At 48.7% G+C, this 283,391-nt stretch overlaps 5 protein-coding genes and 1 long non-coding RNA gene across 17 annotated transcripts; 2 read left to right on the top strand and 4 right to left on the bottom strand.

Annotated features, from left to right (window-relative positions):
* Window positions 1-12,226: 12,226 nt before the first annotated feature.
* Greb1 (growth regulating estrogen receptor binding 1) lies at window positions 12,227-50,005 on the bottom strand. 10 transcript variants are annotated; one of them, XM_013144452.2, is made up of 32 exons: window positions 49,632-49,838; window positions 46,189-46,308; window positions 44,148-44,324; window positions 40,161-40,343; window positions 38,633-38,779; window positions 37,905-38,039; window positions 36,007-36,120; window positions 35,349-35,483; window positions 33,477-33,662; window positions 32,423-32,773; window positions 32,081-32,209; window positions 31,688-31,816; window positions 31,163-31,360; window positions 30,207-30,387; window positions 29,523-29,715; window positions 28,839-28,975; window positions 27,419-27,758; window positions 27,105-27,220; window positions 26,131-26,336; window positions 25,597-25,704; window positions 24,927-25,459; window positions 23,408-23,510; window positions 22,078-22,236; window positions 21,006-21,145; window positions 19,831-19,992; window positions 18,686-18,890; window positions 18,296-18,470; window positions 17,559-17,777; window positions 16,653-16,788; window positions 15,541-15,741; window positions 14,168-14,306; window positions 12,227-13,576 (listed from the first exon to the last, which is right to left on the bottom strand). In XM_013144452.2, exons 1-32 carry the CDS (start codon window positions 49,786-49,788, stop codon window positions 13,413-13,415), a joined length of 5,778 nt encoding a protein of 1,925 aa, XP_012999906.2. In that variant the 5' UTR covers window positions 49,789-49,838; the 3' UTR covers window positions 12,227-13,412. The 10 variants fall into 10 exon arrangements, 7 of the variants coding, with proteins under 7 accessions (XP_012999906.2, XP_023417681.2, XP_063110370.1 ...); XM_023561913.2 differs by having other exon boundaries at window positions 25,597-25,701; XM_063254300.1 differs by having other exon boundaries at window positions 35,349-35,480.
* A 25,952-nt stretch (window positions 50,006-75,957) lies between these two features.
* On the top strand, window positions 75,958-87,562 carry E2f6 (E2F transcription factor 6). 2 transcript variants are annotated; one of them, XM_063254298.1, is made up of 7 exons: window positions 75,958-76,324; window positions 80,584-80,638; window positions 83,102-83,318; window positions 83,941-84,096; window positions 85,608-85,722; window positions 86,548-86,659; window positions 86,788-87,562. In XM_063254298.1, the coding sequence occupies exons 1-7, from the start codon at window positions 76,217-76,219 to the stop codon at window positions 86,865-86,867; spliced, it is 843 nt and encodes a 280-aa protein (XP_063110368.1). In that variant the 5' UTR covers window positions 75,958-76,216; the 3' UTR covers window positions 86,868-87,562. The 2 variants fall into 2 exon arrangements, with proteins under 2 accessions (XP_063110368.1, XP_003462740.2); XM_003462692.5 differs by having other exon boundaries at window positions 75,959-76,324; window positions 86,821-87,562.
* A 41,703-nt stretch (window positions 87,563-129,265) lies between these two features.
* Window positions 129,266-242,169, top strand: Rock2 (Rho associated coiled-coil containing protein kinase 2). Its single transcript, XM_063254297.1, has 34 exons — window positions 129,266-129,715; window positions 173,322-173,403; window positions 175,383-175,483; window positions 192,599-192,736; window positions 205,979-206,239; window positions 210,633-210,777; window positions 212,956-213,094; window positions 215,291-215,382; window positions 216,082-216,241; window positions 216,838-216,898; window positions 218,141-218,152; window positions 219,474-219,553; window positions 219,705-219,753; window positions 220,367-220,502; window positions 220,591-220,682; window positions 220,891-221,137; window positions 221,511-221,617; window positions 222,815-222,974; window positions 224,286-224,446; window positions 224,740-224,924; window positions 225,789-225,858; window positions 226,659-226,762; window positions 226,933-227,119; window positions 229,786-229,879; window positions 229,972-230,066; window positions 230,722-230,907; window positions 231,098-231,266; window positions 233,895-233,965; window positions 234,586-234,674; window positions 235,179-235,257; window positions 236,534-236,795; window positions 236,873-237,086; window positions 238,021-238,121; window positions 239,604-242,169. Exons 1-33 carry the CDS (start codon window positions 129,575-129,577, stop codon window positions 238,106-238,108), a joined length of 4,257 nt encoding a protein of 1,418 aa, XP_063110367.1. The 5' UTR covers window positions 129,266-129,574; the 3' UTR covers window positions 238,109-238,121; window positions 239,604-242,169.
* Window positions 242,170-242,716: 547 nt separating this feature from the next.
* On the bottom strand, window positions 242,717-249,260 carry Slc66a3 (solute carrier family 66 member 3). Its single transcript, XM_003462695.5, has 7 exons — window positions 249,038-249,260; window positions 247,128-247,210; window positions 246,970-247,039; window positions 246,550-246,607; window positions 245,617-245,737; window positions 244,846-244,887; window positions 242,717-243,812 (listed from the first exon to the last, which is right to left on the bottom strand). The coding sequence occupies exons 1-7, from the start codon at window positions 249,178-249,180 to the stop codon at window positions 243,721-243,723; spliced, it is 609 nt and encodes a 202-aa protein (XP_003462743.1). The 5' UTR covers window positions 249,181-249,260; the 3' UTR covers window positions 242,717-243,720.
* Window positions 249,261-249,611: 351 nt separating this feature from the next.
* Window positions 249,612-252,500, bottom strand: CUNH2orf50 (chromosome unknown C2orf50 homolog). Of its 2 annotated transcripts, XM_005000305.4 has the most exons (4): window positions 252,170-252,500; window positions 251,491-251,530; window positions 250,700-250,912; window positions 249,716-249,904 (listed from the first exon to the last, which is right to left on the bottom strand). In XM_005000305.4, the coding sequence occupies exons 1-3, from the start codon at window positions 252,352-252,354 to the stop codon at window positions 250,721-250,723; spliced, it is 417 nt and encodes a 138-aa protein (XP_005000362.1). In that variant the 5' UTR covers window positions 252,355-252,500; the 3' UTR covers window positions 249,716-249,904; window positions 250,700-250,720. The 2 variants fall into 2 exon arrangements, with proteins under 2 accessions (XP_063110366.1, XP_005000362.1); XM_063254296.1 differs by lacking the exon at window positions 250,700-250,912 and having other exon boundaries at window positions 249,612-249,904.
* A 5,825-nt stretch (window positions 252,501-258,325) lies between these two features.
* LOC134477223 (uncharacterized) lies at window positions 258,326-270,515 on the bottom strand. Its single transcript, XR_010049117.1, has 2 exons — window positions 259,889-270,515; window positions 258,326-259,209 (listed from the first exon to the last, which is right to left on the bottom strand). It is a non-coding gene; the product is annotated as an uncharacterized LOC134477223 (long non-coding RNA).
* Window positions 270,516-283,391: the final 12,876 nt, after the last annotated feature.

The following is a 283,391-nucleotide window of genomic DNA, read 5'->3' as shown; positions in this document are numbered from 1 at the left end:
TTCTGCACTGCCACCAGTGCAGACTCTGGGCCTGGGACACAGCCCAGTGACTGGAGCCAGGGTTCTTGGCTCTGCCCCCGTGACCCTGGCATTGGCTCCACGGCTGACTATGCTGGTATTCTTTGTGCTGGTCACTGTGAGCCACCTGGTGGCCCTCTATGCCCTGGTGCCATCAACCTCAGCCCCAGCCAGCTCCACACCCTGCCATCTGGAGCTACTGAGCAAGCAGGGTCTCCCGAGCTTCATCACATGGAGGAAGACCTTCTCCTAGGGTGCCCAGCCAGCCTAGTGAGACACATCATGTCAGCCAGATCCGCAGCCTGCAGGTGGGCACGCGGGTTCCCAGCTCAGTCCCCTCCGCCCGTCCTCAGCAAGGCTAGGTCCAGCGACCTACGCTGTCACCACAGGCTTCCTCGGGGGCTAGAGGTATAACGTTTTCATCACTTCCTTGGTCACTTGGACACAAAGCCGAATGCCCACAAAGTAAAGGTCCAGAGGTTTATTTGGGCTCAGGTCTCAGGGCATGGTCGGCGGCTCCAAGGCACCACAGCAATGGTAGAGGGACCTGGCAGAGGCGAGCTGCTCAGGGAACTGTGCCCAGTAAGTGGAGGGAAAAAGAAGGAGCCAGGAGGGTGAGGAACCCTTCCAGGCTGCGCCCCGGAACCGCCCCTTATGCCAGGCCACGCCTCCAGAACTGTCCCCTACCCTAGGCCACGTCCCCCAGGACCCCCCAGACACACCAGGCCACGTCCCTGGCAGGAAGGCAGCTGCCGTAATGCTACATAATGCAGTCACTTCTCCTGAAAGCTGTCTGTGAGTACACAAGATTCCTGGAGGACATCTAGAGCTAAACTCTGACAAACAAGGAAAGGAAAGAGAGAGAATTCAGTTTTCCACGCCCCGATCCGCTGCAGGGAGCAGCATGCGCCCCAGGGAGTCAGTCTGTGTGGACCAGACCGAAAACCACGCTGAAGAAATGTGTGCTCCGAGGCCTGCTGGGCCCCCGAATTCAGTTCTCCTTAACGCCGCTGCCCTCTCCCCGCTGCAACGCCGTAAAGATGGTTACCTGCTTGTTTCTGTAAGGATCTGGGACGATTTGTGCTTGTGAGAGGGGTCTCAAAAGGACCGGGAAACGGGCCTTAAACGTCCACCCCACCCAGAGTGTGAGCTGCACGCTGAGGGGGAGCAGGAAGGAGGCCTGGTCCTGGGCATGGATAGAGGCAAGACGAGGGCGTGGGTGTCAGCTGCGTGGGAAGGAGGGCAGCAGCAGCCGGGTGGGCAAGGAGGAGGGGGAGAGGCGAGGAGGAACCGCTTGACTGTGTAAAGTCTGCTGCCCGTGAGATCACACAGCCGGGAGGGAATGTGCCACCCAGAGCTGGAATCAAATCCTAGTGTTCAGGAGGAGATTCTGGAAGCCCGTGTGTCCAGAGGGTGACTGAGGTGACCGTCATCCACAGCACAGGACAATGCAAAGTTTGAGAAGACATGCAGATAAAATGCCACTGGTCAGCCAGGCGTGATGATGCCCGCCTATCATCCTAGCACTCAGGAGGCTGAGGCAGCAGGATTGCTGGGAGTTCGAGGCCAGCCTGGGCTCCATAGTGAATGCAAGGCCAGCCTAAACTAGATAGTGAGAGCCTGTCTCAAAAAATAAAATAAAATAAAATAAAATAAAATAAAATAAAATAAAATAAAATAAAATAAAATAAAAGCATTGGATCACCTCCAGGTTCTCTTTCCAGCCCGTAACTCCAGAAACAAGTCACAGGAAAACATCTGTCTCCTCAGGCATCCTCAGAGGTGACCTGACTGAGCTGTTTGCTTTCTGTCTGTCCTCTCTTTGTCTCTATCCTCCAGTCGTCCTGCAGGAGCCATTGTGGCCATGTGTGTCACCTGCTGGCCGCTGCACCACGCCAGCAGGCCCATGTTCTGCGTCATCGCTGATCATGCATGGACAGAGTGAGTGTGGCCCTGGCCATTGGAGGACCCTTGTGGCTGCATTGGGGTGTCCACATCATGGCCCAGTCTGTGTTACAGTGTCCCAGATGGGGTGGTGACAGGGCATCTACTGGATCCTTCTCTGAGCCCGTGAGCTCTGTGAATGGCTGTCAGGGTTGGGCACCTGGCTCCAGCACAGGGAGAAGAGAGAGCTCCTGGCTACGGCAGCCTCCAGGAGCTCACTGAGCCTCTACCACAAGCAGAAACCAAGCATCCAACCGAGCAGACCTGCATAGCCTCCATGGGTGCAGCTGCGTGGACAGCAGCGTTTGGGAACTACTAGTACCTGATGCACACACGTATGCCCACTGATGCCTGTGTTGAACCCCCCAATAGAGAGAACCCCCAAGAAGATCCCAGCTTCTCAGACCATGTGACTATCACTTCATGGTGAAGCTGTATCTCTTTACCCATAGCTGAGGCATGGGACAGTTGCCAGATTCATACGATTAAAGGACAGGAATTGTGTGGCAGGGGAGGGGGCATGGGACAAGGGGACAGTCCTGCAGCCAGGCCCCTGGGTTGCCTTATGATTTCTACCACTACTTCTCCATGGGGGCCAACATCCTCCTCTGAGTGAGCTGTGCGGCGACCCTGGTCCTGTGTAGCATCACACCCTCTTCACTCCAGAAGCTCTTCCTGGGAGTCCTCACTGCCCTGTGTCAGGGCCACCTCTCAGTGGGCATTCCAGAGCACCCCACTGGACACAGCTTCAGGCTCTGGGGATCCCCCCGAATCCCTACCTGGATGAGGTACGAGAATGAGCAGAGTCCATGATGACTGACTGCTCGACCACCTGCCTATCAGACCTGCCATGCTGCCACTGATAATTCAGACATCTGTCGCTTGCCACCAACCAAGTCAGCTAATAGCACTTCCCAGGAGAAAATCAGGTAAAGGAAGGGACCCATCGTAGTGCTGTCGAAGACCAGTGTGTCCAACACTGTGCCTGACATGTAATCCGCACTCAGTAAATTGTAGTGGGGCTTTCTGTCCTTACTGCTGTCTTTCTGGCATCCCAGATATCTGCCACATACATTGTAGTTTTGCATCAGCAAGCAGAAGCACCAAAAGGTCACCTAGGATTTGGAGGCAGATTTATTTAACATCAGACAGGTACAGACAAGGGATCAGTTATCCTTCAAACTGTGGGGCCTCGAAGGCTCAGGGAAGGAGATTTTTTGTTGTTGTTGTTTTTTGTTTTTGTCTTTTTCGTTTTTATCGGTACCAGGGATCGAACTCACGACTGCCTGCTTGCAAGGCAGGCGCTTATGCCGCTGAGCTAAATCCCCAGCCCCAGGGAAGGAGATTTTTATGGGGTTGGTTGCCAAGGGGAAACACTGGGGCACAGTACTTGGCTGTCTTAGATTGGTTCTTACAACGTGCATCCCAGCTGTTTCTAGGAGACAGAAGTAATAGGAGCTGGAATAGGAACTGTCACCTGGGCAACCGAGAAATTCAAGTACACTGGTTGGGGGGGGGTGCGTTTTCTGTTACAGTTTTATGCACCTACAATTTGGACTTGATGTCCTGCAAACTTCTTATGATATTCATGATGTTTTTCAATTCTGTTTGACTTTTGGATATTTTGTTTGTTTGTTGTTTGACACACAGTCCTGCTACATAGCCCAAGCTGTTCTTGAACTCTCTGTGTAGCCCAGGCTGCCCTTGAACTGGCAGTGATCCTCTTGCCTCAGCCTCCCAAGTGCTGGGATGACAGGCATGCACCACAGCATCTAGCATTTGGGTTTGCAAATTAGCATGCTCCACCTGTATGACCACACCCGCAGCAGATGTGGGGAAACAGAAGCCAAGAGAAGCAAGGATCACAGCGGACCTCGGTAACGCAGCACATCAAGCAGCTTCCAGAAAAGGATCCCAGAGATGCCGTTGTGCTATGATCATTCCTACAAATCATGCCAAAGAAGAAACTTTGGGTTTGCCAAGGAGCTGTGGGCAACCCAGAGCAGGGTGGAGATCCTGCCTTCCCTCCACCTGAACACAGCCAGACCTGGCACTCAGCTTTGAAGAAAGAAGGACCCAGAAACTTATTGTCTCTGCTTTGTTGTTGAGTCCCGCATGGCAGTGCACACCCGTCATCCCAGCATTCAGGAGGCTGAGGCAGGAGGATCTCTGTGAATTCCAGGTCAGCCTGGGCTACAAAATGAGTTCAAGGCCAGCCTGCACTACATAGCAAGTCTCTCTCAAAACAGAAACAAAAATATAAGTAAATAAATTTTTAAAAGGGCTGGTAGGGGAGCTTACTGTAAACTCCTAAATTCAATCCTCAGTACTGAAAAAAATTTTTAAATCCCAGAATCTGGGATTTGAGGTCAGACAGGCAATCTGGCCTCTGCCACTTATTTGCTGTGTGACCTAAGCAAGTCTTTCACTAGCTTAGCCTCATTTTGACACCTGTGAAATGAGCATGACAATTTGGGTTTTAAGAGCTGAATAACATTGCCAGGCACAATGGTGCTTACCTGTGATCCCAGGACTCAAGAGGCTGAGGCAGGAGGACCGCCCTGAGTTCAAAGTTAATTTGGGCTACAGAAAACAACCAAAAAGCAGGGGATGGTGCACACCTATAATCCCATCACTTGGGAGGCTGAGGCAGGAGGATCACTGCAAGTTTAAGACTAGCTTGGGCTTTAAAGTGAGCTCAAAGCCAACCTAAATGCATAATGAGACCCTGTCTCAAAAAGACAAAAATAAACAAATAATAAAAAAAATTTAAAAGGGAGGCAGAGGTTATTGTAAAATATGTGTGGGTGTGGGTGGCTATGTGTGTGTGGTACTGGAGACTGGATGCTGAACATGTATACTGAGTTACATTCTGGCCATGTTTATGAGTCTGAGACAAGGTCTTGCTCAGTTGCCCAGGCTGAAGCTGAACATGCAGTCTTCCTGCTCCAGCCTCCCAGAGTGCTGGGGTGACAGGTATGTGCCACCATACCTGGCTCAATATGACTGCATCTTAACCTAGTGCTGGGGTTTTATGGCTTGTGTCTAAATGTCCCCCAAACCCCGTGGTCATAGGTAGGGCTTTTTCAAATGTGGCTGGACCTCGGGTGTGTGATACTGGGATTAAGGATGTGTGATTACTAAATCTATGCACTTGTCTGGCACCACCCTAATCCCAGTAGCCTTGATGGAGCATAAAAGTGACAGGAAGAAGCTGCTAAGGGTCCTTGCTGCTTTGTACCGGGGATCTAACTCACGACCTCACATTTGCAAGCCAAGTGCTTACACCATTGAGCTAAATCCCCAGCTGCTTTGCAGCCTTCTGCCCACTATAAACTGCTTCCCCTCTGTGATGCCTGTCTGCCACACCACTTATCCTTGGAATTAGCAGATGACAAACTCAATAAACCCTTCCTCCTTTTGGGAATTCCATTTTTTTTTTTTTTTTTTTTTGTCTTTTTCGTTTTTTTATCGGTACCAGGGATCGAACTCACGACTGCCTGCTTGCAAGGCAGGTGCTTATGCTGCTGAGCTAAATCCCCAGCCCCTTTTGGGAATTCCTAATGTGTGTTTTTGTTTTTGCTTTTGCTTTTGTTTTTTTGAGACCGGGTTTCACCCTGCAGCTCAGGCTTGCTCAAACCCACAGCAGTCCTCCCGCCTCAGCCTCCCAAGTGCTGAGATTACAAGATGAGACACTGTGACCGGTCCCCACTCTGTTTGCTGGGGGCTGTGACTCCACCCCTCAACCACCCAAACTCTTTTATCCTTGCTGAGCTGGGTTGGGGTTCTGCAGAGCAAAACCCAGCAAGGAGCAGCCAGAGGTTGTGTGTGTATGGAGCTGAAAAATGTGTGCTCTTTAGAGTTCCAGAAAAAAAAGAGAAACTGGGACAGCATATTCAGTGAGTGACAAATGCAGTCTCAGACTTCTTATTTCTTCTCAGGACACCCCACTGACCTTTCCAACTGTTTATTCGCTAAAATGTTAATCCTCTCTGAGCCAGGAACTGCCCAAGCAGAAAGGAATAAAAACAGGTTCGGTCCTCTGCATAACAGAAGCTGTCAAGAATCTGAAGCCAGATCAAGGGGGCATGGATGGATTAATGCAAATTTACTTTTTTCAGTTTTGTTTTGGGGGGTTTTCTTATTTTGTTTTGTGGTTATTGTTTGTTTTGTGGTACTTGGGATTTAACCCATGGCCTTTGCACTGAACTACATCCCCAGCCCTGTTTTACTTTTTAATTTTGAGACAGGGTCTCAATAAGCTGTTAAAGTTGCCCAGCTGAGGCTCAAGTTTGAGATCTTCCTTTTAATTTTGAGACAGGGTCTCAATAAGCTGTTAAAGTTGCCCAGCTGAGGCTCAAGTTTGAGATCTTCCTACCTCAGCATCCCAGAGTGCTGGGATTTCAGGTGGGCAATGTCGTGCCTGACTGCACATTTTAAGTGATTTCTCAGTTTAATGCTGCAACCTCCTGGGTGCTGTGTGACACCCAATGTAGCACATTTGGTAAATACATAACCACATCTAGCACTGCCTCCTACAGATAGCCAATAACTAGGTTTCCTCTGTGGAGAAATACTGGCTTGGGATTTTTTTATTCTCCACAGAACCTTGGAGCAAAAGTATCACCTAATAAACACATTCAATAGAAGTCAATTGCTCAGGATAGGAAGCAGCTGTGATGTTTAGAGGAAGTATCATAACCCCTGAAGGAACAAGTCATCCACCTCGCTGATCATACCCACTTGAAGGTCACTGGTAAAATTCAATGGGACGATGGATATGTAGTCAACAGGAAAGTGCCTGGCACACAGTAGGATCCCAGAGTGGCTTGTTCATTTTGTAGCCAGCACACTCCTGGGGAGCTGAGTGGTACGTCCACCCTTGCTGGAAGTAGTCAGGGATATTTCTCTTACAGAATCATCTCTAACCACCAGGCTCAGCACAAGAGCACATCTGACCACAGGTGGCAAGGGACAGTTAACAGAAGCTAGCAGAGAAGGTTCTGGATTGCCCCACAGACTCCTACCCTAAACACATACATAGGACTCCAGCTACTGAGAAGCCCTTGTATTTAGGTGGAGCTGAGTTCTGTAGCTTGGCTGAAGCATTATTCTTGGGCTTGAGGATTTTCTGACTGGTTAGATTTGGATGCAAGACTACCAGGACCCTGAGGAACAGACTCGGGGTAAGGGAGGGTCTTGATGAGTACAGAATATTTGGGAAGGATTTGCCAGGTCCTGCAGGTGCCACTCAGTGGAAAGTAGAGTGTTGGGTGTGTTTGCGCTCTCAGAGATGTGTGGTTGGGGTTTCCAGTCCAAAATGCCGTCTGGTCTGTAATCCCAGTACCTTTGGGAGGCTTAGGCAGGAAAATCACAAACTGGAGCTCAGCCTGGATTATTTAGTGATTTAATGAGACTCTGTCTAAAAAAAAAAAAAAAAAAAAAAAAAAAAATCAAGAAAAGGCTGAGAGTGTAGCTCAGTGAAAAGGCTCTGGTTTCAATCTGGCAAATCCCTCCACTTCCGACATCTGCCTAAGAATTCCAATCATGGTCTCTCTCACTGGAATGAATATCTATAAAGACAGGGCAAGAAAGAGCTCAGGACAGTTGAGAAAAGCAAAGAAAGGAAGTTTAAAACGGAGCACTTCCACTAACCATAGACCTGCTACATTTCCAAATAACAATTAACAAAGAACTGGTCAAGACAAATGCAAAAGATAGCAAGAATTTAAATTTACTGAAGATACAGAAAGGAAAAAAAATTCTGCAGAGCAACTGTGGGCCAATTAATAGCAAGACAGGAACACTGCAGGCAGAGTGCACCACTGAGAAAGCGCACAGGGACCAAGAGCTCAGTGGTTGCCATCTTTTTTGTCTCCCGCCCCTCAGAACTAAGCTGTCCTATCAAAAAACTGCTTGAATTCCCGCGAGACAATTTGAAGCACTCTGATTGGTGTGAGGCTCGGGGAAACATTCTGCGCATGTGTCATGGAACTCTGTGATTGACAGGTAACACTCAATTTCCTCAACGCTTTGCAGCCATAAATGCCTGCCACACTATCCCTGGAATTATGTATGGAGGTTTTCTAGGTGGTGCATGTACCCCCACTTCATGCCTCCCTCTATTCCCTCTTAGAAAGAACCTGGCAAGAACACATTGAACAGACTGAGATCACTTCTGGAGATGGGTTCGGGAGTACCCACGAAGGAGAAGAAAATGAAGTAGGAGTGCGTGAAGGGCCCTGGCCTCCCTCCTCAGGGTTGAGAAGAGGGATTCTGCAGCAGAAACAAATTCGAGGGCAGGGAGCATTCCCTTGGAGGCAGGCTGACAACCCTGAGCTCTTCCAGGCCAGCCAGGGAGGTGCGTCAGTGAAGCTCCTGCTGTGACAGATAGGCCTCCATCTTGCTGAGCAATTTCTCCACCTCACACGAAGGCATTGACATCTTCCTAAAAGTCAGTTTGAGATAAGGAAGATAACCTGAAATGGCATGGGGGGGGCACCTTGAACACTCTTGACAGGAGAGTTGCTGGGTTGTGTTCAAGTAAAACATCATGGATTCTAGACCACAGGCTCATACCGGCTTCCTGACATAGACAACACCATAAAGATTTCCCTCTCAACACCATAAAGATTTTCCCTTACTCAGAAAAGAAAACTACTTGGAGCCTGCTGTGGCTTTTGTCAACGTTAAATAATATAAATAATAAAGGAACATAATTTTGCCTGACAAGATATTTAAGGCAATTGCCTTGTTTTCTAAATGCTATGAGTGGAAACTCAACGTTGTGACAGTTCTGTAGGTTCCTTTATCATATTGGATCTACAATCTGAGGCGCATCAAGGAAGTCTCCATGCACTAACACATATCAGGGGACCTGCAAAAATTCACACCACCGAGAGACAGTCCAGGCTCCAGCACTGAGAACACCAGCTCCACAGGCTTCTACAATGTTTCTGGCTAAGAATGGGACAAACGAAGTTAGGGAAGGTAAGTCAGGACTTTACCTTAAAGAATAGATAGCATTTCTTTGAATTCTACACAAATGTTACATTACATTTTGATTGTTTGATTTTAATGTCTTAAATTTTGATGAGGCACTTTGGTTGTGTCCCAGAAATTTATAACAGGAGAAGGTTAATATTTAAATATGGGAGCATCTCTGGTTGGCATGTCAGTAATGGGAAGACCTCCAAGGAGCAAATGGCATAATTCTAGAAAGCACCGCTCACAATAATGATTAGTCAGGATAGGTTAGGGTATGCCACTATAACAAGTGAACCCTAAAATCACAGTGACTTTATATAGTTAAAAAATTGTCACCAGTTCTCATCATACAGTATCACTAAGAGGAAGAGTTGGTCTGTTCAGGGCCCTGGTTTCTTCTGTCTCAGGGTGCCTCCCTTCTGAAAACATAGTAAATTACTGAGGTCAACAACACCATGACAGACTTCGAAGCATTCTCAGAAAACAAACTTGATGGAGAATGACCTTTAAAACAGGGCGCAGGCCTTTCTCCAAGAGTTTATCATCCCCCAGGGGTCCAGCGATACTGAATATAGGCTTAAGGATCAAGTCCAGTGCGTTAAGGATTTTAAAACAGATAATTAACCAGGAACATTTATTCTCAACCTCAGATGTTTCCTCCGAAATGATCAGAACACCATTAGTGTAACAATTTTAGTTTCTCTCTGCCTCCACATTTATGCTTCCCCATGGACAAAGTACTAATCTGTTTTATAGTGTTTGGAGGAGAACTTGGCCTGTGTAACATGGCAATCTACAGACTCTCTCTATTCCTGTGGCCCCTTCTCTGTCATGCTGTAAGTTTTCTAGGGAGAAAACCTCACACTGTCTATGCTGCCTGTGACCAGGTAGATGAGTCTAATTCTGCCCTCAACATTAGCAGATTGGCCAATATACCTCCATGTGCTCTGCAAGTCAAGCAGGCAACATCTAGGTCTCATTTATTTAACTACTCTATTATTTTCTATTTGGGCTCAGAATGAGAGCCCCCCCCCCCAAAAAAAAGCTGCCTCCATAAACATTTCAGTTGGAATTTTGATTTGTCTTATAGTGAACCTGTAGGATGATTTGGGAAGGTGTGGGATAAGTTGATCATCTTTAATGTGGAATCTTCCCATTGAGATTGTTTTCTCCACCTTTACTTATATCTTTCATTTCCTTTACAGAATTTTTATAATTGTCTTCACAGAGGTCCTACAGTTTTTGTGGTGGGTTTAATAATAGCTATTTTATGAATTTTGTTGATTAGGAATTTTCTACTCATTACATTTTCCAGTTGGTTATTTTGACCCAGGATCTGCTTTGGTTTGGATCTAAAATGTCCCCTGCAAGGCTCATGGGCTCAGAGGTAAGAATTTTGGAAAGTGACTGGTGAATTAATTTCTTGGCAGATCCATAGTTTGACGGCGTTGTTGGGACTTGATGGAAACATAGGAGGTGGGGCCTAATTGGGGGAAGCAGGTCGTCGTAGGGATGAGGCTTTGAAGACTGTGTCAATCCCAGTCTCTGCCTCTCTGTAGCCAAGGCTCTTTCTCTATCTGCTTCCTGACTCCCGTGAGATAAGTAAGTGGCTTTCCTCATCTACACTCATGGTTTTCCTGCCCACAATAATGGGTAATTACCCAACCACGGACCGAACTTTCTGAACCCATGAGCCCACATAGATCTTCTCCTCCTTCAATGTGTTATCCTCAGGTATTATCTACAGTGATGGAAGGCTAACACATTCTATGGCATTTATTGAGCACCTACTACATACTAGACATTTTCAAGGCTCTGAGGTTACAGCAATGCATGTGTCTTACAAAATTGCTATTTTCATGCTGAGGCAGACCAACAAAACATAAATCCTAATTAGTCAGTGTATGTCCTATGTGACTCATTCAGGAATGGCATCACTCAGGAGGCGTCCTTGGAGTATCGAGGGCCCAAGCTGTGGGAGGAGGGGCCCTTTCGGGGAGTACTTGCCCTGCAGAGACCAGGTGGTCTGTGGAGCTACCTCCAGGGGCGACAGTGCCAAGTGAGAGGAGCAATTAGGGGTTAGCAGTGATCGCAAGCATCCTTCCTCTCTCCTCAACTTCTTGCCCCTACTCTCTAGCTCTCTAGTCTGCTATTGGTTGCCACATGTACTGTTACAGTTTACATCCGAGGGTACCCGGAAGCCTGAGCACTCAAAGGTGTGGCTTTGAAGCTGACTGGCCTTAGCCCAGCCTTGCTGTCCGAGGTGGGGCCTGATTGGTAGAGGCGGCCCTGGGGGCGGGACCTGGAAAGGTTCCTCTGCTCCTCCCTCTCTCCACTTCCTGTTCCCCGTGCCCTGAGCAACTTTCCTCCGCCAGGCCCTCACCGCATGCTGTCTTGCTTTGAAGCAGCCAGCTCTGGACTAAAACCTTGAGCCAAAATAAACGTCTCCTCCTTTGAGTTGCGGGCGTTGAGTAGAAAGTGACTGAGACACCGCCTGCTGAGGTTTTCAGTTTCCCCAACCCATCACTGTGCTGTTTTTAGACACGGTCTCTTGCTTCCCTCTGGTGTCAGTTATATTCTTATCTCAGGATTCTGTTGCTTTTCTTTATAAAAATTACCTCTTTGGTCTAATGATGTCTCCCATACTTCTCCACTTTTGTCTTTATTTCTGGCCAAAGGAGTTCCTGTTTACTTACTCCGTGCACCATCCTTGGGGCAGGACACATGGTAGAAGGTGAGGGGCCCACGGGTTATTTTCACAAAGGTCTGGCTCCTGGTGGCCTCCTCTGTGGGGTTCCTGTGCCTGCCTCTCCTGTCCCTCCTGTCCCTGACAGATGCCCCAGGCCTGTCCCTTTCTCGTGCCTCTGCACCCATGGGGCCACGACCCCTGGGGACTCTTTTTCCCTTCACCGTGGATGGCGGCTCCTCCCCACGTCTCAAAAACACAAAACAACAAAATAAGAACAAAGACACATCCAGTTTGCTATAGTGACTCGAGTTATCCTTCTTTGTGACTGCATAGTGCTCCACGGTGAGTAAATACATCTTCTTTATCTACTCACCTGCTGGACACACAAGCTGTTCCCATAGTTGTTATTGACTTGTGTAGCTATACACATGGGTGTGCACGGGTCATTGTGACATGATGTCTGCATTTTTATTTCCTTCCCAGTCTCACTTCTGTTATGTTAGGGGATTTTAAGCAGATGGTCCCTGGAGACCACCAGTCATCCTATTTCCTCTCAAAACGTGATTAATATCCAGAGAGAGACACATATGAATTACAAGTGTTATTAATAAGACTGGAACAAGCAAGTCTTAATAATTGGGAGTTTAAATTAACTAATAAAATGAAAAGAATGACAAAGGAGTTTCTATGTACAAAGGTCAAATTTAACAAAAGGAGGTCGGTTTTTATACCAAAATAGGAATAACAGCGTACACAGAGAGATCATTTTATAAACACTGATCTGAAACTTTGACATTTGGCAACTTTTTTTCCTGGGGGGGGAAAGGCTGACGTTCTTTGGCATCGTTTTTAAAGGTTTCTTCCTGCACCCTCGTGCCCCACGGTACTCACAGATGCCGAAGGAGAGCACTGGAGGACGCATTGGGTTGATCCATTTTTAAACACCCTCGGGCTTTTGCTTCCGCCGTGGGCCACCTCCGGGGCAGTGTGGTGAACGGCAGAGGTGTGAACAGGGAGGCCAGAGCCAGGGCTTGGACTGTGCTTTTGTTTTTTCGGCTCTTCCGTCCCTCACCTTGCAAAGGGCTCCGCAATTCCCCAAAGCGACCCAGCTAGGGCCGCAGCGCGCTCGGCCGGCAGGGGGCGCTCTAACGCGCCGGTTTGAGCGCACTGTGAGCTTGCAGGGCACAAGGGGTTCCATAAAGCGGGGTCCCTGCTCCAGCTCTTCACATGGCGTGTCCCTTTGGCAGTTTTTCTTTTTTCTCATGAGAAAATTGGCTCTTTTTCCCCTTGTAAGGCAACTCTCAGTCCACCTCCATATGCCTCTTCTCCTTAAAGCCGCCTGGTTTTGCAGGAAGCCTGTCCCAGCGCCGCTCCTGGGCAGCACAGGCTGCCCCTCCGCTGCTCCCCCCCATTCCACCTGCTGCCCTGGGTGAGCCCCTAAAAGGACAGCGCTGTAAGCAGTTCAGCGACCCTTATGAAGCGATGCCCTGCTTTCTGCCTGCGTCCAGCCTGTCCTGCTGAAATGTCCTGTGCAGTGCCGCCCTGTGGGGTCCAGGGGGGCCGCTGCAGTAGCTAAGATCGTGGAGTCCGCGGCAGGCAGCCTCCACATGGCCTCGGGGAACTCCGTCAGCCCCAAAATGGCTTCGGAACAGTGCAGGCCGTGTGGCCTGACCCAAGGTGGGTTGGGACCCCCATCCCACCTCCCCCGGGGAAGCATCCTCCTGGCTCCTGGCCCAGGACCTGCTCCGGCCCCGAGGCAGCCGCGATGCCTGGCTCAGATGTGCCGGCCGGTGAGGAGGAAGAGCGGCCGGTCCTCCCTGGCGTTGGCCGTCTGGAACTCGTCCCGCAGCCGAAACTGCCACTCGTCCTCCAGCTCCAGGCGCACGACCGTCTGGCGCAGCGAGTTCCGGTCCTGACAGATCACGCACAGCGTGGCGCCTGCGTGGTGAGGGGTGGCAGAGGCGTGAGGAGTTTTTGAGACCGGGTCTCACTGTGGAGTCCAGGCTGGCCTTCAGTTCATGGCGATTCTCCTGCCTCAGCCTCCCGAGAGCTAGGAGGCGTGCATCACCCCACCGATCTCCTGCAGTATCCTCGAGAGATAGGTCAGGCTGAAGGCAAGCTAAGGGCAGGGGAAGGTCAGCGAGGGTCTGAGCAGGATGGAAACGCAAAGCGGAAATCATGGGCTAGGCAGGTAGAACAGGCTTTGTCAGTGTCAACCACCGTATTAGGAGAAGGAGAAAACCCGGAGAGGAGACTGCAGGACCTCCGGCCAGGAAGGAGCCTCTCCAGAGGCCTGCGCATGGAGGCAAGGGGCCGAAGAGGGAAATGGAAGGGGAAGACGTCTGCCCCTCACAGGAAGAAAGGGTCACAGGTGTAAGCACAGAGGCCCGGGTCCAGCCCTGCATGCCTGCCACTTTCCCTAGTGGTTCCAGTCACGTCCTCTCTCCCAGCCTCAGTTTACCCACTGGCAAACAAGGCCTAGGAGGAGGGGTTCTGTCTCCAGAGAGGCCAGGTGACAACGGCCATTACCTTTCAGGAAGTGGAACTGTTTCAGGAAGCCGGGCCCCACGAAGGAGTCACACAGGTAGAGCAGGAGGCCGCTGAACGTCAGGTCTGAGCAGCTGATGTTCACGGAGTGGGGCCTGGAGCTCACGTAGCAGACAGAGACCTGCGGGAGAGGAGCACGGGCGTCTCACTGCCCACAGGAGTCCGCTGCCTTCCACTCGGGGCCTGCAGCCTACTGAGGCCAGCTGCTCCGCAGAGCGAGAGTCCACAGGTAGCATGTGTGTGCTGCTTCCTGGTCTATACCCTAAAAGCCGCTCCAGGTTTATCTATGAGGTGCGATGCACAGATGCGTGAACGTTTAAATTCTTTTAAAAAATGTGTAATAGTAAGACAGGTTGTTGTGAATCCCCCTCGGAATACTTCTGTTCACTTCCAATACTCCCATCATCATCCCCACCGTTTTCTGCAGCAGATCTGGAGTCCTCTTTCCTGAGGGTCTCTACTAGGTAGGATCAAAAATACAGTAACTGCTGCTGCCAAGCACTGTTCAACAGAAAGGCAGCTCAGAAAAACATGATGCTGTGTCTTCGTCAACCTTAGTCACTGGATCTGGCACCGTGTGACTTCCTGCTCTTCCCCAGAGTCACCATGACCAGGAAAGGGAGACATTTTGAATCCGTTTGGGACAGGGAGGCAGTCAGGACTGCACAGCTAAAGACCCTCAGGAGAGAGGACTCCAGAGCTGCTGCAGGAAGCAGCAAGGACAATGGGACGAGTGTGTGCAAAGCCACGCAGGATTTTGAGAGCGATTCATGGCAATGCATCTTTTACTGCAATTTAAAAAAGAATTTAAACATTCACTGTATTTTCCAGTCATACCTCTCTCAGCCTTGACTATGCCGGCCAGGAAGTGGGGTAAACACCAAGACAGGCATTGGAGGGGGGGGCTTTGTCTCCATCATGCCCCTCGATTCAATCACCCACTGAACAAAAATATCTGCAGAAAAATACTTGCAGCCCTCCTGAATACATAAACTTTCCTGTCATCCCTGAACAACACAGTATGATAAGCATGCATCGAGCACGTCCACTAGTCAGGTATGACAAGCAAGCCAGAGATGCAGAGGCTACCAGCAAACCCTACATCCTGTGACACCAAAAACCTGAGCTACAGGTGCTGGTACTCAGGGGGTCTAGAACCAGTCTTCATGGATACCAAAGGATGTGAGGGTCCTGAAGCAGTTTCCATGGATACCGAGGGATACTGAGAATCTGGAACCAGTCTCCATGGATACCAAGGGATATAGGGGTCCTGGAAGCAGTCTCCATGGATACCAAGGGATACTGCAGCTTTCAAACAGAGTGCCCTCTCTCCCAAGCACCCTGTGCCAAGTTACCTGAGGCCCCAGGTTTAGGTAGCAGTCCACAGACAGCACAGGGTGGCCATGGTTCTTCAGGGACAGTGGGAAGATGCGGTGGCTATGGTGCTGAAGAAATTTCTCCAGCAGGAGCTGGGCAGGTGCCGCAAGGAATGTGTGCTTGCTATCCGGGGCACAGATGTACTGGGCTGGCACAACAGCTGCAGAACTGTCAGACACCTGTGGGCAAGGCAGGGGACAGACCTCAGGCCACTGCTTGGCTTGGGTCTCGGGGCAGCTGGGACGGTGCAGGGCGGACGGCCAGAGCCAGCCACCAGAACATACTTCAGGAGCAAAGTTCTGCATTAAGAAAAACTAGGTTTTGAGCCAGGTGTGGTAATGCACACCTGCAATCCCAGCACTCAGGAGACTAAGGCAAGAGGACTTCGTGTTCAAGCCCCCTGGGGCGTCTCAGCAAGACCCTGGCTAAAAAAAGAAAAAAGCTAACAGGCTAAAAATGACACCGAGAAATATGAAAGAATAATCAGTTATAAAGGCAGGTCAGGCTTTGGGGTAGGAAGACTTAAAATGGGAAAGATCTCAAATTAAACCACAAACCTAACATAATTTCAACTTTAAAGATTCTCCATGGGGATGGAAGCCAGGAGTTTAACTCAGTAACTCCCAACCCCTTTGTGAGGGCAGCCTCCTAGTTTTGTTTTCTGGGTTTTGTTTAGATTTTGGTTTGACTTTGTGCTGCTCTGCTCTGTTTTATTTGCAGTTCTGGGGGTTGAACCTGGTTTCACACTGAGCTACACCCCCAGCCCTTTTTTTCTTTCGTTCTTTCCTTTTATGTTGAGAGAGTCTCGCTAAGTCCCAAGTTGCCTAGGCCGGGCTCCACCTGCCTCAGTCTCCCAGAGTGCTGGAATCTCAGATGTGCACCACCCCAACTGCTCCAGCCTCGAGTTTGGAGGTTCTGCCAGCTTCCAGGAAGGCGCCACCTCCCGGAGAAGGCACTGAACCCTGTCTATGGGGCAGCTGTGTCTGCACCCAGGCCTGACTGTGCACACATGGCACTCTGCAAGTGCTGGATGGGACCAAACAGTCAGGCCAGGGGGGCTGCACCCTCCGCCCCCGCGGGCCCCGAGCACCTTGGAGGTGATATGGAAGGCCCGCCGGCCGCCCACTGCCATCTGCTTCTTCATCACTCGGAATCGGTTGAAGCGGCACACCAGGAGGCCAGCGCTGTGTACACGCAGGTTGAAGTCCACGTCATCACATGTGAACCTGCCGGGTGACAGGGGCCATGGGACAGGGCCGGCGCCATGGGAGAAACCACACATCATCCCATTTGTTGGTCTCACTGTGGAGCCCAGGCTGGCCTCAAACTCGCGGAGATCCTCCTGCCTCGGCTTTCTAAGGGCTGGATTACAAATTGGGCCCCGTGGCGCACATCTATAGTCGCAGCACTCCGAGACCAAAACGGGAGGATTCCTGTGAGTTCAAGACCAGCCTGAACTACATAGCAACGCCCTGTCTCAAAGAGACAAAAAATAAATAAGTAAATAAATAAAATAGGTGCTGGATGACAAGCACCCGCCACTGTACCCTTTGCCCATTCCATTTGCTAGAAAAATGTAAAAGTCTCAGGGTAAAACTGTGTGTTTTGTTTGTTTGTTTTGTTTTGTTTTGTTTGCAGGGCCAGGACAAAGCTATGGCGTCATGCGTGCCAGGACTGGCTCTGCCCTGAGCCCCAGCCCAGCCCTGGCCACTGCAGTGGCTCAGGACCTAGGATGAATGTGTTTGAGGCTGGGGGAGGGGCCTGAGGGGGACTCCTGGCCGTGTGTCTTTCACCGAAATACATTTTAAAAGTCTAAATCTCTAGCAAGCACTTCAGTCACACCTCGCAGAGTCCCTCCCAGGCCACCCGGTGACACACCGCCCTCCAGGCCAGCGCCCTTCTGGAAGGTGAGGCTGATTCCCAGCCTCGCAGCGCTCCCGCAGCGCGCATCGCAGGTGGAGCGAGCGGGAAACGGGAGGGCAGCGGCTCAGCTCACCGGTTCCGGTTGTACTGCACGTTCTGCGTGAGGTCCACGTTGAGGAGGACGAAGTCGTGCACATGGCAGCGGGAGAAGGGCTCGCGCACCTCGCAGGCGCGCGCCCTGCCGCCCCACTTGTGCAGGCCGAGGAGCGCATAATGCGTGATGTTGGGCGCGGCCTCGATGTGCTGCAGGACGTGCTTCAGCGACACGTTCCGCTCCGACCATGAGAACTCCCTGCCGAGGGTCGGGGGCTCAGGGGTCGGGCCCCCAGACTGCAGTGCTGCTGTCCCAGCACCGCCCCGGGGTGGAGGACACCTTGCCGCAGGCTGCACCCCAACTGGCATTTCGGGCAAAACATGCATGCATCCTGCCGTGCATGTGGAGGCACACACCTGTAACCCTGGCGCCAGGAAGGCTGAGGCAGGAGGACCGCCATGAGTTCAAGGCCAGCCTGGATTATACAGCGAGATCTCGTCTTCAAACTATATTTATTAATTAAAAAGCTGGACCTGGCACGTGGGCCTGTTTATGTATGTATGTGTGTGTATTTAGCTATGGTCTTCAGCATAGAAGCTGGGGTCCAGCACTGAGCTGCATCTCCGGCCCTTTTTTCTTTCGTTTTTTATTCTGAGACAGGTTCTGCTAAGACTGGGCTCAGACTTGCAATCCTCCTGACTCAGTCTCCCACATTGCTAGGATTCCAGGGTCCCTATTGCCGGCGGCCAGCAGCAGCACCACACCCAGCCCCTCACCGGCCGTGTTCCCCGGAGCAGTCCACGTCTACCACGTTCCACATCACACAGGAATCATCGGCGATGACGATGAATGGCCAGATGTCCTGTGGCTGGATGCCCAGCTCCTCCTGTCGGCTGCGCTCCAGCTCCAGGTTGTGGTACGACAGTTCCTTGATCAGGAAGTGCGCGGCACCTGGAAGGCCGAAGTGTCCTACCTCAGCCCCCTGCCACAGTGGTCTGCATGGCCCAGCACAGAGCCCCAGCTGGACGCACCAGCACCAGGCTGCACATGTATCCAGCTTCCACAGACCTCGAGGGAGGCTGAGACAGCACTCTCTCCAATGTGTCCACATCTGTCTGCCTCTAGCGACGGAGGTGGTGAGTTGGGTCGGTCGACATGCCACCTACCAACTCCAGCACTGTTGAAGATGCTGGGCAGGACCAGCATTATGTGGTTGGGCCAGTACTTCTTGTAGATGGCCATCTCGTACTCCTTGACCACCAGCACATGTAGGTGGCTGGCGCCGTCCATGGCGTGGTACAGGTTAAAGAGACCGTGTTCGTGTCGGCCGGTGGTCGGCGTGAAGGTCGGGCTTTTTATGCACTCCTGACTCTGGGAAACACCCCGGGAAGAGCTTGTCAGTGTGGCTACTGTTGCTCCCCTCTGTGCCTGGCAGGGCTGTGCTGCCCCGCCCCGCCCTGCCCTGCAGGGGTGCAGACCGACAGTCCCCTTCCCTGAAATGCAGTTTTGCAGGATCCTGCAAAGGGCAGAGAAATGCGCCTTGCTGACCCAGAGTGTGGCTGACCCCACGGGTGCCGGCTGGGACCAGGGCCAGCTCAGATGACAGTGTGAGCCCAGCCCAGCCCGGAGGAGCCACCCTGCTGGACTCCACGCAAACACTGGATTCATCCACTCTGCCAGAGAGACTTAGAGCCACCGTCCGGGGCCACACCACTGCCCCTCACCCTGGAAGCCTGGACTGGAGGAACGCAGACTGGGTCACACACCCTGCACGCTGACTTCAGTCACATACCCTGCTCGTGCTGGAAAGAGGACGACCCTGAGCCCTCACAGCACAGCAGAGGGGCCACGTAGGGTTTGTGTCATTGCTGGAGGGCCCCTCAGTGAGGGGCTTGGCTGCTACAAATCCGCATGGGCAGCAGTGCTCAAGGCCTACTCTGATGGTGAGGCCAATGACAGATGTCTCCACCATGTCACATTTGTTGGGGTGGAACCCAGAACTCGCACTCTCGGCTCCATCCCTGGCCCTTTATATTTTGAGACAGGGTCTCTAAGTTGCTAAGTTGCTCAGGCTGGGCTTGATTGCAATCCTCCTGCCTTAGCCTCCCAGCAACTTAGTGACTTAGCAATATCCTGCTTAAAATACAAAATTGAAATGGCTGGGGACATAGCTCCTGGGGAAGACTCTGTTCCATTCTCAGTAATGTGCACGCGCGCACACACACACACACACACACACACACACAGCCTTAGAGGTGAGGAAACTGAGGCCCCAGCCCAAGCCCACACCTCAACCCCTCCCCCAGCCTACCGTGTCAGTGACCAGGGGCAGCCGCATGCTCTCCAGCTGGCCGCCCGGCTGGCTAAAGACAAAGTGGTGCTCCTTGGACTTGGGGATGATGAAGTGCAGCTGGATCTCCTCTCCTAGCATGGAGTAAGAGAAGGCAAAGGCGTGCAGGGTGGACTCACAGAGCTGGGGTGAGGGAGAGGACACGGCCGTCACCAGACGCCGTGGCCACACCCAGATCACGGGCATCACCTCTGCCCACGGTGCGGATGTCCAGGCTGACCAGCAGCAGATTGACCCCGTCCGCTTGCCAGCCCTGCCCAGCCCTGCCCCTCGGGCTCCAGGGACGCAGGTCTCACTGCAGGTGTGATCTGGAACAGCACCTTGAGAGCTGGGGCATCCTGTGACAGTGCCCTGAGCACCAGCACCCCTGTTTACAGCAGCCCCACCCACAGCAACTGAGCTACAAGCTTCCTGCCTCCTGCCCCCAAGGGCCCAACAAAGCTGCTCTCTGGCCCCACCCCATCGACCAAGAACGCCTGTCCCTGGGGCACTCAGACCAGCCAGCAGGGGTTCAGGTCTGGGAGTCAGAACGGGACATGCACACAGTCTTTGCCGGTTTAGCAGCCCACCACATGGAGCTACATACCCAGACCTTCAAAGAATATTTCCTAGTATTTCTTATTTTGAGGCAGGGTCTCATTAAGTCACTAAATGGCCCAACCTGGGCTTGAAATCAAGACCCTCCTGCCTCGGCCTCGCAGAGGGTTGTGATGACAGGTGTGAACCACATGCCTAGCTGGAACAAATATTTTCTATCACAGAAGAGCATGGGAAGAAGAGACAGAACAGTGGCCAGGCTTGTGGCCAGCACACAGTAGGTGCTCGGCAACGCCAGTTCCCTCCCAACGCTCAGCCCAGGGGCCCCCATGTTCCCAAATCCTGCTCAGTGCGCATCTCCTTTCCAGACCGAACCCTGAGGACTGGGCCATGTCTCTGTCCCCAGAAGCACAAGAAGTGAGTGACCAAGGCACCAAGCTAACACCTGGAATTGCTAAGACCCCAAGGCAAGGACACCCAGTGATCACGGAATTGGGTGCCCCAGGTAGTGTGGCCCAGGAGGGCATGAGGGACACACGGACCGGACATCCCACCTGGGAGGCGGTCACCGGGCCCCAGTGGCTGGGCCCGGTGCCTACCTGGTAGCGGGGTTGGGAGCCCAGGTAGTGCTGGCACTGCCCGCAGTGGTGGTAGGTGTTGTGTGCCGCATACTTGGACAGCCGTATCCGGGCCGTGCGCCTCCGCACAGGCGGCTCTGCAGTCCTCTGGGTCCCTCTGTCTGCACAAAGGCCCCATGGTCAGGGAGCACCAAGAGCAGAGCCAGCGTCCCACTCCTGCCTGGCTTTACCAGGTGGGCTCAGAACCACCGTGGAGGCCACTGCCAAGCACCAGCAACAGAAAGGCCACTCAGAAAAGCATGGCGTCACATCCTCTCCCCCTCAGCCACCGGACCTGGCACCACGTGACCCCTGGCTCTTCCCAGAGTCACCATGACCAGGAAAGGGGGATGTTTAGAATGCATTCGGGACATGGAGGTAGCCAGGACAGCACAGCTAGGGAAACCCTCAGTAAAGAGGACTCCAGAGCTGCTGCAAGAAGTGGCCAGGACGGTGGGCCGAGTGCATGTGAGGGAGGGGAGGATTCTGAGGGGACTCACAGCAATGCATCCTGTACTGTAATAAATTTTTAAAGTATCTGCCATACTTTTCCACCACATTTCCTATGTAAAGGTCTATAACTGCCAGTTTAAACTGAGGGCCAATTTGATATATAAATGCTGACGAGCTGAATTGTCCCCATTTTTTTCTTCAAATGATTTGGCGCGATTAAGGTTTTTTTTGGTTGGTCTAAGTATTTCCCAGTCCTGAGGATTGAGCCCAGGCGCTCTGCACTCAGCAACTTCCCAGCTCTTTTTATTTCTTTAGTTGGCGACAGAGTCTCTCACTAAGTTGCTTAGTTTATGTCCTGGTAGCTCCTTCCTCCCACAGATGAGTGGCCTTCTTGGTTTGGCTGGGACAGTCATCATTACCTAATTGGTCATTAATAAGACACAGCTGAGCCCAGCTGAATTTTATTAATATATAAGGGAGCTGGACATGGTTGTGGGTGCCTGTGAGCTCAGCACTCTGGGAGGCTGAGGAAGGAGGATCTCAAGTAGCCAAAGCTGGGCAACTTAGTGACTTAGCAGGTAATACAGAGTTCAAGTCTGACCTTCGCTCTTGACGCCCTGGTGGTGGGAACAGATCAGACTGGCGTCCTCGTACTTGGGGTCATGGATGATGTAATCAAAGGGGATCTTCCGGAAGAGCTCCAGGTCCGGCCAGGGGTCGTTGAGCTGAGTGTAATGCCACTCAGGTTCTTCCCAGAGGCCTGCTCGATAACAGGAGGAGAGAGACAGATCGAGGAGGAAAGGGTCCGTGTCACTGTTCCCGGGAGAGACTAAGAGCAGAGTTGCAGTTTACTGGTGGCTTCCTGGGGAGGCTATGGCAGGAGGATTGCCATGTCTCAGGAGCCCCTGCCAGGTCCCATTTTCAGACTGCTCCAGGGAGGTGACCATGTGCCTCCCACCCTGGGCACAGCTCTGCCCTTTCCTGTGGGCACAATGTGGGCTCTGTCTGAGCCCTAGCATTGCCTCTGCCCAGGTCCTGCCCAAGCCCTGGGCCCACACCTCCTCCTGCACCATCATTCAGGGACCCTGAGGCCAGCACCTGGGGACCTTGGCATTTTACCCCAGGGAGGCAGTAGCTGGAGCCAACACCAGGGCAGCTGCCAGCAACACTCACAGCCCAAAGTCTGCCTCCCACCACCAGCGACAGCTCCCCACATGGGCACCGCCAGGTCCTCAGCAAACCTGTCCTGCGTCTCAGGGGACCTGATGGTGCATTATACAACCTGCCGTCTACAAGTCACTGAGACACAAGTGTGTGACGGTTCACAGCATGCTCACTACAGCCCCCAACTGCAGGAAATCAAGGGCAGGGAAAGTGCCCATGGGAGGGCGCTGGGCACGGTGGCCTACAACTGTCATCCCAACACTCTTGGAGGCTGAAGCAGGAGGATTTCAAGTTCTAGCCCAACCCAGGAGTTGGTGACATGTGTGTACACAGAAGGGATTCATTCTACCCCTCAACGCCTGGCCTGCTCTCCCGCAAAACATCTATCTCCATCTGTCCTACGATCTATCTTTTCTTTTACTCTTTATTTACACTTTGGACTTCTCATCTAAGAGAAGCCAGGTGCTATCTAAGCCTGCGTGTCTGACTGACTTCACTTAACATGATGGTCTCAGTTCATCCATTTTGCTGCAAATGACTCAAGTTTATCCTTGTTTATGGCAGCATGGTGCTCCATCATGTGTAAACAGCACATTTATGAGTTGTTCAACACCCGAAACCCTGTGCCTGCAAAACCTCTGTGGCTGAGCTCCGAGACTGAGAGGAAGGACTGAGGGATAGCACAGCAAGGCCTTCAGGAGGAGAGCCTCAGCCTGGCCATGACAGGAACAGTGACAGGTGCCGGGGCCACCACGCCGCCCGCTCACCAGTGTTGATCTCCTCCTCATCGTACACGTCCACCTCTGTCAGCCGAAGCAGCATTCTGGACAGGTTGCTGAGGAATTGTAGGTAGGCACCCGTCTTGCCGATCTACAGAGACACAGGGTGAGGGACCTGCCCACCTCTCGTCTCACCTGGGGTGGGGCAGGGATGCAGGAACAGCAGGCCTGGCGCCCAGGTCACCCCGAGTCGGCCCCACATTGCGCCCGCCACGGTGGTTTTGCTGGCTTCTGCAGCAGTGGGAATCCGACCCAGGGCCTTCGCATTGAGATGCGGCCCCAGCACATTCTAGTTTTTCACTTTCAAACAGGGTCTCATTAAGTCACTAGGTTGCCCGGGTTGGCCTAGAACTCGCCACCACCCTCCTGCCTCAGCCTCCCAAGTGCCAGGATGACGAGGGTGCACCAGCACACCTGGCCACCAGCTGAGCTTTAGAAAGGACCTTCTCATAGCTGAAGAAAAGCCTGCTTCGCAGCCAAAGGAACAAAACAATCAGGTGAAACCACACGTCCCCACCTGAGCCCAGGAAAGGCGCAGTGTCCTCCTCCACGTCTGGGGTCACAGAGACCCTGGCTCCGGGCCTGCACTCGGCTACCAGACTCGCTCAGGTCACCACTGACTAAGAACACCCGGGCCTCACTGTGACCTCCACCCTGCCACAGTAACCCAGCCCAACACTTTGCAGACCTGAGCCCAGCTCCTGCTCCACACAACAACTCGGCAAAGCCTGGTAAACAGAAACAACTAACTTCAAACAGCAAAACAGGAGCCAGGCGTCGGGGAGCACGCCTGCAGTCCCAGCCCTCGGGAGGCTGAGGCAGGAGGATCACATGTTCCCAGCTGAAAGTTCTGTTCCTTACGACGCACATGACTGCTGCCAGAGGCAAGTGTGAGCAGGTGGGAAGGAGGAAGCCTAACTGGAAATCACGAGAAGCAGCAGCAGGCTGGCAGGTTCCACACCAACCAGACAGAGGAGGACAGAGAGGTGCGACCACAGGCGACCCCTGGCCACGAGCAGGGGTGACTCCACCCTGGTCCTGCCCACTCCGGGCCCCGGCAGAGGATTCACTGTGATGTTAGGACTCAGATCTAAACAGCCTCCAAAACCATGTGTGTGCAGATCAGGGCTTCAGAAGGTGACTGGGTCATGGGGCGCTGTGCTGATCAAAGGCTCCATCATGGATGGTTCACAGCTGACTGCAGCACCAGGTGGAGTCTGGCTGGGGGTAGTCACTGGGGTGTGGCCTGGAAGGGTGCCTTCTCGTCCCCAACTCCTCCCTCCCTCCCTCTCTGCTTCCAAGAGGTGCACAACCTTTCTCCACCACACCCTTCCTCCATGGAAGCTGAGCATGGACTGAACCCAGTGAAACTGGAAGCCAAGCAAACTTCTCCTGCTTTACCGTGTCCTGGTGACAGGACAATGACTAAGAAAACTGTCTGTCATTACCCTTAGCCTTGCCCTCTGCTGTGACCCCATAGAGCCTGAGCCACAGGCAAAGAACTCACCTGTGGGGGCCCACTGAGCAGCAGCCGGCGGGGGTGGAAGCCATCCACACAGCCCTCAGCGCGGTTGCCATAGTCCATGTGGCTGGGCCGGGGCACTGTCCACTGGCGGTAGTAGAGCGACTGCTCGGTGGAGGTCATGGTCTTGTTGAGCAAGGGCCGGAAGGAGCTGGTCCACATGACAGAGGGCGAGGGCAGCAGGGAGGCGGCCTTGGGCAGGCCGCTGCTGTCGGTGGCCGTGACCATGTCATATACCAGCTTGGGCAGGAAGATGATGGGCGGCTGGCGGCAGGCTTTGGCCAGGGAGCACTGCGGGGCCTGCAGGACTAGGGTGCCTGTGCAGGACGCCCCCGGGGAGGAGGAGGAGGAAGGCACTTGCAGGCTCTGCTGGCCGGCCCGGGGGGCGCCGTCAGACCTCGGCTTCTCCACGGGGACCCTGGCCTCCTCCATGGAGCCGCAGGGTGGGGAGGCCCTGGTCAGCTCCCCCTGCACGGGGCCAGAGTGCTGAGCCGAGGCCTCGCTGCACAGCACTGAGCCTGGGAAGAGGTGATGGGTCAGGGACGTCCCATGGGACAACGAGACGCAGCGCCTGTGGCCACGGGTCCCCCAGACCGCCCAGAGCCCCGCCTCCACCCACCCAAACCACCCAGCTGCAGTCGCATGCAACCCTCACCGGACCCGCGGGAGGACAGGGAGGAGGATGCCGAGTCATGGGAGCAGGACCACTCCCTCCGTGCGGGACTGCCGGGCTCCGATGGGGAGGCCGCTTCCAAGCTGGCTGCTGAAAACCGGAGAGGCACGGGGGTTATGGCCCCCGCCGGCAGGCGCTGCACCCAGCGCAACAGCGCATCTCATCCTGCTTCTGCGCTCACACTTTGGTCACACTCTGCAACCCAGCCTGGCCTGGAACTCAGTACGTGCCTAGGCCGGCCTCAAACTGACGGCGATCCTCCTGCCTCAGCCTCCCGTGTGCTGGGGTCCCAAGTGTGTGCCCCCTTCTCCGCTTATCTGCCACTTCCTGGGAACCTGTACCTCGAACTTAGCCAAATCAAGCTCACAGGCGGCACAGCCACATCTCGGGTGGTGAGGACAGGGCGCAAGTACAACACGGTCGCCGTCGTGGCGTAGAAAACGAGGACGCATGCATGCACTGGCACGCACGGTGACCCCAAGGTCCAAAGCCCAGCACTCCGCGGGGAGCCCCCACCTTCAGGCCCCGCCTCCTCCTCGTCCTCGTTGTCCGAGCCACTGGGCTTCTCCCCGTCGCCGCTGCCGGAGGCCTCACTCCTGGCAGCCTGCTCCGCAGGGTCCTCGCTGCTCACGAAGTAGGCGGCCAGGCCCAGCTCCTGCTCCAGGGCGGAGCGCGCCAGGCAGGAGGCACTGATGAGGCGCAGGTCACAGTACCGCAGGGACCTGGGGCAGAAGCACCGGCCCGGCCAGCGTCTAGTTAGGAAAGCGCTGCTTGCGCCACCTGCAGCAGAGCGGCCGCACTGCAGCCCCGGAGGTCCGCTGGCCAAGATACACACTTTTCAGGTAACCAGAAGGCCCCAGTTTCCTGCCCAGCCAAGTGGGCCTGGGTCGCAGCTCCTGCTCAAGGGATGGAAACTGGGGCTGTGCTCACGTGCCCTGAAGCTCTGATATTTTTTGGCTTTTTGACACTGGCCTTGTTACGTAGGCCAGGCTGGCCCCAAACTCGCAGCGATCCTCCTGCCTCAGCCTTCCAAATGTGAAACACTAATATTTTTGTACCTGCAAGGTGAGATCTAAGTGCACTTTGGCAAGGACAGACGTTTAATTGTTCTGTACAGGGGACATGGAGCCAGGCTGTGTCTGGGAGATGGGACGTGACAGCACCGGAGTTGGTCACAGCCTTGCTGGTCTCCAGGTAGGCCTGGAAACTGAGTGGGGACCAAGGTCCCAGTGAAGCTGCAGCCCAGCCCCCAGCACAGTGACACAGCATGGGTCTAACGAGACTGGGGCCCCAACAGGGGGACACCAAATCTTCAGCCCAGCTGCAAGCCCCCAGCCCCCAAGGAGCCCAAGGGAGGCCTTGGGACTCTGGAAACCATCACCACCCACACCCAGGGTGCATGGCACTGCCCCTGCAGAAGACGATCACACACCCAGCCCGGATTCTGGCCATGCAGCCCACGGCAGCCCAGCCAGGTGCCCTCCACGCACCTGGGCAGGGACTCGCCATGAGGGTCCATCCCGCTGAAGATGAGGATGCAGGGCAGACCCTCCAGCTCCAGGTAGGTCTGCGGCCTCCACTCAGCGTCCTCGATCTTCTGCCAGCTCTGCAGACACAGGGACGTGGTCTCAGCTGCTCGAGTGCTGAGGTGACGGCTGTGTGCCACCATGCCCAGCTCCTGGCCCTAAACTCTTGATCCTCCCGCCTCAGCCTCCAGAGACCTGGCTCGGTGGGTGGGTGTGCAGCCCCGCTGCCCCTCGACACCCCCTCCGGTCCCCCACGGTGCCTGGTGTCCCCGAGCCACCTTGAGCCGCTTCACGAAGTGCTTGCCCACAGTGATGCCAGCCGTGGGGTCCCCCAGGATGATCTCGAAGTCCTCCTCCAGGGCCAGCCGCGCCCGCACGTGTGCCAGCCGCTCATACGCCACAGCAGCCAGTGGCGAGCAGGGCACACGCAGCAGCACCATGAGCCCGTGGCCGCAGGGACACTGCTTGGGGGCGCTGAGCAGGTTCCGAGTGATCTCCAGCGTCTCCACTGAGGTATGGTTCTTCATCTGCGGGAGGCCGCGTGCCGCCATCAGGGCAGCCGCGTAGTGCTGGACCAGGACCAGCGTCCTGATAACCGCACTGTGCAGATGGGGGAACCTGCAGGCCAGACACCTGCATGAGCCACAGAGCCCCACCCGGCCGCAGGGCACCCAGGTCACAGCAGCTAACAAGTCACAACCCGGGATATCCAAGGACAGCCTCATACTAAATCATTAAGTCACCCAGGCTGGGCTCCAGCGTGGGATCCTCCTGCCTCAGCCTCCCAGAGAGCAGGGATGACAGGGAAGCACCACCAAGCACAGCTTAATGTGGGTTAGTAGAGGAAGAAGGAAGCCAGAAGTGACCTCGGTGACAGTGGCAGCCAAGAGGAGCGTGTGACGTGTCCAGGCGTGGTTTCTGTGCGAGTTGAGTTGGTGTCATCCCCCATTACCTCCCTGACAGGTGGGTGTTTTCATACCCACTGAGAGCTGGTGGCTGACAGGTGACAGGCCCAGGACTCAAGCCCAGAAGGAACAGAATGGGAGCCCAAGCTTGCAGCACACCGGTTCCCACTAGACACTAGCCCTGGGCTCAGGGACTCAATCAGTGGGTCGGGGTGCAGACTGTGGCAGGTGAGATTTGCTCAGGGTGAAAACCTGGAACAAGCTGGGTGCAGCAGTGCACACCTGCCAGCCCGGCTCTCTGGGAGGCTGAGACAAGAGGGTCACAAGTTCAAGTCCATCCTAAGTAACTTAGTGCCTTAGCAAGACTGTCTCAAAATGAAAATAAATGAAATTACACAGGCCGACAACCCTTTCTCATTTCCCCACCTCCTCGGGGTCATGAATGCCTATGCCAGAAACATCCCTGCATAAGTATGCCCTGCCTCATCTTTAAAATTTTCTGAGCCAAGCATGGTGGCACATGCCTTTGATTTCAGTGTACAGGAGGCTGAGGCAGGAAGACCCCCATGAGTCTGAGGCCAGCTGGGCAACATGGGGAGAGATTCTGCCTCAAAAAATAAAAATTTCTGGTGCACCATCATGAGAAAGCTATCACTGTCCCTACATGATTTATATGCAGAAAAGAGAAGCCCTGAGGGGCCTGGGGAGCAGGGAGGTGCCCAACCCCACCCAGGATCCAGGCCAGCTCACCACACTGTGCCTCAGGGCACTGCAAGACCAGAGAGAAGCGTACCTTTTCCCCAACGCAGTGACCATGCCCTCGAAGGAGCTGTCATATCTCAGCAAGGGGAGGCTGTGTCCAGAGAGGGTCGACTCGATGAACTCGGACAGCCCAAAGTACTTCTTGCTCTCGGGGTACAGCCCCGCACCCTGAAACAGAGCGCAGCTCAGTCACAGGGCAGGGAAGGCGGGGCCAAGGTAGTGACATCTAGTTTTCCCACAGTACTGGGGATTGAACCTGCGGCCTCTGCACTGAGCTCCAGCTCTAATTCCTTTTTTAATTTTTTTATTTTGCGAGTCTCTCCTAAGTCTCCAAGTTAGGCCTAGGATGGGCATGAGTTTGCAATCTTCCTGCCTCAGCCTCCTGAGTGCAGGGATCATGGGCGTGTTCCACAAACCCAGCCTGCTGGCTACACAGAGTCATTCTGCACTGAGCCCAGGTCACAAGAGCTCTGTCACGAACCCCTCTCCCCAGAGCCACATGGATGTTGGAACATCCAAAGTGGTACCCGAAGCCTGGAGAGCTCCAGCCCGGGCAGAACGCCCCAGCCGCGGCTCTGCATTGCTTGTCCAAAGGAAGCCGGCTGGGGCTGCGGGGAGGATTTTAAAACGGAAGTTCTGAGGAGATGGAACCGACTCGCCCCAGCCGCGGGGTCAGGGTTCCCCGGGGCCCTTTGCAGGCGGCTGTGCTACTCACGTCGCCAGAAGGCACCGGCCAGTGGATCTCGTTGTAGGGGCTGATGAGGGTGTGCTGCGTCTGCAGCGCGTACGGGAAGGAGGTCACGTGCAGCGTCACGATATTGGGGGCCTCCTTCACTTCCCTGCAATTGAGCAGTCTGTCCACCAGCCCCACACACGGGTCGCTCTGAGAGTAGAGATTACGGACAGCGCTACAAACGGGGGTGGGGATGAACACAGTTACTGATCCTGTTTTGTGACTGTTTCTTTCTCTTTCTTTCTTTCTTTTTTTTTTTTTTTTTTTTTTTTTTTTTTTTTTTGACACAGGATCTCGCCTGGTAGCCCAGGATAGCCTTAAACTAGAAGAGACTCTCCCGCCTCAGCCTCCTGAGTGCTGGGATGACAAGTGTGCCATATCACCCTGGGCTTCACTGTGTGATTTTATAAAGGGGAAAGCAATCAAATGTATTGATAACGAGTCCCCGAGTTTGCCTATAACTGAAGCTTATGGCTGTGCCTGTCACCAGGGAGACTTCAGGCACTCAGGACTCTCCTGCCCAGACTCCCAGAGTGCCAGGATTACAGTTGTGCGGGAACGCACATCCAGCTCATGCCCGCTTCGTGTAAATCGCCCTTCAGGACCAGGTGACGCCAGTCCCCCACCCCCACACACCCGCCTCGCCAGACCCCCCGCGCGTCTGACCTCACGAGGTCCCAGTGCGCGTGGTCGTGGACGAGCACGAAGAGTGTGTGCGGGCTGCGGCGGGAGCGCTGCAGGAAGGCGGTGAACGTGGCGGGCGCCTCGGCGTCCATCTTCAGCACGTGCCGCTCCACCCTCTGCCGCGTGGCGGGCTCCTGCTCCAGTCCCAGCTCCTGCAGCACCCCTGCCACACAGCCACGGGCCCGCCGCGTCCAGCACTGCCCGCTCCGCCCCCTGCGCGCCGGTTCACCGCAGCCCTAGGGCGGGGACCTTGCGTGGGCACCGCGGCTGCTCCAGGGACCCGAGAAGCAGGCTCCGAGAGGGGTGGCCCGTGACATGGCACGAAGGAGCCTGAACAGGGACTGAACCCAGGGTCTTCCCACTTAGCTACACCCCCAGCCCCTTGTGGCTCTTATTTAGACACAAAATCTTGCTAAATTGCCCAGGCTGGACTCGCATTGAGATCCTCCTGCCTCAGCCTCCCAGAGTGCCACCAGTCCCAGTGAGGGTGATTGCTTGCTCTTAGCATGAAGACACCAGCCACCTGTGTATCCCACGTTTCAGTCCCTGAAAAAACTGTAGGCAGGAGCCGGTGACACAGTAGGCCCCAGCCTGGGGCACACAGGGAGGGTTTAAGTCTCGTTCTCTCTTTCTCAAGCCCTAAAGCCTCAGGAAAATCCATGTCTTGAGACTAGCTTCATGTTCTATAAAACAGGACAGAACTAGGCTTGGTGGTGAGCGTCTCTGATCTCAGCCTTCAGGAGGCTGACACAGGAGGATCACCATGGATTTGAGGCCAGCTTGAGCTACACAGTGAGTTCAAAGTCAGTGTGGCCGCACCGTGAGATCCTGTCTCACAGTAATTAACTAATAAAAGGAGAGGAGTAATCATTGCTGAGTCTCCTCCACCACCAAGAAGGCCACTTGCATCCGGTCTCGGGTCCCTGAACACCCAGTACCTGAGCGCCACACGTGGGCCACAGTCTGCTGGAAGGTGACCTCAGAGGGTGGGACACAGACCAGGAAGTCCACCTTCCCGAAGGAGCCCAGATCCAGGTTCCGGGTGCTGGAGTCCGCGACAGAGCACACATGCGACAGCAGCTTCTGAGCCACGGCCAGCTGGGAGGGCCGGACACCACGCGGCTCCTGACGGTCAGCTGCACAGGGGACCGGACCACACTGAGCCAGTGCTGCTGCGGGGCCAGCACCGGACTACTGGGACACAGGCCACACAAGCTGGATAGAGCCAGGTGCGGGCCCCTTTCTGCAGAGGACAAGGACTTGGCCCGGGGAAGGAAAGTGTCGGGGATCCCAGATCCTCGGGGTTCACAGAGGAAACCCAGCAGTGCAGCTCCCAGGGGACCAAGGCACCGTCCAACCAGGTACCGAGGTGCAGGGACTGGGAGCCCTCGCCCCAGGCCGCTGCACACCTGAGTCCCCTGGCCCACGCCCACGCACACCTGACCGCCCTCCCTGCCACTCACTCGCGCACGTAGGGATCCCGCCGACCTCCAGGCCCACTGCGTTAGTGACAGACGGGGAAGTGACTGAAGATGAGATGTGGCCTTGAGTTTCCTGATGGAATTTGTCCAGCAAAACGTCAATGTCACCCTCTGCCCAGAATAGAGAACGAGCTGAAATGGGTTTTCCGAGCTATGGAACCTGCGAACCTCTCCCGACCAACACCCCACCCCCGTCTGCGGTGCGGTCCGGCACCCAGCGGGGCAGAGGGGATATGGGCTGGGGGAGCTGGACCCCAGCGGACCCAGCGGCAGTGGCAGTGCGGGTAGGAGGGCGGCGCTGAGGACAGGGCCAGCGGGTGGTGACAGGGATGCCGTGGCCCCTCCCCGGTGGCGTCCGTGCGCCCGGCCGCCCACCTGGACAGAGCGCGCTGAAGAAGGCCCCCAGAGAGTCCAGCCTGCCGGTTGCCAGCTCGCAGTGCACTTTCCTCTGGTACTCCGAGGGGCTGAGCAGGCTCTCAGACAGGATGCGGGCCTGGTACTTCCCTGGGGAGGAGCAGCAGCGGGGCTTGAACTCAGTCGTTTTGCTCAGAGCATCAACCTCAGCCCTTTTCAAAGCTTTTATTTGGAGACAAGGTCTCGTGAAGTTGCACAGGCTGAGCTTGAACTTGCCGCCCTCCTGCCTCAGCCTCCCAGAGTGCTGGGATGACAGGCATGTGTCACCACCACGCCTCTCAAGGCGGCAGGAGGCCGGCTTACCAGTGACAGCGATGCAGGAGTCGATGGCGGCATTGCGGCAGGCATGGATGATGACCACGTAGTTGGTCTTGGCCAGTTTGCCCTCGACCAGCAGGCGGAACATCTCGGCCAGGCCCTCGGCCAACGAGGAGGCGCACTCGATGACGTGCACGCTGTGGTTGCAGGAGCTGGCGGCCAGGCCAGCCAGCCAGGGTAGCTGCGCCGAGGTCACGGGCGCCGCGGGGCCAGGCACGGCCGGGTAGGGCTGCGGTGGCGCCTGCGGGCACTGCCGGACCTCGGCCAGGTGCGACTGGCGCCAGGAACGCAGGAAGATTTGCTCCAGCTCCTCCATCAGCGGGACCTGGTCAGCGGCTGCAAGAGGCGCGGGCTCTCAGCACACTGGGTGGGGCATCGGCTGCGGTGCTCTGAGTCAGGGACGCGCGTTGTTCTAAGGTGAGCTTAAAGTCATGTAGTCCAGGCTGTGGGAGCCTCCTGCCTCACTCAGCCTTCTAAGTGTCGAGAGACACCGGTGTACCACATCAGTCTCCTCTCCCGGAGGTTTTAAATGCTGAAATTCTTAAAAATGAATTCCTAGGCCACTATCACATGAGCTTGCCTTTATTCTTGGTATTTTCTCTTTTTTTCCTCTTGGGGTTGACCTCTGCTCTGAGCTACATCTGCAGCCTTTTATTTCTCCTGACACAGGGTCTCACCAAGTGCCTGTTGCCCAAGCTGGGCTTGATCCTGTGATCCTATCTCTCACTCTGTCCCCCTGCCCGATGGAGAGCACCCAGCTTAGCAGCTTTCTCTGCCATGCCAACCTGCCTTCCCCTCTGCGGTGAGCACTGCTGTCCTCAGGGCTGCAGGTGTGCCCTGGGATTTCAGCCCCAGCTGCCCAAGGTGGTGGGGTCTGTGATCTGCCCCCTTGGATGGCAGCCAATGTGGGATCACCTCACTGGATCTGGCAGCGAATGGGGACTCAGCAGCTGGATCCGGCAACCAATGGGGACCCAGCAGCTGGACTGGAGGCCAATGGCGACTCAGCAGCTGGACCTGGCGGCCAATAGGAACTCACCTAACTGAACAAGGTAGTAGACGGTGAGCAGGAGCTGCATCTCCTCCGAGATGGGCTGTACGGCGGAGGAGCCGCACTGCTCATAGGCCCGGGAGATGGACTGCGAGTTCTGGTAGCAGGTGTGCAGCAGCGGGCTGACCACCACGTCGCTCAGGTTCCCGCACAGGTAGGGGAAGTTCCCGTGGCCTGCAGAGGAAGAGGCGGTGATCTGGGGACGGCTGGGGCCTGCGGCACAGCTCGTCGGACAGGAGGGGCAGGAAGGTCGCTGTCCCCCCACCCACGGGGACACAGGAAGCAGAAGTGCCTCGTTCTCTGGGACTCGTGTTCCCGTTTGGAGAACACGTCAAGTTGGGACTCGCACAGGACCCCAGGAGACGGGCGCAGACACCTAGGTATCCCTGAGACAGAGGAGGCCTGACTCAGCCTGTGAATTCATTCAGAGCTCTGCCGAACTCCGGGCTGGGGGTGGGGGGGGTGGTGGTACTGGAGCGGAGTCAACAGCTGGTGGCACAGCCCACGACTCGGCTATTTACAAGCGGCTAAATGAAGGGTGACTGTAGAAGAAAGGCTGTGAGCCGGGCGTGGTGGTGTACACCCGTCATCCCAGCACTGGGGAGGCTGAGGCAGGAGGATCCCCATGAGTTGTTGGAGGCCAGCCTGGGCTATATAGTGGGTTCAAGGTCAATTTGAACTACACAGTAAGACACTGTCTCAAAAAATAAAAAAGAACAACTTTCATGAAGTAAGCCCAGAACCCTGGGACAGGAGCCACATGAAAGGCAGACGAGGAGGACTTCTCAAAAGAGCACTGCAGGGTCCAGGGCCGCAGATGCTGACCCTCTGCAGAGGGGCGCAGGCACCACCCTGGCTTTCTGCTCTCTCAGCCCCATGGGCTGGGACAGGTGGCGGCCACACAGGAAAGACAAGGCACCAAGACACGTGGGCCCCACAGGAGCCCCACCACACTTCCTTGGGACCACGTTCACACTTTTGTCAGTGGTGGCGTTCTGAAAGGAGCAGAGTGTTTGCTTTACTTTTGGCTTTTGGTTATTTTAGGGAACTGAGGATTGACTGCATGACCTTTCCTCTGATTGCATCCCCAGCCCTTTTTATTATTTGTTTTGAGAGGAAGTCTCACGAAATCACTATGCAACTCTGGCGGGGCTGGAACTTGAAATCTTCCTGTCTCAGCCTCCCAGAGTACTGGGATAAGAGGTGCACTACCACACAGGCTTCTTTAGGTTTCTTCTTTTTGGTTTTTTTTTTTTTTTTTTAGGGGGAAAAGTGTCCTTTCTTGATGAACAGTAGCAGTTTGTCCCTTGGCCTACCAGGCTGCCTCTTCTAATGCTACAAGCACAGTAACAACCATCAGCCAGGGAAGGACCTGGATGTGTGAACCCCGTCTGTGTGTGTGTGTGTGTGTGTGTGTGTGTGTGTGCATGCCATGCTCCAGCCCAGGACAGTGCCTGAAAATCCTCTGTTCCAAGGTCTCTGATTCACCAGAAAGGGACTTTGGAATTTCTGTCTCTGAGCCAAAGCCTTCCCTCCCCCAGCCTGGTCAGCCAACGCCCAGAATGGATTGACGGCAGCCAGGTGGCACTCAGATTATGGCGTTGGGTGCCAGTGATGTCTCTGCACTCAGTGTGGGAGGTGTCACCAGGGCCAGCTCTGGGGAGAGGAGCACAGGAAGGAAGGAAAGTGGATGGGCCGGCGTGAAGTCCCGAGCAGCCCTGCATGTGGTCAGCCGACGAGCGGTTCTCAGCACCTGCAGGGCTTTGCACTTGCTCAGGAGGCCCCCTGGGGCCGGACAGGGACCTGGTCCCATCGTGGCCTGTCCCTTCTGCTGCCCCAGGGGAGCCCCAAAGACCTTGCCTTTAAATATCACTGGCTTGGCTTTGCATATCTTCAGCAAATTGTCAGGAACAGACACCGGTTCCCCAGAGCCCATGACAGGAAAAGCGACTGAAGCTGGTCCCACTGTGCCAGCCTGGGCCACACCTGCACCTTCTGAGAGGATGGGAAGTTTAGGGAGATGCATAGGGAATGCACGGAAACCGACACATGTTTACAGGAAACAATTCAGTAAGGCCTCCCCTCCCTTCACACACACTCGTCCCGACACCCTCGCCACTTTCTGCAGCAGCTCTGAAGTCCTCCTTCCTCAGGTCTCTACCAGGTGGGATCAAAAACACAGTGGCTGCTGCTGCCAAGTACCACCCAACAGAAAGGCAGCTCAGAAAAACACAATGCTGTGTCCTCATCCACCTCAGCACCGTGCAACTTCCAGCTCTTCCCCTGAGTCACAGTAACCAGGAAAGGGAGACGTCTGGATCCATCAGGACATCCCTGAGGCAGCCTGGACAGCACAGCTAAAGATCCCACCCAGGGATGACACTGGCACCTCTCTAGGATCAGGCAGTGCCATTCAGCATCGCCAGATGTGGAGTCGGCCCCCTGCCCTCCCCTGACCCATGCACACCGCCAGCACTAAGGCAAGGGTGGCCATTGTGTCTGGGCCTCAGTCACTCACCGTACTTGGCTCTGCTCACGATGCCCTGCACATAGCCAGCATCCCCAGCCCATGGGGACTCCGGGGACCACCCTTTGTGGCGTTTTTTGGGAGGCCCAGAATTTGACAAGATCCCTAGAAACATCAGAGCATGAATTAGGCTGCAGCTAGCCATGAGCTCGGATACATTTTCCCTTAATTTGGAGAATGCTTACTCAGAATTTTTAGAGCACAGTTCATGATGGATTTTATAGCACACAGCTTACAGTTGTTTTTTTGTTTTGTGTTTTGTTTAGTTTTACACAAGGGCTAACTATGTTGCCCTAGCTGGAAAGTGGTGAGCCTCCTGCCTCAGCCTCCTTATGAGGAAAACTGAGGCAGGAGGATCACAAGTAGGTTGGACCCCAAGCTGGACAACTCAGTGACTTAGTAACATGCTGTCTCAAAACTTAAAAACTAACAACAGGGCTGAGGCTGTAACTCTATGCAAAGGTCTTGGGTTCAACCCCCAAAATCCTAATTAATTAATTAATCCGTCAATTAAAATCTACTGTGAAAATGTAGCTTAACAGGGACTGAAGCCTCCTGGAGGCCAGGCACAGTCCGTCCCCGCCCCCCAGCACTACCAGGTTCCAGCACTGGGGGCAGTGCTGCTTTGCCCTGCTCCCTTGGCTGCTGGGCAGCTTGGTTCCATCAGAGAAAAGGAGGCTGAACCCACTGCGGCCACCTCCATATGACAGCAAGCCAGGTTTTGGACTGCCCTGACAAGTGACCCCAAATGCCATGCCCTGGTCCCACAGCTCCTTGGATGCCCCCTCCATGCAGAGCCCAGGTCCCTGGGGAGCCCAGCAGCCAGGCACACAGAGGTCACCAGGCACCCTGATACCACAGAACTTCCTGGTGCTTGAGCCCAGTGCCTGGGAGTAGGGACCCCAAAATGAGCCTCAGAGACCCCACAGGGACAGGGATAGTGACCGCTGTCGCTTCCCTGCCCCTGCTGCAGGCCCACAGCTAGGTCTTTCTGCTTCCTTCACTGATCAGCAGTCACCCCAAGTCATACAGCAGCTGCTGCAGTCCCTGGAGGTACCCCAAATGACCAAAACAGAATAAAACTAAATCAAAAGCTAAAAGCGTGCTGGAGGACTCACATCACAATCCCAGCACCTTTAGAGGTTGAGGCATGAGGATCAACAAGTTCCAGGTCTCAAAATAAAAGATTTTAAAAGGAGCTGCTCAGGCCCCGGGAAGCCTGCCGTATGGAGTGCAGGCCAGGAGACTCCTGATCTGGTTCAGGGACAGAACTCAGTCTCCACAGTCACAGGCCCGGTCCTGAGTCCCACCGCAGCCCTGAGGTCAGCCCTGAAGGGAAATGTGGGCTTCAGGCTGCACCTGTGGAGCTGACCTAGCCTTGGACCTGATCAGCTCTGAGGCCTCGATTCACCCCTTCCACCCTGATGGTGGCCCTAGGAGGTGGCCGGGGTGTGATGGAGATGGCAGCAGCATTGGCCCTGCCCAGCCTACTGAGCTCCATCCCCAGCCCTTTTTACAGTTTTCATTTTGAGATAGGGTCTTGCTGAGCCCAGACTGAGCTCAAGTTTGAGATCCTCCTGCCTCAGCCTCCACAGCAAGAGGCTTTCAGGTACGTGCAGTGTCACATGGCTCTGCTCGTCCCTCTTCCCAATCTGCCTCCCACACTGTATCTCCTCAGCGCCTCCTCCACCCTCTTCCTCAGTTTCCCCAGAACCCCACCCTCCTGACGCTGCCACATGGGATGTCTCTCACTGTCACTGGGGCTCTCACTATGCCTCAAAATGCAAGGCAGTGCCTGGCACAGACCACAGACCACATGATACTGCCACCCTGGCCCAGTGCCCACCCAAGCCCCTAAACCCCAGGACACTCCAGGCCATGTGTGTTACCTAAGGCGGAGGGTCGTGCCAGCATCACCAGGCTGCTCTGTGCCAGCTGCTGGTGCTTGGGGGAGTCTCTGCCATTGAAGACTCTGGAGCCCGGGGCTGCTGCCATCGGGGGCTGATCAGAGGCCAGGGTAGGTCCTGCAAGCAGAGAGAGAAGCCAGAGGGGAAGGCCAGGCAGCGAGGCTCACCCTCTCACCGCCCAGTTGACCCCATGTTTCTTGGGGCCCAGAGCTTGAGACGTGGGGCCTCTGCTCCACTGACAGCACACAGGCACACACATGCACACACACACACACACACACACACACACACACACATGCACGCACGCACACGCTCCTATCTGCGCAGTACACCCTGCTGCAGTGAGTTTAGCCCAGCCTGAACCCAAAGCAAGGCCGGGTCTTTGTGTTCTTTCTTCTGGTACCAGGAATCGAACTGAGGACCTCACGCTTGCCAGGCAGGTGCTGTGCCACTGAGCTAAAGCCCCGACTGCGCTTTGCTTTCTTTTTCTTGTCCTTTTTTCTTTTGAGATAGGCTCTTGCTCTGTAGCCCAGGCTGGCCTAGAACTCGTAGTATTCCTTGTGCCTCAGCCTCCCAAGAGCTGGATCACAGAAATGCGCCATGATTCCCACCAGGCTGGATCATAGGAGTGCGCCATGATTCCCACCAGGCTTCACAGGGAACCGGCCGGCTGCAGCCCCGTCTCCCCAGCTGCTGCCCCATCGCCTCACCTGCCTGCTGAGCACTCATTTGGATGCCAAGGTTCAGCCCAGGTGCTCCAGGCTCACCGGAAAAGGCAGCCAGAGGCCCCGAGCCCTCTAGCAGTGGGAGGACAGGACCGGAGTTTGCACTGGCAGAGGCCTGGCGGTTTCTGAACTCTGCAGGGAAAGAGGCGGATGTGAGTGCCCACATGCTCCTCTGCAGCAGCCACCACAGGGCTTCCAAATCTGGGATTCCTCCCACAGGTGAGCAGGCTGCAGGGAAATAAGAGTGTGACCACGCAAGGGGTGTGCAAACATCATCCCAGCATGCTGGAAGGCCGAGACAGGAGGATCTCAAGTTCAACCCCAGCCTGGGCAATTTAGCAACTTAGGTAGGCCCTGTCTGAGAACAAAAATAAAAAGGGATGAGCCTGGAGCTCACTGTGAAGGACCTGGGTTCAATCCCAGCATTGCAAAGAAGAAAAGAGACTGGCTCGGGAGCCATGCCACCCACTGGGACACGGGCGGGGACTGCAGGCTGCACAGGGGACACAGGTGAGGTGACCACATCGACCCCACAGAACCTGGCTGGCAGCTCCCAGCTGACCACACAGCACCCCAGACACGAGGGACTGGACGGCTCCTGGCCACTCTGCCAGGGCCCCTTCTCCTCCCCCTCAGCCGAAGGGACACCAGGACAGCTCGGCACCACACCCAAGTGCTTCCCCAGGGACTGAAGCACAGGGCTGGTCCCTCCAGTCACAGTGAACAGGGTCATGGGACCATGGCACATTACTGAAGCCAAAGTGTCTCTAAATTAGGGGTTCTCCATCTCAGCACTCTGACACATCTGTGTGGGTTTTTGTTTGTTTGTTTGTTTGTTTATTTTGTTGTTGTTTTGGTTCAGTCTGTTTTACTTTTTGAGACGGGGCTCACTATGTAACCCCATATTCCCTGAGTTTGAGGCAGGTCTCAAACTCGAAGTGCTCCTCCTGCCTCAGCCTCCTGCATGCTGGGATGGCAGGCGTGCTACACCACACCCCGCTGAACACTGACAGTTTAAACCACATCATGCCAGGCACTGCAAATGTTCAAATGCATCCTTGGCCCCTGTTCCTGGAGCAGTTCCCTTCAGCCATAATGATCAGAACTGTCCCCTGGGCCAGGCACCGAGACACACGGCTGTCATCTCAGCACTCAGGAGGCTTAGGCGGAAGGATCGCCATGAATTCAAAGCCAGCCTGGGCTACAAGGTGAGTTTAAGGCCAGCCTGAACTGCTAAGCAAGACCCTGTCTCAAAAAAAAAAAAAAAAATTGAAAATCAAAAAACAAAGGGTAAAACACTGTCCCTTGGGGAGAAAAATCGCCGCCAAGAGCCACTTTCCACAAAGAGGCACAGCACAGCGTGGATTCTGTCCGCCTTCAAATGCCCCTGGAAATTTCCCTGTCCCTGTCTCGGGAAACATCTGCTGCATGCGGGCACTGTGCGCATGCGCTTTGCCATGGACAGTGCCCCTCCGCCGCCCTGCCGCCCCATGAGCCACCGCGCGAGCCTCACCTGCGCCCTTCCAGCAGATGGCAGGCCCCTGGGTGAGCGCGCCCTGCGCGTCGCGGACCAGGTAGCACTTGAGGTGCTTCTGCTTCTTGGGCTGCGTGCTGAGCTTCAGGTTGATGTGGCTGGAGAACTCGGTGAAGTAGCAGAAGCCCGTCCTGCCACAGCCCACGCAGTTCCCGGAGAAGCCTGGAGGAGCCACGCGTGAGTCCCGCGGATCCCCACCACCCCCACCCGCCTCGGCGCAGGGGGACCAGCCCGGGGCATCAGCCAGGCAGGCCTGGAAAGGCTTCCCGGCTTCGCAATGCCTGGCTCCTCGGGGCTGGGGAGGGCGAGGCAGCACAATGTCACATTTAAGCCCAACTTGGGCCACTCAGCAACTTAGTGAAACCCTGTCTCGAAAATAAAAAATAAAAGGGAGCGGGGATGGGTCCATCCCTAGGACTGCAAATCATCATCATCATCATCATCATCATCATAATACCAATTATGTGTATGATCTGCAAGAGCTTTCTAAAAGGTAAGTCCAAACGCAGTAAGCACCTTAGTTTAACACCTCCAGTGTTTCTTAAAAACATCATTTATGAGGGAAAAATAAGGAGGAAAGGATGTTTATTAAAACTTAAGATGAACCAAATAATGGATTTAAGAGAAATTTAACCGGATCTGGATTTCAATAAACAAGTTGTTAAAAAAAATAAAATAAAATAAAATTTGTGCACTTTGAAGAAAACCGTCGGTTTTGTGCTATGGGACTTGCAACAAAGAGCCCTTGTCTTCTAGAGATGGACACTCACGGGTATCTACCGCAGATGACATAATGTCTGGAATTTGCTTTTTAAAACCCTCAAGGGGTAGAAGAGGAAGTAGCAAATCAAACAGGGCCGGCTGGGGCTGAGGGCCAGGGCTGCCTGCTGTTACCTGCTCAGCCCGCTGCAGCTGGGTCGCGGCTGCTGACCACTGAGCAGCACCTGCCCACAGCCCCCAGCTTGGGCGATGCTCCCACCCTAGGGAGCCCCAGCATCCCTCCAGCGTCTTCATCCCTGGTCCCCATTGTCTGCCATGCCCCGCAGCCCCTGGGCTGAGCACCAGTGCTGGACCACTGGGTTCCAGTTCAGGCCCTGCGGCTGTCTCCTGTGTGACCTCAGCCAGCCGGTTGCCCTCTCTGTGCCCTCAGGGCTTCCTAGATTGCAATGTCTGTGTCTTACTGGTTACTGTAACTTAGAACAATTCCTGGTATGAGATACATGCTTAGCAAACACCAGCCTTACCTAGGATGTCACTGCTTCTGATCTACAAGTGGCAAAAAAAAAAGGTGCTGCTGCTCCTCCTTCCCCTGGGTGGCCCCCAATCCCTCTGCTCTCTGAGAGAGGGTGCCCCCCAGGAGTTGGGGAACCCCTGGGAGTGCCACCGGCACCTTTCAGTAGGATCTGTATTTCTTAGTTTGAAACAAGGTCTTGCTGAGTCACCTGGGGTACTCACACCCTCGTGCCTTGCTTTTCTGGGACCTCAGCTCAGGGCTTCTGAACAGGCCAGGTTGGAAGATTTATTGACCAGGACTTTAGCTGATTGTGTTTGCTGTGTCTTCCGCCACCCCAGGTTTCCCAGGGGAGAGCCAGGCCAGAGCTGAATGTCCAGCCTTTGAGGTTAAACAGTCCACACACACAGGCTTAACTGTCCACTTGCAAAGTCAACAAAGGACTCAATTACTCGTAGCTAAGAACTGAACCTTCTAGCAAGATGTGAGCTGTGATCTAAAGCTACAGGAAGGGTTCATAGTTTTTAAAATGTATGATAGTACTCAGGAGGCTAAGGCAGGAGCATTGCTGCAAGTTGGAGACCAACCTGGGCTACAGCGTGAGCTCAAGGCCAGCCTGAACTGGAAAGCAAGGCCCTGGCTCAAAAAGACCAAAACAAAACAAAGCAAAATGTGTCACAGTAAAAGACCCCCTGTCACAAATCCCTCCAGAAACTTTCCCCCTCGTTTCCCACACACTCAGGCCGTCTTCCTTGACAACGTGGCTGTGTGTCATCTGTTTTTCTTAATGGGACATTGGGTATCTTCCAACTGTCCCAGTCTCTGACATTGAAGCCAGGCAGCCGGGCGAAAGGGTTTCCTGGTGAAACCCTGATACCCACGTGCTGTTTTCTTGAGTTTCTCAGATAAAACCGCTGGGCGGATCCACAGTCACTAACACAGGACTCCTAAAGCTAGGACATTCCACAGCCGCTTTATGGGTCACTAAAAGGCCCCTGCAGGGCTAGGAACCACCTGGTCCCAGCAGCCCCGGGTTTAATTGCAGGAAACCTAAACACAGCCAGGCACACAGGCCAGAACGAAAAAAACTGCTCCCAAAGAAGAAAGTGAGGTTATTAGCAGGCGGTGGCTGTCAGCGCAGGAGGCTCTAGAGAGCAATTAACAGAGCCCCTACCCGGCTTCCTGGCCACTGGCCCTGGGGGCACCTGTGGGAACAGTCCGAGACCAGAGCCAGGCCCGCCCAGATTTACTCATTTAGGGCCCTGGAGATTCCTTCTCCCAAAGCAGAGGAGTCCAGATGAAGACCCGGCCAGGAGCCATACACACGGCTCACATCCATCTGCCACTCAAATGCCAGCAGACTACATCTGCTACTCGGCCTTTGGGGCCACATTAAGCTGGAGACTGGAATTTTAAGGGGCTGGTGCCCATAGGAGACCAGAGATTCCAGGGTTTAACCCAGGGGGTCGGTGGATCCAGAGGCTTCTGAGGACAGCAGGCTGTGGTCACCCCTCACCTCCCTGCTCCCCAGTGGGAACCCCATGACCCAAGGGCCCCTCAGAGATCTGGTGTCAGACTCAAACTCTGCAAACTCAGATCACCCCAGTATCAGGGAAGCACAATGAACTCATGATTGTTCAACAGATCAAAAGCTAGGGGAGCCCACAGTCCAAACAACACAAGCCCACAGCTCCTGGGGGCACACGCCTGTCATCCCAGTACTCTGGGTGGCTGAGGCAGGAGGGTCACAACAATGAGCCAGCCCAGCCTGGGCAACTCAGTGATTTAGCAAGACCCGTCTCAAAGGATAAAATAACAGCCAGGGATGCTGGGGCACACCTGTGATCCCAGCACTCAGAAGGCTGAGGGAGAAGGATCACAGGAGGTTCAAGGGCGGCCTGATGACCCATTCATCACTCAGGTGGCCACTCAAGGAAGAAGGTCCATGACAAATGCATGGAAATCTGGAACCTGGGGTGATGGCCGTTACAGAAAAGAAGTCTCATTTTAAAATAATCACCACTTCCAGTCTGCAGCGATGACCCATTGGCAGCAAAAGAGTTAAAAGTCTCCGCAGAAACATTCCACAGGAAACTGTCCTGCCCCTCCCCACCCCACAGCATGCCCCCACATGCATCCACAGCATACCGGATCAGCCAGAGATAAAGATGACTCCTCTGTGAGGCCAGCAGTGACCTTGTTCCAGTGGAACTGTTTGAATTCAGACACGGGCAGATGTTCCCGGAGGGTTAACAAGGAACAGGGTGCCCCAGAAAGTACATTTCTGAGATAGCTGTATTTATTAACTCAGTCCGTGTCTCACCGTGGGGCCCAGGCTGGCCTCAGACTCGCCTCTAGCCTGCCTCAGCCTCCCGAGTGCTGGGACTACAGGTGTGCACTGCCATACCTGGCTTTCAGTCCCTTAAAAAGCTCCACTCTTGGGGCTGGGAATTTAGCTCAGCGGCATAAGGGCCTGCCTTGCAAGCACAAGGTTGTGAGGTTGATCCCCAGGGCCTATTAAAAAAAAAGCCCCATCCTCACGCTGGCTGCAGGGTCTCTGTCTCAGGGATCGCTGTACCCAGCCCCTTAGCAGTGTCCTGTATCCACATCAGCTCCTCTCTTATTCTGACTTTCCTAAGCTGTTTCTTTTTGGGCCCACAAAAGGCTCAGACCACACTGGAGGCGGCCTGACCACGCTGGGGCCACTGCCAGCTCATCCCAGAAGGAGCACGCACCCAGCAGGGCGTTGTGGCCGCTGTCATCTGGCAGGAAGCGCTTGTCCACAGCGCACACCAGCAGCTGGTCGGGCAGGCTGGGGGACTTGACCCCCACCAGCAGGAAGCCGGCGGGAACCTCCAGGGGCTCGTTGCAGACAGACATGAGACGCAGGTCCTTCCCAGCCTGGCAGAACCCTGCAGGGACGACAGGGCCACATCATGCCCGAGCGCTCAGGGCCAGGGCCACAGCGGCCAACTCGGGAGCCATCCTCAGCGCGGGGTCGGGTGCAGAGTCAGTTAACTCTGGGAGAGGAGCAGCGCTCTAAGGTGGAAATGCACAGTTAAATAACTTAAAGAGCAAACTACAAGAGGACTCTGGGTAACCGAGAGGGGGCCTCGTGCGAACGGCGGGGGACTGAGAGATACAGGGAAGGAAAGAGTGAAAACGGCTGATGTCCACCTGCCAGGCCCCTCATGTGTTTCTGTTTCTTCCAGGTCCTCGCTGTCCCTGAATGGCCATCCAAGAGGCCAAGACACATCCCTGCTGGCCAGCCAGCTCAGAAGCAGGGCACCTGTCTGATTATCCTTCTATCAGTCTGATTATCCTTCCATGATCCGAGCCACCACCTAATTAATAATGTTCCCTAAGGGGCTGGGGATTTAGCTCAGTGGCATAAGCGCCTGCCTTGCAAGCAGGCAGTTGTGAGTTCGATCCCTGGTACTGATAAAAATGAAAAAGACAAAAATAATAATAATAATAATGTTCCCTAAGTGGTTGACGTCACACTTGTCTGTGCTTTCCACATGTTGCTTCTTCCATTGAAGTTTCATGGCAAACTCCTACAAAGCCTGCAAAACCCCATGGAGGAAGTCTCCCCAAAACTCTCAACCTGTGACTGGAAATGTTATTCTCCTCTGAGCATCATCACTTGTCCCAACCCCAGCATGCACCAGTCAGGGTGCAAAACATCTAGTTCCTGTTCAGTGGGGGACCTTGTATAATTGCTCGTCACATTGCCAGAGCAAGAGCTAAATGATATAAGGTATAACCAAAGTATCAGTGTGTACATTTTTACAAATCTGCATTTTACAGAAGCCTGCCATGAATCCTCTCAAAATCCTCCTCTCGCTTTGCACACACTCCTCCCATCCTCTGAGCCACTTCCTGCAGCAGCTCTGGAGTCCTCTTTCCTGAGAGTTTTTAGCTGTGCTATCCTGGCTGCCTCGATGCCATGAATGGATTCAAAACATCTCCTTCTCCTCATCATGGCGACTCTGGGGAAGAGCCAGAAGTCACATGGTGCCAAATCCCCTGACTAAGGGGGATGAGGACACGGCTTAGCTTTCTATGCGCTGCCTTTCTGTTGGGTGGAACTCGGCAGCAGCAGTCACTGTATTTTTGATCTCACCTGCTAGAGACCCTCAGGAAAGAGGACCCCAGAGCTGCTGCAGAACGTGGCAAGGACGATGGGACATGTGTGCAAAGTGAGGGAGGATTCTGGGAGGGTTCTTGGCAGTGTGTCTTTCGCTGTAATAATGTTTCACGGTTTGCTTTAAATGTTCGCTGTCTCTTCAGTCTCCTCCCATACTCCGCTTGTCCCACAGTGAGACAGCTCTGAGAGCTGTTTCTTGTCATCCCTTGGGATCAGTTCTGAGTTACACACGCTGGGGGAGCAGACCCAACTAGGGAGAGAGGCGGATCCTAGGCCCCAAGCGGCTAACACCAAGAATGAACCTGTGGAAGAAAACCCCCTGTGAAGCTGAGGCTGCCAAAGAGCAGAGCGGCAGAGGAGCGATGAGCAGGCGTCACCTAGGGGAGCCCGGGGACACACACAGGCGCGGACAGGACCCATGGCTCCTGGTGCAGGTCCAGCCTGGCCCAGAGGAGACTGTGCTGTGGGGGCTGGGCTGGTGCCCAAGAGGGCTGGCAGATGCTGGGCATGGTATACACACCTGTAGACCTAGCACTTGGGAGGCTGAAGCAGGAGGATTGCCAAGGGGTCCAAGTCTCAAGAAATTAAAAATTAAAATTACAGAAAGAGGGGCGGTAGAGACTTACCATCCATGGTACAGCAGCCTTCTGGAGGGGGAGCCAGCTGGTAGGGGTTCGGAGGGCCGTTGGTGTCCAGCCCACCCTCTCCCTCCTCTTCCTCTTCCTCATTGTCCACTCGGCTGCCCCCTGGACGTAGAGAGAAGTGTGATGACTTGCAAGGCCACTGCCATCTGGGTTTTCTCCCTGGGAACTCGGCCCAGGACCTGGAGGGGGTTGAACCCCAGGCCACACTCTGTTATCCAGCAGGGCTCAGGACAGTGACAAGTTCAAGGCCAGCCTGGGCAACTTAGCAACACAGCTACCCCTTATCTCAAAATAAAAAACTGAATAAAGGGCTGAGGACTCAGCTCAGTGGGAAGCCGGAGATCATTTGCTAATATGAAAAAATGCACGAGGTATATGCAGACATTTCAGAGTCTAAGGGTCAGAGGCCCAGAGAGTGATCCACAGCAGTCTCATAGCCTGATGTGCTCAGCTGTGCCTGATACCCAAACTGGTATTCTCCCCACTAAACTACACCACTTAGTGCAGAAGACAGAATATCAGTAGTGTGAACCATCTTAATGGGGCACAGGGGAGCTATTAGACTCTACATCGCTGTTTAATTCCAAGGGAAAAATGTGTCTATATATTGCTCTAAATAACCAACACACCTAAATAGTGTGTCATACATATACTCCAAAATGCCATTCCAGAAGGCCCTAGAATGTTCCAGAACATTCTAGAACAGGCCCTAAAAGCATTCTAGAACACTCTGGCTTTAGGAAACTACTTAAGGGAAAGTGTGTCTTGGGAGGAATGGGAGAGCTGACATCACCAGAAGAGCCTGGACTAGCCCACAGAAATCCCAGCACTCCCTGGCCTCCACATGGTCACTATTGTGACCTGGACCTCAGGAGGGTCCCAAGTGCCTGGAGGACAGGCCTCCCCGAGCTGTCCCTGCACCCTGGACACCCAGCACAATACCTCATAGAGACGGAGCTCAGGGCAGCCGAGCGCAGCCCGCAGCTCGCCTCACACTGAAAGCCAGGCTTTCACAGACACAGCTATTTTCAAGGCTTCCACCGCTCTCACTTAGACATCTGGAGTAGACGTCTTCTTCCACTCTGGGAGGCTGGCGCTGCCCTTCAGTGTGCTGCTACCTCAGTCCATCCAAGGTGGCAGCCAAGAGCCGGGACCCTCCCTCATGGCTCAGAGCTTGACAGGCCGCAGGATCGTGACAGAAGCCCCATGAATGAAGCAGGCCCCAAGCTGGCCAGTCAGGTAGCCAAAGGATCCCAGGGCTGGGACTGGACTCCCAGGTGTGATCTGACTGCATGCCCAGGCGCATCAGCTCCCAGGGCCCACCTGGTGCCCACAGGCCAGGCGTCCCAGCCTCTCAGGAGGCTGAGGCAGGAGGATCACTGTGGGTTCAAGGCCAGCCTGGGCCACACAGTCAGCTCAAGGCCGGGCTGAACTGTACAGTAAGACCCTATCTCAATAATGCTAATAACAACAATAGTAACAACAACAATGCTCTGTCTGCAAAGCCAACCCTCCAGGACCCACAAGGAGTTGCAACACATCCCGGGTGTCTCCTATTAGCATAGTAGAAAAAGGAGTGAAAAATTCCAGAAGAGAAACAGCAGCCTTGCAGCCAGGGCCTGGGAGAGCAAGCAAGCCAGGAGGAAGGAGGAGGGGAAGGGGAGCAGGATCAGGAGCTCAGCCCCCAGAGTCAAAGGGCTTCCCGCGGGCAGAGCGAGCAGGCCTCGCGAGGTCAGAGGGCTGCCCCGGACATTCCAGCGCCTTTGATGGGATCAGCACCCGCCCGCCCGCCAGACGCTGGTCCCCAGGGTGGCAGACAAAGCGGGCCGGCAGGGTCGGGTGGCAGCAAAACTCGGGAGCCAGGACGGGCTAGAGCTCTGGAGTTGCGCTCAGTTCTGCAGAGCCGGTGCATCCCCTCAGGGCAGAAACCCTCAGCGGCCCCGGGCGCTCCCGGCTCCGTTCAGGGTCCTCGCTAAGGAGCCAGGCTGGGGGGGCAAGCGCGAGGAGGTGGTGGGGTAGGAGTCCCGAGGCGGAGCTGAGTCCCCTACTGACCCGCACCCTTGGAGCCCGGGGCTCTGTCCTCGAGCCCTGGCCAGGAAAATCATCCCGGGGCGGATACAGCGGGGTGGAGGGGGAGGCCGGGAGCTCGGAGGGAAGCAGGAGTTGCAGACTTCGGTGTACCATGGGGTCGTCCTGACTCAGCCTCGCCCTGCAGCTCAGCAGCTTCTGGGGCGACACCACAGAACTCAGTGTCTCCACAGTCAGCGGCCCAAGCACAGGGTCTCGGGAGTCCCTGCCACGCGGAGGTGGCACTTCTCATGCCAGAGCACAGCGGTGCTTTCTGAGTGAACACCTGAGAATTCGGGGGTTTCCTAATTGGTAGCGGGGACCAGGACTAAAGGTGTTCTTAGCCCCAGACTCAGCTCGGAGGAATGCTCAGCTATGCCATCAGCGAAGTGCATTTAATAAGGACCTTTTTGGTCGGCCTGGTTTTTGTTTTTATGGACTGAGCAGAGTCTCCTATAGAGCAGCATCCTCAACTCCCTTTATCTGTTTTATATTTTGAGACCTCATTAAGGTGTTAAACCTTCCAAGCGTGCTCCAACTTGCAATTCCTCCCGCTTCAGCCTCCCACAGTGCCGGGATGACAGGCGTGCAACACCATGCCGGCTGGTGAGGACATTTTAGAAGGGGGGTCCCCAGCAAGGACACAGAACTGTCACAAGATCGCAGCGAGTTTGAAGCCAGCCTGGGCCAAGTAGAGAGCTCAAGGGCAGCCTGAACTACAAAGGGAGACCCTGTTTCAAACAAACAAATACATACGGATACACTTCCAAACAGAAACTCTCCAGCAGCGGCTGCCACATGCCACAGACTGCTGCGGGCTTACCGTGCACATAAAAATACACAGCGGTTAAAAACTACAGCCCTGTAGGTGTCCGGCTGGTTAAGTGAAGCCTAAAGTAAGTCATCCCCGAGCCTGAAGGTTATCTATTTACTTAGCTATTTACTTACTATGTACTCTTGGCAATGTAATCAATGTGTAAGAGATCGCCCTGGTTCTTCAAAGTTTCCGAAATGCTCCCTGCAGCTGCTACCGCGGGAAGCTCTAGGCGCCCTTGCAGAGGTACAGGGCGAGCCACGGGGCAGAGCAGGGGGCACCCCAGACCTCCCGCTGAAAGCCTCGCCGCCGGGCAGCCTTCCCGGGAGCCTAACAAAGGCCGCCTCTGGACGGCTGCGCGTCGCCTGCCCCTGCCGCCTCCTCCTCCAAGCTCTGCGGCTCGCGCTCGCTGTGCGCTGGCTGCGATCTACTTTCCGGCGAGCAGCGCGCGAGTCGTTCCTGCAGGGCGCAGGGTCCCCGGGCCGGCTGGGGCGGTGGAGGAGGACCCCTGGCCTGCGTCCCTAGCGAACGCCGCGCCTCCTACCTTCCAGCGAGGAGAGCTGCTGCTCGGCTTCCAGGTAGAGCTGCGAGAAGATGGGCCGCGGCACCAGGCTGCTGGAGCGCAGCGAGGCCTCGATGGAGCTGTGCAGCACCTCCTCGAAGCGCGCGCTCTGCAGCTGCCCGGCGTACGAGTTCCCCATCGCGGGGCGGGGCGGGGCGGGGCGGGCGGCCGCGGCCCGGGCTCACAGCGGCATCCCGGTCCGCGGAGGGCCCGGTGCTGCAGGGCTGCGCCAGCAACCCGCAGGAGGAGGACGCGCAGCGGAGGCGGCTGGGCTCTGCGGGGAGATTGCAGGAAGTCGTATAAGTAACAACCCCGGCCGGCCGGCCGGCACCGCCTCACTCAGCCCGCCCGGCCCAGCAATTGCTCGGGCCCCCCAGGGAGGCCGGAGCAGCGACCAGGGACTCCCCTTTTGGGGGGAGCACGGTTACACCTGCAAAGCTTAGCTTCCGAGAGAGGTCAGGAATCACCCAGGCCACCCCCCAAGTAAACCCTACCCTGATTTTCTTTTTTCTGTAGCAGCCTCGCTGAGATATAGTTCATGTAACAAAGGGGGATTTTCACAACGTTGCACAACCATCATAAAATCAAATTTTTGTCATTGTTATTTTCAGACAGGGTCTCACAGACGCGCAGGAAGGCTGGCCTCCAATTTGTGGAGATCCTCCTGCATCGGCTTCCTGAGTGCTGGGATGACAGGTGGGCACCCTTGCCCAGCTTTGATAGGAGGCATTTTAGAATTTCAGCTTTCAACACTTTCATCACCCCTAAAAGAAGTGTCACTAACCATTTCACCCCAACTCTCCTGCCCACCGTGGATTAGTCTTTCACTACAGATTTGCTGGGCTTTTATGTTTTTAATTTTTGTAGCACTGGGGATTGAACATCCAGGGCCTTCACAATGAGTTAACTCCCCAACATTCAAAAAAGTTTTTTTTTTAATTTTATTTTGAGATAAAAGTCTTGCTAAATTGTCCAAGTAGGGTTAAAACTTGAAATCCTCCTGCCTCAGCCCCCTAGAGTGATGGGATTACAGGCCTGAGCCATCACACCCAGCTAGAAACCACATTTTTTAATTTTAACGAGAAACAAAATAAAACAAAAACAGAACAAAGCAAACAACAGAGGACTTCACAACAAGACTACAGGACATCAACAATGGCTACCATGTCTCTTGTTTTCCTCAAAATAGTTTACCATACCTTCTCACACAGTAACATCAAACATAACAAAATAGTATAAAACCATTCAAAAGAACGAAAGCATTACAGAACTTCAAAACCAGATAACAGGAAATGAACAATGGCTACTATAATTTCTTATTTTGCTCAAAAAAGTTGTCCATACCATGTCACACATAATAAAATCTAAGAAGACACAACAGGGAAGGACCAAACAACACAAAAGAACAAAAGCATGATGGGACTTCAAAGCAAGATAATAGGAAATCAGCAATGGCTGCCATAATGTCTGCTTTTCTTCAAAACAGCTGTTTAGGAGGTGGAGATTTAGCTCAGCAGCATAAGTGCCTGCCTTGCAAGCAGGCAGTCGTAAGTTCCATTCCCAGTACCGATAAAAAGGAAAAAGAAGACAAAAAAAAAAAAAGCTGTTTATACCATCACACATAATAAAATCAAATAGAACAAAAGAGTAAAACCAATTGAACAAACAAATGAAAGCATTATAGGACTTTAAAACAAGATCATAGGAGACCATGATTACCATACTATATCCCATTATATTCAAAATAGCTGCCCCACCATCAGACAGTAAAATCTAACAAAACAAGACAGAACAAAGCCAAACCTAACAAAATTGTCAAAACAGTACAGGAGCTCAAGACAAGACAATAAGAAATTAACATCAGTTACCACCTTCTCCTCCTAAGTGTCTCCCCCCTCCCCATCACTTTCAAACCATCTATTGTGTTTTCTGATCCCACTAACTCCTGTTTATTATGCTAGGATTCACGCCTATGAGTCCAAACTGTCTCACCCATGAACATGATGTCTAGTTGTATCCATTTACCTACAAAGCTTCGAGATTGTCCTACTTTATAGCTGAGTAACTTTCCATTATATGAAAATACCATATCTTCCTTATCCAAATTACTCTTGCCTTTTTGTTTCCTTTTCTTTTTTTCTGGTCTCCTGCCACATGGAACAATTGCCTTGTCCCTTTGATTTTCAGCCTATGAATTTCCTTTCCAGTTAGATGTGTTTCTTGTATACAATGTATTTTTTTTTTTTTTGTCTTTTTCGTTTTTATCGGTACCAGAGGTCGAACTCACGACTGCCTGCTTGCAAGGCAGGCGCTTATGCCGCTGAGCTAAACCCCCAGCCCCTAAACAATGTATTGATGGCTCTTGTTTCTTGGTCCAGCCTCCCTGTGTTTCTTTTTATTGCTGACCTGAAGCATCCACATTAATGGTTACAGCCGGCACACAGTGGTCGCCTCTGCCTTGCTGTCCTCCTCCAGCTGGCCTCCACGTTTCCCCTTAGAAACCACTTTTTAAACGTTGATGGCTCCTTTTTGACAGACACCTGATGCGGTTTTATAAAAACTACTACAGGCAGGACAGCCTGAACATCCCAAGGCCCTTCAAGGGGGGCAAGGAAACGCACTAGCCGATCCCATGTTTCCGTACCCCGAGTTTCTCTACCCGGGCACTGGCTTCTAAGGTGGATTTGACACGAAATAGCACAGCACGCTGCGTGACACCATCTCCGCCCCCGTCTGCGTCCACAGGGACGATGCACACGCGCACCGGCAGGGCCAGGCCAGGCCGCACCGCCCCACGCGGTGGCATCCCTGTGAACCCCGCGCCCGCTCCTGGTGGGCTGCGGGCACAGCGGCTCCAGGAGCCCTTTGGCGGCGGCTGCGCTCGGGAAGGGGAAGGTGCCAGCGTGCGCGTGGGTTTCTGCTGTCCTCTCCAGCTACACCGCAGTGGTGACCCTCGAGCGCCTCGCCTTAGGCAGTAACTCCTGCCTGAAGGGCGGCTCGCCAGCTCCCGGAATTAGTCCAGCAAAGGGAGGGGTGGGGGGTCCACGGCCACGGCGGCGCCTTTCCACAGGCCGTCTGTGTGTATTCTGTTTCTGTTGGCGGAAGTGGGAGCGGAACCCAGGTCCTTGCATAGAGTGACATCCGCACCCCTTTTTCTATTTTGGGTTTTGAGACAAGATCTCAATAAGTTGCTAAGTCACCCAGACTGGGCCCTCAAAGTTGGGACCCTCCTGCCTCAGCCTACCCCAGTGCTGGGATTACAGGTATTTGCACTAAAGCAGTTTGCGTGCTTTCTACTGAGGGTTTATGAAGCCTGGATTATTGATGATCAGCTCCAATACGCGCGAGGCACAAATCCTCAGAAAAGGAAAAGAAATGGAAGCAGAGACAGGTGAAGTGGTGCACACCTGTTAATCAATCCCAGCACTGGGGAGACTGAGGCAGGAAGATCTCAGAAAGTTTAAAGCCAGCCTGGGCTACACAGTGAGACCCTGTCCCAAAACCCAAAATAAGCCATCACCTCCAAGCCCAGAGTCGGGAGCCCCAGGTGGGCACATGCGCGACTGTCCTGGAGGCCCCAGGAGGTGACCAGAGTTTCACTTCTTCCAGTCCTGGAGTCCCTCCGCCATGGGCACAACCAGGAGGGGCCCTGCTACAGCACCCAGGGCTGGTCCCCGCCAGCCAAGCCCTGGGTCAGACGTCGCGCTCCCTCCCCACCCCCCACTCCGCGAAGTCCCGACCCCTCAGCGGCCAGGGCAGAGGCTGCCGGTCCCAGCCCCGACGCCAGCAGCGGCCACGGCGTGGTCCCCGAAGCTCCATCCGCCTCGCAGTGGCAGCGACCGCGAGGACCGCAGCGCAGAGCTCCGAGGGAGAGAGAGCAGGGCTCCCTGCGCGCTTCTTCTGCGATCCGCGGGGGCCTTCGGGTGCCCCTCGGAAACCCGGCCCCGCCTCCGCCCCCGCGGATCCCGGCAGAGCCCCCGAGAGCCCCGATACCTTCTGGAGGCCCGGAGCCCCGGGCAGCGCCGCCGCGCTCTGACCCGGCCGGCACGGGGCGGGGGTGGGGTGCACCCTGCGCCCCCGAGCGCGCGCGGTCAGCCTGACCCGGGGAGGGGCGGGGAGCCGGCGGGAAAGGCGCCCGCGGTCAGCGAGTCCCCACCCAGCCCCGCATCAGAGCGCAGGGCGCCGTGTTCGCGGAGCCCAGCGCCGGGTCACCGCGCTCTCCACCCGGCACAGGCCGATCCGCCTGCCCGCGCGTTCCGGGGAGCCCCGTGCAGCCCCACGAAGCGAAGGGACTTGGGGTACAAAGCCGCCCACCAAGATCGATGGCCAGTACTTCGTTGCGTCCCGGAAGGGGCAGCTGCCCGGCATGCCTGCCGTCCCAGCACTCAGGAGGCTGAGGCAGGAGGTTCGCTTGAGTTCAAGGCCAGCCTAGGCCACACAGCAAGACTGCGGCACCAGGCTGAACAGAACTCCCAGGACACCCGCCTGCGCCCCCCCCCACACACACACACACATACACACCGCAACCCTGGGTCACCCAGTCACAGGCCAAGAGCACCCAGGGGGACACAGCAGGGAGCGGCAAAACAGCCAGAGGAAGCCAGGGGCACATATGGGGGTCTGTTTTGTGTTGTTTTTCTGTCCTGGAGCTGAACCCAGAACCTTTGCACCAAGTTGCATCTGCAGCCCTTTTTAAATCTTTTTTTTTTTTTTTTTTTTTAAGATTAAATCACTAAGTTGTTCAGGTTGGGCTCAAAATGTGCAATTCTCCTGCCTCAGCCTCCTAGTCTGCTGGGATGACAGCCCCAGGCCACCACATCCTGCTCTATAAAGCACAACTGAGCACAGCTAAATCTTGGAATCGGCCTGTCCACCGACAGATGAATGAATACAGGAAATGTGTTTACACACCATGCAGTACTACTCTGCCCTAAAGAAGGATAAATGAGTCACCTGGACGCAGTAGCTGCCCCTTGAGGCAGTGATGCTAAGTGAATCGGACCCACAGTTTAAATAGCACATGGTCTCTTTTAGATGAGAAACACAAAATATGAATAAAGAGCAAAAAGACAGATGGTAGCAAGCAGGCAAATGGGTCCTCTGCAAACAGGAAGAGGCCAGGGGATGGCGGGGATGCGGAGTGGAGAGGGCAGGAAGAGTTAGGGGCTTCGTGTCGGTGCACCCGTCTGTGAGGACTGTGACCACTGTGCACTGCCAACAGGGACGTGAATCATTTTCTTAACAAGGGAGACTTTAATAACAATGGGGGGGGGGGCCTGGGAGCCACAGTGCACCCCCCAAGCCATTCCTGCAGTGATTCTCGGGGACCTTTGGCCTGAGCCACACGGGGCACCCAGGGCCAGGCCAGAAGGCTGCTGGGAGCCCAGCCCACAAAGCCCTCTTGGTATTCGATCATCGCTAGTGCAGCTGGCCCCTGACCTCGTGCTCCTGTGTAACAGCCCTGCTCCAGCGCAGGAGAGAGACAGGGCCTTGCTGTGTAGCCCAGGAGGGACTCAAACTCTCGGAGATCATCCTGTCTCAGCCTCCTCAGTGCCCAAACTGTAAATTTCCACCATCAGATTTGGGTGACCCAACAAGGTCAGTATCTGGTGAGGCCCCTGAGACCTGTGCCAGACTCACTGCCCAGGAGAACGAAGCTCCTTGGGAAAATGTGAGCCACATCCCTGTGTGCACACTCATACACCTCCCCTGCTCGTAGGGTGAGAAGTTTCCTCAGGGTCTGGCAGTGCCCTCCTCCATCCTCCCTCGCTGCTGGAGCCCCCTCGAGTGCAAGGGCTTCTTCCACCTCCCTGCATGCCGCAAGGTGAAGTTTCACACAAACTGCAGCAGTCACCCATTTCCTAACCATTAACACACACATAGCCTGGCAGGGAGTCCTAACACATGGGAGGCTGAGGCAGGAGGATCTCCACAAGTTCAGCCAGCTTGCGCTGCATAGCTGAGTTCTAGGTTGGCCTAGACTCAACATAGTGAGATTCTGTCTCAAAAAAAAAAAAAAAAAAAAAAAAACCCAGAAAGAAAAACAACAGCACAAAGATGAATCACTTGGTGTTCACAGACCTCTTAGCTTTTTAGGACCAACACTTTTGACTCAGATAACCAGCCTCTCCCTTTCCCTTCCATCAGCTTTCAGTTATTTTTTTTTTCCTTCCTTAATTCACTCAACAAACATTTATGGGTGCCTGGGATATAATAGGTTTTTCACGACCTTAACTTTTCAGCGCCTAGGTTTTCCTGGCAAAACGAGGATTCAAATGCTCTGACCATGAGTTTATCGAAAGACTTTCAGGGACAACAGGATTGTGAAGCACTTCTTACTGTGCTGGTATGTGTAGGATAATTCACTCCAGAATTACTCATAATGAAAGTAAAACTGGGGGCTGGGGGTTTAGCTCAGTGGTTTAAGTGCCTGTCTAGCAAGCTCCAGGTAGTGAGTTTGATCTCCAGTACCAAAACAGAAAGAAAAGAAAACTGGGCCCGGGAGTGCAGGCTTGTAATTCCAGTACTCAGGAGGCTGAGGCAGGAAGATTGCCAGGAGTTCAAAACCAGCCTGGGCAACATTAGCAAGATTCTGTCTCAAAATACTGAAAACAAATAAACACAAAAGAAAATGAAAAGGCCAAAGTCCCACCACGACTGAGTTTAAGCTCCTGCCTCTGCCCGGCCACTTGAGTGGCCACATGAGAAGCTGGGAAGATGCACCCAACGCCCACCACAGGACCCCGTTCCCATCTGGAGGCCACTGGCCATGCTGATTAGAAGTGTTTTGCTCAGTTCTGGGTCACAATGACTTCATTGCCACTTTTTATTTTCCCAGGCTATCGCTGGTGGTGATGTCAAAAAGATAGCAGATTGACAGCATTTGGGGCCCGGAAAGGACACAAACTCTGCCCTGCAGCTGCAGGTCCCAGCCTGGAGGCCCAAGAGCCTCTGAAGAGTACCTGACACCACAGAGCCAAAGTGCGATGTCCGTGGGCCCCCAAAACCAGGCCCCTGGGGAGCCACTCCTCACCAGCCAAGCTCCACGAGTGCTCACCGGTTTCAAGGTCCAAAAGGCAGGTTAATTTTCATTCCTTTTTTTCTGAGATAGGGTCTTACTCTGTAGTCAAAGCTGGCTTCAAATTCACAGCAATCCTCCTGCTTCAGCCTCCCAAGTGCTGGGATTACCGGCATGGGCCACCATGCCTAGCTGGAGGCAGGTTAATTCTCGAGCAGTAAGAAAAAAAGATACTAGTTTTTTCAGTAGTGGAGATGGAATCTAGGACCTTTGAACTGAGCTACATCCCCACGCCTCTTTATTATTAGTATTATTATTATTAATGTTAAGACAGGGTCTTGCTAAATCACTAAGTCATCCAGGCTAGGCTAGAACTTGTGATCTTCCTGTATCAGCCTCCTTCCTCACCTCCGTACTCGGGACCTAGCAGCCCCTGGTGAGCATTGTAACATTCACTGAACTAAACCAGACCCACACACTTCACCATGGCGTGGTTTCTCCTACGTGGAGCCCAAACTATAACTAGTAGAAAAGATGGATGACAAGAAACCAGAGACCTAGCTCCTGTGAATGAGCAGGGGGTCAGAGGTGGGGAGGTGAAAGGAATGAAGGTGCATGTGTGCACCCCAAGCCCCCTGAGGCGAACACACATGTGTGCTCATAAACATTTCACATTTTAAAAAGTATTTATAGCCAAGCAAGCATGGTGATGCACACCTGTCATCCCAACACTCAAGAGGCTGAGGCAGGAGGATCTCCGTAAGCTCAAAGCAAGCCTGGGCTACATAGTGACCCTGTTTCAAAGCAAAACAAAAATAAATAATAGTAACAATAAAAAGATAATAATAATGATGATAATAAGGGGCTTAGGATGTAGCTCAGTAGGAAAAGCCTGGGTTCAGTCCCCAATATTGTAAAAAATAAAAATTGTAAGTCCCTGCCGGAATTAAATCTGTGCTAATCAAACCTGCCACCCCACTTCACTAAGTTTCGGGCTCAGTTTTCCCTTTGCAGCAGGAAACCTCCCTGACGAGTAATCAGCCACAGGCAGGGGAGGGAAAAAATACACCGCTTGGGAAATGGCTGGGATCTTGCTAAACTACCAGCGCCTGTCATTTCCCGCAATGTGTCACTGCTCGAAGCTGTTCAGTTGCAGTGGCAGCCAGAGTGACGTTTGCATATAGAAAACAGCCAAGTCCAAGCACAAGGACCCAGCTGCAGGAAGCCTCCTCCGTACCAAACACTAGCCCAGCGTGGTGGCCCTCGTTTGTCTTCCCAGCCCTTGGGAGGCTGAGGCAGGAGGATCCGTGTGAGTTCCAGGCCAGCCCTAACTGCGTGGCAAGATCCTGTCTCAAAACAGGAGAAAGAAATTCAGGCCGCTCATGCAGGCAAGAAACAAGAGCACTCAGAGGTTTGACAGATTCTAAATTTTAGCCTGCGTGCTACAACATGGTGCCGGAACACACTCCAGGCGTGGATGTGGCAAGGGCACTCCCTTAAAAATAGCCCGGAAGTTCTCACAAATTCTAGTGACAGACATTTTACAAGAATCCGAAAGGAGCCATGACGTTCTAGAGATTTTCAAGTGGGGAAGCAAGTGGAAAACTATTTGCAAATGTAATAAGGACCTTTGGGAGAAGTCCCTCACCCTGGAAAGGAAGGCGGCTTGCCCTGATGAAAATTGCTAAGGCACAGACTTTTGTTCATAGGAAAATTCGAGGTGGAAAGAACAGACCTTTAAACCTGGACTAGCAGCCGGGTGCATGCCTGCAATCCCAGCATGTGAGAGGCTGAGGCAGGAGGATCGCTGCCTTGGCTCCCAGGAAATGTACTGTCACGTCCTGTCCCCAGAGGAGAGCTGATGAGTGACTCCTGCCCCAGAATACCTGCTCTGGCCTCTCCAGCCACTTCCCTGCTGGAGGAGACAGGAGGTGAGTGCCACTTGCAACCTGGCAGTCACCAGGCAGGGGCTGCAGGCTCAGGGGCTTCCCGCAGAGAAAGGCAAGGGCTGGGTGATGCCAGCCACTTCTGAGGCAGGTGCCGGAAAGAGACGGGCTTTAAGAGACTGCCTTGGTCACATCAATGTCGCAAAAGACCTGTGTCACATAAAGCCAGCCTAAATCCCATGTGGTGGTGCAAACCTATAATCCCAGCACTCTGGGAAACTGAGGCATGAGGATCACAAGTTTGAGCCCAGCTTGGAAAATTTAGCAATTTGGCAAGAACTTGTCTCAAAATAAAAACTTTGAAAAGGGCTGGAGGATGTATCTCTGCATGAAGACCCTGGGTTCAATGCCTGATACTAAAAACTAAATAAAGAAAATAAACATCTCTTCCTGGGGAGTCCCAGGCTTAGGAATAAGATGTCTGCCCTTGCTCATCCAATCCTACTGACTACCCTCTCACTGTCCTAGACCCTGAGGTTCAGGAGCACGGTCCCTGTGGGACCCAATACCTGTCGCCTCAGCACTGGTTGTCATTCTTGGTACTCGCTTCTGTTCCGTGAGCACATTGTGAAAAACTGAATGAGTGGGTAGATGAATAGAAGGATAATAGGTGGCTTGGGGTGGCTGGAGGCACAGATGGATGGAGGGGAAGTAGAGAATGGGGGAGTGGACAGGTAGAGTGGGAGGAGGGATGGGTCGGTGGGTGGATGGATAGACTATACAGATGAAGAAATGGATGATGGATGGGTAAATGGATGGATGGGTGGATGGGTGGATGGATGGGAAGATAGGTGGGTAAACAGATGGATGGGTGGATGGGTGGATGGACGGATGGAGGATGGATTAGGTGGATGAACAGGCAGATGGGTGGGTGCAGGCTGGATAGAAAGGGAGCTGCATGACTGTGAGATGAATGTGGATGAGGAGGTGAATGGCCACATGAGCAGACAGGTAGATGGTGGATGAGTAGGTAGGTGGATGGGTGGCCATATGCCAAGGACAGCACTAGCTCTGAGGACAGAGGTAAGCAGGGCCACGGCCCACTCCAGAGTGCAAGGTCTCAAAGCCGTCACTCGAGGCATAAGTGGCAGAACAGAGGAGGATAAGAGGACACCGTATAGAGAGGTCACAAGCGGTACACAGTGCCCTCCGTCCCGGGATCAGCCTGGGCTTTCCCCAGTGGACCTTCTGTCCCCGCTGGACTCTCCGAGCCTCATCCCAGTCCCCACCTGCTGAGGCCCCAGCAGGGTCCCTCCCCTCTCTCTCAGCCAGTGCAGCTCTGGTCACTCTTTCCCTCAAGGCCAGTTAGGAAACTCCAGAACACAGCACTGAGGGGGACAGACAAAGGATATCAGCAATGGGGCACAGGGGAAGGCGTGGGCTTGTGGTCAGAGTCATCCCAAGTGAACTCCAAGCTCCACAATGTCCAGACCCATCGTGTAAAAGACTGACTCCCTCCGCCCCCCTCCCCACGCCCCCACCCCCGCAGAAAACAGATAACAGCCATAACCAGCTCAGAGGACAAGAAGAAACTGGGCATAGCGATGCATGCTGGGAGTCCCACTCCCAGGAGGCTGAGGCAGGAGGATGGCTGTGAGTTCCAGGCCTAACCCTAAACATAACCCGGTCTCAAAAAACAAAAACAAAAAAAGAAAAGAAATGGCGGCGATAAGCTGCTCTCTTTCCACAGGCAGTGAAGGCGGGCGCAGGCTCAGGGTCCAGGCGGCTCGGTCTCCACCAGCAGCACTGCGGGCGCCCACATGCAGCACAGAGGACGGGGAGCCCCTAGGCCCCACTTCTGAGTACTAGGCAGCTCCTAACCACCCCACTGGGGCCCGACCTGCCAACCACGGGGACCACCGACGTTCCCCAGCTGCTCCCTGGGTAAGGGAGCCCTAGGCTTGACCTTGAGCGCTGTAATCAATAAAATTAGTTTCTTTGGGTGTGCCCATATCACAGATTGGGCCAGGGGTCTAAGGGTTACCATGGGTTGCACTCCCAGCCAGTTTATTTTTGTTTAAGTGTGCATAACTGGGATGGCAGATTTGCATACAGCTACTGTTACTTTGTAATTCACATGGGACAATACTATTTTTTTAGTTTCTTGTTTTGTTTTGAGACAGGGTTATACTATGTGCATAGTGCAGCCTGGCTTTGTGTAGCCCAGGCCGGCCTCAAACTTGCAGAGATCCTCCTGCCTCAGCCTCCTGGTTGCTAGAATGACAGAATGTGCTACCATGCTAACAGTATTAAATTATTTTTAGAGACACAGACAAAAGTACCTGGGGATGAAAAGATATACTTGAGATTTGCTTCAAATTAATCAGGTAGAGAAAAGAAGTATAAGGAGTATAAATAAAACAGACTTATTAACATTAATTTTTTAACCATGGAAATGTATGTGTGGGCGTTCATTATTCTCTTTTCTTTTGTGTGTGTTAGAAATTTTCCATTTATGTTCAGTGCAGTAGCACACTTGGAAGGCTGAGGCAGGAGGGTCATTGCAAGTTCTAGACCAGCCAAGACTACAGAGTGAGCCCAAGGCCAGCCTGAACCACATAGTGAGACCCTGTCTCAAAAACACAAAAAATAAACTAAAAGAAAAGAAATTTTCCATTAAAAAGAAAGGGTTAAAGTTATTTCTTATTTTTGGCTTGGTTTGCTTTGGTTTAGTTTAATTTCATTTTGTTTTGAGTCAGGGACTTGCTATGTAGCCCAGGCTGGACTTGAACTTGCAGGGATCCTCCTGCCTCAGCCTCCCAAGTGCTGGGATGACAGACATGTACCATGACACCGAGCTGGGTTACATTTTTTTAAAAAGTGGGCTTGGCCCTAGAATCTTTGGACAATTTGGAGGAAATAATGATTTCCAGCAAATCATACAAATGGAAAAAAATCAGTTTCAGCTTTAGGGTAAAGAGTTCTGTGTCCTGGGAGACAACGTGCTGGATATTTGGGCCAGATCTCCATGACTGCTGCCATGAAGGACAGTTCCTGCTGTCTCTCTTCCCTCTAAGATGGGTTTAAACAGCACCATCCTGCAAGGTCACACCTGCTCCAGCTGTTGGGCTGGGTGCGGGATGAGCTGGCTGCCCAGGGCTCAGCTACGAGCCACGTGAGGCTGACAGTTATACTCTGGGGGCCAGGTGATGCCAGAGCTGTGCACCCCAGCACACAGCAGGGAGGGGCAGCGGGGGATCAGATGGAAGGATCGGGAGGCTGTCCTGGAGGGGATAAAAATGCTCACTGCCAGGAATCCTCAGAGGAGAAGGGAAGGGCAGAAGCCAGACTGGGGAGCATTGGGAAAGTCCCAGCCTGCCCAAACTCAGAAGATGGCAGACCCCAGTGGGAAATGGGGCTCCCCAGGAAGCCCTGACCAGCGGTGCTCTAGCCATGTGGGCTATGTTCCTGGTCTGGGGTAATGGCTTCAATGTATTAGGATAAAGAACACAGCAGTTTTCCGGGCGTGGTAGCACACACCTGGCATCCCAGCACTCAGGAGGCCGAGGCAGGAGAATCTCTGGAGTTCAAGGCCACCCAGATCCCAAAGTGCACAGGGTGCTGAGCAATAGGAGGCCACCTGTTGGCATGACCGTGGCCCGCCAGGAAGCTCCCATCTGGTTTAGAATAACAGGCACTCGCTTCAAAGCACCGCACAGGGTGGGCAAGGCCAATGAGCTAGTAAGATGCAGCCCGTGTGCTCCCTGCTGCTTTCTCCTTTGCTTTATGTTTGTGGGGCCAGGGGTTGAGCCCAGGGCCCCCACACTGAGCTGCATCCCCAGCCCTTTTATTTTGAGCCAGGGTCTCCCTAAGTTACTGAGTTTCCCAGGCTGGACTCCAACTTGCAATCTTCCTGCCTCAGTCTCTCAAGTCCCAGATACACACTCCAGGCCTAAACCTTGGTTCCCAAGCACAGGAAAACCCAACAGTCCCTGTCCACCAAGAGGCGAGGGAAGGATGCACCCCACGTCTCGTCTCGTGACACCACTGTCACCGGGTTTACAGAGACAGTGTGGCAATGCACGCCCCCCATGCGCCCCATATGGGATTAAACAAGTTCCAGCTGTCATCTGTCAGCAGCCCTGAGGCCCCAAAGCCACCCAGTGTCTTGTGGAAGTGTCAGCCCTGGGATGGAGCCCTGTGCCTCCCCTGGGAGCGGGGTGCTACCTGCCTCACTGTCCCCAGCACCCAATGTGGGACTCCAAAATCTCCACTCCTGTTCAGCACCTGTGTGTGCCACTTGCAGAGCACTTGCAAGGTGAGCACCTGCAGAGAGCCAGGGCTGCCACCAACCCGCCCTCCCCGACTTCAGGCCTCGCTGCCATGCTCCCACCTACTCCTCTCTTCCCCCAAGTCCACAGCACAGAATCGCAGACCAGCCTCAAACTTTTGTGACCCTCCAGCCTCAGCCTTCCAAGTGTCGGGATGACTGGCGTGTGCCACCACACCTGGCTCTGTAGTGGGAAGCTGCAAGCACCCAGAGCAATGGACACACATTGTGCAGCGACTGTGTAAAAGCGGGGGAGGAGGAGGTGTGTGACACATGTCAGGGTCCCCCTGGGCCGAGGCGACTTTACCTTACCAGGAATGTTTTTCTCTTTTACTGTCGGGGGCCCTGGGGACCTCGGGACCGAGAAGAGGAGGGCAGAGGGGTCTCTACAGCCCCTGCATGACTGGGATGTCGCATCGTAATCCCTGGAAACATTTTACCAGCCACCTCTGTGCCTCCCATCACTTGGGAGGCTGAAGCAGGAGGATCGCTGTGAGCCTCAAGGCCGGCCTGGGCTACATTGTCTCAAAATAATAATAATAATAATTTTTTAAATTACCCAATTGGCCTTGAATTTGTAATCTTCCTGCCTCAGCCTTCTGAGTAGCTAACATACCAGGCATGTACCACTACACCCAGTTCATAAAATTGTTATCATAATTAAATTATGTATTTATTCACCATATGACATGATATGAAATGCTACCACCAAAATAATATGTAAAATAGATGTACAGCCGGGCATGGTGCTGCACGCCTGTAATCCCAGCATTCAGGAGGCCGAGGCAGGAGGATGGCTACTAGTTCAAGGCCGGCCTGGGCTGCATAGCAAGACCCTGTCTCAAAAGAAAAACAACAAAACCAAATACAGTTTGGTGGAGCTCCCCCACTTTTTCTCCTCAGGCTTTGGGGGCTCCTCTTCCTCTGATGTTGCCCCCCAGGGCCCTGCAGAGGACAGAAGCCTCCCACTGTCTGTCATAAGGACAAGGCACCCATCACTTAGCAAACTGACTGAGTTTGGAGTGCAGCCAAAGCCTGAGATTCAATCCCCAGCACCACAAGAAATAGAAACTAATTGAGGCTGGTCCTGCTTTTCCAGCAACTGTAACATTTTACCTAATAAAAGTAACGATCTGTTCACCAGTGATACTTGTCAATAGTGCCTAGAAACAAAACCTGTAAAGTTATTTGTAGTATCTTACTTGCCACAATAAAAATACCTCATCAACCAAAACATGTAACAATACCATTTCCAGTTGTTTTTAAAGCAGTGATTCTAGCCAAGCATGATAGAACAGGTCAGTAAACGCTGCACTCTGGGAGACTGAGGCAGGAAGATCACAAATTCAAGGCCAGTCTGGACAACTTCATGACTCTCTGAGATCCTTAAACTAAAAGATAAAAAGATCTGGGGATCACACTCCTTGTAAAGGCCCTGGGTTCCGTCCCAAGTCCTGGGGGAGAGGGGAAAGCAACAATCCCACAAGCAAAGAAGTTATGTGAAAGGTAGCCGATGGCCTCAGTGACCAAAATTCATGTTATAAACACGGTAATGAGATGACTATGGGCTCCTAGCAGAGCTACAGGGAAATTACACACACCATACAATAATCCTTTTTAAACAAAATGTACACATGACACATTAAACATTCAGGAAGGACCTCCCAAGGACAGAGCCACCGTCTGTCTCGAGGGGGCAGAACTCATGTTCTCCATCTCTTCATTTTCTAACTTTTCTGTAACGACATAATTTTTGAAATTGGAAGAAAATGTTTGTTATTCTTTTAATCCGCTAAGGAAGGCCATGAATTCTCCTGTGAACAAAACAGAGGGGCCAGTGTGGTCCCTGGTCAGGGGTGCCAATGAGACCCTGCCCAGAGTGGGGAGCCTGGGGGACCCTCCTGCCTCAGGGTGAGGACAGGGCCAGTCTGCAGGGTGCAGAGGCCCTTTGATGTTGCTGGCCACCAGCCCAGACGCCCAGCGCTGAACAAAAGGTCATTCTCAGCTCTGGCTGCAGCTGCCCGGGTTCCGACCTTGGATTCCTTCCCTGACCCCAGCCCCTCAGCCCCACACAATGATCCATTCAAAGCGAGGCCCTGCGTCCAGTCTGCCGCCAGAGCAAAAAACTGCGTTCTCCTCGCCAGTTTTGGGCTCTGAAGACTCAACTGCTGCAAGAGTGGAATTCTGGAAGGCCAGGGGCAGAAACACAGCCTTCCTTCCGAAGTCAGTGCTGGGCTTCTCACACGGCACAGGGGTTACAGACAAATGTCTGCTTAACTTCATTTTTTCTAATTTTTTTTTTTCATTTTTCCTCCAGGGTATGCATCTGCATGATAAAACATTTTTAAACTTTTCCAAAAGTAATTTGGAAAAGCGGAAAGGCACGGCTTCCAAATTCAGGCAGCAGCTCTCTGTGCTCAAAGACAGCCAAAATCAGCCAGCACCTTGGGCCAGGCCCTGTCCTGCCCGGGCTGGCTACAAGGTCAACCTCACCCTGCAGGTCAGGGTGCCCCAGCTTGGCTGAGGACACTAAACATCCCATCCAGCTGGGAGGGGTGGTTGGGCTGGCTGCATACCTGGCTGGGGGAGCCTGAGCTCTGTCTCACAGCACTCACCCACCCGTCTGCCGGGCCCTGACCCACCCAGCGCCTGCGCTCTCCACCAGCCTGCCTGGCAAATGCAAGATTGTGAATTTGATCTCTGGTACCACACACACAAAAAAAAAAAAAAGTTGATACAAAAGAGATAATGGAAGATAGCCTTTTGACAAACAATGCTGGGAAACTGGACATGCATACACACAGAATGAACGTTGGCCTAACCCTTAATACGTTATAGGACCATGAATTTACACTTAAAACCACAAACGTTTTAAGAGACAAAAGGTTTTCATGATTTCAGGTTAATTAACAGTTTTCAAATTTGACACCAAAACCATGATCCAGCTGGGTGTGATGGCACACACCTGTCATCCCAGCACTCAGGAGGCTGAAGCAGGGGGATCGTTGCAAACTCAAGGTCAGTGTGGGCTACAAAGTGAGCTCAAGACCAGCCTGAACTGCACAGGGAGACCCTGTCTCAAAAGAAAAAAGAAAAGGCCCTCAGGAAAGAGGAGTCCAAGCTGCAACAGAAACTGGCAAGGACAAGGGGACGCGTATATTCAAAGCGAGGGGCGGATCTTGAGGGGGATTCATGGCAATCAATGTGACTTTTACTGCATTTTTTACAATTTAAACACACAGCTTTTTTCAATCATACTTCATGTTCTGAGCTTCCTGCGAAGCCACACAAGGCAGCCTGCGATCTCTGCTTCATTTCTTGCATGTAAAGCTATAATTATTTCAAAATAAAAATGTTAACAAAAATAATAAATGAAGAACACAGGTCGTCGTCTTTAGAATCATTCTACTTCTAGCCACTCACCTAACATAGCGCTGCGGGAACCATTCAGAGGCCCCTGGCCCGAACCCCAGGGTCTGTCCCTCCACCCCAAAGGACAGGGAAGCTGCTGCTCTGCCGTCCCTGTGAAAATCTCTGCACCTGTCACACATGCATGACCTGAAACAAACCAAAGGGCCGCAGAGCCCAGCAAGGGACTTCTTTCTCCAGCCCTGGGGAGCCAATCAGTGAATCCAGAACCTGGTGGGTTCTGCACCCCAGTGCATGGGCACCCATGCAGCCACAGGCGGGTATTAAGGTACTCTCGCCAAGTCCCAAATAACCTGCTTGTGAGTTACAGATGAAATACTAGGTGTAGCGACGACCCCAATTTTGCTTGTTTATTTTTATTTGTTTAGTCTGTTGGTCGAGTTTGGTTTGGGTTGGGTTTTTTGAGACAGGGTCTCACTGCGTGCTACAGGCTGCCTTGAGCTCAGTATGAAGCCTGGGCTGACCTTGAAATCTCAGTGATCCTCCTGCCTCAGCCTCCCAATTACTGAGATTACTGGTGGCGTGTGCCACCACCCGGCAGATCACGACCATTTAAAAAAATATAGGGTAGAGTTGGGGATGTAGCCCAAGGGGCAGAACACTTGCCAAGCATTCAGGAGACCAGGGTTTGATCTCCAACCATGCAAAACACGATGAATTGATCAGTTGAGTGACTGGTAAGAACAAATAAAAAGATGTAGGATTTTGATCCCTGAAAGGAAAGACCAACTAAGGAGCCTTTTTCTGGTGCTTTCTCAAATTAAGAGGACTTGTTCTCCCAGCCTGGAGAGCTGGGCTTTCTGGTGTCTGCATGCGGGGCTCCTCAGCCTTCAGCTTCTAACGTCAACTCCCGGGCCCAAGAAGTGAGAGAACAAACAGGCTCTTGACAGAGCAGCAAGTGCATGCTACTGAAAAGTCACATCTTCAGGGGTCGAATTTTCTTCTTAAAATTTGAGTCTGAAAGCAGATTCAGTGTGTCTGAGCAATGCTTGCTCTGCGCTAGGCAGGACACCAGTGATGGTAAAGGGCACACGAGGTGTAGGCCTCGCCTCTCACCGGGAGGGGAGGATTGTGAGCCACACACCACACCACCAGGAGACTGTTATTACCGACAGTTACAGCCACAGCGGCAAGCAAGGCTGAGAGAAAGCTGTCTGCCGTGGCGCACATCGCTAACCCCAGGGCTGTGGGAGGCTGAAGCAGGATGATTGCAAGTTTGAGTCCTGTGTGGGCAACTTAGTGAGACCCTGTCAAAAGAGACAGACAGAGAGACGCAGGAGGCTGGGCATGTAGCTCAGTGTGAATGAAACCCAAACCAAACAAACAAAAGTTTAGAAAAAGTGGAATTTGAGCTGAGGAAAGGACCCACTCTGCAGGAGAAGAGGTGGGAGAGGAGGTGGATCCGCCCCACCCCCATCCCGGCGGTAAGGGGAGCCCAGGGAAGGAGGAGTGCACGGTGCACCGAGGGCGGTGGGCTTGGTCAGCTGTGTACGGCCAGCAGGTGGTGGGTCCCCATCGCTGTCCCACTGTGGGGCACTCACGGCAGTGGGACAAGCGGTGTCCCTGACCTCAGGACTCAGGCTCCGCGGGACCCTCCCTGCCGTCAGGCCTGGGAACCCCCAGCAATGCCAGCGCCGAGCCCCTGCACCACCCTGGAAGGTCTGGGGCTGTGATCTCAGCAGCACCCTCCAGCCGGGTGTGGTGACATAGGTCTGTCACTCCAGCACTCATGAGGCTGAGGCAGGAAGATCACTTGGGGGAGTTTGAGGCCACCCTAAGCTACACAGTGAGATCCTGTATCAAACACCAAACAAACAGAAAAGCACGAGTGCCAGAAGTTCCTCAAGCCAGTATCAGATGACTAAGAAGAGTTTTAGGGAGCAGCGGAACATTCCCCAAGGTCGGACAGCTAGAGACAAAATACAGCTCTCTGATCTCAAAATACTCACTCCAGCCTCACTGCCTTGCTGAGCTCAAAGGTCGGGGTAGGGGCCGGGGGGTTAGCTCAGCAGAACAAGCACCTGCCTGGCAAGTGTGAAGGCATGAATTGGATCCCTGGTACAAAACACCAAGGGTCAAGTTACCTGTTCGGGCTGACTTTCAGGCTCATTTCTGAAAACTTCCAGCAATTTGTGGGGTTTTGGGGGGGACTCCATTTCTTTAATTTTTATTCATGCTTCCAATGTGCTATTCTTCCCACAAATAAAATCGATGCCAGATTTTCTTTCTTTTAGTACAACTTGGTGAGTAGAAAGAAAATCTGGCAGGCACTGTTCTGGGATTTTCAAATTATGAAAACGGCTAACACAGACATGTATGTCACGCCCTATGATCAGATGCAGGGTGGCAGATCCAGCCATTTGAAATGCTTGCAGTAGAACTGAGGATGGTGGCACACACCTGTGATTCCAGCTACTCAGGAGGCGGAGGCAGAAGGATGGCAAGTTCAAGCCCAGCCTGGGCAACTCAGCAATTTAGCAAAACCTTGTGTCAAAATAAAAAAGGGCTGTGAATATAACTCAGTGTGAAGGCCCTGGGTTCCATCCCCAAAAGCACCAATAAAAAAAGACACAAATTTCTGTTCCCAAGAGCCCTGATTTGATGACTTAATAAAACACAACTAATTGTGGTAGCAGGACTGATAAGGGGCATAAGTCACGGCTGAGAAGGAGCTGGGCTGCATCTGCCGACAGCAGGACCAAGCCAGGCCCTCCACCCTTTCTCTGTCAGCTACCGAATTTGGCATCTTTGCCACATCCTGAGACAGGCAAGTTTCAGAGACCCGCGTCACCATCGGCCCGCAGTACCTCACCAAAAGGAAGGAGCAGCCAAAGCACCCATACAAAAGGCCCCAACGTGGCTGCAGACAGTTAAATAGTTTATCTACCCAATCAAAAATAAAATCATTATTTTAAATGACACCATCAAAGAACTAATGAGATAGGAAACATTTTTAACAGGATTATTACATAGAAAACAAGACACAAAGCAGCATGCATAAAACATGTATTGTAGGTAACTCTGACCAACTTGTAGAAATGGATAGAATTTCATTTTCATACAATACAAAAGATGCCAAACAACTCACAGTACTCGTGGATCATAATTTATGGGTTTTTTAAACTCTTGTGTGTATGTGTGTGTGGATATATAGATATAGATATAGATATAGATATAGATATAGATATAGATATAGATATATTATTGTTCTTGTTGTTGTTTTTCTTGGTACTGGTTTGGATTCGGTTTGTTTTGAGGCAGACTCTCATTTTGTAGTCCAGAAGGCCTTGAACTTCACTAAGTAGGCCAAGCGGCCCTCCAACCCGTACCAGTCTTCCTGCCTTAGCCCCCAGCATGCTACGGGGTGCACCTCCATACCTGGCTTGGATTTTTGAAACTTCTATTAGCTCTCCTTGCAGATGGTCTCAGAACACACTGGAGTGTCTAAATAATTCAAATGTTAAGGCTCCAAACTGGACACAGATTTTGAAAAAAAAGGAAAAGAAAAGAAAATGGGGTTCCTAATGTCGAACAAATCACGCATGCAGCACTGTAGGCTGGTAGTCTGCTCACTAAATAAAAGTTCAACCAACTGTGTACTAAACACGAAAACTTTCAATAGGCTCTAAACTTCCATATTAAAAATGAGACCAAAGTGCAGACATTTATAGTTTAACCTCAAATTCCCAGTCCAGTAAAAGATTTCAGGCATTGGTCTTGCTTATTAAAAACACCTGAGACCAGGGGCACGGTGGTGCACACCTGTCATCCTAGCACTAGGGAGGCTGAGGCAGGAGGAACCTTTCGAGTTCCAGGCCAGCCCGGGCTACATAGTGCGTTCAAGGTCGGCCTTAGTACATAGTGAGACCTTGTCTTTAAAATAAAATCTGAAAGCACAAATAAATCACCGGAAAGTGCCTATCGGCGTAACCAGAAAGGCTTAGCTAGAACTCGGCGTGCGCTGGCTTCCGATTGCGGGTTAGAGAGAGTGTGGGGATGAAGAGGAAACCCCTGCCCGCTGTCATCTCATTCCCAAATGTCACAGAGGACGCTTGAGGCTTTCACAGCCGGGCTCGGGAGCTGCCCCCTGCGTCCCACGGGGCGGCTGCACAATATATTACTGGTGATAAACAACCCTGCGACCCTCCTGGAGATCTAAGGGAGGGCCCAGCCGGATCCTCGGCGCCGTTTAGGGCTCCTATCCACATTTCTTTCCTTTTTACAAAGTTCTGCAAAGGAGAGGCCACAGCGGCCCTCAGAGAGGCCCAGAAAGGATGGACGCGCAGCTTCCGCCCACCGCCCAGCCCCAGGCCAGGCGTGAAAGTGCCCTTCCTGTAGCAAGAGTGTTTATTCCAGAGAAATTTACACATTTATGGTTTTAGAGGGATAATAAAAAGCCTTTCAGGCCCCGAAGTAGCACTTAACTCTATAATAAAAGTTGATTAAAGAAAGCCCGCAGTATATAAGGTAGGTGGCTCGCTTTCCGCCGGGCCTCGTGACCAGAGATCAAAAGAACTTTCCCAGCACAACGGCCCGGCGTCCTGGGGCCTGAATGCTGGCGGGTCGCCTGTCGCCTGTCGCCCCCGCCGGCACCCCGATGGCCACGCGCGCGCGCACACACACACACACACACGTGCACACACGCGCACGCACACACCCTCTCCTGCCTCTGGGAAGCAGCCTTTGCTCCCGGGACCGCCGTGGGCTCAGTTCCGAGGGTCCCCGAGCCCCTCCGAGCGTGGGCGCCCCTGCGCTCGGGTTCCCTTTCCGCAGCGCTCCCTGCGTCGCGCCATCTGCGGCTGCGCCCTCGGGGCTCCCACGACCGCCGGCACCAGAGCCGGACCCACGCGCGCCCAGGCGCCCCACGCGCGCACCCTCGCCCGCCCCGGCTCTCACCCGCGCCCTTTGTCCTCGGCCGCCCGCCCGGCTGCCCGGCCTGCACACTGCGCCCGGCGCGGGGCGTGCGCAAAGCCCGGAGATCGGGAGCAGGGAGGGCGCGACCCCTGACCCCGGCCCCGCGCTCCGCTCTCCGGGTCTTCTGGGCCGCACGGGGCTCGGCCGGGAGGGTCTTCTGCCCAGGGTCCACGCTGGTCCTTAGAGGGCCCGGGCGCTGTGTCGCCAGGAAGGCGCGGGGTCCCGTAGCCGCGAGGGTGCGGAGGCCGGCGGGGAAGTCGGGTCTGGCTCCAGCGCGGCCGGTGCACCCGGGTGGCAGGGACCCCGGGGAGAGCGAGGACAGCGCTCCTAGGGGGCCAGGAGCACAGGGAAGCGGAGAGGGACGCTCAGGAGTCCGGGCCGGGGTGCCAGGGTCCTGAGGTGGAATTAGTTCTCTTCTCTCCTTTTTCCTGAGGGTTGGACCCAGGGCCTTGGCATTGAGCTCCAAGCCCAGCTCATCTTCAGTTATTTAGACACAAGGTCTCACTGAGTCCCTAAGTGGCCCGGGTTGGGCTCGAACTTGCCATCCTCCTGCCTCAGCTTCCCAGAGGGCACCACCATGTCCTGCTTGTCTTTTTTAAGAAAGCAAAGGTCAGGAAAAACAGTAAAAGCACAAGTCAGGCCTCTGTGTTTTTGAGAAGCAAGGGCAGCAGAACTAGCGTCGGGAGCTGGCCTGGGCCCTGCTCCTCCTCAATGGGGACCCAGCGAAGGTCTGCGCCACTGGAGAGGATGAGAGCATGGTTCTTCCTGCTTCAGCCTCCCGGAGGTGCCAACCCACAACAGGCAGAAGTGTTGCCAGAAGCCATCTCCACAGACCTCCATCTTTCTCCTTCTATGTTTGGAAGTACTTTAAATTTGCGTTCGGAAGTAGGAAACTGCAGTCCACACTACGGGCAGCTTCTTACACCTAAAATGAAATTTTTCAGTCCTAGGGATTGAATTCAGGACCTTCAAACAGAGCTACATCCACAGCCCTTTATTTCATTTCATTTCATTTTGTTTTGAGACTTGCTAAATCCAGCCCTCCCCAGGCAGGACTTGAATTTATGATCCTCCTCCTTCAGCCTCACAGGCTTCCTAGGACGCTGGGATTACACACATGCACGCTATGCCTGGCTATAAGGTAACTTTTTAGAAGCACAGAAAGACAGATGTGGCACAGTGGTCCAGGAAACGTTCAAGGCCCTGGGTTCCATTCCCCAGGGAGGAGGGGGAGGGGCAACCGGCGGGGCCAGGGGGCTCCCTATTCAGGTCCTGCACTGTAAAAACAGAAGCAAACAAGCAGCTGATTTTAGTGGCTGTGGCTCACAGGGCTCGGTTGATTTGGCCCCCTGCTGTTATAAAAGAAGCCATTCTCTAAATTACTTCATTAAAAGGCACAACTACAATTTGGCTCCGAAGCAGAATGAATCAAAGTGGGAATGACATCACACTTAGGGCAAACTCTTAGCCCGGTGTCCTGTGCGCCTCTTCAGGAACTGGAGATGTGAGGCCGAGCCCGCACGCGCATGTGTGTGTGTGTGTGTGTGTGTGTGTGTGTGTGTGTGCGTTTGTGTTTTCGTACCTGAGATTGAATTTGAAACCTTGCACTTGCCAGGCAGGCTTGTGCCTCTGAGCTAAACCCCTGCCCCTGAGCCCTATTTTCAAAGACCTAGCATGTGTCTCAGAAAGGCATAGACTCCTCTCAACTAATTGCTTATAAGAATTGTGGCCATGTGGGAAGGTGCTTCGTGATCTTCTAGCTGAGGAACCATTTCCCGTGCAATGTATGTTTTCCTGGAACCAAACCTGATCCCTTGCTTTGTGTCTTTACTGAACTTTGAACCAAAGCTTGAATAAGTAATTTCGAGATAGATTCTTAAAGGAAAGAAGCAAGCTTGCCTAAGGGTTTTCTTTCTTAAGGGGCTATTTGTGCCTGTGTGTTTGCATGTGTGTGTGTGTGTGTGTGTGTGTGTGTGTTTGTGCATGTCTTTTCCTTTTTTCTTTTCTGGTACCAGGAAGGGAACTGCAGGCCTCAAGCTTGCTGGACAGTTGCCACATTGCACCCAGGTGAGAACGTGAGGCAGGAAGCTCCAGTGAGCAGCCGGCAAGCTTCGAGGGGCCGCTGCTCCCCACCCCATCCAGTCACAGAGAGGCTACCAGGTCAGACAGGATTCTGAGCACTTGCACCCAACCCTCCTGCAGACTCACACAATGCAGCATCACTGGCACACAAGCAGCCTTCTCCTGCACACACCTACCTGCACAGGGATCCTCAGTGCACAGGGATCCTCAGTGCACACCTGCACTGAGGTGCTTTCACAGATGCACAGGCATGCGTGCTGACCTGTGTGCACAAGCACACATGTGGCTCTTTCTCACTTATATCCATGTCTCTCCCTAAGTTTCTCTCCACAAGCACCAAAATTTCCACTCACACGCAGTGTCACAAAAACATCTTAATATATGCGTCCTTCTTGCACTGTGCTTGTTTCTCACACATGGAGTCTTTCTCATACCTTCTTCTTTCTCTGCCTACATATTTGCACACAATTCCAGCCAAATACCAATGCATTCTCTTGTGCATTTGTACTTGCAAATCCTATCACACACACACACATACACACACACACGCTCCTTCCTTTCCTGCCTTTGCACTAATAGCTTTTTCCCTGTCTTTTTTTTGGTTCTTGGAATTGAACTCAGGAACTTACACTTGCTAGGCATGCGTGTATGCCACTGAGCTAAATCCCCAGCTCCAAGTCACACTGACTGCAGGTGCTTGCAGTGTGCAAAGGGGGACCTATAGAGCCTCCACCCACACCGTGCGGAAGCAGCTCTGTGCCCTGTGCAGTGGGGAGGCCTTTAGAAGCGCCCATCTATGTACCTCAAGCAGTTAACAATCCTGTTGTACTTTTCTGACATTCGTTTCCACATCAAACAGGCTCGAGGGGTAAAGTTCCTCCTCTCACATAAAATATCTCCAAGCCAGGTGAGGGTGCCCGTGAATGCCCGTGATTCCAGCACTCAGGGAGGCTGAGGCAGGCGGATCACAAGTTTGAGCCCAGGCTAAGCAATTTAATGACTTAGTGACATCCTGTTTCAAAATCCTTAAAAAAAAAAAAGGAGGGAGATGCAGCTCAGTGCGGAGCCCCTTGGTCTAACTCCCAGAATTGGGGAAAAAGAAAAGAATGAATAAATGAATGTGTAAACTGCATCTCAGGCTGTACTGTTACCCAGCCCTCCCGTAAGGAAAGGCTTCTCCCAGCAGAGGGCGAGGCTCGAACCCTGCTCGCACCCGCGAGGGCAAGCGTTAGCTCTGTGGGCCGCGCTGACCCAGCCGCACACTCCGCTTACTGAAGCCCAGGGCGCAGCGCTTGGCGGCCTGGAATCCAGGAGCTGCAGCAGCCCGAGGACACGAACACTGTGCGTGGGACGGGGTGAGGCTTGCACACCTCTGTCTCCACTGCGGTCCGCTTGGGAAGACGAGCGCTGAGCTCCCAGCCTCAGGGTTCAGCTGGTTTTGTAGCGTCAGCTCGGGCTTGAGGTGCGAACCAGGCCCCAAGGTGGCAGCTCCAGGTTGGAAACCAGCGGCACACGTCCGCGGCACCCTGCAACGCGTAAAATGTGTCTGCGCCGGGACTTCTGTCCTTGCAGCGGCTTCCTGGGAAAGAGACGACCCCTGGTGGACAGTGGAGGAAGCGACGCCCCAGACCGCCTCTAGGGGGTGGATAGTGCAGGGGAGTCCTCGAAGGGGAAACGCCTGTGCTAGAGGTCACCGAGGCGGTGTGTGGCAAGAGAATGTGTATTTTCATTGTTGGGTTCTTTTTTTTGAGACAAGGTTCCGATATGTAGTTCAGCCTGGCCTTGTATTCACTACGTAGCCCCGGCTGGCGTCAAATTCGCAGCGATCCTCCTGCCTCAGCCTTCTGGGTGCTTTAGTGTGGCCACATCAGAGAGATCAGTGCAGCAAGTGGACCACGTGAATAAAGTGGTAAGGAGCTGCAAGCGTGAACAAAACCGCTACCCACCAGCAGCAGGCCACGTTCTGGGAAGACAGAGTAGCAGGTAGTGACTGGACTACAGGGGCAAAATCCTAACAAGGACCAGGATGAAAAGTGCACTGACCGGTTCTTCAGAGGTGATCAGATCATATCTGGGCCTTAGAAAGACTGCTCTGACGTAGCCTGGTGTGGTGGCACATACCTCTCACCCCAGCACTCTGGAGGCTGAGGCAGAGGACTGCAAGTTTGAGGGCATCCAAGGCATTTTAATCACTGAATGAGACCCTGTCTCAACTTTTTAAAAAAGTGCTAGGAGACTGAGGCAGGAAGATTGAAAATTCGAGCCCCCCCTTGACGGAGTAGTGATTTAAGGACAGGCTGTCTCAAAAAATAAAAGAAAAAGGTGTAGGGGTGTATCAGCGCAAAGGCCCAGGGTTCAGTTCCCAATCCAAAAACATTTTTCATACCCCATATCCCACACTGATCAGGTGCAGATAAATAACACAACTTCGTTCTTTGTTCATCTCATTTCTCCTCCCCCTCTTCTCCCTCTCTCACCACTGCGTTTCTAGCCACGTTCCCTTCCCTAAATATCCGCTCCACGTTTCTTTTTCCCTCGCCATCCCCTCCGAATACTCCACTCTCCGGGTCTTGCGGAAGAGACGGTGGGCGTGGTGCGCGTGCGCAAAGGGGCTGCGGCCATGCGCAGAAGGCGCTAGGGTAGGTTTGCGCGGGGGCACTGCGCATGCGGGGAGATGGCGGGCCAGGCGACCTGAGCGCCGCGGGTCGCCGTGTTTCCCTCGCGCCAGCGGCGGGAGCGCTCAGGCTTGTGAGGCGACGGCCGAAGCGGCTTCTCCGTGCGGCTCCCGCACTCCCCCGAGCCGACCGCGGGTGGATCCGCTGCGTTCCGCGCACCCGGGCCCTGGCGCTCGACGCGGCGGAAGGCGGGAGAGCCCGCGGGACGCGGGGAGCGCGGGGCGGCCGGCGTCATGAGCCAGCAGCGGCCGGCGCGGAGACTGCCCAGCCTCCTGGTGGACCCGGCGGAGGAGACTGTGCGCCGCCGCTGCCGCGACCCCATCAACGTGGACAGCCTGCTGGTAAGCGGCGGGCGTCACGTGCGGCCCGCGCGCTCCCGCCACCTGCTCGCAGGCGCAGGCGCGAGGCCGCCGCTCCCGAGTTGCAGAGCTCGCGCGGGTCGCGCTGCTAGGCAGTGCGTCCGCCGGGCGTCCCGATGCTCTCTCCAAGCTCGCGATCGTCCCCTGCCACCTCCTGTTCTGTGTTCCCCGCCAACTGCAGCTCCTCCCCCATGAGCCCATTCTTTTTCTGTGATGCCTCTCCCACTTTTTTACCCTTGAGAGAGTCTTGCTGTAGATTAGGTTGCTTTTTTTCTTTTTTTGTTCTCTCTCTTTTTTTTTTTTTTTTGTACCAGAAATCTAACTCAGGATCTCACACTAGCTAGACAGGCACTGTGCCGCTGAGTTATATCTGCAACTAAGCAGCCCTCTGAATTCACTGTGTGGGGCAGGTTGGTCTTGAACTAAAGGCAATCCTTCTGCCTCAGCTTTCTGAGTGCTGGGATCACAGGTGCACTCCTCACACCTGGCCTGATGATCGTTACATTTTTATCATTGTCAGAGTCAGAGTATTGAGTGGGAAGTAGTTTGTGCATGGCTATATAGTAAGTGGAGAAGCCCATGGCGGACGTCAGAATGTGTGACTCCAGATGATAAATTTTGACTAAACTGCATCCTGACTCCAGCCCTTAAAAGTCTCTGTCCACTCCCACTGGTAGTATTTCTTTCTCCTGTACAACCAGACCTGTGAAGAAAGTGGGCTGGGGATATAGCTCATTGGTACAGCACCTGCCTGGCAAGTGTGAGGTCCTAAATTTGATACCTGGTTAAAAAAAATTTCCTGCTTGTTCACTTTTCCTTACCACTCAACCCTCATGGTGGGAGACTTCTGCCTTGGCACATCTGTAGGAGTGTGCCTCTGAGGTCCCAGCTCTGGTGTCAGTTCCAGCAGCTGATTCACTGCTGCCTTTCTGTACCCTGGGTGACAGCTTTTGCAGCAAACTCTGACCCTGGCTGCCTTTGACTGCAGGTACTGTGGTGTTCCATCTGCCTGTCTGACCTCTCACCCTCCTCCCCTTCCCCTTCCTGACACTTGTGTGTCATTCTGGGTTCTTTTCCACCGCATTCCCACCTCGTTCATATGGGAGACCATCTAGTAGCCCGTGATTTCTGTGACCAGATGTAGGTACCGTCCTTACTTAGGCCGCAGTTGATATCCAGATACGTCATCTTCTGCCAAGCAGTCACCAGCCTTTCTCTGTCCACTTCTGTGGTGAGGCACCCCATCGAGGGTCCTAGGCTTTGTCTTTCCTCCTTTCCAGTCTGCTCGCCAAGCTCCAGGTCTGAGAAAGGTGAATCAGCAGCCCTGCCTTGGACCCTGGGCCTTCCTGGCCAGCTTTGCCGCTCGCTGTCTCGTCCCAGCTCTCCACACGTGCTCTGCCTGTGACTGATCCGGTTTCAAAGCGTGTTTCTACTTTCTGAAAGGGAAACCATCACAGAGGATCATGGCGGAGCCAGGGCCCTCTGCTGCCGCTGCTACAGAGTGGCAGAAAGAGCTTCAGGAATACCAGGCAGCCGAGGGAAATTTGAAGAATTAAATCTCCTGTTCAGCCTGAAAATGATGGGTGATCTCCTGTTCACTCTTGCCATTTTGCCTGTCAGAGCCCAACAGTGTTAAACTCCAGTCCAGACCAGCTGGTGTTACAGGGTCCCGGAAGCCAGGGTTAAGGCACCAGAACTGGTGGAAGTCTGGCTTGCAGAGTGGTCTCCTCTCACCCACAGTATGTTTGTAACTCGGCATTTGGCTGACAGAACCTGTTGCTCACCCACAGTGTGTTTCTGTTTCTTTTTTTTTTTTAAATAGTTACTTTTTTTTTTTTTTTTGTCTTTTTCCTTTTTATTGGTACTGGGGATCGAACTCATGACTGCCTGCTTGCAAGGCAGGCACTTATGCCGCTGAGCTAAATCCCCAGCCCCCACAGTGTGTTTCTAACTCGGCATTTGGCTGACAGAACCTTTTGGCATCTCCTTGTGTGCTAGGGATATAGTAGAAAACTCCTGGTCTCAGCTGGCCCTGGCTTAGCTCTTCTGAACTATTTATAGCTTCTAGCTGTTCCATATTGCTACTTTTTCTTTTTTTAATTCTAGGTTATCCCACCAGCGTTTTCTGAGTCTGGGTTGAGCTGCCCACATGTCTGTGCTGTGGAGCTGACCGTCTCTCCACCTAGGTGTTTCCATGTTTCTCTGTAGTGCTCTGGGTCCACATTTGGCTACTTGTCTGCGGAAACTTCCCTGACCTCAGGACAGGCTAGGCAGGGGCTCACTGTCCTCAATGCTCTCTGTCAGCCAGAGCCACCTTGGCAGGTCCCCAAGGACTGCTGCTCACCAGCTCTGTCCTCTCACCTTGTCCAGTTGCGGGGTGAACAGAGCGGACACTCTGTAGGTGCCTAAGTATGCATTTCCTTCCTTGAAAAATGGGCCGGAGGATGAACTTCTGCCTCAGTGCTCTGAACCAGCGAAGACATTTTAATAAGCTGCTGGTATGCAGAGGTCAGGTGCGGATCCCACAGTTTCCTGGAAGCTGCCCAGCACATTGGCCAAGGTCTTGAGCGGGCAGAAGATGGAATTGGTGGGCGTTTTGGGGTTCAGCTTACATGGGAGAGGGGCGGAGACTGGCAGGAGGAGGCTACGGATAGTGCTGCTCTGCACCTGGCAGTGGCACCAAGAGGCCACGAGGACATAGCATTAGACACTATGGAGCAGTGCTTCAGATGGTTGCCCCCAAAGCTCAGCTTGTATTTTATTTTGTTTTATTTTTCTTTCATCATTAAAGAAACTACTGGGTCGCTGAGGCTTGAGTTGCAGGTTCAAGGGCGAAGGGTGGCCTGCTGTCCCATGGGCGTAGCTGGGGGCCAGGCATTGCCGGACTCCGTCTTCATTCTATGGCGAGCAGGAGACAAAGATAGAGGGAGAGGGGAGATCACACAAGGGGGAGAAAGAAGGCATGTGGCCGGAGCCTGTTTCCCACATGTCGGTGCCGCCTCTCTGCAGCGACAGCAAAGCTGGGAGAACTCCAGCCCCTCCATGGTGTCACTGCCGGCTCAGCAGCCACTGTGTGGAGGAGAGGGAACCGCAACCCCAAGCGTGGCGTGTGTGGCTGGGCTTCCCTGCTGCATTTATTTTATTTTATTTTTTATTTTTATTTTTTTTAAAAAGCCAGTCTAATTTAGCAGTGGGGGGTGGTATACCAACTTTAGTGACACTAATGTTAATAAGTTCTGATAACCCACTGCCATCGGACCAGCCCCCTGCTGCATTTAAAGGGTTTGCCTTTTGGGGTTTTGTGGGAGCCCTGCCGTGTGAGGCAGCCCTCACCACCGACTCCATTAGGAGAGGGGGTACATGTGGGCGGTAGTCCTAGTTGCTTTTTGCCTGTCCCTCTAGCCATGATGGGGCTCCTTGGGGCTCCCCTGCTGAAGGGCCAGCACTGCCAGTGGGCCGCGGCCCCCCAGCGGCTCTCCGCTGAGTCCTGTGTGGAGGTGACTTGCTACAGACACTGGCGTCTGCCACAGCTGCTGCAGAGCTGGGGATGGTGCACCCGGCCCCTTATCACCTGACAAATCCAGCCATAGTCCTCCCTGTTTGCAGGCCCAGCCACTGATGCGGCTGCAGGTGGCTGCTAAAGGCACACCTGGAGGTTTGCACTCCCAAACCTTTGCTTCACTCCCGCACTGGAATCCTGCCTTCTCCTCCTTCCTGTGATTCACTGTTCAGACAGGGGCTGCACCCCAGCTGGGGACACCTGCTCAGAGTCTCCTCGCGGAGCCACCTGTGCTGAGCAGCGCTCCTGTACCAGGTCGGAGCCTGCGCCGAGCACACCTGGCCACAGGTGCCAGGCATTCGTGAGAGTCCATTACTTCTAGCTTCGTGGGGCAGCGTTATTCTCTATACCAGCCGCTTACACTGACTAGTGCTCGTGAAGCAGCCGGCAGAGTGGTGAGGAGGACTGCCGGCCCTGCCCGTCCTGCCCGCCCTGCGTGGTTCAGGCCTTGAAAAGACGTCTTTCCGCTTCTCCCGCCAAGCGGTGTCTCAGGAACACCACTTCCCCTGTGTGCTTCCCAGTGTTAGAAACGCTGCTGTTTCATATTCCTGGTAATGGCAGTGTGCCCCTGACTGTTGGTTGGTCTTGAACATGCCGAAGCCCTTACATTACAGAGGACAACACTGTTCAGGTGCATTGTTCTTCTATTACTAAGCGAAATTTACCTTTTTGTTTTTTTCAGCCATCGAAGATCAGGATTAATTTAGAAGATAATGTACAGTATGTGTCTATGAGAAGTAAGTGGATTCCTGACTGGGTTTTAGGTTTTATGGTTTGAAGGAAAGATTGCTAAAATTATTTGAAATATACATGGAGTATTAAAACACCTTCTTTTCCATTCATCGGTTGATACGGAAAATGTGGGTTTTTAAACAGTGGACTACTACTCAGCCATAAAGAAGGATAAACAAGATATTTCTAGGTAAATGAGCACACCTTGAGGCCATACTCTTAAGTAAAATAAATGGGATACACATGTAAATACTGCTTGTTTCTTTGGTGTGAAGAACTTAGTGTAAATAAGAACCAAAATGTACAATAGATGTTGTGAAATAGAAAATGTTCAAATGGGAAGTGGGATGGGGCAGGGGAAAAGAAGAGAGGAAAAAGAACAAGAATAGAAGAAAAAATAGAAACAAAGCTTTGTAAATGAGAGGGGAAAGGAGTTGAAGGGAAAGGCATGGAGGGGGAAGTCAGATAGACCACGTGCAGGCCAGGTGTAAGGGCACACTCTTACAATCCTACCACTCAGGAGGCTGAGGCAGGAGGATCACTACGAATTTGAGGCCAGCCTGAACTGAATGGCAAAATCAATCTCAAAGGGGCTGGGGATTTAGCTCAGCAGCACAAGCTCCTGCCTGGCATGCACAAGGTTATGAGTTCAGTCCCCAGTACAAAAGCAAGACCAAGATCGATCTCAAAAATAGTAATAGTAATTATATAATGCACAGGTACAAATTCCATATGAAAATTTTATATATATGCCTAAATGTACCAATAAACCTAAAAATTAAATTACACACAAGGCGATGATTATCGGCATAAAGTAACCATTTGTCTGTTACAATGAACTGCAAAGTTTGAACTTTAAGCAGCGAGTCTTGTGATTGGATGAGGAGCACAAGTGGCAATTTCTCCTCCTTGCTTTAGAAAGTGTCACCCGAAACCCTATGAGCCGTACCTTCTGGGTATGGCCGAGCCCCGAGCAGCAGGGGCTGGGAGCAGCGAGGGGGAGTCCAGGACTGGGGCTCCCGGCTCACATGGCACCACTGACCTGCTGTGACGCGTGGGACGTGCGGCATCAGTGTTGGCGTCGGGCAGCTCCTAGAGGAGGGCTGCGGGGAACCCACCTGTGCCTAGGGCCCCCTGCTAGGTCACCTGCTTCATCCTTGCATTGACGGCAGCTTGGTGGTCAGTGCCAGGACCCCTTCCCGGGGCACCCTGCATGCTGTGAGTAGTGCACCCACACTAGTGCACTGTGAAAAAGAGTGGCAGCCTGGGAATGCCCATAACCCGAGCCTGTTAGTGACAGTGTAACCAGGTGTGCTCTGTGCGGGCAGCATTTCTCATTTGATGACTTCCAAGGTTGGTTGTGGAATTTTCTACTTCAAGACTGACACACCTAGTTCAGCTCTGCACAGGAACAGACGTCAAAACCAGGCATGGTGGCACATGCCTGTCATCGCAGCACTCAGGAAAACAAGGCAGGAGAATCGCTATGAGTGTGAGGCCAGCCTGGGCTACATAGTGATTTCAAAGGCAGCCCCAAGGCTCCATGGCAAATCCTTGTCTCTAAATTTTTTTAAAAAACGAGCAGACATTCCCTGGAAGCATTGACCTCAAAGAATGTGTGCTTCTGTGCTAGGGCACCGCAGGGCTTTACCCAAGGCTGCCCCTGCTGTGGGTGTAACAGGCCTTTCCGAAGCCCCTACCTGCCATGCTTGAGAGAAAAGGAGGAGAAATGGGATGTTTAGGCTCTGTCGAGAGGTAGATTTACGGTGCAGGCCTGGGAAAGAGGAGAACGGTGGTGTTGGTGCAGATTGGGGTGCCGCTGTACCGGGTGCACCTGACACCTGCGTCTCCACCATCCCCTAGCAGGTGCGCTCAGCTGCTCAGGTTTACCTCAGGACCAACCAGGCTCCGGGTAGCATGCGGAGTGCCTGCAGATACTCCCATGCTGCTGAGCCCGCAGCTCTTGAGAGCAGCGGAGCAGCTGCTGACCTATCAGGAGTGCCGCCCGAGGCGCCGCAGTTAGCCTTAGTGCCTGGCGAGGGGCGTCCTGCATGCTGCGTGCTCAGGAGAGCGCCCCCTGTCGGGATTCCCTGGTGAGAGGGCGGCTTCTGCATCGGTGCCCGCACCTCCAAGACGGTTGGTTTGGGTTCTTTACAAATCTTCCTCCAACAGGGTCCCACTTGCAACAGGGCTAGAAATATAAAATAATAGCGAGGCCCTTTTCCCCTAAGATGCGTGGGGTTTAACTTAAAGACCAAGGACAAAGTTTAATTTGCAAACCATATCACGTCCTGGCCTGCAGAGGGCGTCTACATGGTGCCGGGACGCAGGCCTGGGGGTCTGCCGCACGGCACTAAACTGAGCGCTCCTGGACATCCTGGCCTCCTGCTCCAGGGGAAATGCATGATTATGTACGTGAGTGGCAGATGTGACTTACACTTCACAAATGTGTTTATTCTGTTTCCCAGAAGCACTAAAAGTGAAGAGACCGCGTTTCGACGTGTCGCTAGTGTATCTAACTCGGAGGTTTATGGATCTTGTCAGATCCGCGCCCGGGGGCATCCTGGACCTAAACCGGGTGGCTAGCAAGCTGGGTGTGCGGAAGCGCAGGGTGTACGACATCACCAACGTGCTGGACGGCATTGCCCTGGTGGAGAAGAAATCCAAGAACCACATCCGCTGGATGTGAGTCACTGGCGCGTCACGTGACAGTGCTGTACTCTTTCCAGTCCAGGCGTTAGCAGTGTTAGTCGGGTGTGAGTCCCGCCAGGAAGGATCTTTTTGCCTTGTCCCACAAAGGACTTGATTTTTTCCCCCTTTCTCAGAACTGAACGGGAGACATAGAGGTAGAAAGTGTCTTCTGTGGTTCCATTTGTAAGTGGAGAAGGGCAGGGCCGGCCAGGTGGAAGCCTACACGGTCATGTCCCAAGACCAAACTGTGTGAGAGCGTGGGTCTCACCTAGCACCTGTGCCCTTGGGTTTTCTCAGATTGCCCTCTGAGTCACTAGTGTGCACTGGATCTGCAGGCGAGGTGTCACAGTACATGCCTGACATCCCAGCACTCAGGAGGCTGAGGCAGAATTGCTTCGTGAGTTCCAAGCCAACCTACATAACAAGACCCTGTCTCAGAAAAACCAAAAGAAAAATGAACGAAAGAGCAGTGATTATAGCGTTCTAATGGGAAAGAACATGCCCAGTGTGAGAGGTGACTGCCCCCAGCACCTTAGCAGAGGCTCTGTGCCCCGCTCTAGGCACAGCTGCGGCTCATGTCGCATGGCCACGCCTCAGGGCACTTCTGTCCCCACAGAGGGTCCGACCTGAACAGCTTTGCCACGGTGCCTCAGCAGAAGCAGCTGCAGCAGGAGCTGTCGGACCTGTCCGCCATGGAGGACGCTTTGGATGAGCTCATCAAGGACTGCGCTCAGCAGCTGTTTGAGTTAACAGACGACAAAGAGAATGAAAGATATCCTTTAAATCTCTGTGTCCCTCTGCTTACTGAGGCAGGGTCTCACTGTGTAGCCCAGGCTGGCCTTGAGCTCAGCGATTCTCCTGCCTCAGTCTCCCAAGTGCTGGGATGACATGTGTGGCACCACGGCTCATTAAGCTATAGGATCAGCTTGGGAATGTAGTCTGTGTAGTCACAGGATAAATCTGGCCTCTGAGTAAGTAAGGTCTTGTGGTCCAGTCGCAGGCACTCGCTGTGCTGCACCTTGGGGTTATGTTCTGTGCGCAGCAGGCATAAGGCCAGGCCAATCTTTCCCTGTAGAACAGCAAAGTGCATGCTCACTGCGCTCTTCAGACTGTAGAGACGGTGATCATAAAGGCAGTGAAATAATTGTGGGTTTGGTGAAAATCATTGCTTCCCCACTCTTCAAAATAGTTTGTTTCTGAAGCAGTAAGAATTGCCGTCAAGGTGGTACCTGAGATGCTGTCCACACCCCTGGTGACTCAGGCCAGTCCTGCCCCAGACCCAGTGTCCAGGACCATGAGAGCCTGGTCCTGTGCTAACCATCTTTCTCCTGGGCCCTGACCTTTACCCCGGAAGGAAAAGACATCCATTTCCTGTAGGTAACAACAGCTGCTCCAGCGTGCAGAAACCGAGCAGCTGTGGGTGCCTAGCATGCTTTCCGTTTCACCTTGACTGTCACCCTCACCTGCTGTCTTCATAGCTGGTGAGCCTTGCTGACTCAGTGCAGGTGACAGAACCCAGAGTGACCGTATTCATGCCAGGCTGTCACCAACAATGCACTGTTCCATGTTCCAGGTCCCCTCCACAGCAGTGCAGCCCTTCCCACAATGCAGTCAGTGGAAAGCAGACGCAAGTCCATGTGCTTGCCCCTGCAGCTGGACACAGTATACATAAAACAGAGGGAACAGTAGTGGTCCCTGCTCACAAGTCCTGCGTGTCCCCAGAGGCCAGAGCAGGAGGGTCAAGAATGAAAGCCCAGCTGGGCAGCTGCTTCTTCTTGAGGCCCAGTCTCCACATAGGAAGGGCTGGGTTCAGCCCCCACAACCACTAAAAGACACTGATGAGGTCCCGAGGGAGATTCAGCAGCACAGAGTGAGAGGTGTTCAGATTGGGGTGGAAGATGATTTTAAGGAGGAGAATCTGTGGCTATAGGACTATCCTAAAGACTCTCTCTGCGTTTGCCTCCTTTTGGGGATTAGGGAGATGGCAGGTCTGTCAGAACTGCAGGCATATTCTGGAGCTCCAGGGCAGGCTCTCACTGACCCGGCAGAGGTGCACTGGGCACAGCTGCCCAGCCATGTGTGGGGTGGAGCTCTGGGCTACATGCATGGCCCCAGATGGGGCAGCCAATGTCTCCCCAAGTGTGTGTGGTGACTTGGACTCTGGGAACACTTTTCTCCAGAAATCATCACAGCCACAGCAGGGTGTGCACAGGTGTGAGAGCTCCTCTGAGGAGATTGTTTACACCCACGCCCCAGCCCGCTTAGACCCTTGACTGGACTCACGCTGGCCTACGTCACGTACCAGGACATCCACAGCATCCGGGCCTTCCACGAACAGATCGTCATTGCGGTAAAGGCCCCAGAGGAGACCAGGCTGGACGTCCCGTCACCCCGAGAGGTGAGTGACCCCACGTGTCCTGGGGAATGACTGGGAGCCCAGGGTGTGTGGGTGTCTGCAAGGATCCTGGTGCTGCAGCTCCGGTGAGGCAGGGTACACTGGCTTCAGAGAGGTCAGTGTCCTGAGGCCTCTCGGGGAGCGGGTGGATGAGGCCATTCCAGGCTTTGCTGCTCTGCAGCGCTCAGCAGTGGTTGGCAGGCACAGTGTCCCCTTTGGACAGGCCCTAGGGCTGTCCATAGTGGAGCTCTCCTGTCCCTACCTGGATTAGGGGTGCAGCAAAGGTGATGAGTGCATTGGGGACCCTTAGGTGTCAGCTCTTCAGTTACCTTACTTTCCTGGAGTACTAAGGATTAAACTCAGGGTTTTGCACACATGAGGCAAGCTCCACGCTACTGAACTGTGTCCCAAGCCCCTTGGGAGTTTTATTTTGAGACAGAGTGTTGTTAAGTTGCCCGGGCAGGCCTGATTCAGCCTCTGTAGGACTGAGATGACAGGCGTGTGGTGCCCTGTCAGGGTGACATGGGGATGATGGTATCTGCAGTCCAGCCTAGCCAGATTGCTGGGAGAGGTTGGACCTGGGCAGGGTGACCCAGGACGCAGGAGCCATAATGAGAGCTGCTCCTGGGCACCTGGCCTCCCTCAGGCTTTGTCCTGGGAGCAGTGTCAAGGAAGATCCAGGGCTTCGCGTGTGCACCCCGTGTACCTGGCCTCTCTGGGCTTCCCCAGACAAGGCCTGCGTGCAGGGTGCTGGCTTCCTCCTCCAGCACAGTCCCCATCCCCATCCCATTGGGCCCAACTGACGCTGCCCCACTGTGTCCCTGCCAGGATGCCATCACTGTGCACATCCGCAGCACCAAGGGGCCCATCGACGTGTACCTGTGTGAGGTGGAGCAGAGCTGCCCAGGTGCTGGAGCATGCCCCAAGCACCCCAAGAAAGGTGACTGCGGAGGGAGGGAAGGAGGGAGGGAGGTGGGGAGACCAGGAGGCATCAGGCCCTGCCTGGTGTCTCTTGGTGGCACTGCCAGCAGGGCCTCTGGCATGAGGAAAGTGGGCCTCCCGCTGCAGGCACATATGTCACCCCACTGTCCCTACCCGTAGAGGAGCCCGATATGCAGCCTGAGGAGACGCTGGAGGCCTGCAGCTGAGCCAAGGGCGGCGTTGAAACGGAGTGTCGACCCCAGCAGGGTGGCATCTGCGAATCTGCCCTGGGAAAGGCAGCTCCGAACAGAGGAGGTTGCTTTAGCAATCGCCCCAGACCTGCGGTGCTGGTCCCTGTCCACAGGAGTCTGCATGTCCCTGAATCGTGTTAGCATCCCAAGGTGGTGGCAGCAGCGCTGTGGCCTCGCCGCTTTAATTTATTAGACTTCGGGGAGGGCGGGCACGGCTTGTCCGCATGCGCCCTGGGTGGGGGGCGGACGCCACCTGGGGCCAGGAGAGAAGCACTTGGAGCACAGCTGGCCAGGCCAGCCGGGCACGGTGACAGGAGCCTGGCCCGTGCTCCTGCGGGCAGCAGTGTCGCGCCTTGGTGGCCTTCCCATCAGCCTCTGCGCCCCCATTGCCCGTCCCCGCTCCTATGCCTCTGCTCTACCTCAGCGGTAAGTCATTTACCACTGTGCCTCAGTTTACTCAGTAGTTACCATTAGACTGTGAGCTCCTTGCGGGACTGTCGTCACCATCCTCATCACCTGACCCCTCCGAAGTGGCACTGAGGGCCTGCGGCTGGGCGCATGGTGACCGCAGCACAGGCAGGGGCCCTTGGGAGCTTCACGGCTCCTGATAACCCCCTCCTGAGGAGGGCTGGACGGTGTACAGAAAGTTTTAAAATAAAGACCAGAAACTACGCAGCTGTGTGCAGTTAGTCCAGCAGCTGTGTCCCAAGCCCAGAGGACCCAGGAGAGCAGAGCTGCGGAAGCCACCTTGGCTCCCGCCTCCCGAGGATGGGACTCCATCTCCAGTGTCAGCTTCTTCGGGGCTGACCCTGCTCCCAACAGCTGCAGGAGTCGAGGGCCAGTGGGCACGCGGGGACCCCTGCACTTGGTCCCCCTGCTCTGCACCCGGAGACGCGTGCTAGGTCTGCGCCCTGCGGCCTGCTCTGAGGGGTGGCCGGCCCAGAGTGCTGTGGCTGAGCTGCCAGCTGCAGGAGCCTCGGGCCAGGCTCATTGTGGGGCAGGAGCCCTTGGCCTCTGCAGCCCACAGCATCGCTGCCTTGAGTGGCTGCTCCTCTACCGGCCATCCGCCCGATTCCTGACTCCGAGGGAGTTGAGGGCTAGCACCCAACCCATGTGCCCAGCTCTGGCTCTTTGGTACCTTGGAATGGAGCAAGTGCAGGCAACTCAAGCCTCCCCGTGTACCCATCGTGCAGCGCAAATAGCCTCATGCCAGACCAGGGCTGGAGAAAGCCATGTTGTGAACTACTCAGGACAGAGCGGCTGACCCAGAAGGCTGAGGCAGGAGGACCACGGGTGTGAGCTCTCCTGCACAAGTTAACGAGACCCTTTAAAAAATAGGAACTGAGTAGAGGAGTCGCTCTGGGAAAAGGCCCTGAGAAGGCTCCAGGAGAGGCTCCAGCACTGCTAAAAAATAAATAAAAGCTTAATGATGACTGAAACTATGTGTTCATACCAGCACGGTAGGGTTCTAACAGGTTTGTGCTGTCATACAGTGAAGAATGGACGGTTACTCTGATTTGTCTTCACTTAGGTAAATTCTGGCTCAGATCGGCACATCACAGCTGATTTCCACAGGCGTGGTGGTGCACACCTGTGATCCCAGCACTGGGGAGGCTGAGGCAGGAAGATTGGGTTGCAAGTTTGACCCCAGCCTCTGCAACTTAGTGACTTAGTGAGACCCTGTCCCAAATGAAAAGGGCTGAGGACGCAGCTCAGTGAGACGGTGGCGTTCACCTTAGTAATGCCAAGTCCATGCCAGGAGACCTCTGTCAGGCTGTGTGAGCTGCAGCTGTAGGGACCTCCTCCACACCCCAAGGTCACGGAGCTCGATGAGGCCCTGGGCTGCGAGGAGGGTAAGGCCCCAGGGTCTTCCTTAATTTGCTGTTATGAGACAGGGTCTTCCCCAGTGGAAGAACTCGTGAGATCTGGACCACACATATGTACATTCAGGGGGCTTGATTTAGGATATTTTAGGGAGAATCGCCAAGAATAGTCTGCTACGGCAGATACAGAAAGTCATGAGGAGTGCTTGAAATAGCACATCTTTCATATGTATACTTCACTTGTACCAGATAAGCTCCTCAACATCTCAGGAAAATACATATACTGTGTTTTAAAAAGAAGCTGGCAATGGTGGTGCCTACCTACAACCCTAGCACTGTGGGAGGCTGAGTCAGGAGGATCCTAAGTTGAAGCAAGTTAGTCCCAAACTGTGAACTGAAAGGGGCTACAGCTTGTGCAAGTGTTGAGGTCAATCTGGCACCACCTAAAAAAAAAAATCGGGGCAGACAGTAAACAGGTGGGAACCAGCCTGCACTAGGAGAGGTTGGCCCACAGCACAGTGCCGGCCTGGCTGCAGCACCCAGCTCGGCTCGACTTTCCACTCCTGCCAGCAGTGCTAGGAGCTGGTAGCCTCCTGGGAGGTGCACTTCGATTTTGGCTTCTGTTTTTTGAGACAGGGTCTCACTGTGCAGTTCAGGCTGGCCTCGAACTCTCAGCAACCCCGCCTCAGCCTCCTGTGTGCTGGTTGCAGATGTGCAACTCCATGCCCAGATTTTAATTAAACTTTTTTAATAGTTACTACAGTATTTGCAGTGTGTGGTTCTAAACTCTCCCTCGGATAGCTGGCACATGTATATATCTTAGTTTTTATGTCCCCTTCTTTCTCCCACCCCATCAGTGACATTTTAAAACACAGTTTAGCCAGGTGTGTGGTGCACACCTGTAATCACAGCAGTCTGGGAAGCTGAGGCAGGAAGATCAAAAGTTTGAACCCAATCTGAGTAACTTAATCAGCCTGTCTCATAGTAAAAATATACTATATGTATATCTACCAGTTCCCCCATAGCAAGCAGATTTATTATTGCAGACATTAATAGGAATGTTTTAATAGTTTATTTAGTTATTTTCAGTGTTGGGAATCGAACTCATGACCTTGCGCTTGCCAGACAGGTGGTGCTATGCCACTGAGCTGTATCCATCCCCAGCCAATATAGTTTGTTTTTTAGAGGAGCTTTAGGTTTACAGAACAATGATGCTAAGCACACAAAGTTCCCATAACCCCCACTTCCTGAGCAGTTTCCCCATTCACATCTTTTGATTCAGGTTTTGGTTTTGGTCCTGCCTGGAGATTGAACTCATGACTTCACGCTGGCCTATGCCCCAATCCTTTTTTATTTTTGTATTTTAATTTTTTTTTATTTTAAAGAGGGTTAAACAGAACAAAGCAGATCAGACGAAAACAATGTAACGCAGGATTTCAAAGCAAGACAACAGGAAATTGTTTCATCACACAATCGATTCTGTAAACTGTTTAGAAGCTCTAGGCGTGTATAAGCCTCTACAAGTGTATACCTATTCTTTCTGTATTAGAAAAAAACAACAAAGCAGATTACTAGAAAAACAAACCAAAAAGAAAAATAACAATAGCAAAGAGCCCAAAATAATAACGCTATGGGCCTTCAAAACAAGGTGGTAGGCACAGAACTAAGGTTGTTATTTTATGCAGTAATATTTTTTATCTACTTTATTTTTTGTTTGTTGAGACAGGGTCTCCCTTAGTATTCCAAACTGGCCTTGAATTTGTGCCAACCTCCTGTCTCAGCCTCTGGTGCTGGGATTTCAGGCATGCACCATCACGCCCAGCCTTGGATTGTTCTGTTCTGTTCTGGGACAAGGACTGCACCAGGCTGCTCAGTAGTCACCGAACGGTGGTGACCAGAACAGAACTGAGGCATGTGTGCGTGGACCGCCACCTCCATGCAGTGCTTCTGTGTTCTGTACCGCGAACACGCACTAGAAAAGTACAAGCTAAAAATGGGTCCTCAGGTGCGCGCGGCCCGCGAGTGCAGGGACCGCGCGAGTGGCCCAGGGAGCCTGAGCAGCGACCCAGCGCTGGGGTGTGACTCTCCGGTGTCGCACACGAAAGAAGACCTCCGCCCTGGACCCGGCCCGACGCTGCGTAGTCTGCGGCCGCTGCTGCGTCACCTGCACCCGCTGTGCGCTGACCCGGGCGCCTCTCGCAGCTCCTCTCCAGCGCCCTCTGCTGACCGCTGCGCGCTGTGCCGTCTGGTGGAGAAAACACTGCACCGCAGCCCCTCGCCCGGCTTCCAGCCAGTTTTGTATCCAGGAGCCCTTTGAGAACCGACCTTTGTCGTCCTTCGCTGAGTGCGCGGCCTTCACCCCAGCGTCTGTCTCTCCCAGGGTGTCGCAGCGGGCAGGCTGCTTCCTGCGCCCGGTGGCTGCCTGCTTGCTTGCCTGCTTGAGAGACTGGATTCCAAACCACATTCCAACCCAGCCCGAGGTGCCTAGTCACAAGCCACACCCACGCCGGCCTGCATCAGTGGCCCCGGCCTATGGCCTATGAGTGTCGCCTAGTGCTCCCTTCACCGTTCTTGGTGCCGCCCGGAGGTGAGGCGAGGCGCCTTCCCTGGGACGGGAGGGACCTCTGCAACACTGCTGGCGGACCTACAGCAAAAGCATGCAGCTAGCTGTCCGTTAAAAGCCCTGAAAGGTTCGCCATCATGTCCTGTAGGGTGACCTTGGCTGCCTCTCTCCCATCAAGAAAGGGTGTAGCCAGGTGCGGTGGTGTGCACCTGTAATCCCAGCACTCTGGGAGGCTGAGGCAGGAGGAACTCAAATTGAAGCCCAGCCTGGGCAACCTAGTTAATACTCTGCCTCAAAGTAAAAAATAAAAAGAAAGGTCTGAGGGTGGAGCTCAGTGCAAAGCCCCCGGGTTCAGTCTCCAGTACCTGGGAGTCGCAGAGACAGAGAGAGGGTCAGTGTTTCCCACCCTTGAATCCAGGCCTGCTTGAAACTTGTGCAGTAGAATGTCAAACATGATGGTCTCACGCCATCATGAAAACGGTCTCTGAAAACGGTCACTTGGGTCTCCATGCAGGGAGCCTCAGTGCTGCGAGGAGCCCGCCCGAAGGATTCACCCCACCAGGTTCTGCCAGGGGCTGCACTTCCTCCTCCAGCCACTGACTGATGAAGTCTCAGGACCGCAGGCCCTGCTGGCTGGACCCTCCCAGCTGCGATGACCCCAGCAGTGGTCCTGGAGCCTCCTCACTGCCTCATCCCGATCCCAGACTTGACAGTCTGTGCAAGTGGTAAAGTGGGTGTTGCCAGCTGCTCCTGTCACCCAGCCACCCAGCTGCTGGGTGTACAATACATTGTTAGACAGCAGCCACTGCTGGATGCAACTACATTGTCACACAGAGACCCAGCCTCTGGGGGTAGGACACTTTGTTACCCACCAACAGTAACTGCAACAAACTGTGAAGGTTCCTAGGCCAGATCTGGCCAGCTCTGTCACCTGTACTGAAATGTGTCCATGTGGCGTCCCCACCGCCACCCTGTCAAGCACCATGAGAAAAAAAATCCAATGCTCCCAAACTTCCCACAAGTTAGTAGTTCTACTTGAGGGACTTTTTAAAAATTACTTCAGGGGGCTGGGGTTTAGCTCAGCAGCATAAGCATCTGCCTGGCAAGCATGAGTTTGATTCCTGGTACCAAAAAAAAAAAAAAAAAAAAAATCCAGATGTGTGTCTTAGATTTCTGCAAAAGTATTAGAGTTCATAAAACAACAGAGCTGAATGCGGTGGTGCCCACCTGCAGCCTGGTACCCGGGAGGCTGAGGCAGAAAGATCACTGTGAATTCAAGGCCAATCTGGCTACATAATGAGTTCAGTCAAATCCACCTAAAATACACAGCAAGTTCCTGTCTCACATGGAGCAAAAAAGCAACGAAGAGACCGAAACCAAGGTCTTTTTTTTTTTTTTTTTTTGATACCAGGGATTGAACTCAGGACCTAGCACTTGCCAGGCAGATGCTTGTACTGCTGAGCTAAATCCCTGGCCCACCAATGTCATTTTAATTTGCATTCCAACGTGAAAAGGAAAGCAGAGAACAATTCACTGTGCCCTTACCACATCCAGGAGGTGGCTGTGCAGGTTCAGCCAGCCTGGAGGTTGGAAGCTCAGAGGAAATAATGGGAAAGTGGAAGTCATCAGGGCTCGGGGAAACCCAGATCCACACCTGTGCTCCCGTCTGTGGCCTGCGGCCTTGCCCGAGTGATCTCATCTCCCGGGCTTTGGTCTCTTCTCTGACGCAGCAGGATGTTCTCAAAGAATTGCCGGTCCAGGGGGCTGCAACAGTGCTTTGTACAGCTTTCAATGAGAGAATGCCTGGTACCTGGCATCCTGGCACTTGGGAGGCTGAGGCAAGAGGGTTGCTGTGAGTTCAAGGCCAGCCTGAACTACACGGCAAGACCCCATCTCAAAAGAAAGAAAAGAACACAGCATTTATTACAGTTTTTTGTTTTTTTAAAGATTGCTTTGTAAAAGCGAAAGAAAAGGCCCTGGTTTCAATTCCCAGTGCAAAAAAAATCCCTGGCAATGATCTGGTGGCTTAGCACAGCCCAGAGGCCAGGACACCTTCCTCTTCCTGAGGTCGTGGTGCCCGAGCTAGCTCACTTGCGGGCAGCAGTGCTCCTCCACCACATCCCACTTTCCAAACAGGCCCGCAGCTGCTTTGCAAAGACCTGGACTGGTTGTCAACAGCAGGTGTCTTTGCCAGGTTCAGTGCCCCACATGGCGGCGGCTCTGAGACACCCTGTGTCCTGTGTCCTTGCCCATTCACAGGACCCCCTTCTCCAGCATAGCCCTCTGAGGAGACAGCACCAGGCAGCCGACCAGGAGCCTCGGGTGGCCTCCCCAGTGCCCCTCAGATAGCTAAGCTGAGCTCCTGATCCCGCCCCCGAGCCCTCTCCTGTCCCTGGCCTCCCGAGCTCAGCCTGGCTGTCACTTCCTTTCTCTAACTTTCTGCAGTCCAAAAGCTCGGGAATGCCCAAGGGACACTCAGAATCTGCAACCAATGCTTCCTCACACAGAAACTTGGGCCAGGCATGGTGGCACATGCCTAGAATCCTAGCAAGAAGGAGGCTGAGGCAGAAGGATCACTGTGAGTTTGAGGCCAGCCCAGGCTACACAATAAGAACTTGTCTCCAAAAACCTGGAAAAAAAGGAAGAAAACAGTAAAAAGGAAACTCCGGGGGCTGAGAGGACCCCAGACTTTTACTGCATGCAGAAGACAGACAAATGATGGCACTTTCCTGAAATATTAAACAAAATGGAAATGTTCTAGTAATTATTTACAACACTCTTACTGAGTCATTATTAATGATTAAGTCTTTGTTCTAATTTCATAGCAGTAACTGCATTCAGCTCTTAATAAATTCATCTTAACCGAAGTGTCTGGTATCTAGAGGACTTCCTGTCCCTGTGCTATGGCATAGTAGCATTAGCTGTGCTGTCCTGGCTGCCTCAATGTCCTGAGTGTGTTGAAAACGTCTCCCTTTCATGGTCACTGTGACTCCGCGGAGCCAGAGTCACACGGATCTGGTGACTGAAGTGGATGAGGACACAGGGTCGTGTTTTTCCGAGCCGCCTTTTCCCTGGATGGTGCTCGGCAGCAGCAGTCACTGTATTGCTGGTCACATCTTATAAAGTCCTCAGGAAAGAGGACTCCAGAGCTGCTGCAGAAAGCTGCAAGGCCAATGGGATGAGTGTGCTCCAAGTGAGGACTCCTTTGAGGGCAGTTACAGCGGCGGGTCTTTTACTGTGATACCTCTTGTGACTGAAATGCACACCTTTCTCCCTGACCAGCCCTTGCCTGCCAGTCCCCGCTATTCATGCGAAGCCCCTGAGCGAGCTCCTGGAGCAGGCCCCTCAGATACCCAGGGAAGAATGTTCGGCTTCCAGCCAGCGTTCTCTAAACTCTCGGACATCAGGGCTTAACACAGATGTGTGCATTCATCTCACGAACCCATCCTTAAGCCATCAGCTCCTTTCCAACCTCCAGGAGCTCCGTGTGGCAGGGACATATCCCAGGCTCCCACAGCTGCCTGCCTCAGCTTCCTCCTCTGCCCCCAACAGGACACCTCTGCCCCCCAACAGGTGAGTGTGAAAGACAGATCTGATTCCACAGCCCTGCCAAACCACTGTCCCACTTTCCACTCAGATCCAGGGGATCTTCCCCCTCCCCTGTTTAAAGACAGTATATACGGATTCACCCACAGAGGCAGAGATCTACAGCTAAAGGTCTTTTAAAGACACAGACATGCTAGGGACAGTGGCATATGCCCATCATCCCAGCACCCTGGGAGGCTGAGGCAGGAGGATTACAAGTTTGAGTCCAGCATGGGCAATTTAGCAATTTAGCGAGACTCTGTCTCAATAAAAATAAATAAATAAATAAATAAATATGGCCGGGGATGTAGCTCAGTGTAAAGGCTCTAACTTTGATCCTCAGTACCAAAAAGGAAAAAAAAATTCAGTTCAAAAAACCACAGACATCGCTGATGTTGTTTTGGTTCCAAGGTTCTACTGCTGTGTTGCTTGTAATTGAATGGAAGCAGCCATTGGCTTCACACAGGCCCACATCCCCCTTTCCGCTAACTGCAGCAAGCCTGTTCACAAAGCTCTCGGGTGGTCTGAACATGAGGCCAGACTGAGATCTGTGGAAAGGTCAAAAAAAAAACCTGTTCTGCTATGGGAAACCAGACTCTCTCTGTAGCTCCCCTGGGTGAATGCTTAGTTTCTGGACTCTATTTCCTTCTAGATAAAGGGCTCAGAGTCAGGATGTGCCAGACTTCCAGTGTGATGTGCGCTGAGTGCAGGGCTGTCCTTGTGTGTCATGCTCCTTAGAAATGCTCTTTGTGTTGGCTGTGGTGGCCCACACCTGTCATCCTATCTCAGGAGGGTGAGGCAGGAGGAGTTTGAGGCCAGCCTGGGCTACATGGTTCAAAGCCACTATTCTCTCTATGTAATATATGCAGAGATGGAGGCTGAGAGATAAAATCACTTCTACAAGATTACACAGCTGACTGAGACAGCTGGAATTCAAAACTGTATATGCCTCATCCAAAGCCTGGGCTCTGTCACCCTGCTGGCCCCCTGGCAGCATTCACAAGGGTGTCCTTGCAGTGACCAGAGTCATCATTTCATCTCTTCATCTCGGAAATCTCCACAATGTGTACTGCCCAGAAGAGGGGACTCCCCACAAAGTCTGAGGTTAGAGGTTTCCACAGTGGGCGCTCCTCCCTCTTCAGCCCGCTGGAAACTCACCTGTGATGAGATCTCATCCACATCCCTGAAGCCAGTGAGAACGCATAGTCACTGCCCTGGCATGCACCGTTCCCTCCACACACACACACATATGAGGACCAGCACAGATGCTCCCCAAGGGCACAAGACCGGTTCATTCTGGTTTATTTCCAAAACCCTAAGAAATAGTGTCCAGCAAGGGTTTCACCTTCTGCACCATCAAGCACATTGGCCCTCTGAGCTCAGAGACGTGATCCATGGTGACTCAGTCCAAAGCCCTGAGTCACAGATTTGCTTACAAATCCCAGGATAGATGACTCCCCCTCCCCCGCATTCCTGTTCATTTCCCACCACTGTGAGGCTTCTGTCTAGCTTGCAGACAAAATGTCCAGGAGGCCTCAGATTAATCTCCCTGCCTGGAACCTTCTACAAACTATGGGTGCTTGAAAATAAAAATTATAAACCCAAAGGCAAAGCTCCAGTCTTTTAACATGCTGCACAGTGAATCCCTCTCCTTTTTCTTTTTCTTTTACTTTGTTTTTGTTTGTTTGTTTGTGAGATGGAGTCTCACTAGTAGTTCGGACTGGGCTTGACCTCATTGGGTAGCCAAGGCTGGCTCTGAACTCATGACAAACCTCCCGACTCAGCCTCCTCCGTGCTGGGACAGTTAAATGTCTTTTCACGAAATTATCTTGGATTTATGATGGGCTTTGAGGCTAGCCACTGGGACAATCTAGGCCTCTGCCATCTCTCTGGTCTAAATCCTACTGAGACTTAAACTTTATACTCTGTGCACCTCCTCCAGGAAGTATCCCCTAGTCCTTCCTATTATATCAAGGGTGATTTGGGTTGGAAATTCAGAAACACCCAACTCACATTGGCTTCCACAGTGAAAGGATTTATTGCCTCCAGTACCTGTAAAACCTTGAATAGAAGTAGTTAGGCAAAGAACATTCTGGTGACTCAGGGGCCAGTTTATTTCTGTCTCTCCGTTCACCCTCTGTATTCAGCCTCTTTGACTCATGGGTAACAAAATAGCTTCCAGCAGCTCCTAGAGCTCTACCCTACAGGGTAACACAAATACCCAGTCTGATTGGTCCGAATTGGAGGGTGGGGTCACCTTTGATCCAATCACTGTGCACAGGCAGAAATGGCCTGCACTGATTGGCCAAGTCAGGTCATGTGATTAACCGGGCCAGAAAATCCATCTCCCCCTTGCTCACAGAAAGGAGTTTTTTAAAGGCGAGGAGAAGATTGGACGCTGAGACCCAGCAGCGACTGACATGCGCTCCCTCAGTGTCGCGGGCCAGCAGGTCCACTGAGGGCTGGATGTCCTCGTCCTGTATCCTGTTTCCATGTCTGTTCCGCTCTCAGGAAACTCCCAGCCTCCTGTGACCGGAGGCCAGGGTGTCTTGGGCTCTGTCCTGGTCCCTCCCTTTCTTCACATGGTTGCAGCTCCATCAAGCTTTGTTGGAGTGAATTACATTTTATAAAGGAAATAAAAAGTTGTTTTCATACTTTCAAATTCCCAAAGGATCCAATTACTCCTCCGCCCCCATGGATTAATCCCTCCTTCTGTAAAGAAGGCTAATTAGGGCCCCAGAAAGGGGCTCTCGTGCAGTAATCTGATACATTCAGAACATTTGAGACCTTTTAAAACCGAAGTCCGATGCCCCCTGCATTTTTTGCGCGTGAATGTGCACAGTTATAAATAGAACTGGAAGAAGGCTGAGGCTGTGCGGACTCAGCAGCCACCCTGGATCAGACCCCCAAACAGAGCCTGCTGATGGTTTGCCACGGGGAGCCCCCCGCCCCCGCAGTTCCATTATTTGCTCAAGAGTACATTTTTCCCACTGGCAGGAATGACAGTCTCAGGCACAGATAAATATGTACCCTGGTACTTGGCTCTAACATAGCTTTCTGGTGACGCTCCCCCATGTCTGTGGGATCGGTTTAAATTTGGAAGCTTCCGGAAGCCTCTGGGACCCTGAGATGTTTCAGAGAGTGGGACACAGACATGATTTGCTATTAAATAGAAACAGGAAGGGTGGCTCCAGGAGGGGTTTCTCAAGAGAGACAGCAGGGTAGAGCAGAATGCGGTAGGCCTGGCTCTTGCCCAGGCCGTCACACTATCACCCACCCACATTTCCTTCCTCTCCTGTCCTTGTCCAACACTTCCCAAGCTGCAGCTCCTGACAACTCTGGGTAGCACAGATGTGGACAGATGGCTGGCCGTGTGTCAGTGTCAGCTGTCTCTCTAGGCTTTCAGTCAGGTCTCCCATGTCCTTCATTAACATGGGCTTGAATTCCTAGCCAGACCAGAGACATCCGTGTCACCCACAAGTGCTAGTGGCACCTGTGGGACCAGCTTTTGAAAGGGAATAGTTCTGACTGGCCCTTCATGGAGTCTCAGAGTGCAGGATGGACGCTTAGAAATGAACCTCACTTGTTTTGTTTTGTTTTTGAGACAGTCTTGCTATGTAGCTCGGGCTGACCTTGGATTCATGGTAGTCCTCCTGCTTCAGCCTCATGAGAGCTGAGATGATCATGCCCAGCTCTTTTATTTATTTTTTTTTTTTGACAAAGTCTCACTCTGTACCTCAGACTGTCTTTAAACTCAGATCCTCCTGCCTCAGCCTCCCCAGTGCTGATATCACAGGCATGAGCCACCATGCCCAGCAAAAAGCTGCTCATTACTGAATAGTTGGAATAGGCCAGGGCAGCCAGCTGCAAGACCTTCTCACAGTAATAAAGGGAGAGAAAATTAAAAAGAGAAAGAAAGGGCACGGCTGGTTTGCGTGACAGCAGAATAGTCTTGAATTGATCCACTAACTACATAGTGCAAGACCCTGTCTCAAACAAAAATCATGAAAGCCAGCTGGGCATGGTGGCACATACTTGTAATCTCAGCACTTTGGGAGGCTGAGGCAGAAAGTTAGCAAGTATGAGCTCAGCTCCAACGACTCAGTGAGACTCTTGTCTCAAAATGAAAAAGGGCTGGGGACTTGACTCAGTGTGAAGGCCCTAGATTTAAATTCCAGTAATGAGAAAGAAAGAAAACAAAAACTTGCCTAGAACCGAAACAACCTAAATATCACTGAATGCAGGGATGCTAAGGCATTTTTTGAGAATGTGGACTCTGTAAGCACACGCATGGTGCTGACCTCTTGTCCCTGTTCTCTTTCACATTAAGCTGCCTTTCTCTCGTGAAATCCTGGTCGCAGGGATGCTGGTTGCTAGTGCGTATTGCCGCACCCCCAGCGTGGAGCTGAGAGCTGAAGGCCACACATCCCACTTACCTCGAGAAAGGATGGGCCGGGCCGGCTCCCTCCGAAGACAGTGCAGCAGACACGAACCAGGTCCATCTCAGCTCTGAGAGCCAGGCTGAGCCCGCAGTCCCCCTGCCTTTGCAGATTAAATATGGTTTAGGATTTTTAGGTCCGTATCTCCCGAAATGAAAGTCTAGTCTGCTCAGTCAGAGCTGCATGCTCCATGAGCTTGGCCAGCCCACATCCGGTCTCTCACAGTTGCAGAGAGATGGCCCTATGTTCCCCAATGTCACCCAATAAGTGGGAAGCAAAGAGAAAATCTGGCTGGGTGTGGTACCGCACAAGTGTACTCTTAACACTGAGGGAGGCTGAATCGGGAGAATCTTCTGGGAAATTTAGAAAGACTGGTTTTTGTTTGTTTGTTATTTTGTTATTTATTTAATTTTTTCCAAATCCATTTCATTTCAAGGATAAAAAGAAAGAAAGAAGAAAATTAAAACAAAATTTCAAAACACATCAATGGAGCAACAATGGTACCTACATTGAGTATAATCATCCCTAAATCATTCACCCAGAGCACAAGACATCAATTGTCCAAACAATACTAGCACAAACCTTTTGGAAGACCATGTTTCAGAAAAAGAATTTTTAGGGCTGGGGATTTAGCTCAGTTGTATATGTGCCTGCCTGACAAGCGCAAGGTCCTGAGTTCAAATCCTGATACCAAGAAAAAATTTTTTAGAAGTTTTAAAAAGGGCTGGGGACATGGCTTAGTGGTAGCACATCCTTGAGTTTTAGTGCCACCTTGGGAAGAGAAACCCAGCCTAGCAGACTCTCTCTGGGAGATACAAACCTTTGGGGCTTCCTGTGGTTAGGACACTGCTCCCATGTCCCTCCACCGGTGCCAGACACCACACCTGGGCCCCTAAGGACAAGCACACCTCTGCCCAGCCCCTCCTCTTCTGCCCACTTATGAAATCCTTTCCCTCTGGCCATCTCCATGGTGATGGCAGAGGAAGAGAGGGTTTAGACAGTTTCCATGGCAACCCCAGAGGGGAAGTTGTTTCCTTGGTGATTGTGGGAAGGTAGAGGCGGCTGGGCTTCTCAGATCTGCCCCCTCTCCATGTGCCCCTTGCAAGGTCGCCCCTGGGGTCCCTGGGTCGGGAGCTCATGTGGCGGGGTCTTCCAGGTGACATATACTACCCAGGCCGCGTGGCAGTGCTGTGGTGGCCCTGAGTCTGAGCAGACTCAGCGCAGAGCCCATTATGTCACCTCTGAGCCTGGTAACGGGACCAAGCTTGTGGTCGGGAGGAGAATACAGAGCCCAGTTTGTGGGAGGCACTAGTGAGTGAGGCCCACAAGTGTCCCAGGCCAGCTGTGCCCCTCACCATGACCTGGCGGTTACAGTGCAGACACCAGGCAGGGGGGTTCATTGTCTTAGCAACCTTCCTCAGAGCATGCTTGCAGTCCACCATGATTATGCTCATCATGGGGAACTGGTGCTTCTAGCTCCTTTTATCTTCCCCTTCCCCTGAAAGTTGGATATCATAAGGCTATTTTATTTTTGAAACAGTCTCGCTATGTAGTCCAGGCTGGCATCGACCTTCCTGCCTCAGCCTTCTGGGGACAGGCACGCACACCATGCCCAGCTCGTGATGAGCCATTTTACAAGTGAGGGAGCTGGGAGTCAGGGTAGGTAGCAGTGCCCCCTGCCCCACCATCCTCAGGAGGAGCCAGGCACTTGGACTCTGAAGCCAAGTTCCTCCTGCCTTGCAGGTGTGCTGACAGATGGCTGGGCTGCTTCCTTTCTGTGGTTCAAGCGGGGACCCTGCCCACTTTGCCCTAAGCTGAGCCTGCGTCCACACGGGCACCTAGCTGACCTCAGAGAGGTTTCAAGCCACAGAAGGGAACACTGGCCGATTCAATGCACTCGCGCATGCTGCTACACGCCAGGAACCTGTCTGTATTGCAGTCTGGGCTGTGATGCTGGCAGATGGGGGCATCTCGGAGCCTCTCCAGCCTCCCCAACTTGTACCACTCATGGGTCACTGAGGTTTCACTGGTGCTACCTGCTCACGATTTGGCAGGGGCAACATCATTCTCTGGCAACTACTGGAGTTGGGACTGGACTGGCACTGGCAATCTGAAGCCTGAATTCTGCTGCCTTGGTGAGCAGCATGACTCTAGGTAAGTAATTAAGCCCCTTGAAAATCAGTTTTATGAGCTTTAAAATACACTGGGCATGGCGCCACACACCTGCAATCTCAGCACCCAGGAGGCTGAGCAGGAGGACCACTTGGAGTTCAAGGCCAGCCTGAAATACACAATGAGTCTCTGTCTCAAAAGAACAAATATAATAAAATAAAATTAAATGGGCATATAATACTACCTCTCAACAGCTTTGTGAGATACACAGGTGACAGATAAAGTGCCTGGACTTTAGCATTCATTCAACAACCATTAGCCTTTTCCATTAAACACGGATGACTTGTCTAGTTCCTTTTAATTCCCCATTGCACCCTGAGGGTAAGACCTCACACAATCCATACCAAGGTGGGCCAGAAAAGGTATGTTCACAATGTTGACTCAGGCTCTTGGTCACCTCTTGTGCTACTGAGGGTGGTGGGAGGCAATGGTCTCCAAGGCTTCAGTCTCACTGTCCAGGTCAGACAGCCAAGGTGGCAGCCAGCTGGGGGTGCTGCCCCTGGGGTCACGGGTCACATTCCAGGGTGGGTTCCTGCTGAGTTTGGACTACATGACCCTTCCCAAGTGGCCTGGCCTGATAGCGTCAGACAGTAACATCCAATCCTAGGGGCTGGGGATTTAGCTCAGCAGCATAAGCGCCTGCCTTGCAAGCAGGTAGTTGTGAGTTCGACACCTGGTACCGATAAAAACGAAAAAGACAAAAAAAAAAAAAAAAAAAATCCAATCCTGGCCACCCAGAGGTGCCTGCAGGAATTCAGGATTAGGCCAAGAGAGAGCTCAGTTAAGATCTTGCAGTAGTTAAAATGTTTATATGTAAAGCCTGGAATGGAGAACTGGCCATCTGCCCCCATGAAGTACTTAATCTGGAGCAAGACACACAAGCGCGCACACACACACACATGCACACACACTCAGATACACAAACACAAAGTTTGGGGATGGAGACCCATCAGAGGCAGAGCACCCAGGGCAGGGCAAAGCTGTGTGCCTGGAAAAATTGTCCTCACTGCTCTGCAGGACGACTGAAATGATAATAAAGTAACTTGGTACTAGGGGCTGGAGGTTTAGCTCAGTGGCATAAGCGCCTGACTTGTAAGCAGGCAGTCGTGAGTTCGATCCCCGGTACCGATAAAAAAGAAAAAAGACAAAAAAATAAATAAATAAAGTAACTTGGTACTAAGCAAAAAGTTTCGAGGCCCTTTTATCATCTCAGCTTCTCCTGGCAGAAGGCCCCTACAGCCAGGGTTCTGCATTTACTGAGTCACTATCTTCCTGTGATGTAAGCTCAGTCTTCTTGGGTGGAAGAGGGACTTGAACGGCACAAGACTGGTCATGATTGGCTCCTGTGGGAGCAGAAGCAGTGCTTCCCTCTGTGCTAGAAGCCATCAAGTGATAGTCATTACAGTCAATGAGACAGCCATAGGTCTTGGGACTACCCCAGAAAACCCACTACCTATGCCCACCAGCTCCAAGGGTTGGGATACAGAAGCCACAGAGAAATTCCAATATGTCTGCCCCCTGTGGAAGCCATGGAGAGATTTCAATATGGCAGCCCCCCGCCTCAAGGAAGCCAGGCCAAGCCAAAGGTTGTGAGAAGGCTCTGGAGTGCCAGGCTGCTCTCCTAGGACTGTCCTGAGAACAAGGTGAGAGCACAGATAGATAGGATGATTGTTAAGAAGTGCCAGGGACTCTCCTGGGGAGGGGAAGAGGGAGAAGCAAGGCCTGGGGACAGGTAGTAGGAGCTGGGTGACTGTCACGGGTGTCTGGCCAGCTGGCTGCCTTTGTGCCTCCCTCTCTGGGCACAGGGCGACCTCACGACCTCACGACCTGGACCAGCTGGCTCTGCCGCCAAGGCAGACCCTGAAGGGACAATGACATTTGCAGCAGCTGGGAAGCCATTGTGTGTGCCAAAGAGAAAAGCGGGTGACCCCATGCAGGGTCCCCATGGTCGCCCCTGCAGAAGTCAGAACAAGAAGCAGTCAGAGACTGCTGGAGGACGCCAGTTGTGGACACAGCAGTCAACCCTGATGCTCAACTGCTCGTCCTTTTGGTAAAGCAAGCAGAGGATCAAAGGACCCAACTGCTAGGAACAGCAACACAAAACCAAGGCTCCACCAACTGAGGCCACCAACCTGAGACTTCTGCTTTGAAGGATCAGATGCCTGCTTTGTGCTGAACACTCTGAGCCTGCATCTAAGAAGCACTAGGGGTGGTGGCCCTTTGCCCGACTCTTGAGGGTGGTGGTTCCTGCACAGAGTAGTGGCTTGATGTTCAGCCACACAAGCTGGGGGCAGTGGCACACACCCACAATCCTACCACTGGGGAGGCTGAAGCAGGAAGATCGCTGCAAGTTCAGAGTTACCTGGGCCATGCAGTGACTTTAAGGCCTGTGTGGACTACAAAGCAAGACTCTGCCTCAAGAAGCCAATAAATAAAAAGACTGGGCCTGGGGATTTAGCTCAGCGGCATAAGCACCTGCCTTGTAAGCAGGCGGTCGTGAGTTCGATCCCTGGTACCAGTAAAAATGAAAAAGACAAAAAAAAAAAAAAAAAAAAAAAAAGACTATATTTCACCCCAGGCTCTCTGGCTGTGTGATCTTAGCAGTCTCTAAGTCTTTCTGGTCTGAATCTAAAGCATGAGGAGTAATACTTACAGGGTAGAGGAGATTAGAAAGTTAACTCGGCAGAGAAAGGCCACAGAGAGGCCTCACACCGCCTGGCTTTCCCGTAGCCTCAGCTGTGTGGTGTTGTAGCAATTACCATTCCCACCAGCAGGCCGTGAGTGCCGCCGTTAGTGGCCTGAGGATGGCCAGGTGCAAGGAGGCCAGCCGAGAGCTACCAGCTAGGCCTGAGACCGCACACCCCGCCACCCTCTCCCCGGGCTGAGAGGATAAAACACGTTATCTGGGGCTCTGGTTCCAATGTTGCCCAGGTCTGTCTGGACTCAGGTGCTCTGAGTGACCCTGGCCAGACAGCATGCATGGAAATCAAGGAAATGGCTACTCTATGAGCAAGAATCACGAGCACACATGTACACACACACACACACACACACACACAATATATATATATACCTCGGACATACAATACAAGCCCTGAAGATGTCATCAGAAAAACAATAGAGGCTTAGATTTTAAAAAGCCTTGTGCATTGGAGCACACCTGTAATCCCAGCACATAGGAGGCTGAGGCAGGAGGATTGCCTCGACTATGTAGTGAGTCCAAGCCAGCTTGAACTACACAGCAAGACCTTGTCTCAAACAACAGCAATAATAGTATTATAACAATAAAATAACTAAGAAAAATAAGAAACAAAAACCAAAATGCATCAGGAGGGCAACATGGAGACAAGTGTGGCTCAGGGGCGAATTGAAATCAACTCTGCCCCCCAAGTCTGGAGTGAGTGGGAGGAAGCAGAATATTTTTATTCCTGTAACCTAAAAGCACCGTTATAAACAGCACAGTGGGCAGATTCCAAGCAGCTGCCTTACTTCACAGCTGAGGAAACCGAAGCCTAGAGAGGTCGGGAGCCCAGCAAAGACACCCAGCATCTATGGCCCGCTGAGGCCTCAGCCCATCCAGGGAGCTCCACCAAAGGCCAAGAGGTCAGCAGCACCCCAGCCATGCCAAACTGGCTGCAGGCACAGTCTGAGCTGACTCACCAGCCCCTGCTAGTTTTTGGCTTTGGAAGCAGTGAAAAGAGATGGGGTGCTTGGGAGGCTGAAGCAGGAGGATCACCACAAGTCTGAGGCCAGCAGAGAGAGAAAGGGAGAGAGAGAGAGAGAGAAAGAGAGAGAGAGAGAGAGAGAGAGAGAGAGAGAGAGAGAGAGAGAGAGAGAGACTTAAAAGTAACAAGAAAAGCAGAGAGGAAGTTGGTTTACCAAGCCTGCCACACGCTAACCACAGGGGTGGCTTAAGAACAGGCCCTGATTTTCTGCTGCTGGGACTCCTTGTGGGGCTTGGCAGGGTGGTTCCCCGAGGCTACAGGAAAGCACAGGGCAGCCCTGGCCCCGCCTTCTGCTGCAGGGCTGGGTCCAAATCCCGCTTACAAGGCCCCTCAGCAGGGTAGGGCCTGTGACTCCCGGGTGACCTCATCTCCAGTGACGGTCACTGCAGCCTGTCTCCAAATAAGGTCACAGTCGGAGGCGCTGGAGTCTGGGCTGCAGCCTGAGACCGGAAGGGCAGGGTCACACAGGCCTCCTCAGACCCCTCTGCTCTGTGACTCCTTCCAGATACACCCAGAGGCTGGGAGACCGGCCACACAGTGATGGTGCACACGAGAGACATAGCATGGCCCTGGGGAGTGCTGGTGACAGAATGGCCCGGCTGGGCAATGATCCGGTTAGGGAGTGTCTGCTCACTCTGCTCTCATTAGGAAATGTGAGGCGGAACTGTGTATGAGAGCCAGGCATGGCGAGGTGCACCTGTGATCCCAGCACTTGGGAGGCTAAGGCAGGAGGATCGATGGGAGTGCAAAGCCCACTGCAGCCCAGGTGCCGAGCTGATTGCTGGCCTGCGTTCCCTGGGACACAGGTGCTATCCTCAGGGCTCAGGAGGTGACTCGGGGACCTCGGCCCCACCCAACACAGAAACTCACGATAAAAACAGATCGCTACAGGCTCCAGCCAGCCTCACAAGGAGCAGAGAATAATCTAGCATTTCTCAGCTTCACTGTGTTCTCTGTCTTCATTAAAATCCTGAAAAACTGCGCTATGGAACTGCAGACAGTCTTTTTAGATGCAGAAGAAAAACACTGAAAATTACCTCAGGGTCACATATATATTTTTATTTTGGGGCTTTTGAGATAGGGTCTTGTTATGCAAGACCTTGTGCTCACTTTGTAGCCCAAGCTGGTCTCAAATTTGCAAAGATCCCCCTGCCTCAGCCTCCTGAGTGCTGGGATTACAGGTGTGTGCCACCAGACCCGAGTTAGGCTGGTTTTGACTCATGGTGATTCTCCTACCTCAGCTTCCAGAGTGCTGGGATGACAAGCATGTACCAATACATCTGGCATGTCCACATGTATAAGTATAGATATATCACATCTAAATAAATAACTAGAGGGAAATAGAGATCTAATCATGATTATCTTTCAGAATTGCTGTTACTGGTATTTTCTTGATTTCAGACTTGGCATTTCAAAATGTTCTGCAAAGAACACCAGAACTACTTTTTGTCTGTTGGTTTGGGTCTGGATTTTTCAGACAGGGTCTCACTATGTTGTCAGGCTAGCCTTGGACTCACTGTATAGCCCAGGCTGAGCTCAAACACACCGAAGCCCTCCTGCCTCAGCCTCCCAAGTGCTGGGTCCGCAGACATGCGGCACCATGCCTGGCTCTCTCCCACTGATTCCAATGTGTCCCTTTGCAGTGTCCACATGTGAAGCCCCCTCGAATCCTGCTTGTGGAGTGGCCCTGAGCTGCTGCGAATGCCAGGTGTCATAGCGGGATAGACAGACAGATAAGACAGACAGACAGACAGACAGACAGACGGGAAGGAGGTGGCTCTTTTGCAAAAAGGAAGGGGACCAAATGATGGTGGGAGGGAGGGCCAGAGGGCAGGGGACATGGGCAGAATGAAGTCGTGTTTGCACCTCACAGGCTCCACCGGGAATGTGCATTATGCACCGAGACACCTGCTCATAAAATAAAGACCCAAGCACACAGGAGCCACAGGGCCTCTCCCCACACCCAGCTGCGCGGAGCCGCAGGACATGTAGGACACGCACGCCCTGTGGCTCTTTCTATTCCCATGGGCTCCCCAGGCACAGGAGGGGCAGGGCGTGGATCGGACCAGGCCGGGGCGGGGCGAGGCCTGACCTTCCCTCCCTGAGTGCCACCGGGACACGTTGTGGGAGAAGCAGCAGGGAGCACAGCCACCCAGAGGATGCAGGTCCACCCAGTCACCACCGAGTCACCACCCACGGAGGCTGGATGACACGCAGCCCTTTCAGGCATCTTCACTGTCTCCCCAATCAGGTTAGGGTTGCGAGACGACGTGGCAGAGGCGCAGGCCGGCTCTCAGTGCTGCCTTTACCCATCAGCCCAGAGACCTCGCCCTCTTCAGGGAGCCACAAGGGCAGCACTGGGGGGAGGGGTGGCTGTGCAGAGGACTGGATTACCTGTCCCAGCAGGAGCACTGTCAGAAGCTGCCAGACCAGTGAGTGCTGTAATGCATGATCCAAGCGAATTGTGCGTGTTTCATCTTTAACAATTTAGTGCAGCAAAAGGCACATTGCCATGTCTCTCCCTTAAAATCCTCTCCCTGGCTCCAGCAGCACATCATCCCATCCTCTGGGACACTTTCTGCAGCAGCTCTGGAGCTCTCTTTCCTCAGGGTCTTTCCAGGTGGGATCACGAATACAATGAACACTGCTGCCCAGTGTCACCCAGCAAAAAGGCAGCTCATGAACATGTGGTGCTGCGTCCTCCCAACCTCAGTCACCAGGTCTGGCACCATGTGATCCTGGTCCTCCCCAAAGACAAAACAACCATGAAAGGGAAGCATTTTGTTGCATTTAGAACACGGAGGCAGCCAGGACAGTGAAGCTAAAGACCCTCAGGAAAGAGGACTCCACAGCTGCTGCAGGAAGCACCAGGGCCAGGTGCAGTATCGCACACCTTTAATCCCAGCACTCAGGAGGCTGAGGCAGGAGGATTGCTTCAAGTTTAAGGCCAGCCTGGGCTGCACAGTGAGACAGTGTCTCAACAAAACAAAACAAAACAAAACAGAAAGAAAATGGTAAGGACAATGGGATGAGTGCATTCAAAACGGGGGAGGATTTTGTGGCTCATGGCAACAAGTCTTTTTACTGGAATAAATTTTGTTATTTTAAACAATCACCATATTTTTCTATCACACCTCATATTTCACACGCCAAGAGGCTTGAAAACCCCCATGGAGGAAGGTGGCCGAGGGCCTGGTTTATTTTTGCAAACAAAAAAGTGACAGTCCCAGGCACTGCTCAGAGCTCAGGGGCGACGGTCAGCAAGAGGAATATCTGCACTTTGTCACCACACTCGGACATTCTGGCCCGGCTCCGGTCTTCAATGGCGTTTGTCTATTCCCCAGGCAAAATAAGGCCAAGGATGTAGCGCCCTGTCACAACGCCTGCCTGGCAAGCACAAGGTCCTGAGTTTGATTTCCGGTACAAAAAAACCTAGCAAAATAATAATAAAAGCAAGGGTAGCTGGAGGCGTGACACATCGCATAGCCCACCTCTCAATGAGCCGCACCTGGCAGGGTCTTCCGGACGGCTCCGAACACAGAACATTAGACAGGTGGCGGACGCTTATAAACTGGCAGCGGCAGCAGGAAGACGCTGTTCTCGGGGAAGCTGGTGGCTTGGGTCCCAATCGGAAAACGACTTTGGCATTCAAGCGGCTGGCGTTTTGTACCTTACCAAGTGTTCTTTTTCCTTAAAGGTTCTTTTTCTAATAATTCCAAATTCAAACCAGGCATGGCGGTGCATGCCTGTGCTCCCAGCACTCTGGGGGGTGGGAGAATTAAAAGTTCAAGGCTGGCAATTTAGCAGTTTAGCGAGGCCCTGGCTCAAAGTAAAAATAAAATAGAGTGATGGATGTAGCTCAGTGTGATGTTCCCAGTAACACATCAACCACCCCCCCAAAAAAAACCCAAAAAAACCCCACCTTTTTAAAAAAAATTATAAGATCAGGCAGCAGTCAATGAATACTGCTAAGCTTTCCCCAAGGGAGGGAAAGAAGTCAGCCTTGGAGGACAAAGGAAATTTCCAAGTGAGGCTGATAAGACTAGAGGGTCCCCGGGATGACTTGACCCTACTGGGATTCCAGGGTCTCTGTGACTAGACCATATTCCTAAAGATTTGGGGAAATCGAGATAGGGTTGCCTTGTATAGTTCAGGCTGGCCTTGAACTCACTCTGTAGCCCAGGCTGGCCTCAAACTCCCAGGGATCCTCCTGCCTCAGCCTCCCAAATGCTGGGATTATAGGCGTGTACTGCCCAGCTCCTAAAAAATTTGTTTAAATCTATTCTTCAAAAGTAAATGGCCGATGAAGTCCAGCTAGCTATAGCTGGCAATGTTAAAAACAAAAACAAAGAAACAAACATGCTTCAGCTGCATCTGTGCGAGTGGCCTGGCTGCCAAGGACATCCCAGCTCTGGAGTTTGGGATGGACAGGCAGATCAAGGTGGCTGGCAACACCATGGGTGAGGGTGGACTCGGAGGCAGGTTGTGGCAGGGAGGGGCTGTGTCTGACCAGGAACACAGCTTTGATCTCTGGCTCCTTCCTTCAAAAAGCACACCAGCTCTCCCAGCTGAGCCTTCCTGAGGCTCAGAACACAGCGAGGCTTCTTGTCTGAGATCTGAGGTCCCTGAGACAGCCTCTTCCAGGATTTATTGGTCCTCTTTCTCAAACTCTACACTGCTTTTTAAATGAGACCTTTATGGAGACGCAATGCATGCCGTGCAGACGCTCCTCAGGCCCTGCGGGGGGTGAGGGGTGCAGAGCTCTGTGACCCTCTAATCCCACTGCTGCCTAATCCCAGACGGACTGTCTCCCAGGGCCTCAGAAGAAGCCCGTGCCTATTGGACTGTCCTCCCCCTCCATGTCCTCTCCACCTGGACCATTCTCCCCCTCAACCGTCCCCCACCCAGTGTCCTCACCCCCCCAACTCTCACCACCCCATTGTCCTCCCACCAGAAACAGCTGATCCTGGAACAAGTCCAGAGGAGGAGGAGCAGGACTTCCTGTCCTGCAGAGATGTCAGTGCTCACTGCGGGGTGAGGACCCAGGCTGAGGTCACATCCGGAGGTGACGGCAGGGATGAGGGTGTCATTTTCCTTCCTTCCTTTCTTTCTCTTTCTTTCCCTTCATCTCTCTCTCTCTCTCTCTCTCTCTCTCTCTATCTCTATCTCTTCAGCACTAGGGATTGAAACCAGGGCCTCCACACTGAGCTACATCTCCAGATCTTTTTTAATTTCTTATTTTGAGACAGGCTCTCACTAACTCACTAAGTTGCCCCCAACTGGACTCAAACTTGCATCCTCTTGCCTCAGCCTCCTAGAATGCCAAGATCACAGGCACGTGTGTCACCACGCCTGCTGGGAGCATCCTTTTAAGGACAAGGACTGGGCCCTTGCAAGGGTTGGGGGGGGTGAGGATCCGGCTTCCTGTAGCTGCTAGGGGTTTGCGGAAGCACTGGGGGGGGTTCAGAGCTCTGACAGGGCCTCTTTTCTCCCAGCCCCCGGGGTGCAGACAATGGGTCCTCCTAGGGACAGGGACTTGGGCTGCCTGGCAGCTCTGGGCCAGGGCAGCCGGGCAGGAGTTAGGGAGGAGACAGCAACTGGGAGTCTGAGCCACCCAGGCAGAGCCTGAGACTCGGTGATTTCAGTACCTGCACGATGCAGTGCTAAAGGGCAGGCAGTGCTGGAAGTGGCCCGGATGCTGACCTTGGGCGTCCCAGGTGACCTCAGGTCTCACGCAGCCCTGATGCCCTGTGCAGCGGAGACCAGACGGCAGAGCCCAGTCTCTGCCCATGGTTCGGGAAGCTGCTCACGGTCATGAGAGCGGTGCTGCTGCGAGCTCGCCCTGCCTGTGCCGCACGCACAGCCGCCGTCGGGCCTGGGCGCAGCTCTGACTCCTCCTGTTCAATGTGTGTGCGCATGCGTGTTTTCCTGAACCCAGGGCCTTCACCCTGAGCTCCACCCCCAGCCTTTTAATTTTTTATTTTGAGACAGGTCTTGCTGTGTTGCTAAGTTGCCCAGGCTAGGCTTGAATTGTGATCTTCCTGCTTCAGCCTCCCAGAATGCTGGGATCACAAGCACCCACCACCACTCTTGGTTTTCCCCTCTTCGGTTTTCATTCTCGGTCTGTTTTAAGAATCAGGAATCAGGCCTGGCGTGGGACACCCGCCTGTCATTCCAGTTGAGAGAATGAGGCAGAAGAATCACTGCAAGTTTCGAGGCCAGCTGGCGCTATAAAGTGAGTTCAAGGCCAATCTGTCTCAAAAAAAATCAGTAGATCGCGGGGCGCGGCGGTGCACATCTAGAATCCTAACAATCAGGAGGCTGTGGCAAGAGGACCGCTGCGAGTTCGAGGCCAACCTGGGCTGCATAGTGAAACCCCATTTCCAAAAAAAAATAAACAAATAGACAAATAACAGACAAACAAAAATACGCATAGTAACACTGGCTCTGTTTCCAAGAAGAGAAACATTCATTCCCTACACAAGCCCTATGTCACCCCTGAGGATGGCTTCCTTTCTCTGCCGGTGTCACCATTGATCAGCCTGCAGCCCCTGGCAAGAGTGCTGGGGCAGCCCCGAGTCCACCGCGTGCTGGGGGGCAGAGCCACATCCTCCCTGGAGCGGCGCCAGGCACCTTGGGCAGTCCCGGTCCCCACAGCCTCACACCCTCTCAGATGAGACCCCTTCCTGTCCCTCTTGCGTGCTAAGGAGAAAGCTCTGGGGACCCAGGAGCCAGGGCCTTTGCAGAGTCAGAGGCATCGAGGGCCAGGGTGTCCACCGAGGAGGACTTTCTCTGAGAGTCGGGGAGCAACAGGGGAAGCCAAGGCCAGCCTGGCCCTCTCCTGCCCCGCTGCTCCTCCCTTGCCTCCCCAGTGCGCTTCACTCCTGCAGAGGGAGGCAGGGTCCCCAGGGAGCCGGACCGGCCTACGTGGTGCCCAACACCCTGGGCTGATCCCTGCCATCCAGGCCCCCTGGGCGCAGGCTGAGGTGGGAACTGGCCCTTCCCAAAACCACTGCTTTCTTCTTTTCAGTTACGGAAAACAGCTAAAAGTGGGAGCTTGTGTCAGGCAGTGGAAGGACCAGGCGAGGCCTGGTGATAATTGGACTCCTGAGTCATGGCCTAAAGGAAGCAGAGGTGTTTCCTACAGTCACGATGTCACCGACACTGATGTCACCAAGTGTCCTATCCCCCAGCACCACTATTTGAGGGCTCAAGGGAAAAAGTCCCCTCTAAATGACTGGGACAGGGTATCAGGCGTGGTAGTGTACACCTGGGATCCCAACACTCAGGAGGCTGAGGCAGGAGGATCACCACAAGTTCAATGCCAGTCTGAACTGCATAGCAGGACCCTGTCTCAAACTTCCCCATCCAAAAAAATGGTTGAAGCTAGACAGACAAGCACAGGGACACTTCTGAATAGAGACCCCTCCCCCAGGGCTGGAAATGCGGCTCAGCGGCAGGGCATGTGTGAGGGACCAGGCTTGATCCCCAGTACCGCCAAAAAAGAAAGAGAGAGAGAAACTAAAGAGGGAGATTGCACCCAGCAGCATTACGGTGAGGAATGCTTTGTGCCCATTCCTTGGCAAATCTGATGGAAATCTGGGCCCGGAACCTCCTGCTCTCTACCACCTAAGATGAGCACTTCATTTGTCTCCCACTTCACTCCCACAGAGGGGCTCCCCCATTTGCACACTGCAAGGTGCTGGACGCCAGAGTGGTCACCTCCTCATTCCCCAGTGCCCTCTGTGTCCCAGGCACCCCCACCCCCACCCCAGTCACACTGGGAAGGTGAAGACTGACCCGCTTACCTCTAACATCCTCCAGAACTGGCTGCTGTGTGGGCAGCCTTCATGGGTGAGTGGCCAGCACTTGGGATACCTGTGTCACCCGAACCCCATCTTGACAGACACGCTGTCGTGGTTCAGGTCTAGGTGTTTTCCTGAAGTCTCCTGTGTGCGCAGCATGGGGGCTTTGGTAGGTGACTGGATCACGGGGTTTAGGGGACCTGGATGTGATCCCCAATGGCCTGCACAAGGGGCGTGGCGAAAGGATGGAATAAGGACAGAGACAAACTTAGTAATACACGACAGGGGTGCAGGGAGGTCAGTGCCTCAGGACAGCAGAGACAAGAGACACCCTGAGCGGGCCGCTCCTCACTGGGTATATACAGTGACTGCAACGGGTGTTGGAAGACTCAGCAGGCAGGATAACACTGCGGTGGGTTACTCAGCGGGGCTGTGGTGACTTTATCTAATGAGGATCTTTATGTCGATGAGGGTGGTGGGGAGAGATGGCTGGGTAAGGAGTCTGTCCTTTCCCCAAGGTGAAACCATTGTTATTGCTGCTGGGTTCTCAGGGGACCAGGATGTCTTCAGCTGATGCAACCTTGCCCTGGGGCATCGCAGCATCATGGGACCACTGAGGTCCCAGCAGTGACCGGATGTACAAGTTATGTTTCTGAATAATGCAGCCAGCCCACATGGCAAGACACTAGGCTTGACAAGTCCCAATCATAATTTAATTATGACATTATTTTCCCCTATAGTTATATAGAATGGTCCTCAACAGTGGGGGTGCTGCGCTCATCATGGGATCCATCATGGATGAGTACATGACTGAGAGTGCCATAGGAGGCAGGACAAGCTTGAAGGTGGCAGTGGGGTTGACCTGGAAGGGTGCGTTCCTGTCCTCAGCTTCTCCCTTCTCTGTCAGCTTCCTGGCCACCATGAGGTGAGCAGATTTCTCCACCAGATCCTTTGACCATGATGTTCCTGCCTTGGAGCAGCCAACCACGGACTGAACCCACTGAAACTGTGAACCTCTCCTTTAAGGTATGATGTCACGTATTTTGTCCCACAGTGGAAAAGTGACTAAAACAGGTGCCTATGGCATTCACTTCCAGGTTCCCTGCTTTCCCTGGTTACTTGTCTCTCGTTGCTGGAACAAAAGACTCAACACTCAAAATAAAGGAAATAAAGATTTATTCAGTCACAGTTTGTGGAGGTTTCAGTCCATAATCAGCTGGCTCCAAGGCAGGGTGGCCTGGCACTGGGGCAACACTTCAAGGCAGCAGCCAGAGCAAAAGCCCTTCTCCTCCCTTATGTTGTAAGCAGGCTACACCCCTCTCCACTCCCCCTAGGGCAGGTGTAGCACTCTCACCACCCTGTGCACTCCTCTGTGTCCTCCCAAGCTGAGATATTTACAAAGTGAGGATCCTGGCTCCCTGCTCGGTCTCTTAGCTAAATTTCTAGACTTCTCAAGTTGACACAATGTATCAGCCATCACTATCATGACACTGCCACCTCAGGGCAGTAGAGTTACAGGGCACAGCATACTTCAATTTGAAGGCTGACATCACAGATGAAGAGGACAGCGCTGGGCAGAATTCCCAAGGAGGGCTCAGAGTGAGAGCTCAGAGGGCCCCAGAGGGCAGAGTCCAGTAGAGCCCAGGGTAAAGGGATGGGCTGCAAGCATATGGATGCAAGTGTGGAAGATGAGGTCAATCCTGTTCATTGATTAAGTCGTGCTTACTTGTGTGTCTCTTTGTTTTTTGAGGTGGTCTCACTATGTAATTCAGGCTGGTCTTGAATTTGAGGTGATCCTCCTGCCTCAGCCTCTTGCGTGTTGGGTAATTACAGGCATGCCCTACCACACCTGACAGAGTAAGTATCTCTGAAGCTTACTTGGGCTAGGCCCCAGGTTACAAGCTTCAGACATGTGGAGACCACAGCACAGCCCAACGGGACCGAGGAGTTGATCCCAAGAGTCTATATGAGCAGGTGCTGAGCACCCAGGGCAGGTTGGGGAAGGACATGGTGACAGTCCAGTGGCAGGTGGAGGCCAAGGACAGGGATCAGCCTCAGGGAAAACTGCTGGGTGGGCAGGAGGTGCCTTAGACGCTGCCTCTCTGCTGGGGCACAGGCGCTCCACATGCAGCTGGACTGAGGAGGAAGCAAAGAAGGAGTAAGAGAATCATGGCAGCCTCAGCCCCAAAGAGCTCGGTGCCCGCTGAGTCTGCTTTGTCCCGGAGCCATGGGCTGGTGAAGCAGGAGGCCGAGCCTGCAGTCTGGCCATCCCCAGGGCAGATGGTGGCGGACAGTGAGACAGGTTGTGCTTCAAAGGTCACCTCAGATCTGCTGTGGAGCCTGAGACCTAGAGCTACAGCTGGAGAGTCCCTCGTTCCCCTGGCGTCCAGCAGTGAGGACACGAGCTGGAAAATGGAGGAGGACACACCGGTCCCCCTATGGCCCCCATCTGCTCCCAGTGCTGATGATGATGCAGGATGGTATGGTGGGGGGAGGGGGGAGGGGGACTTCTGGGTCCGAGCCTGCGGGGCCTCAGTGAGTCCTGCTGCCTCCAGAGCTCTGTGCCCTGTGCAGGACCATGCAGCCTTCCACCTGCTCCCTCCCCGAAAAAGACCCTCAGGAGAGGAGACTCCAGAGCTGCCACAGGAAGTGGCAAGGATGATGCGATGAGTGTTCAAAGTACAGGGAGGGTTTGGGGGGTTGAGCCTTCATGGCCATGTGTCTCTTGCTGTAATAAACCTTTTCTGATTTTTGCTTTTTTGGGTTTTGTTTCACTTTGTTTTGTTTTGTGGTCTCTTCAAGACAGAGTTTCACTATGCAGTTCAGGCTGACTTTGAACTCACTTTGTAGCCCAGGCTGGCCTTGAACTTGCAGCAATCCTCCTGCCTCAGCCTCCCTCAGCTCACAGGTGTGAGCTACCATGGCCGGTTGTAATAAATCTTTAAAATTTAAACATTCACCATGTGTTGCATTTACTCCTTCTATATGGTCTTCAAGCACTGCTCTGTTCTAGGATTTCCAGACACCTGGCATCATTCTGCCACTCTGGTGAGGGCATTGGCAGCCTTCTTCCCAGAGAGAAGCAGCATTGGCTTCTGCTGCCTTCTGAGCTGCAGCCGTGGCAGGGAAGCCGGGCCCTCAGGGCCTGGATCTCCATTCTCCCTGTGTACAGGGCCAAAGGGCGGAACCGGGGTCAAAGTTAGACAGCAGCTCAGAGCCTAGGTCTCGTGCTGGGAGCTTCCTGCCAGGAGCTTGTCTGCCTGAACAGACAAGGGTGTCGTGGCCCTGGTCCACACCAGGCACGGGGCCAGATGACTGAGCACCAGCACCTCCTGCTTTGGGCGAGCCTGGGCCTGAGGTGCATCCTCTCTGGGTCCTGAGCACTGAGGGCCCCACCCAGGCAGCTCTGCAGGATGCCGAGTTCCTCCCCAGAAGCTCCTGACTGAGAGGAACCCTGAGCACCTTCCTGGCACAGCAAGGCCCATGCCCCCTTGCGGGTTTGCCTCCTCTGTGTCCATTCCTCCACCTGAACCCAGTTCCCCTAGGACCCCGTGGCTTCACTCCCCGCTGTCTTCCTGGTGTTGAAAACGCTTATGAGAAAATGCTTGTCAAACAAGCAGCAGGGATAAATGCAGAATTAAGGACTTACACACAGTTTATCTGATTTTTAAAATTCTCTCTCCTTTATTTATTTATGTGGGCATTTGTTTTCGAGGCAAGGTTTCACTGTGTAGCTCAGGTTGCTCTTGAACTCACAATGTAGCCCAGACTGGGCTCCAACTTGTGGCAATTCTCCTGCCTCAAAATCTGGAATTAGAGGCCTGCACCACCATGCCCACTTACAATTCTCTCTTGTTATTGTCTTTGCTCTTCTTTTGAGACATGGTGTGAGAAATGATACTTCGGGTGAGTTTTTTGTTTTTTGTTTTGTTTTTTTTTTTTTTTCCGGGTGAGATTTTTAATCAGCCACCGATGTCTCTGTGATCTTGTTTACCTTGAGGAGATGTAAATCTGAGACTCAGCAAACCCCCAGGGTCCCTGCCATCACTTCTTGTCCCCTAGTAGAGTGTGTATGGTTTCCAGAACAGCGCAGGTGCCCCAACAGCTGCTGTAGCCCAGATGCACTTGCCCTGAACCGCCAAAAGTGGGCAGATCGCAGCTACTTCTTCTCTGGCAGAGAAGCAGTTTGGTCTGCAGAAGCTCCCAGCCTGGGTGGATTGAGTCAGGCTCAAGCCTTGTGGTCTAGCCACACACACACACTCACATAGTAGTGTCTGCACCACTACATGCTCCTCCACCCCACGTTCCAGGACAGGTCCTCCCTCTCTAGCCCCTCCAAGTCCTTCCCCTGACACTGGCCACCAACCAACCCGGCCAGCTCGGGACTGAGGCTCCTATCCCAGGCACGTGTGTCTCCATCCCAGACCACAAGCTCCCAACCAGGACTCTGGCTGAGTCTCAAAGCCTTGTTACCCTTTCCTTGCAGCACTGTGGGTTGCAGGGTGGCCTTGGCTGTAGCAGGTGCCATAGATAAGCGTGTCCTTCCTGCATGGGCACTGTGTCCCTAACCTCCGATACCTCCCGAGACCACCAATGTCCAGACAAAGAGAGCCAAGTAGGAAGTGGAGAGATAGCTCTGCTTCCCATCTCATCAGCCAGGCAGCACCACAGCCTCCCTGCATCGCTGCATCCCAGGTTCCAGGCTGGTCCACTCGCTAGATTCTCCCTCGGCCTGGGGTCAGCCTTCCACCAAGGGGTGCTCTTGAGCCGGGGTTCCAGGGCTCGAAGGGTACATGCCACAGAATTGCCTCTTCCTGCCAGCTGCGGCCTCAGTTTCTCAAAGGAGTCTCTCAAACGAGGGGACATCAGAATGGACCCTGGCCAGCGGACCAGACACAGAGCCCATTCAGCGCTGGGGGAGCTGCCTGGCTGCTTCTCCACCACAGAGAACTCTTAAAGGAGTGTTTTGCTTTTCAAATCAGATAAATAAGCTGATAAGAATTTTTGAAAAGTCTACAGTGAGACTCTGGAATCCTAGGAGTGAGGCCTTGGGTTTGGGAGCTCCAGCCTCTCGGAGGAAATAGATTTGAAATAACCAGGAGGAAGCGAGGAGGCCAACTTTCAAGTCTATTTTAGTTTTCCAGCAAAGTCCAGTTTCCGCCTGGCTTTGTGTACACAAGCAAAGGACAGTGTTAGTGTGCAGACTGCAGATAAGCTATGTCCTTATGGAATGCAGTTTATCGTAGGGGGTGCTAAGAAATGACTGATGTTTCAGAATATAGACCCCTCCCCGGCTAATAATGAGGCAAACGGAAGATACCATTTTACTGAGCAATCCTTACCCAGTAGGTGTTTGTGACACAGAAATACTGCAGGGGCTGGGGTGTGGCTTGCTGCTGAGTAAATGCTTAGCATTCATGCAATTACGATTACGGGTCTGAGCTGCAGAACAAAGGGGAGTGGAAAGAGAAGAGAGAATAAAAGAGCAGGGAAGAAGTAAAAGAAAAAGAAAGAGAAAGCTAGCATCTACCTGTAATCCTCACACTGGGAGGCTGAGGCAGGAGGACTGAGAGTTCAAGCCCAGCCTGGGCAATTTAGCAATTCAGTAAAACCCTGTCTCAAAATACAAAAGAAATAATTATAGTAAATTAAAAAGACTGGGGCCATAACTCAGTGCCAAGGCCCTGGGTTCAATCCATATGCATTGCTTGTTTTGTTTACCCAGAAATCCTATTCTTGAAGATCTGCTGAAAAGAAATAAGATCATCATTACAACACGGGTGTGTGCGTGTGTGTGTGTGTATGTGCGTGTGTGTGTGTGTGTGTGTGCATATGATATTGTTCACAGTGGCAAAACCTAGAAATAGTGAATACTGATAAGCATGGTAGCAGGTGAAAGTATGTTATTTTTCAAATCACAAAATACTATGCATAGCAGGGCATGGTGGCACATCCTTGTAATCCCAGCACTCGAGAGGGTGAGGCAGGAGGATTGCCACTAATTCCAGGCCATTCTGGGTTACACAAAGACCCAGTCAGTCTCAAAACAAAACAACAAAGAAATTGTACGGTCATTACAATCAGAATTTTTACAGGTGATTGGGATGGCATTCCACAAAGTATGGTTGAGTAAGAAAAAGCACATGTATACAATTGTGTATATTATTATTCCCTTTTAAAAATGACCCGAAGACCTTTTAGATGATTATTAATTCACTTAAGAGTTTGTAGTTGTATAACTTTGTGATTGTGTTACTTATGGAAAAAAATGTGTATGGTACATTCTAAATTGTCAGCGTTTTTCTGTGGGATGGGCGAATAGCTCTGTGTTTGTCAGGGAACCATCCTGGGAGAGGGCAGACTAGAGCAGAGGTGCCAAAACAAGGGCAAAGGGCCAGGTGTGGTGGCACCCACCTGTAGTCACAGCTACTCAGGAGGCTGAGGCAGGAGGATCAGAAGTTCAAGGCCAGTTTGGTCAACTCAGTGAGATTCTGTTTCAAAATACAAAGATAAGAAAGGCTGGGAATGTGCCTCTATAGCAGAATGCCGCTGGTTTCAATCCCCAGCACCACAAAAAATAAATATCAAACCCAGAGTAGTGGCACACATCTGTAGTCCCAGCGCTCGGGAAGCTGAGGCAGGAGACTCTCCATGAAGGGTCATTGTGAGTTCAAGGCCAACCTGGACTGCATGGTGAGGCCAAGCCAGCCTGAATTACATAGCGAAACTCTGTCTCAAAATTAAAATAAAATACTTTTAGGGATGTAAGTCAGTGTGAAGGGAGGGCCTGAGTTCAACTCCCAGAAAGTGCTGAAAAGAGGGGAAATAAAAAAGGAGAATTAGTCTAATCGATGAATGAGTGTGTGAATAAAGTTTTAAGTTCACTCTTAATACCAAGCAGGTCTTCGAGGTGGATCCTTGTGCACTGCTGTAGACCATGTGAGCTCTGATTGAGGAAGAAACTCCCCCAGCCTGTTGGAATTAGACAGGAGCTCTTTTCCCCGTTAAATACACAGCAAAACTGAAGTCCTAACTGGAGGGCATGCTGCCAGTTGTGTAGCAGCGAAGTGGGCCGTGATATTGAGATTGATACCAGGCACATCCAGAGCACTGGGGTCATCAAGACCCCGTGCCTGTTTCTGTTGTCACATAACGTACTTGTTACTTCTCAGTCAAATGACGATGGCTCCTTAAAACTGTATGCACTTTGGAGCCAACAGAGTCCTGCAGAAAAGACATCCCAGTCTTGCAGTTAAGTCACTTGCCAGCTCTCGAGGCTCAAGCTCCCTGGCTATGCGACCGGCAGGCTTTCTGGGGCCTGATATCTGCCTCCAGCACTGCAAGGAACAGGAGCTGATACTAATTTGTGTCTCCCTCGTGGGAAAGCGCTATCCTGTCTGATCAGTGTCATTTCCTGCTTCTAAGAAACATCTCAGGGAGTCGCAGACCAGCCCGCGGGAGCTTTGCATAAGGGAGCTGATAAGATCTAAAGAGGTCACAAGGAACCAGAATATCACATCTGCACTTGTGCTGGTGTGTCTGTGACAGCGTGTGGAGTCCCTGGTGCTTCGGGGCACTCGAATTGTGATGGTGGCACACACCGGTAATTCAGCACTGTGGGAGGATGAGGCAGAAGGGCGTTGAGTTTAAGCCCAGGCAGGGGAGTTTCACAGCTTTGTGATTCCCTGTCTCAAAACTTAAAAATAAGTAAATGCAATTTTAAAAAGGGCTGAGAGTGCAACTTAGTACAAAAGGACCTGTGATCAATCCCCAGTACCACACACACACACACACACACACACACACACACACACACAGGCGTGTGAGATTGTGAAAAAATCAGCAAATCTTCAATGCAGTCTCTACAAAGTAAGACCTTAAATTGTATCTGCCAATTAATTAATATGCTTTATGTTCAAAATTCTCCTATAGGTTTCTGGCTTTACAAATTTAAATATCCAAAGAACTACATCGATTTATGTATGTTCTCATTCAATAATTAAAGTGTATTGGTGGGCTTTTCTAGTGCTGGACACAGTACTCCAAACCCAGAGGGGAGGTTGTATCTGGCTCATGGTTGCAGGGGATTCAGTCCATTGTCAGCTGGTCCAAGACAGGAGCATCATGGTGGTAGGGTGTGGGGAACAAAACTGCTCAGTTCATGGTGAGCAGGAAGCAGAGCAGGCTACAGGCCAGACAGGAAGGGGACAGGGACAAAGTATAGTACACAAAGTCATGGCTCCATGTTCAGCTGGACACACCAGGGAGTGTACTCCACCCAGCCCTGGGGGACCGCAAAGCCAGTCAAATTTGCAATTAAGCTTCTCAGTCACGGAAGGCCCGGTACATTCTCTCCACACTGTTAAGTAGGGAACAAAACAGACAGACAAATCTTTTTTTTTTTTTTTTCTTTTTTGAGATGAGATCTCGCTATGTGGTTCGGGCAGGCCTTGAGCTCACTTAGTAGCCCAGGCTGGTTGAACTCTGAACGATCCTCGTACCTCAGCCTCCCAAGTGCTGGGATTACAGGCATGAGCCACCATGCCCAGCAACAAATCTTTTTTAAAAAAAAAAATCTATTTTATTTCAAGGAGAAAGAAAAGAAAAAAAAAAATAAATTTCAAAACACGTTAATCAGGGGGCAACCATGGTACATACATTGCACATTTTCGTTCCCAAATCATTCACCCAGAGACAAGACATCTGCCTTCAATTGTTCAGACAATACCAACACAAATCTTTCTCTTCAGTGAACGCAGAGAAATCAGTAGTATAACTATCCTAATTTTTTAATATACATGTGTATATATACATATACACATATGTTGTTTTAGCTTCTTAGTCTAATAAAACAATATGATGTTTATACATGTGTGTCTTATTTATTTTACTTATGAGTGTGGCCTCAAGTTGCATCCATTTACCTATAAAAGTCTCTAGTTTATCCTTCTTTATGGCTGAGTAGTACTCCCTTGTATAAAAATACATTTTTTATCCATTCTTCAATCGATGGGCATTTAAGTTATTTCCAAGATCTGGCTATTACAAACACTTCTATAAACATGGGTGCACATATATCACTGTGGTTTGATGTTTTTAATTCTTTTGGGAAGATATTCAGAAGGAAAATAGCTGGGTTGAATTGGACCTCTAATCCTAGTCTTTTGAGGAATCTCCACACTGATTTCCACAGTGGTTGCACCAGTCTGCATTCCCACCAACAGTGGAGAAGGGTTCCTTTTCTCCTGCAGCCCCTCCAGCATTTGTTATTGCTTGATTTCTTGATAGCAGCCATTCTTTCTGGGGTGAGGTGGAATCTCAGTGTTGTTTTAATTTGCGTTTCTTCAATGACCAGGGATGTTGAACATTTTTCATGTATTTATCTGCTCTTTGCATTTCTTCATTTGAGAAGTGTGTATTCATCTCAGATGCCCATTTTTGGGTTGGGTCTTCAAATCAGGGAAGACTGATTTTTTTTAGTTCTTTATATGTTCTCGATAGTAATCCTTTGTCTGAGGAACAGCTGGCAAACATTTTACCCCATACTGTGGGTTGTCTCTTCACTCTGTTGGTGGTTTCTCTTGCTATGCAAAAGCTTTTGAAAAAGATGGGATCCCAGGTGTTGATTCTTTATGACAGTTCCTGTGTAATTGGGATATTGTTCATAAAGTCGTTGCCAGGCTCTGGAGAGGGAAGCAGCAGGTGGATGATAAGTATCATTTAAATTTTATGAAGCCTTTGACCTGAGAGGCCCAGGGTCCTTTAGTTGATATTGCTGCTTTAGGTTTCCTCTTCCCTATCTCCACACCTCTCCTCCTCCTCCCTGTGCCCTACACACACTCACACACACACTCACACTCACACTCACACACACGCACACTCGCTCACACACTCGCTCCCTCCTGTCCCTCTCATGGTTGTATTTTTGCAGCATCCAGGCTCTGCACCATCACCGGCTGCAGAACAGTGGGCAGATGGAATTTGGGGTACACGAAGGAGTGCAGGGTTCTGAGGCAAGGGGCACCGGCAGGCTGTGCTGGGTCCCAGAAAGTCTGGACTTTAACCTGCAGAGAAACCCTTGCCTTAGCACCAGGCTGGGCACTGAAGAGCCTTAGGGATGCTTCTTGGTTTCTAAGCAAACACAACCCTTCAGTGGCCTCTCTTTTGGGGCCACGCTGGCTTCTACAGGTCAAGGGGGCTTCTTCCCCACAGATTCTCCAGTGCTCTGGGAGGAGACTGGGGGAGGCAACAGATGCCGCATATGCAGACTGGAGTGGCCACACCTATGTCCCCAGAGTGACTCCATGCTGGGTGTCCCACAGGACAGTGTCTCTGGAGAGTGTACTGCACCCTAAGCTTTCCTGCTTTTTAAAATTTGGGGGTTGGGTCTTGCTATGCTGCTAAGTTGCCCTGACTGGGCTTAAATTTGAGATTCACCTGCCTCGGCCTCCCAGAGCTCTGGGATCACAGGGTTTGTCACCAAGGCTGGCTACACCAATGTTTTCAGGCTGGAGAAGAACAGAAACCACAGAGCAGCATTCTGGAATTATCACCCAGGGAGCACACAGGTGGCTCGGAGGCCACGCTTGCGTTGCCAGCATGCGACCTCGAGAGGGGATAAGCCCTGCCCCCAGCCAGTATCGGCAGTGAGGCTGGCACATATGCAGGTGACCTCTGTCCAGAGGCTCTGCTTTGTGGCAGCTGGCACTAGATTCTTTCATCTCCAGCCAGCACTGAGCAACTGACACAATTCCCCAGTGCATGTACCCAGAGGCCATGCAGGGGACAGAGATCAGAGGAGCTGAAACCAGAGTGCATGAGCTGCCCGGTGGCCTCCCAGGAATGCTGTTCTCAGACGCAGGAGGACGCTGTGAAACTCGAGCTGCTGGGCCGCGCCTGTCAAGTCACCACTGGTCCAACTGCTTTGCTCAACAGCTAGGAAACTGAGTCCTGGGGAGGAGAAGAACTTGCTGAGTTCCCCCACCTAGCCTCACCTGCACGTGATGCTTACAGTGGTGTAGTGGAGTTTTTCTCACTAGACAGTTCAGCCTTCTCTTAACCTTGAAGCCACTACGTAGCCCAGGCTCTGGCCTCTCTGATCCTCCTGCCTCAGGCTTCTGAGTGCTGGGATGACAGGCTTGGACCACCACACACAACCATGCTACATTGTTCTTCTTTTTTTTTTTTTTTTTTTGTCTTTTTGAGACAGGGTCTCCCTATGGAGTTCAGGCTGGGTTTGAGCTCACTTTGTAGCCCAGGCTGGTCTTGAACTTGCAAGGATCCTCTTGCCTCAGCCTCCCAAGGGCTGGGATGACAGGCAATGCACCACCAAGCCTGGCTCTCTTTGCTGTTGTTAACTTTTTTTTTTTTAAGTACTTTTGACTTACTGCTTATAATCTTCCACAATTTAAACTCTTGCTAGAGGCTCATTAAAAAAATTTTTTCTTTGCTTTTGCAATAATTTTTAAGGACCAAATTCTTTGGACAGTCTTGCTGTCAGCTCAGCTGCAAACAGACAAAATTTACAATGCAAGGAAGATATTGTAGGAACTAGGCCTGGGCCAAGTTCTGAATGCAGCCCAAAATATCCCTGACGAAATTATTTCTCACCCAATAAATTTCCCCTCATCCCAGTTTGAAAAGTGACCTTCGATGGGAGGAATCATGGGGAGCAGACAGCTGCCACCAGGAGTGGGGCAGAGGGCACTGGGGACTTCTCCCCTCTGTGGTCTCAGCTTCGCAGCCCGATGGCCAAGGTTCAAGGACGTGTCCCCAGACTGACCTAATCTGTCCTTCGTGGGCTCCCCACTGTTTCTGCTGGATTTTTCTCCTTGCTCAAGGAATTGCAGCCCCTCCTGCCCCCATTGTCACGTGTCACTCTCCTTGGGCACTGTGTTGTGTGTGTCCAACCACTTGTGTTTTCTCGTACCCATCCATTCTTCATATGCATGCATTCATTCAGTAGTTAAATGCACAGTACTTACCAACCACGCTTTTCCTGTGTGTGCGTGTATGTGCATGTGTGCTCTCCCATGTATGTGTGTGAGTCGGTGGGGACTAAACCTAGGGCTTTTGTGCTGAGCTACATAGCTATGTCCTCATCTACAATCTATTTTTTATTTTGAGACCAGGTCTCTGTAAATCATTGAGCTGCCTAGGCTGGGCTCAAACTCATCCTCCTGCCTCAGCCTTCCAGAATGCTGAGCTCACAGTGTGTGCCACCACTCCTGGCCCAATCAGCGACTCTTGACCACAAAGTCTGTATAAGCACAGCCCACATTCAGGTCCTTTAGGTGTCTGCTGTGGAACTCAGGAGGCAGACAAGGCGAGGGAACTGATACGGAGAAGGGAGGATGGCAGAGAGAGGGAGCAGGGAGCAGAACCCACAGAGCCCAAGGGCAGGAATGGGACAGGCTCATTGGAGACAGCCAAGCCTACAGCTTGGAGTCACCTTGGGCGGCAGTGTGTGGCAGGCGAGTAGGAGGAAAGTGCTCTTCATAATGCCAGGTGAGAGATTCACTGCGAACACACATCAGGTTTATTCTTAAACCCCGTGGCGGGTTCACAGCACAGAACAGGTCAGGCCCCTGCTGCAAGCACCGTGTGTGTGTGCGTGTGTGCGTGTGTGTGTGCGGTGGGGTGCTCAGCCCAGGAGGCAGGAGACTCCTGATTCTTTTGGGGAGTGTGGGAGAGGCCACGCTGAGCTCAGAGGAAGCCCAGCTCTGCACATCCCCAGTACCCCACGCTGAGTTTGGAGGGGGTCACACTGAGCATCCTAGAGCTGCTCTGTCCCACTAACAGGGAGAATGAGCTTGCCACCGCCTGTGACACCCATGAAGCCTGTCGATTTGCAGAACCAGAATGCGCCTTGGCTCTTTGGGACTCTGGATGATTCTTGGGCCCACTCACCTCCAATGGGTCCCCACCAATTTGCGCAGTGAGTTCCCATAAGTGCATATCTGAGCCCTGACCAATCTCTCTCCTGAGAAACTCCTTCCTGGCATGCTGCTGAATAATTTGCCCTGAACAAAGATGGTATCTTTCATCCAGAGATCTTAAGGGGAGTTAATGACAACCAAGCTCCATTATTTCTGTTTTGTGTATGAAGAAAATGACTCACACAGAGGTTGGTGATTTTCATTATCCCATAGCATCATTAGGAGGAGTATGAATGAAACTTAGGGCGAAACTATTTCATTAACCTTTAAACACTGTATGTTGTCCTTTATAGTAATGCAGTTTACAAAAAATAATGATGCCTTTGTGCTCAGAGGCTACTCCTTTATTCTCTTATTAACTGCGAATTATATGGGCCAAAGCACCTTACTACAAGGCCAGGTGAGTCGCTCCGCAGTGTGAAGCAAGATGGGAACAGTTCTTATGTTTTATTGGTGATTCCTGGACCAGCCACAATCTGTGTTTTCATCCACCCATCCATTCATCCATCTGTCCATTAATTCATTCCATCAACACAGCCGAGATGCTACAAATGTTACATCATCTATAAAATGGGCACAGTAACATTACCATTGGCAAAAGGCTGTTCTGAGAATTGGGATCATTTCTATAATGCACGCTGTCCAGCAGTGGAGTAAGCCCTGAAAAGGACAATTAGTATTAAACCAGTAATTATAAGGGCCACATTGAAAGACCAAAAAAAAAGTCGTTTTGCAGGGCTGTCTATGGATAGAGAAAGCAGAGGTGCACCTAAAGGGTGAATGAATCTCTGAGGAAGAGGCTGACCTCTTGAATTAAAAACCAGAACTGAGGACATGAGCCTCAGGTCCATGAAAGAGGAAGCCTTGGGCCCGCAGGCCGTTTGGGTGATGAAGTATCAGAGGGTGAGGGAGGTACTGCTAGGTAGGGGAGGTTAAACCACAACTGACAACGTAGAAATGGCTCAGAAATCACTTCTAAACTCAGAGTCACAAAGAAGAGACACAGATATATATATATATATATATATATATATATATTTTTTTTTTTTTTGGTGCTGGGGATTGAACCCAGAGCCTTCACAATGAGTTACATCCCCAGCCCTGTCTTATTTATTTATTTATTTAGAGACATCTCACTATGTGGTTGTTTGGTCTTGAACTTGAATCAATCCTCCTGCCTCAGCCTCCCAAGTATTGGGATTACAAGTGTGTGCCATCATGCCTGGCTTACAGCCCTTTTAGCATTCTTGATTTCATCTATCCTGCCTCAGCCTCCCAGAATGCTAGGATTACAGACACATGCTATCAAGCTTGACTTAATTTTTCAGGTTATAGTCTGCATATTTCTGGGTTTTTGGGGAACTTTTACAGAACACATTTTTGTATTCTTTTTGTCAAACAAAAATTGCCATACTGGAAAAAAAAATTTAAAAAGGTGGTTTAACTCATTAATGGACTAGTTTTTTTTCTTTTGGATAGACTGGTCTAAACTGGTCAAAATCTTCTAATCTATAGATATGGCTCTGTAGAATGTGCTTAGTACAGATAATTTGATCACTGCTCTTCCTTTTTTTAAGTTTTGTATTTATTTATTCATTTTTTAAAAAAACCAATCAAAACAAATCATTGAATAAAACAAAACAATAAAATGGAGCAAAATAGTGAGAACAATATTGATTTTCTAAGAGAGAAGAAAATCCCCTATAGTTGCTATGTTGCATATTGTTATCCTCTAAATAGATGCTCAGATTACTGACTTTCAGCCTATAAAGTCAATCAAACAAGCAAGCATTAAACTGCTTTTGTACTTTGGCTGCTATCAACTTAGTCTATGTTCCTTTGAGTCAGCCAGTTGCTCAGGGCCGTGGAGGGAGGAGACAAGTTCTTGTCTTCCAGGCCCAGCACTGGTTGGCTCACGGGAATGGTGAATTGACTTTCTATTTCTTCTCCTGGCCCATGACTGCTGCTGGCTCACTAGAAGCGTTTTTTGCTTCTTGACCACTCACTCTTCTTTTTAAAGAGACGTCTCCGGATAGTACTCAGGAGCATGGTGTTCTGTTACTCCACCGAACTCCATAAAAATATACAGTCCATCATTGCAAAATTAATTTGTGACCTGAGAAGCAGATGGAGCTCCTCTTCTGGTACATATTATATTGTCGCCAAGAACAAGAACCCACGTGTAACTGTTTCATTCCAATGCAGGGATCAAACTCACAACTTCCCTCTTGGAAAACGACTTTAATTTTTCTTTTTTCTTTCTTTCTTTATTTCTGGCATTGGGAATCAAACTCAGGGCCTTGTGCCTGCGGCCAGACAGGAGCTATGCCCGGCCTCCCGGCCCAAAAAGATTCTTAAAACTCTTGCACCTACGGATTTTAGCTCTTGTGAGTGGCGCACGTATTTTAGTATCATTTTCTGTTTTTGAAATACTCATATGCTGTTAAGCATTTTAAATTTGACTTCCAATACACCTTTTCATATACTTGACCAAAGTTTCCTGCGCTCAGCAAAGTCTGCACAACGGGATTTTTTTCTGTTAATCTGACAGTGCTGGTCTGGATTATTCAATGGGTGGACATTTGGGTCCATTCTCAAGTTTTGATTACTAGGAACTTTCCCAACAGCCTTGCCGAATCCCTTTCCCTCTGTGGAGCCTTTCCTTCGAAATGCACTTCCTTACATGGGGTATACTGGGTCAAAGGGACTTTATGAACAGTTTTATAGCCCTTGAACATACTTTCCAGCTCGCGCCCCGGAGGCGCTGACCCGTGGCACCGGCCGCGAGGGGGCGGGGCGGCGGCGCGAGCGCAGAGCAGTAATCAGCTGCTCTCGCGGTCTCTGCCTCAGCCCCAGGGGGCGAGGCAGGAGCTCTTTGCAAATCCTAAAATTTCTGGCCCCCGCGGGCCGGAAGCCACTCTCGCAGGCCCAGCAACCTCACTGGAAGCTTCTGCGCGCCCCTAATTCCCGGCCTCAGTGCGCAGGCGTCCCTTACACCCCGGCTGCAGCTCCCGCGTAGCCTTTGCACCCCAAATGCGGCCTGGAGACCCTCGATCGCCAGGTCCGGACGGCGCTGCAGGGCCGCAAGCCGACGCGGAATCAGGGCGACCCGGCCGCAGTGGGCGCGACAGCCCTCAGGGATCTCAAAATGTGAGGGGCGGCGGTGGTGATTTGAAGAGAAAGCGCGGCGAAGCGCACAGGAAAAAAGAGAACCTGAGGCGGGCGCTGCAGGGCGGAAGCTAGGGGTGGTGGGCGGGGCCCAAGTGCGCGCGCAGGCGGTGGGCGGGGCTAGCGCGAGGGGCGGGCGGAGGGGCTTCTGGGTAGCGGCGGCGCGCGAGCAGGGCAGGGCCGCGGAGCGGGCGCGCGTGTGAAGAGAGCGGCATCGCGAGGCCTGCAGGCTGCCGCGGCCACCATGCGAGTCGAGCGGCGGCTGTAGTCGCTGGAGTCTGGGCTGCAGCCTCTGGGGGCCCCGAGGCGTGGGGCGGAGGGGCGGGGACGCCGCCCGCACTCGTAGCTCCAGCGGGGCCCTCGGAGCGGCGCCCCCACCCGGCCCGAGTCGCGGCCCCCGCGGCGGGCTCTGGGCCCGGGCCGAGCCCCGGGGCGCGGGGGCGGCGCGAGGCCCCAGGCGGCGGCATGAGCAGGGCCCCGCCGCCCGGGAAGATGCCCGGCGACCCCGAGGAGGCCGGGCCCGGGGACGGGGCCGCCGACCGCCGCAGGAAGCTGGACGCACTACTCCGGGACCCGCGTTCGCCCATCAACGTGGACAGCCTGCTGGTAGGTGGCCGGCCGGGGTCCCCCGCTTTGCGGCAGGGCAGCACCCGCGCCTCCTTCCCACCTACCTGCAGGTTCGGGGAGGAGAAGCTGGGTCCCGGCCCTGCTCCCCAGTCAGAAGAGCCGGTGCCGCAGTGTCACGCCGCCCGGGTACGAGATGACCGTGGGCAGTGCCCAGCCGGGCGCGCGACGAAACTCTGCGTCCACCATCTCCCTTTTAGTAGGGGATCTTGAGCTCTTGAAGTTCGGCTGTTTTCTGTTGTCTCCGAGCATTCCTTAGTAGTTAGTGCGTCTTAATTTATGTAAACTGAATTTTCCCCGAGATTGTTGCGCCAGAGCCATAAATAAATAAATGAGTAAATATCAGTCTGAATCGTGGAGAGGAATGAATCTGTCCCCTGCGGCTTATCTTTCCTAGGGACGCCCTTAGAAATCCAGATTTCAAACCACGTAAAGGCCACTGGTGGCTCTCGATTATGAAGCAAACGCGTTTTTCAAGGAAATGCAATCCGGAGTGCTGGCTCATTTCTTACTTTTGTTAGGATTGACTTTTGGCTCTCACAGACAGTTTGATTAAGAATGCAGCCGAGAGGTAGCGCTAGGAAAAGGTGGTGCGGACTTGTGTCTTGGACAGAAGAGAGCGAAAGGGCCCTCTGGCTGTTGCATGAGCCCTGGAAGGCTAGCGTTAGGGTGGGCGCGCACACCGTCCACAACCAGATCCGAAGGTCAGTCCTGGGTCCTACTGGGAGAAACCTAGCGACTGAGCTGAGAAAAACCACCTTCTCCCAAGACACTGCCTGACTTCTCTTCCGAGGCCGTTGGTTATCCTTTGAGGTTTCTGGAATCTTTTGCAGAGTGACTCAGTCCTGTCTGGTCAGAATACAGGAACTGACTGGAGAGTGCCGTATCTTTCTGTACAAAGTGTAGAATGTAGAGACGAGCTCTGTCGTGTCACAGTGTAGCGATGTGACGAATTGTACCCAAATGGAGGAAGTGCTGTGTTCCTCATTGGTTGAGTGTTTGCTTTTACTGTGGTTCCAGTTAAAGTGTTGGGGATCCGACTGGCTGCCTGGAAGGCTTACACTGATGCTAGCTTATTCCCTGTATTTTTCACTTTGGTATTTTGTTAGTGAAACTTTGACCTAAGGCCAAAAAGTTAAGTTAAAAATAGTACCTCAATCCTTAATAAATCTCAAGTATTCATGAAGTTCAGACTGAATTCCAGATGTAATTGTTTTGTTTCCACTTAAGTTTCATCCCTTAGGGTCTTATAGTGGTGTTAATTACAATTATTAGGGTTATTCGCAGCTTGGAACTAAGCTGTTTCTACTTGTGATATGATCATACATTTTGCTTTAGTATTTTCTGAATTATTAAGATGACCATTTTAAGATCAAAACATTGCATATACACAGGAAACAATCCAGTCCATTTATTAAGTGCTCGAGACAACCAAGAGACATTTATTAAGGTGACATCAGCGGTGTCAAGGTTGACATCGCTGTTGCTGGCTCAACAGCACCGTTTTACTGCTGTTTGTAGTTGCTTGAATGTCATTCTGAATGTGAATGCATGTGTGATTTTGAAGTGCAGGAGGCCTTGCCAGGCTGAAGAGAGAACAGGTTCAGGGGAGCCTTTGGAGAAAGGTTTCTGGTGCTTCTTTTGGAAGTTTATACAATTGAAAAAAAATTTAAAGTTATAAAAAATGAACTTTGAATTATGTATAGTTCACTGTGTGAAAGATCGGAGAATGAATTAATTTTAATTGGTAGCAATTACATAAAAATTTTAATGTGGCAGCTATTTTAAGTGTCCATTTGGGTGGCATTACATACATTCATGTTGCTGTGCAAACCATCCATTCCCACAACTTTTCCTCTTTTGCACACTGAAGCTTTGCAAATTAATTTTTGAAAGAATGCCATGAAAACTTTTGTTTCCTAAAATACTGTTGAAAGAATGATTGGTATCACTTTAACGATTTGAAATTGTACCATGTAAGCTGCATTTCACAATTGCTCATTGTTTTACTGGACATCGGTTTTGTTTGTTTTGCTCTAGGAAATATTTTGTGTGTAATACAGAAAACTTAGGGAATGTAGTCTAATGGGGACACAGCATGCAGCATTCTCTTCCTTCAGGAGCCCAGAGAAGGATCGCTGAGCTGCACTGCCCTGAGTGACAAAGGAAAAGGATTCACATGCCCGAAGTAACTGTGAAGCTATCAGTATCCCAGGCCAGAAGACAAGCCACTTGTGGAAGAAAGTTACCCAGATAACTCTTGAAATGCTCAGCTCTGAGCTCTGGACATGGAGTGCTGGGAGAGTGCTGGGAGTGCTCTTTAAATGTAGATCTCTTGGTGCCTTTGATGTATCTTTAGTTAATGGCTATAACTTTTCTTTGAAAAAGAAAATGGTTTCATTTACAACCTTATGGTTATGTAGTGTTGGGGGCTTGTCCTTATCATTTGATTTACCCATCATGAGAGTGCTAGCAGTCCCTGTGCTTAAATGGAGCTGGATTCCAAGGGACTCAATGTGGAGACCAAATTACCTTTTTACTCTGCAGAAGCCTTGATTATTTCATGGGTGCTTAAATTAATCAGAAGAGAATGTATCAATTGTGAACTGCTTGATACAATGTAAAAATGGTTTTGAGAAAGATTTGCTTCCATAATACTCGGGTGGAGCAGAGGGGCTATGGAGATCCACTTTTACAGTGCTTCAAACCTTTAGGGAAGTACCTATACTGTGTTGTCAAGACTTGATCTTCACAGTGCTAGCCTATTATGGTAAAAAGAATTGTGTTTTAACATTATGCTGGAGAAGTGGCTTTCTAATGTCTGTGCTTCTGGATTTTGACTTACTTTACTTTTTACAACAGTAAACCAGTCATCTATCTGTAGGATTTAGGTAAACTGTTACTTAAGACTTGTGTGGGTGAGTAAAGGTGATTAAACATTGATATACCATTTTCACTGGTTTAGAAAATTTGAGTGCTGTCACTATATCCATAGACCATATGATATTTCTTACCACAGTACATAGGTTTTCCTTTAAGCTTGGTGTTGGCTGTTTGTCTAATTAAAATGATTAGTTTCTCTCTATATACAGTAAATGAGAATATTATGAAGAGACAATAAAAATGAAGTAGAATAAAAGTTGAAAATTGTTTTATATATGTGTTTCTTTTTTTTTTTTTTTTATCAGTACCAGGGATCGAACTCACGACTGCCTGCTTGCAAGGTGGGCGCTTATGTCGCTGAGCTAAATCCCCAGCCCCATATATGTGTTTCTTTGATGAAATAAGGGTTGGACATTTATAGCTTATGGATTAGTTTATTTTAAATTTTACATTTGTCTCTCTCTTTTTCATCTTTTTTGAGACAAGGTTTCACTATGCAGTTCAGGTTGGATTTGGATTTGAACTCACTTTGTAGCCCAGGCTAGCCTCAAATGCTCAGCAGTTCTCCTGTGTGTAGTGATTACAGGTGCCACAACACCTGGTAAAGCTTTCATTTTGATAGAAAATCTTGAAAATGAATTAAAGTGATACATAAGGTTTACTGTTTAGATAAAGTTGAGTTTCTTTGCTGGTCTAGGGTTCCTTGTTTACAAATGTGATATATAAAATTTATACATCAATTTCAGTTTATACAATGTATAAACTGAAAACCAAGTTTTTGCTAAGGTTTCCTTGGTGACATTTGACCTGATCTGATGTTAGAATGTTTAGGCCCTGCGTCTCTCTTGGTGTAGATAGTAATAGCTTTCATTGGAGAAACATTCATGCACTTGATTTCAGGATGCTGCTCCAGATTCCCAACAGAACTTTGGGAAACACACGGTATAAATACTATGTTACTTTTATAAAACAAACAAATAAACAACCTCCTGTTTCAAATTTGTAAGTACAGTACAGCCAGGGTGGACTAATAAAGGAAACATAGACTGGTGGACATCTGAATAGTAATAAAGAATAATGGATAATTATCTTGAAACATGTCTTTGTTACTTTGTTGTTGTTGAGACAGAATACCCAAGACTCAGAGGTAGAAAGGAGGCAGGCAGAGTTTATTGTAGCTCATAGTTTATAAAGATTTCAGTCTCTGCTGTCTGATTTCAACTCAGGGTGTCATGCAGAGGGACATCGCAGAAGAGAAACAGTTCTTAGAAGGGTTGTTAGGCAGCAGCAGCAGCTATTTGTTGCATCCCAGGTTCAAGCCTCCTGGGTGGTGCCTGGCACTATCCACACCCAGAACTCGGCCCAACCAATCAGTGCACTGATTTGATCCCACACCCTTAATCCATATTTGTACTCCCCAAATGGAACCATCTCTGAAAAGCCCCACCTGTGAACCCATGAGGCTTTGGGGGAACATCTAGATACAAACTATAATAAGGCCTAATTTGTTTTTGCTGAGGCATGGTTGGAAGGTACTCCTTCCCTATTTTGAGTTCTGAGATATAAAAGAATATAGCATCCAGGTTCAGTTTTGAAGCATGAAAACCACTAACGAAGTTACACTATAGATGCAGCACTAACCTGTCAAAGTCACTTAAGTGCTGCTGCTTGGTTCAGGTTGGCATCTGCTTAGCTGCTAATCTGCAAGTTTTACAGTTCTTTTGCTTCATTTCACAGGTTACATTTGTGCAAGTCCCTGAACAATGTTTTATTAATATAATTTTACTTGTCTTTTTAAAAAATCTGTGACTGTTAATTATCTATCTTTGTGATTTGCTTTTTTTACTCACAGTTGTGTTTTGTCACTCACACTGCAGGTTGTGTCATTTTCATGGCCATCATAGATCATGTAGCTCCAGTTTACTTGATGGCTATTTATATATTTTTTTCTGTTGTGGAAAATGTGGCTGGGACCTAAGCTCATTCTTAGAAAGAATTTCTGAAGACCAGGTATATATCTGGGAGTGGAACTGCTGAATTTCAAGATAGGTTTGGCATAATATAATAGAGTTTAAATTTTTCACCATTATAAAACATTGAAAGAATGGCAAAGGTGAGAGAATTTACAGTGAGCATCCATACAATGAGCACTGAATTGCTCTTTTTTCTTTGAGACAGGGTTTTGCTATGTAGTTCAGACTGACCTTGAACTCACTATGTAGCTGAAGCTGGCCTTAAACTCATAGGAGTCTCCTGCTTCAGCGACCTGAGTACTGGGATTACAGGCATGAGCCACCATGCCTAGCCTAATTGCTATTTTACTGTGTTTTTGGTTCATTTAAAGCAAATTAGAGTAACAGTATGTTTCATTTAAACATTTCAGCTTGCAATATGTGTTTTAAGTGGTTTTTTTGGATTGAACTCGTGACCTCATGTTTACTAGGTGAGCACTTACACCACTGAGCTAAATCCCCAGCCCTTTTTTGTCTTTTTGAGACAGAGTCTCATTATGCAGTTGAGGCTGGTCTTGAACTTGCAACAATCTGCCTGCCTCAGCCTCCCAAGTGCTAGGATTACAGGAGTGTGCCACCACACCCAGCATTATGTTTAGGTTTTTAAAAGTTTAAATTTGCAAGGAACAAAACACACAGGTCTTAATTGTATCATGAATGAGTTTTGACAGATGCACATATGATGCAAATCCTTACCAAAATACAGATTCTTATTACCAAGCCAGAAATTATGCTCTTTTTAAATTTTCCTTTTTTTTTTTTTTTTTTAACTGCACACTCCATTCTCTTAGGGATGATTCCTGAAGATTACTTTTGTCTGTAGAATTTCACACACAGGGAATCACACAGTATGTATTTTAGCACATGGCTTCCTTAGGTTAGTATAGAGTCATTCATGTTATCATGTGGCTCAGCAAAATGCACTTTTTTGCTGGCTTGTATTCTGTTCCATACTAAGTCAGTCACAGTCTGTTGAGCTGTTTCCTATTTATGAACACCTGGCTGTTTTATGTTTTTGTTTTACTAATGTATACTTTGACTCTTTCTAAAGCTGCCATGAACAATTGGTAGCATGTCCTTATGGACACAAGTTTGTATTTCTCTTGGATGTATAATCTGATGTAGAATTGCTGTGTTGTAGGATCAGTCAGTGTATGTTAGCTCTGAGGACCCTGCCAAGTCTTTTTTTTTTTTTTTGGTACCAGGACTCAAACTCATGACCTTGTGTTTGCCAGGCAGGCGCTTATGCTGCTGAGCTAAATCCTTGGCCCTGCTAGGTCTTTTTCACAGCGTTACACTATTCCCCTCAGTGTGGCTGGGAGCTCCAGTTGGAGCTCCAGTTGCCGCACACCCTCCCTAACACTCCACTGGAGCCATTCTGTGGTGGGCAGATAACTCCTTGTGATTGTAATTTACATATCCTTGGTGACTAATGACTCATGTATATATATATATCTTCCTTTGTGAGTCAGCTTTAAAGATATTTTTGCCAGTTTAAAAGTACTGGATTAGCCAGAATGCCAGTAGTTATAACACTCTGGGAGGATGAGGCAGGAGGATTGTCACAAGTTTGAGGCCAACCTGACCTACATAGTGAGTTAAGACTAGCCTGGACTACATAGCAAGAGCCTGTCTAAAAAGAAAAAAAGGAGTGTGTAGGGAAGTTTTCTCTCCGTAGAATGTCTGTTTAAAAAGGTTTTTTTTCTGGGCATGGTGGTGTATACCTATAATCCCAGCACTCTGGGAGGCTAAAGCAGGAGGATCACAAGTTCAAGCTCAATCAGGGGAACTTTGAGGTTTAGTGAGATCTTGCCTCATAATTAAAAAATTAAAAAGGGCTGAGACAAAGCTCAGTGCAATGGGGGCAGGAGGGTGGTGGTTGCTTTTTTTGCCCAATTAGGGCCTATTTCAGAAGACATTCTGGAAGCTTTATGGTTAAGTCTTATTTTAGGGTCTTGGTTATATTTCAAGCCAAAGTTAGTGTGTGGTATGTTTTTTTTTTTTTTTCCTTTTTAAATGACTATTTGGTTATTGAGATTGCCCAACACCTTTTTTTTTTGTACCGGGAATCAAACTTAGGACCTTGTATTTGCTGGGTAGGTGCTGCACTTCTGAGCTATATTCCTAGCCCTCCAGCATCGTTTTTAAAGAAAGTACTTTTTTCTTATCTCCTTGGTTTACTTTGGGACCTTTTTATCTATCAGTGCACTGATAGGTAGACTTTGTGTTTCCTTGGTACCTACCAATCTAATTTATTCTAAAATGCACTTAATAATGCATCCTTTGCACTGACTGAAGTATGCTCAGTAGCACAGTGCACTTGTTTGCCCCTTGATTTCCTATTTGACTGGGAGCTCCCTGGGGCAAAGAGTTTTGCTGTGGGATAAATAAAAACTCAAGTGCAATTTCTACAGTTTGTGTATTGCTTGTGCACCATAGGAAAGTTGAGAAACCTAAATTGAATCTTTGTAAGCTGGGGACCACCTGTACATTGAAAGCTGTTTTGTAGTGACATTTGAAGTGCATATAGATGGACTGAAGTGACTGGGAATGACCTAGTGCGACTATAGCTCTAGAAAGTAACACCAAAGAGCCCTTTCCCTCACCAAGTCCTCGCAGGCCGCAGATGGATGGAGCTTACTGTTAACTTTTTGAATCGTGGTGACACTTGAACTGCAGTGTTCACTTGTCCCTGATCAGGAGCATACTTGTTGCATTTTTTCTGTGTTCCTCTTCCCTTTTAAAGTATGGTCCGAGTCTGTAGATATTTTTCCTTTTTTTTTTTAATACTGGTGATCAGCTCACCACCTCAAGCTTGCCAGACAGGCCGATTATGCCACTGAGCTAAATCCCCAGCACCCCACCCCTTTTTTGTATCTGTAGTGCAAGGTTCTGCCCTTGGCTGGTCTAAGTGACCCTCACTTTTGTGAAAAGCACTTGTGTGGGGGTGTAAGTATGTTGACAGGAAACGCTAGAATTCCTTTTGGATTCTTTATTGATCATTGTTTAGGGAAGGAAGTTTAAGTCTTAGTGATTTTAGGGCTTGGAGATCTAAAAATGAGTTATATTTTTTATTACAGTTGATTCACTACTTTGTTTTTACTGTCTTGATTTTCACTGTTTTCTAGGAGTTTCAGATTTCTTTCGTTATGCAGCAAGAGATGGGAGATTTTCTTTTTAAGGCGTTAGTGATGTGGAGCTAGCATTCCCTTATCCGGGCGGTGTGTGTGTGCACAGAAGTGATGAACAGAAGAGCCTTTGTCAGCAGTGGTTTGTGTAGATGGAAACTGCCAGAGCAGGGCTGCTGTCTCCTTGTCTCTCAAGTGATGTTGGTAAGGCTTAGTGCACTCGCTGTTTTTACAGGCAGCTTGGTTAGGAGCACTGTGTGCTGCAGACATGAAGACCCCAAAGAAACACCTGTCCTATGTTCTTGATGCTGGTTTTCACCTCAGCACAGGAAAGAAGTGTGGACATCCATCTCTGCCGAGGACGATGGCTTTGGAGAGTAGAATTGGATGAAGGGCGCTAGGAAAGTAAACTAATGTGGACATTTTTTGGGCTGTGATGAAACAGTGTCTTGGAAAAGATTTCAGCTAATTTTATTTTGCATTTTAGGTGAAGTATAGACACTTAGTGTGGGCGGAACAGCCCTTAGCACTTCTGTGTCATCTGTGTCCCCAGCGCTTTCCTTCTGGTTAATGGTGTTCAGTTCCTTCTTAGGGACCCAGGTGATTGGGCTTCAGGAAGAAGGACAGATGGAGCTCTGCGGTGTGTTCCAGGGTGGAGCCCTTCAAACTGTCACATTGGATGCTATTAATAGTAAGACAGGATTTGTTCAGCAACAAAATTAGGGACAGAGTCAAAGGACAGAAGAAATTTGATGAGGAACCCAGAGTATCATCACAAATCACATTGAATGACTGTTTTGAAAAATTTTTAGATATGCCTTCTCATTACTGGTATTTTTATTTGGCTCTGGCCTGGTTAATGTTTGTACCATGTGTCTTTTTCTAATAAATGTAAATTCTTTTGTTTGTTTTTGGTACTAGGAATTGAACTCACGGTCTTGCACTTACCAGGTAGCTGCTGTGCTGCTGAGCTATATCCCTGGCCATTAAATGTAAATTCTTAATTTTTCATGTTCTGGATCTATCGTATGTGAAATAGTAATAGAAGAGTTAGGATTATGGCATTCTTTGTTAGACTTAGAGCAGACCCAGTGAGTACAGTACTTGTAGGAATCCCTGGGAATTGTTGGCAGGTATAGTGCAGTTGATGGCCCAGCTGCTTACCTGCTTTCTGTCTCTGTAAATTCATTGTTCGTATAAATTCCATGTAAGTGAAATCAGATAATACACAGTCCTGTGCCTATCTCCCAGCATAATGTTGAAGTTGAGTGTGTTGTATATATGGTGTCACATTTGTTCTTTTTGATCGCCGAGTAGTATTCCATTGCATGGCTGTATTCTGTGAATGAATTTAATGAAGACATATGTTCTCATTTCTCTTGGGAAAATTCTAAGGAACAAGATTACAGGATCATATCTCTCCGCTGTCTCTCTTTCTCCCTCTCTCCCTCCCTCTTTGCTTGCTTGCTTGCTTCCTTCCTTCCTTCCTTCCATACCAAGAATCAAACTCACGACCTTGCCCTTGCCAGGCAGTTACTGTGCTGTGTAGCTATGTCCCCGGCCCTTAAGCATATTCTTTAAACTTAGGAAACAAAGTCTCCTCCACCAGTGATCTTCCTGTTTCGTGGGAAGACTGGAAGTGACAGTGAAAGGAGATCCCTCACCTCTCCTGGTCCTGGACTCACAGCGTATCTCTGGTGCACCAGTTGCTCGTCCTCCGGTCCAGTGGATGCAGTGCCTGTCACTGCATTGGGCCCTGTTCCAGCTGCTCCATGGGCCTCGTTCCCCTTCCTGCTGATATAAACACACTGCTTTCCATCTCTGAATTCTGCTGCTTTCTCATTTTGCTCAGGTTTCACCCAAAACATAGAGAACAGCAAAAACAGCAACATAGCCCTAGCAAGAGGCCTCAGTTATTCTGCCTTTTTGGGTCTGTGTTTTTCCCCAGGACTTTCTTTGTCATTTATGTACTGGTGACATCATTGTTTCTGTCCGAGTGCTCGCCTCTGAGCACAGGCTTCCATGTCCAGTGCCCTCCTGGACCTTCTGCCACATGTGGCAGATACTTAAAGAGCAGGTTGTCTGCAGGGGTGCTCTTTCTCCGCTGAGGCCCCAACTCTGCTGGTCTTGGTGCTGTTTTCAGGATCCATTTTGCTGTGAACCAAGCCAGAAATCTGGGTATCGGTCATCCTTGACCTCGTGTTCAGTCTCCAGGCCCTGCCAATGTTACCGCCTAAAAACAACTCATTACGCTCCCACACCCTGCTGCTTTCCTGTTCCATGGCCATCCTGTTATTTCTGTGTTTTTATAGTTTCTCATCTCCCGTTCCCTCTGCTAACCTTCTACTCATTTTCTTCTGTGCAGCCAGGTTCTGCACTACCGAATGTAGATCTCTTTGTGCTGTTCCCTATTGGAAAACACTTAAGTGACTAAGCACTCACTGGGGGAAAGTTCATTGCTTAGAAAAATTTCATGGTCCAACTTCTTACTTTTCCAGCCCTGTTTCTCTTGTTACTTGTTCCTCCCTTTCTCCCACATTCCAAGCATTTAAAATAGATTTTTATTAGAAATTGAACTGTTTTTCTTAACATTTTCAAGGGTTCCCCCCCTTAAATGTAGTTCCTGCTTAAAATGAAAATAAGAATGCTAACTTTCTAAATATTAACCATCAAACAGTATGCAGAAAAATTTCTGCAGTGTTATTGTTTGGTTTGCTGTCAGATTCTGGATATAGAAGACAAATGTTTATAATAATGTTTTTCAGAAATTGACTTAATTACATATTTATTATAGTGGACAATTTGCTTATAGAACTCAGATGGGCTTTCTGGTGAGTAGTGCATCAAGTATAGGTCTCTGATAATGAACTCATGCTTTCTTATGAGCATTTCTCCTGTGGGAAATGTGGATAATGTAGTTGGCTCATGGAAAAATGGGAGTATAAATACTGGACACAGAACTTTCTTAAGCTACAGAAAACTAAAGCAGGGGTTAATGATAGGCGTTTGAGACCTGTCACCCTGAGAGTTTTCATGATGTACCATTAGTCATTACCAATAGCAATAGTAACAGGATGTGTGTTTCTTACTATATGGCAGGTACTGCTATGAAGGCGTGCTTTACTAATTCATTAGATTTCTGTGTCATTTTTCCAGTGACATCAAAATAATTGTTCTTTTTTATTTATTTATTTTTTTAAAAATAATTGTTCGTTTTAGATTGGCCTCTTTCACTTTCTGATAGGTACTTAAATTCCTTCTTTGTCTTTTTATGGCCTGGTAGTTCACTCTTTTTATTGGCAAATAATATTCTATTGTTTGGTGTACCACAGTTTATCCCTTTACTACTGATGGACGTCTTGGTTGATTCTGAGTTTTAGCAGTAGTGAATAAAATGACTGTAAACATCTGTGTAGGTTTTGTGTGGGCATAAATTTTCAGCTCCTCTTGGTTAATCCCAAGCCCTCTTGCTAAATTGTATGGTAAGGTCAGACTCTGGTACCCTAGTGTTTTGGAAGAGGAAAGAGGTAGTAGAAAGAGGGGTGATTATAAGGAAGACAGGAATTGGTGGAGCCCAGATCTTCAAGACAGTGAAGATCCTATGTGTGCTACTTAGTGGTGGCATCCATTTGTGTGAAGCCTCGGAATACACAGCCCTGAGAGTGAATCTTAATGTAAACTATGGACTTTGGGTTTATTTTGGATTATCACTTTATGGAAAATGTACCATTCTTATAGGGGATGTTGACGAAGGAAGCTGTGTGTGTGGGGACCAAAGGGTATGTGGGGTATTCCTTTTTTTGTTTGTTTGTGTTTTTTTTTTTTTTTTTTTTTGTCTTTTTTGTTTTTATCGGTACCAGGGATCGAACTCACGACTGCCTACTTGCAAGGCAGGCGCTTATGCTGCTGAGCTAAATCCCCAGCCCCGTGGGGTGTTTCTGTACCTGCCTCTTGAGTTTCCTGAGAACTGCCAGAGTGCTCTAAAAAGACAACATGATCTTTAGAAACACTCCATATGTAGAGATACTTTGAATTCAGATATGGTGTCAAATATTCTAAAAAATCATCTCTTCTGGGTAGAATAGAGTTGGCTGCATACTTTTTGCAAACATAAGGAACCTGTTACCTGGCTGTGTTAAACGTTGTATCAGAGTCCAAGTAGTGAATAGAGGCCCAGGTTGTAGCTCAGTGTTGGCCATTAGTTCAGTTCCCAGCACCGAAAAACAGAATCCTGAAAAATCCTCCCAGCTCTTCCCAAAGAACAGCAACACTGGGTAAGGTGATGTATACCTGTAACCCCAGCACTCTGGGAGGCTGAGGCAGGAGGATTGCAAGTCAAAGCCCAGCCTAAGTAATGAGGTGAGTTGGGAAGAGCTTGTCTCAAAATAAAATGTAAAGGGTACATTTTCACCCAGTTCTTTCAGAAAGATTCACTTATTCTGTAGCTTAGACTTGTGTCTTTAGGGTTAATATCTTACTGAGCATATGTTATCCTGTTTTATGTAATAATTGATGAAATATGTAGAGTAGATATTCGTATTTTCTTGAATGAAGATGATAGAGGTTTGGAGAGATTAAATAATTTGTCTAGTGTAATGCCTTTGCTAAATGGCAGAACTGGAAAAGTCATTGTTAGTAATTTCTAAGCATTCCTTTCTCATTATCATACTTACTTTCTAATTAGCAGTATTATTTTAACATTAACCTTCAGTGTTCTTGGAAAGAGTTTAGTACCATTTTCTCCTCCATGTCTACAAGCCGAGAAAGCATGAATGACATTCATTGATGATCTCTAGTATGATGAGTAATCCAAGAACAGTACATGATCATTGTTTATGTCTTTTAAGGGTTTGTGTGGAATGTTTAAGGATGTGTGTAGAAATCTGATGCTACCATCAAAATCCTGGACTTTTGTCTAATTTCCTCCCTGGTTTTTGTTTTTTGTATCTTTTCTTTTTCTTTCTTGTCTTTTTGAGATAGGGTCTCTCTATGCAGTTTAGGCTGGCCTTGAGCTCACTTTGTAGCCCAGACTGGTCTCGAACTTGCAATGATCCTCCTGCCTCAGCCTTCCCAGTGCTGGGATTACAGGCGCATGCCACCACACCCAGCAATTTCCTCCCTGTTTGCGCTGAACTTTCTCATTATTGGTGATAAGCAACATTGTCTCTCAGATTGTCAAAAATTGATATGAGAAGACCTGCTGTTGCTTGTAATCTCGACTGATTAAGAGAGTAGCTCATTGGCATTGAGGTATTGCCAAGTCTTTTCTTCTGGACTGAGCTGTGATAAAAGTAAAAATGGTAATGATACCACTAAGAGGCAACGGGAACTTATATGTATGTCCTAATCTCCTTTTCTTTTCTTTTTTTTTTTTTTTTTTTTTTTTGTCTTTTTCGTTTTTATCAGTACCAGGGATCGAATTCACGACTGCCTGCTTTCAATGCAGGTTCTTATGCCGCTGAGCTAAATCCCCAGCCCCCTCTCTTTTTCTTGTAAAGCCACACTGTGGTGGATTAGGGCCCAGCCTAATAATCTCATTCTAAATTTGTCATCTCTTTGAGGACCTCATCTCTGAGTTAAGTCACATTCTGAGGTACCAAGGCTGGCGTTTCAACCTTAAATTGGGAAGGGCCACAGTGGCATCTGTAATTACTCAACCATTTATCAGCCTATAGGTGTCTATATGTCCTATCTTTTTTTTTGGCACGGGGAGGGGAAGGTGTCATGACCTTACACTTGGCAGGTAGGTGCTTACACCACTGAGCTAAATCCCTGGTCCAAAACTTGTCATTTAAAAAACTTGCAGTGATATAAAATTGGGGATTGAAAAAATAAAATGAATACATACAAGAAAACTTTCTGTTTTCGGTATGATCCTATTACTGGGTTTTGGGGTGCTCACCTCTTGGGAAGAAGAATTGCACAAAATAAACAGTGACAAAGTTTATTTGAAAAGTGAGAGTAAGGGAGAAACTGGCTCTGTGGAGTGAGCTTGGGCTGAGGAAAAAAAAGAAAAACTTCAGCACTCGAATAAAACAGAATGACACCCTGTGGGCACGCAGGCAGGCTACCTGAGGGAAACCGAGGTGGCAGGCCTTCGGAGCGGCCCAGTCTGGTTCTTCTTCACAGGGCAGCGGACAGCGGGGGCCCTGGGAGTTACCTGGTGCTGAGTCCTGGGGGCTGCTCGCCCTCGTTCTCCACGAAGCTTTCCAAGCCCTGCCTCCCTGCCTCAGTCCTCCCGCTCGGCTGCAAAGACCGGGTGCTTTTCCATCTGTAAAACAATTTTCAGTTCCTAGTTTCTGGGGTTATTTTGTGTTAGATTGATAATTTATATTTTGTCTTTTCTAAAAGTACTGCTTCAGGGTTTATTTCCCCCTAAACTAGACGTCTTTGCTTTATATTTGTTTATCATGCCCTGACTTCCTGGGAATACTCTGCCGCTTGTCCTCTGGCTCTCCGAGTATGCTGCTCTGTGTGCAGGAGGGGGCTTTAGTGGAACCTAGCTGCACCTACCTCTGCTTCCTCCTCTTCCTGATCTCTGTGGCCCACACGTGCCCTGAAGCTATCTCGGTGCTAGAGTGTGTGGAACATTTCCTGTGCGCCCTGACTGGCCGCCGCACTAGCAGCACTTGGAGCTCCAAGTTCACCCTGAGATAATTTGTGGGCTCCAGTCCTAGCCTCACCCCCAGAATTTGCCACATGATATCTGCTGAAATATTTTCACATTGCTCTGGTAGTCTTTGCAAACAAAAGACATCATTCTTTTTTTTTCGTGGTACTTCCATTTACAAAATACAGTAATTCTGGGTTGTTGAAAATTCAGATCCTAGAAAATGTAGCATTCTTGTGCATGATGGGAGAGATACAAAGTCCAGCTGGTTGCTACAGAGTTGTTCTCACATGGTGACAAGGATGGCAAGAAGATGTGGAAAAAAAAGGGTATTTCTGTGCAGAACATGATATTTTGCTGTGTTGTTCTGTGCTTTGAAACTTACCATATGAAGAAAAGTTACTAAATACTGATCATCATATATATTTTTGTTACATCAGGATTAGAGACAAGTGCACTTTAGAAATAACCAAGAATAGTTTTTATATTTTATTTTCACATTGAAAACCAGTCAGATTTATGTCAGATGCAAAGAGCATGTTTATATAAAATTAAATGAGGCTGGCAGAGCTGACCTGTTTTTTTGTTTTGTTTTTTTTTTTGAATGGGAAATGTCATTGTGTTTGTGGGAATATTGATACATTGATTCTCTTGGCAAAGAGTATCACCATTACATTGTTTGTAAAGAACCATCTATTAGCAGTCCTCTTGTCTCAGCCTCCCAAGTACTGGAACTAGAGGTATGTGCCACCATGCCTGGCAGTAATACTCCTTTTTGAACAGGGCCTTAATGTCTTCAGGATCATTTTTCTTGCCAACTTGCATGTGGGTGGCCTTATATTTTCCATAAGGCCTAGGGAACCTGCAGTGAGTTCCTCTTATATGTGGATCATGTTGGAGAGTTTCTGGAAGAAGTGGCTCCAGTCTCCACTGTGTTCTGATGGTGTGGTATTGCTCTTTTTTGCATATGTCCTGTCCCCCCCCCCCTCTTTTGCGAATTTCTTTTTCTGACTGGTTTGAATCAACCTGATTATGATATGCTTTGCTGTTATCTATATTACTCATCTTTGGTATTGGTTGAACAACTTGATCTATAATAGCTTTTGTCACATAATGGGATTTTGAACTCTTATTCTTCACATAATTTTTTTCTGTGCTCTTCTTTTTTCTTTTCTAGTGACTCCATTACATATCTATTAGTTGGCTGCACGCGGCTCTGTAGCGTACAGAGTTTGTTCATTTTGTCTCTGTGTCCCTGTACTTCGTTTTCTTAATCCTTCTCACGGTGTCTTAGGGTCCTCTGTTGCTTCTTCCACAGTTCCTAACTCCTTGTTAGGATGAGCCAGTATATTTTAAACCTTACACATGGTACTTTTAACTCTAGAATGTTGATCTGTATCCTCTTTATATTGCACATGTCTCTATTGAACATTTTCAGTGTTTCTTGAATCTTTCTGCTCACAGTTAGGTGGCAGTAATTGCATTTACAGTATTGTGCAACTGCCAGTTTCTGCAACATTTTCATCACCCAAAGCAGAAATACTGTAGCTATTCAGCAGTGACTCCCTGTCTTCTGCAGTTATTGCTGCTGTCATTAGGAAGTAAGGTGCTGACACGCCTATATCCTTTATTGTATTTTTTACCTCTAATTTACATATGCATGCACTTCTGTGTGTGTGTGTGTGTGTCTCTCCTATAAAGGTGTATACTATTTGCTGTTCTGTGTCTAGTTTACAAACATAATGTCTTCAAGATTCATCCATGTTGAACTATTATCAGGCTTTTTTTTTTTTTTTTTTTGTCTTTTTGAGACAGGGTCTCGCTATGCAGTTCAGGCTGGCCTTGAGCTCACTTTGTAGCCCAGGCTAGTCTCGAACTCCCAACGATCCTCCTGCCTCAGCCTCCAGAGTGCTGGGATTACAGGCGTGAGCCACCATGCCATGCTTATCAGATATTTTTTAGTGCCCTATAACCTTCGGAATATAGGGAATACAGTTATTATTGTTTAATGTTCTTTTTATTTTTAATTTTTTTTGTGTGCCGGAAATAGAACTCATGGCCTCACACTTGGCCAGGGGCAGGTGCTTATGCTGCTGAGCTAAATCCCTGGCCTCTATTTAATGTTCTTATTATTTATGTCATGTTTGTTATTTCCCTTTAGTTTCAGTTCACTTTTTTCTGCTCAACATTTTCTGTTTCTTGGCTTATATGATAATTTTTTATTCGTTGTCAGACATTACTAGTTAATATTTTTTTAGTGGTAGAGATTTTGTATTTCTGTAAATGGCCTTGAGCTAGATGTAGTTGTAATTCATCCTTGGAGGGTATAGTTGTAATTTTTGCAGTTTATTCCTCTGTGTCCGTGTTTTCTTGTGCATATAGAGAACAGTTAATCTAGGGTTGAGTTTTCCATGTTACTGAAGCAGAATCCTTTTGAATACTCCATGGTTTGTATTTAAAATGGATTAAGGAGAAAGTAGAGAAGTGGAAGAAGAGGAAGAGGTTAGAAGCAAGGTTGGAGGACAAACGAGAATCATGCTAACTTTGGGAAACTGGTGCAGAAGACTAGTGGGAAAGAGAGATGGAAGAGATGTAAGAAACAACAGAGTCTAGGAACCATGTTCATACTCATACAAAAACAAGATCAAACAATGAAGGAGTAAGAGAAAAAAAGTAAAGAAAAGAAAGGAAAAAAGAAGCCCACTTCCAGGGTTCTTTCTGGTTTTACCACAGTAGATACCCTGTGGAGACGAGTCCGATCTGTGCAGATCTCTCCCAGCAAGCCCGCAGTGGCTTCCTGGCAGGGCAGAGGGTAATCTCAGCAGACCTGCCCTGAGGCCAAATTCACTGGGCTCCTGCCTTCCGAGCTTCTTTCTTAGGTCTGAACCCAGCTGGGAGCTGCTAGTTGGAAAAGGCAGCAGTTCTGGGTTCCCAGCTCATGCAGCCCCTCTTCCAGGATGGCCTCTGACCAGTCACTGTCACATGCGGAAAGACAGTCCTCTGCCCTCACCTCTAGTAAGTGCAGTCCTGAGCGTCTACTGCTCCCCTCCACCTCCATGCCCCTCTGTAGAGGCCTCTGGTATCACCAGCATCACTCTGGGCCTGCAGGTTTGAGCTGTTCCTCTCATGCTGTGAGTTCCATTTTGGAAGAAGCGCGGCTGGCCACCTCCTTTGTTAGAATTTCTCTTTTCACTGTCTGTGGGCTTCAGTTTTGCACTTTAGATTCTTCTTGGTCCAGGGGACCCATTTCCTGCCTCCTTGTCTTTCTTACCATGCTGTATCCCAATGTCTGGACGGCCACTCTCAGTCTCTGCTGCTTCCTGCTCCGCCATCTTGGTCTCTTCTCTTGCTATGGTTTGAATGTCTCCACCCAAATGCCTGGCAAACTTTGCTATGCTAGCAGTGCTCAGAGGTGATGAGCTCGAGGGCTCTGCCTAAGGAGTGGATTGATGCTTCTGTGGGGAGTTGGGTCCTGACGCACAGGGAGAGACTTCCTCATGTGCCTGTGCTGTCTCACCTTTCTCCGTGTACAATGTGGCGTGGGGGGCCTCCCCAGACTCACCCCTTGGCCCTGGACTTCCTGACCATAGGTAAGCAGCTTATTTATTCTGGTACAGCAGCAGAAAACACAGTATGGCAAGTACTGGCTGTCAGGTCCCGTAAGGATTTCCTTCTGGCTAAAATGACAGAACTGTTCCCTATCTCATCACTCAGATGCACTGAGAGTTCCTCCCAAGTCTTGGGCCCCCCACCCCCACACATCTGTCTTTTTCTCTCTGTGTCCTCTCCTCCCTGGGCCTCCAGCTCCGCTCCTCAGCCAGGCAGGCTACTTGCATGGTCAGTACCCTCTGGAGTGACAGTCTCTTGGAGAGACATCTTCATTTGGTGAACAGTGGCAAACTGAGGCTGACCTATGACTCCTCTCTCACTGATAGATATCCAGCATCTTCAAAAGCAGTGTCTTGCTTATTTTTTAGTGGTGGTTCAAATTTTTTTTTTTTTTTTAAGGTTAGAGTAGAGTAGGTATCTCAAAGGAAATCCCATGGACATTAAGTAAAAACGTATCTGACTAGAGTAAGATTTATATGAAATAAATTTATTTTGTGCCCACTGTAATTTATGTGAAGTGTTAGCACATTGCTGGCACGTGACATAGAATGTTTGCTATTGTCCTGATGATCTCATCAAAGGACCCCAGTGTTGGTGTCTTCTTTATATTTAAATGTTGAATTAAGATGAGATTTAATCCAACTAATTACAACTGTATGAAGACAGTGCCATTAAAAAAAATCAGGTCTGACTGACTGATGGTTGATTGAGACAGATCTGGCTTTGTAGTGTAGGCTGCAGTAGTCCTCCTGCCTCAGCCTCAAGAGTGCTGGGACCACAGGTGTGTGCCACTATGCCCAACTCTGATTTTAAAAATTGAAAAAGTAGGCATACACATGCAGTTTGGCTGTGTGAAATAAATGCTGTGTTTAGCAGTGTGTGTGGCTGTGTCTGATTGGTGGTATGAGTGCTTTAGGGACTAGTGGGTTAGCGGACTGAGCACCAGCGCTTGGTGAGTAGTGTCCAGGAAGGGCCCTGCAGGAAGCCAGTGTGAATGAGCGCGTTCCTGCAGTTTCCCTCAAGGTGCTGCCCTGCCTGCCTCCCGTCAGTCAATTGGGAAGCCTAGCGTGCAGTGAGGGCTGGCACCTGTGCCTCCCGGCCCCATATCAATGGGGCAGCTTCATTGACCTGCAGATTTTGCACACGAAACAAAGGCACTCACTGGTTGGTAGGTTTTCTGTCTTTTATAGCTGAACCAATCCAAACTGCTGAGATACTTAAAAGAATCATTATTTCTTTAATATTGCTGAGAAAATAAAGTGTCTAGAAATGTATAGGAGAGGCAACTTGAAAAACCAGTTTTATAAAATTAATGCTGTTAACCTTGATAGAGTTTCTCTTAAGTATGTGCCTGGTGTTTTATAGAAGTTGTATTTCCTTTCTTTTATACAGCAGTCTTAACAAAGTTACGTTTTTATGTGTTTTATCAGTGCTGTTGAGATTTAGAGAAGTTATGTAGTTAGATGATAGCATAGTTAATATTCCGTTCAAGTCAGGCCAAACTCAAAATCACAGGTTTTTAAAAAAAAATCCTTAAGTAAGTTTTTCCAATTCCTTTGTTTTAAATGTTTTTTTTTCTGAGATCCTCTGGGTTAGTAAATTAATCATTTGATTTTGGAGCTGTCGTACAGAGATAACTAAATTAGTAGTTTTTAGTTCATAATTGGTGTAAGTTAAGATGTCTTTTAGTTTGCATCCGTCCTCATCCTCAGTATTTCTAAACCTGGAAAACTGAATCCCACCATAAATTGTACCAGAAGTAATTAAGGGGTGGGCCATAAGGGGCACAGCTGTACATGAGGGGCAGCCTCCAGCTGTTCGGTGCCACAGCCTCTGTCATGGAAAGGTTACCTTTCAGTTACTGTACTTATGATGTGAGGAAAACAGCTTGGTTCTTTTAGCATATTCTAAGTGTGAATTCATTGATTTTAATGCAGTTTTTAGTTTCCAATCTCATATTTTGTTTCAGCCTACTATTTTGGAATGACATAATAGCAACCACAGGACACATGGCACATTCTGGAAAGCCAAAGCATGGCAAAAATTAAAGCATTTATGTTTTCCAGGCACGGTGGCGCTTGCCTGTGATCTCTGTACTTGGAAGGCTGAGGCAGGAAGATTGCTGCAAGTTTGAGGCCAATCTGGGCTACAGAGTGAGGTCCTATCTCAAATTTGAAAGGGCTAGGGATTTAGCTCTGCAGCATAAGTGCCTTCCTGGTAAGCACAAAGTTGTGAGTTTGATCCCCAGTACCCCCCCAAAAACCTAAAAGAAACAGAAATTTGATTTTTATTATTTGTTATGGTAAAATAATTTTAAAGCCTTGGTGTTGCAGGACCTGTTTTACCAGTTCTCTCTTAAGTGATACGAAAATTGCACACCTTAAAGAAAAATTCAATAGCAGCAGAGATGCCAAAACTAGAGAGAGAATAAGCTCTTGTTTATATAACCTTTCAGTTTGTCAAGTCTTTCCTTTTGTGGAGGGCAGGAAATTAAATACTGTGGAAGAATTTGCCGTTCCCAGCAACTCACATGTTCCCTATGCTATAGAATTTTTTAGTGTTATTTTTATTATTTTATAAATCTGGTGTGATTTATAGAATGATTATAAATTTAATAAGGAAAACAAGTTTAAAGCTCTTAATATTATATGCATGAATGTTGTATCCAATCTGAATTTTCCTGGACTCTGACATGCACCCTTCTCCTCTTGTCATCTGATACTGTGCAGAGATGCTGTGCTTGGCTGCATGCTTTGACCACATTTCCATTTCAGCTTCTTAGGCTTGTATGCTGCTGGTAGGTTTTTCAGGAGAGGCCTTAGGGTACTTTCCAAGAACTTCTGTCCTAATGCAGCCAGCAGCTAGACCTAGGTAAGTTAATTAAGCTAGTTAACATAAATCCAGTTTTTCAGTTGCACCAGCCTTATCTCAAGTGCCCAATACCAAGATGTGAGTAGTGGCTACATATTAGACAGCACAGATACATAGAACAATTTCATATGCCTGGAGTGTTTGAAGTACTTCTTCAGCAGGAAGTTCCTGGTAAAACTGTTCGATGTGGGTCATTGAGTAATATACTTACAGGTTTTGATTTCTGGCTGAAATTGTTTTAAAAAGTGAAGTCTTTCATTTCTTGTCTTTTTTTTTTTCCTTTTGGTACAGGGAATCAAACTCATGATCTCACATTTGCCAGGCAGGTGATGTGTTGCTGAGCTATATCCCTGGCCCTTTCATTTCTGGCAAATCTGCCTTTCTTACCAGTCTGCTTTTTTTTTTTTTTTTTTTTTTTTTTGTGCCAGGGTTCGAACTCATGACCTCGTGCTTACCTGGCAGGTGCTTTAAGCCACTGAGCTAAATCCCCAGCCCCACTAGTCTGCTTTTTGACACGCTTTGCCACTGTACTTTTGAGGTCTTTTATGGCCTAGTTAACGGACACATAGGACTTTGCTTTTTGTATAATGACTTCTCAGAAAAAAACTGTCTTTTAGAAGTTTGTTACTTTCAAACTGTTGGAAACTGAGGCAAGAGCATCACAGGTTGGAGCCCAGTATGTACAGCTGTCTCAGAAAACAGGAAATATTGGGGTGGGGTGAGGATGTAGTTCAGTGCAAAGGCCTAGGTTCAGTCTTCAGTACTGGAAATAAAGGTTTATTACAGGAATTATTGTATGAACAATATATGCCTATTACAGAAAATTAGAAAATTTGAAGTGTTCAAAAAAATAACTTACATTATGACCACCCAAAGATAATTATTGCTTTTTTTCTCCGCCAAATTTTTCATTTTTTCTTTTTCTTTTCTTTTCTTTTGTCTGTCTTTTTGAGACAGGGTTTTGTTATGCAGTTTAGGCTGGCCTGAACTTACTTTGTAGCCCAGGCTGGCCTTGAACTCGCAGTGATCCTCCTGCCTTAACCTCCCAAGTGTTGGGCTTACAGGTTTATGCCACCATGCTTGGCCTGCTAGTTTTCTTTATAATTAAAAAAAATGTTAAGGGCTGGCTGGGGATGTAGCTTGGTGGCATAGGACTTGCCTGGCAAGTGCAGGGGTCTGAGTCAATTCTCAATACACATACATACACAAACATTAAGATGTTGGAAGTATGTCTTATATTTAATTTTGTCACGTTACTTTTTTTTTTGTCTTTTTTGAGACAGGGTCTTGCAGTTCAGGCTGGCCTTGAGCTCACTTTGTAACCCAGGATGGTCTCGAACTCTCAATGATCCTCCCCCTTCAGCCTCCCTAGTGTTGGGATTAGAGGCATGAGTCACCATACACGGTTTACCTTTTTTTTTGGTACCTGAGAGTTCAATCCCTTGCCAGGCAAGTGTTTGTGCCGCTGAACTAAATCCTGGGCCCTGTCACCTTAACTTTGTAGCATACGAATTTCTGTCTTGAGTTTTTCTTAACTTTTCAAACTTTGAACTTTTTAAATATTGAATTAAATATTTAAATATTGAATTAAGTGGTCATAATAAGTTTTTGTATTTTGAAGGTAGTAAAAATACACAAGACAGAACAAGGCCAATGGAGACAATGCAGTGAAACTGGTACAGAACTTCACAGCAGGATACCGGAATAACAGTAATAGGTACCATAGTGTATTTTGTTATCTTCAAATAGTTACCTACTCAATCAGGTATAGCAAAATCAAACCAAAAACAGAACATTATAAAATCAATAGAGAATATTGAATAGAGCAAACCAATTAATCATAACAAAACAAAACAGTGAAAACAGTATTTGCCTTCAAACAGAAGATAGAAGGAAATCCCCCATATTTGCTGTATTGCATATGGTCATCCTCCCAAGAGATGCTCAGACCTCTGTCCCCAGTTGTTAAAGGTGGGGGGAAAGAGTTGTGGTTTGAGTCTTATCTTGCGTGCTAGTAGGCTCTTAGAAGTCGCTGACTGATTCTCCTCATGGTTCATGCCAGGGGCGCTTACCAAGAGGTCAAGCGAATTATTTTCTTGTGCAGCCACCTAAGTTCCACCATGGGCAGATCTGGTCATAATGTTTTACATAACTGTTTCCCTCTTGTTAGACATCATTCTGCATAACAGTATTCTTTTGTAACAGATTATAAGGGTGTATCTGTAACTTGAATATAACTCTTTTAACCAAAAATGTTCACTTTTTAAATAATTATTTGTTTGTATTAGTACTTGTTGTACAGTAAAAGAACCAACCACTTAGGTGACTCGTATAAAGACTATGACTTGATCACGTGTCTTAATCATTTTGCATAACAAGATGTAAAGTAATTACTTCAGTTCCATTTTTTATTACCAGTTCATAGCGCTGTCCTGATATAGAGACAGTCATTTGATTAATTTAGGCAGTCAAATTGTCTATTTTCAAAGATTTTGTCTATGAATGAAAATACAAAATTTTGGTAAAATAATAATTTAGCTTTTGGGGGCATATTCTTTGTTTTCAAGGATTGTAAACTCTTGTAATACGCATTTCCCATCGTTTTTTGCAACTCTTTACATAGGAGGAAGTTTTTGAATGTGCCATTTGGAGAGATGAGTAATTTTTCAAGGACATCCTTATTAAGTATCATGTTTGTCTGGCTTTGTCACATGCCACAATATGGCTTTGCTATTTAAAGAATGTCTTTAGTGCAGATGCAAAACAGTGATTCATGGGTGCTGGGTCCTTGCCACATTTAGTTATGACAGGGATGTGTAGCTTTTAGAAGTTGACTTCCATATTCTATTATAAGAAACTATTGCAAAGGTAATGTTATGTATGTGGTAGTTTGCATTTTTTCCTCACTCTTTACTGGATTTGGTGGTGTGTACAATACAGTCGGTACAAGGCTTTATTCTACTCACATGGATGCGACCTGCTGTGTGTTGGAGACTGTAAGGTGTTGGTCTTGCCAAATGCTCTGGTAGATGCACTTAAACCATGGGTACAATACTTTCAGTGCACTGAGCAGTAGAATACTGAGGTTCTGTGATTAATAGTAACTGAAAGACAGTGGGTCCAAAGTCCGAATCAGTTCCTTTATGTCCTTTATTGAAATAAAGCATACAATCCATTCGGAACTGGCATAAAGAAGCAACGTTCAAAACTTGTTTCAGTAATGTTTTTAGTTGCTGTGTTGGACTTTGAGGAGAGTATGGTTGTGACGTGCAGATTATTGACTGAATAGGTTTTCTTGGCTGTATGTGTGAGAGATTCAATAATTCAATATTTCAACTATATAATTCAATAATTCAACTATATAATTTTCAGTTTTTAGTATTCCTTTGTGTGAATAAATTATTACCTCTGTTGCAGGACTTATGAGTTACTGTAATCACACCTGGGTATCAAGGGTTGCCTTTATAAATGTGTGTTTATGCAGATTCTATGAAAAATGCTAAACTTGATTTTTTTTCTACTTCTCACTTTCTTTGATTAGCATAGTGTTACATATTTTATAAGATAAAACTTATTTGCAATGCAAACATAGGTTTTAACATTTTTTAAAGTGTTATATCAATATAATCCTTCATTTTTAAAGGATTTAGAGATAAGTCAACAAAGACATGCAAATGACAAAAAAATGCTCAGGATGTAAAATGATGAAAATAACTCATCCATGAAAGATTGTGTTATCCTATGAAGCCAAAAAATATTTGCACCATGGCGGAACTTGCTGTTGGGAGCAGGAATTTGGCGCGTCCTCTGTCGTGGTGAGTGGTTCTGATTGCTCTTAGATTGCCTGCCTTTTGGCTGCACTATCATCTTCCAGTAATTCACAAGGTGACAGACATGAAAGACAAGAGCATAGATGTCCAATGCAGGTTCTCTAGACCCCTCAGAAAACATTTGTCAGAGAAATGCAAGCCTAGGGAGAGTAGCACTACAGACAAGGTCTAGGCATTGTTGGAAAGGAACATCCCACATTACCATGGCAACCCCTGACAGGTTCTAGTGTGACCCAACCTGCTGTTGGATTGTGCACAGCCACGTTAGGGGCAAGATTTTTGCCTGGAGCATTCATCAGTGTATTGAGTATAGAAGTATCTCTTAAGAGGATACTTTCCTGAATTGTATGGAAGGAAAAGATGAGAAAAAGAAAGAAGCTGGAGAAAAAGATAGGGTAAACCTAGGTTCAGCTGAGATGCCAGTGTGCTGCACTCGGAGGAGCATAGGAGAACTTGATTGGAGCTGCTGGAACCTATTCCCTGCAACAGGTGGCAGAAAAGGAAAGGTTTCCGGACTACAAATATTATTACTATTATTTTAGCAATTTTATTCTACTTATTTATTTTTTTCTTTCTTTCTTTTTTTTTTTAATCGATACTGGGGATCGAACTCACAACCGCCTGCTTGCAAGGCAGGTACTTATGCCGCTGAGCTAAATCCCCAGCTCCTACTTATTTATTTTCTTGAGACAGGGTTGTGTTCTGTAGCTCAGGATGGCCTTCAACTTCCTGTTCAGCTCAGGGTGGCCTTGAACTATGGTAATCTTGCCTCAGCCTCCCACGTGCTTAGATTATAGGTGTGTGCCATCCTCAGCTAAAATGTTTTTTTAATTGAGTAGAAGTGTGGAATCTTCTCCTTTAAAGAAATATTTGAAGCAAATTGTTATTATGCTCCGTCCCTGAAAAAAATCAGTGTACTGCTCTTTAGAGCACTTTTAGATGTATAGAAGGTTGAAGACACAGTAAAGTTGTCATGTGACCCCATTCCTTGTCTTGTGCCTGTGGCTAACATCCTGTGTTGAGGAATGGCCACACTGATTTCCACAGTGGTTGTACCAGTCTATACTCCCAGCAATGGTGAAGAAGGTTGTTCCCCCACCCTCCCTAGCCCTGACAGCATTTGTTACTGGTTGGTTTTTAGAGTGAGAATCTCAGCATTGTTTTAATTTTGCATTACTCCAATGATGTGTGTGATGTTGAACATTTTTTTTTACACTTTTTTTTCTTTTTATTGGTACCGGAGATCGAACTCATGACCGCCTGCTTGAAAGGTAGGCGCTTATGCCGCTGAGCTAAATCCCCAGCCCCAACATTTTTTCCTATATTTATTTGCCATTTCTGCTTCTTCATCTGAGAAGTGTCTCTTTCAGATGCCCATTTTTGAATTGCGTTTTTATATTTGATGGGGGATCTGATATTTTTGAGTTCTTTGTATATCCTACATATTATTCTTTCCTCTGAGGAACAGTTGGCAAGTTTTTTCCCCCTCTGGGTTGTCTCTTCACTCATTGGTGGTTTCTCTTGCCATGCAAAAGCTTTTTAATAGGGTGAGATTCCAGTTGATTCTTTGTGATAGTTCTGTGCAGTTGGGGTTTTGGTCATAAAGTCTGCTGATACCAGCATCTTCAAGAGTTCTACCTATTCTTTCTTCTAGCAGATTTAGTGTTTCTGTTTTACTATTTAGATCTTTGATTCATTTCAATTTTAATTTAGTATATGGTGAAAGGTAATTTTCAGTATGTGGAAAGCCATTTTTTCCAGCACCATGTAGAGGCTGTCTTTCTTCCAGTGAACATTTGGATCTTTTGTCAACGATAAGGTGGTTGAGTGTTTGGAGTTGTTTCTGCATCTTCTAATCTGTTCTATTAATCTTTGGGTGTGGGTTTTTTAAAAAATTGATTAATTAATTTGCTAGTACTATGACATTTTTGTCACTGTAGCTTTGTAGCACAGTTTCAAGTCAGGGATTGTGATGCTTCCTGCTTTATCTTTGTTGCCCAGGACCACCTTTGCTATTTCTGTCTCTTCTGGCTCCAAGTGAATTTTAGGTTTGTTTTCTCTAATTTTATGAAGTACCCTGTTGGAATGTTCATCTGGATTGCATTAAGTTTGTGTAATGATTTTGGGAATGTGGCCATTTTCACTATGTTGCTTCTTTCTACCTGAGAACACAAGAGATATCTTTGCATTTTCTGATACCCTCCTCAGTCTTCCTTTTAGAGTACTCCGGTTTTCAACGTAGAGCTTTCTTTTTTTATATTGATTCTTAAGCTTTTCATTTTTTTGCATGCTATTGTGAAAGATATGTTTTCCTAATTTTTGTCTTAGTGTGGTTTGTTACTTGTATACAGAAAGCCCATTGCTTTTTGAGTGTTGATTTTGTATCCATCTACTCTACTGAATTTGGTTATTAAATTTAGAAATCTTTTGGTGGCATTTTTGGGGTATTCTATGTAGTGTATCACGTCATCTGCAAATAATGATATTTTAACTTCTTCCTTTACTACCCTTATTCCTTTTATTTCTTTCTCGTCTTAATTGTCCTGGTTAATGTTTTCAAAACTATATTGAATAAGAGTGTTGATAGTAGACCTTCTTGTCTTGTTGCTGACATTAGAGTGAAAGCTTTCAGTTTTTGACCAGTTAGTACGATGTTGCCTGTTGGATTGTTGTAGATAGCTTTTATCTATAAAGACCATGTATCCCAATTTTCTGTAGGATTTTTATCATGAATGAGTGTTAAACTTTGTCATGTGCAGGTGCCTAAGGATTTATGCATAATTTGTGAAATATAACTTTTATTGAATGATAATTTGCATACAATAATAGCATGTATTTTAAATGTACAGGTTGTGACAGATACACTTATATAACCACACTGAAACTAAGATACAGTAGAGAGCACATTTATCTTCATAGAAAGTTCTTTCGCTTCCCCTTCTGTCATTCCTGTCCCTCATGACCCCTAGCAACCACTGATTGCTATACTTGCTTTAGAAGGAAACATGAAATTCCAGGTCTGAAATAAGAGATTTGTTACTTTTGGAACAGTAGCAGCCACAGAACATAGCTGGTCCTTTATGCTTGCAATGTTTTAGAGGAGCAGCCAGAGATAGGGTGGGTTTGGCACATGAGTGTGCTATTGCAGGTGAGGAATGTATCACTTCAAGGGCCCACAAAGTGAGCAGCAGCAAGTCTGCTCTTTGTTAGTGTTCTTGGGTTCAGTTTAATTTTACCATAGTACGGAAGCAAACTCATATATTAATTACAAACAAATACAGAATTGTGGAACCTTGAAATGTGCTTTTATCTGATTCTTAAGGTCTGTTTTGTTTGATGTTTCTTATTTTATACTTTGTCCATTTCTAATTAATATAATTGATATATTTTGGTTTAAACTTAAATCTTTATATTTGCTTTTTAAATTTTTCTCCCATTTGTTGTATGCGTCTATTGCTCTCCTCGTACATTTGGGATTATCTGTTTATTTGTATTTTAACTTGCTTAGTATATATCCCTTTCCTTTTTTTCCCCTCTCTCTCTCTTACTGGGGATCAAACTCACAACCTGTGCTTACCAGGCAAGCACTTGAGCCACTGAGCTAAATCCCTGGCCCATCCCAGGCTCATCCCTTTCCCTTTCTTCTTATCTTGGTAGTTTTCCTGGTTTTCTCATGCAGTCTTGCATTGTTAAAGTCTGATGACACTTGTTCTCCTGTATTTATGTTCTGAAATCCCATCCCTGTCTACCCTCCATCCTCCCTCCCCTTCATTTCTCTATAACTGTATCTCTTTTGAGATAGAGTGAAAAAGAGCCTTGCTGTGCTGCTGTGCTGGCTTTGAACCCCTCTGCTCAAACAGTTCTTCTGTCTCAGCTTCTTGGGCACCTGACCCTCAGGCATGTACCACCTCACCTGTTCACTGTGACAGCTCCAGGACCTAATCCAAGGTTTGGAGTGCAGCGTTTGCCAAATAAATACAAACTGGATATAAATACTGCCAAGTATAAATAGATACAAATATTGCCAAGTAAATACATATACGATAGTGTTTTCTGTCATAATTCTTCAGAAAAGGAAGGTAAGGTTCATGACCTGGTGGCTCAGAAGGGAAAAAAGGATTTATAAAATAAGATGCTAGTATGTATGATAGTACTGTTTCCAGGTTTTTTGATTGTACTTTTTTTCCTTAGGCATAAATTATTCAGTCACATTTTATAGTGTTGTAAACTATAGTGTTGTAAACTATAGTGTTGTAAACTATAGTGTTATATAGTGTTGTAATCAAAATCATTGTGGCAATTTTTTTAAGGAAATGTGGGAATAAAATATCAGAGATCTGGGTTAAATTTGCCTCTTGGTTCACATCAGTTACTTTATTTGAATGTGTTTCATAACATTTCTGTCTCCCAAGAAAACTTACTTTCTGTGTTCACTTACATTTCCACCATGAGTTGTTGTTAATTCTTGTCTCTCTGACTTTGGTTTGTTTCTGCTGTGCTTCACCCATGGTACTGGAGGGCCTCTTGTGGTATTAAGTGGGTGCAGTGTTAACGGCTTGCTCACTGAGCTCTTTAGCATGAAGATGTTAGTTTATTCATTTATGCTATAGACATAATTGTCTGCAAATAACCTCCACTGTCAGTTTAATAGTGGTTATTTTGATTTCAGTATTTCTTTGCTTTAATTGAGAAAGTGAACATATTTTTAAATTGTATCTCAAATTTTTCCTGTTCAGAGGATTTTATGAACAGTTATTTAATTAGTTTGTATTTATTTGGCAAACATTGCATTCCAAACCTTGGATTAGACCCTGAAGCTATCACAGTGAACAAAACAGAAAAATTTCCTGCCTGCCAGTTCGCTTTTTAATTGGGAGCCAGATAGTACTTAGCCTAATTGTATGTAAGATAGGAATAAATGATAAAGAGAAAAAATAAAGAAGGGTACATGAAGTATAGTGTTAAGTTTTGACAGTGAGGTCTTCCTGAAAAGGTGAATTTTAAGTAAAGATGATTTAAGAAGGGGAGTTAGCTTGTACACACCAGGATGTGAGCCCTCCACACCAAGGTGAATGGCAAGTCTGAAACTTCTGAGTCTACAAACATGCCTGGTGAGAGCTTTTAAAAAAACTTTTTATTTTGAATTTATTTATTTACTTATTTTTAGAGGTGGAATCTCACTGTGTAGTTCAGGCGGGCCTCAATCTGGAGCTCGCACTGATCCTCCTGCCTCAGCCTCCCAAGTGCTGGAGTTTTAGGCATGTACCAGCACAATGAGACTATGTAAAGTCTTGTTCCTTTTCTTACTTGTTCCTACTAGTTTCAGCATCCATTGATGTTTTCCACCAGAATTAACTTATCTTTATGGCTGCCAAATGGTGATATTTTGATCCAGCTATTCCTTCTCTGTTTATCAGGTAGTATTCTGGGAACATATTTGTATCTTTTTTCCCTTTATATCTGGAATACCTGTTTTATTCAGCGGGTTATAGTCTATTGCTATCTTTATTTATTTTAATGCTCACCTTCCAGATTTGCTACCAGAAGCCCTTTCAAACTGGTTTTTATATCTTCAGACATGTCACCATTAGTCTTTGAGTACTTTTATGTTTAACTCTCATCTTGAGATAATTGCAAAGTCATAGGAAACTTACAGAATTTGTGAGGGATGGTCTTTTTGTACTCTTCACCAAGATACCCCTAGTCTTATATAAGTGTGTGTGTGTGTGTGTGTGTGTGTGTGTGTACCGATACAGATAGCCCAGGCTGTACTGACTTTATGAATGAACCCAGGGATATTTATTTTAGCCCCCTTTCGTCACATTTGTACCTCTGCTGTCTGACAGTGGTATGAGCTGTGTCGTTTCTGTTAGTACATGGTTAACTAACCTGATCTGTTCCTCCATATATAACCAGTGCACCAACCTCACAGAGGTGTTGTGTTGTCAGATCCTCCCTGTCTGCCTTAGCAAGGTGGCAGAGCTACCTTCCTGCCCTGTTTCACTCACCATGGGACCCAGTTGTGATTTTTGAAACTTTTAGATGGGGCCAGTGTGGCCCTCAGAATGAGCAGAAGGAAAGCAATAGAAGCAGGTAGACAGCCCTTTGCTGGGCATGGTGCAGTGCACTCAGTCACAGGGGAGCCAGGGAGACTCTGCACAGAGGAAGAGTGACAGTATCACCTGCTGTGTTTCCTTTAGAGTTCTCCAGGGGAGGCAGAGGGCAAGGCTGGGAACCTTGCAGTGATTCAGAAGAAGGATGGTGGTTTGTAAGGCTGGGGAAAGCTGGTGGGGTTGGGGATTGATTTTGAAGACAGTCGAACAGTATTTGTGTTTGAAAACAGAAAATCAAGCCTGATGCCCTAGTTGTTGGCCTGAGTATTTGGAAAGATGTGGAAGGGTGAAAGAGGAAAAGGTTGTGAGGGAGGAGGAAGGGTGCAGTTTTGAAGTCGGGAGACTTGGAGTAGTGAGTTCTGGATTTAGGAGGTATAGTGGATTAACTAAATGGACACCTTGTAACCCTCAGCTGACCTGAGTCACTGTGGTGTTGGGTGTGGAGGGCCCCCTGAGGATGGCTGCCAGCATACAAAGAGAACTGGAAGGGAAGATGGTGCTATTGATTTTCCTGAGAAGCTTGTCTCTGCTGGTTTTCCTGATAGGAACTGTGGTGTTCTCATCATCAGAGGAGCTCAGGTCCTTGTCCCTGAGGGTGGCTGTGGTTCTTGGAGGAGCTCTGGTCCTTGAGTGTCGTTTCGTGGCTCCAGTGCAGATCCCTCAGCCTGCTGGCACAGATCTTCATCCCACTGGTGCAGACTTTCTAGCTTGCGCCACTGACCTTTGAGCCTTCCCAGTGCAGATCTTTGGTACAGATTTGCATGAAACATTGCTATAGGCTCTAGGTCTTCAGCTGGACTCCTGGGGGACTTTGCCATGGGCTCTAGGTCTCCAGTTGGACTGGTGCAGAACATTGTGGGATCCAGGCCCTCAGCTGGATTCCTTGGACACATCTGCATTCTTTTACATTTGACTTTTTGGGTAAATACTGTAAAATAGTCTTGTAAGTGATGTGTCTTGATGGTACACTTTAAAGGCACAAGTCAATATGAGTTTAATGAAGCCCAAGGACAGAAGAGAAAAACCAGTAAAGGAGACTGAAAAGGGCAGCTAGAAAGTGACATGGAAAACCATGGAAAAGCGTTTTCATCAAAGCCAAGCAAAACAGGTCTTTCAAGAAGTAGTGAGGGACTGTCCAGTTGTTTGTGGGTCACACAGATGTGAGCTGAAATGTGATCACTGGATTAGCAATGTGGAGGTCACTGCTGAATTTGAGAATGATTCAGGGTAGCAGTGGACTGGGGCAAAACTGCACAGTGTGTGTTCTGGACAGACTGGGAGGGGAAGAGCTGGAGACAGGCCGCATAGTTTTCTCATTCAAGGAATCTGACTAGAGGAGGGGGCAGGAGGAAAGAATGGAAAGACAGTATGAGGCCGGAAACAGAAAGAATGCTATGATGTTGTTAGTGGGCAAGGGGGAGGGGAGACCTGGTGCAAGGAGGAAGGCTGGGCTGTGCATATCCAAACAGCAGCGAATAAAGTACAACATGTAGGCACCAGTGCAGGGTGCTGGTGGGGGTTTGGTGGAGAGGGCATTGGTCAGGGAGGGTAGGGTTTTCCCAAGAGAGTGTGCTTGTGAGAGAGGGCAAGGGCGCTTGTGGAAGGAGCATCTCTGTGCTCGGCTGTGGAAAGAGGATTCTGGAAACGAGAATGAATGAGAAGGAAGTTGGTAGGGTCCAGACTGAAAGGTCCCATTGGGTCACAAAATTGCTGAAGTTGAGGTCTTAGAAGGTTCCAGAAAGATTGGAAATGGTCAGAAGGCAGGACATTGGGATGATGGAGGTGTTGATAGTGGTGGGAGGCATGGAAATAAGATAGGAAAACCACAGGAACAAGTGTCTGGGATATTGGGAAGAGACGGAAACTGTGATGCTGTCAGCCAGTGCTGGAAGGAAGAAGCCTGACTGTTCATGGACATGGGGGCCCGAGCCCTGGTTGGGTGGAGAGCAGATGAGCTGGGCATCAGGGCAGCCGGATGTCGGCTGGGGTGGGAAGTAAAGGCGGTTGGTTCTAAGAGGTCCGGGATGATGTCCAGTTCTGACTCGTATGCCTTCTTTCCTGATCTTTGGTGATGATGACCACCAGTCCTCTTGTTGGTGTCTAACTTAACAGTTGAGGGGAGATGCAGGTTATTGGGACATGAACATGGAGGAGCCGGGTGGAGTTGGCAGGGGTCTGGATGTAGGGAACCTGCAGGTGTTAGACTTGATAGCAGTGAAGAAGGAAGTTAAGCACAGCGGCATTTCCCTAGGAAAGCTCCAGTAGTGGAGAGGTCTGGGAGAGTCTCACAGGGACCGGCATGTGTGGATAGGTCGGGAACCCAAGAGCATTCTTGGCGCCGTGCTCTGCTGTGGCACAGCTTCCTCCCGGCAGCCAAGTGTCGTGGGTTCCTCGGGGACAGATCTCAGGGGCAACACGGTAGGCACTGAGAAGGTAGCACGGAAGGCGGCTTGGCCGGCTGGGCCAGTGCTGACCTGGAGGTGGACACCAGGAGCCGCAGAAGGAGCTTCAGCTTTTCTGGAAGCCTCATTTTAAAAAAGTAGAAACAGGTGGTTATTTTCAGTGAACATTTCACATGTGATGAAGGTTTGCAGACGTGAAGGACCCCGGTGTGTGTTTTGTTTTCATAAAGTGCCTCATTCAGGCCTGCTGTGTGTCCAACTGCCTTGCTATGGCTTCCGCACAGAGAGTACAAGCCCGAGCACGCATGTTCCAGGTGCGGCGGTGCGACGCCAGGTGGGAGGGAGGGCATGGATAGCCATTGCGGAGTGCGTTGGTGCCAGCTTCACGTGTCAGCCTTTGGAATCAGGTGGTTGCTTGAGGAGGGCATGAAATGTAAGGGTTTCTACTTGGAGAAGACCGGCTGCTCATTGCTGGAACCGAGACGCCCCAGAGTGAAGGGATCTGGGGGGGGGGGCACGACGACGGGGGAACGGGACCTGATTATAGGAGGAAGCCAGTCGAATCCCAAAGATACTTGCTGTCTAGAAAATGCATTATTTTCACTGTATTTTTCATGTATTTCAGTCATTAAAAAACAAAACAAAAAAACCCACAAAAGAACCTATATTTCCTAGTAGGCTATATAGCAAGGACTTGATTCTCAAGAACCAGAGGCGCTGTGTGTGTATGTGTGTGCTTGTACGTGTGTGCGTGCGCATGTGTGTGTCTTGATGTTAAAGAACCGAAGCAAAACAAAATTGTAAAATATAAAAGAGGTTGCAAGTGTTTATTGTTAAATTAATGAAAATTACTGAAGTACTTGTTGGAATTCAGGATATTGAACATCATTTTAGAAACTACAGAGATTTGGCATGAACTGTTGACTAGGTTTTAAATATCTTGCTGATTGTGGTGGCTTTGATTTTGTCCAGTCTCTACGATGAAATTTGAGGTTTTTTTTTTTTTTTTTTTTTTTTTATCTTTTTGGGACAGGGTCTCGCTACGCAGTTCAGGCTGGCCTTGAGCTTTGTAGCTTAAGCTGGTCTCGAGCTCACAAGGATCCTCCTGCCTCAGCCTCCTGAGTGCTGGGATTACAGGAGTGAGCCACCATACCCGGCTTTTTTTCTTTTTCTTTTTCTTTTTTTGAGATAGGGTCTCTCTGTGCAGTTCAGGCTGGCCTTGAGCTCACTTTGTAACCCAGGTTGGTCTTGAACTCACAGTGATCCTCCTGCCTCAGCCTCCTGGGTGGAGGCGTGAGCCACCACACCCAGCTGAAATTTGAGTTCTTTAAAAGCTGTGTGTCCTGCAGAAGGTAATGCACCATAATTAATAGGTCTTACAGAGAAAAACAGGATAGAATGAGACCATACAGAAACCTAGATGCTTGTAACTGCAAGAGTAACAACAGTAGTAGTAATTGAAATACAAGCATAATTAAGTCTGTGTTGGCATTTGAACCCAGCACCTGGACTGACCCAGCGGAGTCTGCAGCCTTCATTCAGCCCTGAGGCTTAAGCTTCTTTCTTTGCACTGTAGGTCTGAGGAGGTTTTTATCCTTATTGATTGCAGTTAGTTCTTCCTTATCTTCTGAGCAGAGGGGTGCTCAGGTCTTCTCAGCCTGCCCCTCCATGGCATGGTATTCTGGTCAGTGTGGAGGTTTTGAAGCCTGTGCTGTGCCCTGGGAAACTACTTCTGCAGGATTTTGGCTGCTGCTTTAATACTTTCCTGTCTTATGCTATTAAAGCTGTCTCATTAATTTTGAAAAAAGTTGCTCATCACTTAAATAATGGACAAAAAGATGGGATAGATATACAAAATTTTTAAAAATTTTTCTGATTTTTGAAAGTGTTTAATGTTTGAAAGATTCCTTGAAGTATGTAGAATGCTGGTTTTTAGAGAAGAATGAGGCGCACCTCATCCTGTAACTTCTGTTGAGAAGAATGTTTCACTGGGTTTGCATAGTTACACAAGCATTCAGAAGAAAAAAAGAAAAAGTTTGCTCTGAAAACAAAGTACCAGCACCACCTCGAGCCTTGCCCAGGTCCTGGTGGTGGCTCCATGGAAGGGGCAGGGGATGCCTCTGGTCACTGCCTCTCCGTTCCCCACATTGCTTCCCCAGGTGGGCTGTGGTATGAGAACTAAGTAGAAGGTGACCCCCTTGGCACTTAGGGTGTGCTCTATCAATGTAATCTTTCTGTATATTCCACCGGCTTATGTTTTTACCCTGGGATTTTCATGTAAAGTTGATTTGGGAGGTTCTAGGTTGTGCCGCTGTGCTTAACTTCCTTCTTCACTGCTATCAAGTCTAACAGCTGCAGGTTCCCTAGGTCCAGACCCCTGCCGACTCCACCTGGCTCCTCCATGTTCATGTCCCAATACCTTGCATCTCTCCTCATCTGTTAAGTTAGACACCAACAAGAGGACTGGTGGTTATCATTGCCAACAATCATGTTTTTGTTTTTGTTTTTTGTCTTTTTCCTTTTTATCGGTACCGGGGATCGAACTCAGGACTGCCTGCTTGCAAGGCAGGCGCTTATGCCGCTGAGCTAAACCTCCAGCCCCAACAATCATTGTTTAGATTTAATTAATCTTTGGAAAAATTAGAATTATGTTTGTGGGTATAATGATCTAATGTTGGAATGTTTCCAGCAATTATTTTTTTTTGTGTGTGAAAAGTTTTGATTTTTGTAGCTTTGAAGTGTATATAGAGCAATTTTGAAATTCTTATAGTAGGGAAAGATAGTTTTGTGTTTGAAGTTCCTTCCATTCTGTTTCAGATGCCCTAGTAGGGCCACTGTCCATTTGTCCTTTGTAACTGCTGACTTGCTGAAGTTGTAAGGTGCACCTTTACCTGAAAAGCCAGGTAGGGTACACAGTTATATGACTCCACCCTACCCCATCCTCTGGGGTGCTCTGAACACAGGAAAGGATTTATGTATTTGGAGAATTACTCCGTAATACAAATCCCAAACTGAAATTTAGGAGATTTGAAGATGAGTTTCTTACTTTTGTATCAGACTTGAGTAAGGAGACAGTAAACTATGTGAAGATCCCTAAGCACAGGGAATGGTGGGATACAGGCTTCAAATTGTATTCCTGCAGCTACGTGGTGGCTCACACCTACAATCTTAGCACTCGAGAGACTGAGGCAGGATCGTGAGTTCAAGGCCAGCCTGGGCTACATAGGCAGATCCTGTCTCAAAAGAACAAAAACAAAATTTGTTCATTTGATCTGACATGTTTTTATCTTGTGAATCAGCTTATTGTTAGAGAGTACATCCGAAATTTTATTATTGATGAATACTACACCTGTATACACTTACAGGAAAGTATACAACTTGATGGATTTTTTTGTCTAAACGCCATGCCAGTGGCCTCCAGTCTGTCTTGTGCCCTATTGTGCTGACCCTGTAACCTCACCCCTGTAGTTTATATGACTTTTCTATGCAAGCTTTTAAAAGAACTGTAAGGAAGTCACGTTCATTGTTAATCATTAAGCTGTGTTTGAATATTATTAGGAAGTGAGAAATGGCATATGCCCAACCTGTGTTTGCTGGGAACTTTAAAGAGAAGCCCAACAGCTCTAATATCATCTGGCCCTGCATTTCTCAGTTGAGCAGCAATGTTCAGAAGATAGTAGGTCTTCTCCCTCACCCTGCAGCAGAGTGCAGCGGCTGCTGGTGCCCAGCCTCACTCGGAATCCTGGGAATCCTGGTAAACGAGTGTCTGTTCTCTTTCTGTTTATAGAGGAGCAGATGTGACTGTTGATATATAGATTAAAGGAACACTTTGGTTCTTATCTTCCCAGTGACATATTGTTTAAGGAGAAAAGAGTTAGAATCTAATTAAAATATGAAAAGTGCTGGTGTAGCACTGGAACACAATACCAGCCCTGTTACTTTTTAACTATGCAGTTCTGGGAAATTGTTCTAGGTTTTGTAAGTGTAATTCCTGAAATTAAAGAGTGATGATTTAGCACCTGCTTCCACAGTCTGCTGGGAAAATTAACTGAGGCGTTGTTATGTAACAGGCCTGGCACAGCTGTGATGGCAGGCTTTATTGGTTATAGGAGGCTTTATTGGTTATTGTGTTATGTCCCCTTTCTGACTGTTACTAACTTTGCATTTAGGTCTTCTAAGTCCTCTCAAAGCATTGATCAGATCAGTAATGCGATTCTTGGCACGCTGTTGTAAAACGTGCTGGTGACTCTCTCACTGTGACCCTCTTACTGTGGAGGGCATTGCCAGCCACAGTGCTGGGCACCAAGTCACAGAGATGCTGAGAACCCCTTCACAGTAACCAAGGTATTTGAACACAGTTTCAAAAGTTAATGTAAAAGTGTGGTGAACAAAGTATGAAAAGCAGAAATTTACATAAAAGCAGGATTAGGAAGAGAGCCCTGCTGAGCCATGTTGTGTGGGGCAAAGAGGAAAAGTGAGTCAGGCCAGTCCTGTGCCTGTGCACAGGCCGAGCCTGGGGCGAAGGAAAATGGGCACTGCACCGCATCACCTGCCTTTGCCCTGGAAAGTGCTGCTCTGATGCTTTGGCCTCAGCCCATTGCAAGCCATGCTTAAATTCTGCTTGTCAGGAGCACTGCCTGTTAGAATGATTTTACAACATGGTGTCTCCGCTTAGCAGCTAGAAATCAGGTAAAGTTAGCACCTCGGGCCGCACAACCGCTAAGTGGCAGAAGCAAGATATGACACGTTTCTTAATTATCAGATGTGTCTTACTTCATTGTTCCTGTACAGGACACATCTGTGTATCAGTTTATTTCTTTCTACATTCATGTCTTCATTTCTTCTTCCTCTGTCTACCATGCACACTTAGATACAGGGATGCCAAAATTAAAATGCTTTTGTGGCCACTAAGAAATGGAACTTTGATCTGAGGTGGAAGGGCTGAGAGCCCGCACCCGTTCTGTACTGAGCAAGGGCAAAGTGCAGGGGAGAGCAGCTTTCTTTTTAAGCAAGGCTTTGATACACTTACCCCTTAAGGGTTAGTTGTAAATATGAATGCCCATAATTCCAGCTCTTGGGAGGCTGAGGCAGGAGGATCACTGTAAGTTTGAGGCCAGCCCAGGCTAGGTAGTGAGTTCAAGGCCAGCTTGTACTACATAGTGAGACCCTGTCTCCAAAAAAAAAAAAAAAAGTTACTCTATTGCCTATGAATGTACTTCTGTTGTCAAGATTTATCCATATGTAGATACACAAAGATGTGTCCTATGCTGTATAGCCAAGTGCATATTTTCTTTTGTAGTCTCTCTTTAAAATCTGTATATCATTTAGTATAATACTACAGGAGTAACTATTAAGTTTAGGTTCAGTCATGTTGAAGCATAAAAGCATTATAGAATCCTGACTGGTTAGATATCAACGCTTGGCTCGGGGAGGTTTTGTACCCTCAGTTTCCATGTGGCTGCTGCGGTGGTGGGACAGTAGTAGATCTAGCTTCTCTGTTACTGTGAGGGGCTTTGTATTGTACATAGCACCAAGTAATTAAGAAGGTTCCTGTCCTTAGTCTTCAGTGCTGGACTGACCTGTGTAACTTAGTTACAGGTCTTGGTAAATAGACTATAAAGTGTAAGATAGTTAACGGATGGCCATACTGAACACAGGTGTTACTCAGTAACATCTTAAAAAGATTTCAATAAAAATGGAGCAATTGAGCTGAAACCTTAGGATTAAGAAGGCTGTGAACGATGATTTGGGAGCAACACATTGTAAGCTGAGAGAGTCCTTAGGAAGGCCTCTGATGCCCCTGAGCAGCTCTGTGCTCAGGCCTGGGTGGGCTGACTGCTAGTGCATTCTCGCTTGCTGCTTTCTCCCCTCCTCGCTTGCAGTTGCTTACAGTTGTGACTTCTTGCTGCTTTCCTGGTTGTTTCCTCTTAGTCCCTTCCTTTTCTCAGTCTTGTCCTAGGACATGAACCTTGATCCTTTTCTGTAGTCTTTAGTCTCTCCCTGTTGTCTGTTTCTGTTTTTAGTGGTATTTGGGATTGAACCCAGGGCCTCCAAGCACTCCACTGTTGAGCTACACACCCAGCCCACACCTTTGGTGTTTTTATCCAGTTTTGTAGCTTTAAGTGCTACCTACATGGCAGTTTTACTATAAGCCCATATATTCATAATCATTTCAGTTAAAAGATAATTCGTGCCGAATTTAGAAGTCGTGGTACATAGTGAAAGTGAAATATGAAATCCAATACTGCATTCGTTGTTGACAACAGTATGTAAAAATTTCACGCACACTCATGCACACATTCTCATATTGCCCTGGGACCAGTTGCGTGTGGGTTTGTGTGTGTCTTTCAGAAGCATGGTGGGAGAGCACCCTTTGCTGTCCGCCTTCTCAGACCCGGGCTGCAGGCTGCCATGCTGCCGCCTGATGGCCAGCTGGGATTCAACTCCGTTTGATTGAAAGCTGTGCCTGAAGCACCTCGTGGGACTGTTGGTATAGAGATTTGGGCAGTTATTTTTGTCTTGTTTTCGAGCTGAGTTTTTTCACCCAGATACAGGCTTCCCCACAGTCTGGTTTCAGTGCTTCATCCCACGAAGGCCCTTTTCATTCCGTCTGGTCTTGCTGGTTTTCAGGGGAAGCTGCATTGAGAAGGGAAGTCACAAATTAGGCCAGAACCCAGGGCCTGTGTGAGTGGCTCTCAGTGCTCACATCATCAGCTCAAAGCGTAGGATCTGAAAACAAGCCAGGGTGTAGTGCTCAAGTGAAGCTGAATAGAACGCATTTCAATATAAAACTTCATACAGCCTCAGTTAAGTTTATAATTGTTTATCTTATTACTTATAAATCAAAGCACCATGCAGTCACTAAAATGTACACTAAATCTACAATAAATACACCATTGAAATAGAGTTTGGTCTTTAAGAAATGATTTGAGGCTTGACAGCTTAGAAGACAAGACACTAGTAAACCGATGCATCTGTACACAAAAGAGACAGGAGAGTCATACATAAAAGATAGTCTTAGCTTTTTTAGTTTTTTGAAAAGAATGTTTTGTGCTAATACTGTTAGGACAAGATATTGTGCCTATATCTTATACTCTGAACAGCAACTACAAAGATAATGTAAAGTATCAACTATTGTAGTGATCCAGTTAACCTGTCTTGAATCTTCGTTTCATTGTGATGTTTATCTTTTTCTTCTTTATTTCTTTAAAATAAAATTAAAAAAAGAAATGATTTGAAAAACATGAACAACTTGCTGAAACATTCTAGCTTCTGAAAAAGTTCTCTGTTATGGGGAAATATTTGTAAATTATTGTCACATTTTTTTCTTGATTATTTACTCCTCCAAAAAGATAATCTTACCTTTCTGAGAGAACTTTTGGGGAGGGTATAGGGAAAGTCAGGATTCAGTCCTTTTGTTGATGTCAAGCTTCAATGAAACTTTTCTTCTGTTTTTATTATTATAAATGGAGATTCCAGGAGAGCTACTTTTATCATTTTAGTATGAATTATTCATACTTCATTTGTTTGGAAAACTTCTGATGAAGATTTATTCTTGCTATGGGTTTTGCCTTATAGATGTAAATATTTTCTTCCTGTGAAGGTTAGGAGAGGTATTGGAGAGTACTTTCTAAATGAATATACCTGTCTTTGATTTGAAATCATACTAGAGTATAACTGGATACATTTAAAATTAATAAATGATTGAGACTTTGTACTTTAAATTTACTAAGATACAAAATTATACTATTGAAGGTGAATTGATTTTTTGAGGGGAGATGGGGAACTTAAATAGCTTATGTCCTCAAACGCTGGCCTCAAATGCGGGAAGGGAGTAGTTAGTGAGGACAGGGTAAGCAGAGAGTCTCCCCCAGGATGAATTTAATAATCCTGACTCGATTGGAAATTGGATATTTATTTTTTATTTCATGAAAATCAAGATTGATATTGTATAAAGTGAGTATTTCATTTAGTATATGATAAATTTAAATATGAAAAGTGATAAACAGAACATGTGGAATTCTTCTAGATTTAGTAAATTAAAACCTCAAATTGTCTTTCTAAATTTTATGGGGTCTTGCCCTAGGTTTCCCCCACCAGTCCCTCACAGGCATCTTTTTCTTGCTGCTTTCATTCCTGTAATCTTCTGCTTTCTTCCACAGTTATTTCTTTTATGAAAAGAAAATAGAAATAACTAACATAGTGTGTCTGCCTGACTATTGCCAGGAGATATGCTAACTTCATTAGGCCTGTAAGATACAGGTAGTGCCCTGCCCTGTTGTTTCCTAACAGCATGACCTTAGGCAAACCGGGTCCCTTCATTTCTCTTGAGACTTTGTTTCTTTATCTCTAAAATGAGAGTATTTCCTCCTGGCCTTCTCAATTCCTTGCCAGTGAGACAATATATGCAATATTTTAGGAATACCATTACCTCCACAAGCATATCCATTGAGTAATCTGGGGCTTAGTTATTTTCTCAGTAGGGCCCTCCTCCCACTTTTTAAAAGTGCATGTGTGTAATGCAAAATAATGATGTTCATTTTGGGGAATTGGTACATGCATATAACGTAGTGATCATTTTCGGTCCCTTTACCATGTCCCCCTTTTCCGTCTCCGAGAATCTGCCTTCTAGTTTCTTACCATTTCTTTTATTTTTTTTTCCTGTTTTTTTTTTTTCATTAGTTTATGTTGCAGTTCATGCATTTTACAGTCATCTTGAGAGTGGTTACTGGTATATTTTCTTTCTTTCTTTCTTTCTTTCTTTCTTTCTTTCTTTCTCTCTTTCTTTTCTTTTCTTTCTTCTGGTACTAGAAGTCGAACTCAGGGCCTCATGCTTGCCAGGCAGGCACTGTGCTGCTGAGCTAAATCCCTGGACACTTTTTTAAAATTCCTCTTTTCCTACCTTTTCCTCCCTACTCCCTTTTTTATTAAAGTTTTAATTAGTTTATTTATACTTGAGGTTTCTCATAAAAAAGCATGCAATATTTAATTTTCTGAGTCTGGCTTATTTCACTTGACATGATGCCATTGGGTTCCATTCATTTCCTGCAAATGACATGGTTTCTTTATGTCTGAATCATACTCCATTGTCTATGTACTCCACATTTCCTTCATCCAGTCACCTCTTGACAGGAATCTAGGCTGTTTCCAGAGCTTGGCAGTTGTGAACTATACCCTTATAATTGTGGGCATGCATATATCAGTATGGTATGGTATCTTTAGTGCCTTATGAAATACTCCTAGGAAGAAGAGCTAGATCAGATGGTTTTAGTTTTTGAGGAATATGCTGATTTCCATAGTGGTTATACTAGTTTATATTCTCACTCACAGTATATCTGGGTGTACCCCCCTCCCCACCCCAATCCTCATCAGCATTCACTGTGTATTGTGCGCTCCATGAGAGTCATTTATGGGGTTAGATGGTATCTCAAAGTTGTTTTGTTTGTATTCCCCACTGGCTAAAGTTGCTGAACAGATTTTCATATATTTATTGACCAATTTATACTTCTTTTGAAGTGTCTATTCAGTTTATTTGCCCAATTTTTTATTGCGTTGTTAAGTTTTTGAGTTTTTTGTATACTGTATTCTAAACTAGTCCTCTATCAGAAAAGCAGCTAGCATTAAAGTTTCTCGTCCATTCAGTAGGCTTTTTTTCTGTTTTGTCAGTTGTTTTGCTTGTTAGGCACAGGCTTTTTAACTTGGTATGGTCTCATTTGGTGATGCTGTTGATATTATTTCCTTTGTAACTGGGGTAGAATAACGTTTTACTTATTTTTACATTTTTCTCTTTGTAGGCACAAAATTAATGCTTGTTAAATGAGTAAGAATTGGTTTAGTTGTATTCCATTTTCCTTTCTTCTTGCTAGAAACATGTATTTATGGGGCAGTACTGGAGCTGAGCTCCCTGCCTGGCATCTGCTAGGTAAGTGCCCTGTCCGAGTACCACACCCGGCCCTGCTACCCCAGCACTCTAGGCCAGGGCTAGAAGACTGTCTGAGGACCAGACCTTGAGTGCCCTAGTGTAGCATCCCTTGGTGGTCAGCATCTGTTCAGTGAGAACGCATGTGATAAAGTTTTAAGATTGTTTGAATGTTAAGAAATTATAAAAACTTTTTTTTTTTTTTAAACAGGATGGCTTAAATTCCTTGGTCCTTGATTTGGATTTTCCTGCCTTGAGAAAAAATAAGAATATAGATAATTTCTTAAATAGATGTAAGTATGTTTATTTTTAAAATTCATATTTGATCATGTAACTGTACTTGGACAAAATGTCTGATTAATATCATAGTCTATAAGCTTATTAATTTTGTTAACTCTTTAGCTTATTAAATGTAGGATATTTTAGCCAGGTATGGTGGCTCATGACTGTAAACCCAGCTCTCGGGAGGCTGAGGCAAGAGGATTGCTTCAAGTTTGAGGCTAGCCTGGGCTACAGAGTGAGTTCAAGGTTAGCCTAAACCATACAGTGAAACCCTGGCTCAAAAAAGACCCCCCCCCCCAAAATTTAAAAAATAAATAAATTTAAGGATATTTTAGTTTATCATTAATTTATTTAAAAACTGATCCAAGGGCTAGGGATTTAGCTCAGCGGCATAAGCACCTGCTTTGCAAGTACACAGTCATGAGTTTGATCCCTGGTACCGATTAAAAAAAGCAAAACAAAACAAAAACTGATCTTTACAGTGCCTACCTATTTATTTGTAGTCCTGTTAGTTATGAAGCAAACTGTAGAATTGAAGTGTACTATATAATGTTAAAGATACTGTGGGATTTTTAAGACTAATTAACTATCTTAGGGTATTTATAGCAATTATAAGTGAAGGGTTTTTATTCTACTGGGAATCGAACTTAGTACTTTGTACTTGCCAAGCAGTGCTGCACCAAGCTATGTCTCTAATCCCTAAGTGAGGTATTAAATTAATATCGACAACTTTAAGACTTGGATTTTAGCTATCCAGAAGAAATAATGAGCTGTAATGTTGCTATATACATTTTGCTCTCAAGCAAAATAGTGTGATAATTGTCACACAGATTATGTTAACCTGTTGTAACATGTTACCATATGTATTCATCACATACGTATGAACACCTGTTTATAGTATAGTATCATGTTTGTGTTAAACCAATTTGCCAGTATTGTCATGGAAGTAAATTGAGTTGAACTCAAAATCAGAAATTCTCCAAATCATTAATATATGTTTTATGTCACCCTGGTAAACTTTAATTTGGAATTGCCAGACACTGGGGTGTTTCCCCGATTAAACAATCTTGTCTGTAATTACTGTATACACACTGTATGGTTACTGCTTTGTAAAGAATTGGCTGTCAGTCATTGCTAAGATTGTCCTTGCAGGGGATCTTGTGGCAACTTCCTGCCATAATTTATAAAGCACACCGGGATTACTTAGTCATCACCATGTCAGCTGACATCAGATTTGCCAGGTAACAGAGTTAGAACACAAAGTAGCATTAACTGTTGTTTTTTGGCAGTTTATATGTATGGATTAATATAAAGATAATATGAATCTTAGATAATGTGAAGATAATGTAAAAGTAATATAAATCTTGGGGGTTTTTATTTGTTTTTTGCTTGTTTGTTTTTCAGTACTAGGAATTGAACACAGGACCTCTACATTGAGCCACATCCCCAATCCTTTTGCAAATGTTTAATTTTGGTGTTTTTTTGTTGTTATTGTTCATTCGTTTGTTTTTGAGACTATGTGGCACTCAGGCTAGCCTTGACCCCACGACAGTCCTCTTGTCTCAGCCTTTGAAGTGCCCCCATGCCTAGCTCAAAGTTTTAGTTTTGAGACCAGGGTCTTGCCAAGTTGTGCAGTCTGGGCTCAACTTGCAGTCATGGTGTGTCTCAGCTTTCCAGAGAAAGGTTTGAATAGGAGTCTTTAAAGATCAGTAGCAGTTTTAGCTGAAAACTAAGTGCAGTTGGTTAAGATAAAAATTTGTTTACAAATATGGTGATTAGTTACAAGTGCTGCTAATAAATGTGGTGGTTGCTGTTACAAATATGGTGAACATGGCCAGGGAGTTAGAGTTAGCTCAGTGGCATAAGTGCCAGCCTGGCAAGCACGACATCATGAGTTCAATCCCTGGTACCAAAAATAAATAAACAAATAAATAAAATCAGTAAAGACAAGAAAAATAAATACATATATATGGTGAACTTTTTATTGTAGATGAGAAAGTTGTGAAGAAAGTCAGAGACCTGCAAATGAAGGCGGAAGACTATGATGTCGTGAAAGTCATCGGGAGAGGAGCCTTCGGGGAAGTGCAGTTGGTAAGAAGTGGACAGAGTGGCAGTGTGTCTCTGCTGTGTGCGCTTGGCTGTGCCCAAAGTGGGTTTCTCCCTTGACCAAGCCACCCAACGCCAGGCTCCTCCTTTTTTATCTGTAACAGCAGGCTTGTTACACAAGGTGTTTCTGCTTCATAAGTAGAGATTTATATAAATACATTAGAAATGGAATGGAGAAATTTTAATAATTGAAAATAAATCTGAAATTTATCTTTGTAGGCCAAAGTGGTACCATCTGCAAGTATTATAAATGTTAACAGTAAATGCTACATACATTATTAAATGAGGAGCTAGACTAATCTCATTTTCATCACTTAAGCATAAGAGACTCCTGTTTTCATCCTTATTGTTAAATTAGAATATCAAATTCCTTTCCTGAAACACAAAGGCGTTGTACTCTTTTTGATGGAGCAAGGAGAAAAGCAGTGATTACCGAAGTCATCAAGGGTTTCTAGAACAGGTCATCACAGCTCATCTTGTGTTGCTTCTGTCTTTGATGCGCTTATTGGACTTGTGGGTTAGGGTATTCCAGTCAGTGTCTTACCTGTGTGTAAGACACCTGAAGGAGAAATGCCTGCTGATGGTTAGCTTCATCGCCAGTGTTACCGCCGTGTTACTAGGAGGTGGGTGAAAGCACAGGCAGTGTGTGGGGAAAGATTCTCGAGGCAGGTTCAGGGCTCTCTCCTCCTGGGAAACAAGTTACTAATGATTTGTTTGGGGCAGTGATAGCATGCTGAGTAGCTGCATGTGAGTGAAGCCTGGTGAAAATGAAGCAGGAGTTTAGAGGATGCACTAAAGTCCAGAAATCATTGGTAGGGAACATCATTAGCTGCCCAGAGTGCAATTAGCCGGAAAAAATGTACTTGGATGACACAAGGGGTGGATTGCTTCACAGCACGACACAAATTAAAGAATAACTCCCCTTAACTGTAAGGCAGACAAGAGTTACTACTGAGGAGGTCATCGAGAAAGAGAGGACTTCGGGACTTCTGTTACGTGATGTTTAAGACATGGAGATAGATTTTCTTTATGTTGATGTGATTAGTCCTTACCCAGAATATTTTATTCATTCTAAAGCCTGTGTTGCTCTGAGGTAGTGATGGTTGTGGTGGTTTGTTTCTGGGTTCACAACAAAATTGTTTTGGTTTTGTAATTTCCATTTCATGTCAAATATTGTTGGTGTATAGAAATAGAACATATTTGTGAATATTGACTTTGTATCCTGCTATTTTGCTTATTTTTTCTAATAGTTTTTGGTAAAATATTTTGGGTTTTTCTGTGCATAAATTATGCAAAGACAACTAGATAGAAACCCTCCTTCCCTTTTTCCTTCCCTCCCTCCCTGCTCTCCTTCTCTCCTTCCAACTAAAATTCAGAGCTGTGGCGAACAGGGGAGGCATAACCAGGCTTCTTGACCTTGTTTCTCAGAGGAAGAGTTTTTAGACCTGCATTAATGAGTAGGATGTTCACTGTATACTATTTATATATTGAGATAGTTGATATATATTGAATATCGTTATTTCAGTTGCTAAAAGGCATTGAATATTGATACATGCTTCTTTTTTTTTTGCCTCATGGTTATGTGTGCCCCCCTGTATCCTGCTAATGTGGTATATCGGCTTTGATTAATCTTCCGTATATTTAGTGTCCTTGAAGCCAGGGTATAAACCCCCCCAATCATGGTGTATAATACAAGTTTTAATATACTACTGAGTTAGATTTGCTAGCAAGTTGTTAATTTTTTAAGCCAATTTTCATAAGTTTTGGACTCTAGTTTTGTTTAATGTCCATAACATACTAAAACTGTGTTCCTTATGCAGCTCTTTCCTTATTCCAGTTGTTGCCATCACAAAATTACTCATATATCATGTGATCTAAACCATAAACTGCACTGTAATTCCTTTTAATTCATTAGTTCCTTAAGTTATATAGAAAAAAAGGGTTTATAAATCAAAGTTCAAATAGTGCTAGCTTTTTGCTGGACGTAGTAATGGTACATGCCTATAATCCAGCCCTTGGGAGGCTGTAGCAGGAGGATTGCTGTGAGTTTGAGGCCAACCTGGGCCTCATAGTGAGTTCAAGTTCAAGCTGGACTGCATAGTGAGACCCCCACCCACCCAAATAGTGTTAGCTTTTATACTATATATATATAATATATATATATATACTTTTATACTATATATATAGTATAGTACATATATATATGTATGTATATATTTTTTCTCTCATTGCTGAGACAAAATACCTGATACCCAAAAATAAAGGGAGGAAGGGTTTATTTAGCTCACAGTTTATAGAGATTTCAGTCCATAATTGACTGGCTCCAAAGCAGAGTGACACATGGCAGAGGGGTAATAGTTCATGACAGTGGAAGACAGAAAAAGCAGCAAGAACAAAAGGGGAGAGAGCAAGACAAGTCTCTTTTTGTTGTATTGTACCAGCATTGCCCTATGACTCAGTCACACACTTAGATTCAGCCACCTCAAAAACACAAAAACAAAACCCATGCCAGCGTGAGGCTTTAGGGGGACATCTACGTAAAAACCTTAACGTTCTGTCCCCTATCTTGGTTATTTTTCTCTTTTGTTGAAACAAAATACCTGACACCCAATATAAGGGAAGGAAAAGTTTATTTCTTACAGTTTTTGGCCCTCTCAGTCCATAATCAGCTGGCTCCAAGGCAGAAGGCAGCAGCCAGCAAAAGCAGTCAGAACAAAAAGAAGGAAACAAGCCTGTTCTCCTTTATATTGTGTACAGGCCACCCCCTCCCCTTTAGGGCAGGTATAGCACTCACAAAATCTTCCTGCCCTCCTTTGTGCAGGCTGAGGATATTTACCAAGTAGGAACCCTGGCTCCCTGCTGAGTCTCTCAGTTGAATTACTAAACTTCTCAAGTTGATACAATATAATAACCATAACAGCCCCCAAACATCTCTTTATGCAAAAGGCATGTAGTCCATCTCCAGTTGCTGAAGTCCTGATAGTTTCACCATTGCTAAAAATTCCAAGTCAAAAGTCTTCTGAGATGTAAGGCAAACTCTTAGTTCTGAGCTCCTATACAAATGAAAAGAAAGTTAAACACTTCTAACATTCAGTGGCACAAGATAAACAGTTCATTCTAAAAGTAGCTAAGGGAATACAAAGGAATGGGACCAAAGCAAGGCCAAAATCTAATACGGTAAACAAGTCCTGTCGTTCCATGTGCAGCATCTGAGACAGTCTGTGGCAAGATGTGAACTCCAAATTCTTGAGTGGCTCTGGCCCTGTTACACCTCTGGTGACTGTAGCTCCCATGACTTCATTCTTGGGCCTGCTCTGTCCGTGCCCCCCCCCCCCCCCCCCGCAGTTTTCCTCAGATGATCCACTTCACGGCTTTTCCAAACTTCTCAAATCTCTACTGCACCTTTGGTTTCACACTCCTAGCTTCACACCCCGCTCTCTGGTGGGTACATTGCCTGACCTCCCAGACCTTCTGAAATTGAGATAGAAGCCTTCATGACCCCACAACTCTTGCACTCTGTGTGCACCTAAAAGCAGTGCCACGTGGATGATACCAGGGTCTGCTGCCAGGTGGAGCAGTAGGCAGTCTTCTCTCTCTATGCTGTAGGGGTCCAGTGCTTGGGTCACTGATCACTCTGAATCAAATTCTGAGGAACAAATTCTATAGGCTGCCACTGTTCTAGAACATGGTACTCTGGGGTTTTCTACTCAAAGGTATTTTCTTAAAGCAAAGTCACGCTTCTAGGCAGTTTAGAGTCTGTAAAGGGTGGAATCTTGCAGCTTGTTGTGATGGCCTCAAGCCATCTTTTCTGTTCTGCTGTTCCTTCTCAGCAGTCAATATCTCCTCTGTTCTCTTGGCAGTTTACAGCTTTACTGGAGCTTCCTTTCTGACCAAACTGGTAACATTTTAAATCATTATGCTGGGTTCTTTTCTTTGCTCTTATTTCTCAGTATAGATCAGCTAAAAGCCCACAACAGTATCCATGCCACCCACTCAACATTTGACTGCTTTGTAATTCCTTCTGCAAGATTAATTAGTGTACTGTACTCAGTCTCAGTCTCAGGCAAGGTCTCTGGACACCAGCAAAATGCAAACACATTTTCTGCCAAACCATAACACACGTCGTCTGGGGTCCAGCAGCCATTTCTCCTTAGCAGAAACCTCCTGAGCCTGGCTTTCTGGTCTTCTGAGCTCTGACCAGAATCTCCTGTACAGTAGTGCCTAAGGTGTTCCAGTACTGCTTTTTCAGCCAATGTCTTGGAAACTTTCCAGTCTCTTCTCTCAAGCACATACTCAAAAGCTCTCCTGAAGCGCACAGTCATGGAGAGTCACAGCAAACTACTCTACTTCTCTGGTACTGAATTCTCTCAGTTACTTTTTTCATTGCGGAGAAAAAATACTGGACATCCAAAGTTAAAGGAGGAAAGGTTTACTTGGCTCATGTTTTGTAGAGGTTTCAGTCCTTATTGGCTGGCTCCAGAGCAGGGTGTGTGTGGCAGGAGGGCAACAGTTCAAGCTGAGGAGAGACAGCGAAAGCAGTGGGTGGGGGGAGGAGGAAGAGACAGAGCCCTCTTTCTGTCCCTTATATTGCATGTAGGCTACCCCCTCTAGGGTGGATGTCACACTCACACCCTGAATTCCAGCATTTGACCTTAAATCAGTCTCAAACTCTAGATTCAGCTGCCTCTGAAAAGCCTCTCCCCACCCCATGACCACATGAGGCTTTGGGAGGCTATCCAGACAAAAACTATAGCTGTAGATAGATCCAGATCCAGACACAAACCACAGCCATAGTTAGATAGATAGGTAGATAGATAAATAGATTTTTATTTATTTTTTTGAGACAGGGTCTTTCTATGCATTCTAGGCTGGCCTTGAACTTACAGTGATCCTCCTGCCTCAGCCTCATGAGTGCTGGGATTACAGGCTTACCTGGCTATGCTTAATGTTTACATCTGTTAGTCTCAAGTCATATAGAAAGCAAGAAGTGCAGTTAAAACTACTATCACAGTATTGTCCATTTGCATATTATTCTATTAATTTATTTATGCTGGGGATCAAACCCAGGGCCTCACATGAACTAAGCAAGCTTTCTACCACTGAGCTTTATCACTAGTCCTAACCTGTTTTGTAACTTCCCATGTACTTACTTTTATTTAGATCTTTATTTCTTCATGTGATTTTAAGTTATTGTTTAGACAGTATCTTTTCATTAATCCCTCAAGCCTTTTCTGACCACTTCTTGAAGGTCAAGCCTGCTAGTAGCAGTGCCCATCAGCTTTTTTTTTTTTTTTTTTTAAATCTGGCAATGTCTTAATTTTCCTCTCAGATTTGAAGGCTAGTTTTGCCATATTGTATGTATATTCTTGGTTAAGTTGTTTTATTCTGCTTTTAACTGCTTAGCCCTTTGAATGTATTGGCCTATCATATTCTGGCTTCCAAAGTTTCTGTTTAGAATTAGACATAAAATTTTAGAGAAATCCTGGTATACAACATTGTTTCTGTCTGGGTTTAGCTTTTCTTTTTTTTGGGGGGGGGGTACAGGGTTCAAACTCACAACCTCGCACTTGCCAGTCAGGTGCTTATGCTACTGAGCTACATCCCCAGCCCTTGACAAATTGTTTATGTTTTACTGCTTTTAAGATTTATTTGTCTTTGGTTTTTGTGTGTGATTATAATGTTTCTCCTTATGAGTTTCTCTGAACTCATTTTATTTGAGTTTAGTTCCCTTGGATGTATATTAATAGAGTCTGTGATTACATTTGGGGAGTTTCAGCTACTTCCTAGGTGCCTAGTCCCACGCCTGTCTTCTCTGGCACACTCACACAGCTTTCTGTATTGTTGGGCTAAAGTCCCATTTGTGTCCTTGGGTGGTTGACCTTTCTTCAGACTTACTCTGTCTGTTCCTCAGATGCACTAGTTCCATTGCCTTGATTACAGAAGACTACCAATTCTTCTGCTTGCTCAAATCTGTCTTTGAATCCCTTTTGTGAGTTTTTAAATTGCAGTTGTACCTTTCTACTCAATAATTTCTTTTCTTTCCTTTTCCTTTTTTTTTTAGGTTTTTTCTCTCTTACTGGCTTCTGTTTTTTCATACACTGCCTTCTTGCCTTTCTCTGTCTTTGTTCCTCAAATATGTTTACGACAGTTGTTTGGAAGTCTTTGTCAAGTACATCTGCCATTAGTTCTTTGTTTTCCAGGGACAGCATCCGCTGATTCTTCTCTTTCCAATATCTACTCTACTGTGTCTTAGTATGTCTTTGGAGTTCTGTGTTGGTAACTGGCCACATGAATCTGAAAGCGCAGTGTGTTTTGTGTTAGGATTCTTCTTTCCTAGGGCTTTCTGTGGTGTGTGTGTGTGTAATTGCTGTAGGCTGTGTCTGTCAATATTAGCCTAAAGTGTAAATTTAAGATCTTCTTGGCCCTTTCCTAAGCCAGCAACTTTTCTTGGATATACACACTCACTTTCTAATTCACCTGTTTGGCGTGTCTAGTCATTAAAATCTGGCTCCCACAAGGGCAACCAGTTGACAGTAAAGGAGTAAAAGTATACTGGACTTTCAGATCTCCTGGGCATTGCGTTAGCAGGAGAGGGAGGGGCTTGCACCTATGCAGGAGATTGGTTACAGGGTCTGCCTGTCTCTTGTGTAGCTGAGTGGACAGGAGCAGCTGTGATCAGAGCACACATCCCTTGTATATGCAGTGTCCTTTGTGTACCCTGGTTCCCCTGGGCTGTGTGGAGATTGCTTTAGGAATGCATGCCTGCTAAGGGGCTGGGGACCTGGGGCAGACAGCTCTGAATGTGCTGAGGACTGAAATTTTGTTGGAATGAGCCACTGTTAGTCCACACTTCCCCTGGAAGATGCATGCCTTCAGTGGACTCCACAGAGTTGCAAACTCCTTTTTTTTTTTTTTTTTGAGACAGGGTGTCATTATGTAGTCTAGACTGGCATCAAACTCAACAGTGATCCTCCTGCCTCAGTCTCTCAAGTACTGGAATTATAGGCATGCACCACTGTCTTGCTAAATTAATTCTTCATTTCAAGTGAATTTCCCCATACAGCTGTAGTCTCGGTGGAGATGCAGATTTCTGTTGTGTCTTCTTCTCCATCTTCTCAGAGTCCTCTGGCCTCCCTCTGGATCAGTGGCTCTTCTGGCAGCACTGGAAATGGTCACTCTCTGCCCTTTCTACTTGGCTGGTTTCTGAGGAGAAATTCTCATTCGTGTTGCTGTGTAAGTAACACCCCAGCTTCTTTGCAGGGCTTTCCTCTAGAGTCTGAAGTTGGGTTGTGATAGGCCTACGTGGTCTGTGGGCCTGTGTCCCCTTGGTGTTCTTTGACCTTTCTGATTCTGTGCTTTGTTCTGGTAGTAATTTGAGATTTTGAGCCATCATTTCAAATATTTCGTTGCTGTATTTTCTTTTCCTTTGTCTTCTAATGTTCCTAGTGTATGTATATTGCATCTTTTGAAGTTGTACCATAAACCTTGGGTACTCTCATCTGATACTGTTCAGTGTTTGGGACGTTAGCTTTGGAGGCAACTACTGATTCGTCCCCGAATTCAGGTTCTTGTCCCAGTCCTGTCTAGTTTACTGATGAGCACATCAGAGGCATCCTTCATTTCTGTTGCAGTGCTTTTGATCTCTATAATTTCTGTCCTTGTGCCCGAACCTGTCCTTTGTCCTTGCACACTGAGCACTAAGTCCATATAAAGCCCCTACCATAGTGATCACTGTTCTTTCAGATTTCCAGAATCATCATTCTGGCATCCTTGCCATGTTTCATTCTCATGTTTGTTTTCTCTTCAAATTATATTTTTGCCTCTGTGTATACCTTGTGATGTTTTTCTTCTGTGTTCTTTCTTTCCTTTTTTCTTTTTCTATTTTGTGTTTGAGACAGGATCTTGCTGTGTAGCCCGGGCTGGTCTTGAGGCTCGCAGCCATCCTCTTGTTTTTGCCTCCCAAGTGGTGGGATGACAGACATGTGCCACCACACCCGGCTTGTGGTGTTTTTCTTGATGGATAGATGTGATACATTGAGTGAAAGAACCACTGTTTAAGCAGGCCTTTAGGAATGTGGTGCAGGAGGAAGGGAAACAAATACAGTTTTCAGTCCTGTGAGGAGACTAAAGTCTTTATAGTGCCCCTAGGCCTCTGGACTAACTTCAAAAGTGCTTCGCACCCCACTCCCTGGAGGTAGAGTGGGGTGACCAGAGGGCTCCAGAGTTGTGCATTCCCTTCCCTCAAGTTCCTCAGCTTGGAGCACATATTCCTAAGAGCAGACCTTGTTAGGAACAGAGATCCTGGCATGATTCACCACGGTTCCTTCCCGTCCCTGCTAGAAGCATTAGCACAAGAGAATTTTCTCCCAGTGTTTACTGTGAGGACCCTTGTTGATCACCTGGAGGTAAAACTCATTGAAGTAGGTGCCACCGTTTGACTGGGCCCCCAGGCTTTGACCACACTTAGCTTCCACAGCTGGCCAGTTACAGGTCAGCTCGTCTGCTTTGACCTTGAAATCCCTGAGTACCTCACCTCAGCCTTGGAGTAAGCCCTGTGACCTTACTTCCCTCCTCTTTCTGATCCAGAAAGAGATATCGGTGTTCAGTCTGCTGACCTTGTTACTAGGATGGAGCAGTGACTTCAGGCTCCTCACACGTGGAGCCAGAATGTTAGCAAACACATGGCTCACGTGCACTTGAAGGGGATGCTGTCAAAGTAGTGCCCTCTGATATGGGCTGAATGAACTGAGAGATTGGCTTGGAGCACATTCAGGGAAAATACTGGAATACTTGGAAAGTGGTAATGGTTTATTATTTGTGGTTTTTATTTTTCAGTGAAAGTGGTGACACTCTAGATTCTAATGTTCTAGTGGGAAGAGTGAAGTTAATTACAGGACAGTGGAGTTACCAAAGATCTTACAGGGAAGATATACAGTATATGAAGCCAGTTGTGCAGGTTTCTAACTCAAAGATCATGGTGATAATCACTCTCTGAGTTTGACCTGGAGAGTAGAGAAATAATAGCTATTTTATGAGGTCACTGAGGGCAACAAGTGGATTTGACAATAAACATGTCTGACTATATTGCCCCTGAGGGTTAACGGTTATTGGTATTGCCTGTTTGAGATATAGAATCATACTATATGTATATTTTACACTGATGCATTGTTTCTGCTTACTTATAATATAGGGTAGCTATGGAAGAGATGTTAGATTTAGAGTGGAATTTTGAAAGAAATGTGACAGATCCTGATTTATCATGTTTTAATGCCACAATAATCACTGTTCTATATTAATTTGATCATTATCAATATGTATTTATTTATTTATTTATTTATTTATTTTTGTCTTTTTCCTTTTTATTGGTACTGGGGATTGAACTCACGACTGCCTGCTTGCAAGGCAGGCGCTTATGCCGCTGAGCTAAATCCCCAGCCCCTTTTATCAATATGTTAAAGAAAGGGAAATATATAGATATGAAAGGCTTTTATTTTTGTTGTCAAGTTCCCATCCCAGAATTTGTCTTGACCACAAAATATGCAGAAGCAAAGTCATGTGATTTTTTAAAATAAAAAATACTTCAACATTCCATTAATCTGATGACCTGATCCAAGAGTGTATGGTATGTTTGTCTTGGCTTTATTTCTTGGCTCTGTTATCTTAGGCAGAGAGCCCTTAGAAGACGAATAAGGTTGTAAAGGAAAAGTCCAAGTCCTTCTTCCTTCCACAGCTTTTGAAGTTGATTTGTGTATAGTAAGTTAGTGTGATGGCTTTGTAAGGAAAGTTCCACGTTTGGTACATTTTATGGTTATGGTTTTCTGATTATTTGAAGGAAGATTATAAACAGTCAGTGCAAGTTTGCCTTTTCCTGTGAAATGCTTTTTCTGGCCAAGTTAAAAATGTATTCCCTTAAAAGAGCCATTAGTTTCTACAGATAAGATTCTCCCTATGACAGTGACTATGGTTATGTTGCCAGTGTACTCAGTACACGAGATGTTGGCTCAGAGGCAGGCTGCTTGTGCTTGAGTTCTGCTTGGACACCAGCTAGCATGCCTTCGGCCATGTTACCCAACCACTTTGCCTTCAGTTCTTGGGGGTGAAGTGAAGCTAACAGTAGCTTTCATATCTCATAGAATTTCTATGACAATACATAAAAAGCTTGTGGAACAGCCCCTGAGCTCTACCAGTGTGCGGTAAGTGTTACTGGTTAGTTGTCAGGTACACGCTAGTTCTTTCAGGTGTCTATGGATGGTTTAACCAGGGTCCCTCATGTTCAGGAGTTATGCTGGTCCATGATGCAGGAGCTCAGGAAAGAAGCACCATTTTTAAAATTCACAAGTAGTGGGAGAGACCTAGTAAGCAATACCAACTCTTTTTAGTTTGATATGTAGCTTTGCAACCTTTCAATTCTTAAAGATGTGTGTAATACATATGTGTCTTAACTCATTAAGGGGTCATCTTATGTACAGTTTTGTAATTCTTGCTTTTTTAAATATAACAGTGAACAGCAAATGCTTTTAGAGCAGTTATACAACATTTGGGGCAGACTTCTATGCTATCTCACAAATCTTTAGGTAGATTTATTGCTGTAATGCCAGTTTTGTAGATGGGAAAACTCAATTTACATAGCAGGGTAAATAATCCACCAGTGCTCACAGAACTGCTAAGTGGTTGAAGTGAGATTTGAATCGAGGCGGATGGAGTCTAGTGTTTGTTCTCTTTGTTACATGGTCATAGCCATCTCCCATGTCGAGTGAATGTGGTCTTCATCTGCAGCATCTCATACTCAGGCTTCCTTCTGCTTCTTTCCTGAAACATCACGCTTCCATGTTATTCTCCATTGGCAATTGCCCCCAGCTGGCCTCTGCACAGTGTAGCTTCCAGCAGGGAGCCCCTTACTTGTATTCTCTTCCAAAGTGAGCTCCTGCATCATGGGACTTCAAATAACCTCTGTACGATGTCACTAGGCTTGGATTTATATCTACTGCTCAGAACTTTGTACCTCACTTTCCAGGTCATATCACGATGACTTATTTGACATTAAGATGTATCCTGTAAGGGTGGGGTTAAAAAAACAAACAAGCACTGTGGTGTGCTCATGTAACCAACCACTCCCAAACTGCACTAATAAAATAAAAAATTATAAAAAGGAAAAGTGTCATAAGCATCTAAAATGTGTAAAGTTAGAATCCTTGGTTCTATAACTCTGCTCTTCCTCCATAAAAACTATCCTTTTTCTTATTTTCCTCATCTTAGTAAGTGACTCCAGCACAAAATTAGTTGCTCAAACAACAATAAAAAGTGAGTAAGCCCAGTGTGGCAGTATGTGCCTATAATTCTAGCATTCTGGGCAGCTAAGGCAAGAGGACTGCAAGTAAGTCCCTTTCCTTTTCAGGGTCTGCTGCCTGCCTCTATCATGAGATAGGCCTCCTCCGCTAGCCGTGTTTCCCATGTTCCCTGATGTGCTTGCTGGTCTTAGGTGGGAGGTGGGGGAGTGGTTAGGGTTAGGGTTCCTGACTGAGCCCCGCTCCCTCCCACACCCAGCTGGAAGGACCTCTCTGCCGCATCTTCTTCCCGTGACTGTACCTATGACTTTGTGCATGTGGCCATTTCCTTCTAGATCGTATGTTTTTTCTGTTTAGTTATCTCAGACCTAAACACCGATAGTTTAAATATCTAAGAATGTGTTAGTGTAACTTGTCTACAGGCTGATGGATAGCTTTTCGCTTCTGTTCACAGCTGCGCTTTATAGCAAAATCTTAAAATAGTTTTTCATAGCCTGGAACTAGTATACTGATAATGATGTAAATTAATTGACTGTGATGTTGGGTGGACTAGTTTCTCTGATGAAGTTAGGAAACATTCAAATTTTGGTTTGCTTTTAGAGTTAGTGAAGGTATTGAAGGGTACCCTACTGTAAATATGTAAGACAGCAACTTCTTTTTAGTAATGATTTGTACTGTATTTCACAGAATTACCAGCACAGTCATTTGCTTGGAGATAATCTGCTAATTCAATTCAAGTCAATTAAAATTTTAGTCTCTGCAGTGGTAGAGTAGGATCACCCAGCCCCCACCCCATGTTTTCATATTACTCTCTAATCTGTGTTGTTAACATTCCATAAAATACAAGCACCGTAAATCAAGGGAGTTGTTACTCCAGCCTCCTACCTTGATGTGGAAGTTAGGTGAAAGCAGTTCTTGTTACCACTAAGTTGGCTTTTTGCATGTAGCTCTCTTTTCGTGAAAAGCTATAGTTTTCAATATTTTAAATTTCAAAATATTTTAAAAAGAGAAATAATAGACTCTCTTAACTTTTGTAATTAGTGTTTGGTTAAGCAATTTTCACTCTGGGATTTTTTTTTTCCTTTGTCTTTTTGAGACAGGATTTCATTATGCAGTTCTGGCTGGCTTCTAATTCACTTTGTAGCCCAGGCTGGCTTTGAATTTACAGCATTTTGGAGCTGGGGATTTAGCTCAGTGGTGAAAGTGCCTGCCTAGCAAGAGCAGGGTCATGAGTACGATCCTGGTACCCTCCCCCCCCCCCCCCCGGTTAAATTTTCCCATGATTTCAGGGGCTCCCCTCAGCCTCCCAAGTGCTGGGATTAGAGGCACGTGTCACCATGTTCTACCTAGGATGTGTTTCCTTTATATGCACACTGATGTTTTATCTGCTTGTTCTATCAAGTACTGAAACTGTGTGTTGAATTTCCAACTGACAGCAGACTAGTCTCTTTCTCTGGTTCCGTCAGCTTTCGCTTCACAGTATTTGCTCTTGTATTGGAGATACAAGTGTGTTCGCATTAGGCCTGCCTGATGACTTACCTCCTTATCTAGATTGCCTTTGCATTCCTCGAAATACCCTTGTCTTGAAGTCTGCTTTGCTGTTTATATCGCTGTTCTAACTTCCCTGTCCTTGCTTTTATAGCATGGTGTATTTTTTCCTATGTTTTATTTTCACTTGATGACATTTAAACTGCGGAAATTAGGATGTAGTTTTTAACCAATTTTGGTAATTTCTGCTTGTTAGCTGAGCTGGGTTAGACTCAGCAGGCTGTCTCGGAGGTTTGTTTTTCCCTTATTCGAGAGTTGATCTGAGCCCCAGTCCACAGGCATTAAGTTCTGTCTCCCAGCACTGCAAAGCCCTTCTGGTGATCTTTTCATTTCAGTTGTCACATTCTTCAGTCACAGCATTTCTAGTCCATTGTTTTGTACAGCTTTCATTTCTCTGTTGCTGTTTTCTTCTGTTCACTCATTGAGGCTCTATTTTTCCTGGTTCTTTAACATATTTGCTTTTATTTCTTAAAGCAAGTTCCCAGGTGTTAATGTAAAGTCCTCATATATTTATTAGGGTATTTTAAAGCTAAATTCAAAATCTTTTGGCATCATTTTCTGTTGAATATTTTTTCTGGATGACTCACATTTCTTCTTCTTCTTCTTCTTCTTCTTCTTCTTCTTCTTCTTCTTCTTCTTTTTCTTCTTCTTCTTTTTTTGTCTTTTCAAGACATTGTTTTATTGCAGGCTGTCTTTAACTCACTTTGTAGTCCAGGCTGGCCTTGAACTTGCAGTGATCCTCCTGCCCCAGCCCCTGAATACAGTCTCTACACCCAGCCTCTATACCCAGCACGTTGTTTTTGTTTTTTGGGTTTTTTTTTTTTTTTTTTTTTTTTTTTTTTGCCTCTAATAATTTTAAAGTGATCTAGTGGACTTGTGGATATATGATAGAAACTCTGAATTTGTTATTTTCTGTGAAGAGTTGATTTTTATTTCAGTGGGCTCTCAGTTATATGCTGGCTACCCTTAACTTGTGCAGGCTTTATTTTACACAAGTGTGAAAGGAGCAGGCTGTTTCCCGAGGACTTTGACTCTCCAATCTGTGCTTCCTTGTGGCTGTTTAGGTTCATTCTTGGTGAGACCATAAGGTCTCATCCTGCGCACGTTTGTATATCAGCCGGATGCCCAGGAAGTTGCAGCAGTGGATGTTTAGTTTTGCTGACTGCCTATGGGATGCCCTTTCTGTGCCACTGAACTCAGCGTTTGTGTTTTGCTCTCAGCCCCATAGTTCCTCATTAGTAAACGGCCACTCTGCAGAGCCTAGCTTTTAGCCCAGGCCTTCATGCTGCTTCCAGGAGCTCCCTCCCTCTGTGCCTCCTTCTGGTGCCTACCAGTGTGGCTGTGGTCTCCCGAGGTGGCGCTGGCTGTACTAGCTGGGAAATTGATTTCAAGCAGGGCTTCCGGGGAGCTGTACAGCTGAGTTGTTGAGTTTCCCTTTCTCCAAGACTGTGATTATTTTTTAAATTTATTATTTATATGTATGTTTTTATTTTTTCAGGTGTAAGGATTGAACTCAAGGCCTCATTCACACTAGTCAAGCACTTTACACTGACCTGTGTCTGTTCAGCGCGTGTGTGTGTGTGTGTGTGTGTGTGTGTGCATGTGTTGCTAAGGAACAAACGGTCTGGCATATGCTAGGTCATATACTAGACAAGAGCTCTACCACTGAGCTAAGAGTCCCCACCTTGGTTAGAGCTTTCTGTGCCCTTGTGGGATCCCAGAAGCAGTTGCTGCTTGTGTTTTGGTGGTTGTTCACAGTGGGAGCAGTGCTACTGCCAAGTCCTTCCTCAAGAGCCATAAGTACACACAAGTGAATGACAGGTGTTCACTGTATCACGCTAGGCTGTATCTGTTCTCTGTTGTTGGTTTGTTCAAGTCTACTCAAAAGTTCTTATCTGGGCTTTGTTATGGAAGAAAGCTTTCTTTCATAAATAAGCACATTTTATTTTTATTTTTTGACATTTTATAATTTTCCAAAATTCTGTCATATTTTATATAGCATTTGATCCAAAAGTATGATTGTTCTTTCCTGTCTCCTTGGGGGAAGATAGTGTCCCCCTTTGGTTTACTTTGTTTTCATCATATAAGTATTAGTTCCAGATGTGTAGTATTTGACAAGAAAGAAGTAATACAAAATATTGTTGAATCTTTCTTAAAACTAGAAATTTATAGTCTGGCCAGCCATCAGGTTTAAAAAATTTTTCTAGCTGTTATTAATTCCAAATTCAAGTGTTTAATTAGTGTATCTCATACCTAATGCTGGCTTTGAACTTGGCTCTGCGGATATAGTTGAGAACAGAACAAGCATAAATGATCCCTACTGTTGCTGAGTGTGCATTCTAACATCAAAGACAGGCAAGAAATACAAAGAAACAACATTTAAAAATTACAGATTGTGGTATACCTAGGAGAAACACGGGATAAATGAGGTAGAGCTCTGAGGTAGAGCTCAGTGAGATGCAATTGGGTGGCCAGCGGAAGCTTTGAGGCGTTCATATCTCAACTGAGTGGCTAAGGAGAGCGGAGAGTGTGAGCTGGGTTTCTGAGGCGCTCAGTGCTGTAAGGACCCCCAGGAAAGTCTTGGTGTAGCAGAAGCACTGAAAGGAGATTGTGTGTGCTTGAAACATGCTAAGAATGAAAGTGGCAAAATTTCATTTGGTGAGGTGAACATAGGTTAGACCATTAGGGACCCAGTGGATTGTGGCCAGCAGCTTGGGCTCCTCTTAGCTTCTTTTCTTTCAGCTCTAAGTAAGGTGACCACAGACTGGCCACAGATTGGTGTGGAATGTCAGGTTGACTGATGTCATCTGGCTTTGTTTTTGGAAATTGTCCTAACTGTGAGCTTACATTTGTAGAACTAGCATGGATTCTGCATGCAGACTGACTTTCAGACTGCAATGTGTATGGTCCTCAGGCAAGTTTACATTACGGTACCTCACGTTTCCCATTTATAATGGGGAAATAACACCTCGTTAGGACTGTTCTGAAGATGAATACGTACATCACATTGTATAGTCCCTGACACATACTACCGAGTACTCAGTAAATTCATTCTTCCAGAGAAGAGTTATTGAAAGAATATTATGTGTCAGGCTCTGTATTAGGCACGGGAACTAAATAGTGAATAAAATGCATATTTGCCTTCATTAGGTTAAATTCTAGTGCTGAGATAGGTGACGAGTAAAACGATGTAAATGGTTACTGTGCACAATGGTGCAAAAGCAAGGTGACACAGGCACTGGGAGTGTGTGGCAGGCACTGGAGCAGCTTGGGACCAAAGATAGGGCAGCAGCACAGTTACAAGTCACTGGATTCGGAAGCAGCTCAAAGGGGGAAATGACATGATGTTCCAATCAGAGGGTCCTTTTAGCCCAGGTAACTGGAAGGATAGAATTGCTATTTTTGTAAATGGGAACGATTGTAGAAGGAATAAATTCAAGGGTGAAGATAAGGAGTTTGAGTGTCAGGATATCCTGTTAGACACCTAGATATAAATGTTAGCAGTTGTTACTTTATTACTGATTATTGAATGCATATTAACTGTGTTTATCATATTTGAAATACTGTTGGCTCTGTGGTAGACAGTTAATAACCAGTTCTGGGAATTAAAAGAGTAATCAAAAACAGTGTTACTTCTCTTAAGGAATTTATAGTCTAATGGGAAAGATAGGAATTAACCAAGCAACAAAATTGTTGGTAATTTTCCTTTAACAAAAAATAACATTTTAAGATAAGCTACCTAGAAAGAAATAAATGTAACTTAATAAAACTGCAGATATCCTTTTAGCTTTAAATGTATTAGACTTGCATTTCCAGATGGAAATAGATATGCATTGGTGCTTCAAGCTAAAATAAATGACTTTCCCTGGGAGATCTATCTTGGACATTTCCCATTTATTAATAGTTTATTCTTATTTTGTTTGTTTTGGGACAGGGTCTTATGTTGTGGCCCAGGCTGGCCTTGAACTCTCAGTCATCTTTCTGTCTCAGCACCTCGAGTGCTGGGAATACAGGTGTGCACCGCCATGCTCAGATAAGTTGCATATTGAACCTGGTATTGAAAGCTATTATACATCGCATGAAAGATTTAAGCTGTTACAACTTTCTTCCTTCAATTCTTTTACACATGTAGTAATATGGTTTACTTTTTATTAGGTATAGTAGTTAAGGATCATTTTGTTTTGCAGTTGGAGTCATCATGGTATGATCTGATCACTTATTCCCATACATTTAAAGAATTAATTTTTGTGTTTTAACAAATCCACAGGTTCGTCATAAGGCATCACAGAAGGTTTATGCTATGAAGCTGCTTAGTAAGTTTGAAATGATCAAAAGATCAGATGCTGCTTTTTTCTGGGAAGAAAGAGACATTATGGCCTTTGCCAGTAGTCCCTGGGTGGTTGAGGTAAGCATACTAAATTTTAAATTTTATTTCCTTTTATGAGCTCTCATTATTCATAGGACTACATCAGAAATCCTATGCTTTGGTTATTCCATAATAGTGCAGTTGTTAATACAACGTGACTCAGCAGACTTGTTTACTGTTGCTAAATACCACACCTGCAAAGACATAATGTGGAATAATTGCTTCACTTGGTGTGTGGAAGCAAGTGTGGCTTACAGGTTCTTCCTTTTTAGTTCCTTTATGTGCAGAACTGACTTGGCCACCAGAATTCTGTTATCCTCTGCCTTTTAATGTGATTTACATCATTGGAAAGTGGTAAATTGAGTCATTTGGAAGGATAGTACATGTTAATGTTATTCAGAAGTTGGTTTACATTGTCTGTCTTGAAGAGAAAACCTCCCGATAGCCATTTTGGAAATTCTCCTGCAGTGCTGTGTGTATGACCGATGACAGTGGTGGAGAGCTGATGGCATGCATTGCCACAGGGGTGCTGTGGAAAGCTCGAAAAGTGTCGCCATCACTGACCTGTAATAACACTCCTGTTCTTGATGCTTTTTTGAGTGGATTAAGGAATATGTGATTCCATCTTGCCTTTTTTTCCACTGTATCCCTCACCAGCTTTGCTCTAGAGATTTTTAATATTAGAATTTTTTTAAAGTACCAATATAAATGTTATGTTATCTAAAGATTGAGTCATAATCCTCCCTTCCTTTTGTTGATTGTAGCTAGTGATTAGAAATTTTTGTAGCAAATTATATACCATGATATTTACTTGATTTAAGAATAGTGATAGGGCCAGGGATATAGCTCAATGGCACAGTGCCTGCCTGGCAAACATGAGGCCCTGAATTTGATTTCTGCCCCCCCCTCAAAAAAAGAGAATGATGGTAATAAAAAAATTTCTCACTTTTTATTATATTACATTACTTTCTTTTCTTTATTTGAGACAGGGTTTCACTGTGTAGTTTAGGCTGGCTTTGAACTCACTTTGTAGTCTTGGTTGACCTCGAACTCACATAAATTCTGCTGCCTCAGCCTCCCTAGTGCTGGGATTACAGACATGTACCACTACTCCTGGCATTACATTACTTTCATAATAGCAGATTTCGTTGCCATATCCAGTTGACCATTTTCTATGCTGGAATTTTTGGATCTTTTAATTCTACTAAGTGGACCTTATAGAATGTTAGAAGATAAAGGACCTTTTGATTTTGAAATACTATGAAGTAGATTAGTGGTGAAAACAGTACTTTGAAAAAATAACTCAGGAACCAGAATCACAAAAAATAAGTACCTTTCCCATATACCAGTAACGCTGCAAAAGAAATCAAGAAAATGATTCCATTCACAAGGAATTGGAAAAAAATACATAGGAATCAACCTAAACAAGAACGTGAAAGACCTCTATGTTGAAGACTAGAGAATGCTGAATACTGATGTTGACTTCAGGAAGTGGAAAGACCTCCTTGTTCATGGGTTATTAAAATGGCCGTATTTCCAGTGGTGATTACAGATTCAATGTAGTGCCTGTTAAAATGCTAGCAGCATTCACAGAAGTAGGAGAGAACATGTTAATATTCATATGGATAAGAAAAGACTGAAATAGCTTGAAGAGCAGCAGTAGAGGCATCATAGTGCCCTCCACTGTAAAGCCCCAGTGAGAGGACAACTTGGTGTAGCATGGACGGGAGACTCAGAAACAAGCTATGCACCTCTAGCCAGCTAAGTGCTGGCTGAGCAGCAAAAGACCCATGCTAGAGAAAAAGCCTCCTTAGCAGATGGTGCTGTGAAGACTGGAGATCTATTTGTAGATTGTACCAGATCCCTCTCTCTCCCTGTACTAAAGTCAAACAGATGGATCAGATGTCATGGCCTGTGTCTGAACATCCCCTCAAACCTCATGTGGTGGGGTCTTCCAGAGGTGGCTGGATCTAGGGCGTGTGGTGTTGGGGTTAAGGGTGTGTGGTTACTAAATTAGTGCTCTGGGTGGGTAATGGGAAGGCCCACGCTGGGTGTGAGAGGCACCACCCAGAGGACAAACAGCCTGCATGGGATAAAAGGGAGGAGGAGGCTGCTGCTGCTGCTCTGCTGCTCTGCTGCCTTCTGCCCACCATGAGCTGCTTCTCCCCTGCCATGCCTGTCTGCCCTGCCTTGGACTCAGCTGATATGGACTGAAATCTCTGCAAACCTTTCCTCCTGTAACTTTGAGTTCGGGGATTTTGTCATCAGTAAGAAAAGTAACAAAGACACAGAGCTAGATACCAAACCAGAAGCTTTGAAACTGCTGAACGAGAAGAGAGACTGTCATGGTTTATGTCTGTGGCCCCCAGGCCTCATGAGTTTGCATTGTGCATTTGTGATGGTTCATTGTATAGTGCTTGGATTGATGGTGTCATTGCTCCACCCACATAGGGGTGGAGCCAGGATGTGATGTAATGGCAGGAAGAAGGTGTGTCTTTCTCTTGGCTGGTTCCTGTCTTGCTGTTGGCAGCTGCCATGAACTGCAGCCCAGCCATGCCTGCCTGCCTTGGAGCCAACTGAGTGTGCACTGAAACCTCTAAAAACTGTAAGAAATAAACCTTTCCTTTCCCAACTTGGGCTTCAGGTATTTTGTCTCAGCGACGAGTAAAAAGTAACTAAGATAAAATTTGGTAACAAGGAGTGAGGTCATTTGCTGTGACTATATCTGACCATGTTTTTCGAGAGGTGTTGGAAATGGTTTGTGGACAGAATTTGGAAAGGTTCGGAAATGTCGCCTGGATGCTTAGAGCTGGAGCAGCTTAAGCTGTTCTGTAGAGGAGATTCTGGTCAGAGTTCAGAAGACCAGAAGGCTGATAGAAAGCCTGGTGGTAAAGACCAGGCTTGGGAGGTTTCTGCTGGGAAGAAGGACTGTATTGGTTGTTGGGCTCCATATGATGTGTGTTATGGCTTGGCAGAAAATTTGTCTGCATTTTGCTCCTGCCCAGAGACTTTGCCTGAGACTGAGACAAAGGGCAATGGACTAATTAATCTTGAAAAGGAAATTAAAAAGCAATCGAATATTGAGTCTGTGACGGGGCTATTGTTGGGGGCTTTTAGCCAGCTTTATGCAAATCAAGAGATAAGAGCCCAGCAGGATAATTTGCAATACTGTGAGTTTGGCCAGAAAGAAAATTCTAGGAAAGCTGTGGATTATAAAGACACAGTTGAGATTTTGATTCCTGAGGAGAAACAGAGAGATAAGAAAGATGGCCCCGGGGCATCCCAAGAAGTGGTCCCCACCCTGTGCAGCCTCACTACAAAGGTGAAAGAATTTGCTCAGAGGGAAAAGCTGCAGAGCGCCATGTTCCAGAATGGCGACAGCGGCCACGTGAGGTTCCAGAATGGCGACAGAGGCCACATGAGTTTCCAGAATGGTGGCAACACAGAGAAGCTTTTCATCACAATCAGGTAAACAGAACCCTGTGATCCAGACAACTGATCCCTACAGCCAAGAGAGAGAAAAGCCTGGCTACTGCTCCAGCTGGCAGCAGACCTTGGCGGCATCTACAAGGTACTGATTTTAGGAGCAAGGAAAATGCACAAATTCTGAGGGTAAGACGGCTTCCACCTCGATTGCAAAGGGCCTGGCTGGCCAAGCAGTGTGCCCCTGAGAGGGAAATTTGTGAAGGTGTAAAGGTGAAGCCAAAGGTACAGTGGAGACCCCAGAAGTTTGGAAAAGCCAGGAATGTGGGTGATCCAAGGAAAGCTGCAAAAAGCGAGCAGAGAGGATTTAAGAGAGAGGCTGCTGGAGTTGATATCCCTGGAAGTGCCATGGGGGTGGAATCACCCAAGCCTTTTGGAGCTTGTAACCAGATTGCTTCAGATGCTGAGCATGGAACTCTGGGACTTAATGTTTGTCCTACTGGATGCTGGACTTGCTTTGTTTGAGATGCTTTGTATTCCCCTGTTTGTAACTTTTGAAATGATAATGTCTGTCTTGTGCTTTTGCATTTCAGAAATGTTTAACCTTGTTTCATTTGTACAGGGGGTTACAGTTAAGAGTTTACCATAGATCTTGGAGGAGACTTGGGACTTGGACTTTTCAGCAATGCTGAAGCTGTTAGGACTTTGGCAACTCCTGGAAGTGGACTAAATGTCTTTTGTATAAAGGATGTACATGAGTCCTGGGGGCCAGGGGTGGAATGTCATGGTTTATGTCTATGGCCTCCAGGCCTCATGAGTTTGCATTGTGCATTTGTGATGGTTCATTGTATAGTGCTTGGGGGGCTGGGGATTTAGCCTAGCGGCATAAGCACCTGCCTTGCAAGCAGGCAGTCCTGAGTTCGATCCCTGGTACTGATAAAAAGGAAAAAGACCAAAAAAAAGATTCTGTATAGTGCTTGGATTGATGGTGTCAGTGCTCCACCCACATAGGGGTGGAGCTAGGATGTGATGTAATGGCAGGAAGAAGGTGTATCTTTCTCTTGGCTGGTTCCTGTCTTGCTTTTGGCAGCCGCCATGAACTGCGGTCCAGCCATGCCTGCCTGCCTTGGAGCCAACTGAGTGTGCACTGAAACCTCTAAAAACTGTAAGAAATAAACCTTTCCTTTCCCAACTTGGGCTTCAGGTATTTTGTCTCAGCAACGAGTAAAAAGTAACTAAGACAGAGACGAAATATTGGAAACCACAGACCCAGGCAGAAACTTCCTGAATAGGACTCCACTAGCACAGCAAATCACAAATCAACAAGTGGGATATTTCAGATTGAAAAGCTTCTGCACAACAAAGGTAACAGTCAATGGAATGAAGAGACAGGCAGCCCACAGAATGGGAGATCTGTGCTAGCTATTCTTCTCATAGATGATCAGTATCTAGAATATATAAGGAACTCAAAAAATTTAACCTTTCCCACAAAGCCCCAGTAGCCCAGTCAATAAATGGACAAATAGATTGAACAGGGAGTTCTCAAAAGAAGTGCAGAGGCCAAAGTACATATGAAAAAGTATTCAGTATCTGTCTTAGTCACTTTTCATTTCAGGGACAAAATATCTGATACCCATAAGTTCCAGGAAGAAAGATTTATTTTGACTCAGTTTGTGAAAGTTTCAGTCCATATTCGGCTGGCTCCAAAACAGCAGGGCTCAGTGGAAAATAGGCCAAGGTGTGGCCTTCTGCACAGCACAGGAAACAACCACCAGAGACAAGAGACAGCCTACAGAATGGCAAACAATTTGCCAGCTAGTCTTTAGAGGTCTAGCGTCTAGAACACAGAAAGAATTTTTTTAAAAAATTAAGACTCCTCAATTCTTAAATAAGTTATGCTTCAGTATAAATTTTAGACTCATCTGTATTCCTTAGAGATCTATTAGTGTGATTTTGATAACATAAATATTAACACATTATATTACAAAAACCTTTATTTTTTGTTGGACTTTGTCCTTTTTAAACCAACTATATATTCAATTTGCTGTTTTTCTAGTGTTGTTACTTTCATGGTAAACATAACTTGATTTCCTTTGTAGTTTTATCGCCTAAGTGTGTGCCCCTAAATACCTTACTTTAATTATGCCGTTTAAAAATTTTAAGTTCAGATATTTTTCTTTTATTCTTTTTCTCTTTCTTTCTTTCAGATATATCTTTTAAGCTGCTCTCCCTGGGTTGTCCTCTTCCATTTTCTTTTGTTCCCAGGTTGAGGAAACCTGGAATTGGTTGATTTTTGTTCTTACAATGAGGTTTAACATACTTCTCTGTCATTTATGTTTTGTACAATGTGAGTAGATACAGAGTCTTGATTAGATTGAAGTTGGACAGGGAATGGGGTATGGTTTTCCTAGGAAGTGTTTTTCTTACATCAGAAAGCTGATGACCGATACTTGTTTTGTTACCCATTGTCGGTGCTCAGGGTCTTGGTCTATTAATTTATAAATGATGATATTCCAGATTTAATCATTCCTCTTTGGTTATACTGACTGGGACATTTCTTTTTATTTTTGTGTGTGCTTTGTTTGTTGTGTTTTGTAATTTGAGACAGGATTTCACTATTTAGTTGAGGCTTGCCTTGAACTTACTATGTACCCCAGGCTGGCCTGGAGCTCTCAGTGACCCTCCTGCCTCAGCCTCCCGATGCTGGGATTACAAGTGTGTACCCCTTTGCCCAGCTGGAATATTTCTATAGTGATAAATAATCCTGTTTACTAACTGATTACCCAGTCCTATGTTTATATAAGGGCAGGACAAATCCTTTAGTCTTTCCTCATACTTTATTTGCCAGCTTTCAGAGTAGTTTCCTTTTATTTTTTAAGTGTCATGGGGAGGAGTATCAGGTTTTTTTATATGCATATACTTAAAATACCTACTTGATAATGTTCAGTCCTTTACCTTACAGACATTTATAATGTGGCACCGTTGGTTTCTAGGATTCTATTCCGACTGACTGTGACCTTTTAACTTGGCCTTGGGAGTGGATAGCTTCCTTGCTGATATAACAGGGCATTCCAGACATACTGTATCTGATTTCTGTACTTGGAATGGAAGTAAGCATTTCTTTAGAATTAGGTTCTTAGCATTGGAATTCCTAGGTTATATGGTGTATATACACTGACATTTTGTTGAAAAGTACCAAATTGTTTTGTTTAAAGAATTTTTTGTTGTAAAAGTTTTACAGTGTCTCTGTGCAGTGTTTTTTTAAATTAGTGCATTTTTACCATATATAACATATTGTAGGGGAGTAGTACAGGTACACATCGCTTCTTAATAGCAGATTTTTTTTTTACATTTTTAACAAATATTGAATGTTTTATTTTGAATTTTTATTAGCCACATGTTTGATAAAATATTAAATGACATTTCCTTGAGTACTTAGAAAATTGTATGTATTTCATATTCTTTGTAGTAATTCTTTTACATGTGAACTGGATTATCCAGTTCAGAATTTCTGATGGAACATTTAATTCATTTTTAGTGCTAACTTATTTTGGTGTTAATCTTTTGTTATATGTATTGGAAATACATCTTTTGAGTCTTGTTTGTTGCTTACTGAAGTTTTAACACTTAGATATGGTCAAATCTATGCATTCTTTATTGTTACTCTTGGTGAGAAATACTTTCTTCATGCTAAAGATAAAAATGTTCTCCTCCTTTATATTCCTAGTTATAGGATTTTTTTCCCAAGTAAGTAGCCAGTTTCCCATCACCATTTGCAGAAACGCTCATCTTTCCCCCATGAATTGAATTAACTAGCTTGCATATCGTAAATCACCATGAGCACAGGAATTTTTCTTCAAGCTCTGTTCCATTACATTGATTTGTTGTTATTGTACTAAAATCACATTGTTTTAGTGTGTGTGTTTTCCATGATTTTGGTATCTCATAAGGAAAGTCTTATTCTTGTATATTTTTGTCGCACTTCTTGAAAATTTCCTCTGTGAAATTCTAGTTAGCTTTTCATTTTGTTGAAAATCACAGTTGTAGTTTTGTCTTTAGCAAGAATGTTTTTATTGCTTTGGCTACTTTGAAATATTAAGTCTTCTTATAATAATATTGTCTCTGTGTAAAGCCCAATGTCCAGCAAAACTGCACCCCTCCTCAGTAGATTCAGAAGAGACTTCTGCATAAGAAACCTTTGTAGTTCAACATGCAGATACTATGAAGTGCAAAATAGAATGGCATGGCTGAGTCATGGGAGTGTTGAGCATTTTTTCATCCTCATCTTTTTATTATTACTTTAAAATTCAGTGGCTGAAGTTCTTTTTATCAGTGCATGTTTGTGATACATAATAGTTAACATTTGTTTTGGGTAGTTGGTACATGTGTATATTGTATCTTGATCATCTTTGATCTCTTTACCCCCCAGTACAAAAGTAGGTTTTTACTGGGAATAACAGTGAAGTGTTAGAAATGCTTCCTTAAGTATTTTTTTTTGAAGATTTGTTGTTGTTGAATCTGTTACTGTAATGTGCTTTAAAACAAAGATTTTAAAGTAATGTAAAATCTAAAATAAGTGCTTTTTGCTCTGGTGTAGTATTTTCTTAGTAGAATAATAGATTTGATTTCCTAATTTGTTAAATAATTTTACATCTATGTAAAAATGAGATAATGAGATTGGATAATTAATATTTTTAAACGTGGTTTATTGTTAGTTTTCATATTGTGGCAACACTAAGAGACATAGTTGTTACAGTTTGTATAAATTCATTCCATGAAGCTAGATTGAATTTGCTTGCAAATCTCTCAAGAAAAAAGAATTCAGTATATTTAAAGTTATAATTCTTAGCTTCAAAATTTTTAGTGCTGGGGCCATAGCTTAGTGACTGAGCCCTTGCCTAGAATGTGTGAGGTCCTGGGGAGTGAGGGGTGTGTCTGTGTCTGTGTCTGTGTCTGTCTGCAGAGATGATAAAATTCAAACCTATCCAAAGTGAGAACAAAGTACTTCTACTGAATTCTGTGTTTATCCAGCGTCAGCAGTTGCCAGGGCCAGTTTTGTTTCATCTGCCCCAGGAATTAGCAAACATTTTATAAAGAAACAGATGGAAATATTTTAGTTTTTGCAGCCTGAGAGGCACAATTGAAAATGTGTAAGTATTTATAAACTGACATAACAAAGTTCTATCAGTTTTATTGGAGAAATTCAAAGTGATGATAAAGGTGGAGGGAGTGGGGAAGGGGTCATAAAAGAAAGAAGATGTGTTGTATCCTGACTTCCTGTGGTGAATCTGATCATTGTGTACTGCAAACAGGAATGAGTAAAATAAAGATTTGGAAATGCAAGTTGTAAAAATATAGATAATAAGAGCAATGAAATTCTTTTCTGGATTGATAGCATTTTGCCTAATGGGGGCTCAAAATTACTGTTTCCAGCCATCAAAATTGAGTGTAGATGTTACCTGGTAATGTTGATAAGTAAGAAGACTGTGCATATTCATCTTTGAAAATGTCTCTTCGTATACTAGATACCAAGTACTTGTCACCATCAGCATGTGGTTAAAGGAAGCCTTTAGAGTTACAAAAAAGACTGAGCATATAGTAGAAAGAAGTGCCTTTTGTCCTATCTAGTTTCCTTTCTTAATGCCTTAGAAATGTGTGAATGCACCAATATTGATGTATTGTTAGTAACTAAAGTCTACTTCACTTGAATACTATGTATTCAGGATTCTTAGTTCTTACTTAATGTCTTTTTCCATCCCAGGGTATTGTATCATGTTATATTTCATTATCGTGTCTTCATTTTTCTTTGGCTATGACAGTTTATCATGCTTTCACTGTTTTTGATGACTTCATAACGATTTTGAGGAGTACTTGTCAGATATATTATAGGATATAGATGTTCCTCTATTGAAATACATCTGCTATTTTATTATTTAGACTAGGTTCATGGCTTTGCTTTTTGAGAGAAAGCACATAAAGCACCACTTCAGTGACATAGTAAGGGAACCTACTCAGGTTTATAGCTGTTGACATTGTTCTGGAGCATGTGATTTTGAGCATATTTAGATTTGAGAAGGCATTTGAAACTTTTTTGGAATTGAACTCAGGACCTCATGCTTACCAGGCAGATGCTGCACTACTAAGCTAAATTTCCAGCCTGAAAGCATTCTTTTAAATGTCTTTCATGATCTTAGCTGTTTGATCAGGTCATTCTATTAAGGGTTAAGTACTGCACTTGAAGGTTAGATAGATGCTCCTCAGGTGCAAAGGCTGAGTGAGTTTTCTAGTATGAGTTTTCTTTTGCATGTATGTTTGGGTAGAGAAATTCTGCTGCACTGTGATACTAGTGTGAGTCCAGACAGTGTATCCACTTCAAATTTGTGTAGGATTGAGGATCTTGCTTCTTGTTTGTAAGCTGTTTATGAAGTAATTGTTACTGTCATCAAATCAGTTGTGTGTAGTATAAGTTTTACATATAACAAGTGTTTTGCCTTGAACTTTTTGGTGTTTGGGAAGATGGTTGAGAATTTTTCCTCAGCCAAATTTCAGTCTGTTCTGAGCTCGAATAATTGTAATGAAGTTTTACTGCTATAAAGCCATTAAACTGCTGTGTGGTGAAGTGAGTCAGGGTATTCAACTTCTGTTTCTGACAAAAATAAAAAAAATTGATAATTATGCTTAAGTCTACAGCATGTAATACCATCGACACTACTTATTTAACAAGGGAACTTTAAGGTTATTTCCTATAGTGTGTTTTGATAAGTGTTAAGGTGAATAACCAGACTTTAAACATCTTACATTTTCAATAGGCTTTGCAAATATTTCTAATTAAACCCTTTTCTGCTCCATATATGTTTTTATCTCTATGTATTTGTTCACATCTTACCAGATTTTACATTCAGATTGTACCGAACGTGTTTTCTGAAGTTTTTTGAAAATACAGTTCTCATACAGAAAAGAAACTAGCCAAAGCGTGCAAGACTGAGATCTAGTTTTATAACAAGGCAGATGAGTTGGTGTGGTTTTCCATGTCTCCCGAGGTATTGCCCGGTGTCACAGAGTCTGTGACTCAAGATTCACCCGGGCTGTTCAGTGAATTTACTGTCTTGCTGTGTTTGATGTCATTGTCTGTATAGGACCAGTATTGAAGTGTTTTTGGAAATTTGTCTCTTACTCACAGTGTCTTAGGGTTTGCACCTCACCCGTGTTTGGTGTGTTCCTACCCCGAGCAGTGTGCCCAGGTTCCTGTGCACAGTCCTTCTGGTGTCATCCGGTTTATTTATAAATTCTGCCTGTGCCCCACTTTTGCCACCACTTGATATTGTCAGTTTACATTTTTTTCCTGGTCATTTTAGTACATGCGAAATGATACTGTACAGTAGTTAGATTTCTCTTTTTTATTTATTTATTTACTTATTTATTTATTTATTTTTGTACTGAGGATTGAACTCGTGACCTCAGGCTTGCCAGGCAGGCCCTTAATGCCACTGAGCTAAAACTGCAGCCTGTAGACTTTTCCTTCTCTAATGGGATCAAATTCCTTCTCATGTTTAAACGGTATCTTCTGTGATGTGCTCATATGTGTCTTCATTTTTCCTTCCCCTGGGATGTCTGTCACTTTCTCTATGCTCATTGGGGTGTGATCCTTCTCAGGCATCAGTGCAGGCCTGGACAGCTCCTTTCTTTTCCCCTACTACCCTGGCAGAGCAAAGTCAGGCAGACTCTCGCTCTCACTTCATAAGGGCACAAATCCTATAGTAGAAACCCACTCTTGTGACCCCTGAAGACTGGGATTCGAGGTTTCACCACGTGAGTTTGGGAGACCACACAATGTCTGGCCACACACCTGCACAGCATCTGTAGCGGTGCTTCTTGACATGGTGATAACTGGCGATGCAGCATTGGCTGGTGCTCAGCCCCCACTCAAGTTTCATCATTCATCCTGGTCATGTCTCTCCTGGCAGGAGAATGAGTTCCAAGTCAAATCTCACTGCTCTCTCAGCGTTGGGCCTTCTGTGTCCTCCCTCGACTCATCCCTCGCACTTCCACCCGTCGTCCTTCTCCTGGAAGTCCCACAGGCGCTGTCCTTGGGAGCCACCTCTGGCTCCTTCCCTTTGAGCTCCGAACTTGTCTAGCTCACCTCTGGTCCTGTGGGGTAAAGAGAAAGCTGCATTTAGGGCTTTGAGCTGCAATCGCTGCTCATTTGGGAAATAAGACCTGGTACACTTCGTGCTAGGCAGCAGTGCAGACCTGAGCTCCCAGCCAGCCATACACACTGTCTTGTGTGTGTGTAGAGAACGCATTTTTGCCTTAATGACATTTTCACTTTAACAATCTTCTTGCCTGTAGGTATCCAGTTGTTTGAGCACTATTTTAAAAAATACTACCTTTCCACTGTTAAATCAAAAGTTTATTACTTGACTCTTTTCTGTTCCATTACTCAGTTTGTGTATTCTCATACCAGTATTAATATTGTCTTGATTAGTTTTGTGGTAAGCATTAAAATTGGGAAATAGAAGTCCTTCTACTGAATTCTGGCCAGGATTATTTTGGCTCCTCTGGGTCCTTTGCATGTCCACATAAGTTTTACAATGAGCTGTGGAGGTGGGGGAGGTTAAGATTTACACAGAAAATGCCTTGACTGTATTGCATTGGCACAGACCACAGAGGCAGGAGTGTGCCGGACCCCAGGAGCAGATGTGGCCCTGGGCCCTGCAGTCTGCTTGGCGTAAAGTCTCCTGCGGCGACTGCTATGCCACTGCTGACCCAGGCCTTGCCTCCCGGTAACGCCACCCTAGGGGCTGCACCGTAGCACCAGCAGTCTCCTCCTGTCTTCCTTTTCATTTTGCATTAGATGTATGCAAAACATAATAAATCTGCTCATTATTTCTCTTAACCCTTTGGTGTGTTCAGAGAAAGGTTCTTTGTTCACTCTCCTAGCCGTGTAATCTATTTTCTGCTTAGTGACCATGTACTTTATTCCTAGAGCTCAGGATTTCTTCCTTATCAGCTTACTGTTTAATTAGTACCATATTTGTTAGCTTTTGTATGTGTTGACTTCACATATTTACAGCTGTCCTCGATTTGTATTATATGGTGTTTCCTTGAATATTAATTTTGTTTATTTGTTTGTTTTGTACTGGAAATTGAACTCAGGACCTTGCACTTGCCAGGCAAGTGCTGCACTGCTGAGCTAAATTCCTGCACCTAATTTTGTTTCTTGAAGTGCTTTTCTGTTTGCATTGCTGTTTCTGGGTGTGTTGTGTGTGTGTGGCGTCCTGTGCTAGGTACACAGGTCCTTTCTGGCGAGTGTGGTCCAGGAGCTTCCTGTTCACTGCTCACACTCACAGTGCCATTCAGGGAGGGAGGGAGGGGTAGAGTCCATGCTGCGTACTCCTTCTTGTGACCCTGGGGCCTTGCTTACATCCAGCGAATACATAGCTTCTAGATGTTTCTAGACTGCTCCCTTCTCCTCAGCACTGTCTGTGAGGAGTGTGTAAATAGTATGTTTAGTTTTCAAAAAGCTATTTGTTTTTAAGCTGTAGTGAATTCTTCTCTCATTCACACTTTTTATCTTCTTCATTCCCCTTCTGTTTCTCTTTTCAGATGTTTAAATTTAGTTTTCTATACAGTATTGGGTTTTCCCCAGAGAGAAGAACATTGATTTTTGTATGTTCTACAAAAATCTTGTCTCCTCCTGCCTTACCCTTGAATATGTCTAAGTCTAAAATAAAGGATCTCATGAATTTTAACTCAGTTTTAGTTATAAAATAACTTGTCTTTTTCACTGGTAAAAAGGGTGTTTGTTCCCTTTATAAGTCTTTTTAAAACTGTTTTTTCTTGCCTCTTGTCGTCCAGCTCTTCTGTGCCTTCCAGGATGATAGGTATTTGTACATGGTCATGGAATACATGCCCGGTGGGGACCTTGTGAACCTGATGAGTAACTATGACGTGCCTGAGAAATGGGCCAAGTTCTACACTGCGGAAGTGGTGCTGGCTCTGGATGTGATTCACTCCATGGGCTTGATCCACCGGGACGTGAAGCCTGACAACATGCTGCTGGACAGGCACGGGCACCTGAAGCTGGCGGACTTCGGCACTTGCATGAAGATGGACGAGGTAAGTGGGCCAGGAGAGTGTGGAGGAGCAGCACAGAGTGGGTGAAGATCACTGAGTGCAGCGAATTACAGAGCTAAATTCAAACATTCCTTTCGCCCAGACTTCATTTAAGTGTGTAATATTAGTAGACATGCTGCATGCAAGAGAAAGGAAAGCTGATGTCTAGTTACCTTCCTTGTGTTGTGTCCAAAGTGCTTGTTGCCCATTAAGGTGGTTTGTGTGATATTTAGGTCCTCCCAAGCCTCACGCACTCACAGGTGGGGCTTTTCAGAGACGGCTTCACCTGGAGTGTGTGATGCTGGGGTTAAGGGTATGTGGTCACTATGTTATCCATGGATGGGCATGACCCTAAGGGCACATAACCTGGATAGAACAGGGTACAGAGAGGGCTGCTGCCAGAGAGGTGCTTGCTGCTGCTTTGCTTCCTTACTGCCTTCTGCCTCTGTGACTGCTGCCCCTCTGCCCCACCACCCTGCCTTAGAGCTAGTCCACTCTGGACTGAAACCTCTACACACTGTGAGCCGAATGAACCTCTCATCCTTTTAACTTTGGCTGCTGGGTATCTTGTCTCAGCTAAGACAATAATCAGGGTATAGGATTAGGACACAGAATCTAAATCCAGGTACAGAGGTATTTCTACAATTATTGGGATTTCTGTATTTTTTTTTTAACTAAGGAGTTAAGGTAAAATAAGGGGCAAAATGTCTCATACCTCCCTCCCACCCTCTTGTGTCAAGCATAGAGAATAAGTTTGAGGACATCACTTACTGTCATTAAATAATTCATATTCTTAATAGATCCAGAAATATTCTCATAGCTGATCATCATGTTGGTTTATTTGTGCTTTGCCCATCCGCCCTGATGGGGAATGGTCCTGCCTCCTTTCTTCTATTCTGCTGTTAGATTCTGCCTGAAGACTTAGAAAGCTGGGATGCAGTGTTACTGTATCCATGGCCGGTACCTCGTGTTCAGCTGGTGGTTTGGTTGTTCCTGAGGCTCCCTCTTGTGGTATTTACCATAATACGGTCTGAAAGGGTGAACAGCAAACATGATCTGTAATCATAATAAAGTCTGAAATAACTGATAGAATGATAAACTTCTGTAATCCGTGGTGTCTATGTGAAGCACTTCCATGAGTGTATCTGGGGGCAGCTTTGTGCAGTACTGGGCCCCACGGGCATGGGGCTGAAGCCCTCAGGGCTGTGCATTTGTTAGAGCGAGAATGGCGGGCCACCACTGAGATTCACAAGGCCAAGGGCTGAGTCTCTGACGAGGATGCATGGAGCTGCTTTTCGTTTTCAGAGAGGATAGAAAAGCCCCTGCGAGGTGACAGTCAAACCGTGGTACTTACCATGGTTTTTCTTTTCTGCCCTCATAGGCAGTAATTTGAATTGTTTCTGAGGTCAACTTCAAGATTATGACTGACCAATTTTTTGTTCTCAGTAAACTCAGTAAACAGAAACACCAAATAATACTTAGCATATACACCTTTCCAAAGCTGAAAGAAATGTTTAACAAAACTTTGAGGAACTTTCTGAAAGTACAGACCTGATTATCTAGGAGGCTCCGTTGCTTTCTGTCATGTGAAGCCTCTCACCGCAGGACCTGCATCTGGTCTCCTCTCATTCCCAGTCCTGTGTCAGTGTTGTATGGGTCAGGATCAGGAGTCACAGTCCATCCTGCACTGGCCCGCATAGTGGCTGCTGCACAGTTGGGCCAGAGAATTGCTGCTCAGCGTGGGAACCGAATCACCACTGTTGCTCCAGTGTCCTTCAGTGTGTGCCTCTTTGCAGCAGCATCTTATCGTTGGAGACTACAAAATCCTCAGAACTCTGTATCTGGTCAGCCCTGGAGCCAGCTGCTTCTCCAGGAAACTCTGGTCCCTTTATAGAGGACAGAATTGGGGAGGTAGTATGCTAGGAGCTGTGTGCGTGTAGCCTCTGTGTCCTGAAACACACTAGTCAGGCAGCTCCAGGAGATAGGCACGGTCTACACTGTGTGCGCTGCCACCGCTGTCAGGATTGGACAGGAAATGGGTATTGCTAAGCCACATGCCCACATGTGTTTTATTTTCTGCCTGCTTTTATGGATAACACAATAAATGTCATACATGCATATGTCCAGCTCCACAAGATTCATTCTGTTCTTCCTCCTTCCTTTGACAGCAAAAACCTGGCTGTTGTTTCCTATGTGGTATATTGACTTGTTTAACCCTAGTGAACACCTAAACCTGTTACCTAATTGCTAGTCCCTAGCATTGTAGCAAAGAGATTTACTGACTTTCTAAATATAGTTATCAAATGTGCCCTTACTGCCCCCTGTTAGCATATTCTTCTCCAGAGTTACTTGGAGTTGCTTTTATCCTCCTAGCCGTGTGCATTGTGGTTATGGGATTCATGTCCAAGACGGATTCCCATCTTACTTTGCTATACGGGAAGCTTCCTGTAGTTTTAAGGTTAGAGCTCTGTGAAGTTTGTGCTCAGCGAGGGGCACTCGCTCGTTTCCTTGCTGCCCATCCTCCCGTGCCCTCTGCCTGCCTTGTCTCACCTGTTCTCGGCCATGCAGCAGCCTACAGTTTCAGATCGATCCTTTCCAGGTTTCTGGTCAGCAGATCAGAGACTGGCCATATCTTGAGGTTGTAAATCCATATAAGCAGAGCTTCCTCATGAGCTGATTTTGACACATCTTAAGTATTTTTTCAAATGTTGATCTTTAAAAGCTTCTCAGAGCCAAGAATTATGGATTAAACATTAGTTTTTCCAAAGAAGAGCACTGTTCATCTGGTTTACTTACTAAAAAACTTGAGTTCTTCTGAAATGTTTACTTTGTTGGTGCTTAGTAGAGCTGATACCGAGCTTGGCTGCCTTCCTCATCCTGTGGACGTGCTTTTGCTGGGCTTGGACTTTACTGCCTTCATGGGAGGCCTGTCTCCTTCCTCTTTTCAGGCTTGCTCACTTTTTTTCTTTTTTCTTTCCTGAGCTGTCAGTGCCCTTTGTTGACATGTGCCTTCTTCACGGTCTTACCTGTATATGAGTTCTTTTGTCTTGCCTGTTCTTTCCTCAGAACCTTTGAATGCTAAATTAATTTTTGTTTAGTTGTATTTATGTGTACAGTAATTGAATTTAGCTCTTAAATCTTCACATGGTTCATGTTTTATTAAAGTCTTGTTTCTTTGGATGCAGGTGAAATTAAGAGTCTCTTTGCTCTCATTGCCCTGTTAATTCCCCCATCAAAGTGTAAAATACAGGATAGCCCTTGGGGGTGCCGGGCAGCGGAGGAGGTGGGGTAGGGACACAATGCTGCCCAGCACCATCAAAAAGAAAAACTACCCTGCAGTGTGAATTCCCAAACTGTCTTGTCTTCTTTTGTCCTATGTTGCAGTACACAGACTATTCCTCCCAGTTAGTTCAATTTCCATAAAAATTATTTATCTCCACACTAAAATTATTTCTATTCCCTTCATGCTAGATGCTTGGGGAAATAAAGTTATGGAATCTTTTTCTGCCAGTTTGAGGATGAAAAAATTGTTTTTGAAATTTATTTCCCATGTTTAAGATGTTTTTATAACACCTAAATAAGCACATTTATATGAATCCCACGGGATTAATGGTGATTGGTTATTTTTAAGAGCATCCCTATGGGACCGTGGGTGATGCAGTCTCCGTAGGACAGGCTCAAGTATCTGTACACCCCTAGAAGGCCAGGGCCTGGGTGCAGGAATACTCTCAGTTGTGTGCCCAGCAGTGGTGCTGCTTGGCAACCCCCTCTGCCTGCCATGGGTCTCAGCCCACTCACAGCAGCCTACAGTGATTTTTATTATGTGCTAACCCTATACAGGATGAGGGTGCTTTATCAACACATTGGTATATTTCTAAATATGTAGATCAGAAGTGTAGCTTTTAAAATTTTAAGATCTTTCAATTTCAAAGTTGGTCTGTTTCCTTGTTTTTCTGAATAAAATAAGCTCTGTTTATTTATACACCCTCCAAACCCTGAAGCCGTTAGTTGTTCTCTGAATCTCATGATAGTTTCTTTGGGAACAGTTAGGGCTTCTTTTCTCTAATGGGTTCTTTTCCTTTCCCTAGGGTAGGTGCTGCTCTGGGACCGTGTTTTGCACTTCTTAGAACTACTCTATGAAATCGGGGATAAGGACAGAACCCTAAAAGGTGTTGGCATGCATAGTCTCCACAGGGGTTACCACCTTTTCCGTTTTTGGGTGATGAAGCCGCCTGTCTTAGAGTTGTCCTCTCACCCCCAGCCCCCATCCTGCATTCTGCAGCGTCACACAGTGCCCACCTTTCACCCATCATTGCAGCGCTGCTGGCAGGAAGTGAGTGAGTTGTGTCGACGCAGCATTACCACACTGACCCACGTGGCTTTCTCTTGTTCCCAGACAGGCATGGTGCACTGTGACACAGCAGTCGGAACCCCGGACTATATATCGCCCGAGGTTCTGAAGTCTCAAGGCGGCGACGGTTATTATGGGCGGGAGTGCGACTGGTGGTCCGTGGGGGTTTTCCTTTTTGAAATGCTAGTGGGTAAGTAAAGATTTAACTCACTCCTTTTTCAAAACCCTTTTCTTAACACATTTGTTTGGTCAAGAATTTGAGAATAGAAAGAAATTACCTAGCTCAAAGGGGTAAACCAGAATTTTTGGAAACTGAGTCAGTCTTACTGACACTGATGTGGCAGCGACTGAGTAGGATGGGAGGGAATGTCATATGGGACAACCTGGAGGGGTCTGGAGCCCAGCGGACCCCTCGGGTTCCAAGTGTACCATCCAGAGCGGGCTCGCAGCCTCACGAGCCTCTAGTTTCAAGATTCTTGATGTTTATGTTGCCATACATTTGTTTAAGGAGGCTGTTAATGTCTGTTCCAGTAGTAACAGATGACTAGGTTTTCTTCAGTGTGTATATAGTTTTGTGATGTTACTGATTTTGTAAACTATTGTTTTGGGTACTGCCAGTGTATTTTTTGGGCTTGTAATTCCCATGAAATGAATCACGAATACAGTTGTTGACCACTTGACTATCAGGATAAATATACTGTTATTATATTTCAGTTTCAGAAAACTCAGACAAATTTAATACATTTAAAAATTAACCAAATCAGTATTCAAAATTTCAAAACTTTTCTTTACTCATAGGTTTCATTCCCATGATTTCACATCCCTAAAATACTAGGGTTATCAAAAGATATCTGTGCCACAAAAGCGTCTAGGTAAAGAAGCCAGTGACTGGATTACCTGGCTGGGGTGCAGGGACTTGTAGCTGGACGTGTTTACCAAGGTGAGGGTAATGGAGCTGATAACGTGTGGTGACTGTAGAGTTGAGATGTATTTTTGACATTACAGATTTCTCTCCTAGAAGCTGACCTAAAGAAGTGTAGAGTCTATATGAAAATAGATCATGGCCACTACTAAGAAGTCAGAAACACTGGTGAATCCCACATGTAAAGAACTACTGCCACAGAGCGTTCTGTGCCCTGTGTCACCCTGTCTCAGTGCCAGTGCACAGTGCTGCCTTGTGCCCAGTGTAGTCACCTCAGAGATTCAGGCCCCTGTCTATGTGAGCCTTCACACACACCCGGGGTCCCCAGTAACTGTCTGGGTATGGTCAGATGATGCCTCAGGGTGCCTCTAGTAGCCTTTGAAAGTGGGGTGCCTTTTCTTATTTGCCCAGCCTCCTTCCAGGAGTTAGAAAATTAAGTGCTATAGAGGAAGTGATTAGGCTCACAGGCTCAGGAGGTGGTTTAAATGCCCACTGTTGTGCACAAGTCAGGAATCAGTTGAGTGGCCATGATTCACAGTGTTTCGAACCCATGGAGGTTCTTACATAGGTGGATGGGCCCTGGGCTTTGTCTGAAGGTTCCATTATGGCCCAGGGGTGGTGGGCCTGTGGCATGTATGCTGCAGTGCACCATTTGTGTCATTGAAAGCTCCAAAAGCTTCACCATCCCATTACTAATCAAGATGGCACTTGAATTCCCTGAGTTTACCTTGGGCTATTTGGAGTGACTACTTCAAGGAGGCCTTGTTAGCAATGACGTTACTCGGAGTCCAGGCAGGGGATAGGGCCTTAACCTCGGCTTCAGTGCCTCCATGTCACAGCCATTCTCAGCTGAACACTGCCCAGCCCAGGGGACTGTCTCCCCTTATGCTGCCTTCTTGGGCAGGTCCCTCACAGCCGCCCTGGGCCCTGACCCACCTGTGTGGAGTGGTGATGCACCGAGCCTGCCAGTTGGCTGTGGATGGACATGATTGAAACTGGGTGCCATACTGAGTGCTCAAGACGCAGCTGGCATGTGTGCGAGGAAGCTGTGTTTTGTGTTGTCCAGTTTCAGTGTGACTTTAGATGCCACACAGGACTAACGGCCCCTGGGCTGGCTAACGGCCCTCGGAAGTGTCGCATGATCCTGACTGACCCCACCCCGCAGAGGGAGCTTGCTCTTAAATGACATAAGAAAAGGTTCACCTTCTGTTCAGAAATGAACTCAGAGTTACGTTCACTTGGTTTGTTTTTAGGGGACACTGGTGTGCTTAAAGCGTAAATACCTTCTTTTCCCATGTCACATGGCTTTAACTGGGCCCCCTGGCTCACAGGCCCCTAGTTGTGCATGGGTGTGGCCATCCTAGTACAACACAGTCAGGGGTCAGATGGGAAGCTTACATTTGCATGTTCTGTTACACTCAGTGTCTCATTTTCTTGGAATTTTAGGAGATACTCCATTTTATGCAGATTCACTTGTAGGGACTTACAGCAAAATTATGGATCATAAAAATTCACTGTCTATCCCCGAAGACGCAGAAATCTCTAAACATGCAAAGAATCTCATCTGTGCCTTCTTAACAGAAAGGTAATACATATTGAATTTCTTTGTAAAGAAGCTCTTTCAGTTTTAAATGTGTTGAAATGATAGTCATTGCGTTGACGCGTGCAGTTTGACTCTCTCCCTGTCCGAGTTGCATTTACTTTAGGGCTGGCCTTTATCTACTGCTAAAGTCTGGTGTTGGGTTACCTCACCTTTTTCTGCGCCCAGCCCAATTGTAATCTAACTCTAGTTGTAATCCTCATATCTGAAAAGAAAAAAATCAGATCTTAGTAATGGAATGCATTTGAAAGAAAGAAAATGTTTGTATTATTTACTCTCTTAAGGCAGTTAATCCTTATTACTCTTGGAAATGCAACTTTGGAAAGGGGCGTAGTTTGTGTAGGTACTTCGCAGTTCATAATTAACAAGGCATGGGAGTCCATCCTCCTGACCCTTTTATATTTGTATTTTAATGTGAATAACTCTGTTCTGGGAACTCTTTGATTTTTAAAAGCAAAAGAGATAAATAAGCAAAGATGTGAAAATATGCCTCAAAAATAGAAGCTGGGAAGCCACGTTTATTCCCCCCGTCCAGTCTTTTACCTTGGTCTTTCTCCTCCGTCCTCTGGCACTCACCAGTCTGATGCAGTGGCAAAAACTGGAGAGGGCGCTTGCCCTGCATCTGCACTCCCAAGGCAGATGTCCCCTGGCCCCTGCCTGCTTGCCTGCCTATGTGACCGCTGCTCCTGCTGCAGTGGCTGTCCTCACACATTCTGCCAGTGTACTCTCCTAGCAGACTGCATTCCGAGGAGAACTCCTGGGTGCATTATTTTTAAGTCATTTTGAGAAATTGACCCCCCCCCAAAGAAATTACATCAATTTATATTTCCACTGATAATAACTAGTTTTCTGTCTTCAAATGGAATATTATAAAATTTTTTCATTTTATCCACAGGAAGGGGGCAACAAAAGCTACTTTATCTTTATTAGAAAGGAAAATCATGTTTATCAATTATGTGTAGATTCAAACTTTAAAACTTGCTGACTATATGATTAATGATCCTTACTGATAAAATCAAAATATAACCTGTACAGTGTCTAATTTGGGGGCTAGGTGAGGGTTGGTAGGGATTGCATTATCAAATAGGCATAACTAGGCAGGGTGGCATATGCCAGTAATTCCAGCTGAGTCAGGAGGACCCCAAGGTCAAGCTCAGCCTCAGCAATTTAGGGCCTGACTCAATAAAATGAAGTGGGCTGGGAGTAAAGCTCAGTAGTGCAGCACTTGCCTGGCATGTGCAGTGCCCAGTGTACCCACCAGCACTGCAGAGTAAGTAAGGTGCAGAGTGTTCATGCCAGGAGGATTGTCCATGGAAGATTTCTTTCAGCAGTTTTGGAAGGAATTCGATTTATAGAATGATAGGTGAAAAACAGAATAAAATGACACCACAAATGTAGCCAGAAGGGTACAACTTTTCCTGTTTAGGAGCACTCCTGAGCAACAAATGTAGTTGTTTTGTTTTGCTTTGTTTTGTCTTCTTGCGGTGTTGGGTATGGACTCCAATGTCTTAGGCATGCTAGGCAAGTGTTCTACGATGAGCTACATCTCCAGCCTGGAATGGTCTGCTAAGCTCAGAGGGCGAGAGGATGGAATTCTCAGTAACGTTTTCCTGGCATTCAGATATAGATATAGATATAGATATTTGGGAGAGAGTGAATTTATCCAAGCAAATGTAGATAGATCCAAACTTAATGTATGAATTATTTTTAAGAAAGTGGGAGTGGGGCTGGGGATTCAGCTCAGCAGCACAAGCGCCTGCCTTGGAAGTGTGCAGTCGTGAGTTCAATCCCAGCTACCAAAAAAAGGGGGCAGTGTATTTGTCACCCTGCATTAGTTCTGTGCCTACCACTCGCCCCGCCTCGGGGCCATCCTGAGGTTGTGGGGGCCTGCAGCTTGCAGCACAGTGGAGTTTCTTACTGTATAGTCTCAGACACTTCCACCTGACTCGACAGGCAGAGGCACACTCCCTTTCCGCAGTGCTGACTGTTGCACAGTCTTTCTAAGCTGTCCACCAAGATCATACACTATAAAATTAGGATTGCTTAATTTGGAAAAACATTGAAGCTGAAGCTTTTAATATCTCAAATTGGTTTGTGATTCTTACTTTTAGTTAAACTGTTGAGCTAATATTTATATTTTTTCATTAGTTTTGTAATACAATCTCTGACTGCATTGTTTAGGGAGGTACGTCTTGGGAGAAATGGGGTAGAAGAAATCAAACAGCACCCTTTCTTTAAGAATGATCAATGGAATTGGGATAACATAAGAGAGAGTAAGTCAATAAATCTAAATACTTCCATTCCATCACATTTCAAATATCATGAACTGACTCCTCTTTTGATATAACAGGCATGTTTGATATACTTTATGCTAACTCATTATTAAATGGAGATGTTTTATTTCAAATTTTTTCCCTGTAACAATATTTATAATTAACAAGCTGATATGTATATATTAGCAATATTTCCCAATTTTTTCACAGTAAACATAATACATTTATTTTTCAAGTAAAGTTTTGTGGATCTCAATTTTAAAATGGGGCAAATAGAATCTTTAATTTGAATGTATTTGAGTTGATGAAACAACAGTTATTTATGGAGAATATACTCTGGTAAGACACAGTAGAGTAATTCATTTTTACTCTGTATGTTTGGAGAGAGCAGGAGCATGAGAGTACATATTTATTCATTATAAGGATTAAAAATACTTCTTAAAGACTATAGAAAACTGAGGACCATAAAGAATATATATATGTTATGTTATTTTTAGCACTTGGAATAATATCATATACTTTTCCTTATTTAATTGGTTAATATATATTTAAAACTTACATAGTAGTAAATAAATAAAATTTGGATTCTTTGAAATAACATACAATCACATTGTCACTAGTAGTGTGTCGCCCCCTAGAGGTTGTTTGTTCTTGTGTCTCAGTGGTGAATGAAGCAGTCCATGTCTCTTCTTTTGACAGCGGCAGCTCCTGTGGTGCCCGAGCTCAGCAGTGACATAGACAGCAGCAACTTCGATGACATCGAAGATGATAAAGGCGATGTTGAAACCTTCCCAATTCCTAAAGCTTTTGTGGGAAATCAGCTGCCCTTCATAGGATTTACCTACTATAGAGACAATTTGTATGTTGTTTGTTAAATTTTATTTGTTCTCATAGTCTTAAATATAGGCTGATGCCTTGTTTTGAGACCAAATTAAAGATTATTCGTTTTCTTTAAAAGCTGATAAAGGACCCTGAAATACTTTTAATTTCCTTTCATTATTTGATGTTTATAGGCAGTGAGGAAGGACCCAGCTGAGAGAAGTTGACAGTAAAACAAAAGCGATGATTTCTATCTTTAAGACCTGGAGATTATGGGTCCTCTTTCAAAAAGGACCCATAGACCCATTTGCTTCTAGCCGATGGGATAGCGAAGAATGTAATAATACAGAAGCCCGAGTGAGGTGAAGAAGAAGGAAGTGCAGGCTGCGGGAGCACACCGGTCCTGGCAGAGTTAAACTAGCTTATGTGACCAGGCAAGGCCAGGGAAGTGTAGCTTTTTAAGTACTGAAAATGGTGTGACTGTCTGGAGGCAAAAATACAGCTTCACCTTAAAAGGTTGAAGTGGAAAGAGAATCTTTGTGGTTGGTGTTGCATCCTGAGAACGACTTGGCTGAGTGCGAGAAGTAGAGGACAGTAAGGTGCAAAGGATGTCATTGTCCCCTCCTTTCCTCCTAGGCTGCTGAGCAACTCTCCACCGTGCAGAGAAAGCGACCCCGTACAGTCGAGGAAAAACGAAGTAAGCAGCCCTTTGCTCCTTGCGTGATTTCAGTCATGTGTTCAGATACTTAGTGACCCCGGTTTTTAAAAGCGGCCATTGGATACTGCTTTTTATCCCAAGAAATGTTGTGGTGTCCCTGACGCGGCCTGGCTCAGCTTGCTCTGGGTTGTTGCTGTCTGTGAGGACTGTCGTGCTGCCGAGGGGCGGTACAGCTGGCAGAGGGGTCCACACAGGACTGCAGGACCACCAAAACAGGGCCAGGGTCCTGCTGCTGCAGGCCTGGGGCTCGTCACAGTGGCCCATCCGACACTGGGGGCTGTATTTTTATTATTTTTTTTAAAAACGTGGCCCAGCCAGAATTTAGCTTAACAGCGTAAGTGTCTGCTTTGCAAGCACATACAGTTGTGAGTTTGATCCCCCGTACCCAAAAATAAATAAATGGCCCAAACTTATTCTGCAGAACCCATTTTTCCACTGTCTCTTTGCTTTTTCCTACCTTTAGTTAAAGTGAAACTTTGGCACTATTTAAGAAAAAAATGCAGATATCAAGCTAAGGTACAAAAGTAAGGGTGAGATTAAAATTCCGTGTTCCTTTTTAGAATAGATTCACATAAAGGATCATTTTTTCACATTGTCAAGTATTTGGGACCACTACAGTTTGTAACCACATACAAAACTAAATCACACACACACACTCTTTCTTTCTTTGAAAAGAAAAAGAAGTATGTTGGATAATTTTGATATGGCTTATGTTTTAGGACTGTTCCTGTGTAACAAATTAGCATTTATCTTAAAATATTTTTGAAATAGATAATTTGGGGATTTATTGGAACTTCTCCGTACTTCCTATTTATCTGTCTTTTGTTTTCTCTTTATATGTATAGCTAGTTTCTTTTGTTCACTGAAAGCAAGTTTGGTCATTTGTTTTTCCTTTGGCCTGTACTCTGAGTAATGTATTGGCAGTTCTTTTTCAGGTCATGATAGGGCAACCCATTTGCAATCTCTCTTGTCTCTCAGGAGCTGTTCCTGTTTCCCAGCAAATTCTCCTACGTTTAAAAAAAAGTATCAGGAGACAAAAGTGTATTAACTATTGTCACTCTCCAGTTAGTTTGTTATGAGATTTTGGTTTTTTTCTTATAAGTAAGAATGGTGTTTTTATATTTTATTGATATCTGCATTCAAATAAATGATAACTACATTCAAATAAAAAAATTTAAAATGCCTAACAAACATTTCAATGTTTCCCCTTTTTTTCAATAGGAAAGTCAAGAGGTATGTTATCAAATGTGTTGAAAAACCAAGAAACAGCCGTCCCTGTGGCCATGTTTTAGTGTGGTCACAGCTCACTTCCTGCCTGGAGTGCCACCTCTGCCGGAGACAGGAGCTGCAGCCTTTTCCTGCCAGGCATCCCTCTACCGCTGCTCCCATGCGCACACCCGTCCTATCGCCGGGCGCCCTGTGACTCGTTTGCAGTTGGGGAGAACCTCGCTTTGCCTGGAGGAACTCAGGCGGCCAATTCATTAGCCTGGGTGCTCTCAGCATGTTAGGCAGTAGGAGAATTTTCCTAAAAGATGGGGAATATTTAAGAAACTACAGAAAGCATAATTACTAGGAAGAGTAGGACACGGACATGAGGTCGAAAGACCTGTGTTGATTTGGGCACTGCATTACTTATCCTGTCCTGGCCTGGTATTTACCTTGTTTGAATTTCACTTCCTTTTTACTGTCTTCTTAGAGCTTTTGTTAGGGTTAATGAGAAAGCACTTGTACAGGGCCCCGTACTGTACCAGCAGCACCCACAGGGACCAAAAAAGTTAAATCCTTTGAAGAGGAAACAACATAGTTTGTGTTTGGTTAAACTAGCATAGCTGGGAAAAATACAGAGGACAGGACCTGTACTTAATTGGCTATTATTTATTAAAGAGTCATTGGCAAGCCATGGTGGCACACACCTGTAATACTAGCACTTAAGAGGCCGAGGCAGGAAGATCACCATGAATTAGAGGCCAACCTATGCTCCATAGTGATTTCAGGTCCAGCCTGAACTGCATAGTGAGACTTGTCTCAAAACAACCAAAGCCAAAGTCGTTAAACTTTTCTGAATGCTGTACTCAGTAATGTATATGCCAGGACAAAGGAAGAGTTTGTATTCTCATCTTTCATAACAATAATATGTTTTTAGCACATTCTGTTGGATATTCTGAATATTTCCTTCAGCTGTAAACCTTTTATCTCGTGAGCATCAGTACTAGTGAAATGTTTAAACACAGTCTATAGAAAAGCAGTAGAAAAGGTCTCTTTATTTATAACAGAGTGTGAAACTTTGTGTTGTACAAGAATTGCCCAGGTGGGAGCTTCTCAGCTCCACTTGTGCAACTTTGTCAGACAGGTTTGTGTCTGGCCACAGCTGGGGGAACAGGAGGGGAGACTCCTCCGTCTGCGGAAGCCGCACTGAGCAGGTGCGCACACTGCCCAGCATGGAGGGGACCACGTGACGTGGAGGAATGGAAGCTTAGCAGTATTTTCTTTAATTGTCTCATCTTTAAATAGGACCAGAACTGATAGCTGCTGCTTCTGTTTTTTTCTTTGACAGATTCAAAAAAGGCTGTTTACCTTAGAAGAACACCTTAGCAATGAGTTACAAGCCAGAGAAGAGCTGGAGCAAAAGTGCAAGTATGTTTTGTAGACAGTTACTGTTTTCAAATTTATACATTTAAACATTTTGCTAAAAAAGGTACAAAGTAATTCATAAGTTTTTAAAATTTATACTCAGGTTTTATCGTAAATTAGGATAATTACTCTACTTACCCCTCTAATTCTTTAGATCTATCAATACTCGCCTGGAGAAAACAGCGAAGGAACTGGAAGAAGAGGTAGAGCTATTCAGCTGTTTCCTTAACTTACTTTCCTCTGGTGCTGGGTATGGAATCCAGGGCTTCATGTGTGCTAGGCAGGCATCCTGTCACCACGCCATTTCCTTTCCCACATTAGTATTGTTGTTAGCAAAGTCTTTGATGTTTGACTTAATAGCGGTCTCCTCCTGCTGTGGTAGTACATATCTCGGTGAGCGAGACTGAAAGTACAAGTAACTGTTACCTAGGCTTCATTCTGTTGTGTTTTTTGCAAACTTCAGTTAATTTACTACGTGTAGATATTTCAAGCAAAAAAAAAGAAAAGTTCATTTGTATTGTGATTAGTAGCACACTTATATGCACAAAGTGACTTTCTTTAATTGCTATTCATAATTAGACTCATAGGTTTAGATATTGATGGTTTAATAGTGATAAGAAAGTTTGACTTCAGTACTAAACGAGACACATAGAGTTTTGATTAAGAGTAGTGTAGTGTGCTATTTTATAAACATTTTTAACAAAGCCAATGTAGGGGTTGTTTTTTAGATCTCTTATCTGTGTGAAATAACTGAAGAATTTTGTTTTGATTTGACTTGTGTGCATTCCTCAGGTAATAACCTAAGCCTTATTTCAGATTACCTTGAGGAAAACTGTGGAGTCAACGTTAAGGCAGCTGGAGAGAGAGAAGGCGCTGTTACAGCATAAGAACGCAGAGCATCAGAGGAGAGCCGACCACGAGGCAGACAAGAAACGGAACCTGGAGAATGATGGTGTGTGGGGTGGACTGTGACACACGTATTGAGGAAAACATGCTGGTGTGATGTGTTAGAGCTTACACTGAAATGCTTTTTGCTATAGTTAACAGCTTAAAAGATCAACTTGAAGATTTGAAAAAAAGAAATCAGAACTCTCAGGTATCTACTGAGAAAGTGAACCAACTGCAGAGACAGGTAGGTTTCTCTCATTTGGACACAGCGTGTGGCTTTCGATTCATGTATGCTTTAACCAAAGCTTCACTGGTGGTGCTCAAAGGCCTTTGCTCTACTTCTAGAAGGAAGTCCTTTTTAGGTGGTTGTTTATTTTAAATAGTTTGGATGCGATGATGAACCGATGTGTTTCCATTGTATACGGGTTTGTTTGCTTTTGTTTGTATAATAGCTGGATGAAACAAATGCTTTGCTGCGAACAGAATCTGATACTGCAGCCCGGCTGAGGAAGACTCAGGCAGAAAGTTCCAAACAGATTCAGCAGCTGGAATCCAACAACAGAGACCTGCAAGATAAAAACTGCCTCTTAGAGACAGCCAGGTTAAAACTGGAAAAGGAGTTTATCAACCTTCAATCTGCTCTAGAGTCAGAAAGGAGGGACCGCACCCACGGATCAGAGATCATTAATGACTTACAGGGTATGGTGCATACGTTACGTGGAGACCGTCTCACTGATGTGTGTTTTGGTAATAATTTTAGATGATGGATTCTGTGCTGCAGTTACGTATTTCTGAACACAGCACCATGTAAAGTTAGAATATTAGAAGCACATTGGTAAAAAGTTTTATGAAAAGCACACTTTAAAATAATATGATTTTTAAATATCAGGCCCCCAGGTGGTAGGTTGGCTTCTGGCTAAATTAACCAGGAAGCATGATACCAACAAGTAGGAGGTGCCTGCTGACAGATGAGACCTTCAGGATAGAAGAGGGCTTGTCCAGGCTGTTTATTCTTGATTGAATGTGTATAATTTTGTGAATAGATTGTTGTAAAAAGTGCTGCAATTTTTAGGTAGGATATCTGGCCTAGAAGAAGATTTAAAGAATGGCAAAGTCTTACTGGCAAAAGTAGAGCTGGAGAAGAGACAACTTCAGGAGAAGCTAACTGATCTGGAAAAGGTAAAACGTGTTACACTTTACATTTTTATTTAAGAAAATCACAGAGTTTCAGATGAGAAAAGTTACTCCAAAATAAAAGAAATGGCCAACTGCAGTATCCTCACAGTATCCTCAGTGGTTACTCTTTGGCCCAGGCTGTGGATTAGACATGGAGGGAGAGCAACAGCCAGGGTAAGGGCTCAGGCTGTAGGCCACGGCAAGACTTCTCGTGGAACCCCTGAAGGAAGAGCAGCTCCTTCACAAGTGGCAGCAGGAGATCCATCTTACCCTCTCAACCTTGAGGTGCCTCTGGGATGGCCACGTTAGAACGTGCATGAGACAGGCAGGCGTGGGCAGGCGTGCTGGTAGCAGCGGGTGATTCCGCTGGGAGGTGAGCGGAAGCACAGGTGTGGGAGGCCTGCTGGGAAGAGACTGCATAGAGTAGCAGGTGTCACACAGCAAGATGGGTGCTTCTGGTAGTGGACTGTGGAGTTGAAAAGTCATTTTCAGGATTAAAGATTTTATTTGAAAAAAGAAAAATATCTGTATGGTATTTGTGATATGAACTGTAGGAATAAAAAAATAAGAAAATCCTGATAGGCAGGAGTGATGATATGTGCCTCTAATGCCAGCTGTCAGTAAGCAGAAGCAGGAGAATTGTCACAAGTTCAGGGCCAACCTGGAATATATAACAAGATCCTGTCTCCAGGAAAAGAAAAAGAAATCCTGGTGGTATATGTAGAAAAAGTGTGGGAGCCAAATAAAGAGATGTTGAGAGGTTTTTGTTTTGTTTTAATATAGTGAAGGGAAACAGTAGATGTGAAAAATGACCACAGGAGGAGAAGTGCTGCGGCCAGAAGATGCCAGCTCCTGAGGCCACCGGGAAGCCAGGAGTGGCATAAAGGATGGGAAGCAGGGTGGGGGCCAGTGTTGAGGTTGCAGTGACTTGAGCGGGGCAGAGCTGGGGTGAGCCGAGGATGTGACGGTAGGCGCCGCATGTCACTTTCTGAGGTGTAGCAACCTCAGCACAGGTCTGTGAACAAGGGCCTGCACATGTGATGGGGTACAGCTACCAAGGGCACAGGTGCTGCTGCCAGGAGTGTGGGTGGGGGAGGGGCTGCTGAGCTTCCCAGCCGAACCTGTTGAAAGCAATCCTGAGAGCTTTTGAAATAGCACACTGGGCTTTTTCGTTGAAAGCCAATGTTTGGATCTTAACAGGAAAAGAGCAACCTGGAAATAGACATGACGTACCGGCTCAAAGTCATCCAGCAGAGCTTCGAGCAGGAGGAAGCTGAGCACAAGGCCACCAAAGCACGGCTTGCAGATGAAAATAAGATCTATGAATCCATTGAGGAAGCTAAATCAGAAGCTATGAAAGGTACGCATTTGCAGAGAGGGCTTCCATCAGCTTTTGCCCAAGAACTAACTCTGTGTTCGGTTCTTTGGTCTTTTTCTTAAGCTTATGCTTTATTGTCAAATATTGGGAACTTGAGGGGAAATTACTAGGGTAATATACATATTTTTTTTTCTTTGCATCAAGAGAACTGTTTCTAAGATATTAAGGCCCAAACAAAATTATTCAACTATATTTTTGAGTCAGGGAAATTAATATTTCAGTGGTATCAAGAATGATGATGGCCAGGTGTGATGCATGCCTGTAATTCTAGCACTTGGGAGGCTGAGGCAGGAGAATCACCATAAGTTTGAGGCAAGCCTGGACTACATACTAACATCATTTAAGCCTAGCCTGAGCCACATAGCAAGATCCTGTCTCAAAAAAAAAAAAAAAAAAAAGTACATGAGAATGCAGAGGTCTAGATCTCTCAGACTGGGGGGCATGTTCTCCTGGGTAGTATAGTGTCTGAGTTTCTTTTCTACTTTGCTGAGACAAAATACCCGACACCCAAAGTCAGAGGAGGAAAAGTTTATTTGGTTCACAGTTTGTAGAAGTTTCAGCCCATAATTGGCTGCCTCTAAGGCAGGATGGCATAGCAGAGGAGAAACAGTTCATGGCAGGCAGAATGTGTCTCAGCAACCCCAGCTTTTTCTGTCCCTTCTGTCTTAGGCTACGCAGCGCGGGCAGCTCCCGGTGTCACACACCCTAGATTAACCACCTCTGAAAGAGCCACATGATGGCATGAGGCTTTTGGGGGACATTTGGATACAAGCCCAATAGGTAGTTTTTAAGAGCTTTGAAAATCAGTCTTCAAAGATGGAAGCATTTTACAGAACCATAAAAAGGCATGTTACCTTGCCTTCACTACAGTAGAATAGGTATAATAGTACAGTGACTTCCATTCTACGCCCTGGAAACGGCAACACTCTTAATTTCTTTCCAGTACTGGGGATTGAACCCAGGGCCTTCACACTAAGCTACATCCCCAGTCTTTATTTTTAAAATTTTGAGACCACTGTCTCAAATTCCCTAAACTGACAAAGATGGGCTCAGACTTGTGATCCTCCTGCCTCAGCCTCCTAGAGTGCAGGGATGACAGGTGTGTACTGCCACACTTGCATCAAGTGTAAATTTCTTGGTATTTCAAATACAGTGAGGGGAGTAACAAAAATAGTGCATTGGAAATGAACAAAGTAGTGAAGCAGTATCTTCACTGTCATTTCTTGGGCCCTATGCTGGCTTTGATAAGGTGCTTTCACATATAAAGTGGTTATGTCCATGTACCTGGGACAGAGATGGAAAAGAAGCTGCTGGAGGAAAGAGCTCTGAAGCAGAAGGTGGAGAACCTGCTGCTGGAGTCGGAGAAGAAGTGCTCCCTGCTGGACTGCGACCTGAAGCAGTCGCAGCAGAAGCTGGGCGAGCTGCGCACGCAGAAGGAGGTGCTCAGCGAGGACGTGAGTGCCGGCTACAGTGGAGGGGGGGCCTCCCCTGTCACCTCGCTTTCGTGTCCCTCCCGTTCTCCTGCTGGACTTTGATGGCGTACAACATGAATCATAAGCTTAATCATTCCAAAGCTATTTTGAGAATATTTTATGTTAAAATATATTTAAAACATTCTTAGAAATGCATTTTTTGCTCTGAAATGAATCAGTTACCTAAGGACAAAAATTTGTCACAACAGTTGCCAGTTTCACTGATGCGAAAAATGGAGGCAACTTACTATGGACCCTGTGATTTATTTTTGTAGGTTAGAAACTTGACACTAAAGATAGAGCAGGAGACTCAGAAGCGCTGCCTCACACAGAATGACCTGAAGCTGCAGGCGCAGCAGGTGAACACACTGAGGATGTCAGAGAAGCAGCTGAAGCAGGAGAACAACCACCTGGTGGAGATGAAGCTGAGCCTGGAGAAGCAGAATGCTGAGCTGCGCAAGTGCGTCACTGCGGGGCTCCCGGGGCCAGGTTCTCTCTTGAGGCCAGGACACTAGTTTTCCTCCATTGCTTTTCCCACTGCTGTGGACCTGCATTGTGGCAGGGAAGATGTGTGTGGGCACAGGGTCTGTAAGGCCCACGGCCCTCCAGGTGTCTTGCTCCCAACAGCCTGGAGCGCTCTGCCCATTGGAGTGTGCTTCAGTTCCTAGGACTTGCTAGTGTGTGACTGTTAAGAGAACACCATACTGGTGGTTAATCACTTTATACTCTACCTAATTTACTTCAAACATGGAAAACATTGTTAAAGTATTTTCAAAATAATCCTGGGTGTGGTGGCGATGCATACCTGTAACCATAGCACTCTAAAGGCTGAGGCAGAAGGATTGCCACAAGTTCAAGGTCAATCTGGGCTACCTAGTTTTAGACCTGCCTGAACATTGTGAGGTCCTGACTCAAAAAAAAAAAACCTTTCAAAATATAAATACACTCTGGAAGTTTGTCTCATCCTTTCTATCATAAATAGTCCCAGACCGAGGGTCCTGTAACACTCAGCTGTCCGCTGGAGGTGGTGTGATAGAGGGCAGGATGAAGCTTTGGAGCTAGGCAGACGTGTGGCATGCATGGCTGTTCCCCTGTGGGTTCGTCTGCAGAGAGTGACCAATGGTGCCCTCCTGAGCTTGTCTTGTGATTATCTGTATGTGGCCTCAGGAAAAGCCACGCATACTGGTGGGGAGTGAACACAATATGAACTGATTCCTCTCCTACAGCAGAGTGTGAGCCGGCTTGGGGGTTCCCCAATCCCTGCCTCACAGCCTGGTGTTGTGGGTGCAGAACTCACTGGGCCTGTGCTCCACTGTCTCCACAGAGAGCGGCAGGACGCCGATGGACAGATGAAGGAGCTGCAGGACCAGCTCGAGGCCGAGCAGTATTTCTCCGTGAGTCCTCTCTACATCCGTGCAATCATTGCTGTCTTGGTAGCCTTCTTACAACTCTGGCTGCAGAACCAGGAAAATGTGCTTAAGATAGATTCGTACACACCAGGCAGTGTTTAGCATGGAGTGTTTCCTATCACACAGCTTACATAAGAGAAGTGGGCAAAAAAAAATTTAGATAGTGTAACAGAAATTGTTAGAAAAACAATTCCTTCTGTGTACACTGTGGTGCAGAGCTGTTGGCCCCGCACTTGGGAGGCTAAGGCTGGAGTGTCGCCGTAAGTTCAAGGCCAGCTTGGGCTATGTAGTAAGCACCTGTCTCAAAAAACAATGTTCTAGGGCTGGGGATTTAGCTCAGTGGCATAAGTGCCTGCCTGGCAAGCATGAGGTCATGAGTTTGATCCCTAGTACTGCAAACAAACAAAAAAACCGTTCTAAGCACACACTATATCATACCTGTGTTACTAAGAGTTGCTTTTTTGAGGAAGAATATATTTTCATAATGAAAAATTTTCACATCTGTACTTTTTGGGGTCAGTTTTAAATTTTCAGGCAGGGCTGCTGCCCCTGTTCTATTGATTTAAGTGAACAGAATTTCTCATTGTGAAGTGGGCATGTTTGTTTCCTGCCCATGTGCCCTGAGGCCTTGCAGTGACTGGCTGAACATATGCATGGTGGGGCTCGTTATCTTCATGTGGGGACAAGTTCTTACATGTGCAGCTTCTCTCCAGATAGACTGCAAATTTGCAAATCATATTCTCGATAGCAGCGTAGGTATTTCTTTTGTATTTTTTGCTGCTCAGACTCTCTACAAAACCCAAGTCAGGGAGCTTAAAGAAGAATGTGAAGAAAAGACTAAACTTTGTAAAGAACTGCAGCAGAAGAAGCAGGAGTTCCAGGATGAACGGTGAGCTCAGGGGCCATTTCTGGTCGGGTGTCTACTGCTGCTGTCTTGGGGAGGACACTGGTCAGCGGGAGCCCCATGTCCTGGGCTCTGTATCCTCAGCCATGTGAAGCGGGAGCTGAACGGGCATCCCCCTGTGGTGGCACCCATGACAAAGTTCCTCTGTGGTGCAGGGACTCCTTGGCTGCCCAGCTGGAGATCACCCTGACCAAAGCGGACTCCGAGCAGCTGGCTCGCTCCATTGCTGAAGAGCAGTACTCTGATCTGGAAAAGGAGAAAATCATGAAAGAACTGGAGATCAAGGAGATGATGGCCAGACACAAACAGGAGCTCGCCGAGAAGGATGCCACCATCGCATCAGTGAGTGAGGGGTGCTGCTCCCTGGCTCATGGTAAAAGGGCTTCCCCAGGCTTCTGCAGAGGCCTTGGGCTCATCTCCACTCTGAAGAGAACCCGCACATGTGGGCACAATGCCAGCCCAGCCAAAGGGAATTCACAGGCAGCACAGGGTCAGGCATTGTCCTGCCAGTTACTCAAACCCACGGGGATGCTCCAGGGACCCCAGGGGTACATGTTGGAGCAGGGCTGTGCGGCCCACTGCATGAGGGCTGAGGGCCGGAGTGGAGCCGGGCAGCCAGAGGCAGCAGATGGGGGTGCAGTGCACAGGGCAGTGGAAGGGAGAGTGCTGATATGATACGGGGTTTGTTATAACTTGGGCCCCGATATAAAATCCAAGGAGGCAAGAGACCAAAAATTTAGGTGGCAAAGGCTTTATTTCCAGGCCTGGCGACCAGTCTCCGGGAGCCAATTTGGAGACTGTGTCCCAGAGACTGAAGGAAGGACTTTAAAAAGAGGCTGGAGGAAAAGTTGGGGGAGAAACAAAGAAACCTGCAGAGCCATCAAACTTGTTGACCCAAGTCTGGAAACTGTATTGCTGTCCACTTAGCTCTGACAATCTCGGGAGTTCCTGGTGTTTCTCAAATTACTCCCATCCTACAGACTGACATTATCTCGGAGTGGCACATCTGCAGCAATATTTGGAGAAGAAAGTGGAGAAGTTAATTATCCCAGGACAGCTCGTTTTCGCTAGTGGGTGCGAAGGGGTCAAGAGTTACAAGAAGCTGAAACTTAAGTTTTACAAAGATCTGATACCTAACTCATTTGATGCATACAGAACAAAAGGAAAGCACCAATTGGGGTTTGGGCCATAGTATTTCCCGGTAATTTCTTTGAAGCTAAACAGTTCTTAAAATTGGGGCAGGCTCATTTTATGACAGATCATCACCGGGTCGGGAAGAGGTCACCAGAAACCCAAATTCTTTATGGCCTAGATAGATAGGTGAGGGGAGAGGGAGGCAATAAGGCGCCATACAGAACAGAGAACGGCGGTTATGTGTCAAGGTCAGATAAAGGGTTAAACTCATACGCAAATCTTTCAGCACACAAGCAGGTTACTTTAAACAAGTGTAAATAAATGGGCCATTCTAATTTTCTTTAGCTCTTTAGCAGAGAATAGAGGCGCCTAACAGTGATTAACAACCCTTGTTAGCTTGGTTTAGCACAACTTCTGTAGTTCGTAGAGGGCAACAATGGTTAACATATCAATTAGGTGAGATTCTTGCAATTCTTTACAGAGGAGAGTGTTGCTCAACATATCAATTAGGTCACTTAACATATCAGTTAGGGAAAAAGGATAAAAAAAACATTTAGTAAGCCACATTTGCAGGTTTGCTATAATACACATATAACGAAGCTATTTTCTTAGAGTACAACAGGTTCACGACCCCTCTGTTCCCATGTAGCAAGGAGCAGAGTGAGCTCTGTACCACCGCACCACACATCAGGGAAGTCCTAGCTGTCTTAATGACCTCAAGTGGAAATTGAAAGTTTAAGCTATTGGAACACAACCCAAAACTTAGATGGCACAGAGGGCAATGTAAAGGACAGGCAGAAAGAAAATTTTTGTACTATATTCATTAAACAAGGGTTAGTATCTATACTGTCTATAAGAAGAGAAATTGTCCAACAGAGGAAAGCGAAATACATAAGCAAGTATCTTGCTTTCCTGCACTTCAGGAAAAGGCTGGATAAAAGAGCTTTAAAATATTATTTCATGCCCACTGCATGGCAAACTCGGTATTGAACCATTTCAGGTGTTTGAAAACTGTCTGGCATAGCTGGGCATGGTGGTAGACTCCTGTATTCCCAGCACTCGGGAGGCTAAGGCAAATTCAAAAGCAGCCTGGGCTACAAAGTGAGTCCAAGGCCAGCCTGAACTACACAGCGAGAGCCTGTCTCCAAAACATATACACACACACAAAAAAAGTGGCAGATATGGCCTGGTGTAGTCTAGTACTTATGTGGAAGCTTCCTGTAAACATTAAATGTATGTTTAGTCCCACAGAAGGCCATATTAAAGCAAAGATAACAGGGAAGCTTAGGCCTAGTGCTTCCAGCATAAAGGTTTGTGAGCAGCCAAAGCTCAGATGTCACGTTAATAGATGAATAGATGAATGGATACGTCCTGTTCTCGGCGATGTGGCTCTGTGTCCATTAAACAAATACAATCTGTGTGGGCAGTTTCCTTCTTCAGTGTGATGAGTGAAAACAGATCCGAAGAGGTCCCGCTAGCCACACATGATTTCTGCACATGTGGTGCAGGTTCCGGAGGGCAAGGGGTGCATGCGTGCAGAGTGCCTTCCGGAAGGGAGCGGGGCGGGCTCTTCAGGAGGCTTGCAGGAGAAGCAGCACTTCAGGGTCTCTGTCCTCATGGCCAGGCACCTCTCTGCGGGAAACCCCTGACTTAGATTCATGTGTTCTGTGCCATGGGCATTCAGACCTCAGTGTTCCCCTTTCTTGGTTTGTGAAGTGCCTTTCTGATTTCTGAGAGCTGCCAGGGGTTTGGGGAAGAAGGGCAAGCTTGGCCTCCCCGGGCTGCACGCAAGGCTTTCCTCAGGGAGAGGGTCGGCCACGTGTCGGGATTTGCACATAGTTGATTGGGATGGCATTTCTCCTGTCTTTCATTAGCTTGAAGAAACGAACAGGACACTGACCAGTGATGTTGCCAATCTCGCCAATGAGAAAGAAGAATTAAATAACAAGCTGAAAGATGCTCAGGAACGTACGTATTGAGAGAGCCATTGTTAACACACACAACTGCTGTCCGGCGAGCGCCAACGCTGTCCGTCTAACGTCCGTGTTTCCATGTTTCAGAGCTGTCAAGGTTAAAAGAGGAGGAGATAAGTGCCGTGGCTATTAAAGCACAGTTTGAAAAGCAGCTGCTGACAGAGAGGACCCTCAAGACTCAAGTATGTCATCACACACTCTGCTCCTGTGTTCTGTCTGTCTCTTTCCCACTCTGCTGCTAGCGTTACAGATGGGACGCTGTAGCCATTGTTGTATCAGTATTTCTGAGCCCACTTTGGCCAGGCTGGGAAAAGCTAGATTGGACTAGCACTATCTGCTTCAATGTCTGTGACCATGTTTCTCAGTTTTCCATGTGAACGCATGTTTGGTAGCTTATAGGAATTCAGTCCGTTTCCCCCAACCATTTGCTCACAGTCCACACTGGGGCATGCAGAGGCCCCTGTGGTTAGTGACACCAGCACCCACCACCCCGGTGCTGCGGGCAGCACAACCTATGGGGGTGCTCAGGAGGGGCCAGCAGTTGAAGTGGTTGGAACAGTGCGACTGTGCTGGGGACTGAACCCCGGGCTGCACATGTCCAGCACAGCCCAACCCCCTGGACTGTACCTCTACTGGGCAGTGTATAAATTGCAGCTCTCGGAAGCCACAAGAGCAGAAACTAGTGTGGCATAGAATAAAAAAGATGAATTAATTACCTGGAAAGTGTCTCTCCTGTTCCCACCTAGCGAAGGGGATTATTAGTGGTTGTGTAATTTGGGATTGGTGTGTTAACTGAGAAAACATCAATGTGTATTTTACTGTTCCTACATTTTTAAGGCTGTGAATAAGTTGGCTGAGATCATGAATCGAAAAGAACCTGTCAAGCGTGGCAGTGACACAGAAGAAAGAGTCCGAAGAAAAGAGAAGGAGAACAGAAAGCTGCACATGGAGCTGAAGTCAGAGCGGGAAAAACTCACCCAGCAGATGATCAAGTACCAGAAGGAACTGAATGAGATGCAGGCTGTAAGCTGCCCATGGGACTCCCACTGGGCTTCCTCTAAGCGGTAGAACTGTGTCTGTGTCCCTGTCTGTGTCCATGTGTGTCCGGCTGGCTGTGGAGCTCTTCTATGGATGACTGTTAACTGAGCTAGGACGCAGAATCACGAGGTCTCTTGCGTCCAGTTAACTGACTTCATTTGATTTTTTTTTGTAGCAAATAGCTGAGGAGAGCCAGATTCGAATTGAGCTGCAGATGACACTGGACAGCAAGGACAGCGACATTGAGCAGCTGCGGTCGCAGCTGCAAGCCCTGCACATTGGCCTGGACAGTTCCAGTATCGGCAGCGGGCTGGGGGACGCCGAAGCCGAGGACGGATTTCCAGGTGCGGCTTTGCCTGCGCCACGGCATCCTCCCCGTGGGCCAGGGGATGGGGCTGAGCTCCACACCTGACTGCTTTGCAGGAAGTTTTGTTTTTTTGTAGAAATTAAGATTAAAAGACAGGGGGCTGGGAATTTAGCTCAGTGGCACAAGCACCTGCCTGGCAAGCCTGAGGTCGTAAGTTCATTCCCTGCTACCACCAAAAAAAAAAAAAAAAAGAAAAAAGAAAAGAATCAAACCAAAAACAAATAGAAAATAAAGACTAGAAAACACAATTCCTTATCAAACTATCAACATCATTTTTCATATAGATTAACATTTTAATTCTTACATGTCTGTAAAAAAGACTCAATAGTCAATAAATAGTTTCGATAAAGGAACAAAATTAGAGTTCCAACCCCCCCCACCCCGCCAATCCCATGACTTATCACAAAGCTACACCAATCATAACAGAATGGCATTGAAACAAGAACGATAAACCACCAAAGTACCAATATGAAATCCCAAAATAGATGCCCACATAGCAGACAATAGATTTCTGGCCAAGATACAAAAGCAATTAAGTAGAGAAAGAGCTGTATCCTCAGTAAATATACTGGAACAATTGGATATTGACATGCAAAAAACCCAAACGTCATAGCTCATCAGAAATTTCTTAAGACATTCAAAAGTCAACTCAAAATGGCTCATAGTGGGTTAGTTAAAGTGAAGGCAGGTGTGGCCTGAGTCATTGCTTGGCTGAAGTCATTCTCTCTGGGACAAAGTACATGTCTTTTCATTATCATACTAATGAAACGATGATTATGGATGCGTGACATATTAATTTCACTAATATGTTTGTAAGGTGCATCCATTTGCCTTTAAAATGTCCAGTTTGTCATTCTTTGTGCTGAATAGTATTCCATTATAGAGAAATATCACATCTTTTTTATCCATTCCTCAGTAGATGGACATTAGATTGTTTCCAAGATGTAGCTGTTATAAACTGTGCTGCTATAAACATGGGTGAACATGTATCACTGTGAGGAAAATGTTTATCATTTTCATTTTGGACTCATTGGTTGATTTTTGTCACTACCATTCATGAAAACGGCTATGAAAGAAGCCACCCCATGCAGACTTGTGGCCCTCTGTTCTCTAGGCACGCCCTTCTGAAGCTTCCCCTTTCTTTCCTCTCCTCCCCACCTGCTTCCTTGCATGGTCGTGGTGGGCATTCAGTTCGCATCACTCAGTCCCGCACCATGGAGTCCGTGTCCTTCTCCTACCGGCACTCCTCTGCTTCGCTCAGCCTGGCCGCTGGGCCTTCTGGGCCCTGTGTGCTCCTGGACGCAGACTCAGACTCAGACTCGGACTCTGACTCGGGAGAGCCTTTGCCTTACTGGCCTGCTCCACCGGAGCCCAGTGGTGCAGGTGACAGCGTGAGAACCTTCTCAGTGTGGCCTTGCCCGCCGCCCTTACTCCTCCATAACCCCAGCTCATCTGTACTAACTCGATGCGTTGCCGTGGACTCCGTGCAGAGTCAGCTGCTGCATGAACAATGTGGTTCTACTTTGATGTGATGCTGCATTGTCACAGTTCACTTACTTTGCCAGCTCATAGACATGGAGCAGTATATTTTGTCACATTACCTGTCAAGAATGATAGTACAGAAAAATTCATGACTGTTTAAGAGAGTAGGTTTAGGTTTTCATCAAGGACTTGACATGGTCAACATTGGCCTTGCCCTTAAAAAGGGATGTGGCCGTTTGGTCCAGTCCTCCAAAAGTGCCTTCATTCCTGCAAAAGAGCCCAGGATGTCTTCGATTAGACTCAGGCGAGCCGAGTGTCCTGTGTCAGTGAGGGATTCCAAGGTGCTGTGGTGAGGGTTACAGAGATCTTAGGTGAAGCATCTAAGCCAAATGACCTCCCCAGACTCTACTTCCATGTACTTCGCTTCTGGAAAGTCGCTGATCTGGTGGACTGGAACTGTACTGGTTCTGCTAGTGCAGGGTTTGGACGGCTTTGGTGTCTGCTGCTGCTTGAGGTCTCATGGCCAGGTTTGATCTGTGAGTCGAAGCCTCACTTCATCCTGCTACAGCCATTCCGAAAGTCTCTGAACCAGGGATTTGCAGAGATGTCTCTTGAACACTGAAATGTTTTCTCCTCGAAGTTAGGCTTCTTCCAAAGGGAAAGTAAGAAATTACAACGCAGGGGGCTGGGGATTTAGCTCAGTGGCATAAGCGCCTTCCTTGCAAGTGTGCGGTCCTGAGTTCGATCCCTGGTACCTATAAAAACAAAAAAGACAAAAAAAAAAAAAGAAAGAAAGAAATTACAACGCTGATACACCAGGGAGAATAGGGTCGCTGGACTTTGTGGTGGTGTGCAAGTTTTCCTGAATTACTCCAGTGCATGAAATTCATAGTGTGTTTGACTTTGTACAGCTGCGCAGCGTTTTCCTAGTGGGACGTGACCTGGATTGGTTTGGGTGCCTAACTCGCTTCTGCTGACCCTACCTTGGTGCCGTATGCAAAAGTACAGTGAAATACTCTGAAGGGCACATTGAACAGACTTCATGATGTCCGTGTTAAAATTGAATTCCTCCTGTCTAAAGAAAATCATTAGATTTACCTTCATATCTTGTGCTTATTTACAGAGTCAAGATTAGAAGGATGGCTTTCATTACCTGTACGAAATAACACTAAGAAATTTGGATGGGTGAAGAAGGTAACTGATACATTTTGAGTGTGCTGCTTTTTGTGTATGCCTCTGGTTCAGCTCTGGCTGCTTCACTTTTGTAGCTGTAGAAAGTACATGACCCAGACTTTTCAGACGCACCCAACTTGTTTATACTTTCTGATTTGGAATGATGTGATTTGATTTCTATTTAAAAAAAGATCCTCCGTGTGTTGTTAGTAGCAGACTGAGTTTTGAGGTTAGGAGAAGAGCAGCCAGTTGACTTTGGTGGTTTTGCTGTGTCAGTGGGAAAACAGCTCTGGATAGAAGAGTGACTTATTTATGTTTTGTTCTTCTGTTACTATGATTATTGATGTTTCTGCATTCATTTTTGGTAAGTTTCCTAATACTATTGGATGCCAAAATCAGTCCGAAAATATTTGACCTCACTCCCTCCCATTTGCTTATTTAAAATATCTATAAGTCAAAAATGAATAAAGAAAATATCTACAGACAGCTTTGTCAGTTTCCTAAAGATGGCTCAGTGCATTGTAGTTACTAGGTGTTTCAGGAAACACCTTGTATGGCTAATATACAACTTATTTTCGAAGCCAGCTGCAAGTGTGGTGTGTAGTTCACTCATTGATGCCTCCTTCCCTCTTTTTCAACAGTATGTAATCGTGAGCAGCAAGAAGATTCTTTTCTATGACAGCGAACAAGATAAAGAGCAGTCTAACCCGTACATGGTTTTAGATATAGAGTAAGTGTTTTTACGAGAATGTTCAGAGACTTCATCATCTAAGCTTGTCTTTACCACTTTTATCATCTTCGTTATATGTGCAATATAAGAGTAAGGCGACCTTTCCTGCCAAGCTCCTGCAGTTTATTAGTCATCATAGAAGAGCTCATAACATAGCTCTTACTATAGTAGTGTTACATTTTCTTACATGTTTATAGTTTCCTTTAGGCAGATGACAGTTGGATATAAAATTATGTCATTATTTCATGGGTCTTCGTGATATTTTGTGACGCTAATTGGAAAATTCGACTTAGCAAAAATGTCTGAAAACTCTTATTAAAGATTGAATGAATAGAAGATATTCTGAGCTTCCAGCATGGGTCAGAGCACTCAGGTTTAAGTTGCACACAAATATAGGTTAACTGGGGGAATTTGATACTTTGTAATATTCTGTTCCTTTATGAATTCTTTTTTTGCGGGGAGGGGTTACCGGGGATCCTACTCACCTTTATGAATTCTTTACAGCAAGTTATTTCACGTCCGACCGGTGACACAGACGGATGTATACAGAGCAGATGCTAAAGAGATTCCGAGGATATTCCAGGTGAGCAGCCCTCCTGGTCTGGCTCAGCACGCCCCTTCCCCAGTGACCGTCGGCCCAGCTTTCCCTCCCAGCCACCGAGAGCAGGCCTGTCCCTCAGGGTGCCCTACTGCTGCTGTGGAATTCCCAATCTGTTTCTGTCACGTTTCTGGTCTTTGTTTTTTTTTTTTTTTTTTTTTTTTTTTTTGCAATGTTGTTTGTGATTTGTTCATTTGTTTACACTTGAACTTCCTCCTGTTTTGGGTTTTGAGTTTTAGGTTTTGGCTCTCTAAAAGTTGAAAATGTCACTCACAAAGTTAAGTTTTATACCTAGTAGCCTATTTCCTGTTTAAACATGAAGCCAACCAAGTGTATATGTATACCTAGAATCCCAGCACTCCGGGAGGCTGAGGCAGGAGGATCACAGACTCAAATCCAAGCCCAATCCGAGCAATATAGCAAGACCCTATCCCAAAATTTTAAAAGGGCGGGGCTGGGGATTTGGCTCAGTGGTAGAACGCTTGCCTAGCAAGCTGGAAGCCCTGGGTTCAGTCCTCAGCACCGAACCTGAAAAACAAAAAATCCATTTAAAAAAACACAAAATTTAAAAAGGGCTGGGAGGTAGCCCAGTCTAAAGTCCCTCTATTTAGTCCCCAAAAAATGAAAGCAAAAGTAAACTTTAAGATTATTCACACCAATGTTAGTCATGGAGCTATTTCTGTGTGAAAGCCACGGAGCCTGGCTAGCCTAGTGCTCCCGCTGTTTATTCAGGACAGGCTGCCTGTCCTGTCCTTCTCCTCTCTCCCTCATTCTCTGAAAACACATCTCTTGAAAGAAGGCTGCATGTAGCTCTGACCCAGTCCTCTGGGTTAGGCCTTCGCATCAGGCCATGCCCTAAGACTCCCGGTCTGGCCCTTCTTGTTGAGATGGCCTCACTGAGTCGCCCCACCGGGGCTCCAGTGCAGGATGCTGCAGCTTCCATCTCCCAGAGTGCCAGCTTTGCCAGGGCGCAGTTTTCTGTTTTTAGGGAGCATGCGTCAGTAGCACCTTCCTGCCCCGCGGTGGGGGGACCCAGAGCAAGTGACTGGTTTTGCTGCTGTTTAGGGAGAGGTGCTGCAGACTGAACCTGGGCTGCGCACAGTAGCTGCTGCAGAGGCCTCCTTTGGCTGCCGGGCATGTGGGTTGACCTTTGCATCCCCCGGTGGCTGAGGCTCGTTTTCTCTGCACCTTCACTGTCGGAAGTGAGAGCACAGCACTTAGGACCTTGGCCTGATGTCACTTGCTCTTCTTGGGTTTGTAGATCCTGTATGCCAATGAAGGAGAAAGCAAGAAGGAACAGGAGTTTCCGGTGGAGCCAGTGGGCGAGAAATCGAATTACATCTGCTACAAAGGGCACGAGTTCATCCCCACCCTGTACCACTTCCCGACCAACTGCGAGGCCTGCATGAAGCCGCTGTGGCACATGTTCAAGCCCCCCCCTGCCCTAGAGTGCCGCCGCTGCCACATCAAGTGTCACAAGGACCACTTAGACAGAAAGGAGGAGATTGTCGCACCATGCAAAGGTGAGTGGCCTCCTGCTCCGCAGTGGGCCTGCCAGAGAGAGCCTGCCAGCACTGACCAGCCCACATGTCCTTCCCAGTATACTACGACATATCCACCGCCAAGAACCTGCTGCTGCTAGCAAACTCCACGGAGGAGCAGCAGAAGTGGGTGAGCCGCCTGGTGAAGAAGATCCCCAAGAAGCCGCCCGCCCCCGACCCCTTCGCGCGCTCCTCGCCCCGCACCTCCATGAAGATCCCACAGAACCAGTCCATCCGGCGGCCCAGCCGGCAGCTGGCACCCAACAAGCCCAGGTGAGGCCGGAAGCCCAGGTGGCCCGGAGCCATGCCACTCCTACCACAGTCTTCCCAGGTGCCTTCATGATCCACGGCACACACTGAGTACTTGAAGCTGTCTCAGTGTGCACAGCAGCTGGGGGTTGACAGTGGCTGCAGCTGGCACCCGCTTCTGGCTCAGTGCCACAGACAGAAGTGAGCGCCCGAGTGGTTGCCTTATAGCCAGGGCCACAATGCACACCAGCACAGAGGAGCTGTTGTCACAGGCAACATGACATGGCGCAGAGGAACTGTTGCCACAGGGTGGTGTGTTTGTAGAGATTGTCCTAAGTGTCCTGTCTCAGCACAGAGGCTGGGTAGTCTCTGTCTTAGGCAGTCAGTCAGCTGCCCACCACTCGGTCCTGCTCTCGAAGCCAGACTGGTGCCTACAGCCCGTCTTTCCTTGTTCAGGCACTGGGGACAAGCCCGGGGACACACTAGTGCAGGGCCCTATGACACGGGTCACAGCCTGAGGACCAGATGGATGTCAAAAAGCCCACGCTTCCCCTGTGTCTGAACAGGCAAAGGTGCCTGTGCCCTCCCAAAGGACTTGACTGAGTCTCACCCCATGTCGGAGCCGGGTGAGGTACAGCACTGCCTCCACCATGGCTTCCCACACCTGGCTTTTCCAGGGCAACACAAGGCCACTCAGGGCCCCACTCCTGTTCACTGTCTCCCTACTGGGTTCCTGGAGCATGCATGTGTATGTACACCCAGGCTCACAGGTCTGCTCTCCTCCGCACCCGGCTGATGTCACACACTGTGGGTCACATGGGAGAGGGTGACTTCCCGCTGTGCACCACAGTAGCAGCGCTGTCCAAGAAAGAGGAGGCTGGGAGCACCCCCAGTGGAGTGGACAGCTGCTGCACTCTCCAGAGGTGTGGAGTGTGAATTCACGCCCCCCCTGTTGCAGATTGCTTGACTTGGCGTTCAAGGACTGGGATTGGTCCTTTGACGATGGTGATGGTGGTGATGATGATGACGATGTTTTTGATTTCTGAAGAAAGAAATGGGGTAAATCAAAATGTGCAGAATGAGTTTTGGTACTCTCTTGTAGCGCATGTGTTTGCCATTGAGTTTCATTAGTTTTTACCAGTTTTAAAATTTTTATAAGTTGTGTTTAATAGCATACATTTAAAATGTAGATTCCACAAAGGATTCTAACTGAAATTTCCACATCAGATGTCAAAGTGAAATGCTATGTTCAGATTCTTTATTGGCTCTAAACTTGCAATACAGTTGGAAGTAAAATTTTTATCTCAGCAATGATAAATGTAGAAGCAGCAAAAGGAGCTCATAATTTTGGTACTGTCTGTTCATTCCAAAAACACGGTATTCTGCAAAGGAAAACCTTGGCGCTCCTGTGTGCACTCAAGTTTGTGAACATAGCATGGCTCCTGCCCGCTGCTCATACTTGCGCAGGTGCAAACCCGGGAAGCCGAGTGGCTGCTGAGCGCCGCGGGAGAGTGCTTTTCCGCTCCGCTTTCCCGGTGCAGTGCAGCGCGCAGGGTCAGCGTGAGCCTGTGGAGAATGCGTGTGCTGTGCTGTGGGCGGCCCTGCGCTATGGGTGGGCAGAGTGGTGGGGCTTGTGTGATTAAGGAGGCTGAGCTTGAGCCCGGCCTCACCCTCTCACCTAGACGTCACCGTGGTGCCTGTGGAATTGAGTGTGTTGTACACACACTTAACACCGTAAAATTGTGGGATCTGTTTCCAGCCGGTTTTCATGGAGTGTCTTTATATTTACTGTCCAGGTGTATTTCCCATTTTGCTTCATGACAGGCAACTTTTCCCCCTTTGAATGCCTTCATTTAATTTTTAAATTGTGTTTTTAAAGTTTTGACCCTTTGCTGAATTTAAGAAAAAAATCTCAACTGGCAGCTGCCCCTCAAAGTCAAGCTTTCTGTCCAGATGTGTTGCTGTGGTGTGCTTTTAACCTTAGAGAGTCTTAGCTGGGCACACTTGCAATTCTGGCTCTTGAGAGGCTGAGGCAGGAGAATCATCACCAGTTTGAGACCAGCCTGGGCTACAAAGTGAGCTCAAGGCCAGCCTGAACTGCACAGAGAGACCCTGTCTCAAAAAGATTGGGAAAAAAAAAATCAATCCAACTTTAGGCCATCACACCTGCACTGAGATTTGTACTTAATGTCAGCCAAGGTGGAGCTTCTGGAGTTCACTGTCACTGGACATGGTGGCTCACACCTGTCATCCCAGCACTTGGGAGGCTGAGGCAGGAGAATCAAGGCTTGTGTAGAGAAACCTTGTCGCAGAAGAAAAAAAGAAAATCCACTATTGTACTAAGAAAGAACATAGTTAATTGCATGTAGCTAACAATGAGAAAAATAGCGTGATTACACATGGTTATGCAGGAGTTAGATGTTAGAAAAGTGGTAGTTAGGAGACAGTCGGTATCATGGTATGAACCAGTGCTTCCCAAGGAACTGCCGCTCTGAAGTCAGTGTTCTGTGCCAGCTGACCTTACCTTCTCTCTCTTTCCAGCTAACTGTCTTCTGTGAAAGTCATCATCAAGGTGCCCGTGGTCTTCCAGGTAAACAGGACAGAAATGCTATGGCCCAGAACTTAGTAAAAAGCTGTATCCTCCTGAGGAACTCACACACACGCACGCATGCCACGCACGTGCGTGCGATCCCTTTTTTCTGTGATGTAAGCTCCAACTCTCAGAGCCCTTCCTGTGCTCCTTGGGAACAGTGAAGCCCATGCTGACCGCTCCCAGAGAAGGGGCACCACCGCAGCTCTCCACACTTGCTTCTTTCGTAACGCCCCCTTGTGTCGCATACACTACATTGCACTTGGTGTGGAGGGGAGCTTACATGTAGGAGGGATCCACGTCTGCTGCGACCTCACCAGCACAGTGATCGGGAGTGTCAGGGGGTGGACTCCACTACAGGACGCTGCACCCTCCTCCAGTGACCCCAACACTGTCCCCAGGTTGTGCTGGGATGTGTCGAGGGGGCCATAGACTCCCTGTTGGCTTTTCACATCCGCTGATCCAGTCCCGGACTTGAGTCACAGCCGGCGACCACGCAGGCCACAGTGCCAGAGCCACAGTCCTGGCGCCCTGTAGAAGCTGCATGCTCGCACTAAGCATCGCCCTAACAAGAGTTCGGCCCTTCTGTCTCCTCATGCTTTGTGATAGGCCGCTGTTCCCATTGGATGCCTTAATTTAATTTCTTTTCAAGCTGCAGCCCTTTCCTGTGTGTAAGGAGAGAAAAGTATGTGTTTACCAGCTCTTAGGATGCAGAGTTGCATTGTGGAAGAAAAGTAGTGCACGTGTAAATCAGCGCCAGCCTGCTCCAGGGGTGTCACGTGGTGTTTTTAGCAGTTTGACCCGGGAAGGGTCACGGCCGGTGTGGGGCCCGACTGAGCCGACACCCGCCGAGGCGCCAGCCCCGCGCAGGGCCTGCACTGGCCCGGCCTGCAGGGCCTGCTTCGCTTGAAACCACTGGCTGCCCAGGATGTGTTTTCCTTCCTGGTGAAGACATTTATGTCTATTTTTACATTTCCACACTCAAGATTCAAAACTTGTATCAAATAGAAGAAAACTAAGGTATACTGTAGATATATTTTAAATATTTAAATGTGATCCTCACACACAACTGTGTACTGCAATATTTCAGTATTGGGTCAGGGAACTCGGAGAGGCCGCCCAGGGGCACTGGCCCCGGCTTTTACCTGCTGCTTGCGGCTACGGGGTTCCTGCAGGGACCTCCGGAGGCCGCAGGGACTGAGCGGGGGCAGGGACTCCTCCGAGCCTGGGGTTTCAGAAGGAAGCAGACGTCTCCAGGCCGCGTGGGCTTTTTTTTTTTTTTTAAGTAAGATTGAAAAATGAAAAATATAAAATTTATATAGAAGAGATGTTTCCATTCATTAGAGTTGTTTAAAAGGAGACTGAATTAATATTTTATATAAAGATTTTGTTACACTATGGGAGGTTCTATCCTATTCTGAATTGGAGAGTATATATATATATATATTTTTAATAAACTTTATTAAGGTGAAATAATTTCAAGTTTACACATGAGTAATTGAAGTATTTGAGTAAAACAGACAAAGGTTTAAATTTTGAGTGCGATATGTATGTGTATGAGAACGAGGAGAACCGTGGTATGGTCCAGGCAGCTCATGTGGAGGGTGGAGGCGCTGGGGGCTGAGGCCCCCGAACAGGGCCCTGGGGGTGTCTGCCCCACTTTCCTGCCCAGTTTCTTCCTTGGGCCCCAAGACTTCAAGAGAGATCTGTCCAGACCAGTGTTTATCCTCCCACACCCGATTCTCCCGGCCACCAGTACCTCCTGTTGGACTCAGAAAGAGTGAATACTGGGGTTTCCTCAGTTGGCTTTTGTTTTGTGGGGATAGCAAGACAGAAGAAAAACTAGTGTCGGTATTACTGTTGAAAGTTAATGTATAATGAATTTTTAAAGTATTTTTAAAAAATGCTATCTAGAAGCAAGATTTTTTAAAAAAATAAAATTTATCTGAAACTTTAAAATACTCTAATGGATCAGTGTGCTGATGACCCCAAGTTACAGGTCAGTGCTCCTGACGGGCGTGCTGGTTCCGTGTGAGCCTGGCAGGCTCTGACGGAACTGCCTGGTGTGTGTCTGTCTGTGTAGACCAGGAGCAGAAGCACCCCAGCTTGCCAAACTACAGTGGGAGGGGTTCTGCTGCCTGCTGGACCGAGGGCCGGAGAAGCCCGGAGCACTGGGCGGTGCGAGGCCCGGGGTTTCCTGCTCCAGCTCTGTTACGGGCGGCATTGAGGGTGTCCAGCCCCGAGAGACCTAAAGCACTTTGAAAGTGGGCGCTGTGTGCAGTGCTGGTGCACACCCAGGGCCTCTCCTTGACCCTGCCCTGTCCCCGTGGTGACTTGTGTTTGGAATTGTGTACGTTACCACTGCATGGTTGAGATCATCAGTATTTGATCAGCTGTCCCCGAACAAAAATCATCATCGATTTTTTAAATTTTGTTGCATCTTTGTAGTAATGTAATTGTATTTTATGCCTGCTTTTTATAAAAAAAAAAGTTCAATAAAAGAAATTAAGCTATAAATATTTTTATACTTTGCCTGTGAAGTAGTCCTAAAATGCTGCAGCTTACTGAAAAATGTGTCTTCCCTAAGAGAAAGGATACAGGTGTGATGGGACACTCCTGTCATCCCGGCACTCAGAAGCCTGAGGCAGAACTGCTGGGTTTGCGGCAGCCTGGGCTACAAAGTGAGTCCAAGCCAGTCTGGACTACACTGTGAGACCCTCTCTAAAATCCAAAACGAAAAGTTGGCTAGAGTTCCATGATTGAGGCTGTGGGCCTGAGACTTCCTGTCCTGCCTGGCTCATGCAGAACAGGAAAGTGTGTTCCGGGCCCACACACCTCAAGGTCACAGACCCAGAGTTGCCCCTGGAGTCAGCAGGGGTGGCTGGAGGCTGGTGTCTAGGGCAAGGGTTGTCACTGTAGCTGTCCACGATGTCGCACGGTGGGGGTGGGGAGGAACCAGGGCCATGTGTTTGAGATGCTGGAGGAAAACAAGAAACCCTCACCTCAAGGAAATACATTCCTCAGCTGCACAGTGCAGCTACATAAAATATTGTGCAGTAAAAAATTTATACTACCAAACGTTTATTTATGAGAAAACTAACTTGGCTTTTTAAAAAATGACAGCTGTGAGTGAAATAACTACATAAAATGAGTATTTTTAGGACCTGCATTTCTGTTTGTCCCAAGCAATAGTTCCAGAAGAATCAGTTTATTGGAAAATATGCCTTACAGAATTTAAAATAAGCCTTAGGTTTCAGCAGCATTCAAGCCACACAAGTTGTTTCATGTGGGAACTCAAATGCATTCTAACCCAGTTGGTCTCCCGCATATGCCCAAATAATTGACTCTGAAGAAGCGAGTTAGATGTCAAGGCTGGTGCTTGGCAGCCATGGCATCACGCATGGAACAAGATGCTATGACCAGAGTGGGACCCGTGTATTCTGGGAGCTGAAGCCTACCATCTGGCAGCGAACCCGAGTGAGGGCACCACGTGTGGCTCCATGCCCGAGCAAGGCTGCTGGGGGAGCGCTCGGCCTGTGTGGAGCCCCAACCTCCTACCATGCCTGAAGCACCAGTGCCTTTCACTCTGGACATTTCTCATGAAAACAGTTCCCTAAAGAACAGTCAGAGAAGAGCAGTCCCAGTGCAGGTCCTCAGAACCTGCGAGGCATTAGTCAAAGACCGCAAGACTCCTACAGCTGCATTCCCTGGCTGGCCCACCAGGTCCCCACAGTGAGCCCTCCCATTGGCCACAGCTCTGCTTCTGACCGTGTTTTGTTCCATCTGTGTTGTGGGGAGACTTGAAACACCCCAAGGCTGCAGAGGAGGTGGGCGGCACCCGAGAGCCAACTAGACCCACAGGGAAGGGGAAGGTCTGTGGGCCCTGTGATTCTGAGCCCTGCAAGCCCAGCAAGGGGAGGCGGCAACAGGAAGTGGCATTTACAGCACATCTACGGAACTTCTGGCTGCAAGTTTCGGGCATGTTCTACGAAATTTACAGGAGCTGTGGGTGCTGCTTTCTCTGCTGGGTCACCCCAAGTCCGACCAGGTGCAGCAGCGATGCGGCTGTCACTCAGCCTTGGAGGCGGGCTTCCTGTAGCGCAGCACGGTCACTGTCACCCAGATGTTTAAGACCATCATGATTACAAAGCGGGAGAGAACTACAGCAGAGAGAAGGAAGCAAGGGTAGACAGGCATTAAAACCTTCATATTCCGGGTGGAAACTTCCTCCTAGGCAATCACAAGTCCAGGGAGAGCCTTACCTCCAGCCTCCAGCGCCCTGCTGTCCCCCACTCCCCCCAAGTTCACAGCAGGGTTTCTGGAGAAGCCATCTTCCCACCACTAGCCAGGCTGTCACCAAGAAACCCCACTGCTTCCTCCATCCCTATGCCCCAAGAAAGCCCTCCACTCCCTCGGTCCCTGCACCTGCCTCGCCCCCTTAGGGCACAGATAAAGGTGTGACACTGTGGCCGACATCACAGCCCCCCCCCCCTGTGAGGCTCGACACCAGGCACACAGTGCACAGCTTGCTGTGACCTCAGTGCTGCTCTGACCCCACCTGCTGGGGATTCTTCAAGTCCACAGAGCAGACAGACCCAGCTCTTTACTGTACGCGCTAAGTGAACTTCAGATCAGGCTGACTTTAATCCTAGAATCAGAGCAGCAGAAATTACTATGTCTGGGCCTGGTGAGAGCCTCTGGGCAGGCTAGCAGGGGCAGCTCCACTCTGAAGCTGTGTGTCTCCGAGTAAGTAGTTTCCTGCCAGAGTCTGTGCCCTGTGGATACTCTGTGACGTTTCCCTGGATCAGGTGGACACCAGACTGTCTGTATCCTAACCCTCTTCCACAGGTTCATAGAGCGCTTTCCATGTCAGAGGTGAAAAGGCTTGGCAGGTCATGGTACCATGCACCTGTGATCTCAACACCATGGAGGCTGAGGCAGGAGGATCACTGCAAGCTCAAGGCCAGCCTGGGCCACACAGTGAGTTGGAGGCCACCATTTTCACTGCCAAAGCAATAGGCATGTTACCCTATCACAGCTCCTCACACCTGATGGCAGTACAGAGAGGCCGTTTCTTCTAATCTCTAAGGGAAGCCAGAGGAGTCAACCTGTTTCACCCTAAGAGAATTCCCGCCCCAAGGAAGCCCAGCCAGCACCACGCCCAGCAGAAAGGGAAAGAAAAGTTTTGCTTACCTGCCAGGTCACCAGAGGTCATCAAAGTTGTTACTATCCTTGCTGGAAAAGAAAATCAGCAGCATAAATAACTTACTCCACAGACAGTCTGGTGATTAGCTGGTGTCTCCTAACATACTGCATTGTGCTGCCAGCTCCTGCAAGGCCTGCTGGGTCAGAACACCAAGTAGTCCTGTGTTCACAGCACCTGAAGACCCACACTGCAGCCTCAAAGAGCAACCATAAAATCTCATTTGCAGCCGGGCATGGTGGCTCACGCCTGTAATCTCAGCACTCTGGGAGGCTGAGATGGGAGGATTATTTCGAGTTCGAGACCAGCCTGGGCTGGTGAGCTCAAGGCCAGCCTGAACTGTAGAGCGAGACCCTGTCTCAAAAAAGACAAAAAAAAAAAAATCTCATTTGCACACAAGCTAGTGGCCTCATGAAAGGCTACCATTAATTTAAAAGTGTTTTTTGTTTCTATATTTTGAGACAGGGTCTCTCTGCAGTTTAGGCTGGCCTTGAGCTCATTATATAGCCGAGGCTGACCTCAAACTCACGGAGATCCTCCTGCCTCAGCCTCCCTAGAGCTGCTGAGATCACAGGCGTGCATACACTACCGTGCCCAGCTGACTCCACCTTGTAAATATGGACCCTCTTGATTAGCAGGTTCTAGCTGAATAGCTATTTGCAGAACGCTAAAGCCCAAGGGACAGAAACGCATAGACACGGAATTCATTGGCTCCCAGGGAGGCAAAGTGGCCAAGACCACCAGCCAGGGTGCATCCTGACCTGCAGAGGTGTAGGCGGAGAGCCCCCAGGTGAGTGCACTGGCTGTGCCGGAGTCCTGCACCTTCCACAGGTACTGAAGCTGGGCCAGCTTGCTGGCCACGCTGACCAGCGTGGACAAGTTCTGTTCACAGATAAGCAAAAGACAGCAGCAGACAGTCACAGTCTGTTCAGTTTCGAGAGGCAGGGTCTTGCCTGTGTAGCCCAGGCTGGCCTACAACTCTTCGAATTCCTCCTGCATCGGCCTCCTGAGTGCCAGGGTTACAGGTGTGCACTACCATATCTTGCTATTCACAGTGCTTTATTAAGCCAAGTTTTCAAACAGCCAAGTGATCACCCGTTTGCACAAGGCTGAAATGTCACCGGGAGAAGTTTCTTCCAGCCCACAAGGCCCATGGAAAGCAAGGGGGACCCCCGCACCACAGCAAAGGCTCAGTTACTGGACCTCTGTCCCCTAAAGTACAGCCTGGGCTCCTAGGCTGCTGAATCTGAGGGAACCCAGGCTACCCAAACTGACCACGGGTCCTGCAACATCCGCATGGTGCGCACCCCCCAACCTGGCAGCCAGGTGATCAGAGCTGGGCCCAAGCCCCTCTTTTGGCTTCGGGAAGTCTAAGAATGGAGAAGAGGGAGTGGTGAGTGCCTCTTCAGGACGTGTGATGCTGGCCAGAAAAGCAAGTGGGCAGGTGTGGGCAGAGCGTCACTCACAGTAAAAAAAAAGTCCTTAATTCTAGTGCTCTAGGAAGCTGAGGCAGGAGGACCCTGAGTTCAAGCCCAACCTGAGCAACCTAGCAAGATCCTGTCTCAAAATAACAAATGGATTAGGGCTGGGGATGAGACTCAGTGTGAAGGACCTGAGCTCCATCCTCAGAGCTAAAGTCCAAGGCAGGCAGGGTGAGGAGGGGTCGTGCAAGTGCCGAGGGGTTCATCACTCACCATGGCCAGGTCGATGACCCCCTTGTGCAGCCCAAGGACGAACCAGGAGGACACGAATCTCACCCAAGGCTAAGGACGCAGCCGAGTAGCACTAGCAGCCCCGATATCTGCCTACCTCTGCAGAAAAACCCAGACCACAAGGGTGACAGAGAACTGGAGAATGCCTTATTGGCTTTTATTTTTGAGACAGGGTCTCACTATGTAGCCCAGGCTGGCCTCAAACTCCCAGTGATCCTCCTGCTTCAGCCTCCCAAGTGCTAGGATGACAGGCGTGCATCACAGTGCCTAGCCTTTTTTTTTTTTTTTTTTTTTTTTGCTGAGCTGGGGGTGGAAACCAGGCCTGACCCCTGGGCTCCACCACTGAGCTACCTGCCCTGGCCCCTCCAATCCCATTTGGGTTCTTAGATGTTTAAAGGATACACAGCCAGGTACGGTGCAGCCCGCTTAATGTCCCCATTAAAATGAAAGACGCAGAGCAGGAGGACAACATCTGAAAGAAATGCTGCAATGAGAGGACAAAAGGGAGCCCCAGAGAGTAACGAGGGATGTGGGGTGCAATGGGCATGCAGGGCAGCTACCTTGCACGATGAGGATGGGGAACTCCAGGTAGGTGAGCACTGGGCTGCCATAGTAACACTGGTAGCGGACGAAGACCAGGAACCTAGGAACAGGGAAGGGCACACAGAGCCCAGCCACAGTCAGCCCGCCCCACAGCTGGCACTTCCACCAGGTCCTGGAGCTCAGGCTCTAGGAGGAAGACTTGGAACAATCAGATGAAATGTCCCATCAGTGACCTGCACCATCAGGGACAGCCACAAGCCACTAGGTGCCGTGCTGTGCAAAGCCTGTAAGATAGTCATCTACCAGCCCAGTGGGGTATGGTGGCATACATTTGTCATCCTAGCACTCTGGGAGGCTGAGGCAGGATGATCCTGAGTTGGAGCCCATCCTAGACAATTTAGTGAGACCTTGTTTCAAAAATAATAAAAATAGGGGCTGGGGATTTAGCTCAGCGGCATAAGCGCCTGCCTTGCTAGCAGGCAGTCGTGAGTTCGATCCCTGGTACCGATAAAAACGAAAAAGACAAAAATAATAATAATAATAAAAATATCATGGCCATGTACTGAATGTAACCATCACGTCCTGCCAACATGATATGAACAATTCAAATGGCTGCACACGGCACACGGGGCTGGGGATTTAACTCAGTGGCATAAGCGCCTGCCTTGCAAGCAGACAATCGTGAGTTCGATCGCTGGTACCGATAAAAACGAAAAAGACAAAAAAAAAAAAAAAAAAAAAAAAATGGCTGGACACGCAGCTCGCTAGTCCTGGGTCACTGCTGGATTCTTTAGGCTCGGGCCCCTGCAGCACATTATCTAGGTTTCAGTCAAGGCTTTTAGAGTGACTTTACTCAGATCCAGCGGCACAGAGGTCCCCAGGCTAGCAGGAAACCCACTGTGTCCCCCACCCCAGCCTGGCCCAGTGGTCAGACACTGATTGCAGAAGGGAGGGGCCAGCTAGGTGAGGGCGGAGCCTCTGGTCTCTCTGGCCCAGGGTGAGGGAGTAATGGAGAGGGCCTGAGGGCTAGGATCAAGCGTGGCCAGCTTGGCTCACAGCATCTAATGGCTGCCACCAGACAGTGTGACAGCGGAGATGGCCCTAACCCAGCAGAGCAGAGCGGCGCTGAGGAAATGCAGGCAGAGTGGCCAGGCTGGCCAGGGCTCCCCAGTCCTGCTCACCCTGCAGCCAGCAAGCTTGGGTTCCCATCCTCTGGGACCGGGGCCAACTCCATCCCCAGTCTCCCACGCCCTCCCCGGAGCCTCCCTGGTAGGCGCTATGGCCAGTTCCACCCCTGTCCCCACCCTTTGCAAACCCAGGGGCACTGCACTGAGCTCAGCCCGTAGTTCTTTTTTATTTTGTGACTGGGTCTTGTTAAATGCTAAACTGCCCAGGCTGGGCTCCAACTTAGGGGAGGAACTTGTGATCCTCCTGCTTCAGCCTCTGAGAGTGGGGGTGACAGCCCTGCTGCATTTCTGTTTTGCTCTCTTCTGAATAAGTGTTCCCAGTTCCAGTGAAGAATCAGCCGCACCTGCAGCAGTCTCAGCCTGGCCTGTCTCATCTCCCAGTATCTTTACTGTCAGAGTCCTCAAGCCGGATCTTAGATCAACGTCCAACTTTTTCCCTGGATTTAGGGTCAGGGTGAGCCTAGAGGAGCAAATGTCACGGTGTGGTGGCACACGCCCGTGACCCCAGCACTCAGGAGGCAGAGGCAGGAAGACACAAGTTCAAGCCCCAGACTTGGGCAGCTGTCTCAAAGTAAAATACGTAGCTACTAAGGCTGAGTCTGGATTATGCCCGACCTTAGTTTCCCCATCTGTCCGATGGACGTCTCGGAGCACTGATGGGGGGCGCGACCCACAAGCGAGGCCCCGAGGCCAACCCGCCCGAGGGTGACCCTGCTTTCCCCGGCCGCCAGGGAGCTCACCCCGCCAGCTCCAGCAACAAGCTCGGGAGGCTGACGCCCCGCGCACTGCGCGCCGCCAGCTGGGCGTGGATCTGTGGCAGCTTGAGCGCAGCGCACATAGCCAGCGTACTCCAGTTGCAGAACCACAGAAGCGCGGCCTCCATCGCGAACCGGTCGGGAGCGGCCGCTACCCGGACTCCTTCCGCCTTCCCGCTCGCACTTCGCCCCGCTCCCTGCCCCGCCCACGCAGCTTCGCCACGCCCACGAGCTCGCCTCGCTCGCCTATTCGTCTGCCTCAGATCTGTCCCGCCCCTATTGGCCCCGCCCCGACTAGCTCCTGCCCCTTTTTCCCAGACCGCCCCAAGCTCCGTCCAGCCGCCTCTCTCATTAGCTCCGCTCACCCTATTCGCCAGAATCCGATACGTCCCGCCCCTACCGCCCGCCCCTAGACTAGCCCCGCCCACTTCCGCCCCACCCCTGTCTCTGGGGCGGACTCAGATGGCAGACGATTGCCCTTCTCGGTGGAACTGACCGTTCCTTGGGATTTGGGGCTGGGTAGGAAACTACGAATTGAACCTTTTACATTTCCAGCCCCTTTTCTTTACTGTTTCTAGTTTTTTATTAACGCACGTGTGCAGTACATAACGTTCACATTCCTTGTGTTGAACTGGTGCATGCAATAATTCTGACAGAGTCTCCCAAAGTTCGAGGCCGAGCTGGAACTTGCAACCCTCCTGCCTCAGCCTCCTGGAGGACTGCGATTAGAGGCGTCATCCCGCTCCTTTGGCTCAAACCAACACGAGGCTGGAGCCCGGATCCCACACAGGTCCTTGGTGAGGATCTCCTGGCCCCAGTGGAACACGAAGGGCAGAGCAGAGCAGAGGTGTCCTGTTGGAAGAGGTTGCAGAAGGTCTGTCGCAGGCCAGGTACCCTCCCAGCCTGCAGCTGCAGCCCAGTCAGCCCAACGCCATACCCACAGCTTGGGGCCAGAATGGAGTGGCAGGGCCACGACCCTGAAGAACCCAGCCCCAACCCCTATCTCAGTATTCTGGGACACTGAGGCAAGAGGACCCCAAGTTCTAGCACAGCCTGGGCTACATAGTGACTTAGAGAGAGCCTGTCTGAGAAAATGGCTGGGATGCTCAATGCAAAGGCCCTGGGGTCAATTCCCAGCACCACCAGAAACAGGCAAGAGAGAGGGCTGGACATTTTAAGCTGAACCCCCTATAGTGGCAGCGCAGCTGGTTGAGTCAGTCAGTATCTGGCCCTCAGCCACCTCAGGTCTGGGCCTCTGCTCCAGCCTGGGGCTCCGGAAGCCACTGAACTGGAGTCCAAAGCCCAGGCTGTGTGGCCTTGGGCTCATGACTGACTCCTCTGTGCTGTCTCCGCACAGCAGCTCTTGGGGACTCGGGGGACCAGCTCCTGAAGATGGGGCACCGAAGGTCAGCTTGAGGCACAGGGCACCACTGCCACCCTCTCAGGAGCGTCTCGCAGGGGATAGAGGGGGATGGCAGCCGCTGTGCTACGGCAGGGTTCTCGCCGCTGTTCTGCTTTCACTGTGTAGTGCAAGCTGGCCCTAAGCTCACAGCGCTCCTCCTGCCTCAGCCTCCCGAGTGCTGGACTCCCCAGGACACGCCTGGCTTTAGGACTGGTGCCCTGCAGCCCCCTCCCCGTTCCTGGCACCTGCCAAGGCGGCGCCCTCTCCTAGGTGGGCTGCAGCCCAGCCCCCGGCTTCTTCCTGTGCGCTCCCTCCGTGAATGCGAAGTCCATGAGCACCAGGGCCCTGCCCAGTGGTGTGGCTAGCCTGCTGCCCACCACCTGGCTGCTGCAGTTGGGGACGGTGTCTGAGAAGCGAGGCACCTGCTCCGGCAGCTGCTCAGGCTCCTTCTTGTTGCCCTGTGAAGAGGAGGCAGCTGGGTCACAGCCTTGTGGACACAGGAGGGACCACATAGCTGACAGCAGGTGGCCTCTCTGGCTTTGTTTTGGGGTTTTGTTCTGTTGTTCTCGGAGACCGGGTCTCACTATGTAGCCCAGGCTGGCCTCAAAATCATGGTAACCCTCCCGTCTCAGCCTCCTGGGTGCTGGGATCACAGGTGTGCATCAGCGCGCCTGGCGTAGCTTAGGAGAGCTCCCAAGCGGGGAGCCATGCAGGCCGTGTCCAGGCGGTGCTTCCATCAGACGCAAGGAATTCGCTTCCGGTGACTTTTTACCCAGGCTGGTTTTCTCCTATGGTCTGGCAGGGGCCCTGCACGCCAGAGAAACATTCCAGCAGCAAGTGCCGACCGTTCCCAGCTGCTCCATCTTAATTCCACAACAAACACAGTGGAAATTTTACTGTATTCTGCATAAATATTTTCTTTCCCTCCCAACTCTGAGTTGCTTAAAACAAACCATTTATCCATCCATCTACCACCCAGCCATCAAGGGAAGGAGAGGGCGGATAAATTCATGCTGGGAGACAACACCTGCCTTACCATGGGGTCGTAGTCTTTCAGGAAAGCCCAGTTCTCAGCCCTGGAAAGGAAAGCCCGTGGGCCACGTGACTGCGAACCCTCCCTTCCTTTCATTTTTTATTTTGCGTGCTGGGGACGGAACCCAAGACCTCGCTAAGTGACTGAGCTGCCCAAGGCGGGCTCCGCTTGGGACCCTCCAGCCTCAGCCAGGTGTGTGCCCTGTGCCCGGCTCCCAGGCCCTTTGAAGAGGGACTCTCACTGCACAGGAAGAGCCCGTGTCACGGTGCAAGCAAAGCCGAGCCCAAGCCATTTAGCGCCGAATCATCATCCTGGACCGAGGCCGATGGCTGGGAGCCCTCCAGAGGCCGAGTGCCAGGACTTTGGGAAGAAAGCCCGCTTTCCAAGCCCCAGCCTTGGTAATGTCCCCAGGCCTGGGCACAGGGCACAGGCAGGGCAGGAGGGTGCAGAGGAGCACAGGCCAGGCCGGTAGTTTATTTTCTGTTGGAATCGATTTATTTTTTAGCCAAACATAGTGACCTGCGCCTGTCATTCCAGCACTCTGGAAGGCCGAGGCAGGAAGGTTGAAAGTTTGAGCCTATCCGGGACAATTTAGCAAGAGACCGCTTAGTCCCGCGTCGCCTCCCTGCTCTGTCCCCGGGCCTTCGGACCCCAAGTCGCAGCGGTTTGGGGGAGCACTCACCAGCGCCGCCGCCCGCGCCCCTCGGCCTCCACCATCTCTCTCCACAGCTCATCCTCCTGCGCGCCCAGGGCCGCCCGCGGGGACCCCCGCGCCACCGGGGAAACTGAGGCAGGTGGCTTGGCGGGGCGCAGCCGGGATCCGGCCGATGTGGTTCGCGGGAGCCCAGAAGCGGGGCGGCCTCCCATGCTGCGGGCCTGTGGGGCCCCGGTCCCCGAGCTCGGCCGCTGTGTTGATGGTCGCCCTGGGAACGCGGGCCTGCGGTGGGCGGCGCCGTCTGCGGCCGGCCTCTGTGCTGCCCCTGCTGGCCGCGCTGCGGTTGGGGCGCCGGAGCGCGGATGCCTCAGGAAAGGTCCGCCCTTGAGTTCTCTCAGCTCTTATTTTCCTCTTTATACCCCGGGTTTCCCGTGGAAGGGAAAGCGCATGGGAGTCGAGCTTGTGTGACCCACGTCTCTCAGCCTTCCGGCCCAGGCGCGTCCACGGACTCAGCCCATCCTTCTTCACGGCCGAGTAGTGCTCCGCAGCGTGTGAGTGCCACGCGGGCCTCGTCCACCCAACTGTTGGTGGACACGGGCCGCCTCCAAGACCCAGCTGTGCCGCTGGGAACAGGGTGTGCGTGGGTCCTGTGACATGACATCTGCCACTCTCAGGGAAAAGCAAAGTCAATGGGATTCTCTCTAAGTTACCCACACTAATCTCAAACCTGTGACCACCGAGGCAGGCCTTCCCGCTTCCCACCCCACAGTACAGGTGAGGAAACTGAGCAACCAAAGACGCTGCCCACGGCTCCCGGTCCCTGGCTGTCAGCCCTTGGGAAGGCAGCGGTGAGGACCGGGCTGGGTTCGCTGCCCCCACCGCACCCTGACCGTGCATGCCTGCGCCTGACGGCCCCCTGGCACTGGAGCTGGCACTGGCCCTGCTGCACAGGACTCTGGGCACCCAGGAGTGGACCGTGCAGGCCTCGCGGCAGCCAGGACCACCATGCAGGTCTCTGATCGCAGTGAGCCTCGATTTGTTTGGTTTGGTTTTTTGAGACAGGGCCTCGGTGAGTTCATGCAGGCTTTGACCTCACCGTGTAGCCCGAGCTGTCCTTGAATGCACAGCGATCCGCCTGCCTCAGCCTGCCGAATGCTGGGGTGACAGGCGTGGGTTAGCGCGCCTTCCTCTTGTTAACTGTGCCCCTGTGGGAGCCGCCCACTATGTCTGAAGTTCACACCACGGCCGGCAGGGGGCAGTCTGTAGCTTCCCATCCCACTGTGACAGCTCCCATCTGAGCCAGAAGCCGGTGGGCTGGGCAGACCGGGACTCCCGTGCGCCCCTAGGACGTGGGTCCACGTGGCCAGCGCTAAATGTGCGCCCCGAGTGTGGGAGGTGTTGGGGACGGGGCTGGGCAGCAACCCTTGGGCAAGGGCGGGGCAGGCAGGCTGCTTTGCCTTGGCTGAGGCGTTCCTCCTTTCCTCCCTCCTCTCCTCTCTTCTCCCGTGTCTTTTTGAGACAGAGTCTTGCTATGTAGTGCAGGCTGATCTTGAAGTCACGGTAGTCCTGGCTGGCCTCAAACTCACAGCGATCCTCCGAGTGCTGGAGTTACAGATGTGCACCGTCATGACTAGCAGCAACTTCTGTCTTTCAACAAGCAAGTGTGGTTCATTTCTATTTATTATAATTTTTTAACACATTAACATTTTTCTACAGTCTAACTTGGTACTGTTTACCCTGCAGTTCTTCAAAAACTCCATTTCCCCTCTGTGTTGGTTTAGAAGTTACAACTTGTATTTTGCTTCTGTTTTTTTTTCATTTTTCTAGTAAATGTCCTTAAAATTGAAACATATCTATTCAGCCAGTTTCTGAAGTCTTGTGATTCTTTTGTCCTTCTCCCATTCTATCTGAAATACAAAAAATTTAGCATGCTTTTACTATAATCAATCACCTGACCCGTTTATATTAGTTTTAGCCAATATTTTGGCTCCAGCTTATTTTATTTCTTTGCCAATGAATTATAGTTATTTTATCTAGGTAGTGCTTATTGAGTTTTTTGGCAGTTATTTTTCTCACTTCAAGTCTTTTAGATTTAGTGATGATTTTGTTTTGTTTTGTTTTGAGACAGGATCTTGCTATATAGTCCAGGCTAGTCTTGAATTCATTGTGTAGCCCTCGCTGACCTCAAACACACAGAGATCCTCCTGTCTCTGCCTCCTGAGTGCTGGGAGTGAAAGTGAGTTTGTGGTGGTGCAGCCGTGAGGACAGGGACCCCAGACTCCCAGTGACTTGTAAGTTGGCCTGAAAAATGAAAGCTGTGAATTGTATAGGCACACTGAATTAGGGAGAGCCAAGGTCAGGAAGACTCGAAGTCCCCCTTTGCTCAGAACAGCTTTTGCAGCTGGGCATGTTGGTGCACATCTGTAATCCCAGCATTCGGGAGGCTGAGGCAGGAGGATCTTTGTGAGTTCGAGACCAGCCGGGGCTACGCAGTCAGCTCAAGGCCAGCCTGAACCGCACAGCAAGACCCTGTCTCAAAAATACAAAAAGAAAAAAACAGACAAACAGCTTTTGCTCCCCTGGGCCTGGCTGTGGGGTCTCACCATGTGGCTGGCCACCATGGTTTAGGGTGAGAGCTGAATTTAGTGACAGCGATTCTTTGTCTGCTCAAGGCACGTCAGGAAGTCGGGGTCTCTAGAAATCAAGGGGACCGAAGAAGGAAACCGGCTCGGAGGCGAGCAGGAGGCAGGCGGGCGCCCTGAGGTGCCCCGGGCCGGGCCGGGTGCCTGGCTTCCCGGGAGGCCGCGGAAAAGAAGCGCCCGGCCCGCCCGCGTCTGCGCTCTGCCGCGGGGAGCCGCGGAACCGCTTCCAGGGCTGAGCGCAGGGTTAGCCGCCGCTCCGCGTGCGCTCCCGGCCGAGAAGCTCGGATGCGCGGCGCGGACGGACAGACGGAGCGAATCCCTGACCGCGGGGCAGCGCCGCGCTGCGGGCGTCACCCCCGGAGCTGCCAGCCCGCTTTCCCGGGAAGCTACCGCCGGCCCAGGCGGCCAGGAGCCTCTGCTGGCTTTGGGCCCAGAATTTTCAGGGGGGCCCCTAGATTCGAGACCATGCACCTGCTCTGCCGGCCTGAGCAGATGCCCCACCTGGCTCCCTTTCCGTCTCTCTGTTTTTTAGATGGGTCTTACGATGCAGTCCAGCTTGGCCTACAACTCACAGCGATCCTCCTGCCTCAGCCTTCCAAGCGCGGAGGCGTGCACCCTGCACTTTGTTTTCTGAGAGACTTTACCACCCATGAACAAACGGCTCTGGGCAGAGGCTCTCTGGGGGGTTGCATACCTCCAGGAAAAGCCCGCGGGGGAGGCCCATCCCCTGAAATCTGGGGGGTGACTTGCACTAATTCCCTGGGAACCCAAGTTCCAGGCTGCATCCCTGACTCAGACGTCGCTTCTTCAGCGTGGGTACCAGGCACAACAGGAAGCCGCTGGCCCAAAGCTAGACACAGCCTAACTCCCCAACCCCTGGCTGGATCTGTCCCTTCCGCGGCCTGAGGGTGGAGCGGGAGGCAGGGCATGGGCTTAGGGTCCTGGCTCCCAGGTTTGTGTGGAAAGGGAATGGCAAGGGTGCTGCAGGTGTGACAGTCTGGTCCCCAGGTCTGTCCCTTTCTCCCCCCTACAGCATGAGAGACCTACAGAACCAAGGCCCCTGCAGCCCCACAGTGCCTCCAGGGGCCCCCTGGGATAGGGGTGCATGCGTTTGCACCCCCCAGAAGGTGGGTCCCAGAAGCTCATTCTGGGGAGCACTCTGGACCTTGGGACCCAGAGTGTGGCCCAGATGGCACAGTGGCCTGGGTCCAGGTGGGTTGGGGTCCTTGTCCTGCATGCCAGAGAGGGGGGAGAGCAGAGGCCCAAGGGCAAAGCTGAGCCCACCACTGGGCTGGGCACAGGGAGGGGTTGCCCAGACTGGGAGGAGTCCCCAAAGGCCCAGCAGTGCCAGGGCGGGGCTGACACAGGATTGAAAGGAGGGCAAATGTTCCAATTTTAAAAATGTGTCACAGTAAAAGACCCAGCCTAAGAAATCCTCCTCCTCATACACTCATCCTGTCCTCCATGCCGCTTCCTGCAGCAGCTCTGGAGCCCTCTGTCCTCGGGGTCCTTATCAAACAGGACCACAAATACAGTGCAGGGTGCTATTGAGGGCCACCCAACAGAAAGGCAGCTCATAAAAACATGACACCAGGTCCTCATCCACCTTAGGCACCTCACGACATCTCCCTCTTCCCCAGAGTCACTGTGACCAGGAAAGGGAGACGTTTTGAGTCCATTCAGGACATGGAGGCAGCCAGGACAGTGCAGCTGAAGACCCTCAGGAAAGAGGACTCCAGAGCTGCTGCAGGAAGTGGCCAGGACGGTGGGACGAGTGTGTGCAAGGGGGATTAGGGGGCTCCTGGCATGGCGTCCTTTAGTGTGACGGTTTTCGCCTGTAGATGTTTGCCAAGGGTTTAACTGTGCTGCACACCAGGGTCTGCAGGAGAGGCGCAGTGGGTGGTGGCCGAGACCCGGCCTGTTGAGGCTGCGGAAATGTACGCCAGGGTCCATCCCAGACAGAAGCCAGGCTGGGGGGTGACGGTGTGAGGTCTGTGGCAAGCTGGCCCCCCAGTGCCTGCAGACACCGGTGTCACCTCCACAGCCCAGGGAGCAGCGAGCAGCAGCCAAACCCAAGCCCGCCCCTCTTCCTGGCTTTATTATTTAAAATGAAAAAACACCAACAAGGACTAAGAGAGGAAGCAGCCACTCCGTGTCTCAGAGCCGCACCCCTCAGGCCCAGCTCTTACAGAGCCAGAACTGCTATCAGGGCGCCCTGCTCTGCCTGGGGTGCAGGGGCAGAGCAGGAACCTCCTTCTCCCTGGCCCCTGACAGCCCGTGGGAGTGAGTGCTTCCTGGCAGAACGAATCGAGCCTCAAGGCTTCCGGAAGCAGAGGGTGGGAGTTTTGAATATGGCTTTTCCACCAAGCAAATGAAATGTAATTTAAAGCCGCTATGATCAACCCCGCCGGGCAGACCTATTGTCTTGTGCAGAAAAATGTCTCTGGGAGGGCTGTGCTATTTGTCATTCAGAGGCCCTGCTCCAAGAGACTAAAATGAAATGGTTCACAGGGGCAGAAAGAGGTGCTTGAGACCTCGCAGGCAGGCAGTTCCTTATTGAAAATCCATCCCTCTTCCTCCTGGCTGATGTTGTTGAGCGGTCTCCCCCTTGAGGAGGGTCCATTTTAGTCACTGAGATCTCATTTTTCTTTTTGGTGATCGCTGTAGGTTTGCTCTGAAAATGATCCCTGGCCAGTGAGAACTTCTAACAGTGGTTAGGTTTGCTGGGTGTGATGGCTAGACACCTGCAGCCATCTTGTGTGCATGAGAAAAATTAGCCTAAAAACAGGTCAATCAACTGAGCATGTTGAAAGGGGAAGGTGAGAAGAACTAGAGTCTCTAAAGATACTATCCAGTCCAGGTGCTATCCACCTTGTCCTGAAATGTTTTATTCGCTAACACAGCTTTTCTTCCTGGGACTGGCAACATTTTCCCCAATAGATGGGAAGCAATATTTTTTGAAATCCCCCACCTCTCTCTTCTCCCTGGACCTTCATGTGTATAATGTCTCCTGAGTGAAAGTGAGAGAGGCTGGCTCGGTGATCTTGTTTTCTAACCTGGTCTACACCCACAAATGCCCCCTTATAGCAGGAGCTGGAGGGTTGTGTGCAGGCTGAGAGTGGTTCTGCGACGTGGTCATGTGACGTGAGCCATGGTAGGAGGATTTGTCCATCTGGGCAAATGTACATCAGTGCCTTTGCACATGCATGCATGTGCAAGCATGTGTGTGTGCAGAGACCAGGGATTGAACCCAGGATCTTAACCCTGAGCTCCACCCCCAGGCCTCTTCTGTGTTTTTATTTTGTGGCAGAGTCTCTAAGTGACTAAGTTGCCCCAGGGTAGGCTCCAATTTGCCTTTCTCCTGCCTCAGCCTCCCAGTGAGTGTGCACTTTTTCCCTAGCTAGGCCCTGAGGGTAGAGCTGTATTTCCCAGGACGCTAAGTCCTTTGGCAGCAGACCGGAGTCACTAATGTCTGACACAAGTGCTTTAAGGGTCAACTACGTGGTTAGTGAACTGATCAAAATGAGACTCGGACAGAATCTGCAGCTGACTCTTGGTTTTCTGAAAGGAGAAAAGGGTTTGGTAGCTCCCACCAACTCCTTCTTCTCATCCCTGCCACTGGCCTCCCCTTGCTGTCTGCCCACTGGGCCACGCTGACTGCTTTTTTCTCTGCCTCGGGACATTTGCACATGCTGTGGGCAGCTCTGCCCCCATCCTGCTGCCCCAACCCTTTACCCCCCCCCATCTTCCAGGGCGCAGGTCACTGTGCACAGAGCTCGGAGCATGGTACTGTCACCTGGCATGGAGCTGGCCCTACCTGAGTCTGTCCAAGTTTGCAATACAACATTTGCACAGTTGATTAGTGGTGGGGTCTGTCAAAGGGCCGCCTGTGTGCTCTGTGGGGATCCCTCAGCCCACACCTCAGCGGCCCGCACAGAATGCCAAGTGGATGCGCTTTTAAACAATAAACAGAGCCTTGGAGGGATTCTGTGGGACTCTGACCACCGGAACATGGGCTCATTTTCCCATAGGAACTTTGTTGCCCGGCCAGGCCATGGGTCTGACCTCCCGAGTGTGCATCCGTGGACTCGGGGCTGGTCTGTGTGAAACCCACACTTCTTCCATCTGTGGTCAGCACTCTGGCTTCAACAAAAGCATTGTACAAACGCCAGGCTCTTGTTTGCCAGTGAGGGTGATGCTGGGGCTGGGCCAGGAGGCTTTGTGCCTGGGCGTGGGGACAGGCAGGAGGAGCCAGGCACCCGCAGAGCTCAGCATGGGGGAGTCGGTCCTCTGCGGGTGGGTAGCGTGTGGGGTTCCATGTCTGGAGAGGGTGAGGGAGGGCACAGTTCTGTGTCCTTCGCTTCCTGGTTGAGAAATCATAAAGTCTGATTCTCAGTCACTCTCCCATCGCAGGGACAATGGAGCCTGCAGAGAACAGAAAGAGACTTTAATGGAGGTCAGGGTGCAGCCCATGGTCAGCTGCTCCAAGGCAGGAGCATGGTGGCGGAGGGCCTGGCGCATGCCATGGTGGCCAGGAAGCAGAGGAGAGGGGAGGCGCTGAGGAGGGAGAAGACCCTTCCCAGCCACACCCCAGCGACCTCCTCCAGCCAGGCGCCACCGCCTGCAGCAGTCAGCCCTGACCTCATCCTCGGTGGATCCACTGAGGCACGCAGAGCCCTGTAGTGCAATTCCCTCCACACCCATGAGACTGGAGGGCACATTTTAGGTTCAGACCATGACAGTGAGGGCCCCTGTGTACAAAAGTGAATTTCTGAGCATTCCTTGAACATTAGAATCGCTTTTACTTTTATTATCATTTTTACTTTTTGTTGAAGTTCATGGCATGCACCAAAACTTTAAGGTACAGTTTATAGCGGGGCACGTTAGTACATATTTGTGATCCCAGCACTCTGGGAGGCTGAGGCAGGAGGATCACAAGTTCGAGCTCAGATGGGCAAATTAGCAAGACCTTGTCTCAGAATTAAAAAATAAAAGGCTGGGTAGCTCAGTATGAAGGCCTCAGTTTAATGCTCAGCACTACAATAAGCAAATAAATAAATACTTCACATTTTAAAAAAACTGGTAAGAGGAAATAAATTCTGACCTGCAGTCCCTTCTCCACCTCGCAGTCAGGACAAGGGACAGCTCTGTGGCCCGGTCCCTCCAGCCGCCCCTTGTCGGTGCCCCTAGCAGCCACCTTCTGCAGCTTCCTCAGGTCGCAGTGTAAAGCTTGGTCTTTGGTTTCAGGGCAGCCCTGCAGCAGCTGCTGTTTTCACCTTTGGGCTTTACTCCCAAAGTCAGTGTCAGGCATCCCGGTCCTCAGTTTCTCTAGCTGCAAAATGGGGACAACAGTGCCAGCTCACTGTCCCCTGGGACTTGGAGCACTGCGGCTGGGAGGTGGCAGAGGCTGTGGCATTAGATCTCAAGCCTCCTGCAGCCTCTGCGCTCCTGCGGCACCAGCTCCGGCGCATTCTCAGGGCTCTCTGGGGCATGCACAGGTTTTGCCATCGCTTGGAGGCTGCTCGGCCTGAGAGGCAGAGTGAGTGCCTGTTACTCGTGGTGGGGAACAGAAGAGGCCGGTACACATGTGAGGCTGGCAATGTCACGGTAGGACTGGGGGAAGCCTCCTGATGACAGAAAAACAGAGGGAGGGGTCCTGGGAAGTGACATCAGAGAGAAAGGAATCCTAGGCAATGACATCACAAAGAGGGATCCTGGGAACATGGAATTACAGCAAGCGGACTCCTGAAAAGTGACATTAAAAAGAACCATGAGAAATAACATCAGAGGAGGGATCATGGAAAACAACATCAGAGAAGGAGGGATCTTGGAAAATAACATCAGAGAGAGAGGAATCCTGGGAGAACTCATAAGAAAGATGTCCTAGAAATGCCCATCAGACATAGGAATGCTGGGAACACAGTGGCAGAGAGGGTGGCAGGAAGATGCTGAGGTACAGAGATCTTGGGTTTGGGGGTGTAACCCAATGGTAGAGCGCTTACCTAACAGGTGTGGGGCCTGGGCTCAACTCCCCAGCATCACAATAGAATGAAAAAGACCTGGGGATCTTGGGAATATACTCTTGGGTAGAGGGGTCCTGAGAAATCAAAGACACATGCTGGGAACACTGGTCAGACTGGCAACTCACGTCAGGGAGAGGGACTCTGGAAACACATCAAACAGAGACATTCTGAGCATGCCCATCAGAAAGGGATCCTGAAAATGTACCACCAGAAAGAGTGAGCATCAGAGAGAGGGATGCTGGGATTGGACACCAGAGAGGGGGATGCTGGGATTGGACATCAGAGAGGGGGATGCTGGGATTGGGCATCAGAGAGGGGGATGCTGGGATTGGGCACCAGAGAGAAGGGTCCTTGTATATGGCCATTGAGGGGAGGGTTTTGGGGAAAGAGAAGGATCTGGGAGTGTCCTCAGGGATTCAGGGAATCCCCGTGAGAGCAATCTCCTCTTCCTTAGAGTACAGGCTGCTCGTCATTGCTTGTCCTGCTTGTTTCTGGAGTCCTCTTTCAGAAGTTTAAGATCTTGAGACATTTGAAGCAAAATGCTAGGAAGGCTGAAGTGATTAATTCTCTGCAAAGTTTAAGTGATGGATTTTAAATTTCATCTGTTTAATTAAAATGCCTACTGTCTCTTGAGAGCTAGAAAAATGCTCTGTAATTCCAAGCACATCTCACACACGTGGTGCAGGCTGTCCAAGTCGCACAGTGAGAAGCCCTGTGGCTTCTTCAGGTGACTGAGCAGGCTGTCAGGGAACGGGTGCGCAGGAACACGCCCCTCCCCGTCTACACAGCTCGTGATTGGGGCATCAGGTGGGCGGAAATTAAGTGCCTTCTGGCATCTTCAGTTTCCCCCCTCAAGAGCGCACCCTCCGAGCAGATGCAATCCATCCCCAGTTGGAATGGGATGAGTGGAATTAAATATTTTTAAATGATGTCTTGATAGTTGTCGAAATTCCTGGGCCTCTGCTGTGACTTGACAGCTGGTAATTGCTAATTTGCGTTTATGCTAATTTAACTGGATCCTCCTTGACAGTTTCCTGCTAAATGCTCAGATTTGTGGTGGAGGCAGTTGTTCCCCCAGAAGAGGGGGGGCACATCGGGAGGGCAAAGCTGGGTTGCTTGCTTGCTTTTCTCCCCACCCCTGGGGGATGGAACCCGGGGCCTTCACAGTAAGTTGCGTCCCGAGCCCTTTATTTTTTATTTTTAAACTAGTATCTGGCTAACTAAGTTGCCCAGGCTGGGTTTAAACTTGAAATCCTTCTGCCTCAGCCTCCCACAGTGCTGGGGTTACAGGTGTGCATCACCACACCCAGCTGAGAGGTGGTTGAGTTTTGAAGGCTTAGTTACTGTTCATCAAGCCCTTGTGCCTCAGCAGCCCTGTAACCTGTGGGTCTAGCAAACAGGTTGGCAAGGGCGAATCCAGATGGAAACGGCCACCTGGAGTACAGGGGGGCAGGGGGGATCTTGTCTCCTCTCTGTGGTGCAGACACCTAGAGCCTCGATTCGGCATTGTCCGGGGTGGGCTCAGGATGGAGCCCAGGCACCAGGACTTGTGGGGAAATGTGGCAGGAAAATCCCCAAGTGAGACTCAAAGGAGACGAGAAGGCAGCAGCAGTGTTTAATCCTTACACCGTAGGACAGGACGGCTCCATCTTCACCCAGCGAACTGTTACAGCAGGATAATTCCCAAAGGCAACAGCACTGAGTTTGCAGAGCTCAGTTTGGATAGCATTTAGAAGGGAGAGGTACAGAGCAAGAGACAGAATATTACAGAATTGGTTACCTGCACTGAGTCCTATACTGACAGGCAGGCTAGTCTTGAACAGATTTATGGAAACAAAGGAGTTGATTATCATAACACTGAAGCACTCCAGCACGAGGTGAAGGGCATGGGTACAGGTGTCCTTGGCCACTGGGTGGTGCCCTAAGGTGCAGAAGATGCCTCTGACTCAGTGCTCCTCAGAGGTGCCCAGCTGGGCTGCAGACACCGTCAAGGTCAGTGGAATTCAGCAGAAACTTGTTTGGAGATGTCTAATTGCTTTCCAAAATCTGCACCATGAAATACCTTTCAGTCTGCTGTATTATAATCATGTTCTTATATTATACGGCAAAACAGCCCCGCAGCTGGTCAGGCTGAATCTCAGTTAGGCGGCCCACACGCTGGCACAGGGCAGCAGGCAGGGACCTCCAGGAGTGCATGGCCTGCCTGCAAGCCAGAGTTGGTGGGTGCAGGAGGAGAAATGAGAAACACAAACTCTGACAGCATCTGCCAGGAGAGTTCCTTATACTTGGAACTGGGGTGATTTCCAAAGATCCAGGGTGCTTCAAGTCTACATTTACGTTTGTTTGTTTGTTTGTTTTCTGCTTGCTTGTTTGAGACAGGGTCTCCTTTTGTAGTTCAGGCTGACCTTGAACTTGCTGTGAAGCCCAGGCTGGCCTTAAAGGCACAGAAATCCTCTTGCCTCAGCCTCCTGAAGGATGGTACTCCAGGTATTCACCACTGTGCTCAGCTAAATTTACATTATAATGAGCTTTTGCAGAAGTTCTCTGTGCACCTAGTTGGTGTGAACCAAGCCCTGGAAATTTCCTGGTGTGATTTTTACAGCCTCTCATCACATCTGAGCTGCTTGGAGTCGTTGCCTTTATTTTGTGAGTCTGGTAGGGAAGCATTTGATATTTGAAAGAGTTTTCCTCGGCCTGAAAAACAGCTTCTGATCCTGGAGATGGGGGAGGGCACTGCTCTGCCAGTGGCATCGGTCACACTGGGGCTTATGGCACTAGGGGTAGAGGGGTCTGTGAGGACCCATGGTGGGGCCAGCTGAGCTGGGGGCAGGCAGCACTGTGGGCCAGGCAGAAGAAAATCACGTTTTCATGGTTAAAAATACTCCCAAGCTTGATTTTCAAATGATGGAGGAAAAAAAGGGTTCCTCTGTATTCTTAAAGTTCTGTACCTGCAGTCTGAGCACAGAGCTAATGTGAATTCACTCATTCGGTCATTCAACAAACATTTTTCAGTAAGCTATTCATGCTGTGGCTGGTCAGGAAAAACTGAGTTGCCGCTGAGAAAGTAAGGGGATGGACAGAGGACAGGTAGACCTGTGATTCTGTCTCTGAGGGCTCCCTGCCTGATACCATGGTTCCCACAGGACTGAGCTTTGGCTTAAAATGATGGGCCGAGGGTGTGGGCTCATAGAAGTCCTGCAGGCACTCGGCAGAGACGCACTGTTTCTCTGAGTTGCAGCCCAGGACCCCCAGATTCCTGGGGCCATCGCTGTCCTCTTCCTGGGCTGGGAAGCCACAGGTTTCAGCAGAAGAGTGTTGGTTACAAAGTAGATCTTAAATTTTTTAAAAAGCATTTAAACTGGGCCTGGTGGCGCACACCTGTGATCCCAGCACTCAGGAGGCTGAGGCAGGAGGATCCAAGTCCAGCCCTGGCTGCACAGTGAGTTCAAGGCTGGCCGGAACTGCCCAGACAGACACTGTCCCAAAAAACAAAAACAAAATTTTAAAAAAGCCTTTAATTTCTCCTGCCCAAGGAGAAGTTCTGCTAATATGACTAAGCACATTAGCACAGAAAAAGAATCCAGTGATTTCACAGATGTTCTAAAGCGTAGGATAAAATATAACACCTACTTAAAATTTTTTTAAAAAGGAAAAGAAATTCAGCACACAATAAAATCTTTTTACTGTAATAAAGATCCTTAAGAAAGAAAACCTATAGGTCTCATATTACTTAATGGTGTGAGACATTACGTTAATTACTGTTAAAACCCAGCGGAAGGCGAAGGATTTCACTCTCACAGTGTAAGGAATTAACACACAGGGTTTCAGCCAGCCGAGAGAATGGAGGGGAAGTGTGGAAAACGGGGAAAAACAGCTCCGGAGTGCAGTTCATTCTCCCTTCCTCTCTCCTTCTCCGTCCCTCACTCTCTGTCTCTCCCTCCCTCTCTGTCTGTCTGTCTGTCTGTCTGTCTTTGGCAAATGCCATGACACTATGTGGAACCAAGAGATAAAGCAGCCATTAGAATTAATAAGGCTGCTAAGATACTAGATTTTTTTAAACTAAAGAATTACATTTCTCTGTGCCAAGTATGCATCCAAAAGTTCTAAAATATCAATTGAAATGAATACCATTTATGATCACTACCAAAAAAAAAAAAAAAAAACCACGCAAAAATGAACATGGTAACCTAGAAATAAACAGTAGGGAACAATAAAATCTATTGTTTAGGAGACCTGGAGCTGTGCCCTGCTCATGGAGAGAAAGTTTCGATCTCCTGACCTGATTAATTCTCTCAAAAATGGTGCATGGGTTTGTTGTACTCTTGTGTTTTGTTTTGTTTCTGCTGTGTAATCCAGGCTGGTCTGGAACTCTGTGTAACCTAGGCTGGCCTCAAATTTACGGCAATTCTCCTGCCTCAGCCTTCTGAGCATAATCCTAATTTTGAAACCCCCGCAAAATTTTTCACTGAACTCAACAAGAGGATTCCAGAATGCATATGGGAAAGAGACCCCGGAGCGGGGAGGGGGGTGCGGTCAGGGCTGGCCACGGTTGAGGGACAGGGACGGCCGATGGATAGTGATAGGGCTTACTGTCAGAGATGACTGTTGATCCCGCCTGGCTGGATGACTGACAGCGGTGAGCTCTGAGATCGGATCTTTACTTCCTCTCCCAGCAAACTCAGTGTGCCCCGTGGGAGTTTACATGCTAACATGGAAGCTTAGACAGCACGCCTGGGCCTGCTTCCTGGTCTCTCCTCCCTCCAGGATTGCAGGACGGCGACCCGGTCAGCAGCACTGCAGCAAGGCCGCTCTCCCGGGCCCAGCTGCAAGCGCTAGGCTGTGGCATAGATTCACAGAAGGTGCTCACAACACGTGACTCACAAAGTACCTGGAATACAGAGGTCACGTGACTCACAAAGTATCTGGAATGCAGAAGTCACGTGACTCACAAAGTACCTGGAACACAGAGGTCACGTGACTCACAAAGTACCTGGAATACAGAGGTCAATTTCTAAGGAGACCAAAGCAAAAACTACCCAAGTTTTAAAAATACAGAAGAACAAAGAACACTCCAGTGTGTCTCAGAAGACGCACTGAACTAATTAATGTGTGGCGGCAAAGTGGGTGTCAGTGAATGATGGATAGCAGCTCAGGTCACTGGAGGGTACCGTTTGATACCCGTCACTTGCTAACAAAAAATTGAAGTCTGGTGAGATGGTTTCATAAGATGTGTAGCAGCTCATTCACATGGCTGATGGAGGCTGAAAGAATATCACCAGTTTGGTTTGCTTTGGTTTGGTTTTTTATACAGGGTCTCACTACGTATTTCTGGCTGGCCTCAAACTTTCAGAGATCCTCCTGCCTCAGCCGCCGAGCACTGAGGTTCTTTTGGAAAAAGAATTGAACTGCTTAATGAAGCTGAAGTTGCACAGTCTCAACAAATCTACCCTAAAGCTAACTCTAAAACACAAGCACAGGAAATACAGGAGAGACCACAGGGATACTGAGCGCATTTTAAAAATCACCGGAAAAAATCTAAAAGCTCACTGGGGCAGAGCATATTAATTTGTAGAAGATATTTGTACGATGGTCATGTAAACGTGATTGGTTTTGGTGCTTAGAATTAATTAATTATAGCCAGGTGGGTAGCTTGTATCTGTCATCTCAGCACTTGGGAGGCTGAGACAGGAGGATCTCCGCAAGTTCAACAGCAACCTAGGCTACACAGTGAGTTTAAGACTAGCCTGAATTACACAGTGAGTTCCTGCCTCAGCCTCCCAGGTACCAGGATGACAGGCGTGCAGCTCCACACCTGGCTCCCGTGGTCAGTTCTAGAATCATCTCTGCAGTCAGCTCAGGGACAGGGTGAGTATGGGGTCTGATGTCCCTTGGCTCCAGTTCTAGGTGACACTGACTGGTGGGTCCCACCACGCTGGCTCAAGTGATTCCCCGCCATCAGCTGACGCCTCTCAGAAGCTCTGTGCAAAGCAGCCAAGGCTCTGAGTCACTTTCTCTCTGTCACCAGCATCGTGGGTGTGGTGTGGGCGGCCAGGAAGGCACCTGGATCACAGCAAGTGCTGGCCACATGGCAGATTGTGGGGCTGGGCTGATGGCCGGCTCTGCTCAGCTGCGGGTTAAAGTAAGAAGCCTTCCTCTGACTGCAGGCTGGGGGAGGAGCAGCTGCTGGCCCCTGTTGCCCTGTCCCCCTTGTCGCCCCTGTGCTGCCCCTCGACCCTCCTGCACCTCCACTTCTTTCTCCTCCAGGCTGTGAAAGCCTGGAGAGCATCGGCAGCTCCAGGCTGTCTCCGCCTGCTCCTTGGCGCCCGGGGTGTTTGCTGATGGAAGCAAACCAGGGTCTTCACTGCCATGTGCCTGTCCTGCTGCTGTCCTTTCTGGCCACAGGGTCACAGAAGTGGTACCAATGGACTCTAAGCTGGGCGCTGGCCTCAGAGGGCTGGCAGGCACAGGACAATAGGCTTGGAGCTTTCCAGACACCAGGCTGTCGGCGAGGGTCACAAGGAGCACAGAAGCCTCAGCACTGGGGTCGCAGAGCATGTTAGGGTGTTCCATTTGAGTGTCCATGGTGTCACAGCATGTCGGAGATGGGGACGTGTAGCTGGGTGGCCAGAAGAAAAGCCATGGGTAAGCAGTGTATTTCTATCAAAAGGCAGCCCAGCCATGCTCCCATCACCAGGACGAAATGCCCAACATCTTCACAGAGGAAGAGACTGACCTGGCTCACGGTTGCACAGGGTTCGGTCCATGGTTGGACACTCTGAGGCAGGAACATTATGGTGCCAGGGCCTGGCCAAGAAAGCTGCTCACCTCATGGTGGCCAGGAAGCAGAAAGAAAAGGGAGGAGCTGGGGACAAGAACGCACCCTTCCAGGTCAGACCCCAGTGACCTCCTCCAACCAGGCCCTGCGTCCTGCAGCACTTTTGACCTTGCACTCATCCATGCTGGGTCCTCTGATGAGCATGGCACCCCATCCAGTCACCTGCCAAGGGCACAAGTCCAGCACAGGATGAGGGGACCAGGGACGGGTCATCCCTTGCCAACCTCAGCGGAGAGCAGGCCATCCTGCCCTCTGTGGACTGTGGCTTAGGGTTGTCTTAGTTTCCAGGCAGTGACGGAAGACCCTCCCTGACCTCCAATTTGACCTCAGGTTCCAGAAAGCAAAAGAGGAAATTAAGGCTCACGGATTGCCATGGGTGGACAATGGAGCTGCTGAGGAGCGGCCGGCATGGAGCAGTGGTCCAGTGATACAGACACCTGCAGGACTGAGACCCAGACACAGAGTCTCCCCGGGGTCCTCAGGCCTTGTCTGCCCTTTAATTCCAGGCTTCATTCTTCTCCTTGCTTTTGGGCTGTCAGCGATAGAAGGGGCCCGGGTCTGTGTCCCACCTCCAAGTGCCACTGCGTGACTGTGGAAAAGTCTCCTGACTGTCCCCAGACCTGCTCTCCTCCTCTGTGAAGGACCTTGGCAGCAATCAGGGCCATGCAGACATCCTTGTGTGTGGATCTGAAGCACTTGGGCCGTAAAAGGCTTGCTCATTCATGCAGGCAAATTTCCTTTTGAAACTCATCCTTTTTGTTCTACGGGTTGCGATAAAGAAAACGTAGTCAATGTTTGCTAAAAATAAAATCAGTGCATTACAGGAAAAGACACATTGACATGAATTCTGCTCAAAATATTCCCCTTGCTTCAGGCACAGTCACCCCATCATCCTTGCCGCTTCCTGCAGCGGCTCTGGTGTCCTCCTTCCTGAGGGTCTTTTTGTGCCTCAATGCCCTGAATAGATTCTAAACATTTATAGTAGGAAAAACATGACATTGAGTCCTCATCCACCAGATCTGACACCATGCAGCTTCCAGCTCTTGTGAAAAGTCACAGTGACCATGAAAAGGAAATCTGAGGAGCCAGGACAGTGCAGCTGAAGACCCTCCGGAGAGAGGACTCCAGAGCTGTTGCAGGAAGCGGCCAGGACGGTGGGACGAGTGTGCTCCAAGTCAGGAAAGTTTAGAAGGTGTTTCATGTGTCTTCAACTGCACCTCATTTTAAAAATTCATGCATTCACTGTTTGCTGCCCAGACCTCCTCGTTTGAATCTTTGTTCTCCCTTGGGTGTGTGTCTTAGGCGTTGATTAGTTTTCCATTGCTTCTGCTTCCCTAGCAGTTTGATTTCTCCCTCATCTTCCTGTGTAGCAGCCTCCTGCCCGCGGCCTTTGCAGTTTGTAGGTTTCCTTTCTTTCCCTCTCACTAGCGTTGACCAGCAGCCTCAGTCCGACAGGCCCGTGAGAGATGCTTTCTCACTTTGGTCCAAACGGTTTTGTCCTGTTTTCTTCTGCTTCCTTTCACTGGGAAGAAAGGAAGAACACACAGGAAGGGTGCAGAGAAGGAAGGGAAATCAGCTCTGTAGGGATGGGTGGGCCTGGGGTGCTGTCCGAGGCCTCGGGCGTCCAGTTCTCCACTCCTGGGCGCTGTTTGGTCAGCGGGGGTGGGTGGGGTAAGAATGCAATGTTTTGTCCTGATCGAGAGGTCCCTCCTCCTGGCTTCCAGACTCACAGCTCAGAAATGGGAGAGACGCCTCCATTTGAGCCCCTCACGGGTGTTTTGGCTTCTTTTCTTTTAAAAAGATCATTATAGCTCCTTGCAGACTCCATGGCATATGTTTAGATATTTAACGCACCCAGATTGCTGTGTGGGGCCCACGTCAGCTTTTTCTAACCGCGTTCCCCCTCCCGACAGTAACATCTGTTGATTCATCTGTCTTTTCCCCAGCGACTCGAAATATCATCTTTATCAGATCCTAATAGGTAGCACATAGGCCGGCACCTGGATTCTCTGTCTGTTCCACTGATTCCTCCATCTCCGTGCCAGCCCTCCAGGGTTAATTACTGCAAGGAAGCTACTGCTTTTGAGCCAAAATATTCATGGGTGCTAGTAATTTGATTTATTGTCTACAAAAATAAGAGGATAGTTACAGAATCCGTTGTTCCTACAGCCATCTGGTATTCCCTGATTCTCGAGAAAATAATACAAAACCGTCGCTCAGGCTTCTATTTGATTACTTTTAAATCATCTTGAGCATGCTTCTTATAAGGCGTCTCCAAGCCTTCGACAGCAGGCGAAGCAGGGTTCCAAAACGTTTATTTATGAGATCCTCGCTCCATGGAGACCAGTTTATTTTCAGGTCTGGGCAAACAAACCAAACGTGGGCAATTCTCTGTTAGTTCTCAGTTCTGGCGCTGGTAGATAGATTGCACCGCTCTGCGTTTGGGTGGAAGCTTCTGCTCCTGGCTGCTGTGGGCCTGGTACCCCAGGGTCACAGTTGAGGTCAAATCGTCCCAAGTTTCCAGGTCACAGGGCATCAGCTGTCACCCACATACTGTGCCTTTCACCCAGGTCTTGGAACTGAGTCCCTGATTGAAGAATTAATCTACATTGCACCTCCTAAGTTTCATGAACCTTTAACAAATCCTCTAGTTTCAAAGAGTGAACAGAGTATAGAGAATGGTGGGAGGGAACACTCATAAGGCTCACTCTGCTCTCCGATTCTGAGATACTTGCTCGTGCCCATCAGTGTGATCTTTGGGCCCTGTGGGGGAGCTGCTGTGCCCCAGGAGAAACCGCAGCAGGGTTAGCTTCCCTCACGGCCCCATCCACACAGCACCAAAGTGGGGAGCGGGCCCCAAAGCTCACGGGCTTTCTGCATCCCACAGCCATTGGGCCACCAGTTCCAGGTTCCAGCAATACCTGGGTCCAGTCCCAAGTGTCCTGCAGCAGCCTATGAACCAAGGCCCAGGGGGAAGCCAGCAGCTGTCACTGTTTCTGATGTCCACATTTGTTTCAAGATGGGCCTCGTAGCTCTAGGCCAGCTATACATCTGAGGCACTGATTTGATAGCTCCTTTCTATCCTCTCCCCTCATTCCTTCTGGAAAGCACAAGTGACAGTGGAATATTTCCTCCAGGAGCCCATGGGCAGAGATATGCAGGAGTCATAGCAAGGACTCTGTTTCCTGGGCCCAGTCCAAGTATCTTACATGTGTTGTTCATGAATTCTTTGCTAGAATCCTGTGCAGCCAGGTCTAGCATGATCATACCCACTTTGTTGATGAGAAAACTGGGGAGAGGGAGGTTATGAGGCTGGCTCAAGGTCACACAGGAAGTATCAGCCACACTTTTTAACATCTTTCCCACCACTGGGATAAATTGCCCAACACACCCAATTTAAAGGAGGAAAGCGTTAATATGTCTCACCGTTTCCCAGGGTTCAGTCCACGGTCAGCTGCTCTGAGGCAGCACATCATGGTGGAAGGGCATGAAGACACAAAGAAATGCACCTCATAGTGGTTGGGAAACAAAAAACAGGAAGAGCCAGAAATAGCCCAAGACCAGGTAGAGTCCCCAAACCATACAATCACGACGCATTTCCTCCAACTTGGACCTGCCACCTCATAGCCCATCCAGCTGTGAACCCAGCCTCAGGTTAATCCATGCGCAGTGTTTGCCCTCTCAATCCCCCCACCACGCCAGGTGTCTCTGAACCCTATCAAGTGACCATCAAGACGGACCAGCTTGTGATCTGACCCATAAGAATATGCTCAGGACCACCCAGGCGGAAGGGTATGAAGGGAAGGGTGCCTGAGGCTGCCCAGGAGTCAGGAATATTTCATGTGGGGATCTCCTTGGTGGGATGCACCTGATGTGTTCCCAACACAAGGCACTTCCTTGCCAGGAGCTGATGTTTGTGGCTTAATGTGTCAAGATCCTGACTGACACCGACAGGAGTCCAGTCCTGTAGGAAGTACAGAGGCCGTTCCTTCATGCCTTCTGTTTCTGCTCCGTGGCAGGACCCTCCTTGGTCACTTTGCTGTCCCTGGGATAGAGTACCCCACTGTAGTGGCTCAGAGAGATCTTGTTTCGAAATAAAAAATAAGAAAAGGGCCGGGGACATAGCTCAGGGCGAAGGTTGTGGGTTCAATTCCTTGTTCCACAAAAAAAAAAAAAAAAAAAAGAACAATAAACTCAGGACCAGCTTCAGCTTTCCTGGGGCACTGTGACAGGACCTTTCTTTGGCAGCTGCCACAGGGACTTTACTCTCCAGCTGGGCCTGGTGGCACACACCTGTAATCTTAGCACTCAGGAGGCTGAGGCAGAAGGGTCACCCAGAGTTGGAAGTCAGCTTAGGCTACATAGCAAGACCCTGTCTCAAAACACCGAAATAAAATAAATAAATAAACAATAACCACTCCCAGCCCACGAGTCTCAGGCTGGAAGTGGTTATTATTTATTTATTTTGTTTATTTCGGACGCTGCTCCCTGCTATCCCCTCCTCAGGCACGAGCTCCAGGCTCTGTTCTGTGAGTCACCGCAGCTCCAAGCTCCCACTCACATTTAGCCGTGAACTTCATGAGCGCAGGCAGCTGGGAGCTGACTGTTCCCAAAATAAATCAGCACCTCGGTTCCTTTTCTTTCTTTCGCTTCCAAGATTTTGAAGTCTCACAACTTCCCCCGAGGAGCACGGCATCGTAAGACAGATTTGCAATTTTAACTTAGATACCACTTTATATCAAACTACAGAGGAAAGAATAGCAGCAAACCACAAGATGAAGGGAAATGAGGGGTTTACAAGAGGGGGACCTGATGCTCCTCTGGCTTTTTGCGTATAGATTCTTTGGTTTTATTTATTTGTTTGTTTGTTTCAGGCAGGGTCTCACTATGTAGCCCAGGCTGGCCTCCATCTCACTGCAACCCTCCTGTCTCAGCCTCCTAAGTGCTGGGATGACAGGCGTGCAGCACCGCGCCCAGCAGTTTAGACTCTTTGGAAACACAGGGATGAGGCGGACTTGGCCCATCACTTTGGGACAGCGAGGTGCCCATTTGAACAGGGACCCAGGCAGTCCCTGTGAGGGAGGAGCCTGGAGCTGCTCCCGGGAACCCCGGGCTCCTCGGCTTGGGCTGGACAGGAGAGTGGGCACGAGCCAAGGCCCTGCTCTTGGAGTCGCAACCCCACAGCGGTTCCTGGGATCACGGAATTTAGACACCCCGTTCCATCTTGAATGATTCCACCTCGTTCTTAGACCTTGTTCTTCTCCTTCCTTTCTGTGTAGGGGAAACGTCCCTCTCGGGAGGATGCGGGTCCCCAGTCCTGGTGGAGCTCACTGCAGGCCCGGAGGGGCAGGGGCAGAAATCACAGCAGATCAAAACCCGGAGGAGAGAAGGTTTCTCTCCCTCTCACCCCTTGTCTCATCGTCTACCTCCTCCCACAGGAGAGGGAATTTACAAATATGTAAATAATATTTACAGATATATATGTCACATTATTATAAGAAAGACGGGAGAGGTAAAATGAGCCAGGAGAAAGCAAATGAAGCCGCACATCTACTTTCATGGAAATCCAGCCTCCATCCAGGGTCCCTGCCCGGGTAAGCAACGCCCCGCCTCCAGCTCCTCAGTAGCCAATGGAAACGGAGGAAACGGTCACATGACTGGTGCCCTTGACTCCAGCCTCTGTAAGGTAAAAATAAACCTGTTGCCAGGGAAAAGCGTGGCTGCCACTGATTCTGAGGCTGGGAGAATTTTCCTGGGGCTCTGTGCAAGATGGGGCTGAAGGTTTAGGTGGGGAACGGCTCAGGGCCGGGGGACCCCTGGCTGGAGAAGCTACGCCTAAGGGGGCCCAGTTGCCTGGAAAGTCTAGGGTGGGGGCCCCGCAAAAAAATGCGTAAGACAGACAGGTGGGCAGGCAGGCAGATACACAGACAGAATCGGCCTCAGTGAGCTCCTCAGGGAAGGGAGATGGGTGGTACATTCATAATTAAAGTACAAAGTATAAAAGGGTTTCCCACGCGGTGACATGCGCGGGAGAGGGAGAGAGGGCAGCTCTCCAAGTAGAAAATCTGCTCAGAGAAGGTGGTACAGGCCCGTGGACCCAGCACCTGGGAGGCTGAGACAGGAAGATCAAAAGCTCACACCTAGACTGGACAACTTAGTGATCCAAAGAGTCCCTGGTTCAAAAAAACAAAAAAAAGACTAGAGATGTAGTTCACTGAATTTGAGCCCCAAGACTAGGGCGGGCAGACAGACAGACAGACAGACAGACAGACAGACAGACAGACTGGGTGGGTGGGTGGATGGACAGATAGTTGGATGGATGGGTAGGTGGATGGACAGATAGATAAAACAGATGGGTGGATGGATAGATGATACATAGATAGATAGGTGGGTGGATAGATGGATGGATAGGTAGAAGGATGGATGAATGGCTGGATGGATAGATATATAGCTGAATGGGTGAGTGGATGAATGGATAGATATATAGTTGGATGAATGGGTGGATGGATTGACGGATGGACAGACAGAGACACAGAGAGAAAGAGATAGTTGGATGAGTGGGTGGACAGACAGACAGGCCTGGGGAGGTTCCAGGACATCGGTGATGTTTGAACAAAGACCTAGCAGGTGTTGCTATGGCTCTAACCACACGGCATGGCCAGCAGTTAGAGAAAAGCCCCTGACTGAGACTGCAGTGTGGTGAGAATGGGACTTGCACTTCTGGAGCCTGAGAGACACTTGTGGTGTCCTGTGGCACGGGCCTCCTCCTCGTGCCGCTGCTTGGCTCCTCTGCATCCCGCTGCGAGCAGAGGCTCAGCCTGGCCGGACACCCTGTTTAGTGGAAGCACCCTAAATCCCTGGAATCTAGTGCTTGCGGGGACAGGACATGCCTCAGCCCCCCACTCACCATGTGTACCTCATGCACCCAAGAAGGAAGAGGCCACCCATCCTGTCCCCGTGCCAGTCCCCCACTCCAGCCCGCACACCATCCCAGCTGAGTGTGTCCCGTTCTGCCTGCTTCCCGGGTCAAGGGGTATCTGTGGGGTGTGTGGCACTCGCCTAAACCGTGTTGCAGGCCAGGGACCCCAGCACCCTGGGAGGCTGAGGCAGGAGGACCAAAAGCTGGAGTCCAGTCTGGACTCTGCCACTTAGCAGAACTCAGTCTCAAAATACAAAAATAAAGAAAATGAGGCTGGAGGTCAGTGAAAAGGTCGTGGGTTCAACACCCCAGTCCTGCAAAAGAAAAAACCCAGTTATCCACACTAGATTCATCTGGCAAACATGTTTACATCCTGCCCCGGATAGTTTCTCCCTTTTCAGAGGTCGCTGGCTCTGTTGGGTTTTTACTTTGGTTTGAAAAGATGTTTTTATTTTTCTCTGATTATGTAAGTGGTGAGCAGCAGTGTTCAGAGAGGAAATCTCTGCTCTAGGAGGATGTGAATGTTCCAGGACCCAAAATAGATGTGAGAAGTTGGTGAATTTAGGAAATTCAGCCAAAACAGAGGGGGGCTGCACATGGTGACAGTCCTGTGACCCCAACCCGAGAGAGGACAAGGACTTGGGTATGGTGGTGCAGGCCTGTCATCTAGTACTCTGGCAGGCTGAGGCAGGAGCATCTCAAGTTCAACTGAGTGGCTTAGTGAGACCCTGTCTCATAATATAAACTAAAAAGAATGGAAGTGTCACTCAGTATGAAGACCAGAGCAGCGCATGGTTACTGGGCTGCTCAGTACACTGGTGGGAAGATCCCACGGTGTCTGGAGAGGGATTTGCACCAGGAGAGAGGTTGGTAGAAAGGAATGTATGTCCTGTGGGCCTGCGGCACTCGCTGCCCTGAGGTCAGCAGCCTCGGTGCATCTGTAGGCATCTACCTGTGTCTTCCCCTTGGTGCTCTCTGGCCAGCTCACAGGCCACTCTGTATGTCCCTCCTCACCGTCCAGTCTAGGTGAGGTGCCCTCTCTGACATCTCAACTGCTCTCCTGACAAAAATCTGCCTTCAAAAGTTGTCTAAAATATGAAAGCTTGTCCATCACCTCTTGCTTTTTAAAATTCATCAATACTTTTTCCCCCCTCACATTCATAAAATGGAGTGTGACCAGTAGACTAAGCAAGCAAGAAAAAAGCTTTCAGAACATTCTAGAAATAACTTGGTTAATGGAACTCATGACATATAAAAGAAGGAACCCTAACATTTTCAGAGAGAGAAAAGAAAAGGGAGAACTGAAGTGACCTGGAAACTTGTGTCCTTTAAGGTCCCAGGAGCCCATACAGTGGTCACTCCCAGGGTGGCCCCTCCCAGGAGCCTCTGTGGGGACAGAGGGTCTCTGTGATGGAGCAGGGCCTGCGCCTGCAATGTACACCCCAGCTCTGAGTGAGGTGCTTGTGGCAGTTTGAGTACATTGTCAACTTGACGGGCTTGGGAACCACCCTGTAGATTTGTAAAGCTCGCTTCTGGGTATGTCTGAGTGGCCGTGGAGGGTGACCTGGGGGTCTATATCTGGTGGCCCCCTTCCTCTTTGGCTTCCTGGCCACCATGAACTAAGCAGCTGGGATCCACCGCCCCTTTCCCTGACACGGACCATGTTGGCCAGGGACTGAACCCTCTGAAACTGTAAGCAGACACAGCCTCTGCTTCTTTAAGTTGTGGGTGCCAGGTATGGGGTCCCCGCGGGGTGGGGGGAGAGCTAACTGACACTGTGCTCTGGGAATGGAGAGGCCACAAGTGGGCTTGTGGTCTGGGCAGGGCTGCCGCCATGCTTTCTGTCCTCCCCACCGCCCCACTTGCAACCTGAGCTGTGGCCCTGTTTAGGCACTGCATCCCCACTTAGCTGCACCTGAGGGTAGAACAGGGGCCGGGGGCTGGGAAGGGAGTGTTTCGCGTGAGGGCGGCCTAAAAGGAGACCCATCTGCCTGCTAACATCGCAGGGATGCCCAGAGCACCCCGCTTTATCTTAGTGGAGTCTTGTCCCGGTCCTCCAGGAAGCTGCGCCCATGCCTGTGCGAACTCAGAGACAGCGCTGAAGCTGCCCACCCTGGAGGAGGCATCTGGACTTTGTTTCATTTTCTTTGTTTGCTTTCAAATAACAGAGCAAGCAGCAGATGCAGCGGGCAGACGGCGCCTCCTTCACACTTCACAGACAGCAGCAGCTGCAGACGCTGCCGGCGACTCTCCCCACCAACCCCTGGTGGCTGCAGGGCTGCACCTCGCACAGAAGATCATCCTCCTGCCAGCCCTGGGCTCTGGGGAGAGCGGAAGTACCTGGCTCAGGGGCACCTGCCTGAGCCACTTTGCTTTGTCCCTGTGGGCGACCAACGGTGACAACGGCAAATGGCCTCCAGCATCCTCTGGTCCCCAGTGTCATCAGCATCCCTTTCTGAGTACGCTGTGGAGCACTAGTCTGTGCTCTGTGCAAAACACCACTAAATCCGAAGGACACAAAAATGAACTGTGCACGGTTCTGCACAGTGCGTCCCCAAGCTCGAGTGCTTCTGGGACCTCAGGATGTGACCTCGTTTGGAAAAGGGCTTTGTGCAGGGTAACTAAGTGACTGAAGCCACGCTGGGCGAGGTGGGCCCACCTGCAGGTGTCCTCAGCAGGACTGTCCTGGCTGCCTCAATGTCCTGAGTGAATTCAAAATGTCTCCCTTTCATGGTCTTTGTGACTTTTGGAAGAGCCGGAATTCACACGGGGCCAGCGCTGGTGATTAAGCAGATGAGGACACAGCGTCATATTTTTACAAGCCTGTCTTTCCTTTGGATGGTGCTCGGCTGCGGCAGTGACTATGTTTTGATCCTGAGAAAGACCCTCAGGAAAGAGGACCCCAGAGCTGCTGTGGAAGAGGGAAGGACGATGGGACGAGCACGTGTGAAGTGACAGAAGGACTTTAAGGGAACTCATGGCAGTGCGTCTTCTATCATAATAGGTATTTTAAAAATTTAGCCATTCATCCTGTATATCAAGCATCCCTCTGTGTAAGGAGGCAGGATACAGAGACTGTGACCTGCAGGGCGAGTGCCCTGTAACCACAAGGACAGAGACGGGAATGAGGCAAGGAGCACAACAGGGATGCCTGCAGCTCAGGAGCAGGAGAGAAGGAGGGGTCCCCACCTCAGGAAGTCAGCGGGTGTGGTCATGCCTGCATGGTGACCTTGGGCTTCCACGCTGGGTACAGTGGTTCACATCTGTGATCCCAGCACTCTGGGAGGCTGAGGCAGAAAGATCACAAGTTCAAGCCCAGCTTAGGCAATTTACCAATTAGTGAGGCCCTGTCTCAAAGTAAAAAATAAAATAAAACAGGACTGAGGATGTAGATCAGTCTGAGGGCCCTGGGTCCACCCCTTAGAGCCACAAAACACAAGCTTATCCTGGCTCCTGGCTGGATAAGCTTGAACTCCTCCGGCTGTGGCTGCTGCCCAGGCTAGGTCTCTGCTGATGAGACAGGCCCTGAGGTGATGAGAGTGTGTCGCTCTCTGAGGCCTGGGAACTGCTTCCTGGCTGAGCCCAAACTCCTGAAAGCCACCAGGTGGCCACGGTCCCCTCTCCTGCCAGGTGTCTGGTCGAGCGGCCTTGGAGAAGTGGTTCTGGTCACTTCGCCTCTCTGTCGGCCTCTTTCTTGGGTCAAATCCCACACCAGCTCCGGGCTCAAGAACGTGGGTCAGAAAGGGAGCTAACAGGGGTCCCCTAGCCCACACCCCGTCTTCTTTCAGCTTCACTGAGCCAGGTCTGGGTGGGTTCTGCTTCTTCCAGTCCCACTCACGTCCCCGTGTCCTGGATGCACAGAGCTGTGGGTGCTCGGAGGTCACCCATCTGTGTCCCTTGGAAAGGAGAAAACATCACAGCCACCAGCTGGTGCCAAGTGACAACCCAGTGCCAGGTGGGAGGTGGTGGCAGAGCCTGGGGGTCAGGGACAGTGCTGGCAGCCAGACAGTCCTCGGAGGGGACAGTCCTCAGCCCTGCTGCAGAGCAAGACCCAGAGTCTGGGGTTGGTCCCTCACCTTTTTTAAGGGGAGTCCAGAAGATCTGGACCTTACATGCCCTAGAGGGCTTTGCTGAAACTCCTGTGCTGTTCGGGGCTGTTTTTCACTCCTGAGACATCAGACCACCAAGCTAAGACCAGTACATTTGTTCTTTTATTAGAAAAATAATAGTTTGGCCTGAAAAAAAAAAATCTCCTACAGTCAATAGCAACTGAGAGCACCACACAGATTTTATCACGGAGCCGTCCTCTCCCCCGGCATCCACACAGACAGAAAACCGAGGTTCTAAATCGGTTTTCTGTATTATTTTATCCATAATTGGGTCCTGGCTTTAAAAGAATGTCACTTACGTCATTCCACTGAGAAAGTGTGGGTTTCACCATTGGGCAGATGAAGCAGATCACAGAAGGAGGTCATCTGGGGGAAACTGAGGCTGTATGATTGCAGAGCCAGGAGGGAGGTTGACCAGATGTCTCTCCTGGGCTCAACTTCTGGGTCAGTCCCAGGTCAGGGCCCCAGGCCCACACTACAGCCCACAGGGGCTGGTGGAAGACATCCCAGGGCCCTCCAGGATGAGTCCCAGGGACCTGGGATCCTGTACCCAGTATCCCCACAATGCCTGCCTCTTCCTCCCAGGGCCTGGGGATAGAACCAGACCTCCGGAGGTTCTGAGGAGCTGGGGAGGCCACCAACCTGCGTCAAGAACAGGGTCTGTGCACTTTGCATGGAGGGGCCCCGCTGGCTTTAACGAGACGTGTGAGATGCATTCCTGTGTGGAGAGAGCATCCAGACTCCGTTCCTGGCTCCCGCCTTAGCCTTCTGGACGGACCGAGCTCTCGGTTGCTGTCTTTGGGCCCCAGTTTCCTCCCATGTTCAATGGGGCTCTTATCCGGGGACAACTGGATGCAGGGGCATCACCCAAGCAGGGGCAGCTGCAGGCGGACACTCAGTGACAGCAAGCATCACACACACACACACACACACACAGGCCCTGGGTCCTGGTCCACATTCCCCAGAGAAGGGATGCTGTGTGCACTTTGGTACCCTGAACTATAGGAATCTAACCTTGTAGGTGCTGGTGCATGGCAGATCTGTTTGCCCTGTAGGTCTCTGTGCAGAATTTCAAAGCAAACCAATTCAACAGACCCCTGACACTCCCAGAGGGCATCTGTCACCAAAGCTTCTTTCCTCTGCCATTGTCAAGAACGACTCATTTCCTGAAAGCCACCAGCTGCCAAGATGGCTGCTGGGGAGCTGTCATCACAGAGTGGGCTGGTGTAGGAGGCTCTAGGGCCTGTTGGTGGCTTGTCAGAGCCATGACTCCCAAGCAGAGGGGTCTCTAGCATACATCTAGGTGGGGTCACCAGGAAGGCTTCAGAGTCAACCCCTGCCAGGGACCCATACTTGGGCGGTGAGGTGGCCTGGCAGGACTTCATGCCATCTCTGACAATTTGCTTAAATAAAGACTTCACTGAATAAAACCGTGACTTCTGGTCACCCCAGATCATTCCGGGCTTGAGAAGGAGATTAACAGCTCTGTGTCTCGCAGAACAGCTTCTCAACCCGGTTTATTTTTTGTCCTTTTGGCTGGCTCACAGCCGTGAGGTTGGTGAGCTCCTGTTTGGGCAGGGAGGTGGTGGGGAGAAAGGAAGCTGCGAGCTGCTTTCCCGAGCCTGAGCCGAGCCTGAGCCGAGCCTGTGGGCTCCACCTTTCCAAAGCGATTCCACAAAAGCCCTGACATTCACGGAGCCAGGAGCCAGCCCACGTCCCTCTCCTGCGGGCTGAGCCCCTTGCAGAGCCTCGCTGCTTGGAGGCAGCCGAGGAGGCGGCCTGGCGGCTCTGCCCTGGCTCTCGGGAGGGCAGGCAGCCACGGCGCCCGCATCCACTCCCCGGCCCCCACCTGCCCCGGGCCTGCGCCGCACACAGCCGCCCCCTCGGGGCGTCGCTCTGCAGAGGACAGCACCGCAGGGCTGCAGGGCGGCAGGTGGAGGCCCACCCCGCGGCACCTATTTTTAGCCCAGCCGATTTCAGCGGAAGTGGTAACTTCAGGTAACAGGCAAGAGAAAATGCATCTGTTCACACAGCAACCGTTCTGCCCAAAAAAGGAAGGAACATCCTTACCGTGCGTCGCGGGCGAAGGAACGGAAAAATCCCAACGGGAGACTGAGACTCGGAGGACGCGGGAAGGGGTCGCCTAAGGAGATTAGACTAGAGCCAGCGGGGAGGTGCTGCTCACCAGGCCCCCCAGCACAGGGGAGGCTGAGGCAGGAGGGCCGAAAAAGTTCAAACCCAGCCTGGAGACTTGGTGATTTATCAAGACCTTGTCTCAGAATAAAAAATAAAAGGGCTGGGAGTGTAGCTCAGAGTGAAGGACCTGGATTCAATCCTCAGTAAGAAGAAGAGACAGAGAAGGAAAGGGAGAAGGAGAGGAGGATGGGGAAGAAATATCAAAATGGAAATTGTTGTTCTCAATAATTAAAATAACAGAACGGCACAAGACTGCATAGACAGTGACCAGGTGGACCCTTATGGATGGACTTTTTGTATAAGGTGTAGCAGCTTCCGTAGAAGTTTGTAGTTCTGGAGAGTCCTTTGTGATAACCACCACCAGGTCATCATGGTTAAGAATCCTCCTTCATCACCTCCCAGCTTCATTTACCTCATTCATTCATTTATTCATGGTTTGTTTTGTATTTTTCAGACAAGTTCCTCCTGTGTGGCCCAGGCTGGCCTCAGACTCATAGCATCCTTCTGCCTCAGTCATCTTGGTGCTGGGATCACATGTCGCCCAGCCAGCCCATTTACCCCTTTGAGGACCACAGGATGCCCTGGGGACTGTGTTTTGAGGAGATTTCTCTTGGTAGGCCTCAGCGAGGACCCAGGAGGAAATTCCTTCCTTGTGGGCAGGAGGGACTGGGACCTCCATGAAGGTGCTGCCGTGGTGCCCACAAGTGTCAGGTCCTGCCCTGTGTCCCCGGTGCCCATTTCAGGCTGGGGAGGGGACTGGGCAGCACAGCTAGGACAGGAGGCCAGGCTTCCTTCAGGGCTCTGCAGAAGACACGGAACTTCTGTTTTTGTTTTTTTCTCAATAAGAAAATGTCATACAGGACTCCCTGGGATCTGATACCCCATGACTCAAGTCCCATGATGTTCAGATGTGGCCAGAATATTTGCTAGGACTTACAGGGGCTGCCTCCCCATCCCCCTCCAGAAAGCAGCCTCTCCAGGGGACGTCTCAGAAGTGGCCCTGCTGAGAGAGGACCCTGGGGTGAGAAGCCCTGTGCAGGTCCCAGAGTGCTGTGTGGGGTTGGCCTTCTAGAAGAAACAGGTCCTCTCCAGCCTGTAATCCTAGCGCTCAGGGGGCTGAGGCAGGAGGGTCTCTGGGGCTCCAGACCATCCTAGGCCACATAGTGAGACCCTGTCTCAATAAACCAACACGGCAGCCTGGCTATTCCTCCTCTCCTGACCTCTGCTCTCTAACCTCGCACTTCCAGTACCCACGGTCACCAAGACTCATCTGTTCCAGCCTCCCCTCCCCACGCACGCCCGTCTACTGTTTCTGCTTTCAATTCGATTTCCTCTTTTTTAAAATTACATCCCATTCTTGTCGCTCTCTCTTCCTTTGAAAAAACTTTTTCATCAAAGAAAATTAAAAGGGAGTCAGTGAGGTCTTGGTAGCCATATCACATTTTGACAAAATTTTAAAAAAGAAGAAATAGTATTTGAAGATGATGGAAAGTTGGCAGGTAAAGTGAGAAGCTTTGGTTCACATTCAGAATAGATTTCCTCTCTGGCAGAAGCTGGCAGCGCTTGGAGAAGGGCAGGAGGAAGAATTTGAAAAGCAGAATCCTCAGCTGCGTCACTCCCCACGGCTCCCAGGCCTGTTTAGACACCCAAGAAGGCTGTTCATGCTGGAGAACAAAATAATTACAAAATAATCTGTGCTGGGCACAGTGGTGCATGCCTGTAATTCCAGCTGCACAGGAGGCTGAGGCAGGAGGATTGCCAAGTTGGAGCCCAGCCTGGGCAACTTCATGAAGCACTGGCTCAAAATAAAAAACAAAAAAGGCCCGAGAGTACAGCTCAGTGCAAAGGCCCAGGGATCCATCCCAGTACTGCAGGGCAGAAAAGAAAGTCTGCCCACAGCAGATGCTATTTCAAGTGACCGATACTTTAATCCTGAGAAAGAACAAACATGAAAAGCCCCAGTTCTCAAATGATAAATGTCACGAGTTCATGACAAAATGCTGAGTGGGGCCCCTTCTCCCACAGCTCACTTTTGGCTCTGAGGCCAACCTTTCAACGTGTGGCTGTCAGGTCAATGATTTTTTTATTTTTTCCTTTCTTCCTTTTTCTTTTTGCAGCACTGGGGAGCACATCCAGGGCCCTCAAACTGGGCTACATCCCCAGCCCCTTTTAGTTTTATTTTGAGACGTGGTCTGGCTAAGGTGTTAAATTGCCCAGGCTGGGCTCAAACTTGTCATCCTCCTGCCTCAGTCTCCCAGAGTGCTGGAATGATAGATGTGAGCCATGGAACTTTGTACTTTGTACTCTCTGTGTTTTTAACTCTGTCTCAAATTCTCCAAACTGTTGACTTGATTAAAGATGGGGATTATAGAATACTCATTAGTTTAAAGGCATAAATGTCCATGAAAATAAATTTTCTCTCTCTCTCTCTCTCTCTCTCTCTCTCTCTCTCTCTCTCTCTCTCTCTTCTTTTTAGGCAGAGTCTCACTATATAGCCCAGGATAGCATTGAGCTCATTTGTGTAG

Source organism: Cavia porcellus, unplaced genomic scaffold, assembly GCF_034190915.1.
Source record: "Cavia porcellus strain 051 isolate PalLab524CR breed Dunkin Hartley unplaced genomic scaffold, mCavPor4.1 scaffold_8, whole genome shotgun sequence".
NCBI classification, from domain to species: Eukaryota; Metazoa; Chordata; class Mammalia; order Rodentia; family Caviidae; genus Cavia; species Cavia porcellus.
Note: the sequence above shows the minus strand (reverse complement) of the source record. Positions and strands in the feature narration are given on the sequence as shown.

Excerpts from the sequence above, each read along its gene's own strand:
- E2f6 (XM_063254298.1), top strand. The coding sequence starts at position 76,217 with ATGAGCCAGCAGCGGCCGGCGCGGAGACTGCCCAGCCTCCTGGTGGAC. Across the intron at positions 80,639-83,101 it reads ACAGTATGTGTCTATGAGAA|AAGCACTAAAAGTGAAGAGA; the intron begins GTAAGTGGATTC and ends TCTGTTTCCCAG. Across the intron at positions 83,319-83,940 it reads AAGAACCACATCCGCTGGAT|AGGGTCCGACCTGAACAGCT; the intron begins GTGAGTCACTGG and ends CTGTCCCCACAG.
- Rock2 (XM_063254297.1), top strand. The coding sequence starts at position 129,575 with ATGAGCAGGGCCCCGCCGCCCGGGAAGATGCCCGGCGACCCCGAGGAG. Across the intron at positions 222,975-224,285 it reads TAAATCAGAAGCTATGAAAG|AGATGGAAAAGAAGCTGCTG; the intron begins GTACGCATTTGC and ends TACCTGGGACAG. Across the intron at positions 235,258-236,533 it reads AGATTCCGAGGATATTCCAG|ATCCTGTATGCCAATGAAGG; the intron begins GTGAGCAGCCCT and ends TTGGGTTTGTAG.
- Slc66a3 (XM_003462695.5), bottom strand. The coding sequence starts at position 249,180 with ATGGAGGCCGCGCTTCTGTGGTTCTGCAACTGGAGTACGCTGGCTATG. Across the intron at positions 245,738-246,549 it reads GGGTCATCGACCTGGCCATG|AACTTGTCCACGCTGGTCAG; the intron begins GTGAGTGATGAA and ends ATCTGTGAACAG. Across the intron at positions 244,888-245,616 it reads CTCCGCCTACACCTCTGCAG|CAAGGATAGTAACAACTTTG; the intron begins GTCAGGATGCAC and ends TTTCTTTTCCAG.
- Greb1 (XM_013144452.2), bottom strand. The coding sequence starts at position 49,788 with ATGGGGAACTCGTACGCCGGGCAGCTGCAGAGCGCGCGCTTCGAGGAG. Across the intron at positions 33,663-35,348 it reads CAAGCCAGTGATATTTAAAG|GCCACGGGAACTTCCCCTAC; the intron begins GCAAGGTCTTTG and ends CTTCCTCTGCAG. Across the intron at positions 13,577-14,167 it reads ACAGTTCCACTTCCTGAAAG|GCGCCACGCTGTGCGTGATC; the intron begins GTAATGGCCGTT and ends CTCACCACGCAG.
- CUNH2orf50 (XM_063254296.1), bottom strand. The coding sequence starts at position 252,354 with ATGGGAGGCCGCCCCGCTTCTGGGCTCCCGCGAACCACATCGGCCGGA. Across the intron at positions 251,531-252,169 it reads GGGCGCGGGCGGCGGCGCTG|GGCTGAGAACTGGGCTTTCC; the intron begins GTGAGTGCTCCC and ends TTTCCTTTCCAG. Across the intron at positions 249,905-251,490 it reads TGAAAGACTACGACCCCATG|GACACCTCTGCTCTGCTCTG; the intron begins GTAAGGCAGGTG and ends CTCTTCCAACAG.